Source organism: Asterias rubens, chromosome 14 (assembly GCF_902459465.1).
Source record: "Asterias rubens chromosome 14, eAstRub1.3, whole genome shotgun sequence".
Classification (NCBI taxonomy): Eukaryota; Metazoa; Echinodermata; class Asteroidea; order Forcipulatida; family Asteriidae; genus Asterias; species Asterias rubens.
Genome location: NC_047075.1, coordinates 8938695 through 9161284, shown reverse-complemented (window position 1 = coordinate 9161284; position 222590 = coordinate 8938695). Strand labels below are relative to the sequence as shown.

The window sequence follows — 222590 nt, the reverse complement described above, 5'->3', positions numbered from 1 at the left end:
AAGCAGAATGAGGTTACCAGCCTAAATATGTGTCACATGTTTAAATCTCTGACTGGTACTTTGCTTACTTTTGCTCAGCAGAGACTTATTAAGCCAAAGTTTCTGCTTAAAAGCAGCTGTATGCTGGCAGCACAAGAGACTATGGCTGAGCAACTGTGGCTGAGGATTGATCACCATAGTTACATGTGTTGAAGATGAGGATGCCCATAGCAACAACCCTTAGCAACAGCCGTAGCCACTGGTACACCTGTCAGTGAGAAGCCCTCTTGTGACGATTCCACTTTGTTAACACGCAGGAGTGTCTCAACTGTAGTAGTCTGATCACCTTTTAAAAATTATTTCTTCCATGGTTTTTACAACTTGCGGAGCGCAGATGCCAGATTCCAATCTATTGTTGTAAATTTAAGATTTCCATGTACACAACTATACCAGACCCCCTCCCCCTGTGAAATGTGAGGTGAGGCTAATTATTATGCGCATAATTTTGCTTTTTGATGACACTCAGTACTCACCGAAAATTTTGTTTATTAGAAAAAGAATAAAAATACAAAAAAAAAAGATTATCCACATAGTGGGTTAAAATGAAGAAACTATAATAGCATGCAGTGATAGTGATTGCTGCCTGGCTGTTGTTTTGCCAGTAGGCAAATTGGGACGGCTGTTGAATTATCAGCGGCAATTACCAAGGCAGCTTTTGTTTTGTTTTTTCCTTTGTTTTTTCCTCTCTCTTTCTTAAAAAAATAATCAATGCTGTTGTATAATAAGAAGTGTTTGGTGTATGATGAATTTATTAAGATAAATATGTAAGGTATACAAAAAAAATAATAGTAGATTTACGTATTAAGCATTACACCTTCATTTTTTTCACCTTAAAAGCATAACTGTAAAAAAGCAGGGGTTTTGAAAATCACAGGCCAAAGTTTTATGCAAGATTTGTACAAAACTATTACTGGTTCTTAATTTGCCAGCTCATTTTCATGGCACTTTTTTGTGGCTGAAGAGTTCTGCGTTTGCCACGACCAAATGCAGAATTATGCTATAAATAGCGCCCTCAACTTTGGCCCTGATTTAATGTTATGGCCCTGGATCACGGCATGGTCTCAGTGTGAGACTTGTTTTGGGCGCTAGGTGGCAGCAGACTTACGAGGTAAATCCATTGATCTTGGTAATGTGTGCATGCTCAGAACTATGTAAACGATGGACTTTAACCTGGTCAGTCTGCTGCCACCAAGTGTTCAAATGTCTCCAATTGATTTATTTTGTTTTGTTGTTTTTTTCACAGGAAAATTTCTTTCACTTTCTTTGGATATTAATATTGTAATATGTAAATTTGTTTATGCATATTTAACACTTGTGGGTGTGGCTTCCTTCTGTTTCTTAAAAAAAAAAAAAAAAAAGAATTTAATATAACATTAAAAAAGATGCTTTTTTTATAAGAGAATATTTAGCAAGTTTTCCGAGAGCACTCGTTTAAAAACAAAACATGCTAAATTGAATGATCTACTCGTGTATACAAATTGAATGTATACATGGTACGGGTATCGTACACACTTTGTAATGTTACAAGAATATTGTACGTTGACTGAATGGATTTGGGTACTTTTTATTACACAAAACAATGTCGTAGAAAGCTTCCCTTAAAAAATAACTAGCTGAGGTGCTTTAGTTTTTTGAGAATTGAGTAAAACAAGTCACCAAAAAAATGTTTGTCTCTAAATTTATTTTAGCACGTAAAACTCATTTCTCAAACACTACAGCACCTTAGCTTGTAATATTTTAAGGTAAGCTTTCTACAATCATTATATTCAAACGGTTTAATTGTTTGATGTAAATCTGTGGACAGTGTGTTTTGTGTTACAAAAAGTACCAAAATCTTTAATTTTATAATTTAAAGTAGGTATTATACAAATTTATTCCTAAGAATTGTTGGTTTATGCTTAATTTTTTGTTCAGAGAAAACCAAATCATGTCATGAGAAATTTGTTCCCGTATTATGAACCAGATCAATGCATACGTATGGTTAAAAATGTATATTCAGAATATTTGCATACCTAAACTTTCCAATGCATTCTGAAGATACGGTTAAGTAGTTGCTAATGAATAGTCATGAATTGATTTGCATAATGCATATTCATGAACTCATTACCACACAAGAAATTGCCGTCTTGTACCCACTAACACTGATCGATACCACATTTCAATGTCTGACAAGGGACCAGACTAAATCCTTGCCTCTGAAAGTGATGGTTTATATTGATTTGAAGAGGAAAATAAGCTGTATAGGAAAAGATTTAGAAGCTGTATACAAACTTGCACTGTTATTCTAGTCCTGATGTTTTACTACATGCTAATTATGTATTGCTAAGAGAATGCCAACATGGCGTCATGTAAGAAGAAACTATAAATAAATAGTTAACTTGCGGGTACAACCATGGTGCAACCATGTGACAATCCCTTAAAGGCAGTGGACACTATTACTCAAAATAATTATTAGCAGAAAACCTTACTTGGTACTGAGTAATGGGGAGAGGTTGATAGTAAAAAACATTGTGAGAAACGGCTCCCTCTGAAGTAACATTGTTTTCGAGAAAGAAGTAATTTTCCACAAATTTGAATTTGAGACCTCTGATTTAGAACTTGAGGTCTCGAAATCAACCATCAAAACTTCGTGTGACAAGGGTGTTTTTTTCTTTCATTATTATCTCGCAACTTCGATGACCGATTGAGCTCAAATTTTCACAGGTTTGTCTTTTGATGCATGTTAAGATACACCAACTGTGAGGGCTAGTCTTTGACAATTACCAATAGTGTCCACTGCCTTTAAGGCGAGTGTTGGCTCATGAAAGAGCCGGTTGGGTCTCGCTGTTTCGAACAGTATACTCTGCTCGTCTTCAGGAGGAGACCCAACCGGCTCTGTTCAGAGCCAACACTCACCCTAAGAGATTTACACATGGCTGTACCCGCAAGTTTACTATTTATTTATAGTTTCTTCTTATTTCTCCATGCAAAGCTTCAAACTATGGCGTCATGTACTGGCTACATTGTAATACATTGTAATATTACAACTTCATTTTGTGAATGTTCTTTTTTTCATAGGGTGTAACTACTTACCTTTCAAATTTGCTTTCTTTTTTTCTTTTCCAAGAAATCAACTTACTGATTTACCTCTCAAAATTTGATATTTTAAAAATAAATTCTATGATTTTTCTTCCATGAAATTCTCGTGAGTAAAAGGTGTCTTTCACTACCGAAAATATTTCGCCGAATTGTTTCTTCAGAACGCTGCATCCCTTGTAATGTATGTGGAGTTACGCTCGGTTCATTCGCCCGGTTCATAATGCCCGATACCAATTTTGACGCCTCAGTGCTGTTTTCGCAGTGAATGTTTCACATGAGTCCAGCGCAAGTCAACTGATGGTGAATTTGTGGCGTCAAAATTTGGATCGCATTTGCAGGAAATACAGACCCGGCTTTAGAGGGTATAGACCAATTATACTTTGTGTGGAAACTATTGTACGAAGTTGTACATTTCCAACATTGACAATTATTGATAGAAAATACCTGTCCCTAGAATTGCTCTCATTTACTCGTTTTGTGAACATGATTACATTTTATAATCAGCAGTTCTAAAATAGCACTTCATCAAAGTAGTAATAATAATAATAGACCGTTTTTATATAGCGCTTTTCACGCCCGAGGGGTGTCTCAAAGCGCTTCCGACATTATTATCCCTGGTCACTTGGCCTTATGCATGTATCACTCCTTAAACCATCTCAGCTCCCTGGGTAGTGAACAGCCTGTGCGCAATTTACATGTATGCGCTACTCGGCTAAACCAATCACAAGAACCATCTCTGCCCTCACAGGTACCCCTGGGTGGAGAGAAGCAATTCTAGTTAAATGTCTTGCTCAGGGACACAAATTTCACGACCAGAATTCGAACCCACACTCTGCTCTGAACAGAAGCATCAGAGCTTGAGTTCGGTGCTCTTATCCACCCAGCCACGACACCCCACCATCACATCCAATGGCCTCTCAAAGCCCTCATTGTGTATAACACTGGCTTTTACTTTCCCTACTAAAATGCTGACTACATTGCAACTGTATAAATATATCAAATTTTCATACTGTATCTTTAAAATCGGTCTTTTTAAAACTTTCATGAATTGTCCGAGTTTAACGTGTCAATGAGATCCTTGTACTGAGACTTTTGTTAACTTCACTCCATGCTCCATTAGCACAAGAGGGTGCTCTCTCACCATAGACTGCTACCTGGGAGTTCGCTATCACAGGATAATTGATAGCTCCTGTGATAGCGGTTTTCTAGGTGATGGCGTTTTGTGGTTGACAGTGCCCTCTATTTGTGACTATCAGCGATGGAAATTAGCCGCAGGAGTTTAGTGAGATAATAAACACATAGGAGCGTCTTGAACCTAAGCTAGTAATGGAACATTTCATGCTCGGATGTGAAGATATTTTGAGCGTCTTATTTAAATAATGTACCACACATGATTCAAATCTGTTAACTCGAATGACTTTCATTATTGACCATTAATTGTTTCCCACCACCAAGGAGTATTGTACCATTATTTGAATTAGAGTTAATCTAGCATCTGTCTAGACAGACAGGTTAAAGTGCATCAGTCTAAAAGGCAGTGTCAGAATTGGTGGCTCTGGCTACGGCTGGATTGCCGCATCATCATGTATGGAAGTATATAGAACTCCTAAGCAACAGCAAAGCCGCAAGCCACCAATTCAGACACATACTAAGGATAGATGGATTGCAATTAGACGTCATCGGACGCGGTGTTTGATGAATGTGCTGGCGTGAAGAGCTACTATTGGCAGAGAGTCACACGCAGCGCGTACATGTACATCAAAGATTGCGGTCAATGACGCCTATTGCAACCCATCTGTTGGAGTTTGAATGAGATTTAACCTTTAGTTTGGGGCCAAAGCCGTAATACACACAGAAACTAGCTGAACACAGACAAATCTCACTTGAGAAAAGCGCCTTTTCGAGCCCAAATTCCATAAAGTTTACACTCTTTGAACTGATATCTGCTCATTTTGCTTGAAGTTTGGCCCAGATAAAAATGGGATAGTAATCATTAAGTCTTGTTCCAGACTCGTTTTAACATTGTTCACGTGTCCCCTTGACCGCTTAGCTGTTAGTAATTTTACCAGTTTCCTTTGATGTATAAAGTATGCCTTTTTTTTATACACGTTGCCAAGGGGTGGTTGGGAACCAGGTAATATATAATTGTTCAGTGCATTTCCTTTTGTGTATTTGAGTACCCTTCGATAAATACTTTTCAGAAGAACAATTCTTATAAATGACAAAGTTAGATAAATAGATAATTGTCTATTTGTATGCTGATGGCGTATGTGTTGAAGATCTTTAAAGATGTTATTAAAGAAATATCGGAACAACTTCTATAATGTCTAGTTTTTGTGGAGTGTTTTTCTTTCTTCTCTATACATGTACAGTATGTTTACAATTTGCAGTAAAGTTGGATTGCAATTAGGTGCATATATCACGATATTTATAGACTTGCATGTAGGGTTTAGGGTAAGATTTTGGGGTTAGAACGAGTTGCATCACTTTTGCTGAAAAGAGCCTTCTCAGTCTAATGGCCCAAACTCTCGAAGAAACTTCCAAACCACATCAGGGACACAGTTTTATTCAACAAATCTAAGAGACTTCTGAAAGACCACTAGTTCTACATTGTTGGAGGATAACCATTAATGGTGTGTACCAGTGCCTTTTCGTCCCAACATCATGTTCCATTCTAACATGTGTAAAGCGCAGAGGGGAACCAGTGACACTATAGCGGAAACGCAGCAGGCAATGGAGTGTTGAATACCGGTGGTTGACTAGACTTCCAAACGAGTCGTTGAGTGAGTACATCATTGCGTATGTACGTTGCTGGTCAGTAGTCGACTAATGCATTGTGCACACTAAACCTTGCTCCTGTTTGCACTAGACTTGTGGACAAGTCGTTTATGGTCCCACGCAGTGAGATAGTCGAGTTGCAGCGGTGCTCTCCGCGTGGACTGCTGGTTGCCCGACTACTGCGCGCTGCCGCTGACTTCTGGAGTAGAAGTCGGCAACCAGCAGTTCGCGCCCGCGAGACAGTGACAACTCAACTATCTCATCGTGTGGGACCATTAACGATTTGTCCACACGTCTAACACGAATATGTCCTTCACCCATGATCTCACAAAGTAAACACAGGAACCATAAAATAATTGAATGAATTGTACATGTTTATTGTGTTGAATATAATTCTTGTGACCTGCGCTACAAATTACATTGAGACTACCTTTGTTGTCTCTGCATGAACATTTAAAAAAAAATCATAATTATTTACAGTTTTAAGGCATTTTTCTCAAGAAATAACTGCATTTGTAGTTAAATAGATGCTCTATCAGAATGTGCTATAATACTCTGCTTCTGGAGCCAAAATCTGAGATTTGCATCAAATTAAAAAATAAGAATTGACATTGGAGTTCAACGGGAAAATGGAAAAGAAAAGTTAATAAATAAAAAGTGAGAGCCAGTTTTCAAATCGAAGAATAAAATTGATCTTGACAACTTTCTGGAATTCAATTGTGATGCTTTTGGGAAAACTTGCATCACCCACCACTACTGCTGGGCTTGTGGCTTATACAGCATGCCCTCTACTGTTGGAATAGATAGATCCAAATGATTCATTGAAAACCATCTTTGATGATTAACACAAAGCCAATGCATTACAGAAAACCTCCGTAAAAGAATTCCAACTTTTGACACAAAAACTGGAAAGTATACACCCCTTTCAGTGAGTGAGTAGGTTGAAATTGAACCACCTTATGGATGTGCAGTTAATCTGCCTGGGGCACTCAGTTACACTGGTTTGTGCATGATCCGATTAACTCCACAGTTTTGGACAAGCAATAACATAGAGATAACAGGTGTGAGTTGCCAGACAAATAAGGATGTTTTTGTTCCCTCTTTCTGTGATGGAGCATACCACAGATAGCCTTTTACATGTGCACATTTCATCAACGATTGCAGCCAACGCAACACGTCTATAGTCACTGCGTTTATGTAGTGTTGGAGTATGCATAAATTGTGTAAACAATTTCTTGCACAAAGTCTAGGGTATAAGAGGGCATGAAGAAGGAAAGATAAGAAACTACATGTTCTTAAAGCCACTATACACTTTCGGTAAACAGTATTGTCCAAGTCCCACACTTCGTGTAACATAACTTATATATAAAATAACAAACCTGTGAAAATTTAAGCTCAATCGGTCATCGGAGTCGGGAGAAAATAACGGGAAAACCCACTCGTTTCCGCATGTTTCGCCGTGTCATGACATGTGTTTTCAATAAATACGTAATTCTCGCTATCGAGAATTGATATTGTTTTAATGTTTTCTCAAAAAGTAAAGCATTTCATGGAACAATATTTTAAGAGAAGTCTTTCACCATTACCTTCTGTAAACCCTGTAAATTATTTGTAAATCTGTGAATTTTGTTTTTTCCCGTACCGAAAGTGTATAATGGCTTTAAGTACATTTACAACATGTTTGCTTTTATATTATAACAATCCTTACTGATTGTTGCCAATTACAAATTAAAATAGCCTGAATACTGTTTAAATTTCTTTGCTTCAAAATTAACATATCATCCACTAATCGCTCATTGCGATAAATTGGCTATTACGAAGACTTCAGATTTACACAAAGAATGAATACTGCGGAAAATTCTAGGTCATAATTTGCCAGTCTAAAATTAACATGCACAAATAGAGAGTAATCATTGGCAAACAAGTGTTGGACATCAGTAATTTTAAATAATGAGCTTACCTGCAGATACCAAAGGAAACCCTAATTAACATACTTTAATATTCATATCAGAATATTCAGATTTACATAAATATTCATGACGGAATGATTGTACTGTGGCAGTGATACGGCTGATGCATTTACGTTAACATGCAAAGCAGGTATACTATACATTCATTTAGCTTTATACATCAAGGTTTTGTTTATACAGCGTATTCATAAGTCATCAAGGATATGCATAATTCATGAGATAAAATGCATAATTCATGAGATACATGTTTTATTCATAAAGACCCAAGAGAGACAACAGACCCATCACAGTACAAAAGTATGACGTAAATTTCACCGCTAAGAAAGAAATAATCTTCAACCTAATTATTCAACCAGCAGCAGAAAACAATTGGAGGTGCTTAGCACAGAGAGCATACTAAGCACATTTCAGTTTGTGCTAAGCAAGAAAAGTGTGATTAAGTATGGAGGATTTCGACCAATAGAGCCTACTTGAACCTACAATGTAGTTGAGGTCAGTTAATATTTTTAAGAGGTTTTAAACACAAATGCAAGGAATGGATTTTTGGATAGGCTTCCAATGGTCATCAGTAGCACTGTTTAAACACAGTGGACACGTTGGTAATTGTCAATGACTAGCCTTTACAGTTGGTGTATCTCAACATATGCATAAAATAAACCTGTGAAAACTTGAGCTCAATCGGTCATCCAACTTGCGAGATAATAATATTTAAAAAAAACACCCTTGTCACAAGAAGTTGTGTGCGTTTAAATCGGAGGTCTCGAAATCCAATTCTTGGACAATTACTTCTTTTAAAAAAACTATGGCACTTCAGAGGGAGCCGTTTCTCACAATGTTTTATACCATCAACCTCTCCCCATTACTCGTCACCAAGAAAGGTTTTATGCTAACATTTATTTTGAGTAATGACCAATAGTGTCCGTCACTGCCTTTAAAAGCACTGGCCACTTATTGGTAAATTACTCAAAATAACTGGTAGCATAAAAACTGACTTGGTAATGAGCATTGAAGAGCTGTTGATAGTATAAAACATTGTGAGAAACGGCTCCCTCTAAGTAACGTAGTTTTTGAGAAAGAAGTAATTCTCCACTAAAATATTTGAATTGAAAGCATCTGAAAGCACATGATTTGTACAACAAGGGCGTTTTTCCTTCCATTATTATTAGTACAACTTCGACGACCAATTAAGTCCAAAATTTTCAAGGATTGGAATATTTTGTGCATAAATGTTGAGATACATTGTGCAGTTGTACACCAAGTGAGAAGACCAGTCTAAGACAATTATCCAAGGTGTCAAGTGCCTTTGAGTAATAATACAAAGGACAAGTTCAAGATGGCAGCGACATGACTTTGAACAAGTAAGGCACATTAATGTTTGCAAACTAAATAACTTGCTTTCACTGTGCACTTGTGTAGAAGTAAGAGCAACAACTGTTCATCAATTCAATTATCTTGCAACCAATAGTTGACGTTGAAATTAAAGGCACCGGACACTATTAACCTGTCTTTGTATAATTACGCAAATTGTTCCAAATCTTTGCTACAGCATTCTTTTGACAACATAAAAGAGAGGCAACATTTTTGCAAGTGTGCTATAAATAATACAGGCAGTGACATAACTGGTTGTAATTGCAAAAATTAACCGCTTTAAATTTTACTACTTAATAACAACATGTCCCTGAAAAAAAAAACGAAAGTGCTAAACACTGGAACGTTTGTGGGCTACCTAACGGTCTTAATAGACTGTTCAAAGTATACTTCAAAGAACAACCTAGGTCAAACAACAAGCTACAATCCCAGCCAAAATGCTTGAGCCACCAATTCCCAACGTTACTTAAAACCAATCACTGTACACTTCCCATAATCAATCTCTCCCCCGCCACGTTCGCCCGCTTATTGTTGACTGTAACGCGGAAGCCTGGCAATCAGAACCAACATTGAAAGGGACAGGGGGGGCCCAACGAGATATGGCCGAATTGTAGGTCATTGAACAAGCTAGTGCAAAGAACAAGCTAGGTCAAAGTTCAAGGGTCAAGGTCAAGGATGCATATATTACAAGGCACCAATGGAGTTATCAGAGGTGGGTGATTATATACATAAATAACATCAAGCGTTCTCTTGCAAATCTAGAATTGTTTTTGGTTTTTTTAACTTTTAACATTTTAAAAATCGCTGCGTGATCTTAAAAAATACATACAGGTTAATAATCAGTTATCTCTGCTGAATTAACGATATAAAAATATATATAATTTCGTAAACTTGAGATAAACTTCAAAAAGGTTTGAAGTGAGACATGGGACAACAAAACTGTAAAAAAAACTATCAAGGTCAAAGTTGAAAAGGTCAAAAGGTCAAAAGGTCAAATAGTGTGGTAATAAATTTGTCATTGTACATACCGTGAATATTTGATACTTGCAACTAGACTGGCTATAAGTCACTTTAAGCAAAACAGTTCTTTGGTACTTAAAAACACATACATGTACATGTATTGGGTTCTGAAGGGGCTAATTAGGGCTTGATGCTTCAGTTGGTTTTATTGTGTATAACTATGAAAAATGAGTGTGAAAGTTGGAAAGAAGTTTGGGGTTTTGTTTTGGTATTCATTTGTCATTTGAAGGTTAAATTCTGCAACGAAATGGGAAAACATTTCCTTGGGGTAATATTATCAACAAAACTTTAACAGTGAGCCATAATTTATGTCAGGGGTCATTTTGTTGCTTACAGCCTTCAAGTAAAGAAAAAAAGTACTTTGTGCGCCTAGCAGAATGGCGTAAGCCATAGAGTTATATATAAGAACTAGAGGGCCCAATGGCCTATATACGCGACCCGGCATGCGCGCAGGCGGCCATTTTCTAAGTTGACAAAACAGGCATTGCTTAGCGTGTGTTTGTGCGGCCATTTTGAAAGTTGAAAAAACAGCATCGCGTAGCGTTCAATAAACTTAAACTCAAACATGTGTTTCATATTCAACGAGCGAACAGAATGGCGCGCGAGTATCTCCTTCGGTCCCGTCGCGTTTGTGCAAGAAGCATCACCAGTGCGCCCTCTAGTTCTTACATGTAACTTTATGGTGTAAGCCAGTCACTCTTCTTGAATAGAGATGTCAAGAATGGTAACCCTGTAAACGGTCCCATCATCATTGTTTTCCTTAGCGGTGGTGCGGGACACTAGACGGGGCCTTGTGGTTAACCCTCAAGGGTAACTTGTCACCTCTTTGGAAACAAGAGGACTGTCTCCAAAATGAAGTGTCATGAAGTTGGGATTAAGGGTGTGCCAATTAGTTTCCCTGGGTCAAGTCCTGCCCCTGGTACGTTTGAATAGCTTTGACGTCATTCCAGGGGCTCACCTGGGTCATCCCCCAGTGCCCTGCTTGTGGAACGGGCCCAATTTCATGGAGCTGCTCAGCACAAACATTTGCTTAGCATGAAATGTTTGCCCCCCCAAAAAAACAGATTACCAGCCAAATTTCAACGTGATTTTTAGGATAAGCAAACAACAGCTGGATACCAGTAATAAGCAATATCCAACAAATGGAAATTTGGCTGGTAATCCTGTTTTTACCAAGGAAGAAATTTGTGCTAAGCAAATTTTTGTGCTTAGCAGCTCTTTAAAATTGGTCTCTGGTGTAGAGACGAAGCATCAAGACAGTTTTCCTTAAAATCTCCAACAGCATCATTTTCTAAAGGCATATTTTTACTGCATCAGGAATATACATTGTACAACCAGGGCTTTCTCGTTGGCACAAAATGGTGAAACACCCCTCTTTCAAAATGAAGGGTTCCAGTGAGGCACTGTATAAACATTATAATGACGTCTTCTATAGCGCCGGTATCCACTAAAAGTGCTCATGGCGCTTTAACATGCAGCCCTCCGCAGATCAAGCATGTCGACACCCCTCTTGATCAACATCCATAATGCAAGATGGGTTGTCAGTTATTTGGTCCCGAGTTTCTTTCATAGTTTTTGTTTTTGTTTTACTTGTCCGAGTCAAAAGAGGGCAAGTTTCACAGAAACAACCCCGCGAGGCTAATGGATCATTCCATCGGAGAGTCCATTGATGGGTCGGGGGCCGGGTTCTGGGGTGTATGTGAAGGTGAGACCAGTGGGGTAGATGATGCCGTCGTTGCGTACTAGTGTGACTGGTACTTGGGTTGGCCTCCTCACCCACCTCCATTCACCACGGAACGCTGAAATGTCTGGGACCACACAAAGCATGTACTCGGCACACCTGCAACAACAATCCACAAAAAAAGAAGTAATAATTATTATTATTTTATTTGCCATAACAGTACAAAACATAATACTTTGACAATAATACCCCGAGATGGGCAAGGCACAACAAAAGCAAATACATACTATGATCCGTAGATCTGTTGCCCCACATTTGGGGTACACAATAAAATTAATATAGATTTAACATAGTATACATGTAGTACACAAAGCATTAAAAAAAACAGATAATTATACAACCAATAGCAAATAATAAATATATAATAAGAATACAAAATAAATTGAAAATAAATAATTAGAAATAACGATAAGGTAAGGATAAACAATAGAAGTGTTACAACAGGGAAAGAGCAGTGTTTTTTCCTGTGTATTGACCCAATTCACCTGACGTCATGATCAAAATTATCTTGAATGCGCCATTTTGGTGTTTAAATGTCACTGTGCGTTATTCAGTGAAGTGCGCATTTTAGGCAATGTGGCGTTTACAGGAAAACCTAATGCCCACCAAAATGGTGAGCGTGGCACAGTCGCCACGTGTGACGTCAAGCAAGGGGTCAAAATACATCAAGTCAATTTTAACAAAATTTTACAAAAGCCAAAACAGGGAATATACTCTATATAGGTTCCTGACCTCAAGGATCAAGGTTTCACGACTCACTTGTCCTGAAGTGAAATATTCAGTAGGGGCTTTCAAATAATGTTCACTCTTCTATCAACTATTAAAGCCATTATACACTTTCGGTACAGAAAAAAAATTCACAAATAATTTACAGGGTTTACAGAAGGTAAAGGTGAAAGACTTCTCTTGAAATATTAGTTCATGAAATGCTTTACTTTTTGAGAAAACATTAAAACAATATCAATTCTCGATAGCGAGAATTACAGATTTATTTTAAACACATGTCATGACATGGCGAAACGTGCGGAAACAAGGGTGGGTTTTCCCGTTATTTTCTCCCGACTCCGATGACCGATTGAGCCTAAATTTTCACAGGTTTGTTATTTTATATATAAGTTGTGATACCAGAGTGCTGGACTTGGACAATACTGTTTACCGAAAGTGTATAATGGCTTTAAGAAGGCAATGAAGAGAAAGTTGAAACAACTTGCCAGATCTCTAAGCCGAGCTGCAGTTCTGACCTCATAAAAAAAAAAATTATACTGATTTTTTGTTCACTCCAAATTTGACCATGACATGATCGAATAATCTGTCTTTTGAATTAAGGCAGGCCCACAAAGCCCAGCTTTTACCCCACCCCCCATTTTTTCTTGTTGCCGTTTCACACATTTTATTTAGTGTCTGTCTTTTTGCGCTGTTGTTTTTGTCCGTCACGCGGAGTCACGGACGGAGATTTTCTCCAACCCGTTCTCTTGTGTAGATTCTTTAATGTTACATTTTAGAATAAAAGAAGAAATGAAGACGATTAGAGTATACTGCCGAAAAGGTTGAGACCACACCGGCTCTTTTCAGAGCAAACACACTACCACAAAAGAGATTTATACATGGTTCCACATGTCAGTGATTTTATAGACCTCTCTTTTGCAACGTCACAGCCCGAGTTTTTGCCAACCCAGATTGGAAAACTATAGAAAGCCATAAGTGCAAATCAAGAATAGATCGCTATTTTTGGTAACAATGTTTCAAAATTTGTTGATGTTGTTTAAAACAAAGCAACTTATCATGAGAGGTATTTTATTTATATGAAAATTTGCAGAAAATGTTGAATTTTGTGGAAACATCTGTTTTTACGATTGAGTGTTTTACTAACATTCGGCCGACCATGCCAACCAAGGCGGTTTGTTTATCAACAAAAGAAAGGTCTATAAGTAGCTGTTCAAAATCTGAAGTGAATAAATAAATAAATAATGGACAGATAGCCGCCATTTTTATGACTGAGACAGATTTCGGATGTGCATTCGTGCGCGTAATGCAGCTAAACAACCATTTTATAAACAGCTCCAGCTGGTCATTATCAACCACTTAGGGAGCGTCTCAAAAGTCAGATCGCTTGGAACATTCCAAATGAGAACACATCACCGTCCCGCAGGGCATACTCCGTGTCCCCGCTGGATCGCGGGCATATCCCCGTTTGGACGTTCCACCGCGGGCGCTGTTCCCGCATGTTCACAGGCAAGAAATCTATGCATTCCCATTGGGACGGTTGTCCGGTTTTACCCATTTGGGAACTCGGCCTGTATGCGAACGTGTAATTTCTAACAAAATGGCATCTCGATCCCGTACGTCGCTGGTGAATTCCGGTGAGTAATGTTTTCCCTTCGAAAAAGTTTACACTATGAATACACAACAATCTTTTTAAAGAGGGATTGGCACTTACGTTTGTAGTTGGATGCAAAACATGAGGTTTATTTTGATTTGAAGGGTAGTGTAAACTGGGTTCAGCGACGCAAGTGTTTCGACGTATCACCCATGTGTGTACGACGGTCGGTAGGATGGAAGGTTAAGATTACCCAGACTTGAAATACATGCATGATTATCCAGACTTATCAAATTTAAAACAATCTCAGTCATTGGTCACCACTTAACTGCAGTTTAAAATGACACTACGCATCTCTGAAGTGTGGAAGTTATGTAAAATAAGATTATCCTCCTATCCTATATTGTACTATGAAATAACGTTAATAATATATTAAGGTAGTCTGGATTTGAGGAAATTGCGGGGAGCGTGAGTCACGTAACGGAACATTATAGACTTGATTATTCTAACAAAATTGACAACATATTTAAAAGTAGTCAAATTGTTTCAGACTGGCTTAAAACATTTATTTATGAACCTACCTTTTGTTGTTGTTTGTTTACTCCTTGACTGAGTCAACGCAACTCCGGCAATGGGAGCGCAAACATATGCACGCAATCCGGCACAAATTAGCAATGTGCAAATGTTCCCCTTTGGACAACCAGGCAGATCGTTCCCGTTGGAACGTTCCCAAGGGAATGGTCAAAATATCATGCCGCTGTGTCCCAACGGGCATGCGGACGCGGTCCACCTAAAAAGGAACAATCAAATGGGAACGTTCCGTTTTGACGGGAACGTTCACGACTTTTGAGACGCTCCCTTAAGCACACCCACGTGACGCGCTCTCCACCAATAGGAACAGCGAAACTGTCTAAAGGTATTTATGAATGTGGATGAATAAATAAATAAATATTGTTCAGACTGCTGCCTCCATACCTGTACATAGTCTCCGCCTCAACATCTCCAAACCACACCTTCAAGTTCGGCGTGAAGTTTTCACCGGTCAGTTCCAACATGGCCACGTCACCACCCCCATTCAGCTGGAGGTCAATCACCACAGGTACCGGTGTGACCGGTGCCTTGACCGGTCCCATCCCTTCGTAGAAACTGTACTCGGCTTTGTCGGTGCTGATGATGGTCCAGGAAGCACCATCGTTGATGATTTCTTTGTCGGTTTCTTTAGGGCAAGGTGTGGCCTATAATAAAACGAAAATAGTGAAATTAATAATAATTCATAACAGGTGTCTGCCCTTGATCTCTTGAGATCAATGGCGTCTGCAAAAAAGTCCCTTGGGCATGCATGCTTTTACTTATATGCCCTCTAAAGCGTGTCGTGCCAGTGAGCATCAAATGTGTCCAAAGCGCCCGACGCGTCCTATCCAGTCAATATAATAGTATACAAATATTGAGTGGCTCAGAGTGGAATGGGAGGAATATTATCGCTCGGTAAAATTTGGACTGTTCCATTTCACGAGGCAAAGTCGAGTGAATTCTTGGTCACCGTATCTTGACTGCACAGCATTAACACGCAAACGCAACGCAAGATTTGCGCGTCTTGCGTACACACGGCACACGACTGTGAGAGTACGAACAAAAATGGGAATTCCTTAACGTTGGGAGCTGCATTATTTTATGAAAATGACGGATTTGTGAAAAGTATAAAAATTATGACGATCAAAACCCTCCGCAGAAAAATATATGCAACCTAATAAAAATGTGCAATCTGCTGCAAAGAATAGGAAACACACAGATCAATTAAAACTAACGATAAATCTTAACAGTTGTTTTTTTCTGCTAAGCAGGTAAAACAAATTTGAGCCATTGTATTCAATACCCTCCCAGTGCAAAATTTGTCAACATCCCAAAACATCAGAACCAAATTTCATAGAGCTGCTAAGCACAACATCTTGCTTAGCATGAATAAAAACAGGATTGCCAACCAAATTTCTATTTGTTGCATACTGCTTGTTACTTGTGTTCAGCTGTTGTTTGCTTTTCCTGAACATCATCATGAAATTTGGTTGGTAATCCTTAATTTATCGAATGCAAACATTTCATGCTAAGCAAATTGTTGTTGTGCTTAGCAGCTCTATGAAATTGGGCCCGGATGACAGGTAAAACAAATTTGACCTCTGACCTGGAACTGGATGATCCTTTCTTGTGATAGACAGAGGTACATTCTCTCGGTATCTTTCATGTAGAAGGCACATTTATGGAGTTGTGAGACGGGATCATCGGCGTCCAGTAAAGCTGTCTGCTTGTCCACTTTTCTGATGATCTGCACATAATTAAAACAATACAGCTTTTAAAATGAGTGTCGGGGCCTCGCGCTTAAGAGCACCGGATTCAAGCTCTGGTGTTTGATCAGCAGGGTGTGGGTTTGAGTCACGGTTGTGACACTTGTGTCCTTAAAAGGAAACTTAACCATGATTGCTTCGTTAAGTTGGGGAGGCAATGCTTTCCGCTATACCAGCCAGGCTTCTGATTGATGATACCCAAGCCTACATCCATATGGACTGTAAACATCATGCAACATCAAACGGTCATAGGCCCTTTTGGAATCTACTGCTTTTTGGAATCTACTGCTCAGTCCTCTCGTCTGAAGCCCTGAGCCTATTCCAAAAGCACACTCAATATTATCAAAACAATCGCGGGTCAAGCTAGCCTTTGCAGAATCTGGAGCCGAAGCCGTGGTTTCGAAAAGGGCCATAGTTTTTGTGATCTGTTGCATTCGGCAGTTAACTCAGACTGAATTTGGTTGCATTCAGCAGTCGAGTGACCTCATATTGGTGTTGTATTTTGTTTTGTTGTATGTAGCAGTCAACTCAAGTTTATACCTTGATGGAATTTGTTGCATTCAGCAGTCAAGTGACCTCATATTGGTGTTGTATTTTGCTTTGTTGTATGTAGCAGTCAACTCAAGTTTATATGTACCTTGATGAAATTTGTTGCATTCAGCAGTCAAGTGACCTCATATTGGTGTTGTATTTTGTTTTGTTGTATGTAGCAGTCAACTCAAGTTTATACCTTGATGGAATTTGTTGCATTCAGCAGTCAAGTGACCTCATATTGGTGTTGTATTTTGTTTTGTTGTATGTAGCAGTTAACTCAAGTTTATACCTTGATGGAATTTGTTGCATTCAGCAGTCAAGTGACCTCATATTGGTGCTGTATTTTGTTTTGTTGTATGTAGCAGTCAACTCAAGTTTATACCTTGATGGAATTTGTTGCATTTGACTGAGTTCACGGTCTCCCATACTAGCCAAGTCACCACATACACATGTATACTGATTGTATTTAGCAGGGCAAACACCCTTGCTCAGTCCTAACACATTCACATAACACTCGTGGTGCATCAAAGGGTGATTTTCATATTAACTTCAGTCGAACTTCATATTATAAAAATTGTCTCATTTCAAATGGTATAATATTTTGGAACAACCTCCAAACCAGCATTATGCAATCCCTCACGCTTGAAAGTTTCTCAAGGAAAATTAAAACTTCTTTCTTAAATATGTATTTACTAGGCCTGGGGTGGATTTCACAAAGAGTTAGGACTAGTCTTATCTCGACTTAGGACGAGTTACTCGTCCTAACTTAAGACTAGCAATGCGTTTTTGATATCTCTTAGGACTAGTCCTAAGTTAAGACTAGTCCTAACTCTTTGTGAAATCCACCCCAATAGTGATAACTGTTAAATGTCATTGTAATCATCTTGTTTCACTCAAAACAATGTACCTATTTACTTATCTGGTTGGTCCCGTCCGTCCGTCTGTCTGTCTGTCTAGTCTTGTCTGTCCCAGAGTAAATTTTTAAAAAGCACTATGCTTCAAATTCTCCCTGCATGTTGGTAATAACTTAACGGAGTATCTTTAGCCATGTTATAATTATGTCTCAATTCTGTGGACTGTATAATGCTTGTATTACATTTGATGCTTTTGTTGTTGTTGCCAATATTGAAATAAATGTCCAAACACGCAAACAAACAAAAACATGCCCTGCACAATGCAACGAAATCCCTAGTTGCACTTTGTTACATTTGGCATGGTTCTCATTTCAACTGTACTGCATTTTGTTGTATTTGGCAGTCTATATGGAGGGACCCTAATGTGGGTTAGGGTTTTAAGTATGGCGTTGTGTACGTACCAATCTAGGGAGAGCCATTCCAGTTACTATTAGGGTTTTAAGTATGGCGTTGTGTACGTACCAATCTAGGGAGTGCCATTCCAGTTACTATTAGGGTTTTAAGTATGGCGTTGTGTACGTACCAATCTGGGGAGAGCCATTCCAGTTACTATTAGGGTTTTAAGTATGGCGTTGTGTACGTACCAATCTAGGGAGTGCCATTCCAGTTACTATTAGGGTTTTAAGTATGGCGTTGTGTACGTACCAATCTAGGGAGTGCCATTCCAGTTACTATTAGGGTTTTAAGTATGGCGTTGTGTACGTACCAATCTAGGGAGAGCCATTCCAGTTACTATTAGGGTTTTAAGTATGGTGTTGTGTACGTACCAATCTGGGGAGAGCCATTCCAGTTACTATTAGGGTTTTAAGTATGGCGTCGTGTACGTACCAATCTAGGGAGAGCCATTCCAGTTACTATCAGGGTTTTAAGTATGGTGTAGTGTACGTACCAATCTGGGGAGTGCCATTCCAGTTACTATTAGGGTTTTAAGTATGGCGTTGTGTACGTACCAATCTAGGGAGTGCCATTCCAGTTACTATTAGGGTTTTAAGTATGGTGTAGTGTACGTACCAATCTGGGGAGAGCCATTCCAGTTACTATTAGGGTTTTAAGTATGGTGTAGTGTACGTACCAATCTAGGGAGTGCCATTCCAGTTACTATTAGGGTTTTAAGTATTTAAGTATGGCGTTGTGTACGTACCAATCTAGGGAGTGCCATTCCAGTTACTATTAGGGTTTTAAGTATGGCGTTGTGTACGTACCAATCTAGGGAGTGCCATTCCAGTTACTATTAGGGTTTTAAGTATGGCGTTGTGTACGTACCAATCTAGGGAGAGCCATTCCAGTTACTATTAGGGTTTTAAGTATGGCGTTGTGTACGTACCAATCTAGGGAGAGCCATTCCAGTTACTATTAGGGTTTTAAGTATGGCGTTGTGTACGTACCAATCTAGGGAGAGCCATTCCAGTTACTATTAGGGTTTTAAGTATGGCGTTGTGTACGTACCAATCTAGGGAGAGCCATTCCAGTTACTATTAGGGTTTTAAGTATGGTGTTGTGTACGTACCAATCTAGGGAGAGCCATTCCAGTTACTATTAGGGTTTTAAGTATGGTGTTGTGTACGTACCAATCTGGGGAGTGCCATTCCAGTTACTATTAGGGTTTTAAGTATGGCGTTGTGTACGTACCAATCTAGGGAGAGCCATTCCAGTTACTATTAGGGTTTTAAGTATGGCGTTGTGTACGTACCAATCTAGGGAGAGCCATTCCAGTTATTATGTCCACCAGTTTGACTGTTGACCCGTAGTGGATGTAGCCGTCTCGCACCGTAAACTCCTCACTTTCTGATTCCTCATCATCCACTAGGAAATAAAAAATAAAAATACATTTTCAGAAATGAGGGAATAAAGCCTGGTTCCTATTTCCTGTTTTTTTTTGCAGCAAATTTTTTTCGCAGGACTTGAGCACAACTTCAAACTAATTGTTGTGAATTTGTGGAATCTAGCAGTCTCCTGAAGACTGACCGACAAAGAATACTGTCCGAAACACTGATTTCATCACTTTCTTTGAAAACCACATTAAAGCCATTGGACACTTTCGGTTCAGAAAAAAAACAAAAAAAGTTCACAGATTTACAAATAACTTACAGGGTTTACAGAAGGCAATGGTGAAAGACTTCTCTTGAAATATTATTCCATGAAATGCTTTACTTTTTGAGAAAACAGCAAAACAATATAAATTCTCGTTTACGAGAATTACGGATTTATTTGAAACACATGTCATGACACGGCGAAACGCGCGGAAACAAGGGTGGGTTTTTCCGTTGTTACTCCCGACTCCGATGACCGATTGAGCCTAAATTTTCGCAGGTTTGTTATTTGATATAGAAGTTGTGGTACACAAAGTGTGGGCCTTGGACAACACCGTTTACCGAAAGGGTCCAATGGCTTTAACTCAAAAGCAAGATTAAAGACTTGTTCATACTTCCTGTTTTCGCAGCAAATGTTTGGCAAGAGTTTACACATTCCCAGGAAGTATGAACCGGGCTTAAAGGCAGTGGACACTATTGGTAATTATTCAAATTAATTATTACATGTAGCACAAAACCTTACTTGGTAACGAGTAGGGAGAGGTCGATAGTATTAAACATTGTGAGAAACGGCTCCCTCTGAACTGAAGTAGTGTTCGAGAAAGAAAGAATTTTACATTAATTGGATTTGAAGACCTCAGATATAGAATTTGAGGTCTCGAAATCAAGCATCTGAAAGCACACAACCTCGTGTGGCAAGGGTGTTTTTTCTGTCATAGTTCCCTCGCAACTTGGATGACCAATTGAGCTCAAATTTTCACAGGTTTGTTATTTTATGCATATATTGAGCTACACCAAGTGAGAAGACTGGTCTTTGACAGTTACCAATAGTGTCCAATGTCTTGAACTTAAATGGTTTTACCACAACCAAAAAAATCACTGTACTCCCAAAGCACAGAAACAGTTCAAACTAAATTCAGCCTTACGTAAGTGTATTGTGAATGCTCCCCACTGCTGAGAGCTGGCATGGAAATTATTGTTCTCAACGTGAAGATATCTGGTACTGACTGTCTGCGATCGCAGCCGGTTGAACAGCGCCACCGTTGACCCTGAATGAATGCATACTAGAACGAAAACAAGAAAACAACAAATGAGATTCAATGCAAAGAAAGAAAAAAAACAGGGCCAAATTTCATAGAGCTGCTAAGCACAAGAATTTGCTTTGCATGAAATTTCTTCCTTGATAAAAACAGGATTACCAACCAAATTTTCATTTGTTGTTTGTCATCTGTAACCCAACTGTTCAAAAGCTTGCCCTGAATCATGTGACAAACATGTAGCAACTGCCTCCATAGTCCGAGGAATTCAAATTTAAAAATCAAGATACACCGTTTTGGCCCTAAAACATTTGGGAGGTTTAGCTGCACGTTTTTATGTGAACGTGAATGTGAGGAAACTGTGTCATTAAAACCTCATGTTTTTAGCATACGTCAAGTTACCATTTTTCATGTCAGGTACACGTGTACATGCACGCAGACGTGACACGTGAGCATGCAATAAGCCCAAAGTTTCACCCAGAAACAACACAATTTGTTGGCGTTCACATTTACGTATTTGCTTGTGTAACATGCAGCTAAACCTTGTGCACGCAGACGTCATACATGTACATGAGCATGCAATAAGCCAAAGGTAGCGTCGTCACCCAGAAACAATACAATTTTTTGCTGCTAAACCTCGCTTAAGACTCAAGTCTTCACTACTCACAATCGGCATTTTTGAGTGACTGTTTCTTCTTTGAGGGTTTGGAAATGACTTTGATTCGTTTGCTGTTGAAGACTCCGATGTCCTCTCCGCTGCCGTAGAACATCTTGACGGACAGAAGGAAATGTTTCCTCTTATCGGAGTCTGAGATGTAAAGCGTCTTGGCGGCGCAGTAATCCTGAAGAGAAAAAAAGGAATGCGAGTAAAAATATCAGAAACAAATCATCGTTTTTTTTAACAGCACTCAAATTTAGGGTTCTCCCCCCTCCCCCCTTTTCGAAACTGTAAAAAAAATCAGAAACAAATCATCTTTGTTTACACAGCATTTGTACTTAGGGTTCTCAAAGTAAGAAAAGCTTTTCAATGTTCTTCACACAGGATTTTTTAAACTGTGGGACATGTAAAGTGATGATTTGTTTGCGCTGACTTTTGTAGGATAGTGCTGGCTATGGGTTGGGTTCTGAGTCTCGGCTATCATAAAGGTACAGAGGACGAGTGCCTTACATAGTAACAGCTGACTCAAGACTGCCTCAGCGTGGCTGGCCCGCTCGCACAGTCTAGCCAACGGCACGCTTGGGTGACTTTATTACATATTTGTATTTGTCAATGCGTAACAAATCATCACTATTTTCAATGGGGAAAAAATCAAAGCAAACAAAGTGGGACTGAAAACCCCTACGCAATTAGGTAGGGACTGAAAAACACACAGCTCCCAGACAATACACCTGGGGTGGATTTCACAAAGAGTTAGGACCAGTCTTATCTCGAGTTAGGACCATATACTCGTCCTAACTTAGGACTATCCATGCAATTTGTATATCTCCTAGGACTAGTCCTAAGTTAGGACTAGTCCTAACTCTTTGTGAAACCGACCCCTGTCCATGTGGCCCTCAAGCTGAGCGTCGAAGCACGGGGAGGATCCCGCCCCTGCCCAGCCTGGAAGAGGCCAAGAGGCCGACCTCGCAGCACCTGGGTGGGCCAGCTGGAAGCAGACTTCCGAGTCCCGGGCTGATGGGCAGCTGTGGCAATCAGCAGCAGAACGCATTGGTTGGGCGGTTCTACGTCTCCCATGATGGATCAAGAGAGAATAATGATGAAGATGATGAAAACACACGCAATCAGGTAGGGACTGAAAACCCTGCAATAACTTATATTATTATTATTATATATATTATATTTAATATTATATTTATTGACCAAACCAACAGCAGACGAGCCGCCAATTACAGGAAAGGATACCAAAAAAAAAAAAAAAAAAAAAAAAAAAAAAAAAAATATTCATATATAGCCTATATAAAAACAATCTGATATGTACAAAGTTAACAATTAAAATAGAATCATCTTAGGAAAGAAAATTAAAGCATACATTGAAGATTAAGTAAAATAAAATAGGGAACAGAAACAGACCACCATGAACGACTGTGAAAATATATTTAAAATAAATTTTAAAAGCAAAAGCCTACATTAAATTATAAACAGAATAAACGATAAAAAGACAAGGGAAAAAAAATAAAAATATTATCCCTGATGTACATGACCGTACCTTGCCTTCCAGGTTTAGTTGCTGCATATCTTGATCGCTGTTTCCGATGCCCATGAAGGCACAGACCTGGGATCCAGCCTCCGTCTCACCGTCTCCCTGCATCTGCTCCCGTTTGCGTCTCCAGCCCGGATCAAGAAGGTAGATACACGGTGGAGGACAGAAGAACCTGAAGATGGAGGCAAGAGAAGACGTTCAAATAATGAGACAGAGGACGGGCATTGTTTTGTTCGTGCAACAACGTTGTATCTTAACCACTTCACATTGGTAGTTAAAAAACACTTTCCCACTCGCAGTATCATTTCAAAAAAAACTTTTGGGTGTATCTTGGGTACTATCAATCATCAGGCATTTGTACAAGCATCAGTCTAGGTGCCTAGTTTGAGGCGCAAAGCAAGCTGAACACAAATAATGAAGAAAAATACTTCACATAATGTTGAGGTGCAAAAGACTAAATGTAAGCAGATAAGTCTTAAAGGCAGTGGACACTTTTGGTAATTACTCAAAATAATTATTATCATAAAACCTTTCTTGATTACGTGTAATGGGGAGAGGTTGCTGGTATAAAACATTGTGAGAAACGGCTCCCTCTGAGTACAATAGTTTTTGAGAAAGAAGAAATTTTCCACAAATTTGATTTCAAGACCTCAGATTTAGAACTTGAGGTCTCGAAATCAACCATCTAAAGGCACACAACTTCGTGTGACAAGGGTGTTTTTTTCTTTCATTAGGCCGATTGAGCTCAAATTTTCACAGGTTTGTTATTCACTTGGTGTATCTCAACAAATGCATGAAATAACAAACCTGTGAAAATTTGAGCTCAATCGGTCGTCGAAGTTGCAGGATAAAAATGAAAGAAAAAACACCCTTGTCGCACGAAGTTGTGTGCGTTTAGATGGTTGATTTCGAGACCTCAAGTTCTAAACGTGTGGTCTCGAAATCAAATCCGTGGAAAATTACTTTTTTTTCTCGACACTACGTCACTTCAGCGGGAGCCGTTTTGTCACAATGTTTTATACTATCAACCTCTCCCCATATTCGTTACCCAGTGAGGTTTTATGGTGATAACTAGTTTGAGTACATTTAAAACAAATAGTGTCCACTGCCTTTAAGTCAACAATCAGATTTTGTAATTAATTCTTTGTTTCATTGGTAACCAATGCATTGCTACTAAAAGCGCCACAACAGCCCGGGACATTATACAGACTTCCCAGGGAGCTGAGACAGATAACAGGTTCGTTTTTGGCCCAATGACCAGGGCCCAATTTCATAGAGCTGCTTAAGCACACAATTTTGCTTAAGCAAAAAAACCTTGCTTTTATAGTAAAATCAGATTACTGGCCAAGACTCCACTTAATTGTTATGCTAGTAAGCAACAGCTAAATACCAGTCATAAGCAATGCACATGGCATAAAATTTTGGCCAGTAACATGTGTAAAACAAGCGAGCAATTTTCGTGCTTAAGCACAAATTTGGCTTAAGCAGCTCTATGAAATTGGCCCCAGAGCATTAATGTACAGTAAAGCACATTGATACATTGATCTCAACTGCGCTATAAAAACTTCTTACTTCTTATAAAGGTATCCCTTACCTCTTTTCTGTTCCGTATGATTTCTGTGCGACTTTAGCGTGTTGTATGACCACTGTTTGATGACACCTATCTCTTAAGTACTGTCCCATTGCCTCTTTGGTTAACCTCTTATCATTCCTGCAGAGAAATTAGGAAGAAGAACACGTTTTACCTTTATGGATTTCAACTCCTAGTCCTACGAGGGGGTAGCAATTTAAACAATTCCATTTACATATAGGAACAGTTGATCAATTCTGATAGATTCAGAGGGCATCACGTTGCCATATTAAAGGAACACGTTGCCTTAGATCGGTCGAGTTGGTCTTTGAAAACCGTTCTGTAACCGTTTGTTATAGAATGCATATGGGTAGAAAGATGATGTAAAAGTAGAATTCAATGATCTACACAAATATGCATTGAAATTGCGTTTTTTTCTTTTTACCTCGCATTTGGTAATCCGGAGCGTTCAGCACGCCGGACATGTGAGACCACGACACCGGGGAAGCTAATCGAACCGCACCCATTACTATTATTAGGGATTCTACATTGTAGGTTTTTCCCTTTGAAACTGTACAACACTTTTGCACCGACACAGCAATAAGGACGCTAAAAGTATTGATAACTCACCTTCCATTTGGAATCACACTTTCGTCCGGATTCGTCCCCGTGTTGGCGATCGCCGGAGGGGACGGGCTAGGTGCTGGACTGGGAGGGGTGTGCACCGTGGTTGCCATGGTACTGATGCTGAGTGGGGATGAGGTCGTTACCATGGTGACAAGGTCATTACTCATGAGTTTGTCGTTGGGGCCTTGGGGTACTGGCATGGCTTGAGATGTGGAATCTGAAAACAAAACAAAAAATCAAATGAACAAATTTAAAATCAACTTACATGTTATGAACAAAACAAAACTTCTTGAAGTCAAATTCATGACAACTTGGAACAGGCATTTTGGGGGTCTTATGAATGGCCCCCATACAAGGGGAAATGTAACTTCGGATGATTTCGGTTGAAAATACTCCACAACATAATGAGAAACACAAATTTAATTGGAGAGAAGTTGTGTTTACAAATTATTATAAAAAATATTGCAACGTTTTCTCATTTTTTCTCCTGACTCACACAACAGGGCCCAATTTAATAGAGCTGCTAAGCACGAAAATTTGCTTAGCATGAAATTTCTTCCTCGATAAAGACAGAATTACCAACAAAATTTCCATTTGTTGCATATTTCTTGTTACTGGTATTCAGCTGTTGCTTGCTCATCCTGAAAATCACGTGGAAATTTGGTTGGTTATCCTGTTTTTATCAAGTAAGAAATTTCATGCTTAAGAAGCAAGTAATGGTGCAAGCAGCTCTACGAAATTGTGTAAGTCCAAAACTCTCCCATGTTTTGTTTTTGTGTACAAATGTATGGTTAATCACACAGAACAGAAGGCTACAACTGTTTTGCCAGCTCAACCTATCCCTAAACAAATACCTATATTAAAAGCTAATAATAAAATCACTTTACTTTGACTGCGCACCTCAACCAATCATGTTTAATACTTTTATTAATTTTTTAATTAAAGCCACTTCACTTTAACTGCAATTCTACCAACCTCTACTTGAATGAGTTTTTTTTTTAAATAAAATCACTTCACTTCAATTGAACACAGAACCCCGAATGCTAAGGATTAGGTCTTTTTAAATCTCAAACTTCTTCCCACTCCTTGCAGTAATAATACCAGCCGTCAATTTCACAAAACTCTTCCTAACTTAAGACTAACCTTAGGACTTACATGTAGATGTAGGACGAGTCCCAACCCTGCACTGTAGCATGCACACCTTAAGATTAATCCTAAGTTAGGACGAGTTACTCGTTAGTCCTAACTCGAGATAAGACAAGTCCTAACTCTTTGTGAAATCGACCCCTGGCACTTTGTATCCTTTGGCAAAAGGCGCGTTGTAAATACGGTTATTATTATTATTATTATTATTATTATTATTATTATTATTATTATTATTATTATTGTTATATTATTCAGTCAACTATGTCATACTTTTATAAATTAGAAAAAAATATATAATAATACCAAACCTTAAAGACAGTGTACACTACTGGTAATTGTCAAAGACCAGTCTTCTCACTTGGTGTATCTCAACATGTATGCATGAAATAACGAACCTGTGAAAATTTGAGCTCAATCGGTCATCGGACTTGGGAGATAACTATGAAAGTAAAAAACACCCCTGTCACACAAAGTTGGGTGCATTTAGATGGTTGATTTCGAGACCTCAAATTCTAAACTTGAGGTCTCGAAATCAAAATCGTGGAAAATTACTTCTTTCTCGAAAACTGTGTCACTTCAGAGGGAGCCGTTTCTCACAATCTTTTAAACCATCAACCTCTCCCCATTACTCGTTACCAAATGAGGTTTTATGCTGATAATTATTTTGAGTAATTACCAATAGTGTCCACTGCCTTTAAATTGCTTTCTCTACCAAACCTTATGTACTTTTAATATTCTAAAAAAATAAAATAAAATCACTTCACTTTAATTGCAGACCGATCCCCAAGTCAACTACATGTAAATACCTGTAGTTTATACATGTATGTAAACCCGTCAGTGTTAATGTACATTCTCCGATAATCAATACCAATAGTACAGTCAATGGGTTGCTTATTAGACTGGTGGTCCAACTGTAAGGATTGAGTGGCAGAAGTTGCAGTTCCCCTGGGAACCCAACATGTGTGTGTTTTGCTCGAACAAAACAAGAGATAACAATGCCGGGTTACAAATGATAAAGTTTATTTCAACCCTATATTATCAAATATCGCGATACTAATTTGGAAACGATTTCGATATCGGACAATTTGGTTTTCATTGAAATATTGATATATCGCGATATATCGCAATATCGATTAAGTATGGCAATATCGCGATGTTTTTCCTACATTGTAGCTAAGACATCTTGCACCCCATAGGTTTGGAGTAAACCCAGAAGAATATGTCATGAGAACACCTCTCTTATGCTATGACTGTCTATTCTACAACTTTGATTGGGAGTTTGAAGACTGATGATGTCAAATTTAATAATCGCGATTATATCGAATATTGCGATATATTTGGCGATATATCATGACTAAAAAAAATCACTATCGCCCGAGCTTATTCAACCCTACAGTCTCTTTGCATGCAATGAGCACTCTTTTAGGTGGTGTCCTTCATAAATTGTCATTACTGTGTAAATATAAATCTTTACAATGATCTTTCTGACCAGTGCATTGTTTAAAGGAACACGTTGCCTAGGATCGGACGAGTTGGTCTATGAAAAGCGTTTGAAACCGTGTGTTATGAAATGCATGTGGTTAGAAAGATGTTTTAAAAGTAGAATACTTGATGATCCACACAAGTATCTCAAAATTGCATGGTTTTCATTTTAAGTCGCGAACTAACACGGTCGGCCATTTATGGGAGTCAAATTTTTTACTCCCATAAATGGCCGACCGTGTTTGTCGACGAGGTAAAACAAAAACCACGCAATTTCGAGGTATATTTGTGTGGATCATTGTATTCTACTTTAACAACATCTTTCTACCCATATGCATTTTATAACGAACGGTTACAAAACGCTTTTCAAAGACCAACTCGACCGATCCAAGGCAATGTGTTCCTTTAAAGACACTGGACACTATTGGTACTTGTCAAAGACAAGTCTTCCTACTTGGTGTATCTCTACATAATATACATAAAATAACAAACCTGTGAAAATTTGAGCTCACTTGGTCGTCGTAGATGTGAGAGAATAATGGAAGTAAAAACACCCTTGTCACATGAAGTTGTGTGCTTTCAGATGCTTTATTTCGAGACCTCAAAATCTAATTCTGAGGTCTCGAAATCAAATTCAAATATTTAAGTGAGAATAAGTTCTTTCTCTAATAATATAACTATGTTTACTTTAGAGGGAGCTGTTTCTCACAATGTTTTATACTATCAGCAGCTCTCCATTGCTTGTTACCAAGTAAGGTTTTAAACTAACAGTTATTTTGAGTAGTTACCAAAAGTGTCTTGTGTTTCTTATGCAAAGACGAACAATATGCCTTGCCCAGTTTGCCATTAGAAAGCTAGAATATCAGGCCTGCACACTTAAAGCCATTATACACTTTCGGTACAGAAAAAAAAAAAAAAAGATTTTCCCCGTTATTTTCTCCCGACTCCGATGACCGATTGAGCCTAAATTTTCACAGGTTTGTTATTTTATATACAAGTTGTGATACACGAAGTGTGGGACTTGGACAATACTGTTTACCGAAAGTGTACATGTATAATGGCGACAGAAACTATGCGAGAGTGAATTTTATAATCAGCGATGTAATTCTTACAGTAGGGAGAATGTTATGGGTGCCTACAATGTATCTTCCGCCAATTTATGATTTTAATCAGGCATGTGTTACCGATTATTTGCCAAAGTACAACTTTAAAGGACGGGTGTAATTGCGATTTTGAATCACGCATGTGTGGGCAATATTCCACCCTTTTGTAATTTTTAATCACAAATGTAACCGATCTTTTGCCAATTTGCAATTTTCAATAACATTATGCGTAGCCGAATCTTTCGCCAATTTGCACTTTTTAATCATAAATCTGTTGCAGGTCTTTTGCCAATTTATCACATTACATGTATGCGTCAACAAACTTTTGCTTATTATATTCAACTTTAAATCATGCATAAAATGTGTGATCGATCTTTCTCCAATTTGTGGTTTTAGAGAGAGGAATTCAATCAAACGATTCATTCATTCATTCTGAAAAAAAAAAATTCTCTATGAAATGTCTCAGATTGTTTTTCAAATTACTGATTATTCTTTCTGCAGTGATAGGACCTACATGTAAACGCTCCAGATTTTCTGCAACATCTCAAAACTACTACATGTACCTGTCTGTTTTACAAACATTTTAGGATTGAAACAATCAAACAGAAACTTTCCAAAAACAAATTTAAATGTATTTAGTGAACTCTTGGCCCCCCCCCCCCCCAAATCGCCCAGCAAAAGATCAAATTGGTTTTGTTCTTTTTGCCTCCAATTGGCCACGCGCGTGTTCATGTACACACAAACTTCCGGATGCGTCGTGTACCGGAATCGTCTATTATCTGTACTAAAGAAACGAGAATAGGCCACAAATACCATTCTGAGTGTGGTCCATCAGAACCGAGATCAGAATAAAGATGAAATTGAAGAAGACATTTCAACGTTTGCCCGCAATGTTTTATTTGAACAAACATTTTAATGATATCAAGAAAATTATGTATATTTTGTACTTTGTTGCGTATTTTCTAATGACAGTCAATCAAAAAGTGGGGGGGGGCATCTGATATGCTGTCCCCCAAAGTCTGAAAAGTGGGGGGGGGGGACACATGTCCCCCCCGTCCCCCACCCATCGACGCCTTTGCAATTGGCACCGAGGATAAAGCTCTTAATAGTGCTTTCTAGATGTAAATCCTGTCCGAAATCAAACTAAATTCTTCAACCCAAACACTCTTCAGTTTTGGTTTTTTTCATACGTATGTAATTGGATAATAAAATATCATATTGAAGCACTTAGCAGCCATAAAATTACATGTACTTTCCCTTACAATGTTTATTAGCTAAGCATAAATTTGCATTATGGATTGATAATATATTGTATCCTTAATAGCTGTTGCCATGCACAGATGGGGGCATATCACCTTGCCCAATGCCATCAGCTCGTAATATATCCCGCCCCAGAACAAATATTAACAGTCATTTGGAAACCAGGAGAGATTGGCTGTCTAGTTTTCCGGCATAATCAATTAAGAGCTTTTGGGAGTAACAGCAGGGATGGTTCCCAGCATTAAAGGCCAAGTGGAAAAAAATACCAGTTGATAGTCCAGGTTTTTCCCAAAAGAGAAGGAAGAGAGCTTTTCATTTTCTAGGCCTATTTGTTTACATTTTCTTTTCAAAGATGGCCGCCAAGCATTTTAATTTAAAGTGGCCACCTATTCTTCAGTTCAAAGTCACAACTTGTACACATTCTTATAAGAAAGTAAGTTTAATGAACATGCACAGAACATTTTGTCTTTTTGTAGACAAAAATGTACTTTAAAAAAACTAGAAAAAAAGATGCAGCCTCAAAATAGGATGGTAAACTGGTATTTTTTGTTATTTGGCCAAAGCTGTTTTCTCTGCTACATGTATGGTGTACAGTATCCAATATTGAGTGGTTGGGACTGGTGGAAAACCGACCTTATGGACAGATTAATTTTTCAGTGAGTTGAGCTGTTCAGTAAATAAATTCATCAAAACTAAACGTTTAGATGACTACACATGTACATACTCGTAAATAGTGAAAATTTCACTCTCTTGTCCGAGTGGTGTCAGTGCTGCTCTTTTGAGAGTGCCACTGACAGTCACTCTGTGTCACTCTTTTTCAGTGAAACTGGAACAAACTTCACTCTAGATCGAGTTGAAAGTACCCATCGTTCACTCTAAAAAAAGAGTTCTCCACACTATGGCTCTTTAACTGGGCCAAAATGCTGGAATCGTCTTCCTCAATCTGTTCGTTTAGCCAATTCCCTGAGTTCCTTCCAATCCCAATTAAAAACCCACCTCTATCCTAAGTTACTCTAGATTGAATCATTGTTAATTGCATTGTTTTGTCTGTACAGCATGTAGTTTATCTTTTGTTTGGTTGCTATTGTATTTCGTTAGCGCTTTGTAGCGCTTTTGTAAAAAGCGCTGTATACAGGTATAAGTAAGGTTATTATTATTATTATGGCAGACAAGACAAGTGAAGCTGAGCTACAAAACACAATGTAAGAACAAATTATGCATTTGAAAGCACAAAAAGTTGTGCATCGAGTGTGTTCTTTCTTTCATTATCCTCTTGAAACTTATATGAACGATTGAGCCCAAATTTTCACAGGTTTGCTATTTTATGCATTGTTGGCCTACACCAAGTGAGAAGACTGGTCTTTGACAATTACCAAAGGTGTCGCAGTGCCTTTAAAACACCAGAAGAACAGTCAAAATCAGTCATAGTTGTTGTTGATGCTTTTAAGTTGGATAATTCCTGACAAACAAAAGACACAAGTGTCATGACAGAATATCAAACCCACATTCAGCTGCTGACAACTAAGCTTGGGCGATATCACGATATTATCGAATATCGCGATGTTAATTTGGAAACGATTTCGATATCGGATGGATTTGGTTTTAATCGAAATATCGATATCTCTCAATATATCGTGACAACTAAGCTTGGGCGATATCACGATATTATCGAATATCGCGATGTTAATTTGGAAACGATTTCGATATCGGATGGATTTGGTTTTAATCGAAATATCGATATCTCTCACTATATCGCGATATCGATTAAACATCGCGATGTATTTGCTAGCTGAGACATCTTGCACCCCATAGGTTTGGAGTAAAACCAGAAGAATAGGTCATTAGAACACCTCTCTTAAGCTAGGACTGTCTCTTCTACAACTTTCACTTGGAGTTTGAAGACTGATGATGTCAAATTTAATTAATCGCGATTATATCGAATATCGCGATATATTGTCGGCGATATAGGCCTATCGTGAATAAAATAAATCGATATCGCCCAAGCTTACTGACAACACCATTAGTTTGGCTCTGGTGAACTACATGAAGACCAATCCACTACAACACGCCACAAACTTAGCATAGTATAATTGGCTTTAACTAGTACAGTGGGGTTCATGTTGGGATTGGGGAACTCTTAAAACCTCAGCTTAAAATATTGACTGGCAAGAATTGTTTTCACAACAACAGAATCAAGATAGCCAAACTGAAGGTCATTTAAAAGGAGAGCACATCAGAAAATTGAGCAAATAGGTTGTTAACGCTTTCAAGTTTGATAATTCTTGACAAACAAAAGACACAAGTGTCATGACCGAGTATTGAACCCATATTCAGCTGCTGACAACACCAGAGCTTGGCTTCGGTGAATTAGACCAATCCACTACAACACGCCACAAACTTAGCAAAGTCTAGTTGGCTTTTACTAGTAGTAGTACAGCACAGCAGGCACAAATTTGGGGTGAGGAATTCTTAAAACCGCAGGGCGTGATTGCTTAAAATATTGACTGGACAAGAGGTTTTTACAAACAGAATCAAGATAGCCAAACCGAAGGTCATTTAAAAGTAGAGCACATCAGTAAATTGAGCAAACATTTGTTGTTGACGTTTTTAATTTGGATAACTCTTGACAAACAAACGACACAAGCCTGGAACAAACCACACTTCTATGGAATACACTGTTTAAACATTGGCTCAGTAATCTTATCAGAAAGAACCACTTTGGGGCAGAATCTGTATTTAAGACTACATGGGCCAATCAGCTGTGCCTTTCACATGGCGCAAAGAGACCCCGTTCCCAACTGGACCCTGCATTGATCTCCCAATTCGAGAAAAGGGCGATCAAGACCCCAAAAGGGCAATCAAAGGGCGACCAACGAGAAACAGGCTCCAGTGGGAACGCGAGGGCGATCAGGATCTGACCGTGCAATTTTGATCCTCCTCGGGAGTAGGATTAAAGCGGGATCTGATCGCCCTTGTGGATTAATGGGCGATCAAACAAACTAGGGCGATCAGACCCTGCAATTTGCTAGTAAAACAGTGTTCTTTTGAACCCACTTCCGTTCCCGCAAAGGGGATTAATGCGAGATTATACTCAAGTGGGAACGCGACCGTGATTTTTAGCCTGCAACCAATCTTGTTGCGGGATCCCAATCTCGCAATTGTGGATCCAGTGGGAACGCGGTCAGAGGTTACATCAATTGAATGGAGATATATGTGGGATGTTAAAGGCAGTGGACACTATTGGTAATTACTCAAAATAATTGTTAGCAAAAAAACTTTCTTGGTAAGAAGCAATGAAGAGCTGTTGATAGTATAACAGATTGTGAGAAACAGCTCCCTCTGAAGTAACATAGTTTTTGAGAAAGAAGTAATTCTTGATAAAAGAGTTGAATTGGTTTTCAGACCTCAGCTGAGGTCTCCAAATCAAGCAACTGAAAGCACACAACTTCGTGTGACAAGGGTGTTTTTTATTTCATTATTATCTCGCAAACTCGACGACCGATTGAGCTCAAATATTCACAGGTCTGTTATTTTATGCATATGTTGAGATACACCAAGTGAGAAGACTGGTCTTTGACAATTACCAACAGTGTCCACTGTTTTCAAAGGGAAAGTACATCACACGTTTGGTAGTTGCCAAAGACCAGTGTCCTCACTTGGTGTATCCCATCATAAGCATAAAATAACAAGCCTGTGAAAAGTTGAGCTCAATTGGTCATCGGAGTTGCGAGAATATGATGAAAGAAAAAACACCCTTGTTGGACGAATGTGTGTGTTTTCAGATAGGAATAAAACACTTCTAGCTGTCTTTTATTATTTGAGTGAGAAATTACCTCTTTCTCAAAAACTACGTTATTTTAGAGGGAGTCATTTCCCCCAATTTTTTTATACTACCAACAGCTCCCCAATGCTCATTACAAAGTCAGTTTTTAAGTAAATATTATTTCTTTTGAGTAATTACCAAACGTGTACCTTCCCTTTAAACTCAAAATTTTTGTTTTTAAAATGGGTGACCATCAGTTTCAGAAACAGTTACATAAATAACCATTTATAAACGCACAAGCTTATAATTTGTCCATTAGAGCAGGATGTCAGGGGGGTCAGTCAGGGGGGGTATGGAATCGATGTAATCCAGCTGGTGCACATGGACAAATGCAGTGTGGATCAGTGGCAACAAGGGCTAACAAAGATGTTTGTTCTCATATAATATTAACTGGGTTGATCGCCAAGAAAATTTGTAGAGCTCTCACCATTGATTTTTAAACAAGCCAGGACTGTATGATTGATATTTTAAATATCAATCATGTTCAATTAAAAATTATAGAAATTTTTAGTGGATGGTGCTTTGTAATATTCCATTAAGATGGTTACAAATGACACTAGACTCTGGCAATTTAAAAAGTTAAACTAGTCCACAATGTATTTGGCGTTAATTCAATCTTAGCTAAAAACCGGTTAAAGACACTGGACACTACTGGTAATTGTCAAAGACCAGTCTTCGCACTTGGTGTATCTCAACATGCATAATGTATACTTTATGCAAAATTTGAGCTCAATTGGTCGTCGGGGTTGCGAGATAACTATGAAAGAAAAAAACACCCTTGTCACCCCCTAAAAAAACCTTATTTGGTAACGAGTAATGGGGAGAGGTTGAGAGTATAAAACATTGTGAGAAACGACTCCCTCTGAAGTGATGTAGTTTTTGAGAAAAAAAAATTAATTTTCTGCGAATTTGATTTCGAGACGTTAGATTTAGAATTTGAGATCCTGAAATCGAGCATCTGAAAGCACACAACTTCGTGTGACAAGGTGTTTTTTTTCTGTCATTATTATCTCGCAACTCGATGACCATTTGAGCTCAAATTTTCACAGGTTTGTTATTTTATGCATTATGATGTTGAGATACACCAAGTGAGAAGATTGGTCTTTGACAAAATCACCAATAGTGTCCAGTGTCTTTAAAACAGCGGATTTTTTTAGTGGATAGTAATATACCTTTAAAGGCACTGGACATTATTGGTAATTACTGATACTCCCAACTAATTGTCAGCAGAAAAAAATTACTTGGTAACGAGCAATGGCGAGCAGCTGTTGATAAGTGTGAACCATTGTGAGAATTGACTCCAGCTGAAGCATTCAGGCTTAATGTATAGTAGTTTCTGAGAGAGAGATAAATATTCACTCTATTAATTTCGACTTCAGCTGAACTTACTGAAGCCTTTAATTAATGCATCTGAAAGCACACAAAGAAAGCATCTTGCAACTTTGATATGACCAATTGAGTCCAAATTATCACAGATTTTTTATTTTACGCTTGTTGGGATACACCAAGTGAGAAGACTGGTCTGATAAACTACCAAAGGTGTCCAAAGCCTTTATTTTAAAGACGGTGGACACTATTGTTAATTGTCAACGACCAGACGTCTCACTTTGTTCATCTCAACAATATGCATAAAATAACAAACCTGGGAAAATTTGAGCTCAATCGGTCGTCGAAGTTGAGAATAATAATGACAGAAAAAACACTCTTGTCACACAAAGTTGTGTGCTTTCAGAATGCTTGATTTCCAAGTCCCAAATTCTAAACCTGAGGTAACGAAATCAAATTTGCGGAAAATTACTTCTTTCTTGAAAACTACATCACTTCAGAGGGAGCCGTTTCTCACAATGTTTTAAATACTATCGACCTCTCCCCATTCCTCGTCAACAAGTAAGGTTTTATGATAACAATTATTTTGAGTAATTACCAATAGTGTCCACTGCCTTTAAGTTAAAAAAAAGTTTTCAGACTGAATACAATATTTCCCTCAGGGGGGAGGTAATGGCCTGGAGGAGGGGGGAGGTAATGGCCTGGAGGAGGGGGGGGGGGTTAAAAGGACAAGTTTGTCCAACTAATTTACTCTACCTTCCTGACTATATCCGAGACCAAATTCAAGTGAGAAGACTGCTGTCAACTTCATAAAACTCTTCCTCACTTAAGACTAATCTTAGGACTAAGGCCGAGTCCCAACCCTGCACTGTAGCATGCAGACCTCGAGATAAGACGTGTCTTAACTCTTTGTGAAATCGACCCCTGGTCTGATAAACTACCGAAGGTGTCCAGTGCCTATATTTTAAGTTTAAAAAATGTTTTCAAGTTGAATACAATATTTCCCTCAGGGGGAGGTGGGGGGGGGGGGCGTTAAAGGGACAAATTTGTCCAACTAATTTACTCTACCTTCATGACTATATCCGAGACCAAATTCCTCAAAGTTGAAGATGTTCTGATAGGCCATAGCCTCAGCTTGAATGTAGGCGCCCTTCATTTCGGTTCCGTTACGATTCCGCTCACAACAAAAGCGTAGCAAACATCAATGAAGCAGCTTCAAATAGCAAGTGAGGAGGAGAGTCACTCGTAGTTTTACGACAAATTGTCAGGACAGATGTGCGATAAATATGCACAAAAGTACGTAGAAATCAGGAGATCGTATTGGGTTGTCTAGATCTCAAAGATAACAATGCACCGGACACTTTTGAGTTCCCGTTGATAACTTCACAGATTTCCAAAATGGTTTCTTAGACTCTCATAAAAATCCAACAGAAAAACCAGCCACACTCAGTGTTTGAAGTTAGACTTGTAAGACGTATCCCTAAAGGTAGTTGTCCAAAGCCTTCCTCCTAAAGTTAACTTTCACAAAAGCGCTAGAAAACAATCTGCTAGGAGGAGGATTTTAAGTCAAACAAAATTATCAGCGCTGACCTAACTGAAATGTGTTGCATTCACTTTCAGAGCAACACCGGTGCAAAACAACGTTAAAACTCCAGACTTCAAAATTAAACTCCAAGGTTGATTTTCATTTGGCGCACTCGTCAGATCACCCAGTGATGAAAGCTGGTGCTTCACGTTTAAGAGAAAATTCTCTGCAACAACGGACACGCGGCTTGCTTGCAGAATGAGTTTTAAAATTCTAACAGAGAAAAGTGAAGACAGTTTTACAGCTGGTGTCGATTCGCCCAAACACAGAAAACACTGCAAAGCGTCTGCACAGAGTGTACTGAGCATCAGATGCAGAAATTGAGGGAGCAGTTAAGTTCAGTTCTTTAGAAATTTTGTCCAAACACCGAGAAATGCGTTTTCTCTAAAATATCAGTAACTTATGAAAGACGTTGCAGCACGGAGGTTTTTACGGGTTACCGAATCGAGAGTGCAGTTCAGTTCTTTAGAATTTTTTTTACACACACACACACACATGTGGTTGTCTAAAATATCAGTTACTGAAGAAAGACGTTGCACGACTGTGGAGTATTACTGGTTACAGTTGGCTGATGCTGCAGTAGCCAACCAGAAACACGCAAAGAAACCATACACCGGCAGAGAGATGCGATTGCCTAAAATATCAGTAACTGAAAAAAGATGTTGCAGCGTGGAGGTTTACTGAATGGAAAGCGCAGTTCAGTATTTTTTCCACACACACACTCACAAAGATGTGATTGCCTAAAATATCCGTAACTGAAAAAAGATGTTGCAGCGTGGAGGTTTACTGAATGGAAAGCGCAGTTCAGTATTTTTTCCACACACACACTCACAAAGATGTGATTGCCTAAAATATCCGTAACTGAAAAAAGATGTTGCAGCGTGGAGGTTTACCGGTCTCAGTTGGCTCAATCTAGCTGGTATCTAATGGTCCAAACACAGAACACTGCAAGCGTCTACACAGCTTGAACCAAGAGGTGAAGTTGAGTCTAATAGTTGTTTCCACACACGCAGAGATGTGATTGTCTAAAATATCACCAAACGAAGAAACACGTTGTACTACTGTGTAGTCTCACTGGTTACAGTTGGCCGAGTCTAACTAGCCCAAACACTCATCCAGGTCCACATGTACTATGTACTACATGTACAGTAGCCTAAACACAGGCAGACAACAATACAGTGATCCCGACAATACACCAGCGGGTTTTGTTCACGGAGTTCCCAACAACAGTACCGAGTGTGGTGGTAGAAAGATTAGGGGCTGAACTAGCCATCCCACAACACCAACCCTACATCGGATAGTCCCCCGACTTGAAACCCCAAAACAAGCCAGAATCTCAATCCAGTATTGTACGGTTTCCATACAAAGCCTTCAGCAGTGCTCATGGCACCATGCTAAGCGCTACCCATATCTCCTTCAGTACACATTGTTTATTCATTACTTGCAGACAGCTGGCCACACTGACAAATTCTCCCACGCTCTCCCTGGTTAAGCCTGTTCCAGGGACACTGTCCTGTGGTGTACAGATACAATGGTTCCCAGCGGGGGCCCTGCACCATGAATAGGATCATGCTGGGACTGCCCATTGATTGGGAGGGGAACAAAAGACTCTGCACTGGGTTATTGCATGTTCAGTTTATTTCAGAATTATGGAAGCATGATTCAACTTGTTCTAGTCCTTTCTCTGGTAATAATGAGTTGCCTCCACATAATTAGTAGTGGCAAGTGCATCCAGTTAACACCAATTATGTGACCCTCAACATTAAATATGCCAGTCTATTGTAAAACTCAGTAAGCTTGGGCGATATCATGATATTATCGAATATCGCGATATTAATTTGGAAACGATTTCGATATCAAATGGATTTGGTTTTAATCGAAATATCGATATATCGCGATAATCACGATATATCGCAATATCGATTAAATATCGCGATGTATTTGCTAGCTGAGACATCTTGCACCCCATAGGTTTGGAGTAAAACCAGAAGAATAGGTCATTAGAACACCTCTCTTAAGCTATGACTGTCTCTTCTACAACTTTCACTTGGAGTTTGAAGACTGATGATGTCAAATTTCATTAATCGCGATTATATTGAATATCGCGATATATTGTCGGCGATATATCGTGAATAAAATAAATCGATATCGCCCAAGCTTAAAACTCAGTACATGTAGGGAGGTGGAGAATCCACCTTCAATGGCATATAACCAGAGGGGTCAGCTCACAACCCTTATTTTAAAGGGTCTATGTAACTTTTGTAGGACAAAAAACACAATGTCCACAGATTTACACTAAACTTACACAGTTTGAAGATAATGATAGTAGAAAGCTTCCCTGAAAATACTACGTGCTGAGGTGCTGTAGTTTTGGGGAAATGAGTAAATGAATGTCATGAAAATAATTTTTGTCTCATGAGACGAAAATTATTTTAATCATTTACAAACGTATTTTCATGACATTTTTTTACTCGTTTCTCAAAAACTACAGCACCTCAGTAAGTAATATTTGAAGGGAAGCTTTCCACTATCATTATCTTCAAACCCTGTAAGTTAAATGTCAAATCTATGGACATTTTGAAAAGGCACCCAAATCCTTTAAAGGGTTCAATGGGTACTTTTTGTACAACACAAAACACAAACGTCCGCATATTTAAAATAAACTTACACATGGTTTCCAGGCAATGTTAGTAGAAACTCTTAAAGTATGACTTGCTGAGGCGTTTTTGACAATTGACGAGTAAATTAGTTTCACAGAAATAATTTTCATCTCAGCGTTGTACAACGGAATGTACGCAACTCTCCTGAAACACTTGCTCTGTGATTGTCACTTATTTTCATTAAAACGTGACCACTTCTGAAGCTGAAACTTCTAATAGGGAAGTTATATTGTGCAGGGATTCATGATGTCTTAGCCAAACACTCGATGCAAAACGCATCAAAGCCCTTCAAAGGCAGTGGACACGATTGGTAAAATTACTAAAAATAATTATGATCATAAAACCTTTCTTGATTACGAGTAATGGGGGAGAGGTTGGTCGAATAAAACATTTTGAGAAACAGCTCCCTCTGAAGTGTCGTAGTAATCGATAAAGAAGTAATTTTTCCACAAATTTGATTTTGAGACCTCAGATTTAGAATTTGAGGTCTCGAAATCAAGCATCTGAAAGCACACAACTTCGTGTGACCATGGTGCGACAAGGGTGTATTTTTCTTTCATTAAGATAGACTCGCAACTTCGACCACCGAGGGATTGAGCTCAAGTTTTCACAGGTTTGTTATTTGTATGCATGTTGAGGTACACCAGCTGTGAAGACTAGTCTTCGACAGTTACCAATAGTGTCCAGTGTCTTTAAATGCATTATTTAACCTCATTATGTTGACCACAGATGCATGCAAGAAGCCGGGGCTTGGTTGTGATATCTTCGACTACTGCCAGATCAAAAGTGATGGTGAGCCGGAATGCAAATGTAACATCCGGGCATGCAGTGACATACTGATCGGCTCTGGGGTGTGCACCATCGACCCGCAGGAGAATAATGCCAAACAAACCTTCAACAACGAGTGAGTAGGTTTTTGTTATGAGTTGAAGTCTTGGTGCGAGACGATATTACAAAATGTCACTAACTTAAATCAAACAGAAGTAGCCTGGTGCACAATTTGTATCCGTGTGAATAAAGGCAGGTATTGGGTTTACACACGCAGCGGTTTCATTGGATACAAGTGATTTTATTCGGGACAATCGAACCTTTTAGGTTGCTAAAAAAAAGTCTGAAACTGGGACCCAGATCTTAGGGGGTAGGACTCCATACATTGAAATGATTGGATTTCCGCCTGCTGATAACCCCTACAGTTATACTACAGATTCCAAGGAGCTTTTGGGAACAATACATTCATGACTGGTTTCGAATACTAAACTGTAGACTTAAAAAGCCTGAACTAGTGTATCGAAAAACCGAACAAAGGTATATTTACAAAAATAGTGGAGCACTGGATATTAAACCAGAGGTCACGGTTTAAATCCTGCTCAATTTGGCGTAAATTTGTCAACACTCTACAAATATGTACGTATGACCCACAGCCGATTTCACAAAACTTTACGCAACTGCGTAAGTCCACTTGCGCAACGTCTATGGCACAACTCGCGCAAAAAACGTTTCGCAAGTGGACTTACGCAGTTGCGTAAAATTTGCGTGAAATTGGCTACAGGCCTGATACTTTAAGGAGGCAACAAAAGATTTCCTTCATGCCCCCTTGTCATTGCCTTGGTGACCTTAAAATGCTTAGTAGAAATTAACAATTTCCTCATCGGGTGCCCTTCACCAAGGACAGAATGCCTTGGTGCCCTTGCCCTTCCAAAAAATGAAGCATACAGGCCTACTAAAATAAAGTTTACAAAATATATATTGCAATTAATTAGTTTTTTGAAATTCTTATGAAATTCTAACTCATATTTTTGGGGGAAACTTACAAGAATTTTGTATCTTGATCTTTTGGTCTCTCGTCTCTTCTTGCATCGTCGCCGTGGTAACAACATTGGAATATCCTGTCCCTGGCATCGCTGGCGTCTTCACCGAAGCACTCGTTGCCATGCCAACTCCGCTCCCCCCTGCCATGAGGTCATGTGACCTCTTGAGGGACGCCGACATTCTCCGGTCATGGCTGTTTAGGGTGGCGACTCCCGGTTGGCCCGGCACGGCCGCCAACTCCCCGTTACTGATCTGCAGGCTGGTGGCCTGTTGGAACGACAGCGACGCATCGTACGCGTTGTGGATCGTGTCATTGTCCTGCGCAAGGAAACGCTGCAATATGTACTGGGTCATCACAAATATTGAGATGCTAAACACATTATCCTATGCTGAGAAGTCTGGGAACCACATAAGCGCCTGAGTGTTTCCTTAAGTTCCTCCACTGAGATAAATCCTGTGAGATTTTACTTCCTCATAAGAACTTGAAACAGTGTCTGCCACAGAAACGGTCTCAAAAAGAACTTGATACAAATCTCAATGAGAGATTCGGCGAATGTACTCCGGTGCAAGTCTCTTGATGGTGCTCATTCAAAATCACCCGATGGTTCTCTCAAACTTTATTCCAGGAAAAGTTGGTCTTCTTCCAGAAGACGATGTCGTACCGATGAAGTGCGCTTTGCATCAAGTACATGCAGTTGTTGGAAACTAGCGTTATCTCCAAAGTTTTGTAAGCTAATAGAAACCAGCGTACTTTCAAATTTCGCACATGGTTTAACCTGTTTCAGCTTGATGCTGCAAGAGGAATATCGCCAACAAAAGAAGAAGAATAGGTCCACCCACCCCAAAATGAGGAATTTCAGATGCGAGTAATGTGGGAAGTATTTGTCTGACACAGAATCACTGTGCACATTTATCCATTTTAAATGAAGAACTGTGGCGATTTTCCAACTTAACAAAACATTTAAAAAATATGTTTTTCCTGAATTAAATTTGAATAAAGGTGTCCAAAAAAATGATTTTTTTTAAAGATATTTTCTGGAACTATAATACAAATATGATTGTGAAAAACCCTCTGCAACTTCTTATTTGGTTGGCGTTTTAGAAAACAAGAGTTCCATGCTACAAGTATTTCGCACTTTGCCGTCGATAAAAATCCAGAAAGCGGCGATGGATCCTTGAAATGTTTTTCCACTTCCTGCAGGTTCTTCACTTTAGATGATCTGGGTATATCCTCAGAACTTCATAACCCTGCAATAAAGAAAAAATGGAAGACAATTATAAGTTGCCATTGTTTTTTCACCATTTGGGGTCGACATAGACAAATTTACTTAAGCATGATATGAAGTTCCAACGACATCCGAAGTAATGTGTCTGTGCTCTACAAATCGAGGTATTTACACCATGAACAATGTAGCCCTGTTTTTGTAAATTTTGTTTGGGTTCTGCCGTTAAGCCATGTATCACACTTGTGCAACCCACTAACAGACCTCATACTCACAGAGGCAACAGCAGTGATCGCCTCCATGCCCCCTTGCTGCCCTTGAAATGCCCCAGTTGAAATTTACAGTTTACAGTTTCCTCAAAGGGTGACCAGTCTCCCAAAGAGAAAATTCCTTGGTGCCCTTGCCCTTTCAAAAATGTTGCACACAGGTCTGCACTTGTTTATTATGGTCATATTTCTTTCTTGAAAAACGTGACTAAATATTTTAAACAAAAATAATTATTTCATAAATTGAGGTGTTTTTTTTTTCAATAGCCTAGATGTTTGAAAGTTTGGCTCCCAAAACCTCCTGGGGGCAAGTCAAATTCACAGTTTACTAGCCCGGTGGGCTACTTGACAACAATCCTAAACACAAAGCCTGCTGGTCAAGTGTTAAGCCCAGTTCATACTTCCTGCGAATGCGAATGCGAAGCCAATGTTGACGCCACAAATTCGCAACACACAATTCGCAGCAGTTGAACTCCGCTCGACTCACTTGCGAATATCGCTGTGAAAAGGTTGTGACGTCAAATTCACACCAAATTATGAACCAGGCTTTAGGCACAAATAAAAATAAAATGCCAGTTGATCGTCCAGATTTTTGCAAAACGAGGAGGATGAGGGCCTTTTTATTTTTTTATTATATATTATTTTTTTCCTAGATGGCTGCTAAGTATTCAAATCAAACAGGCCACCAATTAAAATAAGAAATGTATAAAAAAAAAAAACAACAAAAAGAATGCGGGCGGGAACAATCAGCTGGCCTTAACTTTGAGTCCTGCATGAAGATTGTCCTTGAAAGCCTAAACTTTTTTTGGTTAACTCAAGGTCCACAAAAATTCTCCCAGGAAGATCTATTTCTAAGCACCTATTTGGATGTAAACAACTTTGTCAAGTAATTCTCCTAATCCAAAAGAGGATTAGGGATTTAAGGCCAAATAAAAACAAATACCAGTTGATGGTCCCCTCCATCATCCTTTTTGGAGGCCTTTTTTTTTTCTTTCGTTCTTTTTTTACATTCTTTTATTTAAAAAGACAAATTTTCTGTGTATTTCTCATTAAACTTAAATACTTTTTCAAGAACTTGTTACTACATGAAGTTAAGTGGTGACCTTAAACTGAACAATTATTGGCCCATTTTAATTAAAATGCTTGGCGGCAACCTTTGACACAGACAGAAAAAAAAAGGCCCTCATCCTCCTCTTCTCGGAATAACCCGGACAATCAAGCCGACTTTTTTACTTAGCCTAAATGGATCTTGTCTTCAAACACTTTTAAAGCTGTGGTATGGGGATTAGCTACAACAAGTAACAGTTAACAGTAAACCCTCTTTGTTGTTGTCAACATCTTAACATGTTTACTATTGACAGAGTATGTGTTCATCCATTGTTAACATTGTCAATTGCTTGAAGTGGGAGTTTAGATCTTGGCTTTTCCAGGCATTTCTTAAGAGGGCTTAGCCATGGAGGAAGGTTTAGCTGCCAACTATAAAGGCCAAGTAAAAATAAAACACCAGTTGACCATTCGGGGGTTGAGGGGGGACAAGGGCTCTTTTAGTTTTTATTTCTTTTATTTCTATTGAGGATTAAAGACACGTGACACTATTGGTAATTGTCCATTGGTGTACACACACCAATTGATACATGTTGTGTCTCAACCTATATAATGCATGAAATAAAAAACCTGTGAACATTTGAGCTCAATCGGTCGTTGAAGTCATGAGATAATATTGTCACGTGTATTTAATCCTCAATAATTGATAATTTTAAAAAGACAGCTACACATGTTCGAGAGCATCACTTTAGATTCGGGAAAAGCCCCTAGGCCAGTCCTTTTGAAAGGATGGATTTTTTGTTGTTATAATAAATTTAAAAAAAATTAAAAAATAAAGGATGCGGTCCAAAAATAGGATACGGGCCGTTGCACATTGCCTGATACTAGTATTCAGACAATGTTTGCTTCTCCTGAAAATCATGTGGAAATTTGGTTGGTAATCCTGTTTTTATCAAGGAAGAAATTTGACTGCTAAGCAAATTTTTGTGCTTAGCAGCTCTATGAAATTTTGCCCTGGCCTACATTGTACTTGGTTCAACCAGCAACCTCAAAGTCACCCTATGGTTTCAAACGTCTTTCAAAGACCAACTCGTCCGATCCAAGGCATCGCAGGCCTGATACTTCACGGAGGCAACGGAGGCGATTGCCTCCGTTGCCCCTTGCCATTGCCTTGGTGTCCTTGAAATGCTCCAGTAGAAATTTACAATTTCCTCATAGGGTGCCCTTTGCCAAAGAGAAAATGCCTTGGTGCCCTTGGCCTTTCAAAAACGAAGGATACAGCCCTGGCCTCCGTTGCCTTGGCCTTGGCCTTGGTGCCCCTTCAAAAATGCCCATAGACTTAAAGAATTTTCCATGGAAGTGCCCTTTTCAAAATTAAAATGGCCTTGCCGACTTAAAGATGAAATTCCAGGCCTGCAATTTGTTTAAAGAGCCACCGTAAAAATCATCTGCTCTATCAATCAAGTATTGAAAGAAATTCTCCCATTCATGATTTTTTTATCAAGGATCATGCTAAGCACATTTTGAAGGGGCACCAAGGCCAAGACCAAGGCAACGGAGGAGGCCATGGTCTCCGTGGCCTGCGTGAAATTCCAGGCCTGAAATTGTTCATGCACAACGTCTGGTGAGCAGAACACAAAAAACAATGGGTTGTTTGGTCTATTATCAACACATAAACAATACATTGCGAGATATTATTAGCACGACTGACTGAAAACGCAACAACAACAACAACACAATATGTAAACTTGAAGGTTTATTTGTTCAGGTCGGTTTCCGTTTAAGCAAATGTATTTATTTTATTTGTGCTTAAAGACCGCTCGCGCAAAAAACATACATGACAATCAATTAAGTCAACCAACCCATCGAATAAATAAAATGGATAACAAATATAAAAAAACAATTATCAATAATTATACTGGACTATGTGTCTGTGAATAAACACAAAGCTGTTTTGCTTTGATTAAACGAGACCTTTTAGTCAGCCTGACTTCTGTTAAGGCACTGGACACTATTGGTAGGCCCTAATTGTCAAAGACCAGTAATCTCACTTGGTGTATCCATGGTGTATCCATCCCAACATATTGCATTAAAGGCAGTGGACATTATTGGTAATTACTCAAAATAGTTATTAGCATAAAACCGTAAGAAGTAATGGGGAAAGGTTGATAGTATAAATTTATGAGGCTCCCTCTGAAGTGACATAGTTTTCAAGGAAGAAGTAATTTTCCACGAATTTGATTTTGAGACCTCAAGTTTAGAATTTAAGGTCTCGAAATCAACCATCTAAACGAACACAACTTCGCGTGACATGGGTGTTTTTTCTTTCATTATTATCTTGCAGCAGATTAATTAACCGAGTATAATTCTCCCTCTGAAGTTACAAAGTTTTGAGAAAGAGTTAATTTCTCAATCTAAAATATATCAGTGACACAACCTTCAATCCTTTCAGTGTGAATATCACTATACTGCATGCACCTGGGGCAAACTTGAGGCAATGCATTTTGAGAGTAAAAAAACTGGTCACGACTAGTGTGGAAGTCGCAAGTATTTGAGGTGTGACTTTTTTAGGCACTACTATTTGAGATGCGACTAGTCGAGTAGTCAATTTCACCCAGGCCTACACAATCATGCTTCAAAATCTCCTCAACACACACTTGACTGTACACTTCCATACCATACAATCTGACACGACCGTGACCTTTGACCTAACGAGGAACCTAACACACATTACAAGGTCTTCATACCAATTGCTATTCTAAACCACAGGAGCACAATAGACACAATAGGACTGAAGTTGACACTGGTTGACTGCCTTTGTTGCCATAAGAAATACCAAACCAGGGTGAAAGACAGTCGAACTTAAAAAAAAAAAATACATTGTACAATGTACTCCAAACACAAAGCGAAGTTTGACATTACAGTGGTATGCAGTGCTCTTAAATAAATAAGGTCTCGTAGATTGCAAACTTAACAAACTTTGCAGTATAAAGCCTATATGTCCCCAGCATTAAAGTTACATATATGTAAAAAATCATTGTGTTTTTGTTATCGCTAGACAGTAAAATGAAATCTACAATCAAAACATAATTATTATTGGAAAGATTTTTATCTACAACACAGTAAGTATTGCAGTAAGTTGAGGTAAAACCCCTGCACACGGATGTCGTTCTCAAAACCCCTGGAATTTGTTGATTAAAATGTGCTAGATTCTAGCACATTCAATGAACACCTGTAATCAATCCTTTCTTCGACGTGCGCCTGATCTCTTTGCCATAAAAAAGGCGGGCGTGATCAAATGCAAATATCTTCAAACTAGTAGTTGCTAAGTAAAGTGTGATGATGTCAAAATACAAATCAGTATGGTAATACTGACAATTCGTCTTGTGATGAATTGTATTGCTTTGTGAAATCGGCTCCTGATCCACGAGGGTTCTAGCCTTTAGTCAAGGCGCACGCGGCACACCGGATGGCACGCACAACCCCAAAAAATGTAACGCACGAAAAAAGACTATCACCGCGAGCGGCGAAGCCGCGAAGCGCCTTTACCAACTTGTTTTGGGGCCTTATGTTTTTCTTTACATTTGCCAACGATTTTGGTTTTGCAAGAAAAAAGTTAATACAAATGGCGTTTCATAACACAGGATCTGACCCCATCCCCCTCCCCCCTTTCTTGATCTAGTGTTAATCGAGTTCAGGCATGTAGCTATTTTACATGTAAATTTACATCCACACGAAGCAAAGCTTCCAACTTCACATTTACGTTTTGGTTTGATTCCTTCAATTACAAAAACATGTTTTACGACATGTATTTCGGAAAACTACACATATTTTTACCAACCCTTGGTATTCTTTCCTTTGATGGGTTTCATGTTAAGGTTCGTTCGTCATTTGTTCACTTTAAAAAAATATTTCTTTTTAAATAGTTAAAACCCACAGGGCATTTAAGCTACAAACCTGTAATATCACACACAAGTTTTTCCCCCACAATAAACATCTTTTACAACCATTTCTTTCACGCTAAGGCCAAGTAAAAAAAATTATGTTTAGCGTCTCCGCCCGCTCCTTTTTTTTTTTTTTTTTTTTTAAATAGGGTCATTTTAAATGATCTCAGCAAAAACAATCTGAATGTCTTGTCTGAATGCCTTGACAGAGTTGTTTCATTTATGTTTTGTGTATTTCAGCAGTAGAAAAAACAATGGATATTTGAGTTTGACATTTTAACAAAGAATGGCGGCCATCTTGAAATAAAAAATAAAAAATAAGAAGCCCCTCTTCCTCCTTTTTTTGAAAAACCCGGACGTGAAACATGTTTTTTTAATCCCAACACCATGACCTCTCCCTGCCACTAAAAAAAAGCAAACACAAAGTACATGTAGTTGGAATGTTATAGAAAAATAGGAACCATTTCTGCCATGATATCAATAAAAATTCCTACCCAAATTTACAAATTCCTTTGCTTTTGTAAACTTTTGCTTTTTCAAGCTCTAAAAGAACACGTTGCCTCGGATCGGACGAGTTGGCAGTTTAAAAAGCGTTTGTAACCGTTTGTGATAAAATGCATAATGGTTGGAAAGATGTTTTTAAAGTAGAATACAATGATCCATACAAATTTGTCTTGAAATTGCGTGGTTTTCCTTTTGCTTTGCGAACTAACACGATCGGCCATTTATGGGAGTCAAAAATTTGACTCCCATAAATGGCGAACCATGTTAGTCGACGAGGTAAAAGGAAAACCATGCAATTTAGAGGCATATTTGTGTGGATCATTGTATTCTACTTTTAAAACATCTTTGCAATCACGTGCATTTTATAACAAACGGTTACAAACGCTTTTCAAAGACCAACTCGACCGGTCCAAGGCAACGTGTTCCTTTAAATCTGAACTGAACAAATACTCTACACGTTGAACCATAGCTCTATGTATGGGTGAACATGCGTCAAAGAGCTACTATACAAAACTGTCACCAGCAAGTTCAACTTTACAAAACCTATTGTTCGTTTGTTTGGCATTGAGCCAAAAGCATCCAAGATTAGAAAGGTTACTGGGGTAAGTTAGAAACTTCTTTTCTGATTTTTGGGGTTGAACAAAGAATTGACTAGAGTAGGATTCGAACCAATGACCTCCGGATTAACGTGCCGGCGCTCTACCAACTGAGCTATCTAGCCCTATATTGGCGGTGTCCCTATTTTGTCAATATCTTTGTTCGGGGGTGCCAGTCAAATGCCATACAACCGTTAACTGTCGTGTAGCCAGGGATCACACCCAAATTACGATACAACCTGGGAAGCAGCAGCTAGGGGATCACCTTAAGGGGATGCAACTTCTTTTTTGTTAAAGGCACTGGACACTATTGGTTATTGTCGAAGACCAGTATTCTCACTTGGTGTATCTCAACATAATTATATATGCACAAAATAACAAACCTGTGAAAATTTGAACTCAATTACTGGTCGTTCGAAAATGCAAGAAAGAAAAAAAATTGTCACAGTCACGAAGTTGTGTACTTTCAGATACTTGATTTCGGGACCTCAAAATATAATTCTGAGGTCTCCAAATCAAAATTGTGGAAAATTACTTCTTTCTCAAAAACAACGTAACTTCAGAGGGAGCACTTTCTCACAATGTTTTATACTTTCTACAGCTCTCCATAGCTTGAATACCAAGTAAGATTTATGCTTACAATTATTTTGAGTAATAACCAATAGTGTCCACTGCCTTTAAGAACATAATGTCTGACCTGTCCTTTTTTCAAATTTTGGGATAAAAACCACTTTGAAAACCTACTACACTACTGCAGCGATTGTATTTGTAGCTCAAAATGTTAACTGCAAACCACAATTTATTTGCCAAGTCCAGAATCAAAAGCTCTCAATTGCTTGTTACCAAGTAAGTTTTTATGCTAAAGTCATAAAGGCTATATATACTGACTAGCTTTTGAATTTCAAGCTTTTGTATTGGTTTGTACATAAACATGGATGCGCCCACACGGCTTCAAAACTTTAGTGCGTGTATAACAGGGTGTTAGCGCTCTAGTAAGCTTGGGCGATATCGATTTAATTTATTCACGATATATCGCCGACAATATATCGCGATATTCAATATAATCGCGATTAATTAAATTTGACATCATCAGTCTTCAAACTCCCAGTGAAAGTTGTAGAAGAGACAGTCATAGCATAAGAGAGGTGTTCTAATGACCTATTCTTATGGTTTTACTCCAAACCTATGGGGTTCAAGATGTCTAAGCTAGGAAATACATCGCGATATTGCGATATTAAATCGATATCGCGATTTATCGCTATATATCGCGATATATCGATAATTCGATTAAAACCAAGCCGTTCCGATATCCAAATCGTTTCCAAGTTAGTATCGTGATATTCGATAATATCGTGATATCGCCCAAGCTTGCGCTCTAGTCAATATATAGCTCTATGGCTAACGTTGAGTAATGAATAATGTCTGTGTCTTTCACATAACTTTTTGATTTCTTTTGTTTCTATGCATTTTATTTCTGGTACTGAACCAACACGCTTAACTGAACACCCAACCATCAGAACACTCTCATCAGCTCACAACCGGACTTTCTCATTTACTGATGCGGACATTGTGGTTTTTTTGTCATACAAAAAGTACATACACCCTTTGCTTTATTAAAGGCCTATAGGCTACTTCAAGGTGTGGGCTACAATAGACCCTTCCCATGAAATATATGTAAATTGCACATAGCGCCTGCGTACTATCATTTTGGTTGGCAAAATGAGGGAACATCGCGCTATTTTGTACACGGCTAATGGGTGTGTGACGCAGACGCGATTGCGCGTCTGCTTAGTGCACAACTCTATGGCGTTTGCCAACCAACAGGGTCTGTACGCATGCGTGAATGTGATTAGCATATTTCACGGGAAGGTTCCATTATTTATTCCGGAGGCCGTTGCCACCTACATGTACTCCTAGGGCTGAAACAAGGAATCCCCTTTACAGTTCATGGATGTAGGCTTAGGTATCATCAATCCGAAGCCTGGCCGGTAGAGCAGAAAGCACTACCTCCCCAATTTTACATAGCAAGTGTCACGACCGGGATTCGAACCCACACTCTGCTGGTTAAACACCAGAGCTTGAATCCGGTGCTCTTAACCGCTCAGCCATGATATGCCAATACCAACCATCAGTGAGTTGCTGTTGGTAGGTATGTATAAACCAAAGATTATAAGAGCGCCGCAAGGCGCAAGATGCGGAACTCGGGCTGAAATGTGAAATCCCACTGGATGCCATTTCGGCAAGTAACTTTTTAGATACAACAATAGATCAGTGCAGTTCAGTGCAGACAATGACCATTCCTATCAATGGGAAACAAAATATTCACTTGCTGAAATGGCGCCCATGTGTATTTCACGTTCCAACAATAGATAAAGCTTCAGTTCCGCATCTTGCGCCTTGCGGCGCTCTATAATCTTTGGTATAAACCCCCCACTTTGTACGATACAGTTCTGTAGGTTGGAGGTTCTGGTCCAAAGGAGGACTAAAGGAGGACTGTCACGCCTTGTTACTGTCCAACCATGGGTGCCTAAAGTGAACTTAATCACTGTAGCATGCAAGCCTGAGGAAACCTGTAAACAAGGGTGCTTGCTACATGAACCAGAAACCCAGATGGAACCAAAGGTGCCTGAACCAAGGGTGCCTCATATATTTAAAGTGAACTTAATCACTGAAGCTTGCAAGCCTGAGGAAACCTGTAAACAAGGGTGCTTACTACAATACTACATGAACCAGAAACACCGAATGTAAAGGAATTAAGGGCGCCTCATATACAAGTGAACTTTTAAAACACTGTACATGTACATGTAACTTGCAAGCCTGAGGAAACCTGTAAACATGGCTGCTTACTACATGAAACAGAAACACCTAATGTAAAGGAATTAAGGGCGCCTCATATAAAAGTGAACTTTTAAAACACTGTACATGCGTTCCAACAGTACATGGCCCAATTTCATTGAGGAGTACAAAAAAAATGCTCAGCATGAAATTTCTTTCTTGATTAAACAAGATTACCAACCAAATTCGAGTATCAGCTGTTGTTGGCTTATAAATCATGAAAGTTACGTGGAAATTTGGTTGGTAATCCTGTTTGCTAAGCAAATTTTTGTGCTTAGCAGCTCTACGAAATTGGGCCCAGTAGAACATGTACAACCAAGTGTACAGTGTAAAACCTGTTGTGCAGGTTTATTATTTCATGCATATATGTTGAGATACACCAAGTGAGAAGACTGGTCTTTGACAATTACCATTAGTGTCAAGTGTATGGTACTGTACCATACATTGTACATTATATCCATGTACTGTAATACATCCTATACCTGTTTCGGCAGTGTGATATAAAGGGACTTGGCATGACCCTCTCTGCATGCCTGGCTGTAATGTGTACACCGACGAAACCATGAAACTATCTTGAGCAGAGGTGCAAGCATGTTGCTTATTCTCTATGGTACATTGTACGTACTGTACTATAGCCTACTGAATACCTGTTTCGGCAGTGTGATGGGCCGATAAAGGGACTTGGCATGACCCTCTCTGCATGCCTGGCTGTAATGTGTTCACCAAAGAAACCATGAAACTAACTTGAGCAGAGGTGCAAGCATGTTGCCCATTCTCTATGGTACATTGTACGTACTGTACTGTAGCCTACTGAATACCTGTTTCGGCAGTGTGATGGGCCGATAAAGGGACTTGGCATGACCCTCTCTGCATGCCTGGCTGTAATGTGTACACCGACGAAACCATGAAACTAACTTGAGCAGAGGTGCAAGCATGTTGCCCATTCTCTATGGTACATTGTACGTACTGTACTGTAGCCTACTGAATACCTGTTTCGGCAGTATGATGGGCCGATAAAGGGACTTGGCATGACCCTCTCTGCATGCCTGGCTGTAATGTGTACACCAAAGAAACCATGAAACTATCTTGAGCAGAGGTGCAAGCATGTTGCTTAAATTCTCTATGGTACATTGTACGTACTGTACTGTATGTATATATTGCTACACGACCAATTGATCTTTCAGTAGCGCAGCGCGATCACTGCGCGATCGGTTGATCGCACACATTGACCGATCGCGCCCAACATATATAGCCTACTGTATACCTGTTTCGGCAGTGTGATATAAAGGGACTTGGCATGACCCTCTCTGCATGCCTGGCTGTAAAGTGTACACCGACGAAACCATGAAACTAACTTGAGCAGAGGTGCAAGCATGTTGCCCATTCTCTATGGTACATGTACATTGTACGTACTGTACTGTACATAGCCTACTGAATACCTGTATCCACAGTGTGATATAAAGGGACTTGGCATGACCCTCTCTGCATGCCTGGCTGTAATGTGTACACCGACGAAACCATGAAACTATCTTGAGCAGAGGTGCAAGCATGTTGCTTATTCTCTATGGTACATTGTACATGTACGTACTGTACTGTACATAGCCTACTGAATACCTGTATCCACAGTGTGATATAAAAAGGGACTTGGCATGACCCTCTCCTGCATGCCTAGCTGTAATGTGTACACCAAAGAAACCTCAAAGCTAACTTGACAGATGGGACTGTGGGAATGGCTCTTGTGTCTACAGAACTCACCCCTCTGAAACCTATTATTCACAAATAACCCATGCTCTGCTGCATTAGTGTGTAGTGTGCAATAGCAATGATAAGAAACCATTTACCTTGAAGCAGCAATTTGGTAATTATGGGATTTGAGGCATTGCATTGGCTTGCAGGAAAACCACATGTGTTTGTCTACTTGCAAGGTAGAGTTCTTTTGAGAACTGTCTTGCTACAATCATGGGGTCGATTTCACAAAGAGTTAGGACTAGTCTTAACAACTTAGGCCAAATAACAAAAAATACCAGTGATCGTCTGGATTTTTAAAAAAAAGAGGAGGATGAGGGCCTTACTATTTACTATTTACTATTTTTTTCAAGATGGCTGCTAAGTATTTCAAATCAAACACGTCACCAATTCTTCAGTTTCGCAAACTTACTTAAATACCTTTAGTTAGTTACATGAGGACCTGTGTTAACACTAACACTAACAGGTTCGGATAACACTAAAAAGATTTGCTGGTAGGCATTCACTAATATTGTTTTATGAAACAGGCGGTTACAAGTGTTCGAGAACATCAAGTTAGATTCGGGAAAAGCTTCTAGGCCAGTCCTTTGGAAAAGATAGATTAAAACAAATTTTAAAAAAAGCGATAAAATAGCAAATAGTAAAAAAAAGGATGCGGCCCCCAAAAAGGATGCGGCGGGGACGATCAACTGGTTTTTTTTTTATTTGGCCTTAGGACTAGTCCAGGGAGATATTACAAACGTATGTACAGTCCTAAGTTAGCAAGAGAAACTCTTCCTAATAAGACTAAGTCTTAACTCTCTGTGAAATCCACCCCTGGCCGTATCTCGTCTGGACCCCTGTCCCCTTTCAAAGTTGGTTCTGATTGCACAGTCTTCTGCGTTCCAGTCAACATTGACCAGGGGGACAGGGGACAGGGAATGTTTCATGTAACAGGGAAGTGGACATGGAATGGTTTTATGTAACATTGGGAATGGGTGGCCCAAGCATTTTGGTCAGGATTGTGTAGACTACCACAATTTTTTCCAGATTTTATTTCAGTAAACTTCTTAGTTCTGAAAAGGCAAACCAGGACAGTTCTTTTTAGAACTGAGAAGTCTCCCGAAAAATCTACTCTGCCGGTAGAAAGAACAAACTCTTACTGCTTGGTCACCGACAGTTCCATCCATCTTGACCCATCCAACCACAATTTTAAAAAATAAAATAAAAAATCTTAAACATTGATTATTCTGAATGGCCCCATAGTGTGAAAAAAGGTTTGTAATATCAAGGACTACTAGCACTGAAATCTTTTCTTCTATTTTTTTTTAATTGCAAACTGAATTTAGATTCTCAGTAATTTCTCTTGACCCATCCATCCACATTTTTTTTTTTATAAAATCAAAAATCTTTAATCATTGATTATTCTGAACGGCCCCATAGCGTGAAAGGGGTTTATAATATCAAGGCCTACTGTACCTGTTTAAACAAGAACAGGAGGGGGGCCAGGAGGGTGGCCAGGAGGCGATCAATTTGCCTAAATTGTTGACCCAGAATGGGGTCAAGCCTAGAGGTTGTTTACAAGATAGGATGTACCTGTCCTTGATGATGTACCAAGGTACAATGACCTCCTGGCCACACCCTGCCACTATCACAACCACATTTCATCTCAGTTTTTAAGGCCAAATAAAAAAAAAGTACCAGTTGATCGTCCGTTGAAATATTATTCCATTTAATGCTTTACTTTTCGAGAAAACATTAAAACAATTATCAATTCTCGTTGTCGAGAATTACAGATTTATTTTAAACACATGTCATGACACGGCGAAACGTGCGGAAACAAGGGTGGGTTTTCCCCGTTATTTTCTCCCGACTCTGATGACCGATTGAGCCTAAATTTTCACAGGTTTGTTATTTTTTATATCAGTTGTGATACACGAAGTGTGGGCCTTTGAACAATACTGTTTACCAAAAGTGTCCAATGGCTTTAAGGGGGCCTACAAGTTTTTAAACAATTTCCACACTTGGATTTAAATATCTAAGTGTGGAAATTGTGTTGTGTGTTACAAAGATTACCCAAAGCCAAGCACTGTATATAGTAAGCTTGGACGATATCACGATATTATCGAATATCGCGATATTAATTTGGACACGATTTCGATATCGGATGGATTTGGTTTTAATTGAAATATCGATATATCGCGATGTATTGCGATATATCGCGATAATCGCGATATATCGATATATCGATATATCGATTAAATATTGCGATGTATTTGCTAGCTGAGACATCTTGCACCCCATAGGTTTGGAGTAAAACCAGAAGAATAAGTCATTAGAACACCTCTCTTATGCTAGGACTGTCTCTTCTACAACTTTCACTTGGAGTTTTAAGACTGATGATGTCAAATTTCAATAATCGCGATTATATCGAATATCGCGATATATTGTCGGCGATATATCGTGAATAAAATAAATCGATATCGCCCAAGCTTAGTATATAGAGTTAAAAACTAATTATATTATTTAGGGGACCTACATAATCTACAAAAACTAAATGACCGTACCTACATTACGTAGGCATTATAGGCACTGTCAACATTCTCCCTTGGTGTATCCCAACAGTTTTTTGGCTCAATTGGAAAATATTGAATTTGTTAGAAAATGCAAATTTCTATCCATTCAAGGCAGTGGACACTATTGGTAATTGTCAAAGACCAGTCTTCTCACTTGGTGTATCTCAACATATACATAAAAAAACACACCTGTAAAAATTTGAGCTCAATCGGTCGTCGAAGTTGCGAGATAATAATGAACGAAAAAACACCCTTGCAACACAAAGTTGTGTGCGTTTAGATGCTTGATTTCAAGACCTCAAGTTCTAAACCTGAGGTCTCGAAATCAAATTCGTGGAAAATTACTTCTTTCTCGCAAACTATGGCACTTCAGAGGGAGCCGTTTCTCACAATGTTTTATACCATCAACCTCTCCCCATTACTCGTCACCAAGAAAGGTTTTATGCTAATAATTATTTTGAGTAATTACCAATAGTGTCCACTGCCTTTAAAGGAACACATGCACAAGACAACTAGGTTAATTGGTATCAAATAGTGCAAACTGAACAGAAGAACAACAAAATATAGAAACTTCTTGCTTAAAAAACAGAAGATTGAATATTTAGCCTGAGGGTTAAGGCACCCCAGCAGGGGGTGTGGTTAAGTTAGCAAGCCCTACTCTAGACTGATCAATGCAGTAATTTAATTGTTGTTTTCTGACAAGCCTCTGCTTGCATGGTCTAGATTCAACAAAAGAACTGGCCTAATTAAATTAAGACACCTTGCGTTGAAGAATTGGGACAACCTGTTTTTCAAAATCACAGACCTGACACAATTTTTGAGGTATCACTTTGGTAAAGGGTTGAACAGGTTGTTTGTGACATGGACGATGTTTTAACCGTGAAGCTACAAGTATTATGTAGGCTACGTTAGTAGAAATCTATAGCTTTTAAAGGGAGGGTTTACCAAACACCTATGTGGACAATTAATGAAATTAACGACTGTAAAAACTTAATTGCTGAGCCTGCAGCTGTTAAAACATTTTGAGAAACAATTCCCTTTAAAGGAATGTGTTTTATGGAGAGGGGGAATTCTCATATGGGTGTGAATGGGAATTCTGTGCTTACGGTAAGCGTATTTCACGGGTTAGCGGCGAATTTGGGCTTCTTGCGTGCGTACTTCACCTTACTAGGCATTCTACGCTTACAAGGCTAGCGCAGAAATTCGGCACTTGCACGTGAGCGGGGAATCGCAATCGTAAGCGCAGAATTCAGCGGTAAGCAGAGCCATGAAATTGGGCCCAGGATGTTGGTTTGAATCCCGCTCGTGTCACTTGTGTCCTTGAGCGAGACACCTTTACCATTGATTCTCTCCACCCAGGGAAAAAATAGGTAACCGGTCTTGCCCTTGGTGCCCCTTCAACATTTTATCATAGACTAAGAAATTTTCCAAAGGAAACTTGTGCTCTTTGGGAAATGAAACTGGCCTTGCCCTCTCAAATATGAAATTCCAGGCCTGACATAAAACTTGAGATTGGGTCTTTGATATTCCATAACAATGTTGTCCAAGAGCTTTTTATAAACCTACAAGTTGTTTTGTTTCTTCTACTTACAAAAAAAATAATAAAATAATCTACTGTAAGCTTTACCTGCATACATACAGTTTAACATTTACAGTAAAATATCCCCATAGTATACATGTAGTAGTACTACTACCTAGTAGTACAGTGCATTGTACAAGAACAAGAACCCGAATGAAACCGAATTAAAATCACATTTAAAATTTACTCTGTACCACTTCCTTGAATTGAAATGTCAACTGATACGATCTATTCCAAGAATGTGGAAATCAAAACAGAAACCATTAATTCCAATTATATGTACAAAGCATCCATCCTGTCTGTGCACAAACATTATTGCTACTACCACTATGTTCTGATACATTCGGTGTGCAGCATGGGGGTAGGATATCCTACCTCCATGGTTGTAATATGAGTGCACATGGTATAATGACTAGTCAAAAGAAAACCAAACACTTGCAAACCACAGAGAACTAACCGCAAACTGCTTAAGTTTCCTGGACCCCCACAACCACTCCTTTCCGATTCACTGTCAACCATAATACACAACAAGTCGTAGGCCTAAGTCAATGTTTTAAAACAGCCTTAGCACAGTTACCAGAGCTATCCAACTTCCTTTGGAGAGCAGAACTTGAAATGTCTGTATTCAGTGTTATGGGGTTTACAAATACAGATTTACCCCCAAAAAATGATTCAAAGTTCTCTAGCATGGACCCCACAACACCTTTTAAATATTATGTTCACCATATTACAGTACAACTAGTAATTATAAAACAGCTTTGGTAAAGCACGCAGTACAGGTACCAGAACTGTTCCAACTTCCTTTGGAGATTTAGAACAGAGGACTTGCATGGACCCCACAAAGTCCTTTCAAATATTATGTACAGTGTACACCATTAACAGTACGACTAACTAGTCATTAAAACAGCTGGGTAGACTAGAAAGTAGAAGCCACGTTACCAGAACGTCATGATACATCCATGAACTACCAAACTTCCCTTACAGAACAGAACCTCAAGTGTCTGTATTTAGTACAGTCCTGTAAATAACCATAATGGGCCCCTCAACTACAGGGCACAGACTTTACCCCAAACTGTAGAAGTTTCCTGGCATGGACCCCACAAAGGTCCCTTCATTTTTCAAATATTATGTCACACCATTCACAGTACAACTGGTCATTAGAAAACAACTTGGTAAACTAAGGCTAAGCACAGATAACAGAACAACACACTTCCCTTAGCAAACAGAACTTGAAGTGTCTGTATTTTGTGCACAGTGTAAATAATTATAAGGGAATTCACAACTAGCTTCAGAGAGGGCAGACTTACCACTAACTGCTGAAGTTTCCTTGCATGGACCCCACAAAGTCCTTTCAAATATTATGTCCACTATTAAAACAACTAAGGGAACCAATGTGTGGTGCAGAGGTTTTCAACTAGTGGTTTAAACCCAACGAGGCCTGGTTCTTGATAATTTTACCCAGATGAAGTCTTGGTAAGTTATCACGAACCAGGCCTCGGCGGGTTTAAACCACTAGTTGAAAACCGATTCAACACACGTTGATTCCCATTCATAAATACCTTTTCGGTTGAAAAACATCAAATTAAGTTTCCTGGACCCCACAACTCCTTTCAAATATTATGTCCACCATTAACAAGAAGCTTTGGTAGAAAACAGTTACCAAAACTATACAACTTTCTTTGAAGAACAAAACTTATGTACAGTTGTGTAGTGCACATCACTCAGTCTATTACGGGCTACACAACTACAGAGCACAACTTACCCCAAACTGCTTTAAAGTTTCCTGGACCCCACAAATTCTTTCAAATATTATGTCCACCATTAACAGTACAACTGGTCACTATAAATCTGGGTAGACTAGAAGCAGTTACCAAAAACTATTCACTACCTCCATGAACTATCCAACTTCCTTAGGAGAACACAACTTCAAGTGTCCCTGTATTTAGTGCACAGCAGTGTAATAATAACGGGCTTCACAACTAACCCTCGCCCCTGTTCAAAACCCCTGTAACTAAAAATACCTGTCCCTGTGTATGCTGTTCTACTCACCACACAAACACACTCAGACTTCATAATCGGGGCTGACCTCAAACCCAGCCATCCAAACACAAGGGGCCCTCTGCCAGCCCCCCCTCAGTCTGGTTCTCAACCCCATGTACCCCACGCCCTGAGGTGGCAGACACCAGGCTGTAAGCCTTGGTAAACTAACACCTCATTTGCATACGTTTTTCCCAGGCCATGGCTATTCCAGGTTGTGAGCAGGGCAGCCCCCTTCCCTCTGGAAAACTTCAATTAAAGGAGTGCAGTAGTACCTGGCACTGGTAGCAGGCCTCCAGTTTAAAGACACTGGACACCTTTGGTAATTGTCAAACTCAACATCACAAAATAACAAAACTGTGAAAAATTGAACTCAATTGGGTGTCACTGAACTGAGAGCAAAGTATACCTTGTAAAACAAGGGTGTTTTTTCTTTCATAATTTTCTTGCAACTTCAACTACCAATAGACCTTTATCATGTTGCATCCTTCTTGGTCATGTTCCTTGCATTGAATAACAATAATGAATGCTAATAATCATTATGCAAATAGGAACCAGACTATTTTGTTCTTCCAGCCGCGTAATGGTTGCATTGATACCAATGGGGAAATTTCAAGATGGCTGCACCATAACAAAGGTCTATTGAGCCTAAATTTTAAAAAGCTTGTTATTCTATGCATATTGTTGGGATACACCAAGTGAGAATACTGGGCCCAATTTCATAGAGCTGCTAAGCACAACAATTTGCTAAGCATGAAATTTCTTCCTTGGTAAAAACAGGACTACCAACCAATATTTCAATTTGTTGCATATTCCTTGTTACTGGTATCCAGAAAATCAGGTTGAAGTTTGGTTGGTAATCATGTTTTTATCAAGGAAGAAATTTCATGCTAAGCAAATTTTTGTGCTTAGCAGCTCTTTAAAATTGGGCCCTGATCTTGGACAATATTACCAAACGTGTTCAGTGCCTTTATAAATCATATAACAAAACAAGAATGCTCCCAATCCAACCGTAATTCCCAGTGGGCACATCTTGCGACCTAATTAAATTGCTTGACCCTGACAGTGATCTTCAACAGAGTTGGGGCTTCCGGTTTGTTCACGTCTCAATTCCCGGCCATGAACCACCAGATAAAAAAAAAAAGTCAGTCTAGATTTGTCACAAACACCAACACCTGTTTGACAGAATCATGACAAATTTATTCCTGTATTTGGAAGTCAGATGTTGGGGCTGTCAGTGTCAGAATGTAACAGAGGAGAACACTGTTTAGAGAACAATCAAATTCTATTTTCTAATGATATTTCCAGGATGAGGGTTGCTTATAACTTTGGAACAGTCTTCCTGTGAACCTTCCTAATGCCCCTAATGTAAAAATCTTTTTAAACATTTTGACGTAATTCTTTTGGAAAGAGGAAAGTTTAAAAACTTCTTAAAAGAAGTTTTTAAACTTTCCTCTTTCCAAAAGAATTTTAATGTTGCACTGGTTTAATTTTTTTCTTTGCAAAGCTTTTCCCGTAGGTTTTATATTTTGCTAATTTGTTATTATACATGTACTTCATTAACGTGCTGTTTCTTGTGCTTTTAAACTGCGTTTTGTTTTGCTTTCTATGGTATTTAATTTCAATTTTTATTGTAAAGCGCATTGTTGATTTTTAGAAATGCACTGTATAAATGTTTGTATTGATAATAATAATATTATGTTGTAGAGTAAGCCTGGGTGCCTAGCGAGGAGCAGTGTCGTAGTCGCAACTATTGATTGCTTAGTCGAGTGGCGACCACAGTTGTTCAACTACGCGGTTTATCCGCCACCATTTCTACAAAAAATGCTTGGTGAACCAATGGGTCTTTCCCATGAAATATGCTAACTTTATTCATGCATGCGCATACAGATCCTTTTGGTTGGCAAACGCCATAGTGTTGTGCACTAAGAAGAAGCGCAATTGCAGCTGCATCACGCAGCCATTAGCCATGTACAAAACAGCGTGATGTCCCCTCATTTTGCCAACCAAAATGCTAGTGCGCACGCGCTGTGTGCAATTTACATATTTCATGGAAAGGGTCTATTTTGTCGTTCACAACTCTTCACGACAACATAGTTTACTTTCGAAACACAGTCGGACATCAGTGATATAATCCTTCAATCCTTTCAGTGTGAATTATTGTTTCTCAGATTCAAATGTTTTGAGTAAACAAACTATCCAAACATAATTATGTCTCAAGTAGGCCTACAATGGGAGACTTTCTGGGACGATAGAGGGCAGCAGACTTACCGGGTAAATCCATTGTTCTCAGAATTATGCGCATGTTCAGAACTACGTAAACAATGGAAATTTACCCGGTATGTCTGCTGCCGCCTAGCGTTGGAAAGTCTCCTATTATCGAACTCTACATTAATAATCAACAATTGGTGAATTACTTCTCAACAAGTGAGTTTTTTTTTCATTAGCATTTTAGAGTAACCAAAGATTACCCTATGAACCTTCAGGGCTGTATGCTTCGTTTTTGAAAGGGCAAGGGCACCAAGGCATTTTCTTCTTGGTAAAGGGCTCCCTATGATGAAATTGCAAATTTGTACTGGAGCATTTCAAGGGCACCAAGGCAATGACCAGGGGACACGGAGGCAATCGCCTTCGTTGCCTCCGTGAAGTATCAGGCCTGAACCTTGAACTCACTGAATGTACAATCACAAAGGGTTTGGGTGCTTCTTGTATGACACAAAACACAAACATCCACCCACAGATTTACATAAACTTACCCCCACAGATTTACATTAAAAACTTACACGGTTTAGGCCTAAAGATAATGATGGTAGATAGCTTCCCTTTTAAATATTACTTGCTGAGGTGCTTTTTTTGAGAAATGAGTTTAACAATTTCACAAAACTAATTTTCGTCTCAGGTCTAAGTAAGTAATAAATTGTTTAAGAAAGTACAACATGTTTATAAGACTCTCCTGAAAACATTGCTCTGTAATTTCAATTTTCTCACGCATACAAATTGAAGAGCAATGAAGCTGAAACTACTACAGCACATGTTAACTACGTTACATCTTCATTCACTTTGAGTAGGGATTCATGTCACGGCTAAAAACTTCATCTACAAAAGGTATCAAAACCCTTTAATGCGCCTTATTTTTGACCGCGCGAGGGCGCTATAAATAGTATTTTTATCACTTCCGGGGGTATACGCGATTCGCCCTGCACAGATTAATAGGCGTTCTGTCACTTTTGTTGCGCCGTACTTTCAATTTGCTTTAGAGGTGGATTATAACGGCTCCTTTAAAAGTCGTATTGTCCGTGATGGATCAGATGTCTGTGGTGGTAATGTGTTCCAATCTTTAATAGCTGTTTTGGGTATGAATGAATATAACCCCGGAAGTGATTGAGAGCGCCCTCACGCGGTCAAAAATATGGCCCATTACTCCAGGTACACTAATAAAGGGAAGGTACACGTTTGGTAATTACCCAAAACAAATATTAACTTAAAAAACTGACTTGGTAACAAGCATTGGAGAGCTGTTGATAGTATTTAAAAACATTGTGGGAAACCAGTCCCTCTGAAGTAATGTAGTTTTTGAGAAAGAGGTACCGTAATTTCTCACTAAAATAATAAAAGACTTCTAGCTAGAAGTCTTTTATTCCTGTCTGTTTTTTCTTTCATTATTTTCACAGGTTCATTATTTTATGTTTTGATGGGATACACCAAGTGAGAACACCGGTCTTTGACAATTACCGAACGTGTACCTTCCCTTTAAAAAAGATTGTTAGTACTGTGTGAACATTCAAGTAAATAGCAGATAAGGTTTGTGCGTAGAGTAACTTCCTCAATGGTTTGTGTAACTGTTGTATTTTTCACTGTAGACAAGACAAGACCAGAGTGTAAGTAATACCTGTGACCTCCCCAGCTACAAGTAGAGGTCATAGGTCATCAAGGAAAATTAACACTGGAAGCAAGGTTTTTTTTCTGTGTAACTGAGGTCAGGCAGGGTCAGCCAGCTACACAGTGGAATGTCACCATAGGGTGACTGGGAGGTTGCTGGTTGCACCAGGTACAATGCAGGCCTAATACAATAAAAAGAATTGAGCATGAAATAGTACTAGGTGTGTGTACACATCAGTCTCAGCACGGAAGTTAAAGACAGTGGACACTATTGGTAGTTGTCAATAACCAGTCTTCTCACTTGGTGTATATCAGCATATAAAATGCATAAAATAACAAACCTGTGGAAATTTGAGCTTGATTGGTCGTCGGAGTTGCAAGAAAACTATGAAGGAAAAAACACCCTTGTCACACGAACTTGTGTGCTTTTAGATGCTTGATTTCGAGACCTCAAATTCTAAACTTGAGGTCTCAAAATCAAATTCATGGGAAATTACTTCTTTCTCGAAAACTGCGCCACTTCAGAGGGAGCCGTTTCTCACAATGTTTTATACTATCAACCTCTCCCCGTTACTCGTTACCAAGTGAGGTCTTATGCTGATAAATATTTTGAGTAATTACCAACAGTGTCCACTGCCTTTAAGGAACACGATGCCGTGGATCGGACGAGTTGGTCTTTGAAAGACGTTTGAAACCATAGGGTGACTTTGAGGTTGCTGGTTGAACCAAGTACAATGTAGGCCAGGGCAAAATTTCATAGAACTGCTAAGCACAAAAATTTGCTTAGCAGTCAAATTTCTTCCTTGATAAAAACAGAATTACCAACCAAATTTCCACATGATTTTCAGGAGAAGCAAACATTGTCTGAAAACTAGTATCAGGCAATGTGCAACAAATGAAAATTTGGTTGGTAATCCTGGTTTATCAAGGAAGAAATTACATGCTAAGCACATTTTTGTGCTTAGCAGCACTATGAAATTGGGCCCTGGTGGGTAGGGTTAAAATGCTGCTGTGATACAAAAGAAAGAATTGAGCATGTGAAATGGTACTAGGTGTTTGCACACCAATTTCAGCAGGGAAGTTTTTAAAGGGTTAGATGTGCCTTTTGTAGATTACGTTTTTAGCCAGAACATTCCCTGTGACTCACAGTGAATGAAGATGTCAAGCTTCAGTGGTCAATAGAGCAATAGACCTTATGCACATGGCGTCATTTCAGTACGGCGCCCTCGCCTTGAGGTCAAAAGGAGGTTGTTCATTGGCCACTCTATGTGCGTTTCGATTGTTTCGTCACCGTTTGACATACATTTGTAAAAGATGGCGGCTGGATGACGTCAATGCATGAGAGGTCTATAGTTTTAGGAGAAACACGCGCTTATGTAAGGTAAATACATCAAGTACAACAACTATTTTCATGACATTGTTAAAGGAACACGTTACACGTTACGCGTAGAATACCACAACGCGATATAAGCTCCTGCGTAAGGCCTATGTTTACAAACTTTTTACTGTGATTATATCATCCGTTTAAACACCACGTGATGCACTCTCAAGAATGGGTAAACTGTCCCGGATATTTACACACATGAATACAGGTCATCAGTCGATTTGACGAAACTGTACGCAACTCCGTAAGTCCACTTGCGCAACGTTATGGTGTGGGTTGCACCATAAACGTTGCTCAAGTGGACTTACGCAGATGCGTACAGTTACGTGAAATCGCCTGCAGTGCTCTAGACTACTGAGCTTAGCTTTCTAGCCCATGCTACAATGTTTAGTGTCTCCATTTTGTTAATGTTGACAATGTTTAAGTCAGGAGCAAAAACTCCTATTGTACTTCCTTATTTGAATTAAAATGCTTCTCTTGCCTGGGGTTCACAGGTTGTAATAAATTGTTTTTGTTACAGAAAGAAGCAATCCGTATTATTCATGGTGCAGGTTGTCTGGAACATACTTCCCCATTGTTTACCACATCAAGTATCTTAAAACTTCATTCATTCTCTTAAAGACACTGGACACTATTGGTAGTTGTTAAAGACCAGTCTTCTCTTTTGGTGTTCTCAACATATGCATAAAATAACAAACCTGTGAAAATTTGAGACTTGGTTGGTCGTCGGAGTTGCGAGATAACTATGAAAAAAAAAAACATCCATGTCACACTAAGTTGTGTGCTTTTAGATGCTTGATTTTGAGACCTCAAATTCTTAACTTGAGGTCTTGAAATCAAATTTGTGTAAAGTTACTTCTTTCTCGAAAACTATGGCACTTCAGAGGGAGCTGTTTCTCACAATGTTTTATACCATCAACCTCTACCATTTACTCGCCACCAAGAAAGGTTTATGCTAATAATTCTTTTGAGTAATTACCAATAGTGTCCACTGCCTTTAAGGAAAGCAAATTGTATTTTAAGCAGTCTTGTAATTTATTACCACATACATGTACTATAATTCAAGGCTTCTTTTTAGCTCAGCTTCAATTCACACTCATCAGACCCGTGGTTTAGGCAAAGAGAATCTTTTTCTTACACAAAGTAGAACTGTTAAATTTGCATCGCGGATAAAGAACATTAATTTTATTTTTTGCCCATACACCGATGTATGTTAGCACTGTAAACTCAGTACTCTCCCAAAGTCCAGTGAAAAGATATCAGAGGCATGTTAACTCAGGTGGGATTCTAACCCACGACCCTTAAAACTCTTCGGTGTCTTACCAACTAGACTACCAAGGTTGCCCGGTAGCTATGAGGCAGTTCGAATCCTATGTTTTGGCAGCGCGTTCCGCAGCGAAGTAGAACTGAGTTTTTTTTAAAGAGTGTGTTTCAAAAAGGAGTCCTTAAACTGGAATAGTCTAAATAAAAATCAGGCATGCAACTGCCCGTTGAAAAAAAAAAGAGGAAAGTTTTCAAAGGCACAATGCAAGTGCGATACCCACAATGGTACCCTACAAAATGTTAGTTTATTAGGCTCTTAGGTGCATTGTTAGCATGTACTAGGCTTATTTTACATGATTGTAGTTGTACACTGTTGTTCCCAGGCATATATTAGGCTAACAACAAAAAATCTGAAGAAAAAAAATCAATTTTTTTTTTACGTTTAAAAAAAAGAAAGAAAAAAAACGCGGAATAAAATTTTTTTTTACGTTTAAAAAAAAGAAAGAAAAAAAACGTGGAATTCCGCGGAAAAGCGGAAGAGTTGCATGCCTGAAAAATACAGAACTTAAGCGATCAGCCAGTATTTTTTCTTTTTGTAAAAAAATTAAGAAGCTATTGATTGATTTATACACCACTTAATTTATCTCTTTTATTTTAAGACACCTATTTTTTTTAGTAATTATTTATCTATTGGGCAGTCTCACTCAAGCATTTATTGTCCACGTCCCTTTTTGGGGGTACATGTTTGCATTTGTTTTTGTTTGTCTTTGTCTTTAAACAGCCAATAAAGGATGATCTCAAATATATAGATATTACAGTTTTCTAACAGCTGCAGTCCATCCAGGAAACATAAAAAAAGATAATGAGTCTCTTACCTCACGTTAAAACATGGTAAAAATGGGTTTTTCTCCAGAACGCTCCAAGCCAAATTTCTGAAAAACGCGACAAAGGAATCGAGACGTTAGGGGCGGCTATTTGATATGGAAAATAGTGCCCTCAGTGTGCCAAAGCTGGAGAACTGTGTTCAAACCCAATTTAGGGGAAATCGTCACTGGCATCAAATGGTCATTATAAAAGATAAGCCGTTTTTTACTATCGGCTGAAAAAGTCGCGCAGTCGGGTGCATTTTTTTATCGTGTTATTTACATGTATTAGGCCTACTTAATGCAAATTTTGAGAGTAAAATGGTTATTAACCGGTATCTACAATGTCTATTTGGCCATAAAAAGGTAATACTTGAAATAGTGAGATCATCCTTTAGGCCCTATTGGCTGTTTAAGGAAGGGGAACAAAAAGGTACCTATTTATTGTTCATTAACTGGATCAAGTTTCATTTGTACAAGTTATTAATTGTTTTCTGAACAATATTGTCACACTATGTATTATTAATTGATGTTGACATGAAATAAATGTATCTGAAATGTAAAATAAATGTAATGTTTTAAACTTTGCGATATTACTCGAGTGGAAATAATCTACGAATATTGTGGGACGCACGTCATGTGCCCAAGTTTTTAAATAAAATGGGGTCAATAAAGAAAGTAACAACAGAGACATCTATTTCCATTTTATTTTCAAAACAAAAAATCTTACCAAGGGTCTTTGAATACCAACAAAAGAATTTTAAAAACAAAAGCTTTAACTTATTTAAATAAAATTCAGTTTTATGCAAATGATTATGATTTAGTATTAACGTTAAAAAAAAAAAATGTCAGGGAGGGAACAATTTATATCAATTCATATTATTATTATTATTAAAAATGTGTCAAGGTTGTGTCAAAGTCGGTTGCACAATGGCCGAACGATGAAAATCTTTACGCGCAATCCTAAACAGTTTATTATAGTCAATGCTGAGGCCTATAAACTGTGTTTTTTTTTATGTTCGCGCGTCAAGATTTCTATGGCGCGACTATTGCGGGACTGACTATAAACCGACCTTACTAAAGCCCTTTATAGTCCAGCCTGTTTCTCCTGAATCTTCTGTGAGGGAACTTGACAACAATTTATGAACAATTAGTTGCGATAACGTAATCCTCCCGCCGACGGCGTAGCCGGTGGGTTACGAAGCTAACGGCCGAAGCTCCACCCCCCTCAGATTCGAATTTTCAACCTGGGCCATTTTTACTCTTTCGCTCGGGGATCTGGTAAGTTTTTGTCAATTTTTTCTTCAAGTTATTTCCTCAATGGTGTTTGAGTGATGTTGTAGGATTCATTAGACATTGAGGATCAAGTTCGTGTTCCTAGAATTTGTGTCATGATTTTCAAAAGTGGTAAAAATGGAGCAAATCTGCTGACTAGCTGTCAAAATTTTACGTTTTTAACCATTTCGCCCTGCACACATTGCGTTAGCTTCGTAACCCTTCCGCTACGTCGTCGGCAGGAGGGTTACGTTATCGCAACACTAATGAACAATGAACTATGATTTTATTTTTTTATATGATGTAGTTATCAAAAAAAAATTGTAAATTGTTGGAAGATTTTAAATTTAATAAATTATTACTATTTGTTTTACTATTAATATTAAATATTATATAATATTAAGAATAAGAAGATTAAGACGACAAGTGTCAGTATAAAAAATAATGGAAAAGTTTCCGTATGGCGCCACCACTTTTTCATTTGATTTTTTTGTAAAAAATTCATGAAAAGTGGTGGCGCCATACGGAGAGTTGTCCAAAATAATCAAATCTTTAGATTTGAGTTAAATTTATTTTAACATTAATTAGTTACTTAGGGGGTGAGACACTCGAACATAAATTCAACTAATTAGTTGGGGTTATATTTCAGAGAGTCAGATGCTCAGATACCATGTCAACATTAGAGGCAAGCAGAGAACAGACTGTCACCAAGCAAGATTGTTCACAATAATAAGCAAAAGGTCGAGTTGACTTAATTACATTGTGGCATCCAATGATCCATGGCAGAACCACGTCAAAAACCAAGTCGAAAGCAAACCAGGCAGGACCACTTCCGGACAAAACAAAAAATCTCATTATTTTAAAAAGTAATGAAAGTCAACTTACCTAACGTATCAAGCCTAGGGTTCTGTATCCAAATTGATGCATGACTACTGCCTACTCTCAATGTGTCCCACAGCTTATAATTCTTGAAGTTTTCCGTAATTTTTACATTTTTCGTAATGCCTTTTCGGAACAGTATAAAAAAATAATACAATACAAAAGACTCACTCTATTAAGTACACGTTGTATAACGCGTCTGGGTACCAGACTTATGTTGGTATTTTTTACAGACGGTACCATCATTTTATAGGGGTGTGCTAATTATCACTATTGTTTACTAAAGCTCACCCTCCTATTTCAAAATATTTCTTTCTTTGCATGTTCAGTCAAATTGTATTTAGTTTTAAATAATAATCCAGATACTGCAATTTCCATCTATATCGATGATCCAAAATGGTGTATGAATAACTGATAGCTCTTACAAAAGTGTTAGATACCTGTTTTAAAAATGGTTTCCCTTATCATTATTTGGGAGCTTGGTGTGGGAGAAAAAAATAAAAATAAATATGTTGCATTAAAATGTAGTCTTGGCTCCAAGGCGCTCCAGTTGTGCGGTTACGAACATGTACACGAGAATAGACCTTATCGCAAATACCAATGCGCAAGCGCAGACTGTTAAATGAGGTGCATTGTGGGATATATATGGATCAAATTTGGATACCAGCAAGACCACAATGCACCTAATTCCAAGCTTTACGCGCGCGCCCCGGTATTTGCGAAAAGGTCTAGCTGGTATCCAAATTTGATCCATATATGTCCCACAATGCACCTCATTCAACAGTCTGCGCTTGCGCATTGGTATTTGCGATAAGGTCTATAGACCTTTTCGCAAATACCGGGGCGCGCGCGTAAAGCTTGGAATTAGGTGCATTGTGGTCTAGCTGGTATCCAAATTTGATCCATATATATCCCACAATGCACCTCATTCAACAGTCTGCGCTTGCGATAAGGTCTATGGTCTGTGGGTTATATTGATGATAGCGCCCTCTTTTGGGGTGGCACTGCCTTTCACCTCTGTCAAAAGGCAACATTATGTTTCATTAGTTTTTGTGGAAGCAACTTCTTCTTTTTTTTGCGTCAATAAAATCGAATAACATTACTGATACCAGGGATAACTTTCCGTATGGCGCCACCACTTTTTCACTCCTTTTTACAAAAAGGGATATATCAATCAGGTAAATTAGATACTATATTATTTTATTTCGAATGAAAAAGTGGTGGCGCCATACGGAAACTTTTCCGATACGAGCTTTCACAGAAATCTCTTATGACAACCCAGGCAGCGTGTGTTGGTGGTGAGTGGTGACAATGCAATTTGGCCTGCTGAGCTCAAGTGGTAGCTTCTTTTTGTTGTTAAAAAAAAATCGTTTCAACAAAAATGTTATCCGTTTTTGTTTTGTTTTTGCGGCAGACACACAAGTTATGAAATCACCTTTTGAATTTGGCTCGTGGCAGAATGAAATCACAGTTCAGCAATAGCAAGGTTTCGCTTCATTTAAACAGTGCAAACCCATAGATATAGAATTAAAATAACTAGATCGGCCGCGCGCGTACAAACGCGCCATTGCCTGTGTAGAAAAAGTTTTTGTCCGCCATAGACGCGGTAAAAATTTCACGAAAAGCGACAGGCGAAAATGAACACGGGAGATAGGCCTTTGACGCGCTAAATGTCACGTGCTGACGGCAAAAAGTCACGTGCTGACGGCAACGCACAGGAAATGTACACGGAAGATAGGGCATGGCGGCCCCCATGCCAGAACCCGCGTATGTACGCGCGGCCGATCTAGTTGTTCTATTCTATATCTATGTGCAAACCATGCATGCCGCGCGGCAGCAGTGTCACGCTCAGTATTGCCGAACTCAAGTTACAGGAACACGCCTGCCTTTTAGATCGGACGAGTTGGTCTATAAATACATTTGTAACTGTTTGTTATAAATGCATATGGTTGGAAATAATGTTTTAAAAGTAGAATACAATGATCCATACAAATTTGCCTCGAAATTGCGTGGTTTTATTTTTACTCTGTGAGAACTAACATGGTCGGCCATATGAGTCAACAATTTTGACTCCCAGAAATGGCCGACCGTGTTAGTCGACGAGGTAAAAAAAAAACACATGCAATTTCGAGGCATGTTTGTGTGGATCATTGTATTCTACTTTTACAACATCTTTCCAACCATAACAAACGGTTACAAACACTTTTCAAAGACCAACTCGACCGATCCAAGGCAACGTGTTACTTTAAGGAACATCCAACAGAATTGGTTTTTGCTAACAAGTGGCAGTTGCTGGCAGTGTAAGCACGTAATGTACCAATATTGGGAAAACCTTTACAATTTATGTGTTAGGTTCCTATTTTGAATTCCACACGGCAATGGGCGCAACATTTGAAATGGGCCTATTATGAGTTGTCACACTTGCCAGGCTCTTGAATTACGCCAGAGATCTGCTGTTGAGACCATGTACATAATCACCTTTGACCTCGTATTTTAATTTCACATGACTTTCATTGTTCCTGGAGATTCGCAGTTAATGGTGACGTAATGTGGTACAACGCCATAATGGGAAACTTTCCAACGCTAGATGGCGGCAGACTTACCGAGTAGTTATTTTCAAATACATCTTCTTTTTTGAAAGGTTTGAAAGAGTATAATGAGACGTTAAGAACAAACGAATGTCATGTAATTATAATTTCTGGTTGTGAAGCCAATTACACTGTAGACTTGGTTCCAAGCCTGTGATCGTTTTTTTTTTTTTTTTTTTTTTTACAATATTATAGTCGTCCTGATCACAGACATGTTCTGCGGTCCAATACATTATTGGCTGAAACGGCGCTTTCTTGTGGATGAACCTAAGGGAGCGTGCGATAGCAAATCTGCGGGGAAATTCAATGGGGCGCCGTCTGTCAGTTAGTAGTCTTGGTTCCAAGACCATTGGTGTTGCGCGGTCACACACAACCAACGTTCCGATTATGCACGGCAAAAACTGTACACGCTTGTAATGAACGAACGCTAGCGGGCGCTCTGTTTCTCTGATTTAGATCTCACCATGTGAGCACAGACTCTAGACAAGACTAGTCAATATTAGTTGTTTACAAACCATGATTATTGTAAAACCATGAATTTGATGCTTCAATTGTTATGGTTTATAAACCATGTTTTAAGATGCGTTAATTTCCATGGTTTATGAACCATGATTTACAAATGTTTATTGCATGTTCATGGTTTGTAAACCATAAAACTTACAAACAACAAATACTACTGGTATGTAAACCATAAAAAGGATTTGGCAACACTTTCTATGGTTTACATCTAATTGCTATAAACCATGGTAAAAACATGGACAGACGGCGCCCCATAGAATTCCGCGTGGCTGATGCAGAGAAATAACCGGTCTCAAACTTGAAATCAAGTCTAATACCCTCGATCAGAAAAAATGCACTTAATCAAGGGAAGACTTTTGGGACGCTTGGTGGCAGCAGACTTACCAGGTAAAATCCGGGGTTCTCGGTAATGTGCGCATGCTCAAAACTACGTCAACAATGAAAATTTACCTGGTAAGTCTGCTGCCACCTGGCGTTTCAAAGTCTCCCATTGAACCCAATGGTGAGAAGACAAAGTTTATGTTTTAAAGTTTGGAGGAAAAACTCAGAATATTCCAAGGAAAAACCCATGCAGTAAGGTAAGACCATGGAGGTTTTCCTTCCTCCATGGTAAGACTGAACACCCAATCCACACAGTACCCTGGCTGAATGCCAACTGGGTGCCTCATTTGAATAAACGGGAAAAAACAACACACACTTTTCCTTACTGGAGACACTGCTGGAAACATTTGATATTGTCAAAGACACTTGGCGTATCTCAATAATGCACAAAATAACAAACATTAAAAATTTGAACCCAATTGGTCGCCGACGTTGCAAGATAATAACCGAAGAAAGAAAAACACAATAATTGTCACACATATTCGGGACTTCAAAATTTAATTTAGAGGTCTGGAAATCGAATTCGTGGAAAATTACTTCTTTCTCAAAAACTACGTTACCTCTGAGGAAGCCGTTTCTCACAATTTTATTGTCACACAAATTCGGGACCTCAAAATTTAATTTAGAGGTCTGGAAATCGAATTCGTGGAAAATTACTTCTTTCTCGAAAACTACGTTACCTCAGAGGAAGCCGTTTCTCATTAAATCAACAGCTCTTAATTGCTTGTTCCCAAGTAAATTTTTATGCTAACAACTATTTTGAGTTATTACCAATAGTGTCCACTGCCTGTAGGGTGGACCTTCGTTGAAAAGGGGTTTTTAAACAATTTAGTCAAAACAAATAAAAAATTCTACTAAAAGTTGCATATCATTTTGCTATTAAATAGGTTGATTTAAAACAAAAATTGGAACTTAAAGTATACGCTATAGCAAAAAACAGACAGTACAACAGACTCTTTTCATTTTCCTGTTCTGTCTTTCTTTTATTATTATTACTATTCTTTACACATAAGTAAACAAATTTATTTACACAAAAAAAGAATAAAATATAAATAAAATGACAATTAATATTAACAAACACAAATAACTGATAATTAAGATGCATAAATTTATGATTAAAACATTTTGAAGACACCCTGCACTGAGGATTTTACACGTGATATCACTGACAAAAAAATCCATGTTCGCCATTTTGAGATGAAAGGAAAAGTATAAATCCATGTTCTGCCATTTTGAGATGAAAGGAAAAGTATAAATCCATGTTCTGCCATTTTGAGATGAAAGGAAAAGTATACCATTGGTTTTTGCAACTTTTTGATTATTTTAAAAGAAACTGGACACATTTGGGAATGTCAAAAATCAGTCTTTACTTACTGTATCTCAACATGGTTATGCACAAAACAACAAATCTGAGAAAATTTTTACTCAATTGACCGTCGAAGTTGCGAGGTAAAAACGGAAGAAATACCACCGTTGTCACACAAATTCGGACCTCAAAATATAATTATGAGGTCTCGAAATCGTGGAAAATTCATGAAAACGATTCACGAAATTCTACATTACTTCAAGGGGAGCCGTTTCTCACAATGTTTTATACTATCAACAGCTCGCCATTGCTTGTTACCCCAAAAAGTCTTTATGCTAACAATTATTTTGAGTAATTACCAAAAGGGAGAGAACTTAAGTATAACAAAACTAGTTATTAATTTACAAAAATGCATCATGATTTTGTTGTAATGTTATAAACTCAAACAAGGGCTCTGTGCAAAGGATTGTTGTACCCCAAGCACAAGGGAGACACCAGAGGTCGGTTTCATAAAGTTTCTTAAGCCGAAAATGTTGCTAAGCACAACAAACTTATGCTCAACAGAAAAAGGTTATCGGCCCAAATACCTGCTTATTTTCTTTGAACAATTTTTAAGCAGGTTGTTCTGCTTTCAGCTCTATGAAAATGGATTTCAGCTGTTGTTTATGGAAATATAACTATGGGAAAGCTTTTTTAAGAAAGAAGCTAGAATAAGACACCCTTTTCATCTTGCAACTCACACCTGTTATCTCCATGTAATTCCTTTTTCCAACAGTGGACTAATTGCAGTAGGGCTGCTGGCCGCTGACCCTCTAAGCAGATGGACTGCTCATTCATTAAATTTAATGACCCAACAAGTAATTGAATGTGAACACACTCACTGGTGAAAAGGGTACAATATACAAAACAAAAACTCAGAAACTAAATTAATTATAGTTACCGAGTTTTTGTGGCTAAGCTCAGGAAATCTTCAGGCCTTGAATTTCGTTCTTGAAGGGGGACAGCAATTTTTCTCTAGTAAGGGGCACATCTATGAGGAAAACATAAATTTGCACTAGAACTTTGCAAAGGGCACCACAGCAAAAGCACATGACACCTGAAACTTTAATGAAGCTTTCCTATAATGACCACTGACACTAAGCTTGGGCGATATCACGATATTATCGAATATCGCGATATTAATTTGGAAACGATTTCGATATCGGATGGATTTGGTTTTAATCGAAATATCGATATATCGCGATAGTCGCAATATATCGCAATATCAATTAAATATCGCGATGTATTTGCTAGCTGAGACATCTTGCACCCCATAGGTTTGGAGTAAAACCAGAAGAATAGGTCATTAGAACACCTCTCTTATGCTAGGACTGTCTCTTCTACAACTTTCACTTGGAGTTTTAAGACTGATGATGTCAAATTTCATTAATCGCGATTATATCGAGTATCGCGATATATTGTCGGCGATATATCGTGAATAAAATAAATCGATATCGCCCAAGCTTACACTAACACCAGGCCTGGAATTACATGCAGGCCTTGGAGACCATAGACTCCGCTGCCCCTTGTTTTGGCCTTGGTGCCATTCAAAAGTTACCCATTGACTTCCAAGATTTTTCCAAAAGACCTTTTCGCAAATACCATTGCGCAAGCGCAGACTGTTGAATGAGGTGCATTGTGGGATAGATATGGATCAAATTTGGATACCAGCTAGACCACAATGCACCTAATTACTAGCTTTACGCGCGCGCCCCAGTATTTGCGAAAAGGTCTATGGATGTGCACTTTGCAAAATGAAAATGGCCTTGTCCTTTTCAACATGTTCATAGATGAAATTCCAGGGCCCAATTTCATGGCTCTGCTTCCCCCCGTAAGCACAAAATCAGTGCTTACGGATGCAGGGAATTCTGTGCTTACGGCTAGTGTATTTCACAAGTTAGCGGTGAATTTTGGCTTCTACTCCATGTTACTAGGCATTCTACGCTTACAAGGTAAGCGGGGAATCATGATCGTAAGCGTAGAATTTGTAAGCTTAGAATTGGGCCCTGGTCTGTGACACGAAAATACGTCCAAACGCCTACCATCCACCTCATTTTGGTCCCTGAAACTCTCCTTTTGCCAGGTCCTTCATTTTTGGGAATTTGACTTTCTTACTGTCGAGTTGCTCCTGTGACCACAGCAGGAGCTTAAGGAGATGGGCAAGTTTGGGCATGGACTCTCGACTCTCAGCTTCAAGGATGGCGGAATTCAATTCACTTGCGACCTGAAAAAACAAAAATCATCAGAGAAATCATAAGACGGAAAGTTAAAGGGTCTGGGTATCTTTTGTAGGGCTAAAAACATAAAGTCTACAGATTTAAATCAAACTCACACAGTTTGAAGATAATGATGGTAAAAATCATCCCTTAAAATATTCCTCACTGAGAAATGAGTAAAACAAGTCACGAAAAAAAATTTCGTCTCAGGAGATGAAAATTATTTACCCAGTCAGTTTCCCTTGTGGTTTATATTGATATCTGAAACAAAAAGTCGCATCCCCTTAAGGTGATCCCGTAGCTGCCGCTTCCCAGGTTGTATCGTAATTTGGGTGTGATCCCTGGCTACACGGCAGTTAATGGTTGTTTTGCTATTGACTGGCACCCCCGAACAAAGATATTGACAAAATAGGGACACCGCCAATATAGGGCTAGATAGCTCAGTTGGTAGAGCGCCGGCACGTTAATCCGGAGGTCGTTGGTTCGAATCCCACTCTAGTCAATTCTTTGTTCAACCCCGAAAATTATTTTAGCATGTAAAGCGTATTTTCATGACATTGTTTTACTCGTTTCTCAAACACTAAAGCACCTCAGCAAGTATCATGTTAAGGTACGCTTTCTACTATCATTATCTTAAAACAAAGTAAGTTTAATGTAAATCTGTGGACATTGTGTTTTGGGTCACAAAAAGTACCCAAATCCTGTAAGTGCATTCCTCTTTACCATACAGGCTTCTCATGGATAATACTAATGCCTTACGGTTTGTGCAAGGGGTAACCCTGTTTCAGCCCCCGGCCTTGTGAGTTTGGGGATATCGTTTAAAACAATATATGTGACCCACTCTGTGAAAATGAGTAACATGTCGCCCAATGCAATATTAAGTTATGAACAGTTTAATGTGGAAAATGTATAATAAAAAAAAATATATAAAAAATCTGTTTTTTCTTTAGTTGCATGGTTAACCTTTAGAAAACTTACTTTTAGGCAATAAAGCTATGAATACAACAATTTTGTGATCATACTTATATCTAATTTGTATCCTTTTGCACACAATGGTAGTTTAAAATATCATTTTACTCGTAATTCGTTTTTCACAAAAAATGGTGTAGTGGCTAATTTCAAACGGGAGTAACTCAGCAACGCGATACACCCCAAAGCTTAGACACATACCAAATTACTGCTGCTGATGTGTTCTTTCCAGCCATGCAAATGGCTCAATTCCTGAAATTGCCTACATGTGACTAATTTTCACAGAGCGGGTCACATTATAACAAAAATACAGATTGCACAGTTGGGATTTTAAAACCAAGAAAAACACTAGAAAACAATCCAAAGACCTTTTTTCACTTCAACGATCAGCAGCCAAATATAAGAAAATTGGGATCTAGAACACCCAACAGTTTTGAAAAAATAAAAAAAAATAAAAAAATCTGGAGAATCTTGGTTAGACTTCCAAATCAAGTCCTCTCACCTTTTGTCTCTGTGAGGGGTGTAATAGATCAGCAAAGGGTGACATTTCGGGATTCTCAAACGCAAGGAGGGCTAGTGTTCGCTCTAACTCCGGTAAGATCTCAACATTCTCCTCTCCCCTCTCTGCCAGATGAGTTTGGGCGTACTCTAGGGCCGACTCCAGCTGACCATTTCGGATCAGCTCAATGAGGTACTGTTGCTGTAAAAATGACAAGAAAAAAGATGAGTTTGAGCGTATTCTAGGGCCGACTCCAGCTGGCCATTCTGGATCAGCTCAATGAGGTACTGTTGCTGTAAAAATTAAAAGAAAAAATAGCAGTGGTAACCCTGGAAAGCGCCCCCTATATTTTTTTAACGTGGACTCGTGGCTTGGTGATTGCAGTCACTATGGGGTTTTGCGCATATGAAAATTAATTTCAGAAATATGAAAAATTAATTCTGTTTAAAATGTCTTTTCTAACTTTCTATGAATGCTATAAGAATCCTGAGGAGATGTGGATGGTATTTATTTAATTTTGGAAGAATAAAAAAAAAAAATTTACCATACAAAAACTGTAAAGTGACAGCAATCACCAAGACACGCCACTTATGGACTAACTAGTTTTATTTTTCTAATCCCAGGCTAAATTGGGCGCCAAAGTCTGCGATTCCACAGGATAAACTGAAATAGCAGGTCCAGTGGATTTTGTTTCCAGATGTGGCAGATGAAAAACCAATTAGTCAGCTGTCACTGTGTTGACTTGTTCGAGGGTTAAAGACACTGGACACTATTGGTAATTGTCAAAGACCAGTCTTCTCACTTGGTGTATCTCAACATTTGCATAAAACAACAAACCTGTGAAAATTTGACTCCATTGGTCGTTCAAGTTGCGAGAAAATAATGGAAGAAAAAACACATTTGTCGCACAAGTTGTGTGCTTTTAGATTCTTTGAATTCGAGACCTCGGCTGAGGTCTCAAATTCAATTCAAATATTTCAGTGAGAAACTACTTCTTTCTCAAAAACAATGTTAATTCAGAGGGAAAGCCGTTTCTCACAATGTTTTATACTATCAACAGGTCTCCTTTGCTTGTAACAAGTCTGTTTTTATGCTTACAATTATTTTTAGTAATTACCAATAGTCTCCAGTGCCTTTAAAGGCAGTGGACACTATTGGTAATTGTCAAAGACTAGCCTTCACAGTTGGGGTATCTCAACTTGCGAGATAATAATGAAAGAAAAAAACACCCATGTCACACGAAATTGTGTGCGTTTAGATGATTGATTTTGAGACCTCAAATTCTAAACTTGAACTCGAAATCAAATTCGTGGAAAATTACTTTTTTCTCGAAAACTACTTCACTTCAGAGGGAGCCGTTTCTAACAAGGTTTTATACTATCAACCTCTCCCCATTACTCGTTACCAAGTGTGGTTTTATGCTGCCACAAATCAGACTATTGGAAAGTTGAACACTACTCAAGGAGATATTTACATGGTGTTCATGCAAACATCTCTTAAAGGCAGAAGACACTATTGGTAATTACTCAAAATAATTATTGGCATAAACCCTTACTTGGAAACGAGTAATTGGGAGAGGTTGATGGTTTATAACATTGTGAGAAAAAGCTCCCTCTGAAGTGACCTAGTTTTGGAGAAGGAAGTAATTTTCCACGAATTTGATTTTGAAACCTCAAAGTTAGAACTTGAGGTCTCGAAATCAAGCATCTGAAAGCACACAACTTCGTGTGACAAGGATGTTTTTTTCTTTCATTATTATCTCGCAAATTCGATGACCGATTGAGCTCAAACTTTCACAGGTTTGTTATTTTATGCATATTGAGATGTACACCAACTGTGAAGGCTAGTCTTTGACAATTACCAATAGTGTCCACTGCCTTTAAAGACACTGGACACTATTGATAATTGTCAAAGACAAGTCCTCTCACTTGGTGTATCTCAACATATGCATAAAATAACAATCCTGTGAAAATGTGAGCTCAATTGATCATCGAAGTTGCGAGATAATAATGAAAGAAAAAACACCCATGTCACACGAAGTTGTGTGGTTTAAAAGGCAGTGGACGCTATTGGTATTTACTCAAAATAATTATTAGCACAAAACCTTACCTAACGAGTAATGGGGTGAGGTTGATAGTATAAAACATTATGAGAAATGGCTCCCTCTGAAGTGACATAGGTTTTGAGAAAGAAGTAATTTCATCGGATTCGATTTTGAGACCTCAGATTTAGAATTTGAGGTCTCGAAATCAAGCAACTGAAAGCGCCGGCTCCATGTGGAAAGGGTGTTTTTTTCTTTCATTATTATCTCCCACCTTTGCTGACCGATTGAGCTCAAATTTTCACAGGTTTGATATTTTATGCATATGTTGAGATACAGCAAGTGGGAAGCTGCCTTTAAGCCATGTTCATATTTCCTGCGAATGCGAAGCGAATTTTGGTGACGCAACAAACAATACGCGCTCCTTTTCCCTTTGTGACGCAATGAAATTCGCATAACAATAAGCATTCGCATCACAATAAGCATTCGCAGGAAGTATGAATTGGGCTTTAGTAAGAGTCCCTGCCTGTAAGAATGTACCAAATTGGGGGGAGGGGGGGTGTGATTCATGGGTTCGCTGATCTTCTTCTAAAAATATAGAGTGATATACCATCATACCAAACGAATAAATCCAAAATTTTAGTTTGCTGACGCTTTCGGTTTTAGAGTTACCAGTTATCAAAGTTTGGGCCAAAAGACCCTCGAGTACATTCCCTGTAAACACAAAAATGTGCGCCAAGCTCGTCCCAACAAAAGTAAAACATTTTTTGAAACCTCCAGTTGGGCTTATAACGAAGTATAAAAATAAATTTGGGATCTCGTTGGCGCATCATGTTACGCGCACCTGAACCTTTGACGAACAGTGCCCTCGTGCCATTTTCAACGCCTCATAATTCAACGCACCTATAAGATGACCAGCATGACCAGCATGCACCTCCTTCCAAGCCTAAGGCGCGTGTACCTAGTATTTGCGATGAGGTCTATGCAAAGTTTCAAATGCTACTTACTTGTAAGTGAAAATAAAGGTAACGATCATTGTCTAGTAGCTCTGGATGGATGTCGTTGACCAGACTTATGGCTTTCTCTATCCTGCCCTCCTGAATTGCTTCTCTTATCATAACCCTCTCACTCATAGAGTCTAGGGTGGTTGCAGGTTGGGTACCAGACTCGTCCTGGAACCTCTCCGCTGCCTCTTTGAAGCCCTCTAGTGACAAGAAAAAAACACGATTTGATTAAACACGATTGTCCCTGTAGAATGTTTTTGTGACTCGTTTTACTCATTTCACAAAACCTACAGCACCTCAGCAAGTAACATTTTAAGGAAAGCTTTCTACCATTAATATCTTGTGTCCTATAAAAAGTACCCAAATCCTTTAACGAAATTTCACCGATAGTAAGAGAGTCAGACAGAGCAAGTCTTACCAGTGACCAGGTAGTCCATAATGAGTTTGTTCATATCTGAGCGTGTAATGTGGAGACTCTGTAGTTTGTCGAGCCATGCTTCCTGGGTGATCTCAAGCGTCTTGGACGAGGCCTGTACGTAGTGAAACAAAAGAAGAACAAATGAAAAAGAGTTCAAGACACTGGACATTTTCGGTAACTGTCACAGACCAGTCTCCTCACTTGGTGTGTCTCAACATATGCACAAAATAACAAACCTGTGAAAATTTGAACTCAATTGGTCATTAAAGTTTTGAGATAATAATGGAAGAAAACAACACACACTTGTCACATGAAGTTGTGTGCTTTTTAGATGCTTGAATTTGAGACCTCAAAATCGAATTATGAGGTCTCAAAATCAAATTCAAAGATTTTTGTGAGAAATAACTTCTTTCTCAAAAAAACGACGTAACTTCACAACCGTAACTTCACAACCGTTTTATACTATCAACAGCTCCCCATTTGTAGAACTGTGCTGCTAACAAGTAATTTTGTATGCTAACAACTGATTTGATTGAGCATTACCAATAGTATCCAGTGCTGTTTGTTATGTTAAAATAATTTGCATCGAGGATAAAGAATATTCATTTTGGTTTTTACCCATACACCGATGTATGTGTTAGCAACTTTAATGTCAGGAGGATGGAGGGTCACAGCTATCGCAACTGACCTACATAAACTTCTCAATCTGTATTACGCCAGCAAAAAAAAGTATAAAAACACATCATACCGGGCTATGCACAATGAATGGGATGTCAACACAGTGTGGGGTTGCCTCAGTGTGGATGGGATGGCATGATGATGATGATGATGATGATGATGATGGCTAGACCCAGTAACTGGGGCGCTGTACTCTTTTTTTTTCGAATTTCGACATTCTCTGTCGTACTAGCGCACCAGCTAAAACCTAGCAGGTTTTGATTAAGTGCAACATTTTCATAAAAAATCATACATGTCACACCAAAAATGCATGACGGAAATACCAAACGAATTATCTGCACACATCCGTTCGTCATAGAAAGAAAAAAATACGCACGCACAGGGTACCAGTATTTCGTGGTTCCCAGATGGTGGACATGTGTTTTGTACACAAAGTACGGATCGCATATTTTTTCTTCTTTCTATGACGAACGGACGTGTGCAGATAATGGGTTTATCACCCACGTTCGTCCTGGAAAAAGAAATAATATCAATGGTCCGGACCCACAATGCACTGCACATCGCAGCACAGCAAAACAACGGCTCTTAATAGGTCCAGCGGATTGCTCAAAATTCATCATTTTTTAGCCGGAATTTTTTTCGTCAGTGCAATTTCACGCCTGGAGTTATATCTAAAACATATGGAGAAGCCAGTTGGCAGTTTTGAATTTTGAAGGCAACTCGTTTGATACTTACGTCATTTAGGGGCATTTTTGGTGTGGCATGTATGATTTTTTTATGAAAATGTGGCACTTTATCAAAACCTGCAAGGTTTTGACTGGGGCGCTAGGTACAACCGATAATGTCAAAATTCGAAAAAAGGAATACAGCGCCCCAGCTACTGTGCTGTGTTGTGAACATAGAGTTATATATAATAACTAGAGCGCGCACTGGCCTATATACGCACCCCGGTATGCGAGCAGACGGCCATTTTCTAAGTTGACAAAACAGCTATCTCACAGCGTGTGTTTGTGCGGCCATTTTGTAAGTTGAACAAACAGCATCGCGTGACCGTTCAATAAAACAAAACCTCAAACGTGTATTTCATATTCAACGCGCGTGCAGAATGACGCGCTTGTCATCTTGCAGTCCCGTGGCGTTTGTGCACGAAGCATCACTCGTGCGCCCTCTAGTTCTTATTTATATCGTAGGAGGTCCTGTTTTCGAGGTGTCCCTAAAATCGTGGCAAATCTTTTACCTCTCTGCATGTGCGCGATGTAAACAGTCCCTAGATAAAAATTGTGTGGTTTTATTTGCCAAGCAAAGAGTCTCCTCTCCCTTGACCAAAACTTAGAAACACGTAAAGCTCTACTGGTCATTTGCACTTGTAAATGCAAAAAGTTTGGTATTTTAGGCATTTCTACAAGGTTCAAAAACATGTCATAATGTTGAGGCCATATAAAAATATTTGCCCACCGAAAAAGTTTCATCACACACTATTTCAATTCACAATTCATGATGATCAAAATCATGTGACTGAATGTTTTGCTGAGCATTCTGGAAAAAAAATACAGAGGCTTAAAGAAGCCATGTGCCTTATATCATTTTCTAATATTTTTGGAGATTTTTTTTGTTTTTAACCCTCATATCAATATTATTATTAATATTAAAATTTAAACATCAGTTGTTGATTCAATTATCACTGTTTATTTATACGCTTTATTGTAAATATTAAGAAAAAAAGAAAAGAAAAAAGGAAAAAAAAATCAGATTTGGAAGCCAGTAATTATTCACACATTTTATATTTTTATAATTTTCTTTAATTTTTTGCAAGTTACCATGGTAACTTTGAAAATTTAATAAAAAAATATTTTTAGTAAAATGAAGGCAACTGCTGGCTATAGAGTCATACTAAGAGTCTCGCTTCACCGGGAAACCATACTTTCTCGTTTGCCGTGAAAACAGGAAAAACTCGAAACAAATGGGGCCAGTTGAAGTCATCGAAGATCGGTGTGTGGTGTGAACATTTCAATGTCCATCAAGTTTTAATATATGTTTGCATACTTCATATTAACAAATAAAGATAATTAGGGCAGGGGTTGATATATGGCATCATTATTTTTTTCCCAATTCAAAGAAAAAGGCATAATAGCGTGAAAACTGGTAAGCGGAGGATATATAACTCTGTGGTTGTGAAACAATTTCCTTAAATTAAACGGATGTGGGACACTTCGTACCTTTGCCACTTCGTACCCTGGACACTTTGTACCTTCGGGACACTTCGTACCGTACCCAAATTGGTCACTTCGTACCGTGGGCGGGGTACGAAGTGACCATCAGATAAGTCACTTCGTACCGTCAGCCGAGTCACTTCGTACCTTCAGTAAAATTATAAAAGTATATAACTGAATACCTCATGAATTGTTATTAATGTCTAAAATGTGAAAGTCCTTGTCAGTGTGAAGTTTAAAATATCATAATTTAATATTGTAACATTCGTGCGGATCAGCCATTCGTTCCAGTCAGCCATAGAGGGCGCCGCTCCGCTTGAAGTTTTTGAGGCCCGGTGTACATTACGTCATCCGATGTTTCCGGATATATAGGAAAAGATGGAATACCAGTTTTTAAGTTAAAAGTATTTATTTTTAAAACGTGTTTTACTATGATTTTTATTACTATGATTTTTATTATGATTTATTTATTTGATATGGACTGTAAAGTGAAGTTCATTAAAAATAATGATTACTGTTAAAAATATTTGTGGAATATCCTTGGGGTTGTGAAGTGTTTGGGTGTTTCTTGTAAGTGTTTTTAAGTTGTTCTTAAGTTACATGCTTTCAGTCGGTATGATGATTTATTTATTTGAAATATTGATTTATTAATTTGATATTAGAAATATTTTTTGTTTCCTTGAAGGTACGAAGTGTCTCACGGGAAGGTACGAAGTGTCTCAAGGGAAGGTACGAAGTGTCCAAGGTACGAAGTGTCCAAAGACACTTCGTACCTTCAAAAGGTACGAAGTGTCCAGGGTACGAAGTGGCAAAGGTACGAAGTGTCCTGACACCAATTAAACTTATGTTGTTGTTGATCGAAATGGATGTCAAACTCAAACTTTCAAAGGATTTCGGTTAAGTAAGTTGCCACCAAGATTAATTGACTAAGCCCACACTTTTCCCAATAACTGTAGGTACAAGGTAAATACTTACCATACTGGCAAAAAATGTGCTAAAAAAGTTTAAAAACGCCACAATTCCGCCGGTGATGAGAGCGACGTCAGCTCTCTTTCTGCATGTTCTGTACACAACAAAGCGGAAAGATCTGGAGACGGGGATTCTTCCATTATCACTACGCGATATACCGGTGTCTGCGGCGGAAACCAGATTGTTAGTAGTTGTTTCGACACTTGAGGGCGCTGATTTTGTCGCCCCCACCGTTTTTTTGTGCCCTTTTCGAAACCACGGTTGTGTTGGATTCGGCTCTGGCTAGCTTGGCCCCGCGGTTGTTTTTTGAAAATACTTCGCTGAGAGAGGTGAAGGGATGCCGACATTTTTTGTTTAATTGATGCTCGTGACGTTTGAGTTAGAGAGGGAATAAACTCGATGGGCACATAAAGTGGTATGATACGAGTAGGCCTAGAAGATAAAGTTGAAGAGTCAAAATGAATTGTCCTCTGTAAAAAGCTGTGAGACTTCCAAGTATTTTTTTCTTAAGGGATCAATGTGCGGTGAAGAGGTTTTCAACAAGTGGTTTAATCCCAACGAGGCCTGCCTGGTTCTTGATAATTTTATCGAGGCGAAGTCAAGGTAAATTAACAAGAACCATGCCAGGCCTCGGCGGGTTTAAACCACTAGTTGAAAACCGATTCAACACAGTTTGATTCCCATTCATAAATACCTTTTCTGTCAATAAACATCAACACCTTTGGTCAAAAAAGTAAAATAAAAAATGCACATTTTGTTTAATAATTGTTCAATGATTTCTTTCAACACAACACCCCTCCAGCTATGAAATGGTAAGGCCCTCGGGTAAACAACTCTTTATAATGGAATGCTGTGCGCGTCGCGCGTATCGCGTGATGTGGCACAACTGTCGCGCGTACATACGCGGGTTCTGGCATGGGGGCCGCCATTGCCTATCTCCCGTGTACATTTTCTGTGCGTTGCCGTCAGCACGTGACTTTTTGCCGTCAGCACGTGACATTTAGCGCGTCAAAGGCCTATCTCCCGTGTTCATTTCCGCACGTCGCCTTTCGAACGTGACATTTTTACCGCGTCCATGGTGAACAAAAACTGTTTCTACACAGGCAATGGCGTGTATGTACGCGCGGCCGATCTAGTTATTTTAATTATATATCTATGAACTATCCTGGCCGTTGCTCTCGACCAATAGGAATGAACCTGTCTTATAAGCTCGCGTGTCACGCCCACGTTGTTAACACTGGTCATAAACAAAGGTTTATACACACCCACGTGACGCGCTCTCCACCAATAGGAATAGCGAAACTGTCTGAGGTATTATTTTATGAATATACTTTGTTTTTCAATACTTCAATATTTTTGAGGAGGGTGCACCCATTTAAATATCTTATCACAAATAGGCCTACTCGGGGCGCGCGTCAATTAATTTGATCCATAGCTAGACCAGAAAATATCTCATTCAACAGTTAGCGCTTGCATGGGTTGCGCGTGGCGGACTGCTTATTTTCTTCTGATAGCGCCCTCCTTTAAAGTCACCTGGAAGTGGTATTTTTTAGAAATAAAGCTTTTGGGAACATGAATAAACAATAATTAATGGGTGTATGTAACTTTTGTAGAACAAAAAACACAATGTCCACAGATGTACACTAAAACTTACACAGTTTGAAGATAATGATAGTAGAAAGCTTCCATGAAAATATTACGTGCTGAGGTGCTTTAGTTTTGGGGAAATGAGTAAAACAATGTCATGAAAATAATTTTCTCTTATGAGACGAACATTATTTTAAGCATTTACAAACGTATTCATGACATTGTTTTACTCATTTCTCAAAAACTACAGCACCTCAGTAAGGATTCCTTTTAATTTATGAACTAACACGGTCGGCCATTTATGGGAGTCAAAAATTTGACTCCCATAAATGGCCGACCGTGTTAGTCGATGATGTAAAAGGAAAACCACGCAATGTCGAGTGATACTTGTGTGGATCATTATATTCTAGTTTTAAAATATCGTTCTAATCATTATGCATTTCATAACAAACGGTTTCAAACACTTTTCAAAGACCAACTCGTCCGATCCAAGGCAACGTGTTCCTTTAAACAATGCTTGAACAATAATTATTGTCGAAACTTTACCGTACCTTCACGCTTGTACATATTGGTCCAACTTGCCTCCAACTTGGTCATGCTTCTCATATCAAACAAAAATAATGTATGCTAGTAATCATTTTGCAGATAGGAACCAGACTATTTTATTCTGCCAGTCTCGGTTTGGTTACATTGATATCAATGGGAGTAATTCAAGATGTCTGCACCATGATAAAGGTCTATTGGAACTGGTGTCTCTATCATAATAAACGGTTCCATTGATTTTTGAACCACGTCAATTCTCTTTTCTTTGCATGAAGGTGTGTGTACTTTGTTGGTACCACAATTAATTTCTCAAACTCTTTTCAACATTTCAAAATACTTGGCATGTCTTTGTGTTCAATCTAGTAAAAGCAAGTTTTACTTTGAACTCCATGGCCGGTTTTTGTTTTCTGTTGGAATTCGTTCACACTGCCTTTACCTTATGGAACAATCTCCCGGAACACATACAAAACATTGACTCCATCATTAAGTTTAAGTTTGCTTTAAAGACGCACTTATTTAACATTTAATTCATCCATTTTGTTTGTTAACCAGTACATCTTGTCTTTGTATTCTGTTGTGTTTTTCTCAAGAGCGCTTAAGGACATGTTTGATTTCTATGTGTTATGCGCTATGAAATAAGAATGGTTAATTATTATTATTGATTATGAGAACTGTAAAACACGATGTTTAATCTTCCATTCAATGATAACATGAATAATAATTTTACAATTTCAAAACACCGTTTCAATTAAACCGCTTGTTTAATTTCGAATCAAACATTAATTTCTACGTGAACTTCACAACACATCGTAAAACAATAAGGCTATGACCATAAAGTGTCAAATGACAAACTTTTAACGATCTCACTGCAATGGTCAAACAGTCCAAATATTTTATTTTGTATCTAATATAACTATTTTAAAGTTCGGTTAACTGAACGGAATCAACTTTAGAATGATGGTAAAATATATTCATCGTGAACATCTACATAATGAATCCTTTTGCCACTAACAATTACACATAAACAAGAACAGTAAAAATGTTCATAAATTTTTCATTTTAAAACTGATCTTTTTAAGATTTAATTTTTTGGATTTTTATTGTCAGCTTTGTTTTCTTGTTTTTTTCTATTCCTGATTTAAATTGATGTAATATTAGTTTGATTAACAACCTACCGTTCGTGTGTTGTTCATCTCTGTAATTAAATGGAGAGTCTCGGGGCATTTCTTACAGCAGCGAAAAATATCCTTTCTAGTTCAACAAGTCAACCATTTCATGTTCCAATAACCCTTATTCAGCTGACAAACACTTTTTTTTGTGATGTGATAGTTAAATGATGCACACTGTGGATCCATAGAGCAGTCTCGACCACAGATCACAGGAGAAGATACTGTCTTCCTCCTAAACTCATGATTCACAAAGGCTCTGTTTTAAGCCGAGTAGAACGTTTCGATGAAACGTCGGTTTTCACCCTGGCAGGTTTGTACCATAATACACATCAGAAACAAGATTGTGGTCCAAACTTCCTTGCTGTATGTTTGTTCGTGGATTATATAAAACAAAAATGTATCAACATGAAAATGTTGTGTTTATTTTTACCCCTAAATCAGTTGTAGTCGAGACCCAACAGTTCGAGACCAAGACCGAGACCGAGACCTGAAGGCTCGAGGGGAGAGGGAGGGAGGGAGGGAGGGAGGGAGGGAGGGAGGGAGGGAGGGAGGGAGGGAGGGAGGGAGGGAGGGAGGGAGGGAGGGAGGGAGGGAGGGAGGGAGAGAGGGAGGGAGGGAGGGAGGGAGGGGGGGAGAGAGAGAGAGAGAGAGAGAGAGAGAGAGAGAGAGAGAGAGAGAGAGAGAGAGAGAGAGAGAGAGAGAGAGAGAGAGAGAGAGAGAGAGAGAGAGACACGAGACCGGCAGAACTGGTCTCGAGACCGGTCTCGAGGGGGAGACCGGTCTCGAGACCTACAACACTGCCCTAAATGTCGGTGGACAGTTGTTCTGACACTGACAGTCTTTGACACAAACGGAGCAAGTGAACCAAGAGTTTGGTTGCAACCAATTGTAACTCAGTAAGCTCCACCATTGCCGTCACATTTTCCACAGCAATGCGAGAGAAATCAAAACCAAAACAAAACAGAATCCAAAAGCTTGGGGACAAATGCCATCATCATCCGTGGCGAGTTTTGATTGGCTGTAGTTTTTCTCGGTCAAGATCATTCAGTTGTAATGCAATAACTTTTAAAGTCACCCGAAAATATTTTTTTTCCCTTCAAACATTAGAGTATATGTTAATGAACAATACAATAATTTGTTGAGTAATTGTTTGTAACGATTTATATGTAAAAAAAAAATAGATAAAGTTGTTTGTGGTGTGACTCCGCCTACCCCTTTTGTGACGTCAATCGAGACAGACTTTGCCTCGATCGAACATTGAACAAACGTACGTGTAAGTACATGCAAGTCCTAGGTGTGAGTTTGTACGTTTCGAAAAAAGGTTTACTTCTTGCATTTTTCCGGCAATGTCGACCACGTGTATTGCTGCTGATGTATTGCTGCCTGAGGCAGCAAAACAACTAAAAATGGGGTAAGTTTGCAAAGTGGACCGGTCCGACGTCTTTTCCAGCGCTGTGCAGCAAACACTTCGAGAGGCCGTGCTTCAAATATCGCGCCTCGATTGACGTCATGAACAGCGCCCTCTCGGGTCGGGCCCACTTTTAAATTTGTTAATAAAACGGAAACTAAATTTTTAGAACCTTGGTTAACTGTTTAATCATATTCTTCTCATCAAAACACATATTTTGGTGACACAGGCTTTATCTTGACAAAATACCACTTCCAGGTGACTTTAATCTGGACTAATAATTTAACTTTGTTTTATATTGGCAACCTAGGCAGAAACGATTGTATAATTAAGGCTCTCTGTTTTTACTCCATCGCCGTGCTTAATGGAAGAATATTTTTTGACAGACCTTCAAGTTGTGATGGCCGTGTGGATCGCACAATCAATACTTACAATACAATACTAAAACCGGTGAGCGCTTCGCAAGTTTAGTCTTCCAGAAGACTTTTAAATTTACAGATAACTGGGAAAACCCAGTTCAAGTAATCTGTTGTGGTATGCCAATCAATGTACGGATAAACCTACACGGGTATTGGAACTCTACTTGTGTTGTTCATCGAACAATTAGTCTCATTTGATAAGGACGTCTGGGCCCAATTTCATGGCTCTGCTTACCGTAAGCTGCGTACTCCACGTTACTAGGCATTCTACACTTTAATACACAGCTAGCGCATAAATTCGGCGCTTGCAGGTAAGCGGCGAATTGTGATAGTAAGCACAGAATTCGAGGGCCCTGGTTTTTGACAGAGGGGTATAATAGGTTGTCATGGTTCCATTATAATCGTAAAACAGTGGTCGCAGAACGTTCAAATCGATTTAAAAAAAGTGAAATCGCCTGATGTTCCTATTTCATTGAGCAGGTAAACGCCAGAACTCTTTAAGATACGTTTGACTCATAAATATTTGTTGAACAAGGTTGCTTTAATTGAAACATGGCTTTGTGATGATTTTGGATCAACCAGTGTAGCTGTTTAATACCTCGGGTGTTATCAAACGCTTTCTGTGTAACTATACGAGTGAATACTTATTTGCTTCTGTGGCTCCTAAGAAAATTGACTTGTTTTTATTTCTCCACATAAGAGATACGTTGCATTAAAAAATGATGGAAAATTTGTGTTAGGAGTTCAACCCCAAACATAGCCTTTCAAACTTTGAAACTACAGTGAAATTGTATACCAAAGGTAGACAAAGACAGGCAACAATACTGTGTTTATCCCCTGGTACGAAGTAGGGGAAATCCAAGTGACGTAAGAAATGATACAATAGTGTTACGAGTTCACCCCAAACACAGCTTTTCAAACTTCGAAACTATTCAAATTGTATACCAAAGGTAGGCAAAAGCAGGCAACAATACTTTGTTTACCCCCCAGGAAGTAGAGAAAACCGTTCCCCTACATCATGCTATAGTGGAAATGTTACGGGAAAAACCCAGTCCAAGCCAAAAATAAAATCTTTTGTTGTGTGCCTAAAGGCTATTGAATTTATTTAAATTTTTCTTTTTTACAACGACAGTTTCTCTTTATAAAATAACGTCTGGTTGTTGACAGAGGGTATAATACGTTGTCATGGTGATGCAGTCCTGTTGCTTTTACATACTTAATTTTTTCAGAGTTTCAATCATTACGATCAAAACAGTGGTCGCAGAACGTATTAAAAGCAAAATCACCTAATAGTTTTAAAAGAACACAACATATTTTTTGTCGAGCAGATCAACGCCAGAACTCTACAAAATTAGGGTTACTTTTAAGTATTTTTTAATAAGGTTGCTTTAGAAAAATGGCCAACTGTGGATTTGAAGGCATCTTTCCACCATGCAGTTTAGTAGTGATTGCTTGTGTACTTCTAATCATTGGACGAGTCGGAGCTAATACTACGGGTGACGCGTGCGAGGTTTGCGACTGTGACAGTCAGCCATTCGCAGTTAACTGCAACAGCAAAGGATTGACCGAGCTACCGATCGGCATACCAAATGATACAGCAAAATTGTAAGTAGTCTTTCTCTAGATTTTGCTGGTTCATGCTGTGTTATGATTTATAGGTAGTTTTATTTTGTATTATTGGGTTCGATGTTTTTTTGTAAACGTTTAGGTGGACATTTTAGAAATCCAGAAAAAACTAACAATTTGTAGGAATTAGCAAATGAACAACGGGTAATCAGTGGTTTTACGCATATGCACCGATTGTGTGTTAGCAGTTTTTCTTTAGCACTGTGATGGTTCATTACATTCCTTAAGCACCATGTTCAGTTTAGCATAATATCGTCTTTTTCACGACACACAATCATCATTCAATTTAGCAAAGCTGGTTCGACTGGAGACTGTACCGATTTTTTCCTTCAATTTCGTAAAGAGGCATTCAATTCCGCTGAATGAAAATTCAAATAAGTACGACTAAAGAAATACGAACAAACATATTATAAACTGTGTTGGGCAACTGTTTCGTACCTTCACTATAATTCAGGCAAACCCGAATCGGATTTATTTTAGACCTAATTTTGTATTGTGTTCGAATTGGGGTGTGTCTTTACGTTTCCCTGTAGTTTATTTTTTATTTTTTATTGTTTTACATGTTTCCCCCCTCAACCATTCAACCTACGCCTAGCGTGTTTTTTTTTTTAGATTGCACGAATTCCAGAAATGACTGCCCAGAAATGAAGATCGGTCAATTTAGAAACCGGTTTCTAAATTTCAGCAAATGTTCCGAAGACGGTCATTCGCCGTCGATTTTCGTAAGCATTGGTAATGTTGGTAAAGCGTGCGCAAGCGTTGGCAACGGTCGTAGTGGCATTGGCAAGCGTTGGTAAGCATTCGTAATATGTTCGTAAGATATTGGTGAGGGCCGACCGAGCACGATCGAGGGGTGAGACCGAGTTGAAAATACTCACTATCCAACCGCAATTTTTGAAGAATTCAACGCGAAATTCAAACATTCATGTTCGCAAGAACATTTGCCACTCTGTGAGAGCAGCAATACGAAGCGCTTCCTAAATTTCAGCGAATGTTGTGAAGACGGTAATTCGCCATAGATTTTCGTCAGCAGTAAGCCATTGGTACTGTCGGTAAAGCGTGGTAAGGAGAGGTTTAAAGGCTGTTGGTAATTACTCATAAATAATTATTAGTATAAAACCTTACTTGGTAACGAGTAATGGGGAGAGGTTGATAGTATTAAACATTGTTAGAAACGGCTCCCTCTGAAGTGAAGTAGATTTCTAGAAAGTAGACCTCAGATTTAGAATTTGAGGTCTCGAAATCAAGCATCTGAAAGCTCACAACTTCGTGTAACAAGGGTGTTTTTCTTCTCCATTACGACCAATTGAGCTCAAATGTTCACAGGTTTGTTATTTTATGCATATATGGAGATATACCAAGTGAGAAGACTGGTCTTTGACATTACCAATAGTGAACAATGTCTTTATAAGGACGACCGATAACATTATTCACCATCAAATCGCAACTTTTTGGCGAATTCATCGCGAGTTTCAAGTATTCATATTCGCAAGAATATTCGCTCAAGTGTGAGAGTAGCATTAGCTGACATTTCGTTTCTCCAGACTGCTTGGTTCCCTGAACAAAAGAACACTATGTGGGGTGACGCTTTAGCTCTAAAAATAGTCAGATTTATCCAGTTTTGTTTTCGTCGGTACAATAGAAGCTGATACAATGGGTTTACTCATACTATGGCCCTTTTCGAAACCACGGCTTCGATTTCAGACTCGGCTTATAGGCTAGATTGAGTATACATGCTCAGGGCTTCAGACGGCTTGTAGCCCAATTCAAAGCCAAAGCTGTGGTTTCGAAAAGGGCCTATGAAATGCTGTGGCTGAAAGGCTGACATTCCATACCCGGTATAATAACAAATCGCTTGTTCCTTATACGGGGTTGTTGAAACTTCAGTTCGTTTCCTGTAAAGTTCCTGCATGTCCCCCATCCTTCTATCTAGACTGTTTTAAGAGCTGTTGATCATATAAATCATTGTAATTTTTCCACGAATTGGATTTCGCGAACGTAGATTAGATTTTGAAGTCCCGAAATCAAGCATCTGAAGGACAAAACATTGTGTGACAAGGGTGTTTTTTCTTCTATTGGTATCTGGAAACGTTGACGACCAATTGAGCTCAAGTTTTCACAGGTTTGTTATTTTATGCATGTGTTGAGATACACCAAGTGAGAAGACTGGTCTGTCTGTGCCATAATCAAATGTGCCCAGTCAGGGGCGTCAATCCGTCTTGATGTGTGGGGGGGGGGGGGACACATAACATTTACGGCGTGGGGTCCGGGGCCCACTTTAGGGCCCCGGATTTTTTTTGCCCGTAGATGCTCTCTGGTGCAATCTAGTGAATCTGAGGGGTGATGTGCCCCCCTCTCAGATGTTGGAATTTAATGCCTATTTCAAGCGATGATGCACCTATTCTTGCTATCATGGTTATTGTACCTAAAAAGCAGCTGCATTATAGCTTAGTTGTATCAATATTGATTCTGCATTCTAATGCTCAGACGGCGTTTCATCCCTATCATCACCAGACCTAAGACACAAGTTTTATGGGGCAAATCTGTCAGAATGGAACAGAACATCTGTAAAATGTGAGCAGCAGTAGAAACTTTTGGGTTGACAGAATCTTCATGTGCGGACCTATGAACCAAATTTTAGGTGGAAAATCTGTCCAAGAGTGAGCTCAGGGGTGCGAAATCTTTACGGCATGGGTCCGGGCCCGCTCAAGGGCCCGGTAAAATTTTAAATTTTTAGATGCTCTGTGGTGCAATCTTAGGCCAATAGGAGGCATACAGAACGGAGTAGAACATCTGTAAAATGTGAGCAGCAGTAAAACCTTTTGGGTTGACAGCATCTTCAAGTGCGGATCTATGAACCAAGTTTTAGGGGAAAATACTGTCAAGTAGTGAGCACGTGAGAGTGAAACCTTTACGGCATGGGTCCGGGCCCGCTCAAGGGCCCGGGACAATTTTGTATTTTTAGATGCTCTGTGGTGCAGTCTTTAGGCCATTTAGCGGACAAATGGCAAACGAAACAGAACAATGAGCTGTGTGAATATTTGTGTTCCAGGCTCCACAGTTCCTCAGTGCAAAACACGATTTTCATAATAAAGGTTGTCAAATGACACGGGGAACATTGATACTGTGTCCCCCACCCTTCGCAAATGGGGTGGGGTGGGGTGGGGTGGGTTGGGGTGGGGTACACGTCCCTTTCACTCTTTCAAGGGGGAGGGGCAAATCTGTCAACGATGGAGCAAGCGTGCGAGAAGCCTTTACGGCTCGGGGTGCGGGCCCGATTAAGGGCCCGGGAAAATTTTGCATTTTAGATGCTCTGTGGTGCAATCTTAGGCCAGTTTTGAGAAGGGATATTGTGTCATCCTTTGCCCACAGGATTAATGCCCATATAGGGACACAGGGTTTCGTCTTACACAGTGCAAAACTTGGGCTGCATGATAAAGGTGGTCAAAAAGGTGGGGGGACATTTGATATTGTGTCCCCCACCCTCCAAAAGGTGGGGGGACATGTCCCCCTGTCCACCCCCCTGATTGACGCCCATGTGTCCAGTGTCTAGAAGCGCTCAAACAAAATTATTGATTTGTGTACTCAAATTTGATGTTTGTTACTGCAAAATAAATCCACGGCCAGGCAAAGCCTGTTGTATTGAGGCAAACGCCGCTCTTTCTATGAATAGAATGTGCGGGCCAGAAAACGACTAAGGAACAAAATAATGTTTCAAGAAAAAATAGGCAGTAAATTTGAGGTGCGTATGGTGATGGAAAGATTGTCCCCCCTATAATTTTATGTAATCATTTTGAATTGTATTGCAGAGACCTTGGTGGGAACTTCTTGCGAGAGATTCCGGAGGATTGGTTGTTACAGTTCCCTCGCCTCATTGCCCTGTAAGTATTGATGCTAAGATAAAAAAAACGTATCAAAGTCTGCCAGTATATGTTGATATAGACCTGCATGCCTATAAGTTCCGAAAGTTTTCCACATACAACGCAACAAAGTTTTGTTTGTGTGTGAACGCATTTCAACACCCTAAACTGTGTGAATTTGTGAACTTATTGTGTTTTCAGTGGCCAATTTTATAGAGCTGCTTAAGCACGAAAATAGCTCGCTCGTTTTACACATGTTACTGGCCAAAATTCCATCCCATATACATTGCTTGTGACTGGTATTTAGCTGTTCTTTACTTAGCATAACAATTAAGTTGAGTCTTGGCCGGTAATCTGATTTTACAAAGCAAGGATTTTTTTTGCTTAAGCAAAAATGTGTGCTTAAGCAGCTCTATGAAATTGGGCCCAGGTCTACACTTCCTACACACCTAAGAAACACAACAACATACGAGTAGGCAAATGGCACTGACATTAGTGTTTGAATATTTAAAGTATTATGTAGTCAAAATTGTATCTAAAATATGAAATTAAATAATAGGCAAATTGGTTATACAAAAATAGGTGGAACAGTAAAGCCACTCCCTAAATTTGAAAACGAGGTGTTTTTGAAATGCAGTGAGAACACTACTTTTTTTTTTAAAGATGATCTACACATTTTGCATGTTTTCACTGGGCAAGGGTTAAGGCAGATTGCTTGGTTTGACATACTTTCACTTTATATATTTTGAACTTTATTTATTTCCTTTATTTACCTAGGGTGAGCCAAATCAGTAAAAAATAACCGGTTTCCATTTGGGCCCTGCATAGTTACATTGTTAAGAACAAATACATTAAAATATTAGAGAGTAAACATACATAATCACATTATACAACTAAAAGTCATACACTAAGCGTAAAATGTCTAAGAGTGTAAACGGAAAATTATAAGCAAAATAAACAAAAAATGAAGAGTGAAAATAATTGCTAGAGTAAAATCAACAGAAACTGTCACAATAAGGAGGTTAACAAAACAGACCAGCGGCTTTCCAAACAAAAGGGACCGGTCCCTACATTCAGGAATTCAAATCAAATTAATTGTGATTTAGATGAATGCACAATAGTAAAAGGCGGGAAAGAAGTACGAAGTAAAAAGCAACTCACAATTTATGTACAGAGTATACTATAAATTAAGCGATTAAGAATTTAAAAACTGACAGAGACTCAATTATCCTCAGACTAACTGGCAGATTGTTCCACATTTTGGCCTCAGAAAAGGCAAAGCTTGAGCACATGCTGCTTTCTTCCTTGGCCATTGGTACTCTCAGAGTAAGGTTGTCATTTATATACTTTCACTTTATGTATTTTTCATTTCTATAGACGATGTGACCTATGTTTACATTCAAACCGCCCTCTGTTGAAAAGAAACACTGTACACGTCATGTTTCGCCGGGCACTGAGTTGCGTAGTAAGATTGCGTACACTTTCTAGCTGGCTGCCAAAACACAAAGGTTTTGCCCGGCGGTATGCGCGCGAATCATGTTATGGTTTTCGTGTGACGTCAGAGGTCACATCGTCTATACTCACATTTTATGTATTTTGCATTTCTATACTTTCACTTTATGTATTTTTTTATTTCAGGGATGTATCACGCAATTCAATTTCGGGGCCTTTTCGTGTACCACCATTTCTTAAAGTCCTGTAAGTTTAAAGTTAAATTCATTTCTTGTTCATATTCACTCTTGTTATAATATAAATAAATCAAACCAGTATATTTCAAAGTTTATCATAATTTAAAAAAAAAATACTCCAGAACTTGTTTAGGTCTTTTATCGTGTGTGTGTCAGAAATCCAAGCATTTTGTCACCATTTAATTTATTATTATTATTTTGTTACCGTGTAACATAAGATCTCATGCCTTACACCACCATAGACCTTATCGCAAATACCAATGCGCAAGCGCTGACTGTTGAATGAGGTGCATTGTGGGATATATATGGATAAAATTTGGATACCAGCTAGACCACAATTCACCTAATTCCAAGCTTTACGCGCGCGCCCCAGTATTTGCGAAAAGGTCTATTGCGTGAAATGTTGCCGTAAGTCGTCCATTACTCGTAACGATATTAACCCTAGACAGACCCCCTATGATTTGCCCTGAGGTGTTTAGATTTCGGTGACAAGAAAGATAATTTAAACACAATTTAAATCACATTGGTGCCTTTAATTTGCAATAAAATTTTCTCGAAGATTGTAATTTGGTTTCCAATTTATGTGGAGCGAGTTTTATTTTCATTGTTTGATAACAGATCTGCTGGGTACAACCAGTTGCAAGATATAACAATGATGATGGCAACCGGGTTAAGGTTACAAACTGCGTAAGTATCTTATTTACCAGGAACAAAAAGTAAGATTTAAATTTCCGATCTCTTTAATTTATGTTGTTCCGAAAATACAAATAATCTCAATTATTAAATAATGATTATGGTAGATGGAAATTACATGCGTTCCTTTCTTTTTCAAGATTCTTTTCTTATTTCCGGATGATCCAGATATCAGAAAAACAGAGCGCCCTCCTACGTTCGTTACAAGAGTAGGAAACGAACCCCTTCTCTTTTCGATAAGTGCACTTGGTTCTTTTACATGCGTAATACAACACATGTGACCATCGGCTTTACGTCCCATCCGAAGGACGAAGCAATGGCTATGTGTCTTGCTTAAGGACACAAGTGTCACGGCTGGGGATTCGAACTTACACTGTGCTGATCAGAAACACCAGACTTTGAGTTCGGTGCTCTTAACCACTCGGCCACGACACTTCCTCTAAGTAACTTAGAGCAGCTTCGACTTCTGGCTTTGACGTACCAAAATGCAGTAATGAGCGCTACAGAAAATCCACACTACCCTCAAAAGCCAGAATCATGAAATAAATTATTGGGTTGGTGGGTAGATTTTGTGTATGTATAGATGTATGCCTTTTGCCTGCCTGTTGATATTCTTTGTTTTTTAGTTGCATGTTTTGTTTTACAATTTTTGTGACCAATTGTTTTTTCTTAAAAATAAAATTGTGTGGCTGTGTATAGATTTTGGTAATTCCATTTTTCTCAGATCTGTAAAAACTTTATAAATTTGAATGTTGTCGACCTTTTGGTTGTTTTTAATTAAGATTTAGTAAACCTACATAAACATTATTATTATTATTATTATTTTTAAAATTAATGTTTCTTTTTTTTTACCCAGAGATTTCAGAATGAACGAGGTTGAAGTTCTTCGAACGAATACATTTACAAACTGCACCGAGTTAATGGAAATGTAAGATTTATTTATTTATCAATCTGATCCTTTTCTTGTTTTCAAGGCACTGGATGCTATTGGTCTTTTCTCAAAACAGTTAGCATACAACCTTACTTGTTAAAGGAACACGTTGCCTTGAATCGGTCGAGTTGGCCTTTGAAAAGCGTTTGTAACCGTTTGTTATAAAATGCATATGGGTAGAAAGATGTTGTAAAAGTAAAATACAATGATCCACACAAACATGCCTCGAAATTGCACGGTTTTCCTTTAACCTCGTCGACTAACACGGTCGGCCATTTATGGGAGTCAAATTTTTGACTCCCATAAATGGCCGACCGTGTTTAGTTCGCACAGTAAAAGGAAAACCAGGCAATATCGAGGCAAACTTGTGTAGATCATTGTATTCTACTTTTAAAACATCTTTCCAACCATATGCAAAAAACGGTTACAAACGCTTTTTACAGACCAACTCGTCCGATCCATGGCAACGTGTTCTTTTAAGTGCTAACACATATCGGTGTAAACAGGTAAAATCAAAATGAACATAACTTATTGAAGTCTAACAATGATTACATATACTGTCAATTAGTTTTTGTTCGTAACTATAGTGTGCTGAACTGGAACAAGATAACCAAAATTGAACCAGAGGGTCTGGCTGTAACTGAGTTCACAAAAATGTAAGTCTAACATTAATTACTAATTGCCCCTCAATTAGCTCATTTAAATACCGACTAAAAACATTTTTACTAAATTTCCAACATAATTGATTGATTTGCTTTTTTATTCTGGTAGTTAGCGAAGCCGTTACTTAACTCATCTATGTTTTCTAATTCGCATTTTTTTGTTTATTTATTAGTCCCTTTGTTTACTTCGCATACATGTTCTGCTCCAGCGTGGTATATACCTTGTTTAACCATGGTTATACCTTTATGCAGTTATCTACTGTAGCAGTTAGTATTTATTTATCTGTCTAGGCTTAGTGCTGTTATCCTGTTTTGTTTCGTATTGTTGTAACGGGCACATCCACCACAAGCCTCAGCTTTTAGAATGATGCCTCCATGTGGAAATAATGATGTTATAATATTGATTGATTGAACATGTTTCATGAACATGTACAAATGTACATAACATTTGAGGCATTGCATGGTGAAGAATCAGTATTTATTTACTTCGCGGTAGAATACATAGCAAGACTATAGGACACTGACGTGATGACTTTTGTTTTTTGGCGGCGATTTATTTTGACGGCTTCTTTTAGCATATCTTTCTTACCATATACATTTCATAACAAACAGTTTCAAACGCTTTTCAAAGACCAACTCGTCCGATCCAAGGCAACGTGTTCCTTTAAGAAACCATTTCAAAACTGATTTTACGTACTTCACTGCTTATATTTCACTTAGTTACATGTTTGTTGTGCTGTCATTTAGCCTTCGCGAAAGACTCTGCTAGGGTCGAAACGTCAGGCCATTCAATATTTTTTGCATTTATATCATCGGTCCATTTGGTTGGTAAGTTGTTTGCAATCAGCTCACTCTTTGCTTCAATAAGTGTGTACAAACGTGCAGAGTGTTTAAAAAAAGTCGACTGAACAAGAAAGCAAACCCTTTTTTTAACGAGCATGGTCCTGTAACAAAAGTATAAGTAAAAAAATAAAAAATAATAATAAATTAGACCCTTGTGCGCAACCTCCGTTTCAACCATAGAGCTATATATATTGACTAGAGCGCTAACACCCCGTTGTACACACGCACTAAGGTTTTGAAGCCGTGTGGGCGCATCCATGTTTATGTACAAACCAATACAAAAGCTTGAAATTTTGTACGGCAATGGGCCATATTTTTGACCGCGTGAGGGCGCTCTCAATCACTTCCGGGGGTATATTCATTCATACCCAAAACAGTTTTTAAAGATTGGAACACATTATAACCACAGACATCTAATCCATCACAGACAATAAGACTTTTAAAGGAGCCGTTATAATCCACCTCTAAAGCAAATTGAAACTACGGCGTAACAAAAGTGACAGAACGCCTATTAATTTGTGCAGGGCGAATCGCGTGTACCCCCGGAAGTGATCAAAATACTATTTATAGCGCCCTCGCGCGGTCAAAAATAAGGGGCATTGTACGGCTATTTGCATGATAGTGCGTTTGTTCTTTCTTATGTGTCATCGAAGCAAAGAATGCAGCAAATGTAAACGCACAATCTGCTGATCAGCGCACAAACTGCGAGCGTCATGTGCGTCATGATTAAAATGCGCGTTTACTTTTTTTAGTACGCAATCAAGTCGAAGTTACGGTTTTCGTAGCGCGGTTGTACGCGAGTGGACAGTTGCGTACGTATACGCACACGCAGAATGTAAAATAATCGCGGCAATGTGTGTTCTCTAAAAATTCCGAATTCACGCAACACATCAAACATGTCTGCGCCCAGGGTGGCTTCAAAACGCAGAGCAAGTTAGCGCTCTAGTCAATATATATAGCTCTATGGTTTCAACTTTAATAATTTGTGTATACTTTCTCAGCTAAATAATTTCTCTCTGTTTGTATAAACAATCAAACTTTAACATGTTTTATGTTCTCTTTTTACAGAAGATTGAACGACAACCGAGTAACAGAGCTAAGTCTAGCTATGTTTGGTGGTAGACGCTACACAACATTGTAATTAAACAACACATCTTAATGGAACCTTCCTATGAAATATGCTAAATACATTCACGCATGCGTACAGACCCTGTTGGTTGGCAAACGCCGTAGAGTTGTGCACTAAGCAGACGCGCAATTGCGTCTGCGTCACGCACCCATTAGCCGTGTACAAAAAAGCGCGATGTTCCCTCATTCTGCCAACAGAGGGCGGTTTGAATGTAAACATAGGTCACATCGTCTATAGGATTTGAGGCAATGCATGCTGTATATCAATAGGCCGTGTCCGAATTGGCGACTTCGGCTACAGCTACGGATAAGGCGCGCGCGTCTGCTATTCTCCAACACTGACAGACGCGCTGATCTAGCCGTAGCTGTAGCCGAAGTCGCCCATTCGGACACGGCCTATATTTGGTTTGCGGTAACACCATGTGTGTATCTACTGTTTTTTAACCACTACCAGGCGGAAGGTATAAAAAAAATGGCCGGGACTGCTACTTGAGCTAATAGGATAGTAACTAATTATCTATACATTCCGCCCGGGTAGTAGTTAATAAGCAGGACAGTTCTTTTCGGAACTGAGAAGTCTTCCGAACATTCAAAAAATCTACTCCGCGGTAGTAGAATAAAGAAAGACTAGACATAGTTTTTTTGTTAATTACAAAAACACGGTGTTCGGTTGGACGTTACGTGATGACGTAGTTCAAAAACATTGAACCATAAAGATGTTTTTTATACAATGTGTCGTTATTTTATAGTTAAACTTGTATCACACTTTTTAACGCCTTGTTTCTTCACAAATGCAATATGTTTGTGTGAGATTGGCATCAGAAACAAATGTAGAAACAAACACAAGGTGTTCGGGTATCGTCAGGGTCAGGGTTTGAGTCAATGAAATAAGCTCGTCAAATAGATCGTCAAAATGCAAAAAATTTTTTCTCGATGTGTATTATGGTAATTTAGCATCAAAAAGGCTGTTGCTCGAACAACTAACAATTAAAGGAACACGTTCCCTTATGAGGTGCCAAGTGTAAACTTATTGTTTAACGCAACTATTTACAAATGATTCATTATTTTATATATCATTTATTATTTAACATTATTTAATCTTTGTTTACAAATAATCAGTTTTTCACAACACAATTATTTATATATATTCGTATGAAATCTTTCACTATATATAAACAATCCTAATATACACAATTTCATTATTTATAAGTAATGTAGACGGATATTGGCCAACCGTGTTAGTCGGTGAGGTAAAAGGAAAACCATGCAATTTCGAGTGATACTTGTGTGGATCATTATATTCTACTTTTAAAATCTTTTTAATCACATGCATTTTTTAACAAACGGTTACAAACGCTTTCCAGCGACCAACTCGACCGATCCAAGGCAACGTGTTCCTTTCAATGGAGAGCTAACATTTTTTTTCGTAATGTCAAAAGTTGCACTAATAGTTGCTAGCTCATAAATGACAATAACAAAACATTTACACCGGCTGTTGGAACCCTGGATTAATTAGTTACGTTCCAAACATGAATAATTCACCAGTACAAACTATAAAGTGCAAATTTTACCATGTGACCTTTACTGATGTGACCTTTACTGACTCCTTTTCCATAAAAGTATCTTCGGGTTTATGGTTCTTTCCACAAAGACGAATAAAGAACAAAAACATGTTGCGTTTCTCAGCGACCATTGTAATATTGACAAGCTGTATAGGGGACATGTCATCAGCGCAAAGAACAAATTTGATTTATTGTTTGAAGTGCTGCTCAAGCATTATATGAAACGGCCGGCGCAGATTTCCAGCGATTTTCAACACACTGAACAGCAAAGTGGATGCATATCGGAAAAATTATTCCAGCAATTTTCCAGGCATTGTAAGTAAGCATGGAAAAAGCGGTACGGTCCGTGCTTATCCCAAACGCTTCCAAAAAGTATGGGAAACGTTGGGCGCATTTCCGAGCCGATTCCAAAAGATGAAAAATGAAGGGCACAGATCAAAGCCGTTTTCATGCAGTGGTGCACAATTCAGGCCGTTTCGAGACTCCTTAACTTTTGAATTCGGTCGGTGTAATTACGCTTGTCGAAATGATCTTTGAACAAAATGTCAGAAAACGTAAGGAATAAAGAAATAGCTTAGCTCTTGGTCCATATCGTAGGAATTTGTTTTTACTAAAACAGCAACTTTTGCACATGCAGGGGAAGTGTCCGACCAAAGAGCTACAAGAAAGAGCAAACATTACGACTCGATGACACGTGATTTAGGAGATATATCTTTGGTTAAATATAAGCATTGAATTCGCGTGACCTGACATTTAATGATGTCATTCTAAAAAAAATTAACGAAAATTATAATTAGGTCTCCGTTCTACAAACTGGAGTTAATTCGAATTTCATCTTGCACAGCTGTTTGACATAATTATTCCACTTACTGCAAGTACTGATTTGTACTTTTCAGATTGATATGGTTGCGAAGATAATAATTAAAATGTTCACCTTAGTTTGTATTTGTGAATACAAACTAAGGTGATCAAATGTTGGCCAAGTCTTTATCTATCCGATGCTGAAATATGAACATCATAGCTTCAATATTCGTTGAGATACAGCAACAAGCAAATTGTAGTTTTTCAACACTAAAAACCTTGCCATGACGTCATCAATGACGTCATCAATCCAAAAAAGTGGCAGTTTCATCTACGCACTAGTGTCTATGTACAAAGTAAGTTTTAAGTTTGTACAAGCTTTACTTTTGCTTTAAAAGCTCAAAAGTTGTTTTTGATGAAAAAATGCGAAGGCGAACTTTGACCCAGGGTAACGACCGGAAGTTAAGGTCATACGATTTTGGCATTAACTTTTCAAATGTTGTCCAAGTCTTTATCTATCTGATGGCCAAGTATGAACTTCATAGCATTCATATTCGTTGAGATACAGCGAAAAGCAAATGTCGTTTTTCAACTTTAAAAACCTTGCCATGACGTCATCAATGACGTCATCATTCCCAAAAAGTGGCGGTTTCATCTACTCACTATTGCCTATGTACATAGTAAGTTTTAAGTTTATACAAGCTTTACTTTTGTTTAAAATTGCTGGAGAAGGTTCGCAGGGAAAGAAGAACGCGAGGAACTAGACATAGTGTTTTTTGTTAATTACAAAAACACGGTGTTCGGTTGGACGTTACGTGATGACGTAGTTCAAAAACATTGAACTATAAAGATGTTTTTTATACAATGTGTCGTTATTTTATAGTTAAAGTTGTATCATACTTTTGACCGCCTTGTTTCTTCACAAATGCAATATGTTTGTGTGAGATTGGCATCAGTTTTTTTGTTTGCAACTTATGAAAGCCCTTTAAAAATCTAGCTCACCCCTGCACTTGATGCTGTACACAGATTTGAGAATCAACAGCGCCCTCTTTGGTGGGCAAAAAGAGAGCGCTGTTGGAAATTCCCCCAAAAACTTTCGCGCCATATGATTTTTACAAATTTTAAACGTTGTTTTATTGTTATTTAATACCCGATAACGTAATTTTGAAGGTTCAACTATCTGTTGAGTTTCAAGGTTCAAATCGATCTCAATCTTGAGTTATGCCGTAGTTAAGCTCAAAAGTTGTTTTTTTTTATAAAAAAAACACGGAGGCGAACTTTTACCCAGGGCAACGACCCGGAAGTTAAGGTCGTACGATTTTGGCGTTAACTTTTCAAATGTTTCCCAAGTCTTTATCTTTCCGATGCCCAAGTATGAACATCATAGCTTTTATATTCGTTGATATACAGCAACAAGCAAATGGTCATTTTTAAACATTAAAAACCTTGTCATGACCTCATCAATGACGTCATCATTCCAAAAAGTGGCGGTTTCATCTACTCACTAATGCCTATGTACATAGTAAGTTTTAAGTTTGTACTAAGCTTTACTTTTGTTTAAAAGCTCAAAAGTTGTTTTTTTCATGTAAAATACACGAAGGCGAACTTTGACCCAGGGTAACGACCCGGAAGTTAATGTCGTACGATTTTGGCGTTAACTTTTCAAATATTGTCCAAGTCTTTATCTATCCGATGCTGAAATATGAACATCATAGCTTTTTTATTCGTTGAGATACAGCAATAAGCAAATGGTAATTTTTCAAAATTCAAAACCCTGTCATGACGTCATCAATGACGCCATCATTCCCAAAATATGGCGGTTTCTTCCACTCACTATTGCCTATGAACATAGTAAGTTTTAAGTTTGTACAAGCTTTACTTTTGTTTAAAAGCTCAAAAGTTTTTTTTTCTGTAAAATACACGAAGGCGAAATTTGACCCAGGGTAACGACCCGGAAGTTAAGGTCGTACGATTTTGGCGTTAACTTTTCAAATATTGTCCAAGTCTTTATCTATCCGATGCTGAAATATGAACATCATAGTATTTCTATTCGTTGAGATACAGCAACAAGCAAATGGTCATTTTTCAAAATTAAAAACCCTGTCATGACGTCATCAATGACGTCATCATTCCAAAAAAGTGGCGGTTTATTCCACTCACTATTGCCTATGAACATAGTAAGTTTTAATTTTGTACAAGCTTTACTTTTGTTCAAATGTTGTCCAAGTCTTTATCTATTCGATGCCTAAGTATGAACATCATAGCTTTTATATTCGTTGAGATACAGCAACAAGCAAATGGTATTTTTTCAACATTAAAAACCTTGTCATGACGTCATTAATGTCGTCATCATTCCAAAAAAGTGGCGGTTTCATCTACTCACTATTGCCTATGTACACAGTAAGTTTTAAGTTTGTACAAGCTTTACTTTTGTTTAAAATTGCTTGGGAAGGTTCAGAGGGAAAGAAGAACACGAGGAAAATTAAATCTATGAACAGATTGTTGATAGCTTTTTAATTTTCACAGAAAGTAAAAGTGTAAATCTATTACATTTATACCTTTCTTTGCAGAGAAAATAAATGCTAAGGTTAATACTTATTAAAGCGATGTATTTTATTAGTAAAGAGCTAACTATGTGCAAAGTTTGAAGGTTTGTGATCCTTGTAATGTTTAACTCAAGAGTAAACTTCTTAAAAGGTTAACTGGATTTTGGGAAACTTTATACGAAACAACAGTTTACTAATTTTAGACTTGTGAAGTAAATAACTGTAAAAGACTTATTTATTAAGTATTACAGAGGTTTCGCAAGTGTACGACACGGGTACAGATACAACTACGATAACTGGGATGCACGTTAGATTTTGTTAGGCATTAAATAAACACTTATTTTGAAAAGCAATGATTTTCACACAAAGCTTACCGTGTAGCGCGCTAAACACTGCCGTGAGTGCCGGTTAGAAACACCCTTCACGAGTCGATGTCACGAATCCGCTTCCCGGTGTTTGATCAAAACATAACCAATGTTCGTCTTTTTCTGGTTGCATTTTCTCACATAATTAAAAGTCATACGAATCACTGAAGTAGGTGGCCATCTCAGCGAAGCTTCGTCTTTAATTCCGTTTTGATAATTAAGCCATGAGAAGGGCGACCAGGGGAACAATTTGACGCCGAATATGAGCGGACTTCAATTGTAAAATGTTGGTACACCATTAAACTAGCGCTACGTTGTAAGTACAATGACCTGAGACTTGTCAAAACATGAATGGAAATCACGCGTACAGTCAAACGATGCACTATTCCGAGCAGAACACACAGGCCTCGTGGACTGATAAAGGTGTGATCAATGGAGCGGAACGGCCAGCCAAAGCGCTTTTGCAGTGTACGCAGTTATCACGCGGGTCAACACATCCGTGGGCTTTATCGTCCGATTTCGACCAGAGTTTCAGGTCAAATTGGTATCATCTCTGTGGGAAAGTTTGAGCAGGATCACTCATCTATGACGGGATGCAAAATTTGAAATGTTACGTAGTTTTAGAGATCAAAATTTGTAAAATTGTTCAACTTTTGGTTTGAACCAGAAGTCAAGGTCAAATGGGGTCATTTTGTGTGTAGCGTTTTTTGAAGTTTGATCGACCTGTCCGATGATATGTAGATTGTCAAAATCCATTATGTGGTTCAGGAGTTATGATTTCTTTAAAACATTTAACTTTGATTTGTTGTAATTCAAAACCTGATGACGTCATCATGACATCATTAAGTTTGTGTGGTCTTATTATTAAGGTTCAATTGTCTGAGGAGTTTCAATGTTAAATTCCATATCAATCTTGAGTTATGACAACAAATTGTCTTTTTTTACAAAAAAACACAAAAAACACAAAGGCAGAGTTTGACCTTCCGGTACGACCGGAAGATGAGGTCATACGATTTTTGCGTTAACTTTTCAAATGTTGTCCAAGTTTTTATCTATGTGATGCCCAAGTATGAACATCATAGCATTAATATTCGTTGAGATACAGCAAAAAGCAAATGTCGTTTTTCAACTTTAAAAACCTTGCCATGACGTCATCAATGACGACATCATTCCCAAAAAGTGGCGGTTTCATCTACTCACTGGTGCCTATGTACATAGTAAGTTCTAAGTTTATACAAGCTTAACTTTTGTTTAAAAGCTCAAAAGTTGTTTTTTGATGAAAAAACACGAATAAAAAAACACGAAGGCGAACTTTTACCCAGGGTAACGACCCGGAAGTTAAGGTCGTACGATTTTTGCGTTAACTTTTCAAATGTTGTGTAAGTCTTAAACTATCTGATGCCTAAGTATGAACATCATAGCTGTTATAATCGTTGAGATACAGCAACAAGCAAATGATCATTTTTGAACATTAAAAACCCTGTCATGACGTCATCATTGACGTCATCATTCCAAAAAAGTGGCGGTTTCATCTAATCACTATAACCTATGTACATAGTAAGTTTTAAGTTTGTACAAGCTTTACTTTTGTTTTAAAGCTCAAAAGTTGTTTTTTGATGAAAAAATGCGAAGGCGAACTTTGACCCAGGGTACCGACCGGAAGTTAAGGTCATACGATTTTGGCGTTAACTTTTCAAATGTTGTCCAAGTCTTTATCTATCTGATGCCCAAGTATGAACATCATAGCATTCATATTCGTTGAGATACAGCAAAAAGCAAATGTCGTTTTTCAACTTTAAAAACCTTGCCATGACGTCATCAATGACGTCATCATTCCCAAAAAGTGGTTTTAAGTTTGTACAAGCTTTACTTTTGTTTAAAATTGCTGGAGAAGGTTCGCAGGGAAAGAAGAACGCGAGGGAAAAAAAACAAAAAAAAAAACAGAACAATTACAATAGTTGTTCGGCTGTTGGCCGAACACCTAAAAAAAAAAACAGAACAATAACAATAGTTGTTCGGCTGTTGGCCGAACACCTAATCATTCTCTAAGAACAATCTCTACTTAGTACCTGGCAAGTAGATACACTTATGGTGCTACCGCAAACCAAATAAAGACAGCAACAAAGGTAACGCGGCTGTTGTAAAAGCACCTATAATTTTAAACTTGTTACTCGTATTCGAAAAATGAAAATACCAGGAGACGGAAAACTTAATTATGGTGATTTTGACACATCGGAAATGTTGTCGTTGTACCTGCTTACAGTTGAAAAGTGCACACTTCCATTGGACAAGAGCAGATTTTCAAAATTCCCGCTATTAGCTTCACGCTGAATCAGAGGAGAGATCAATCATGTCAATAGGAGTTACTGCAACAATAAACATTGACACTTTTATCCTGTAAGCACATACCGCGACAACAATACGCGACCGATTGAAACAAACAAGGTATCAAAATCACCGTAACAAAATTTTCCGTCTCCTGGTATTTTAATTTTCAGAATACGCATAACAAGTTTTAAATTATAGGTGCTTTTACAACAGCCGCGTAACTTTTTTTTTGCTGTCTTTATATATTGATGTGTAATGACACACATTAAATTTATCGTATATTTTAGAGGCATCATGAGGAATCGTTTGACACGGATAGAGAGCTACACATTAGGAGGTTTTACGAATACAATGTGAGTGGTTTACTACACAGGCTTTTAATGGGCGCGTTCGTTTAGCTTCCCTGGGTCGACCCCGGTTCCCCGGTACGTTTGAATAGCTTTGACGGGGCTCCCTCGTCGCCATTTTGTTTCCCCCCAAACAACATTGCAATGATTTGGTAAAGAGCAGGCCAATTGCGTTATGACGTAATCTGACGGAAAGAGCCAACCACAGCGGCAGGGTAAACAAATATTCATCCCCCAGTGCCCTGCTTGTGGAGTGGGTCACTTGGGGTGACCTGAGGTGCATGCCGTCACTACGAGAGGGCGAGTGTGATCGTTCGATTAGCTCTTGTCAGGGGCTCACCCGAGTGAGCACCGCGGGGTCGACCCAGGGAAGCTTATCGAACACCCATTATAAATATTTTTGTTTTGGACGCCAGGTGGTTGTGTGCTTTCATGCTTAAATTCGAGACCACTCAAAAACTACACAATAAAATAAAAAAATCCATCCTTAGCAAAAAAAACCGCAAGTCTCTGATTTCATACATAACAGCCCAGACTACCTTTTAGCGTCATGCTATGCTGTGAAAATGTGGCGAAAGGGGACTTAAAATAAGAACAACCTTGAAACTATGGGTGCGTTTGATTACCTTCCCAGGGTCGACCCCGATCGAGCTTTGGTGTCATTCCAGGGGCTCACCCGGGTCAGTCCCAAGTGCCGTGCTTGTGCAGTGGGTCACTTGGGGTGGCCCAATATGCTTGACATCACCACGAGAGGGTGAGTGGTCGTTCGGTTAGCCCTACTCTTGTCATCAGGGGCTCACCCGAGTGAGCACCGCGGGGTCGACACAGGGAAGCTAATCGAACGCACCTTAAACAACAACTTATTGTAGTACACATTGTTTACTAAAAAATTGTAAAAGACAATTGCATCCTTTTCCATACTATTCGTTTTTGTTTACACTGATAGTGATACTGTGGTCTTATAACCCGACTTTTCTTTCCACTGCAGACGGCTCGAAGGCAACAATTTACAGGAACTTCCAGATGACCTATTTACATATAAGACAGATTCTGAACGGCGTGTTCATGACATGTGAGTTTTTTGGCTTTTCTGAAGTCTTTTGTTTTTGTTTTTGAGAAAACTTTTTGTTTTGCTTAGGGCATTAAAGGCAGTGGACACTATTGGTAAATACTCAAAACAATTATTTGCATAAAACCTTACTTGGTAACGAGGAATGGGGAGCTGTTGATAGTATAACACATTGTGAGAAACGGCTCCCTCTGAAGTAACGTCGTTTTCGAGAAAGAAGTAATTTTCAACGAATTTGATTTCGAGACCTTAGGTCTTGAGGTCTCGAAATCAAGCATCTGAAAGCACACAACGTCTTTCATTATTATCTCGCAACTTCGACCGACCAATTAATTGAGCTCTAGTTTTTACAGGTTTGTTATTTGTTGCATATTATGTTGAGATACACCGAGTGAGATGACTGTCTTTGACAATAACTAATAGTGTCCAGTGTCTTTAATACCTACAACTTCATTCACAAAATTACATCTGGATTGTTGAAGATCATGAACTAAACGATTCGGTTTTGTTTTACAAATAAAAAATGATGTATGATGTTACTTGCATATAACATGATTCGCGCGCACACCGCCGGGCAAAACCTTTGTGTTTTGGCAGCCAGCTAGAAAGTGTATGCAATCTTACCATGACTACGTGTCTTTTTGCCCGGAGAAACATGACGTATACAGTGTTTTTATAACAGAGGGCTGTTTAAATGTAAACATAGGTCGTATCGTCTATATGGACAAAATCAAAATGAATATTCTTTATCCCCGATGCAAATGTAACATCTAATAAAATAAGTCGTCACAGTACCCGCTGCTAAAACAAATGATTCGAGCTGTCTCTAGCTACCAGGCAGTGTCGGTGGTCTAGTTGGTAAGACACTGCTGTAATACACATGTGATTTATTTGCAAAGAACTCGGTAAATAGTAGTGAGTGTACAGTGCTAACACACATCGATGCAAGAGTGAAACCAAACAGAAAAGACCTGAAGGCATCTCAAACACTACTCAAACGGATCAAACTACTATTGTTATTATTGTGGAAGTGTCGTGGCCGAGCGGTTAAGATTCAGCACCGGATTCAAACTCTAGTGTTTCTGATCAGCAGAGTGTTTAAAAACTGGTCAACCTTTTAGCTCCTTTTAAAGGAACCTTACAGATTTGGTTTTGCTAACAAAACAGTTGCTGGCAGTGTACGCGCTTTATGTAACCCACCATACAAATAAACTGACAAACCTCTAGAAGTTTGAGATCAATCGGCCATCTGGGTCACGAGATAATAGTAAAAAACCGATTACAAATTTTGCTTTGCATCGATGCCAAAACAAAATTGAATAAAACGCTCACTGAGCGATAAACTCCAAACGCGAAATTAGACTATTTATTTCTCATCAAATATGAAATTTCAGAGAAAAATATTTCAAGGGATGTTTTCTACTATCATCATCATAAATTATACCATGTAAGTTTTATGTAAATCTGTGTTCTACACGATTTGTTTTCTTTTCAATTATGTAACGTTTCTTTAAATATATTTGTATACTGTACATGTTCTAGTGCAATTCAACCATATCGGTTGTCATACTGTTCGTTCCTTTGTAAATATCAAAAAGGAATATAAATAATATAATATTATTGTTGTTTACAGTTACCTCTCTAGCAACCCTATTCGAAAGATCTCTCCATTACTGTTCAGAGGTGTATATTTGGCCAGAGCTTTGTAAGTAAATATGTCTTTGTTTTTTTTACTATAATAATAATAATAATAATAACATTAATAATAACTAGACATTAGGTGTTTGTGAACAAACACAAAGCTGTTCCGTGTTCTTTTGCTTGGATTATGTGCTAAAATGACCAAGGAGTCTATAACTGAAAAAAAGGTTTGAAAATGTTGAATAGTTCTTGAGTTATGGTGCCACTTCCGGTTGACCCGGAAGTAGAGGTCGACGTGGGGTCACGGTAACCTAAGGCTAATCTCCAATGCCCAAGGAGTCTCTAACTAAAAATAGTTTGAAAAATTGATATACTAAAAAAAATAATAATAATGCCAAAACTTATAAAGCGCCCTTATCATGTAGACATGCTCTAGGGAGCTGGACATGGAAATATGGACAAATTAAAACATAGGAAAACACGGAATTATAGCAACGGGAGGCAAAATAAATAAAAAAACATTCAACCAGTTAGTAAACAAACTTAATAAATAGAAATCCTGAAGTATTAAAAACGCAATTAGGTCTAAAACCTAAAATACAAAACATGATTAATACTATTAACATCACAGTCCAAAATTAGCATTTCAACACGCAAATCATGTGGCAGTTGAATAGATTCCCTTACGGTACTGTTAAATGCAGTGGACACTATTAAAATAACTAAATAATTATTGGCATAAAACCTTACTTGGTAACGAGTAAAAATGTGAAGAGGTTGATAGTATAAAACATTGAGAGAAACGGCTCCCTCTGTGAAGACAGTAGTTTTCGAGAAAGAAATAGGCCTATTTTTCCACGAACTTGATTTCGAGACCTCATAATTAGAGTTTGAGGTCTCGAAATTAACAATCTGAAGCCACACAACTTTGTGTGACAAGGGTGTTTTTTCATAGTTTTTTCCGCAACTTCAACGACCAATTGAGCTCAAATTGCCACAGGTTTGTTAATGCATATGTTGAGATACAGCAAGTGAGAAGACTGGTCTTCAATTACCAATAGTGTCCAATAATTAATTTAAATAATTTCTGGAAAGTAGGGCCGAAGCTGTGATAAAAGCTAATAGGAGGAATCTTTACATGTGAGATCTTTTCTTCCACAGTAAAAAACGGCCCCGGTTACCCCACCTGGAATTCACTGCCCGCTTTTGTATCCATCTCAGCCATTATAATGGGCAATTGTTAAAGGATTATGGACTTGGGGGATTAATCCCAGCTTAAGGTTTTGTCCATTGTTTGGTCTTTGGAAGGGGAGTCATGGGTGTGGACTTGACAACAATGACCCAAAAGGGAAAAGTTTGAAGCTGGGCCAGTACACCCAGTTGCTTGACTGGGTGGGATATAGTGGGCGGTTTTTTTTTACCGTGGAAAAAAAAAGATATCACGCCCTTGATGTGTACTTTCAACAATTAGACAATGGTTAAACCGTTTATGTCAAGAACTATGTTCAGATGAAGTGGCATAACCCAAAACTACAATACATCGAACTCAGATTTTTTTCTCAAAATGTGGTACATGCATAGAGCTATATTAAATTGACAACATAGTCAATATATATAGCTCTCCTTGTATACGTTTATTGAACATTACTTTGAGTGACAACCAGCGGTTCTTTTTAGAATCATCCTACACATTTAGAGATAGTCATTACAGGGTGTTACCGCATACCTTTCCATACATGTATTCTACCAAAGGCCGATGACCTCCTTACGAAGTTAGTGTTTCTTTCTTATGATTTCAAGAGTACATACCACTGTGTACTCAACAAAAGAACTATTAGGTTCTGGGAGGGCACTTTTTTTATTTTTTTTATTACAGTTTTTTTGAATTTTGCCCTTCCCTTGTTTTATTGTTTTGTCCGAAGAAACAAAAAAAAAAAAATAAATAAATAAAGAAAAATGGCAATCCATTGCACTGTCCCGCACTGCAAAGAACTGCAATCTACTGCACTAAATTTAATGGTTTAAATCATTATCCGAATTTTTGAAAGCATGAGTCGATGTTTGTGGAGTTTTGATTTTATATTTTTTTCCCTGTTCAGATCTTTTTCTGGAGACAAGCTGATTGATGAGAGACTACCAAAGGATTTGTTGGTCAACATGACGGTGGTGTACTTGATGTAAGTAGTCGATGTAGCGATTCAAACGGATGTAAATACTAGCTGACAAGCACTGACAAAATTACTCTCAAACCAAGCAAAATAAAAGTAACAAAACAAAAATAGTCTTTAAGTGGTCTTTAATCTGGCGATCGATAGTTCGCTGTTCTAGTTATACTATTATATTAATTTTGTTTTTTACCCATATACACCGATGTGTGTCAGCATTGTATACTCAGTACTTACCCGATTTATGTGTAAAAAAAACACACAGCCATATTACCCGAGTATTTATGCCTGTGATTTTTTTTCACAGAATTCGGGTATCAAGTACTGAGTATACAGTGCTAACACACATCGGTGTATATGGGTAAAAACCAAAATTAATATTCTTTATCCCCGATGCAAATTTTACATCTATTAAAGTTGGAAGGGGTCTAGTTTTAAGGCCAGGTGTGGCGGTTTCATTTTTCCGCTGTGTTCAGTTTTCCGAATGACCAAATACGGTAGCATTACGTCATGCGATGCCTGCGCACAGCAAGCGAAAGTAGTCAATTTTTTAGTGCCGTATTGAGTCATCCGTTACCCCCCCCCCGGTAGCTGTCATGGCGGCGTCCACGAGTCGAGTACAACTAGCGGCAAACGCGTTGATCGTATGAGTTGTTTTTTATGCAAGCAGAGTGTGACCTGCCTAAAGTTGTACCCATGAATACATGTAAAGATTGTGCCAGAGATTATGTGACTACACAGAAAAGAATCGTAATAATAAACAATTTGGGGTCACTGCTGAGAGAACTACAGTACTCGCCAGGGTACTCGCGGCGGTATCTGACAGGTCATCCGGAAAACTGAACACGCCGGAAAGCTAAAACTGTTCGAACAACGTGCTGATATGTCCGACTACGTCACCCGGAAAACTGAACACGGCGGAAGACTGAAACCGCCACACCGGTCACACAGGCCTCGACAACGAGAACGAAAACGAGAATGTTAACAATGCACACCCTCGATTGGTTGAATAAGCGTGGGCGTATTCTGCGTGGAGCAATTCAACCAGTAGAATGCTTTCTCTTTGCTTCGTGGACGTTATCGTTTTCGTTATCGCTGCAGTGTGGCTCGGCCTTTACACATCTCAATACATGATGTAATATGACAATTTTTTTATATGGTTGTAACCTCGACAGCCCCTGTCCAATTTGTAAGCACCGTGTATAATGTCTGAAGAATTGTAACAAAATAAATAAACGTTTTTTTCTGCTTTTTTGTGTGTAGTGATTTATCGGTGAATGAGCTGTCAAGATTTCCCGGTGAACTTTTACGAACACAGGACAAACTTGAACTACTCTACCTGCAAAATAATCGCATCACCGCTTTGGACGAAACCATGTTCAAAGGACTTCACTCTCTACAGTCTCTGTAAGTTTTCTCCGAGGGTTGTGATAGCCTTTTGTCAAGCCCGTCGTGGCTTGGATAGCTTCGTAGAGCCGCGGCGGACCCAAGCGACTGGAACGGGAGACCACACACGCGAGTGGCGAAGGTTTCTAACTTGTTTTGCGGTTTTGAGTATGAAACATGCATTAATGTGTGCTGACTCGCCGACCCCCGTCGCAATGGACCCTTCCCGTGAAATATGCTAATCACATTCACGCATGCGTACAGACCCTGTTGGTTGGCAAACGCCATAGAGTTGTGCACTAAGCAGACGCGCAATCGCGTCTGCGTCAGGCACCCATTAGCCGTGCACAAAGCAGCGCGATGTTCCCTCATTTTGCCAACCAAAATGTTAGTTCGAAGGCGCGTTGTGCAATTAACATTTTTTTATTGGAAGGGTCTATTCTGATTGGTTTGGCCTTTTGCAGTTGGGTAGCAAAAGTCGAGATTTAAAGAAACACATAAAAAACTGCAAACAAGTTGGAAAAGGCCATCGTGGCTTCGCCACTCGCGTGTGTAGTCTCACGTTCCAGTCGCTTGGGACCGCGGCTCTACGAAGCTGTCCAAGCCATGAGGCCTTGACAAAAAGCTAGGGTTTGGGTGGCTAGTTCTGATGTTTGACATGAGGGAGGACTTCATACAAATAATGACAATGCTAATAAGCCTCTGTTCAAGTATACACAACAACAAATCTTAACAAAATAATTACAAATTGTCAACAACAAAATAATCATGTACAGTTGCTATCTTATTTTAAATTAAACATTATTAATTTCAAACGCAGAACCCTTTATTTATAAATACCTCAGACAGTTTCGCTCTTCCTATTGGTGGAGAGCGCGTCTCGTGGGTGTGTATAAACCTTTGTTAATGACCAGTAAAAAGTGTTGAAACATGGGCGTGACACGCGAGCTTAAACAATACAATACAATACAACACAATACAATACAATACAATACAATACAATACAATACAATGCAATACAATACAATACAATACAATACAATACAATACAATACAATACAATACAATGCAATGCAATGCAATGCAATACAATACAATACAATACAATACAATACAATACAATACAATACAATACAATACAATACAATACAATACAATACAATACAATACAATGGGTTTTTATACAGCGCCATTTCATTTAGACCACAGCGCTTTAGACAAACAACAGCAATGCAGATAATACAACAAATGAACAATAAAGCAATAAACAGACACTAAGGAAAAAGATGTTTTTTAAGTGCTTTCTTGAAAATAGGCGGTGAAATTGAGGTGCGTATTGTGATGGGAAGATGGTTCCACAGTCCTGGAGCGGCTAAGGAAAATGATTTGTATGCAGCGGATTGAAGAGATTTGCTGCTGATTTTTTTTTCAGCAAGACGGGTTTTGTCTGATGCAAGATATGCTGGTGCAAGTCCATTTAAGCATTTATAGCCTGCACCTGTGCTTATAAGACAGTTTCTTCATTCCTATTGGTCGCGAGAGCAACAGCCGGGACAGTTGTGCCACATCACGCGATACGCGCGACGCGCACAGCATTCCCTTATAAGGAGTTGTTTACCCGAGGGCGGCGGAGGGCCTTACCATTTCATAGCTGGAGGGGTGTTGTATTGAAAGAAATCATTGAACAACGATAATGTTTGCATTTATTTTACTTTTTGGCCAAAAGTGTTGATGTTATTTGACCGAAAAGGTATTCATGAATGGGAATCAAAGTGGCCTGGTTCTTGATAATATTTACCTCAACTTATCAAGAATTAGAATTAAAATTATCAAGAACCAGGCGTCGTTGGGATTAAACCACTATTTGAAAACCTCTTCACTACACATTGATTCCTAAGAACTTACTTCCTTAAAACAAAACGACCCTTACAAAAGTAGCGCGGCATCACATTTTCAATAATAACAAATTGTGAACGAGAAGTTATTATATGAATGTTTTATACTACTAATACTTTGATTTCTTTGCAGATTCATTTATCAAAATCCGATAATGCAAATGGCAGACTTTCAGTTTTATGAGACAAGCCTCAGTTACCTGTAAGTAAACAATACATAGGGCAGTGGACACTATTGGTAATTACTCAAAATAATTATTGTCATAAAACCTTTCTTGGTGACGAGTAATGGGGAGAAGTGCCATAGTTTTCGAGAAAGAAGTAATTTTCCATGAATTTGATTTCGAGACCTCAGGTTTAGAACTTGAGGTTTCGAAATCAACCATCTAAACGCACACAACTTCGTGTGACAAGGGTGTTTTTTCCTTTCATTATTATCTCGCAAGTTCGATCACCGATTGAGCTCAAATTTTCACAGCTTTGTTATTTTATGCATATGTTGAGATACCAATAGTGTCCACTGCCTTTAAGAGTGTTTTTGTAATTGTGTTAAAAAGGAGCTTTTTTCGATAGTGATAAGTTATTTTTTTAAACCACAATATATATTTTTAGGTGATGCTCGCCACGATCATAACTGACCTTATGTATCTAGAGTAAAGCCTTATGATGAGGGTCAATCATGTCGTAACTACACACGTAAAATCTGCTAACTAGATTCATACAACTACATTTTATGTTGGTTTCACAATACACCGATGTATACTTTCCCCGAATTACTGGGCACCTAGTGAAAAACAGTGTTTCACTGAGAGGTTTCCACAGGGTAAATAATAAATAAACAAATAAATAAATAACTTACAAATTGCACTATGTTGTTACTTTTAAGGAGTCTTGTTATATAGGATTTGAGGCATTGCATGGTGAGGTATCAATATATATTTGGTTTGCGGTAACACCATGTGTGTATCTACTTGCCAGGTAGAGTTGTTCTTAGGGAACTGTCTTGCTTTATTCTACTGCCGTGGAGTAGACTCCCGACCCTCCGATTATCTACTCCACGGCAGTAGAATAAAGCAAGTCAGTTCCCTAAGAACAACTCTACCTGGCAAGTAGATACACACATGGTGTTACCGCAAACCAAATATATATTGAGTCTTGTTATGTTTTCTATCTTGCATTTCTTTTTTCCTCTCTCCAGAATTATGTTCCAGGGTAATTTATCAAATGTTGGCACCAGACCATTCGCTACGAACGGTGGCACCATCAAGCAAATGTAAGTCAAATGATTTAGGAAAGTATATAATAGTCCGTATAACAATTGAATTGCAATTTTGGACGTGGGATCAATCATTTTTCTCTGATTTAATTTCATAACCGGTTATGATATCATATCACTCTCCACTAGTTAAACAGCCACTTGGAGCGAATTTGTTTTACACGGGAACGCTGATTTATCTTGTTTATAACGTGTTTGTTTACCGTTTAAATGTAATTTTTATTTGTGTACACTTCTGAATGTTTCGTAATCGATTAAAAAATCAGGCCCCAACCTCAAGGTGTTGAAAAACTAAAAACTCTTCTGCCGTTGACGGCGTGCGTCAAAATGAACATGATTTGACGTCATGATTGGGAATTCGCCTCGTTGTACCTCCCATGCTACAACAAAGCGGCTATACAAATTGGAGCTCCCAACTATAGAGTAACATGAGTGATGACGTAATCATAATAGCACTGGATATTGGGTATTTGAAACGACTTTGATATGACTCGATTTCCTTTGAAACATGTTTGAAACTTGTTTGAAACATTTCAAATGAAATTCAGCAAAGATCACGACTTGCCTTTTTCGCTCAAGTATGTCTTTAAAGTAGAATTTTGTAGGTGGGATCAACAATTTTTGTCGACTCCATTTTATTGACCGATTATGGCATTATTTTTTCAGTCTGCACTTGTTTACCCTAATTGTTGGATGTATGTGTGAGTTACTTATGCTGTGTTGGTAAATGTTCCCATGCTAACCCTTCGCCTTAAAAAAACTTTATTTGATTCAATTTCCTGTGCATAAAATTATGCTTTCATGTTTGATTAGATTGATGCACGGAAATCCGATTACCACAATTAAGGATACCATCTGGCCAGACTTGGGACCGGACTGTTACGTGTAAGTACAGCTTTAAACTTAAAGGCACTGGTCACTGGTAATTACTCAAAATAGTTGTTAGCATGAAAACGTACTTGGTTACGATACGAGTAATGGGGAGCTGTTGATAGTATAAAACATTGTGAGAAACGGCTCCATCTGAAGTAACGTAGTTTTCGAGAAAGAAGTAATGTCTCGCTAAAATATTTGAATTGAATTCGAGACCTCAGCTGTGGTCTCGAAATCATGGTATCTGAAAGCACACAACTTGTGCGACAAGTGTTTTTACCTAGCATTTTTTCTCTCGCAACTTCGACGATCACCTGATTTTCACAGATTTGTTATTTTCTGCAAATGGAATACACCAAGTGAGAATACTGGTTTTGACACAAACGTGTCTTTAAATCGCAAGGAAAACGAAGCTGTATATATGTTTAGGCAGGCAAATAATACAACCCTGTACACAGGTTCGTTGTCTGCATAAACTTTTTATTTCCTTTGTTTAAAGGGAGGAGTTCGAAATCTAATCCATGGTTTAGCCCATAAGGCAGCATGTGGCCCTTAGGAGTGCCTTGACCGTTACTAACGAACACTTTTGAAACACTTTATTTTAAAGACACTGGACGCTATATTGGTAATTGTCAAAGACCAGTCTTCTCACTTGCTGTATCCCAACAAATGCACAAAATAACAAACTTGTGAAAACATGAGCTTAATTATTGGTCGTCGAAGTTGCGAGATAATAATGAAAGAAAAAAACACCCTTGTCACACAAGGTTGTGTGCTTTCAGATGCTTGATTTTGGGACCTCAAATTCTAAATCTGAGGTCTCAAAATCAAATTCGTGGAAAATTACATCTTTCTTGAAAACTACGTTACTTCAGAGGGAGCCGTTTCTCACAATGTTTTATACCACCAACCTCTCCCAATTACTAGTAACCAAGTAAGGTTTTATACATATAATTATTTTTGAGTAATTCCCAATAGTGTCCACTGCCTTTAAAGCTCATGTTAAATCACTAAACGATTAGTTCACTTACATGTATGTTATTTTTATTATTTTTCTTTACTGAATTGTTATTTTGTTTTAATTTATTTGATTAAACATCGTGGACAAAGGACCTAGATACTATGTGTGATTACTCGAAATATATGTTGGCATAAAAACTTACTTGTTACCGCGCAATGGAAAGCTGTTGAAAAGTATAACAGTGTGAGAACGGGTCGCTCTGAAGTAACGTAGTTTTTGAGAAAAAGGTAATTTCTCACGTAAATAATTGAATTGAATTTGAGACCTCAGCTGTTGTCTCGCATTCAAGCATCTGATAATTACAACTTTTTTTAAATGTCCATTTAGGGGTTCTGTACATATACCTGTACAGAGAAAATATATATTTAAAATTTAAAATAAAAGAAATAAATATCAATACAAATACTGTATTATAATTTGTATATTTTTTATATATTTTTTTATATTATAGATCCATTGATAACAGCCTCCGGCAAATGCCGCACTTGAATAGGACAGACCTCAATGTGTAAGTAACAAAGTTTAACGCTTCTTCCGTAGAACAGTTTACTATTGATAATTACAAAAAACAAAATTATTAGCATAAAAACCTTACTTGGTAACGAGTAATGGGGAGCTGTTGATAATAGAAAACATAGTGAGAAACGGCTCCCTCTGAAGTGATGTAGTTTTCGAGAAAGAAGTAATTTTCCACGAATTTGATTTGGAGACCTCAGATTTTGAGGCCTCGAAGTCAAGCATCTGAAAGCACACAACTTAGTGTGACAAGGGCGTATTTTCTGTCATTATTATCTCGCAACTTCGACGACCAATTGAGCTCAAATTTTCACAGGTTTGTTATCTCATGCATATGTTGAGATACACTGAGTGAGAAGACTAGTCTTTGACAAATACCAATAGTGTCCAGTGTCTTTGAATCTTAAAAAAAAAATAGTAAAACATGTTGAAATTTTTATGAAAAAGTGTTCAAATTTCAAGTAATTATTTTTGCAGTGAGTTGGTCGGTGATGACTTCAATCGTCCATTCGACATGAAGTTTTTAAAGTATGATGATGCGTTGGCCTCATCGGGTCTAGTGTGTCGCCAACAGCCCTCTTTTTTTGACTGGCAATGCACGCCTTGTCCACAGGGCACATATGGACAAGACGCTAAATGCGTTCCGTGTCCTCCCGGTAGGTTTGCAAAAAATACTTTTCTTTTTATCATGTTGATTTTTTTACTGCGGATTTTAGGCATTAAATCGTTGTTTTCCCACGGTAAGAAACCGCCCCGATAAGCCCACCTGGTAATCACTGCCCGCTTGTATAACCATTCCACCTGGTACGTTCTTCCAGACCCATTTCCTGTCAGCGCACCTGGATAATCTCTTATCATTATACATTATGTTATACAATGTTATACATCAACAAATGCGTGTGATAACTCGTCCAATCAGCGACTAGTTCACACCTAGTTCATGGCAGCTGTCTTGGGAGCGTATCATGATCCGGCGGTGGCCACTCTCCAACGCTGCGCACCGGCGGGACTTTCGAGTTCGTTACAATATTTACGATCACCGATTGTGTTTTGTTAATATTGATTATCAGATAAATTATTGCAAATTGGTTTTAACTTTATGTTTACTCCACAGGCGGGTTCTACCAAAATAAAACTGCTCAGTCTTCGATTAACAAGAAGATGAACTGTAAAGAATGCAATAAAGGAACGTACGTCTCACCCGAAGCTTCACCTGGCACGAGAGGTACTGATTGTAAGGTGTGTCCAACAGGAACAGATAAAAGTACCACTGCAGGGTTCCGAGCTTGTCCGTGTGTGGACAACTATTACCGCACTGACCGGTTTGGCGAATGTCATCAGTGTCCCCACGAAGGGCTCAACTGCTCCGGGGAATATCAACATCTTCTTCCGGGCTACTGGTGGACGTGGAACTGGACCTCACAAGAAGAACGGATCTCGCAGGAAAACCACGATTCCTATATGAAATTTGTTAAAAATATCTGCATTATGAATGACTCATATGACAGAAGCGCGCAGAGATTTGGCGGTAAATTACCCCAGGTACACAAATGTTCCCGCGACGACGTGTGTCCAAATGGTGGAATTGGTATCGACTCAACTTGCAGTGAAGGCTACAAGGGCTGGCTCTGTTCCGAATGTGCAAATAAGTATTACTCGTGGCTTGGTCATTGTTTGAATTGCCCAGATTGGCCGTTGTTTGTTGTCGAAGTGTTCTGCATCTTTGTTGTTGTCTGCATCATAGTTGGTTTCTTTGTGTGGGATGCATTTAGAAGGCATCGTCGGAATGAACGAAATATTGTGAGCATCTTCTTAGCACGCGGGAAAATCGTGGTTGGTTTTTGCCAAGTCATGGGGGAAATATTCTCTGCATTAGACGACATTCCCTGGCCAAAGAATTTGCAGACATTGGGCTCAGTCTTTAAGACAATGGAGGTCAGCTTAGTTGGTTGGTTGATTAGTCCTCGATGCTTTATTCCGGATTTCACCTACCCCAATATTTACATTGAATTCTTGGTCGGTTTCGGGTTCATCATAGCAGTTGTTCTTGTTGCTTGTTGTTACTGTGGATTCAGAAGAAGCTACATAAGAAACGCGCGAGGGTTGCCTGCGCACTGCAGAAATGATCTCAGCAAAAGTAAACGAAGATGTTTCTTGATCGTTGTAATTTTGCTCTTTCTGTCGTACCCAAGTGTTTGCAGTGTTATAATTAGCCTGTTGCCGACTGGGTGTAAGCTGTTTTACATGGATGAGGATAAAGAACTGAACATCACCTTGCTGAGGTATGATTACGCAATAGACTGTGAGAGCCCAGAACACTCTGCTTACAACTATGCCGCCCAGACAGCTATGGTATACGTTGTTGGTTTCCCGCTCGCATTGTTCATACTTCTGTGGTATAGCAAAAGAATGGTCAACAATGGAAAAGATGAAGCATCTGTTTCGAGTCAGGGTTCAGATGAAGTGTTACCCAGTCCCTTCAATGATGGGATAGAGGATACCGAAGCACCTGTTTCGAGTCAGAATTCAGATCAAGTGTTACCCAGTACCTCCAATGATGGGATAGAGGATACAGAAGCACATGTTTCGAGTCAGAGTTCCGCTCAAGTGTTGCTCGATCCCACCCAGAATATGACAGATGATACTGATGACCTTGCCACAGAGTCAGAAGGGACTGACACTGACACCGTGGAGCCAGATACCAAAATCAGCTGGGAGAGTTTTCTGTGTGAAAACTACAAAGCTGAGTTCTGGTACTGGGAGATCATTGAACTTACCCGTAAGATCCTGCAGACGCTCTTCATACTGCTGTTCGGACCCGAGGACCACTTCACACTCTTTGTGTCTGTCTTCTTGTCGGTCTTCTTCCTGCTCATCCACGCCTACCTGAAACCAATGAAGGATGCCGCGGAGCAGCGGCTTCAGATGTGCTCGCTTGGTATCATCTTCATAAACATGCTGGCGGCGTCCTTGCTCCTCATGCCAAATGACACTGGGCCAATTGTAGATGATAAACAAGGAGTTCTTGCGACTGCGTTGGTTCTTCTGAATCTCAGCATTATTGTTTTCGTTGCAAGTAAGTAGACAATTGGGTTCATCACAAATGAAGTTTTATTTTCTTTTTATGTTTTTTTTTTCCTTGCATGAATGGCAAATTAAATAACAACACCAGTGACACAAAATAAATTTTTTAATCTAAAAAGTTTTGCCAGACGCTTATTTGGTTCGGACACGCCCTGGTACGGTTACGATAAGAGATATCGGTAATAGTGCCGGTTTTATTTTAAACATGCCGCAAACTTCTATTTCAAGATTAATCCACAAATTAAATCAATGAAAAACACAAACACATTTGGAAATGAATGGAGGGGGTGTATTGGCACACACACAAATCCAGAGGACCAGCATATCCTCTTGTTAAAGGACTAAATGGAGTGCACGGCCCGGTTTCTCACAATATTATATTGCAGCTTCTAAAGTGTTCTAGTATCACACAAGTCGTATGTTTTGTGTATTTTTAGTAAGCTCCGTCTGGACTGGCATCAAGGTTCTTTCGAGACATGGATGCTTTGCTTGTATAAGAGATTCGTTGGTGCAGATGTGTAGATGTTGCCGAAGACGATACAGGTGGGAGCAAGATGGCCAGGGGAATCTGGACAACGGACACCCATCACTTTTAGTGAATTATGACGGGATGAGCAGACCACTATAGACCAAGACGCCACATCAGTGGTTCTAGTGACTAAGTAACTGATACTGGCCTGACAGTTTAGTTAGAAGCTTACAGGAATATAATTTCAACTCTCCGTATGGCTCAACTCTCCTGCATCTCCCCTATTCCCAAGTCCTTTAAACCCAAATCATTTAATACAATGTGGCTCATAAGAAGAAACTATAAATAAACAGTGACTTGCGGATACAACCATGTGTAAATCTCTGAGTGTTGGCTCTGAGCAGAGTATGTTCGAAACGTCGAGACCCAACCGGCTCTTTTCAGAGCCAACACTCACCCTAAGAAATGTACACATGGTTGTACCCGCAAGTGCACTATTTATTTATAGTGTCTTCTTATTTCTCCATACCATGCAAAGCTTCAAACAATACTTACAATGTGGCTATTATTCTGGATGAATTATTGTCACACCGAAGTGCCCACTTTTGAGCACTTGGAAGGATGCTTTATTTACTTATGTTATAGTATCTCGTATTTCATAAATGTAAAACTTATGCACAAATCTTACCTGATTGAGGTTAAGTAGGGAATGGTTGTCACCGTTAACGCAGTGATTACAAACATGAACACCACACAAAGTTGTATTAAACATTACCAGACTTACCAGACTTTCGGCGCCGAAACCTTAGTTTCGAAAAGGCAACGTAGCTCCAGCAACTCACGCCTTACTGTTCCATGAACCTAGACCTTGTCATATGTTGGTTCTCGAATAGAGTAACTACCATTTAGCAAACATCTCTCTTCTCTCTCTCGTAAATTTAGATAAATGGGAATCATGTTGCACCCTGCGGCATCAGCATACCTCAAATCAATCGGTCTTTGATCTTGATGTGTCGCTTCATTGTTAGCTGAAAAACACAGTCAATTCAGTTGTTTTGTCCGATTTTGTTTTGAAACGGTTGCTTTCAGATTCGCTATAACTGTTGAAGCTGACAAAAATAATGTTTGGACCGCATTCAAATTTGAATACAAGCTTTAATAGTTTATTGAAGGTCTATACTGCGCTTTAAGCTAGCCGTGTATTACTTTAATGATTGTATACATGTATTGCGAAATCGTTGAAAGCGTTTCACAGCTGCAGTTCATGTTTGTTTATAATACACTGTATTACTTTTATGAATAGTATTAGTATAATTGTATACAAAATAAGTATTGTAAAATCGTTGAAACGGGGTGATGCAACACGAAAACGGTGTAGAATGAACAGACAACTGGCCACCCTCCAAGTAAAGACCGAATTACTCGGAAAGCCATACTCGAGCCCGTCTGTGGGTGACCGAGTGAGTGGAGTGAGTGAGTATAACAACAGTGTAGAATCAACAGACAACTGGCCACCCTCCAAGTAAAGAAATCCAAACGGGTACACACATTGGTTTTATAGGACATAATGGGGCGGACACAATAGTTTGTAGGACATAATGGGTCGGAGACAATAGTTCTACGGACACAATGGGTCGGACTTAATGGTTTGTAGGACACAATGTGGCGGACACAATGGTTTGTAGGACACAATGGGTCGGACACAATGGTTTGTAGGACACAATGGTTTGTTGGACACAATGTGGCGGACGTAATGGTTTGTAGGACATAATGGGTCGGACACAATGGTTTGTAGGACACAATGGGTCGGACACAATGGTTTGTAGGACACAATGGTTTGTTGGGCACAATGTGGCGGACATAATGGTTTGTAGGACATAATGGGTCGGACACAATGGTTTGTAGGACACAATGGGTCGGACACAATGGTTTGTACTACACAATGGGTCGGACACAATGGTTTGTAGGACATAATGGGTCGGACACAATGGTTTGTAGGACACAATGGGTCGGACTTAATGGTTTGTAGGACACAATGGGTCGGACATAATGGGTCAGACACAATGGTTTGTAGGACACAATGGTTTGTTGGACACAATGTGGCGGACATAATGGTTTGTAGGACACAATGGGTCGGACTTAATGGTTTGTAGGAAACAATGGGTCGGACATAATGGGTCGGACACAATGGTTTGTAGGACACATTAGGTCGGACACAATGGTCCTACGGACACAATGGATCGGACACAATGGTTTGTAGGACACAATGGGTCGGACACAATGGTTTGTAGGACACAATGGGGCGGACACAATGGTTTGTAGGACACAATGGGTCAGACACAATGGTTTGTAGGACACAATGGGTCGGACTTAATGGTTTGTAGGACACAATGGGTCGGATATAATGGTTTGTAGGACACAATGGGTCGGACACAATGGTTTGTAGGACACATTGGGTCGGACACAATGGTCCTACGGACACAACGGATCGGACACAATAGTTTGTAGGACACAATGGTTCGGACACAATGGTTTGTAGGACACAATGGGTCGGACACAATGGTTTGTAGGACATAATGGGTCAGACACAATGGTTTGTACTACACAATGGGTCGGACACAATGGTTTGTAGGACACAACTGTTTGTAGGACACAATGGTTTGTAGGACACAATGGGTCGGACACAATGGTTTGTAGGACACAATGGGGGGGACACAATGGTTTGTAGGACACAATGGGTCGGACATAATGGTTCCACGGACACAATGGGTCGGACACAATGGGGCGGACACAATGGTTCTACGGACACAATGGGTCCGACAAAATGGTTCTACGGACACAATGGGTCCGACAAAATGGTTCTACGGACACAATGGGTCGGACACAATGGTTCTACGGACGCAATGGGGCGGACACAATGGTTCAAAAATGATGTCAGACTTAATCGTCAACGTTTTTTTTTTTTTTTTTTAACCTACTATTAATGCTTGTGTAGTATAACATTTTTAGGGACAACAATGGATTTAAGTAGTGGCGAGTGTAGTAGGGGTAGAAAATTCATTGTGTTATTATTCAAGTTAGGTTATTCCAGGTTCTAGTTAATTGCCTTTTCTGTTTACTCTGCCTCCTTAAGCTGTTTTATTGCACCTCTGTACCTTGTAGTTTGTTATTTCTTAGACGATCAGAGCATACTGATCGAAACGTCGAGTTAATCCAACGGTTCTTTTCAGAACCACCCCAACTCATTTAGAGATTGTTATTACATGGTGTTACCGCAAACCTTTCTATATATAGAAGTCTTTTGTTATGTTGGTAAACAGTTTCTTAATCCTTTGGTAGTGTATTTACCCATCCTGAGCATTGTATATACATGTAAATAATCAGATAGCAGCCTGGCAGCGCAGGGAGCACATGTGTTCTAGCTCTCTTCTTCAAGTGTTGATTTTCTTCACCATGTAATTTTGCCATCTACAAGTGTATTTTCTGCTACTCTGGACTCGGTTTCCTAAAGCAATTTTGATTTTAATTTGTAACTTTTCTATGGCACTGTGTTTTAGTTTTAATCGGGTTTAACTGTGTTTTAGTTTTAATCGGGTTTAACTGTGTTTTAGTTTTAACTCTGGTTTAACTGTGTTTTGTATTTTAAGTTTTGGTTTAGTTGAGTTTTTTAATAGTTCTTGGTTTAGGTTTCTATTGTTTAAGTTGAGGTTTCAAACAGAGTAATTTTAAAGTGCGAGGTCCAAGTCCATTCGTTTTGGTCTAGGTTTTTTTTATTGATTAATACTGCTTTTGTTGATTGATTTATAGTCAATAAAGCTATTTGTTGTTGTTTTTGTTTGAGAAACCTATACTTTGAGTTACTGTTCCTATTTTTGTGCATCTCCTCGCGTCTTAGCCCTACCGATCTTAGTTTTTCTCATTTGTTCAAGCGAGTGCCCCCATAGTTAGCATTTTTATTTAGCTTTATTTATTCATTTTCTAAGTGTACCCTTTTTCCGGGTTACATTTTTTTTGGTGGAGAATCCGGGTAGGGTTTATGTTCCTTAAGAACTTAGCCAGGTTTTGTTAAAAAGTAGGGACGGTCATTAGTTTTAGGGTTACAAACACAGTGTCAAAGTTAAGAAGAATTTTATTTCACTATGGTTGAAGGGCTGAGTCCAGTCATTTTGCCAGATGGGATGCCATGTATATCCCCACCCCCAGGATTCGGTTGGGATGAGGGTATACTGCAACCAGTGGTTAAGCCATCTTTGACCACTCTTCAGATGTGTGGGTTTGACCCACAACCGGCAGAAAGACCCTCAGTTCCGTCGATGGAGGAGCCTGCTAAGGAGAGGAGCTTGTTAGAGACGGTGAAGGATCTCCTAGGAGACATCGTTGCTCAGCAGCAACGACAAGGAGAACTGTTGGTAAGACTGCAGATGCAGATGGATGGAAGTCACCGCCAGAGGTGAAGTTCTGCTTGGTGCAGTAAAGTACCCCGAAGTTGCCAGAGGCAATGGCGAGAGTTTGATGGCCAATCCACACCAACAACAGTTTATTATAGTCCGTCATCGTTTCAACAGGTAGATTCGACCACAGCAGTAGAGGAAGCAATCCTGCCAACTCCTCCCCCCTGACGTGAAATCAGCCCAAATTAAAGATGCGGTCATCTCCAGAGTCGTGGAGTGGAAATCTTCTGGTCAAAAGCAGCCTAGCCCCCAACAGCTGAAACGTGAACCAGGAGCGGTCAAGAGGCTATTGCACTCTTGGGACAACCTCGAAATCAAAGAGGGTACATTGTGCTATCGGCAAGGCAAGGAGGAGCCGGTGTTGGAGGTTTTGCCCAAGACGATGATGTGGCCGATTTTACATAGTATACAGGCTTTACTCAACATTAAGGGTTTCCGGGAATTAATACGTATGGCTCGTCTAACTTATTTTGGCCTTGATTTTGTATCATTGTTTTCTTTACCTCACACGCGTCCCCCGTAGCCTTGGCTACAACTAGTCCAACGATTAGTACACAAGCAATCCCACCTAAACAAATAGGTCGCCTTTAAATCCACGGTCGGCCATATTTTCCAAAACAACCTTTTTTGCAAATAGATAAACAGTCACCTCTGGCCTATTAGTGGAAATTTTTGCGTTTAATATAAACCAGGAGCCCAGAACATTTATTCAAGTGAAAATGGCCGAAGCTGTCGAACTCTTCAGGTGAAAGGGTCTTATCGGGACATCACAAAAATGCATTGATGCCGGGTTTTGGGCGTGGCCTAAGGTCCCAAATGACGTAATAAGCGCCGCCATTACCGAAAAACACGTTTTTGACGATATCTCGAAAACTACGCGTGATAATATCACAAAATGGTCTCTATACCCATGTTTTCATTGTCAATCTTTACAATGAATACATTTTGTTTTCACGCTCTATGTGTTTACCCCCTAGGAAGTAGAGAAAATCCTTCCCTACGTCATGCTATAGTGAATATTTTACGGGAAAAACCCAGTCCAAGCCAAAAATATAATCTTTTGTTGTGTGCCTAAAGGGCTATGTTTTTATAACGACAGTTCTCTTTACAAAATAACGTCTGGTTGTTGACAGAGGGTATAACACGTTGTAGTGGTGATGCAGTCCTGGTGCTTTCACAGAATTGATTTGTAGAGGTTCAATCATTACGATCAAAACGGTGGTCGCAGAACGTTAACATTGACTTTAAAAAACAAAATCACCTGCAGCTGATTTCACGAACCGCTAGGATTAATCTTAGCTCGTCCTAAGTCTTAAGATTAATCCTACGTTATACGAAGAGTTTGGTGAAATCGACGGATAGTTCTAAATGAACACATCATTTGCTGAGCAACGCAAGAACTCTACAAAATTAGGTTAACTCATACGTATTTTGTTAGCAAGGTTGCTTAAGTAACATGGCCAACCGTGGATCTGAAGGGATCTTTCGAGCATGTAGTTTAGTAGTGATTGCTTGTGTACTAATGATCGGACGAGTCGGTGCTAATACTACCGGGGACGCGTGTGAGATTTGCGACTGTGATAGTCAGCCATTCGCAGTTAACTGCACCAGCAAAGGATTGACCGAGCTACCAATCGGCATACCAAATGATACAGCAAAATTGTAAGTACTCCTTCCTTAGAAATATAATCTCTTTTCACGCCACACCAACATCTACAAAAACTTTCCCCCCCTCAATAATTACCCCTGCATGGAACAATGATCTTCCACTGCCTGTTGTCACTGCCCCGCTCTCCCAGTTTAAATCCACTCTTAATCTACCCTAGTTGCTTCATCGGTCGAACGCGTGCGTAATCTTGGCGTAATATACCATCATGGGACTTTGCCTAGTAGTAAAGTAGAAGTAGAAGTAGAGTTTAATTGCTGGTTCATGCTGTGTTTGGATTTATGGGTAGTTTTTGTTTGTATATTATAATAATAATAATAACAATACTAAAAACAATAATTTTAAAGTCTTATATAGCTTACGTATCTATACCAAACAAGGTACTCAAGGCGCTGAGTATATACAAACGATCAGAAAGATAGGTTTTTGCAGTGATAAATAATTCTGAGAACCAATTATTAAGCACCTTATAAGGGTTTACAACGGCGCATACCGCAGCCACAGCCAGGAACACCGGGGCTGGGTTCGATGTGTTTTTAAAGTTTATATTATTGGTTCAGGTGGACATTCTAGAAATCCAGAAAAACTAACAATTTGTAGGAATTAGCAAAAGAAAACCGGGTAATCATTAAAACCTGGTTTTACTCATATGCACCGATGTGTATAAGCAGTTTTTCTTTAGCACTGTGATGATGCATTACAATTCCTTAAGCACTATGTTCAGTTTAGCATATCGTTTTTTTCACGAAACACAATCATCATTCAATTTGACAAAGCTGGTTCGACTGGAGATTCTCGCTTTTTTTTTTCAATTTCGAAAGAGGCAATCAATTCCCCTGAATGAGAATTCAAATGAGTACAACTAAAGACATACGAATAAACATATAAACCGACTGGGCAACTGTTTCGTACCTTCACTTAAAAGTCATTGGACACTTTCGGTAAACAGTATTGTCCGAAGGCCCACACTTCGTGTATCGCAACTTATATATAAAAAACAAACCTGTGAAAATTTAGGCTCAATCGGTCGTCGGAGTCGGGAGAGATAAACGGGAAAACCCATCCTTGTTTCCGCACGTTTCGCCGTGTCATGACATTGCTGGGCCGTTACTGAAAATATTTAACCTATCGCTGGAGTCAGGAATTGTGCCACATGATTTTAAGAAGGCTAAGGTTATTCCTTTGTATAAAAATGGTGACCCTAAATTAATATGCAACTACCGCCCTATTTCTATATTACCATGTCTCTCCAAATTGCTTGAGCGCTTGGTTGCTAATCGTCTTAATACCTTTATAACTAATTATAATATTCTGCATAACTCCCAGTATGGTTTCCGTGCTAACTTCTCAACCCAAACGGCACTTATAGACCTTGTTGACAAAATCAGTTCGTCTATTGATCAATGTAACCACACTATAGGATTGTTCTTGGACCTTTCAAAGGCATTCGACACTATTGATCATGTTATCTTACTTTCAAAGCTTGAGAGGTATGGAATTAGGGGAAAGGCCTTGGACTGGTTCAAAAGCTATCTCTCTGATAGGAAACAATTCGTTCATTGGAAAGATTGTGACTCTACATCTAAAACTATTAAATGTGGCGTACCTCAAGGTTCAATTCTAGGTCCAATACTCTTTCTCTTATATATAAACGATATCTGTAATTCTTCGAAATTGTTATCCTTTATTCTTTTTGCCGATGACACCAATGTTTTCTTTAGTCATAGTAACTTAAAGGAGGCAGTTTCAGTAATGAACTCAGAACTGCATAAGGTTTCATTGTGGTTTAAATGTAACAAACTATCAATTAATGAAAAGAAAACTTGCTTTATGTTATTTTCAAATATATGTCAAGATGACAACATCAATATTTATATAAACAACTCTAAAATAAGCCAAGTTAATTCTTTTAGATTTCTAGGTGTTATAATTGACAGCAACCTTACATGGAAGTCTCACTGCCAAAAGATTCACACATCAGTTTCCCAAATTTTGGGTGTTCTACGTAAACTTAAACATATTCTGCCTAGGAATGTGCTTTTCTCTATTTATAATACGCTGGCATTGCCCCACTTTCAATACGGGATTCTAGCCTGGGGAAATACTCATGCTTCTTACCTGAACAAGCTATTAATCGTACAGAAGAAATCCTTGAGAGTTATAGCCAATTCTAGCTTTAGAGAGCACACTGCACCCCTTTTCAAGCAATTTAAAACACTCGATATTTTTAAACTGTATAAATATCATCTTGGGGTCCTTATGTTTAAGTTTGAATTTAACTTGTTACCAGGTAACATAAGACTCCTCTTTACACGAAATATTGACATCCATTCACATAACACTAGATCAGCTACTAAAATTCATATTGGAAAGGCTCGGACCACTTTATTTATGAAAACAGTCAGACATCAAGGCCCCCTACTCTGGAATCAGCTCACCCCAATACCTTCATTTAGAACTGTGCACAGCTTAAAAAAATACATGAAAAACCTACTTATAACCAGTATCGTCTAAAATGACACCACCTGTAACTACACGCGTACCATGATTATCCATTCCAAATTATCAAGTTTTTGTAATTTCCTAAATAATGTTCTGTTAATTTTCCTTTTTGTTATCAACTCTCAATATGTATTTATGACTGCATAGCAAACAAATTCTTTTCAAAACAGTTTAATTACAAACAATCATTGTTTTGTGTTATTTTTGCTGTATGCACTATACCTTTCACCGTACCTTAATTTCAATAATCAACATTGTTATTGTTATAAAGTAAAACCTATTAATTTATATTATAAAGGGTCCAGGCTCTGTACAAGCCTAGGCTTTTTCCTGGTGCCCTCCTCTTATCACTCGTTGTTCTTATTTCTTGTATGTTTCATGATTATTTATTGTGATATTTGGAAATAAAAAACAAACAAACAAACAAACATGTGTTTTAAATAAATCCGTAATTCTCGATATCGAGAATTGATAACTGTTTTAATTTTATCTCAAAAAGTAAAGCATTTCATGGAACAATATTTCAAGATGAGTCTTTCACCATAACCTTCTAAAAACCCTGTAAGTTATTTGTACATCTGTGAAACTGTCTTTTGTTTCTATTCCGAAAGTGTATAGGCCTAATAGCTTTAATTCAACATATTTTCGTTTGTATGTACATTCGCTAGCATATTCTCCACAGTGTGAGAGTAGCGTTTTTAGCTGACATTTCGTTTCCCCAGACTGCTTTGTTCCCTGAACAAAAGAAAACTTGACGCTCTAGCTCTATAAATAGTCGGATTTATTATCTCTGCCCGTGCAACGGCAGAGATATTGTCCCTGTGCGGGATAATAGGGACCTTTAGATTCGAGTGAACGTGGACCTCGTTCACGTCGACCACGGTTGTGGTTTTTTCCAAGTGACGTCATAACCATAGTTTTGGGGTCGTGACTCTTTGGGGCGCCAAATGTAAATTTTTTATTAAACGCAATTTTACATATAATTCATTATATAAAATGAATAGGGTAGATGGCCTTAGCTTTCGATCCAATCCGGACCTTCTTCAGAGGCATAAAACAAGTACAAACAAATACATATCCATTTATAGAAAAAGAGAGGGGGAAAGGGATTAAGGAAAGGATCCAGAAAGAAGCGGGAAAATAACAGCCAATCAAAGTTCCTATTTCAGAAACAATATTGGTGGCTATGAACCAATAGGAGTGGAGTGGCGAGGACAAAGGATGTTTAGAATGAAAGGAAGGGTTACTGGACCATAAAAGTGGTAAAAGTATTGTTCGACAACAATGCAGGGAGACATGAAAGGGTAGGATTAGAGAGCAAGTTGCATCATGATGCAACTAACAATGGTCAATTAATAAGAATAGCAAGATCAATTCATTATATAACACATAATTCATTATCCATCCATTATTTATTTTTACCTTTATTATTATTATACATGACACACACCGAAAGCATAGAGAATCACACCGGATTCACCAACCCAAGACAGTCCAACCCTTTGAACCAAACATAAACACTAGTGTTGAATAGCTTACCATTACCCTACATTTTACTAAAGCTGAAGAATTGATTTGTTGTATACTTACTTTCTGTAAATAAAGTGTAAAATAATACGAAATTTGTTCGGTCAATAAGTTTTTATAAATATATAGGCCCTGGTTATAAAAACTGTCTCCATTTGCAGTGGTATGTGGTAACCCGATTTCTCCACAGCCCCCCCCCCCCCCATACCTCTTTTGAAATTACCCTACCTTTGATCTTGTTGTTGTTTAATTTGCCCATTAGTTGCATCATGCAAATTGGTCTCTAATCCAACCCTTTTACGTTTCCCTGCATTATTATACATACAATGCATTACACCCTACTTTTAAGGTCCAGTAAATCCATTCTTTCATACGACCGTCCTTTGTCCTCATACTCCTATTGGGGTTCGTAGCAAAGTGCCTGCCCCATCCACGATTTTTAGGTTCATAGCCACCAGGTCCAAATTTCATAGAGCTGCTCAGCACAAAACTTTTACTTGGCAAAAAAAGTCTTCCTTGATAAAAGAGGATTAGTAGGCCTACCAACAAAATTGCCACGTGGTTTTTAGTACAGGCAAGCAACAGCTGAATACGTAACAAGCAATGTGGCTGGTAAGCCTGTTTTTATCATCAAGGCAGAAATGTAATGCTAAGCAAATTTTTGTGCCTAGCAGCTCTATGAAATTTGGCCCAGTGGTTTTTCAAATAGAAACTTTGATTGGCTATATTGTTCCCGTTTGTATGGACCTTTCCCTTAATCCATTTCCCCCTTTGTCTATAATAGGAAATGTATTTTTTCGTACTTGTTTAAGCCTCTGAAGAACGTCCAGGTCCTCAACCACAAAAGCTATTTTGACAATCTATACATTATATGAAAGGGCTTTACATACGGAGTCTGTTTTTAAGGCGTTGGAGTAATTGCAGAATACCCCGCAGCCTGAAAGTGGAGGCGCGGAGTCGTGGTGCGGGTAATAACCGGTAGAGGGCGTTTTTAGAAAGACGGGCATTCCACTATTATTATGAGGTCAAGATAATTTTGGAGAGTTGGGGAAGGTTGAGGCACGGAGTCGCGGAGTCGTGGTGTGGGTTATGACCGGTAGAGGGCGTTTTTAGAAAGACGGGCATTCCACTGCATGAGGTCAAGATAATTTTGGAGAGTTGGGGAAGGTGGAGGCGCGGAGTCGCGGAGTCTCGGAGACGTGGTGCGTGCAATGGCCGATAGAGGGCGTTTTCAGAAAGACTGGCATACCACTACAAGTGGTCAACATTGTGGAGAGTCGGGGAAGTGGAGGCGCGGAGTCGCGGAGTCGACTATTATATTAAACACTAGTTGAAAACCGATTCAAAAAACTTTGATTCCCATTCATAAATACCTTTTCGGTAAAAAAACATCAACACTTTTTGGTAAAAAAGTAAAAAAATGCAAACAATTAATTGTTCAATGATTTCTTTCAATACAACACCCTTCCAGCTATGAAATGGTAAGGCCCTCGGGTAAACAACTCCTTATAAGGGAATGCTGTGCGCATCGTGCGTAATCGGGTGATGTGGCACAACTGTCCCGGCTGTCGCTCTCGACCAATATGAATGAAGAAACTGTCTTATAAGCGCAGGTGCAAGCTCGCGTGTCACGCCCATGTTTCAACCATGTTTACTGGTCATTAACAAAGGTTTATACACACCCACGTGACGCGCTCTTCACCAATAGGAATAGCGAAACTGTCTGAGGTATTTATGAATGCAAGATAATTCCACGACCAGGCAAAGCCCGCAGTACTGAGGCAAAAGACAGTCAAGCAAACGCCGCTCTTTCTGTGAAGAAAATATGCAGGCCAGAAAACGACTAAGGAACACAATATGCTTCAAGTCTTTTCTTAAAAAATAGGCAGTGAATTCGAGGTGTGTATTATAGTGATTGGAAGATTGTTCCACAAAAAGCCCTTTTCTCACTATATAATTTTTTCCCAGGGATTTTGGTCAATCTTTTCGTACAACAAAAAAAAAACTCCCGGAATTTCCCGGGAAATAACTTATTCCCAGGAAAAAATAACCCCTGCTCAGGGATTTAACCCCTGGGTAAAAACAGCTAGTGTGGACAAAAGCGGGTTTAACTTGCCGTAACTTTTGCGTCCACTGTGTTGAGACGTCTGCATGGGCTCTCATGTGTATCACATTTACTGGGGATCATAATGGTTAAACATCAGTACATAAACCCGGAAAATGGCTCCGTAGTGTGAAAAGGGCTACAGATAGATTACACTTTATGTGATATTTTTGAATATTGTGTTACAGAGACCTCGGTGGGAACTTCTTGAGAGAGATACCGACGGATTGGTTGTCACAGTTTCCTCGGCTCATTTCCCTGTAAGTATTGAATCTAAAGTCTGCCAGTATGTTGATATACAATCCCAAGCTTTCGAAAGTTTCTTTAAAGGCAGTGGACACTATTGGTAATTACTCAAAATAACTATCAGCATAGAACCTAACTTGGAAACGAGTAATGGGGAGAGGTTGATAGTATACAACATTGTGAGAAACGGCTCCCTCTGAAGTGACTTATTTTTCGAGAAAGATGCTATTTTCCACGAATTTGATTTCGAGACCTCAAGTTTAGAACTTGAGGTCTCGAAATCAAGCATCTGAAAGTATACAACTTCGTGTGACAAGTGTGTTTTTGTCTTTCATAGTTATCACGCACCTCCGACGACCAATCAAGCTCAAATTTTCACAGGTTTTATAATTTATGCATATGTTGATACACACCAAGTGAGAAGACTGAATTTCGACAATTACCAATAGTTTCCACTGTCTTTAAAGTGCACAAATACAACGCAACCAAATTTATTTTGCGCATTATATAGTCTAACTGTGAATTTATTGTGTGATCTGGTCTATGCTTCCTACACACCTAAAAAGTACTAAAATAACACAACGAAATACACGTAGGCAAATGTCACTGACAGTAGTGTTTGAACACATGGCAACGTTGTCTCTTTTGCTTGTCAATGACGCCCGCCTTCATAATAACACACAAAAGAATAATGCATGAACGCTCTTTTTTCCTTTGGTGCTTCACTACAGCAAAACGAAATAAGTTTGTTTTATACTGCAGACATCAGTGCGCACCCGTGCGTTGTAAGTGTGGAGCACGTGCTTACTCGGTACGGTCCACCTGAGTTCTGCGTGCTCATTGGACAGCTGAACTGGGGAAGTGCCGAGTAAGCATGGACCACGCACTTATCACATGCACAGCCCGCACGTACGCCGTCCGTGGAGCAAGTGACCGTTGCAAAAATTTAAAAGACTCACGGAGTCCGTGCGTTGTGCGCATATTGGCTGTAGAGGGCACGCGCGTCACCCGTACGGGGCCGAATCCGTAGCCAGAACGCATCAAAAGTTCCTCCTGCACTAAAAGTGCTACGTCGTGCTCCCAAATCCGTACTGAGGCGGTACTCACCACGTACGGATTCCCAAATCTTGCCCACGTTTTTTGCAGGAAGACAGCACGCACTTGCAAGTACGGCGGGTTGGGACCGCCGCATATTAAGGGTAATCGAATTGAATAGTTTTTTTTTCAACAATTAAAATCTGTGAATAGTCATATGACTCGATCACGACTTGACATTGTATAAATTAAGCGATTAAGAGTTGACAAAGCTCAGTTTTAAAAACAGATAGAGACTCAATTATCATCAGACTAACTGGCAGATCGTTCCACATTTTGGCCCCAGAAAAGGTAAAGCTTGAGCACAAGCTCTCTTCATTGGCCATTGGTACTCTCAGAGTAAGGTTGTCGCTTTATGTATTTTGAATTTCTATGCTTTCACTTTATGTATTTTTATTTCAGGGATGTATCACGCAATTCAATTTCGGGGCCTTTTCGTGTACCGCCATTTCTTAAAGTCCTGTAAGTTAAAATTTTTTTTTTTTCGTTTTTCTCGTACTATAACTAAATCAAACCAGTATATTTCAAAATTGGTTGTATTAAAAAAAAAATATTCAAGAACTTGTTTTTGTCTTTTATCGTGTGTGTGTGTGTCAAGAATCCAAGCATTTTGTCACCGTGTAAATGAAAAGTTTTTTTTTTTACCGTTGAACATAAGATATTATGCCTTACACCACAATATTGGGGGAAATGTTGCCGTTAGTCGTCCATTACTCGTAACGATATTTTACCCTAGACAGACCTCCATGATTCATTAACTCAAACACTGACTTGGTAACAAGCATGAGAGAGCTGTTGATAGTATAAAACATTGTGGGAAACGGCTCCTTCTGGAGTAGCATAGATTTTGAAATAAAGGTAATTTCTCACTAAAATAATAAATGACTAATTCTAGCTAGAAGTCTTTTATTCCTATCTGAAGGCACACAAATTCGTCCAACAACGGTGTTTTTTCTTTCATCATTTTCTCCCAACTTCGATGACCAATTGAGCTCAAATTTTCACAGGTTTGTTATGTTATGCATGTGTTTGAATACAACAAGTGGGAACACTGGTCTTTGACAATTACTAATAGCGTACCTTCCCTTTAAAGACAATTTAAATCACAGTGGTGCCTTTAAATTGCAATACATTTTCTCGAAGATTGTAATTTGGTTTTCATTCTGCTAAATTGTTTGGTAACAGATCTGCTGGGTACAACCAGTTGCAAGATATAACAATGATGATGGCAACCGGAGTAAGGTTACAAACTGCGTAAGTATCTTTGAGCAACAGTAGTTTGCGCTGCTCGGCTAAACCAATCACAAGAACCATCTCTGCCCTCACAGGTACCCATTTACCCCTGGTGGGTGGAGAGAATCAATTGAGTGTCTTGCTCAGCGACACAGTTTTTTTTTTATATTATTGACTGGTTACAGCGCCCTATCTTGGCGTGAACCGTAGACAGCAACAATAACTGAATCCGGGGAAATTAAATGAGTTCCTTTCTTTTCCAAGATTCTTTTCTTATTTCACATTAATTTAAGACCGAGGTATATTAAAAAACACAACTTGACTGGCATAGTTCAGTAAATAGTGTATGTTTCTTAAATTTAATGGACAATAAAGTTGTACTTTTTTTGCATATCCGAATTTGTCTATATTGGTCTGCTAAATTCTTAATTAATGGTGGCTCTTATAACAATGTTTTTATAAATCCTTTTTTTAATGAGAAAAAATAGGGGTCTCAATTTACATGGTTTAAACAAGTTATTGTCTTAGTTTATCTGGTTAAATACAAGTTTTCTACGAATAGAATAGTGAGAAAGGAATTTTGACGGTATATAACTTCTGACATCTTTTTCACTTTCTGTCCCAAAAGCTGGTATGGTTACTTTGGTAAATTGTTGTTGGAATTGAGGCACTTCCGGATTTTTAAAGGGAAATATTACATTTAAAAAAATTTTTTTGAAGAGAGTATAACATTTATTGACCAGAAAATCGTTTTCCAGTTGATTCCACACCATTTAGAGCATTAAAAACGAAGTTCGTCCGTTTCCTATAAAGACAAAGTGTTTCCTATAATGCGTTCCCCCAACCTCGTGCCTGTGAGTGATCAGAAATAGGTCCATCTTCGGGGGAATAGACGTACACTATACCTCATTGCCAGTCAATATTATTATTCTCTAATGATTTGCCTTATTTGCCTTATCACAGTAAGGGCGGCGTGTTATAGTTAGTATTAAAGGCAGTGGACACTATTGGTAATTACTCAAAATAATTATTGGCATAAAAACCTTTCTTGGTGAAGAGTAATGGGGAGAGGTTGATGATGTAAAACATTGTGAGAAACAGCTCCCTCTCGAGCGCCATAGTTTCCAAGCAAGAAGTAATTTTACACGAATTTTCGAGACCTCAGATTTAGAACTTGAGGTCTCGAAATCAACCATCTAAACGCACACAACTTAGTGTGACAAGGGTGTTTTTTCTTTCACTCATATCTCGCAACTTCGACGCCTGATTGAGCTCAAATTTTCACAGTTTATTTGTTATTTTATGCATATGTTTAGTTGCACCAAGTGAGAAGACTGGTCTTTGACAATTTTACCAACAGTGTCCACTGCATTTAAGTCATAAAGTAAATGCAAAGTGTTTTTTTGTTTTTGTAGATACTTGTTAATTCAATTTTTTTTCTGAGATCTGTAAAAACTGTAAATTTAAATGGTGTCGACCTTTTGGTTGTTTTTAATTAAGATTTATTAGTACACCTTAAAAATAAAAACAAAATAAAAAAATAAATAAGAATAATGATAAAAATAATAATATTAATAATATTTAATGTTTCTTTTTTTTACCCAGAGATTTCACAACGAACGAGGTTGAAGTTCTTCGAACGAATACATTTGTAAACTGCACAGAGTTAAAGAATGTGTAAGATTTATTTATTTATCAATCTGACCCTTTCCTTGTGTTAAAGGCGATGGATACAACTGGTATTTTCTCAACATAAAAAGTTACTTGATAACGAGCAATGAAGAGCTGTTGACAGTAAAAATACATTGCGAGAAACGGCTCCCTCTGAATTGACGTAACTTTAAGAAAGAAGGTAGTTCACACTAAACTGTTTGAATTTGATTTCAAGACCTCAAAATTAGATTTTGAGTTCTCTAAATTAAACATCTGAAAGCACACACAACTTCGTGTGACAAGGTTTTTTTCTCCATTATTATCTCGCAATTTCGACGACCACAATTGAGTTCAAACTTTCACAGGTTTATGTTTTGCTGCACATGTCGAGATACACCATGTGAGAAGACTGGTCCTCGACAATTACCAAAGGTGTCCGGTATCTTTAAACATAATTTACTTGTTACTCTATTGTTTATTGAATGATTTTTTAGAGACAAAACTACTGTACAGTTATTTATATTCATTTTGAAGAAGGAATATAACTGCCTCTAGCTACCGGTCAGTCTTGGTGGTCTAGTTGGTATGACACTGTTTTAGAGTTACAAAGGTCGTGGGTTGTGATGCGTGTGATTTTTCCTCACATAACCTTGGGAACGTACCAATTAAACAGTGCTAACACATACTGGTGTAAATGGGTAAAATCAAAATGAACGTAAGTGATTGAAGTCTAACAATGATTATATAATATACAATTACATTTTTATTTTGCATTTTTACTTCTGTTATTGCTTAGTGTTCTCTTTCGGTAGATAAAATGCCCTTTTATCTGCCGGGGGTTCACTTTTTAACTCTGTATTATTAGGCCCACTATTTTTCTGTGGTAAGGTCTATCCCATTTTAAACGTTGTACCTTTTTACTGGTGACTGTATTTTTATGTGAGCAATAAGGCCAAAGGAATTTCCCTTGCGGGGACAATAAAGTTTTATTGTGTTGTATTATTGTATTGTATTAATAGTGACCTGAACTTGAACAAGATATCCAAAATTGAACCAGAGGGTCTGGCTGTAAATGAGTTCACCAAAATGTAAGTCTAACATCAATTACTAAGTGCCCTTCAATGGGAGACTTTCCAACGCTAGGTGGCAGCAGACTTACCGGGTAAATTTCAATTGTTGACGTAGCTCTGGCCGTGTCCAAAACAACGACTTCGGCTACAGCTACGTCTAGATCAGCGCGATCTAGTCGTAGCTCTAGCCAAAGTAGCCGTTTCGGACACGGCCTCTGAACATGCACATAATTCTGAGAACAATGGCTTTACCCAGTAAGTCTGCTGCCACCTATCGTCACAGAAAGTCTCCTATTAGCTCATTTAAATACCGACTAAAAACATTTGTACTTAATTCCCAACATAATTGATTTTTGTTTTTAAACTGGTAGTTGGCGAAGCCGTTACTTACTTACTAACTCATCCATGTTTTCTAATTCGTATCGTTTGTTTAATTGTAAGTCCCTTTGTTTACTTCGCATACATGTTCTGCTCAAGCGTTATATATACCTTGTTTAACCATAGTTAAACCTTTATGTATTTATCTATTCGTCTATTTAGTGGTCCTGTTTTGTTTTGTATTGTTGGAACGGGCACATCCACCACAAACCTCGGCTTTTGGGACGCAGCCTCCATGTAAATGTGGAGATAATGATGTTATAAAATTGATTGATTGAACATGTTTCATGAACAGGTACAAGTGTATATAACATTTGAGGCATTGCATGGTGGAGTATCAGTATTTTGCGGTAGCACGATGTGTGTACTCTCTTTTTTTTTTTTGCGGCGATTTTTAACATATTTTTTTTTACCATATACATTTCATACCAGTTTTCAAACGCTTTTCAAAGACCAACTCGTCCGATCCAAGGTAATGTGTTCCTTTCAGAAACCATTTCAATACTTATTGTACGTACTTCACTGCTCATGTTTCACTTAGTTACATGTTCATGTTTGTTGTGTTGTCATTTATAGCCTTCGACAAAGACTCTGCTAGGGTCGAAACGTCAGGCCACTAACTATTTTTTTTTGCATTAATAACATCGGTCCATTTGGTTGGTTAGTTGTTTGCAACATCTAATTCTTTGCTTCAATAAGTGTGTACAAACGTTCAGAGTGTGTAAAAAAAACGGCGACTGAACAAAAAAGCAAACCCCTTTTTTAACGAGCATTTCGGCTTATTCATATCTCGTTGTTTTAATCTGGTCCTGTAACAAAACCTCCGTTTCAACTTTCTAAATTTGTGTATACTTTCTCAGCTAAATAATTGTTTTTAAACATTCAATTTTAACATGTTTCATGTTCTCTCTTTCTTTGACAGAAGAATGCACGACAACCGATTAACAGAGCTAACTCCAGCTATGTTTGGTGGTGGACGCTACTATTCATTGTAATTAAAGGGCTATGTACTTTTTGAAGGACCAAAAACACAATGTTCACAGATTTACATTTAACTTACACAGCTTAAAGATAATGATAGTAGAAAGCTTTCCTGAAAATATTACTTGCTGAGGTGCTGTAGTTTTTGAGAAATGAGTAAAACATTGTCATGAAAAGAATTTTCGTCTCACTGATTTTGAGACGAACATTATTTTAGCATGTAAAAACGTATTTTCATGACATTGTTTTACTCATTTCTCAAAAACTACAGCACCTCAGCAACTAATACTTTAAGGTTCGCTTTCTACTATCATTATCTTCAAACGGTTTAAGTTTAATGTAAATCTGTGGACATTGTGTTTTGTGTTACAAAAAGTACCCGCAAATCCTTAAAACAAAACACCATAATATTGTCACAAATAAGCATTAGGCACCTTTGGTAATTGTCAAAAACCATGCTTCTAACTTGGTGTACCTCAACATATGCATAAATGAACAAACCTGTAAAGATGTGAACTCAATTGTTTGTTGAAGCTCCCTGAGAATAAAGGAAGAAAAACATCCGTGTCAAACATGTTGTGTGCTTTTAGATGATTGAATTCGAGACCTCATCTGAGGTCTCGAATTCATTTCAAATTGTTAAGTGAGAAATAACTTTTTTTTTTCTTCAAAAAAAAACTGCGTTACCTCAGAGGGAGCCTTTTCTCAAAATGTATATACTCTCCATGGCTCGAATAAACCAAAATAATACGGTGTTAACCAAGAGCCCGTAAACATGCATGCCTCCATGAACAGTTTTCAAAAACTTCACGCTGAATCAGAGGAGAGATTAATCATGTCAATAGCAGTTACTGCAACAATGGACATTGACACTTTTCACCTGTAAGCACATACCGCGACAACAATACCCGACCGATTGAAACAAACAAGGTGTCAAAATCACCGTAATAAAATGTTCCGTCTCCTGATATTTTCACTTTTAGAATACGAAAAACAAGTTTAAAATTATAGGTGCTTTTACAACAGCCGCATTACTTTTTGTTGCTGTATTTATATATTGATGTGTAATACTACACATTTCTCGTATTATTTTAGAGACGTCAAGGGGAATCATTTGACACGGATAGAGAGCTACACACTAGGAGGGTTTACGTATAGGATGTGAGTGGTTTACTACACAGGCTTTTAATGGATGCGTTCGTTTAGCTTCCCTGGAGGGTCTCACCCGCATGGCTCACTCAGGTGAGCCCCTGACAACAGCTAAATGAACATAAGAGGAGTTCTGTTGGCAACGTTTGCGCGAGTGGAACACACCCCAGATCACATAACAAATCACACCTTTATGTGCCATTCACCCGCTCATCATTCCACTTAAAAACACTTCGTTTCTTTGGGCCGCGTCTTTGGAGTGGTTTAAGCCAGTCGATTAGATTGAAATCATCTGTGGGTCGATTTAAACGCGCATATAAAAGAGCTCTCCTCTCCCAGTATTTGACAAAGTTTGCCTTCTCACTCTCATTTTACCGTTGCCTAAGTCGTCAGCAAACGCTTTTTTATTATTTCTCGATTTCTTATTCTTATTGTTATTATTGGTATTATTATTATTATTATTATTGTTATTATTATTGTGCAATTAATGTTCTCATCATTGTCTTCATCATGTCTGTCTTTGTTCTTTTTGTCAGTCCGTTCGTTCTTGTCCCCGTTTATTGTCTGTCTCCAGGCATCCCTACATAAGCCTCGGCTTCCAGATGATGCCTCCATACTCTATGTATTTATTTTTCTCACCCTCATTAAATAGCTTTGTTTATTGGTTATTCCTTAAAAACATTGTTTGTACTCTGTTTTCATGAAGTATGGAAATAAATATCAGTTTGAATGAATTCGAGACCTCAGCTAAGGTCTCGAATTCGATTCAAATATCTTAGTGAGGAATTACTTCTTTCTCAAAAACTACGTGCTTTTTAGCGTCATGCTATGCTATGAAAATGTGGCGAAAGGGGACTTAAAATAAAAACAAAGTCAAACTATGGGTGCGTTCGATTAGCTACCCAGGGTCTACCCCGGTACCTTCGAATAGCTTTGACGGGGCTCACCCAGAGCAGCCCCTAGTGCCCTGCTTGTGGAGTGGGTCACTTGGGGCTGGCTCCAGGTGCATGACCTCACCACTTGTAGAGGATGAGTGATCGTTCGATTAGCTCTTGTCAGGGGTCACCCGAGTCAGCACCGCGGGTCGTCGAACGCACCCCAAACAAATACTTATTGTATGACAAAAAAACAGTAAAATACCATTGCATCCTTTTCCATACTATTAGGTTATTTACATTGATGTCTTATAACTCGACTATTATTTCCTCTGAAGAAATCTCTCACGCAACAATTTACAGGAACTTCCAGGTGATCTATTTACATATAAGACAGATTCTGAACGGCCTATTATTGACATGTGAGTTTTTTGGCTTTTCTGAAGTCTTTTTTGTTGGTTTTGTTTTTTGAGAAAACGTTTTGTTTTGCTTAGAGCATTAAAGGCAGTAGACACTATTGGTAACTAACCAAAATAATTATTTGCATAAAACCTTACTTGTTAACGAGTAATTGGGAGCTTTTGATAGTATAAAACATTGTGAGAAACGGCTCCTTCTGAAGTAACGTCGTTTCCGAGTAATTTTCCACGAATTTGATTTCGAGACCTTAGAATTAGGTCTTGAGGTCTCGAAATCAAGCATCTGAAAGCACACAACTTCGTGTCGAGGATGTTTTTTTCTTTCATTAGTATCTCGCAACTTCGACGGCCAGTTGAGCTCTAGTTTTCACAGGTTTGTTTATTGTTGCATATTATGTTGAGATACACCGAGTGAGATGACTGTCTTTGACACGTTGCCTTGGATCGGTCGAGTTGGTCTTTGAGAAGCGTTTTGTAATCGTTTGTTATAACGTGCATATGGATAGAAAGGTTAATAACACGGTCGGCCATTTATGGGAGTCAACATTTTGACTCCCATAAATGGCCGACCGTGATAGTTCGCGACGTAAAAAGAAAACCGTGCAATTTTGAGTGATACTTGCGTAGATCATTATATTCTACTATTAAAACATCTTTCTAACAATATGCATTTCATAACAAACTGTTTCAATCGCTTTTTAAAGACCAACTCGTCCGATCCAAGGCAACGTGTTCCTTTTTAAATTTGCATCGGGGGTAAAGCAAATTCATTTTGGTTTTACCCATCAAGCCCGATGTGTGTTAGCACTGTACATGTATACTCCTCTTGTAGTAATTATCCGAGTTTTGTGAAGAAACAAAAAATCACAGACCAGACCAGACCACCGATATTGCCCCGTAGCTAGAGGCAGTATACGGGTAAAAACCAGAATTACTTTTCTCTATCCCCGATGCAAATGTAACATCTCTAATAAATCGCCACGGTATACCCGCTGCTAAAACTGCGAATCTTTCAGTGAAAATACTGTCATCAATCCACGTCATCCTCACACGCTAAAAGTCTGCCATCTCTCTGCTCGCACAGATTCTTTGTTCAATTCACCTTCCCGTCGATTTCCAAGGTTATGGGATACTTTCCCCTCACAAATTCGGGATGCTGCTGTAAACCCCACCTCTTAACTAGTTTTACTTGCTGGTGCTTGCAGGCATGGTGAACCTAATCACTATTGTTGTATAGTCAGTTCTATGTCCATTGTGTTTCGTTTAATCCTCTGGATTAGTGCTACTTATGCGTGGGACAACATGCTTCCGAGCAACAGTAATCAAGTTTACTTTTGTTGTTCCTGACCCACTTAAGCTGTTCCTTGTTGGTCTGTCCAGTTGTTTCCCTCAGTTGATTTACTCCCCATGCCTGCATGCTCCTCTTCAATTCATTCCTTGTTTTTGCTCATCTAGTTGCCATCCGGTCATGTCCTGTTTTTTATTTTATTTTTTTATTTTTATTTATTGTGTGCTTTTTGCTTGAATAATTATTGTATTCGTTATTATTTTGATTGGTTCGTTGTGTTATCGTTTAACTTTTGCTGTGCTTTTTGATGCCCTTGTATTTGTTGAGGTCAAATAAATAATAATAATAATAATAATAATAATACTAACAATAATAATAATAATAATAATGATGATGATGATGATGATGATGATGATGATGATGGTAATAACACAGTTTGTCTTCAAAACATTTCAAAAGAATTTTACAAAATATTAGGAGAGAATGGTTTACAGTACAATACAATAAAATAATCTTTATTAGATCCCAAAAATGGGTAATTCAAATGCTCGCATACAGTAAAAACATTGACGCATTAAAAACATTAAAAAACAGACAATGGCTATATACAATTACAAGAAAAACCACTAAAAAGCGATAAGAAAAAAAAACTGGAGACTGGGCGATAAATTTATAATTATCGTTAGTAAAATTGAGATGAGAAAAATACTGGAGACTGGGCGATAATTAATAATCATCTTTAAAATTGAGATTGTAGTGTGTTATTGCACGAGGGATAAAGGAGGATGGGTAGCAGTTTGTCGCAGAATATGGCACTCGCATACGACCAGATCTTGGGATCAGCTGGCTAGCAAGCGCATCATGAAGCGGATGGTTAGCATCATTCAGTAGCATATTTAGCTTGCCAGCCAGTAGATCCCACAAATGCGAGCTGTGTCGCCACATGAGCAGCGCCACCACATTAATTTAATTTATTAATAGTTGAAAGGATTTGCTTTTGCTAAAGTTAAAGCATTAGAGGGACAGTAGACACGACTTGAATACTTTTCACGTTTGATTGTTGTAGTTGACATCTTGTGGGTCACCCCCTTTCGTTGATGATTTTATAACGAGAAGAACAAGAAGTGAAAAGGGCATGTTTTTTTAAAAGGTTATGATGTAAGTCAATAATTGTCACCAAAAAAAGCTTGGGATTTAAATTGTGTATTTTCATAAAGCCCCATTTTCAATAACATAGCATCTTCACAAAAAAGGAAAAATAAATAGATTTATATACTATAAAGGGGGTAAACAATCAATTTGTGACAGCAGCATCAGTTAAGCGTTATTTGAAAAAATAGTTGACGAAGCTGCCGAAGTTGACAAGCTTTGCTTTTTATGGGCCCCCTCCAACTCCACCACCTTGTGCTCTGTATGTTTTTTGCTTTGTTTTCCGAAATTTATATTTTGCCTTTGCTTGTAAATGTAGTAATATACAGTGTAGTATTATTTCATGTATTATTATCATTCCATTTGCTTGTAAAATCTAGTTCTTTATTTACTTCTAATTGTTTTGTTTATTTGTTTGGATTTGGAAATAAAGTGAATTGAATTGAATTGAATTGAATTGAATTTCACTGTTTGTATAAATTGTATGTTGTTTTCCGTGTAAAAAAGATCGTGTTTTAAAATGGCCGCTGTGAAGTTTTTTTTTAGCGGTTTCAGGCAAAAGTCGTTGAAATAATGATTTAAGCCTAGTTCGCGGTGTTTGTCATTAATTAAAACGTTGCGCAGCTAACACACGTTTCGTGAAATGCAACTGAAGGAAGTGGAGCAGCTGCGCAACATTTACGTAGCGTTATAGGCCTATCGACATAGTGAAAAGGACACGAGATTTTATGACAGTGGCTCAAGTTAAGCACTCTTTCATGAAATCGGCACGGGTTTTGTGCGGGTTAGCCTACGTTATTCCTTGGGCAGCGACGACGGTTGGTTCAGTGCCGAAATATATTTCCTTCTTTCGTTTAGCGAAACAAAACAAAACAAACATAAAATCACCAGCCACTGGTTTACAAGTACGTTTTACTTTAAAGGCAGTGGACACTATTGGTAATTACTCAAAATAATTATTAGCATAAAATCCGACTTTGTAACGAGTAATGGGGAGAGGTTGATAGAATAAAACAAATGTGAGAAACGGCTCCCTCTGAAGTGAAGTAGTTTTCGAGAAAGAAGTAATTTTCCACAGACCTCAAGTTTAGAATTTGAGGTCTCGAAATCAAGCATCTTAAAGCACACAACTTCGTGTGACAAGGGTGTTTTTCTTTCATTCTTTTCTCGCAACTTCGACGACCGATTGAGCTCAATTTTTCACAGGTTTGTTATTTTATGTATATGTTGAGATACTTTAAGTGAGAAAACTGGTCTTTGACAACTACCAATAGTGTCCACTGTCTTTAAACCACACGTTTTTTTATGAAATCGGCCACATTTTAGGGGGTATATAGGCCTAATTAAAACGACCAGTGATCGTTTCCACCAAGTACAATTTTAGTAAACACCAATCTTTCGTCTTTCATTATTTATTTGTCAATCATGAACCCATCGGTTCCGATCAACACCCCCATCCACAAATCAACCCTGATTTGTTCGCATTTCCATTATAAACTTTATTAAACCTCCCATAAAAAAAATAATATAAAAAATACTTTCATAAGAAACAGACAGGTCCAAATAAATTAATTTAAATTCATTAATTAAATTAATTTAAATTCATTAATTAAATTTAGTTAAACCTTTTTTATTTTCTGCGACAAAATATATAACAGTTTATTGATGAAAGTCGTCCAGTGACCACTGTAAAAAAAAATCTAAAAAAAACAAAAACAATCAAGGCTTTAAACTTTAATTACAATATAAAATTATGAATAATTTTTTCGAAACTACAAGAAGATATTAGCTACATTTAAATTTCAGAAGATGAAATATAATGGTAATCCACCACAAAGTTAGTCTTTTTAACACTTCAACAGTTTTTCACCCAAATATTTGGAGAGTAACAGTGGTCTCATATTAATTAATTTAGTTAAAAGGATTTGAAGTTGTTAAAGAAATTTGTTATAGTAACAGTAAGGGTTAATATCCCCGAGAAATTGGCCAACTTGTTTGAGATAATTTCATGGTAATTTTTATTTGTTTTTCTAACTTAGAGTTGTATAGCAAGTTTATTTGTAACTAATAGGCTTACAAATCATTGTTGAAAAGTAGCCCCTACTAAGGGCCCCTTAGTTTAATTTCATTGGATAATTTAAGTCTTTAATAATTATAATATTCCATTTTGCATGGAAAATAACTTTTGGATGACGCTGAGAATGACACACGTGGTCGTGATTTAAAATGGCCGCTGCGTTGCTTTTTTTCTAGCTGTGTCAGGCAACAGTCGTTGAACATGATATTAGCCTCGTCCGAGGTGTGGGTAATAAATAAAACGTTGCGCAGCTTAAACTGGTTTCGTGAAATGCAACTTAAGGAAATGGCGCAGCTGCGCAACATTTAGGTGGCGTAACTTTACGACATGGCGCAATTACTCACACTTTCGTAAAATCGGCTGCTGGTGTTCCTGGTTGCGGCTGCTAAGAGCGCCTTAGCACCTTGTAAACCCTTATAAGATGCTATTATATCTTTTAATAACCTCTAATTAAACATAACTTTGAGTACCTTGTTGATAGATATGTGCACTAAAAATACTTTGTTACAGTATTATTATTAGAGATGTTAAATTTGCATCGGGGATAAAGAATATTAATTTTGTTTTTTACCCATACTTTCCCGAGTCCTGTGAAAAACTATCATAGGCATGTTACTCATGTATGGGTAAAAACCATAATTAATATTCGTTATCCCCGATGCAAATTTAACATCTATTATATCGTTGCGGTACCCGCTGCCAAAACATAGGATTCGAACTGCCTCTAGCTGCCGGGCAACCTCGGTAGTCTAGTTGGTAAGACACTGCTCTAGAATTGCAAGGGTCGTGGGTTCGAATCCCACCCGAGTAACATGCCTGTGATATTTTTTTCACAGGACTCTGGAAAGTACTGAGTATCAGTGCTAATACACATCGGTGTTTGGGTAAAAAACAAAATTAAATTATTATTATTGTTTACAGTTCCCTCTCAAGCAATCCTATCCGACAGATTTCTCCATTACTGTTCAGAGGTGTATATTTGGCCAGAGCTTTGTAAGTAAATTATGTATGTGTTTTTTTGTTGTTGCTATAAACATGTGGCAGTTAAAGGGAAGGTACACGTTTGGTAATTACTCAAAACAAATATTAACTTAAAAACTGACTTGATAACGAGTATTGGAGAGCTGTTGATAGTATAACACATTGTGGAAAACGACTCCCTCGAAAGGTAACGTAGTTTTTGAGAAAGGGTTAATTTCTCACTGAAAAAATAAAAGACTTCTAGCTAGAAGTATTTTATTCTTATCTGAGATCACACAAAATCGTGCCATAAGGGTGTTTTTTCTTTCATCATTTTCTCGCAACTTCGATGACCGATTGAGCCCAAATTTTCACAGGTTTGTTATTTTATGCATATGTTGAGATACAATTAGTGAGAAGACTGGTCTCTTGACAATTACCAAACATGTACCTTCCCTTTAAATAGATTCCCTTACGGTACTGTTAATACATTTCTGGAAAGAAGAGCCGAAGCTGTGATAAAAGCTAAAAGGAGGAATCTTTAGACGTGAGATATTTTCTTTCACAATACATCTAACTGAGGTTTTTCTCAAAATGATGTACACGCATACTCTCTAAATGTAAAAGAGTGAAAACACCACTCTTTACAATTCGAGCTGTCCTCCAAACGGCTCTTCAAAAAGAGTGGTGATTATTTCACTCTTTCAGCGGGGTTTAACTCCAGAACAGAGTGAAAATTATTCAAAAAGATGCAAACTTCAATCTAAAAGAGTGGAAGACCACTCGAAAAAGAGTTGTCCTTTCACATGGCTTATCAAAGAGTGTCTTTTCACTCTTTTACATTAAGAGAGTAGAGCTATATTAAATTGACAATATAGTCAATATATATAGCTACCTTTCCATACATGTATTCTACCAAAGGCCAATGACCTCCTTACGAAGTTAGTGTTTCCTTTCAATGATTTCAAGAGTACCTACCACTGTGTACTCAACAAAAGAACTAATGAAATTATGGCAATGCATTGCAATGCCCTGCAGACGATTTCACAAAACATTACGCAACCGCGTAAAGGCCGAGTTATAGTCGGTCGCGCGATGGTCGGGCGTCGGAAATCTTGACGCGCGATTATAAAAAGACACGGTTTTTAGGCCTCAGTCTTAGGATTCCGCGCAAAAAATTCCGTCGCGCGACCATCGCAAGACCGACTATAAACCGGCCTTAAGTCCATTTTGCACAACGTTTATTGCCTAACTTGAGCCATGAACGTTGTGCAAGTGGACAATGTTTCGTGATATCGGTTGCTGCATGCACTGCATATAACTGCAATTCACTGCTTTTAATTTAATGGTTTAAATCAATATCCGAATCTTTTCGAGCATGAGTCTTTGTCTGTGGAGTTTTTTATTTGAGATGGTTTGTTCCGTTTCAGATATTTTTCTGGAGACAAGCTGATTGATGAGAGACTACCAAAGGATTTGTTGGTCAACATGACCGTGTCGTACTTGATGTAAGTAGTCGATGTAGCGATTCAAACGGATGTAAATACTAGCTGACAAGCACTGCCAAAATTGCGCTCAAACCAAGCAAAATAAAAAGTAATACAACAAAAATACTCAGTGGTCTTTAATCTGGCAGTCGATAGTTCGCTGTTCTACTTAAACTATTATATTAATTTTGGTTTTTACCCATATACACCGATGTGTGTTAGCACTGTATTTATCCGATTTCTGTGGAGAAACAAAAAATCACCACAAACGGTTTCAAACACTTTTCATAGAACAACACGTCCGATCTAAGGCAACGAGTCCCTTTTATTTGATCATGCATGACCAGTTGTATTGCTGAATGCACGATCCTTTGCAATTCTATCTAATGTACCATTAATGTACCAGCCGTCGATTTCACAACGAGTTGGGACTCGTCTTATCTCGAGTTAGGACGAGTAACTCTTCCTAACTTAAGATTAATCTTAAGGTCTGCATGATACAGTGCGGGGTTGGGACTCGTCCTAAGGCCTAAGATAAGTCTTAAGTTAGGAAGAGTTTTGTGAAATCTAAGGCAGCTGCCAAAACATAGGATTCGAACTGCCTCTACATACAGCTACCGGGCAATCTCGGTGGTCTAGTTGGTAAGACAATGGTCTGGAATTGCAAGGGCTGTGGGTTCGAATCAAATCCGAGTAATATGCCTGTGATTTTTTTCACAAAACGCGGGTATAAAGTACTGAGAATACAGTTCTGACACATCGGTGTAGTATAATGGGTAAAAACCAAAATTAACATTCTTTATCCCCGATGCAAATTTAACATTTAATATAGTTATATTTAAATCATTGGCAGGGGTCTAGTTTTAAGGCCTGTGGTCGATTTCACAAAGAGTATAGGACTCGTCTTATCTCGAGTTAGGATGAGTAACTCGTCCTAACTTTAGAATAAATCTTGAGGTCTGCATGCTACAGTGCAGGGTTGGGATCCGTCGATTTCACAAAACTCTTCCTAACTTAAGACTAATCTTAGGACTTGGGACGATTCCCAACCCTGTACTGTAGCAAGCAGACCTTAAGATTATTGTATAATTATATTTTATATATATTGTATACCTATATTTTTTTTGTTGGCAGGGGTCTGGTTTTACACATCTTTTGATGACAGTTTTATACTTTTGTTTTAACCTTGACAGCCCCTGTACAACTTGTAACTATTGTGTATGTCTAAAGACTTAAAATAAAAAAAAAATAAATAAAAAATAAATTAATCCTAAGTTAGGACGAGTTTACTCGTCCTAACTCGAGATAAGACGAGTCCTAACTCTTTGTGAAATCGACAGATGAGTCCTAAGATTAGTCTTAAGTTATGAAGAGTTTTTTGAAATCGACGGCTGGTCACACAGGCCTCGACAACGTAAACGAAAACGAGAATGTTAACACTGCACAGTCTCGATTGGCTGTGGGCGTATTCTTTGTGGAGCAGTTCAAGCAATGCTTTCTCTTTGCGTCGTGATCGTTATCGTTTTCGTTATCGCTGCAGTGTGACTCGGCCTTTACACATCTCAAGATAACAATATCTATACTCTCTAAATGTAAAAGAGTGAAAGACACCACTCTTTACATTTCGAGCTGTCCTTCATACGGCTCTTCAAAAAGAGTGGTGGTTATTTCACTCTTTTAGAGGGGTTTAGGACAGAGTGAAAAATCACTTAAGAAGATGAAAAATTCAATCTAAAAGAGTGGAAAAAGAGTTGTCTTTCATAAATGGCTCTTAAAAGTGTGCTTGTTCAATCCTTTACATTAAGAGAGTATTTTTGTATAACCTTGACAGCCCCTGTCCAACTTGTAAACACTGTGTTATGTCTAAAGAATTTATTTTTGGGTTTGAACAAAGAATTGACTAGAGTGGGATTCGAACCAACGACCTTCGGATTAACGTTCCGGCGCTCTAACAACTGAGCTATCTAGCCCTATATTGGCGGTGTCCCTATTTTGTCAGTATCAAAATAAACTAGACATTAAGTGTTTGTGAACAAACACAAAGCTGTTCCGTGATGTTTTGCTTGGAGTATGTGCTTCATTGCCCAAGGAATCTATAACTGACCAAAAAAGTTTCAACAAAGTTGTGTAGCTCTTGGTATTAGGTCACACTTCCCGGTTGACCCACAAGTAAAGGTCAATCTGCAATGCCAAGGAGTCTATAACTGGAAAAGTTAAAAACAATCGGTTGTGAAGATCTCGATATATAGTCTCACTTCCGGTTGACCCAGAAGTAAACGCTCCTTTTTCTGTTCATGTAGTGATTTATCGGTGAATGAGCTGTCAAGATTTCCTGGTGAACTTTTACGAACACAGGACACACTTGAAGTACTCTACCTGCAAAATAATCGCATCACCGCTTTGGACGAAACCATGTTCAAAGGACTCCACTCTCTACAGTCTCTGTAAGTTTTCTCTGAGGGTTGTGATAGCCTTTTGTCAAGCCCTTCGTGGCTTGGATAGCTTCGTAGAGCCGCGGTCTCAAGCGACTGGAACGGGAGACCATACACCTGAGTGTCGAAGCAACGAGGAACTTTTCCAACCTGTTGTGCGGTTTTGTTGATGAATTATTCATAGAGTATGAAACATGCATTAATGTATGCTGATCCGCTGACCCTCGTCGCTCCTGAATGGTTTGGACTTTTGCTACAAAGTCGAGATTTAAAGATACACATAAGAATCCGCAAACAAGTTAGAAAATGTCATCGTGGCTTCGCCACGCTTGTGTGTAGTCTCACGTTCAAGTCGCTTGGGACCGCGGCTCTACGAAGCTGTCCAAGCCACGAGGCCTTGAGAAAAAGCTAGGGCTTTGGTGGCTAGTTCTGATGTTTGACATGAGGTAGGACTTCATACAAATAATTACAATGCTAATAAGCCTCTTTTCAAGTATACACTACAATAAATCTTAACAAAATAATTACAAGGTGCCAACAACAAAATAATCACGCAGAGTTGCCATCTTATTTTAAATTAAACATTGTTAATTTCTAACGCAGAAACCTTTAATTAAAAACTTACTTCATTAAAAGAAAATTACCCGTAGTTGTATTGAACCAAAAGTAGCGCGGCATCACATTTTCAATAATAACAAATTGTCAACTAGAAGTTATAATATGAATGTTTAATTATACTACTAATAGTAATACTTTGATTTCTTTGCAGATTCATTTATCAAAATCCGATTATGCAAATGGCAGACTTTCAGTTTTATGAGACAAGCCTCAGTTACCTGTAAGTAAACAATAAATTTTAAGGCAGTGGACACCATTGGTAATTACTCAAACTAATTATCATCATAAAACCTTTATTGATTACGAGTAATGGGGAGAGGTTGATAGTATAACAACTTTGTGAGAAACAGCTCCCTCTGAAGTGACGCAGTTTTCGAGATAGAAGTAATTTTCCACGGATTTGATTTAGAGACCTCAAGTTTATAATTTGAGGTCTCGAAATCAAGCATCAGAAAGCACACAACCTCATGTGACAAGGGTGTTTTTTATTTCATTATTATCTCGCAACTTTGAAGACCGATTGTTATATTGATTGAATCTCAAGACTTGAAACAAATCACAGGCAAATTACTAGAGTGGAATTCGACCCAGCACATTCGCAATTCGAGAGCATTGTCCAACCAAGAAGAGGTCCTAGATTCATTACGACTCATATATTTAAGCAGCGGGTACCGCAAGGATGTAGTAGTGTCAAATTTGCATCCAGGCACAGTATGTTAATTTAACATTAACACACAAATGTTGCTAATAAAATGTACAATTTGCAGCGTGTTGTTACTTAAAGGGTATGTACTTTTTGTAGGACAAAAACAACACAGTGTCCACAGATTTACATCAAACTTTTTACACTGTTTGAAGATAATGATAGTAGAAAGCGTCCCTGAAAAATATGACTTGCTCAGGTGCTGTAGTTTTTGAGAAATGAGTAAAACAAAGTCTTGAAAATAATTTTTTTTGTCTCAGTGATCATGAGACGAAAATTATTTTAGCATGTAAAAACGTATTTTCATGACAATACTTTACCCGTTTCTAAAAAAAAACTACTGCATCTCGGCAAGTAATATTTTAGGATACGCTTTCTACTATCATTATCTTCAGACGGTGTAAGTTTGATGTAAATCTGTGGACATTGTGTTTTGTCTTACAACAAGTACCCAAATTCTTCAAGGAATTATCTCAGGTTTTTTTCTAACTTTGGTTTTTATCTTTCGTGTCTGCAGTGTTATGTTCCAGGGTAATTTATCAAATGTTGGCACCAGACCATTCGCTACGAACGGTGGCACCATTAAGCAAATGTAAGTCAAATGATTTAGGAAAGTATATATAGTCCGTATAACTATTGAATTGCAATTTTGGACGTGGAATCAATCATTTTTCTCTGATTTAATTTCATAACCGGTTATGATATCATATCACTCTCCACTAGTTAAACAGCCACTTGGAGCGAATTTGTTTTACACGGGAACGCTGATTTATCTTGTTTATAACGTGTTTGTTTACCGTTTAAATGTAATTTTTATTTGTGTACACTTCTGAATGTTTCGTAATCGATTAAAAAATCAGGCCCCAACCTCAAGGTGTTGAAAAACTAAAAACTCTGCTGCCGTCAATAATAGTCCGCAAGACAGTTAAAGCCATTATACACTTTCGGAACAGAACAAAAATACAAGTTCACAGATTTACAAATAACTTACATGGTTTACAGAAGGTCATGGTGAAAGACTTCTCTTGAAAGATTATTCCATGAAGTGCTTTACTTTTTGAGAAAACATTAAAACAATTATCAATTCTCGTTGTCGAGAATTACAGATTTATTTTAAACACATGTCATGACACGGCGAAACGTGCGAAAACAAGAGTAGGTTTTCCCGTTATTTTCTCCCGACTCCGATGACCGATTGAGCCTAACTTTCACAGGTTTGTTATTTTATATATAAGTTGTGATACACGAAGTGTGGGCCTTTGGACAACACTGTTTACCGAAAGTGTCCAATGGCTTTAAAGTAGAATTTTGGAGGTGGGATCAACCAATACTGTTTCTGATTAATAATAATAATAATACAAGTCTAAGAAAGACCCTCGAGATCTAAGGCTATTGTACTCGAGGAGTTACCGGCACAAATGAAAATATTATCTTTCTTTTGCATGCTGTGATAAGATGAAATAATAGTAATAACGGTGAAAGCTTATAAAGCGCACAAATCCACCAAAGTGCTCATGGCGGGCGCTAAATACAAACAATTACATACACAATCAAAACATAAGCCTATAAGTTGAGAAGAAAATGTAAAACACGTGGTATAGAAAAAACAATACAAATGCACTGTCTAAGAAAACATCAAAGGGTACAAACGAATCAAACCATTTACTCAAATACCTGATTGAAAAGATGTGTTTTAAAAAGGGAGTCAATGTGTGGTGAAGAGGTTTTCAACTAGTGGTTTACACCCAAGGAGGCCTGGTTCTTGATAATTTTACCGTGACGAAGTCCAGGTAAATAATCACGAACCAGGCCTGGGCGGGTTTAAACCACTAGTTGAAAACCGATTCAACACACTTTGATTCATAAATACCTTTTTCGGTCACAAAACATTATCTTTTTTTGGCCAAAACATAAAATAAAAGCAAAAATGAATTTTTTTTAAACACAACACCCTTCAAGCTATGAAATGGTAAGGCCCTCGGCTACACAGCTCCATATAAGGGAATGCTGTGCGCTTCGCGCGTATCGCGTGATGTGGCACAACTGTTCCAGCTGTCGCTCTCGACCAATAGGAATGAAGAAACTGTCTTAGAAGCACAGGTGCAAGCTCGCGTGTCACGCCCAAGTTTTAACACTTTTTAATGGTCATTAACAAAGGTTTATACACACCCACGTGACGCTCTCCACCAATAGGGATAGCGAAACTGTCTGAGGTATTTATGAATGTTGTCTAAAATTGGGTTTAAGACACAGATGATTTTACAAGTGCATGCAACTTGTTCCATAGGCGAGGGGCAGATGAGAAAGATCGGTCTCCCCATGAATGATTGGGTATGGTTTCAATAAGGATTCCGTTTCTATAATATACTCTAATTGTTGAATGTGTGTATGTTACTTATGCTGTGTTGGTAAATTGTCCCATGCTTACCCTTCGCTTTAAAACCTTTATCTAATTTATTTTGTTGTGCTTTATTTCATGTCTGATTAGATTGATGCACGGAAATCCGATAACCACAATTAAGGACACCATATGGCAAGACTTGGGACCGGACTGTTACGTGTATGTACAGCTTTAAACTTTAAGGCACTGCCGTCGATTTCACAAAACTCTTCCCAACTTAAGACTAATCTTAGGACTTAGGACGAGTCCCAACCCTGCACTGTAACATGCAGACCTTAAGATTAATCCTAAGTTAGGACGAGTTACTCGTCTTAACTCGAGATAAGACGAGCCCTAACTCTTGTGAAATCGACCCTGTACACCAATGCCGATTACTCAAAATAGTTGTTAGCATTAAATTTTCACAGATTTGTTATTTTCTGCAAATGGAATACACCAAGTGAGAATACTGGTTTTTGACACAAACGTATCTTTAAATTGCAGGGAAAACGAAGCTGTGTATAATGTTTAGGCAATAATACAACCATGTACACGGGTTTGTTGTTTGCAAAAACTGAGATATTTTGTATTTCCTTTGTTTTTAGGGAGGAGTTCGAAATCTAACCCATGGTTGAGCCCATGAGGCAGCATGGGGCCCTAAGGCGTGCCTTCACCGTTACCAACGAACACTTTCGAAATACCGGATTTTTTAAAGCCCATGTTAAATCACTAAACGATTACTTCACTTACATTATGTTATTTATTTCAATTATTTTTCTTTACTGTAGAACCTAGACGAAGAACCTAGACACTATGTGTGATTACTCGAAATATATGTTGGCATACAAATTTACTTGGTACCGCGCAATGGAAAGCTGTTGAAAGTATAACAGTGTGAAAAACGGCTCGCTCTGAAGTAACGTACTTTCTCACGTTTTTGAGACCTCAGCTGTTGTCTCGCATTCAAGCATCTGATAATTACAACTTTTCTTAAATGTCCATTTAGGGGCTTTGTACATATGGCTGTACAGAGAAAACATATTTAAAATTTAAAATAAAGAAATAAATATCAATACAAACACTGTATTATAATTTGTATATTTTGTATATTTTTATTATTATAGATCTATTGATAACAGCCTCCGGCAAGTGCCGCACATGAATAGGACAGACCTCAATGTGTAAGTAACAAAGTTGGTAGTAGAAAACATAGTGAGAAACGGCTCCCTCTGAAGTGATGTAGTTTTCGAGAAAGAAGTAATTTTCCACGAATTTGATTTGGAGACCTCAGATTTTGAGGCCTCGAAGTCAAGCATCTGAAAGCACACAACTTAGTGTGACAAGGGCGTATTTTCTGTCATTATTATCTCGACGACCAATTGAGCTCAAATTTTCACAGGTTTGTTATCTCATGCATATGTTGAGATACACTGAGTGAGAAGACTAGTCTTTGACAAATACCAATAGTGTCCAGTGTCTTTAAATCTTAAAAAAAAATAGTAAAACATGTTGAAATTTTTATGAAAAAGTTTTCAAATTTCAATATTTTATTTGTTTGCAGTGAGTTGGTCGGTGATGACTTCAATCGTCCATTCGACATGAAGTTTTTAAAGTATGATAATGCGTTGGCCACATCGGGTCTAGTGTGTCGCCAACAGCCCTCTGTTTTTGACTGGAAATGCACGCCTTGTCCACAGGGCACCTATGGACAAGACGCTAAATGCGTTCCGTGTCCCCCCGGTATGTTTGCAAAAAATACTTTTCTTTTTATCATGTTGATTTTTTTACTGCGGATTTTAGGCAATAAATCGTTGTTTTCCACGGTAAGAAACCGCCCTGATAAGCCCACCTGGTAATCACTGCCCGCTTGTATAACCATTCCACCTGGTACGTTCTTCCAGACCCATTTCCTGTCAGCGCACCTGGATAATCTCTTATCATTATACATTATGTTATACAATGTTATACATCAACAAATGCGCGCGATAACTCGTCCAATCACCGACTAGTTCACACCTAGTTCATGGCAGCTGTCTTGGGAGCGTCCCATGATCCGGCGGGGCCACTCTCCAACGCTGCGCACCGGCGGAACTTTCTAGTTCGTTACAATATGCACGATCACCGATTGTGTTTTGTTAATATTGATTTTCAGATAAATTATTGCAAATTGGTTTTAATTTTATGTTTACTCCACAGGCGGGTTCTACCAAAATAAAACTGCTCAGTCTTCGATTAACGAGAAGATGAACTGTAAAGAATGCAATAAAGGAACGTACGTCTCGCCCGAAGCTGCACCTGGCACGAGAGGTACTGATTGTAAGGTGTGTCCAACAGGAACAGATAAAAGTACCGCTGCAGGGTTCCGGGCTTGTCCATGTGTGGACAACTATTACCGCACTGACCGGTTTGGCGAATGTCATCAGTGTCCCCACGAAGGGCTGAACTGCTCCGGGGAATATCAACATCTTCTTCCGGGCTACTGGTGGACGTGGAACTGGACCTCACAAGAAGAACGGATCTCGCAGGAAAACCACTATTCCTATATGAAATTTGTTAACAATATATGCATTATGAATGACTCATATGACAGAAGTGCGCAGAGATTTGGCGGTAAATTACCCCAGGTACACAAATGTTCCCGCGACGACGTGTGTCCAAATGGTGGAATTGGTATCGACTCAACTTGCAGTGAAGGCTACAAGGGCTGGCTGTGTTCCGAATGTGCAAATAAGTATTACTCTTGGCTTGGTCATTGTTTGGAATGTCCTGAGTGGCCGTTATTTGCTGTAGAAGTCTTCTGCATCTTGCTTGCTGTTTGCATCATAGTCGGTTTCTTTGTGTGGGATGCATATAGAAGGCATCGTCGGAATGAACGAAATATTGTGAGCATCTTCTTAGCACGCGGGAAAATCGTGGTTGGTTTTTGCCAAGTCATGGGGGAGACATTCTCTGCACTAGACGACATTCCCTGGCCAAAGAATTTGCAGACATTGGGCTCAATCTTTAAGACAATGGAGGTCAGCTTAGTTGGTTGGTTGATTAGTCCTCGGTGCTTTATTCCGGATTTCACCTACCCCAATATTTACATTGAATTCTTGGTCGGTTTCGGGTTCATCATAGCTGTTGTTCTGGTTGCTTGTTGTTACTATGGATTCAGAAGAAGCTACATAAGAAACGCGCGAGGGTTGCCTGCGCACTGCAGAAATGATCTCAGTAAAAGTAAACGAAGATGTTTCTTGATCGTTGTCATTTTACTCTTTCTGTCGTACCCAAGTGTTTGCAGTGTTATAATTAGCCTGTTGCCGACTGGGTGTAAGCTGTTTAACATGGATGAGGATAAAGAATTCAACATCACCTTGCTGAGGTATGATTACGCAATAGACTGTGAGAGCCCAGAACACTCTGTTTACAACTATGCCGCCCAGACAGCTATGGTATACGTTGTTGGTTTCCCGCTCGCATTGTTCATACTTCTGTGGTATAGCAAAGGAATGGTCAACAATGGAAGAGATCAAGCACCTGTTTCGAGTCAGGGTTCAGATCAAGTGTTACCCAGTACCTCCAATGATGGGATAGACGATACAGAAGCACCTGTTTCGAGTCAGAATTCAGATCAAGTGTTACCCGATACCTTCAATGATGGGATGGAGGATACAGAAGCACATGTTTCGAGTCAGAGTTCCGGTCAAGTGTTGATCGATGTCACCCAGTATAGGACATATGATACTGATGACCTTGCCACAGAGTCAGAAGGGACTGACACTGACACCGTGGAGCCAGATACCAAAATCAGCTGGGAGAGTTTTCTGTGTGAAAACTACAAAGCTGAGTTCTGGTACTGGGAGATCATTGAACTTACCCGTAAGATCCTGCAGACGCTCTTCATACTGCTGTTCGGACCCGAGGACCACTTCACACTCTTTGTGTCTGTCTTCTTGTCTGTCTTCTTCCTGCTCATCCACGCCTACCTGAAACCAATGAAGGATGCCGCGGAGCAGCGGCTTCAGATGTGCTCGCTTGGTATCATCTTCATAAACATGTTGGCGGCGTCCTTGCTCCTTATGCCAAATGACACTAGGTCAATTGTAGATGATAAACAAGGAGTTCTTGCGACTGCGTTGGTTCTTCTGAATCTCAGCATTATTGTTTTCGTTGCAAGTAAGTAGCAATTGGGTTTTATCACAAATGCAGTTTTATTTTCTTTGTATGTGTTTTTTTTTTCTTGCATGAATGGCAAATTAAATAACAACACCAGTGACACAACAGAAATTTTGTAATCTAAAAAGTTTTGCAAGACGCTTTTTTGGTTCGCACACGCCCTGGTACGGTTACGATAAGAGATATCGGTAATAGTGCCGGTTTCATTTCAAACATTCCACACACTTCTATTTCAAGATTAATCCACGAATTAAATCAATGAAAAACACAAACACATTTGGAAATGAATGGGTAACTCAATATTTTGCGATTCAAAAGGAGCATGTCTCCCGATACATTAGATTGACGACAGGATTGACGACAGGATTGACGACAGGAAAATGACCCAAAAGAGGTTGCAATAAGGTGCTACACAATTCGCAAATTGAGGAAGATAATCTCCCGTGACACCGGTGCCACAACAGGTTGTTACGCCCCAAGTCGAGTTTTGCCGATAATGCTTCCGGTGCACAAAATGCCCCCTTTTGACCAAACTTCCTTGTGTCGCGTAATAATTCGCCTGAAGGGGACGCGCACCCTGAAATTCAGATTCTACAATGAGTACTTTGTAAAAAAAAAAAAAGGGGGGGGGGGCTGGGCGAAGGGTCGAACGAGTTAAACACACAATATTTCATTCCCAATAACATTAATGTTCTGCATTTTACACCGAATGGTGAAGCGGGGGGATGGGGGGGGGGGGGGGGGGGGGAGGGGATGTATTGGCACACACACAAATCCAGAGGACCAGCATCTCCTCTTGTTAAAGGACTAAATGGAGTGCAGCTTCTAATGTGTTCTAGTATCACACAAGTCGTATGTTTTGTGTATTTTTAGTAAGCTCCATCTGGATTGGCATCAAGGTTCTTTCGAGACATGGATGCTTTGCTTGTATAAGAGATTCGTTGGTGCAGATGTGTAGATGTTGCCGAAGACGATACAGGAGGGAGCAAGATGGCCAAGGTTATCTGGACGACGGACACCCTTCACCTTCACTTTTGGTGAATGTTGACGAACAGGATGAGCAGACCACTATAGACCAAGTCAGACGCTTCATCAGTGGTTCTAGTGACTAAGTAACTGATACTGGCCTGACAGTTTAGTTAGAAGCTTACAGGAATATAATTTCAACTCTCTGTATGGCTCAACTCTCCTGCATCTCCCCTATTCCCAATTGCATTAAACCCAAATCATTTACAACGTGGCTAATAAGAATAAACTATAAACAGTGACTTGCGGGTACAACCATGTGTACATCTCTGAGTGTTGGCTCTGAGCAGAGTATGTTCGAAACGTCGAGACTCAACCGGCTCTTTTCAGAGCCAACACTCACTACCCGCAAGTGCACTATTTATTTATAGTGTCTTCTTATTTCTCCATACCATGCAAAGCTTCAAACAATACTTACAATGTGGCTATTATTCTGGATGAATTATTGTCACACCGAAGTGCCCACTTTTGAGCACTTGGAAGGATGCTTTATTTACTTATATTATAGTCTCTCGTATTTCATAAATGTAAAACTTATGCACAAATCTTACCTGATTGAGGTTAAGTAGGGAATGGTTGTCACCGTGTGTAAGAATTCACGCCTGTGCGTTAACGCAGTGATTACAAACATGAACACCACACAAATTTGTATTAAACATTACCAGACTTACCAGACTTTCGGCGCCGAAACCTTAGTTTCGAAAAGGCAACGTAGCTCCAGCAACTCACGCCTTACTGTTCCATGAACCTAGACCTTGTCATATGTTGGTTCTCGAATAGAGTAACTACCATTTAGCAAACATCTCTCTTCTCTCTCTCGTAAATTTAGATAAACGGGAATCATGTTGCACCCTGCGGCATCAGCATACCTCAAATCAATCGGTCTTTGATCTTGATGTGTCGCTTCATTGTTAGCTGAAAAACACAGTCAATTCAGTTGTTTTGTCCGATTTTGTTTTGAAACGGTTGCTTTCAGATTCGCTATAACTGTTGAAGCTGACAAAAATAATGTTTGGACCGCATTCAAATTTGAATACAAGCTTTAATAGTTTATTGAAGGTCTATAATGCGCTTTAAGCTAGCCGTGTATTACTTTAATGATTGTATACATGTATTGCGAAATCGTTGAAAGCGTTTCACAGCTGCAGTTCATGTTTGTTTATAATACACTGTATTACTTTTATGCATAGTATTATTATAATTGTATACAAAATAAGTATTGTAAAATCGTTGAAACGGCTGATGCAACACGAAAACGGTGTAGAATGAACAGACATCTGGCCACCCTCTAAGTAAAAACCGAATTACTCGGAAAGCCATACTCGAGCCCGTCTGTGGGTGACCGAGTGCGTAGAGTGAGTGAGTATAATGCATTTTGTTTCTTTGTAAAGGATAATCTTGCTTGACTTTTTTTGTATCTGTGTGATTATTGATGAACATTAATGTAACGCTCTACGTGTGATGTAAACTGCTCACAAAAAGTAAGGAAACTTTTTTCAATCCAGTATATTTGTTATTATTTAAAACTCTCTTTGTATATGGTATATATCAATGCAAAGCTGAACTGTTCCTCTTTAAAATGATACCACATTTGCAATGATTACATGTTGCTGAACTTGGCTACACGAATAACAGTGAGGCAAAGTCACAAATCAAATGTGCCAAAATTACCATTATTTGTGCTAAATGGTCAATAGGTAATGATCAATAATCAAACTGATCAAGCTTTTCAGAACCATTAATGCGGTTTACACAAAGATTTGCACCAGTGAGCTCACCAGTCACAATTAACCCAAAACCTCTTGAAAAACACCTTGTTTGATGGGTCTTTGCAAGACGATATTCTACAGCCGATTGCAGTCCTTGCAGACTCTTGGACCAAATGCCATCTTTCAAAAGGACAACGCTCGCCCCCATCGGGTTTGACTGGTGACTGACTACCTGAACAATGTTGGGGTGCACCCGATGGATTGGCCCGCTAACAGTCCAGACCTGAATCCCATGGAACATCTGTGGGACCAGCTTGGCCGCGCTGTTCGCGCCAGAACCACCAACACATCAACACTGTGGCTGACAAATTAAGGTTCCTTAATGAAGAATGGAACACCATCCCTCAGCAGCGATCACAAGACCTGTGTGCAGCATGAGAAGAATGTGCCAGGCTGTCATCAACGCCTTCGGATCATCCACTCGTTACTGAACTTCTTGTATCAATAAAGTGTATTAAGATTAGTAAGTTGTCTTGCTTTATACCAAACTTCTTGTCTCAATAAAGTGGATTAAGATCAGTATAAACTGTGTTGCTCGTTTGAAATACAGTGTCAATTTGACTGTTCACACCATAACAATAAGTTGCTAATTTTGGCACATTTGATTTATGACTTTGTCCCATTCTCATTAACGTGGTCAAGTCCAGCAACATGTCATCATTGCAAATGTGGTACCATTTTAAAGAGTTCAGCTTTGCATTGATATATACCATATACAAATAGAGTATTAAATAATAACAAATATACTAGATTGAAAAAAGTTTCCTTATTTTTTGTGAGCAGTTTATATATTGGTGTGGTGACTTGGTATGAAATTTACTACCTATTTCAGTTTGGGCAGTGTATTATTTGTATAATTATATTATGATTACATTTATACAATCAAAAGCTCTTCATTGCTCGTTACCAAGTAAGTATTATGGTAATGTAACCAGCTGACCTCAAGCTGCGGTCATTGATTACTTACTTGGAAGTATTTTAAGTTGTTCGTTACTGCCACTCTCGTAAATTAAATACTAGGCTAAGTTGCGGTGAGTGTAGAAATGGAATGTGTTGGATAAGTGTAGAAATGGAATGTGTTGGATAATAAATCCACTGGGAGAACATTCTTCTAATTGGAAAAGTAAATTCCTGAGCACGAGAACCCAATAGACACAAACATTTGGAAATGACTTGACGTCATAGCTGAAATACCAGCAGTCGATTAACAATTCGTGTACTCCCTTTTCTGGAATTTGAGATTCATTCCTGCATTTGCCGTCAAGACGAGAGGTCGACTGTAGGGAACAGTTATGTTTCCGTTTCCTTAGTTTGTTTAAGTTAGCCAAGTACGTTTTATGAGTTGCGACTTCTGGGGACTGAGTTTAAATAAATGCTCCTACCACCCGTAACAGTATGGTGTTCAAGCGATGAATTGGTGAGTTAAAGTGTAGAAGATAATTATTGTAACAAACCTTCAGAAATGCTGCAATGAAAATACAATGTGTATTGTTCAATTGCCGTAGATTTGTTAATATTAGAATGTCCAAATAGTGGAAATGCTAGAGAAATACGGCATTATTTGTTTAATATTGCATCTAGTTAGCACTGAACATATTCCTTTGTGCATTTATTATCAAGTAAATTCAAATTCATGACCCGCTTGTAAGATTTGTATCGAATACCAGTCAAGCTATTTCCAGTTACAAATGATGTAGACCATACCGGTAATTTCTAGAACATTAGAAGACTTCAGATAAATATTTATTCGGCAAATTACTATTTTCCATGTTCCACATTTTCCACAAACTTCACAATGTTATCAGAATGTTTGGCATATATTTTTGTCTCCAGTTAAAATGCCGACCACCGTGACGTGAAGCTCATATATAGACAAGGTTATTCCACCAACGTTACGACACTGTTATTTATTGAAGTTACGGAATATTTAACTATCAGTATGTGGAGAGTTTTATGTAAACTTTAAGTTATAATGAGGCAACTTGTGGTCCTAGAAATCCTCGTGCATGTACTAGATTTATGATGTTTGGAATTGCAGTTAATACTTCCGCACACGTATTGGTTTGCTAAGAAATGGTTGAACTCCCATTTAAAGTATCTATAGTTATACGGATTATTACTGTTTGATTGTAATGCATTGATCTTCGTGGTCAAAAGATCGTTAATATTAGACGAAGACGAAGATTTAATATTTCGCTGAACCAGTTGTAGTTAAGGTTTTTTTTATTAATCAGTAATAATGTTTTCTCTAGATTTATTGTGTTTTACAGACTGCCCCTATTATCTGGTAGCCTTAAGAATCGGGTTTAAACTATACATGAGTCAAATTAGTGTAACAGACTTGCATAAAATTGTTCCAAGGCCTTTCCTTAAATTCTCCCTGGTTTACAGTAACAATTATTTTGAGCCATAGACCGATTGCACTTCGTGCCTCAAGTGACATATAGGGTGTGTTTGTTTAGCTTCCCTGGGTCGACCCCAGTGTGTGGTGTTTTTTTTCCCAGGACGAACGTGGGTAATTATCTGCACACGTTCGTCCTGGAAAAACAAAACCAGGACCCATTGTGGGTATCCAATGTAAACATACACTGTAAAAAATGCTAACGCGTAACGCGTTTATGAAATAAACACTGTGTTTAAAACCAAAACATTGTGTGATCAACCTAAACACATCCAGTGATAATAAATTAAACAGGTGTGTTTATTTGCTGCTGCGCTGAATGTGTTTAAAAATATGATGTTTTTATCATCAACTATTTTTAAATTCCTGATCTCAACATCTAAGTAAATCAGCACGAATGTATTTTAAAAGTCGTCAAAAGGTTGACAGTGCTTAATATCATAAATTTGTAGTGTTAATTAGGCTGCTGATAATTTTGTGAGAACACTTATAAACGCCGAATAAACACAATGCTGCATAATAAACATGGACTAAACACGACGGTGTGTTTAAGGCACCGTGACGTAGAAGCGTCAACAAAACTGTCAACCAATGAGATTTCACCAAAGAGAAACAGCCGCGCGGCGGCAGGGAAATGCAAAAGGCGGCCATCTTTTGTACTGCATTTTCCGTCGAGGATGAGAGCAAGCTCGTAACTTAGACCCTCGATTGCGGTAGACACATTCAGGTAAGTCAACAATTCTGAGCCCAGAACAAAACTAATTTAGTAGGCTATTAAAATACTTAAAAACTCATGGCAGTCTGGTGTTACTAACGTACTTTTTGTGCATTTGTCTGTTTACATTAGGTCTACAATACTGAAATAGTTCAGCCTTGTTTGTACGATACGTGTACACTGTATGAAACGATACCCTAGTGTGCACTCCGTACATACATGTTCACACTCATTAAAATAATATTTTTTACACCATGAAAACAGTGATTTTTAACCCCGGCGTAGTCGGACCAACAGTAGGACTAAAATGTACAAACAACCATTGATAAGTTTAATTATAATGTGTAGAGAGATTCAACAATAAATTTGACATTTTTTACCTGAAATATTAGAGCAATTTGCGTTGTTATTTCCCACTTGAAATTGAAATGCGAGGTCGTTCCGTCATGGCAGGGTGTGCAACGCATCACGTATTCCCCGGGGACTATACAACTACATCACCCGCTCACATCCGGCCGTTCATGTACATTGACAGATTTCATTCGCAATTTTCCCGTGCATGTTTCTCATGATTTTAGTGATACTTCTCACCCCACTACAAGTATAACTGAAAGATTATTCCATCAGCATTCAGAATTAATTGGGTTTTGAGTAATTTAACCTTGAAAACCCCCGAAATATTGATGAAAATCAGACAATTGTTTTTCGAACTTCGATAAACATTCCACTGAATTTAAAACATGGCCGCGTGCCAACGATCGCCATAGCTTGGCTCTTTATGTGTGCCGTGTACACACTGTGTATTACGACCTAGATCAGGCCAGACGGCAGTGATTAATCAATACTCTCCTCATCTTTGAATGAAGTTCAAGGTCTTTTTGAGTGTGAAGTGTTAGCAAACATCACTATGATTCAAGTGGACAATACCATATTTCACTATAAAAATAGTTGCTTGCCATAATTATGGCTCTTTGTAAGAGTGTTATGGCGGCCCAAAAGGATTTATACATTTGTAGAATACACAGCTAAACCATCTGATTGACACTTATTATTATATATTGTTTTTTCATGGTATAGAGTTGGGATATTCATATATTAATTTACATCTTTTTGGGGTGTGTTTTTAGGAGGAGTTAAACTGAACACAAAGGCATGCAGTGTTGTTCTGGAGGAGGATGGTACCAGGATTGATGATGATCAGGTACTTATGGCCGTCCATTCACATACGCTGATTCTCCTGAGGTGGTGAGGAATGGACTTTAGTGGTATCTCAACAATTTGATTCTTGCAAACTCAATGAGGGGACTGCCAGATTTTACGTCTCGTTCTGAAAGCAGTGCGTTAACTTCATCACTTGACAAATCTCCGATCAGCTGGTCTTGTTAGTACTTAGATTATATAGATGTAATTTTGCATCAGGGTATAATGAATATTAATTTGGTTTACCCTACACCGATGTGTGATAGCACCGTATATGAACTCAGTGCTTTCCCGAGTCCTGTGAAAAATAACAGTGGGTACTGCAAACAATTAAATAAATGTAATTTTGCATCAATGTATGGCAAAATTACAATTATATTTAATATAAGCAGATGTGCTCATGTCTATTATGTAATGCATGTGACTTCGGTGGAGGAATCTAGCAATTTCAGCAAGTGGGCATTTCTGAAGCCTATTATTTTTTAAAGATAAAAAATATTTAAAAATACACAGGAAGATACATAATAATTGTTTTCCTCTGAATCATTGTTTATTAATTATAAACTGTTAAACGTCACTGTTAATCAGCAACAAGATAGACCAGACTGTCCATCATCCTTTAAATCTAATTGAGGGGACATCCATATATTCCAATTTAAGGTATATACTCATAGTTTTGTTGTTATTTGTTTTGCGGAACTAAGGGCCCTCTGCAGATGCTTGACGTGATGGCAACACAAAGTTTGACCGCAGGAAAGGCACCAAGTCCAGAAGCTTTGTTACAGTACATGAGGTAATTATTCCTGGATGATACTTATTTTAAATCTGTATAGCATTCACCTAACCGAAAGTGGGACAAGTTATTTGTACAGTTAAACATGTACTGTATATTGAGAAAATGCCAGAAACCCGTTGGAAAACAGTATTCTTGTGCCCCTCCACCTGTTCAAATGAAACATAATGGTAAACCAAGAGAAAGACATTCAGTATGCACATAAGCCAACTAAACTATATGGAGTATTTCGAGGTTTATCAATGCCATCCTAAAAACCTGATCAGTGCATTAGCAATGTTCTCTCTCAGGGCCCAGAGATATGTGGAGAGGAGACAATGAAGCAAGTTTTAGTGTTGATGTTAATGCAGTTAGTTTTTACCTTGTTCTAAATTGTATTTTCCCAACAGGATGCTGCTGAAACTGATAAATTAACAATGACGAAACCCCTGGACTCGCCCCGCCTTGTAATTTATGTACATAACAACGAAGTTCAGCAGATTGTGGGGACACAATTAGAGTGGTCACTAACCCCAAGACTGCGGTACATTGCGTCATTCTTTTACTTGGTGTTTATTATACGTTTGATTTGGATAATCCAAAGATTTTCTCCCAGGTATTAGGCTTTCTCCAACAGTTCAAATACACTGGTCAAGCAGGTTAAGTAAATTCTGCACAAAGTTTCAAGCCTTGGCAAGTACTTAAATAAGTCAAACATCATCTTGTCACAATTCGGTCGAAATTCGTTTTAAATAGTTTCCTGGAAAATTAAACATTAGGTTATGGATACAATTTTCACAGTTGTTTATCAGTAGTTTAAAAAAATAATATGTTCACATACTGTCGCGATAAGATATCCCTCCCCCCCAAAAAAAAAAAAAATTAACTAAAACTAATATGTTAGGCGTTCTGGCAAATGAGACAAAACTGTGCAGAGGTCAAATTTTAGGTTTCAGGCTATTATGGAAGAGAACAAAATTATCCTTACAATGCTGCTTATTGAACTTGAATCCGACATTTCATTGACAAGATGTGGCTTTTTGAAGTTCGAAAATTCGACATGTCCAAACAAAAAAAGGAAAATGCTGAAAAGGGGGGGTTTAAAGTTCGGGACTACTTTGTAGTCCTTAGTGCATACTGTTTTAAAATCATTGCAATTAATACACTCCACAACTTTAATGATGTTTGATATAAAAATTTATGTAGTAGATATATCAAAGATTACACAAATTCAGTGGATCTGAAGAAAGTTAACAAATCACACAGTTTCGTCTCATTTTGCCAGGACGCCTCACAAGTTCGGGAAAGTTTTGAAATTTGGGCTTTAATTTGGAGCAAAACTTGGCGAAAATAAGATACAAATCTCTCAAGAAAAACATTTATGGTGATTATTATAAGTTAACAAATATAAATGGTTCTTTCCAGCAAGTTGAGGAACAAAGATTTTTGTCAGTAGGGCAGCATTTTAGTTGTTATTAGAAGGATATTATAAGAAGAAAAAAAGAAAAAAAAAAAAAAAAGATTTTTGAGTGAAAAATTTGTGTATAGTGCTATTTATTATTTGTCGATTTTAGCACTGGTTACTCAAAGATGTTTGTCAGTATTAAGGCAGAGATTTTGTCATCGTTGGACCTACACGGTCTACTATTAGTTACTACCAACAAGTTTACTTAACGTTGCAAATCACAATCGAGGAACAAAATGTAAGATTTTAAAAGTGGCAAGGATAGGGATTTGTTCTTGATAATTCAATAACGTAGCAGTTTGACCCTCCTTGTGGATTGGTAAGTGATGGCGCGATACCTTTTTGTATCGACCAGGATTCGAGCCCACAAACTAATTAACCTTGCCACTTTACTCTGATTCCAGTGCAAAAAAACATTCGTTAATAAAAACATACCTCTGAAGTAATATCTAAGTCTAAAATCTAATTTTTTTTGTTAGCTTAAAGTTACGATTAAATCATACATTTATAAATCAGAAACCATTGTTAAAGCTCGAATTCTTTTGAAAGTTTTGTTTTCTTTAGTTTTGTTTTTCAAATACATTAAGTATTTCATCATAACAGAAAATAGTAAACACTTAAGTCGTCCAACTCGTTCTTCTGGTCGTAAGCATTATTTTGATGTTGGTTTTTAACCGAAAGAGAATTCTAGCATTTAAAAATGATTTCAACTAATTACCATTATTACATACACCGATATAATATCACATTATAACTCAACAAATGCTGAAAGGTTTAAAAGTTCTAATGACTGATTATATAATAAGGTAACCTAGAAAAATATTATTGACTCCACATTGATTGTACTTTGTTAAGAATTCAAAACCTTAAACAAACCGTCTGATAATTCACAACTAGACCTGCTTGGTTTTTACCATATGTAATGGACTCCATTGTTTACCATTGTAAACTATTAGGCCTACCAGTTGCTGATCGTTACCATCGTTTGCCTTTAACTTTTAAAGGTCAGTGTTCAAAAATAAATGTCAATTATAATATTCTCGTTGTTCAACAAATATCTTTCTGGTACCATTTTAGCTTGTTTGTCTAGTTTATCATGTGTTGGTCCCCTAACACCAAGCGACTTTGTAAATCTTTGAAAACTGGCAGTTTAGGAGAGCTCAATATGATCTACGTCTTACTTAAATGTTAGTTGAATGATTTTTAACAGTAGCTGTGACCTATTTTAACAGACTAAACTATCAAATGTGTTCATGTTTTTGTCTCGTCTTGAGTTTGCTTACTTGTATTTCTTATTTGATTACGTAGCACATAACACCAACGTTGGTTGTTCTGTTTACAACTTCTATCAGTTTTGCGGATTATTGTTTTATCCCCCAAACTATTTCAGCTATCAGTAGACAAACATCTTATGCTGTCACTTATAAGTCACTATAACTTAATCCAAACACCCACAATAACTATCTTCCATCTAGCCATACATACCCACTGACCGGGATTTGAACCCAACCCGTTGCCCTAGTTACTGAATTTGCTAAACAATAAACGGCAAGTACCACCACTTAATTAAAACACTTTCCCCCCCCCCTAAATTTAGGAGCTTTTCAAAACAATTACAGTTCAATTACAACACTTTAAAACAGAAACCATTCTTAGTACAAAGGTTGTATTTTTTACCACAGTTTGGTAAAACGTAATCTTTCTTCTAAGGCTTTTTGCCATGTTTGCTTTTTTTGACAAATATACAACTGTTTTTATTCTTCTACTCAATCGCAGCTCACATGTATTTAATTTTAAGAACGTTTTTTTAAACCTAGTCTTAAAAATGGTTTCTGGGATGATAATGTCACCAATAATTTACCAGATAAATTAACACCAATATAATACACAAACATTGATAGGTGCATATATTAATTAAAATAACTTAAAATTGAGTGAAAAACGCATGTGACAGAAGTTCTTGAATCAAGCTGGAATGTAATGCTTAAGATTGGAAAAACAAAATTGTGTAAAAGGTTGTCCACATATGTAAAAGCACAGGTACAAATCCTCTCTTCATTTATCATTCAGCAGTCGTTGTTAAAAGTTTGAATGTATACATAATGATAAGTTTGAAGGTTTCTGTTCGAATTTCAAGAACAAATCTTGCCCTTACCATGCTAAGTTGTTTGTCGAACTGGGAACGGAACTGCATTGTTTGACAAATTTGCCACCAAAGTAGTTCTGTAACATTTACTGCAGTTGGTTTGCCTCCCTGTAAAATGGTCTCGTGTGATAAGGTCCTTACAGTATTTCTAACGAAATGACATTAAAACCAACAAGTTACTTGTTTTAATGTAACTGATACATGTGAACAAACTGAAAAGGTTAACGTATTACCATGGCAACTGTTTCATTTTTACCATGGTACCCATGGTTTAATATTGCTGTTTGAAAAGTTAGATTAAGCTCGGTAAAAAGGGACAAAACGCTGTGCCGTTTTGTTTGTAGAGAATAACAGTCAACGTGTTACATTTGCGTGATTTTGATAAAGTCACTGCACAGTTATCTAAAGTTATAACTTGTTAAAGCGGCAATGCTAATTACCTAATACTTCTTCCTTTTAATTAGTTCGTTCGCTATATTATACCCTTTTAAATTTGGTGCTTACATAAACCTCTACAAGAAACCATTCTTGAAATTGGAAGTCTGTAAAACTCAAATCGTTTACAAAGATTTTGTTTTCCTTAATTTATACCTGTGTTTCCCCTAAACCGTAGAGTAACTGTAACTTGTTTACCAGTTTGTTTTTAGGTCTCCCGTGTTTACGAAAGTTTTTTTACTTTACAGTTGAGAGCTGTTGAAAGTTTTGAGAAACGGCACCCTATGAAGTAACATAGTTTCCGAGAAAGAAGTAGTGTGCTAACAGTTCAACTAAGTTATTTGAATTTGATTTCAAGACCTCAGATTTAGATTTTGAGGTCCCGAAATCAAGCATCTGAAAGCACACAACTTCGTGTGACAAGGGTGTTTTTCTGCAATAATTATCTCGCAACTTCGACGACCAATTGAGTTCAATTTTTCAAATGTTTGTAATTTTGTGCATATGTTGAGATACACCAAGTGAGAAGATTGGTCTTTGACATTTACCAAAGGTGTCCAGTGTCTTTTAAAAGCTTACGTCACTGGTCTATTGTTTAATGTAACTTATCAGGTATCTCACAGATAAATGGAGAGGTCGAGTTATCCACCATGCTGGCGCCATCTTGCTGAGAAACATAAAGGGTGTAGTTGACTAAACTGCCCTCTGCCAAAAGAGATATCCCTGCAGAATTAAACGAAAGAACAGATAGTGGAAAGAAATATTGGACTATTAAAGGGAAGGTACATGTTTGTAATTACAAAAAAAAAAAAATATTAAAGGAACACATTGCCTTGGATGGGTCGAGTTGGTTTTCGAGGCAAATTTGTGTGGATCATTGTATTCTACTTTTAAAATATCTTTCTAACCATATGCATTTTATAACAAACGGTTACAAACGCTTTTCATTGACAAACTCGACCTATCCAAGGCAACGTGTTCCTTTAACTTAAAACTGACTTGATAATGAGCATTGTACTTGTAAAGCTGTTGATAGTTTAAAACATTGTAAGAAACGGCTCCCTCTCTCTGAAGTGGCCAAGATTTTGAGAAAGAGGTAGTTTCTCACTTGAATAATTATAAAAACTTCTAGCCAGAAGTCTTTAATTTCTATCTATTAAACACTGCCAGAAACTGCCTTGTTAGCAAAATTCAAGTGTGTATTGTCCCTTTAAAGGCAATGTACACTATTGGTAATTACGCAAATATTTATTAGCATAAAACCCTTCTTGGTAACGAGTAATGGGAAGAGGTGTGTAGTATAACACAATGTGAGAAACAGCTCCCTCTGAAGTAACGTAGATTTCGAGAAAGTAATTTTCCACGAATTTGATTTCGAGACATCGGATTGAGAATACGATTTATGAGGTCTCCAAATCAAGCATCTGAAAGCATACACTGCCAAAAATATTGGGTATATTTTGACCAACTTTTTGACCAACGTTAGGTCTTATATGAACTCTCTAAACTGTTGGTCAAAATTGTACCCAACAAGTTTGGACAAACATTTTGACCAACTTATAGGGCAAACAAATTTGCCGCAATTGTTGGGCAAAATCTTAATCAACTTTGTTGGTTAACTGTTGGGTAGAAAAGTTTGATGTAAAAGTTGAGCAATTATACTTGACCAAGTATTGGGGGTTTTATAAACAAAATTGTGTTATCCAACAAATAGTGAATATAAATAACCATTTTGATTCACAGTTCCTGTGATCTACGTCGTACGTCCATGAATCGGAACGATTTTTTCCACAGTGGCGAGTGGTGGCGAGCTTTACCCAACTTTTGTTTCACTTCATGTACACAAAAAAAGGGGGCAAACAAAATGTTTGCCCAACAGTACAAATTGTTGCTTTCAATGGGCAATTTTTGACCAATAATTGTGGAAATTACTTTGCCCAACAAAATGTGTCACATAGTTTGACCAACGTTTTTGCAGTGTATTGGTAATTGTCAAAGACTTGCCTTCACAGTTGGTGCATCTCAACATATGCATAAAATAACAAACCTGTAAAAATTTGAGCTTAATCGGTCAACGAACTTGCGAGATAACAATGTAAGAAGAAAAAAAACCCTTGTCACACGAAGTTGTGTGCGTTTAGATGGTTGATTTCGAGACCCCAAGTTCTAAATCTGAGGTCTCGAAATCAAATTCATTTAAAATTACTTCTTTCTCGAAAACTGTGGCACTTCAGAGGGAGCTATTTCTCACAATGTTTAATACCACCAACCTCTCCCCATTACCCATCACCAAGAAAGGTTTTATGCCAATAATTATTTTGAGTAATTACCAATAGTGTCCACTGCCTTTAAATGCACGTGACACTAATGTAATTACTGAAAACAATTGTTTACGTAAAAACTTACTTGGTTACGAGCATGGTATAAAACACTGTGAGAAACGGTTCCCTCTGAAGTAACGTAGTTTTTGAGAAAGAAATCTTTTCAAACTAAAACATTTGAAAATGAAATCAAGACTCTCAGCTGAGGTCTCGAATTCAAGCCTCTGAAAGCATAAAGCATACAACTTGTGTGACAAGGGTATTTTTTCTTCCATTATTACCACACAACTTCGACGACCAATTGAACTCAAATTTTCACAGGTTTATTTTTGTGCATTGTTTGAGATACGCCGGGTGAGAAGACTGGCCTATGACAATTACCAAAGGTGTCCAGTGTCTTTAAAGACACTGGACACTATAATGTCAAAGACTAGTCTTCTCATTTGGTGAAATCCCAACATATGCATAAAATAACAGACCTGTGAAAATTTTAGCTCAATTGGTCGTCGAAATTGTGAAATAACTATGAAAGAAAAACACCCTTGTCACACGAGTGCTTCAGATGCTTGATTTTGAGACATTAAAATTTAATTCTGAGATATCGAAATCAAATTCGTGGAAAATTACTTCTTTCTCAAAAACTATGTCACTTCAGAGAAAGCCGTTTCTCGCAATGTTTTATACTATCAACCTCTCCCCATTACTCGATAACCAAGTAAGTTTTTAAGTTTATTGATAATTATTTTGAGTAATTTATACCAATAGTGTCTCTGCCTTTAAAGGAACATTACAGAATTGGTTTCTGTTAACAAAACATAATAGATGTTAAATTTGCATCGAGGATAAAGAATATTAATTTTGGTTTTTACCCATACACCGATGTGTGTTAGCACTGTATACTCAGTACTTTCCCGAGTCCTGTGAAAAAATATCACAGGCATGTTACTCGGGTGGGATTCGAACCCACGACCCTTGCAATTCTAGAGCAGTGTCTTACCAACTAGACTACCGAGGTTGCCCGGCAGCTAGAGGCAGTTCGAATCCTATGTTTTGGCAGCGGGTACCGCAACGATATAATAGATGTTAAATTTGCATCGGGGATAAAGAATATTAATTTTGGTTTTTACCCATACACCGATGTGTGTTAGCACTGTATACTCAGTACTTTCCCGAGTCCTGTGAAAAAATATCACAGGCATGTTACTCGGGTGGGATTCGAACCCACGACCCTTGCAATTCTAGAGCAGTGTCTTACCAACTAGACTACCGAGGTTGCCCGGCAGCTAGAGGCAGTTCGAATCCTATGTTTTGGCAGCGGGTACCGCAACGATATAATAGATGTTAAATTTGCATCGGGGATAAAGAATATTAATTTTGGTTTTTACCCATACACCGATGTGTGTTAGCACTGTATACTCAGTACTTTCCCGAGTCCTGTGAAAAAATATCACAGGCATGTTACTCGGGTGGGATTCGAACCCACGACCCTTGCAATTCTAGAGCAGTGTCTTACCAACTAGACTACCGAGGTTGCCCGGCAGCTAGAGGCAGTTCGAATCCTATGTTTTGGCAGCGGGTACCGCAACGATATAAAAGATGTTAAATTTGCATCGGGGATAAAGAATATTAATTTTGGTTTTTACCCATACACCGATGTGTGTTAGCACTGTATACTCAGTACTTTCCCGAGTCCTGTGAAAAAATATCACAGGCATGTTACTCGGGTGGGATTCGACCCTTGCAATTCTATAGCAGTGTCTTACCAACTAGACTACAAAACAGTTGATGGCAATGTAAGCACTTTTTGTAATACACCATTATACATAAACTGACAATCCCAGAGGTTTGAGATCGATCCGTCATCTGGGTCACGAGAAATTAGTGAAAAACTGATTACAAATTTTGCATTGCATCAATGTCAAAATAAAAATGAATAATAATAATACAGCATTTATAAAGCGCACTAAATCTGTAGAACATTCAAAGAAGCTGGACAACAGTATGAATAAACGCTCAATGAGCGATAAACACCAAACGCGAAGTAAGATTATAATACCTGGCGCTTTGTATCCTTTGGCAAAAGGGGCGTTATAAATACGGTTATTATTGTTATGATTTATTTATTTCTCATCAGTATGACATTTCAGACAGAACTATTTCAAGGGATGTTTTCGACTATCATCCTCATTAGACCGTGTAAGTTTTATGTAAATTTGTGTTCTTCACGATTTTTGTTTCATACCAATTCTGTAACGTTCCTTTAAAGCCATTGGACCCTTTCGGTAAACAGTCTTGTCCAAGGCCTACACTTCGTGTATCACAACTTCTATATCAAATAACAAACCTGTGAAAATTTAGGCTCAATCGGTCATCGGAGTCGGGAGAAAATAACGGGAAAACCCAGTCCTGTATCCGCGCGTTTCGCCGTTTCATGACATGTGTTTAAAATAAATCCGTAATTCTCGCTATCCAGAATTGATATTGTTTTACTGTTTTTTTTTTCAAAAAGTAAAGCATTTCATGGAATAATATTTCAAGAGAAGTCTTTCACCACTACCTTCTGTAAACCCTGTAAGTTATTTGTAAGTCTGTGAACTTTTGGGTTGTTTTTTTTTTTGTACCGAAAGGGTTTGATAACAAGCACTTACCAGTAGGCCCATGTAATTGGTCGCTCAAGCTGAACATCCCATTACCTGTATTGATAAAACAGGTCAAGGTAAATTAACGCTATGATGTGTTTTGTATTGCTGCTGCTCTTGTCTATCTGTTCATATGACATCAATGTATTTCAGAGTAGTTGTCATGTCTTATGTTCGCCTGTCCTTTTGTTTGCATGGCTGTCTGGGGTTTTTTTCTGCGTCTGTCTTGCTGTTTGTTACAAGACTCTGCTTTTTAAAACATTTCATACTCTATTTAAAACAATTCTCATGCTGTTACTTATGTTTTTTGTGTTTTTTTTCATGGAAATACGGAAACAAATGTTTATTTTGAACTGAGTTGCATTGAAAACTGCCGTAGGGCTTATTCTTTACACTGGACCACTGGCCTCGAGCCTCACTGAGTGATATATAAGGGAATAAAAGGGTGGCGACGAGTTCTTTCACGGCCGTTTCAAAACCAGGGTCGTTGCCGTGTGATAAAGGCCTGACCCAAATGTCCGGAAATTGTCCATGGGAGTGCGTGCGTGTCGAGCAATTGCTTTCAAAGTTGATACTTACCATTATAGATCAAGGCAGTGGCACTGTTTGACCCAGCCTGAGCTGTGCATGCAACGGCCGTCGGATTGACTTGGCTTGAACTCATCACCAATGTAGAGCGAACTACACACGTAGATACATTCACTGATTGGATCGTGTAGTCATCTCCTGAAGTGTCTAAATTCTCCCAACTATCGGTTTGTTTGTGATACAGACTCCATGTAATGATGGGCCCAGATGGGTAGCTACTAGCCACGCACTCGTACTCCAGCTTGCTTTTCATAATTAGATGACGCACTTGTAACTCCCAATCTGTAAACAAATCATCAACTTGTGAGAAAACCAAATTTAACTCCCGGGGAAAATCCCAACGTCTTCCCAGCAACCGTTCTCACTATCCAAATTTGGTAACTTTCGGGAGTACCGTTTTCCACGACAATACACGGTCGTCTCACGGAAAAACGTTTTACCTCGGAGTTAACTCCCTGACCCCGTTCAGACATAGACCCCACTTCTACTTCGATGGAAAAGTGGCCAAAAGCGTCATGACCAATCGCGGACCAATCGCGGACCAAACGTTGGATGACCTCAATGAGCGTGGTTTGCTCTCCCAACGCTTTTGTTGAACATGTTCAAAATAAGCATATGGAGAGCATGCAGATTCCCGACCTAGGAGATCCCACCCCGACCCAACCACGCTCATGGAAATCCTTCCACGTTTTGCCCACGTTTGGCCCAATACCTTCTGCACATGACGTCATTTCAGAAGGGCGCCCTCACCTAGAGGTCAAAAGGAAGTTGTTCACTGGCCAATCCTGTGCCCCGCGCGTACAAATCTGTGCGTTTCATTGTTTCGTCACCGTTTTCCCACTTAGATGGCCGCTGGATGACGTCAATGCATAAGGTCTATTGTCCACTTAACCACTTTTCCATCGCAGTATAGGTTTTCTCGTCCATTTGGAAAATGAGCAGCCAATTTAACCATCAAGCTATTCTATTTCGCGCGAAATCGAATGCCTACGGAAAGGGTCATTCGATTTCGTTTTATAATTAGTCAAGTGTTATGTTGCGTCATTCAATTTAACAAAGAAATTATTCAATTTAACAACTCATCAAAGCAGCATTCAAATACGCAGTCGCTTCTGGAGGCGTGTGTGTCTCGAAAAATTTATTGAACAGAGTGCTAAAGGAATTTGACTCGACTCAAAACTAAATTGAATGGCCGAGTTCTGAAATTGAAGCGCAGTAACAACTGGAGAGGCAAAACAGCTTTAATTCGAACGCATGGAAATGAAATTGGCTGCTCATGTTGTCGAATTTACCTGGAAAACCTATAAAAAATTATGATGTTGGGGGATGTAAAAAAAAACAAAAAAAAAAAAAAACAACTTAACCTATTTGAATGTAATGGATAGATTGAACGAATAGAACGTAATAAGGAGGTGCCTCCACAGACGTGGAACATCAACTGCCCGGTGAAATGTATCTGAAGATGTGACCTGCATAATGTAAGATTGAGAGCCACCCACTATGAAGCATCTACTGGAGCAAGAATGAAAAACTAAAGAACCTTGCAGTGTACAACAGTATATCTAGGAACTGTATGCAGTTCAGGCTGAAACACAAGTTCTAGTGTGTATGTGATGACACGGTTCAAGAAGATTCAAGAAGGTTCAAGAAGGTTCAAGAAGGTTCAAGAAGGTCCAAGAAGGTTCAATAAGGATCAAGAAGGTTCAATAAGGTACAGGAAGGTACAGGAAGGTTCAAGAAGGTCCAAGAAGGTTCAAGAAGATTCAAGAAGGTATAAGAAGTTTCACGAAGGTCCAAGAAGGTTCAAGAAGGTTCAAGAAGTTTCAAGAAAGTTCAAGAAGGTTCAAGTAGGTTTAAGAAGTTTCTAGAAGATTAAAAAAGGTTCAAGATAGTTCATATAGGTTTAAGAACGTTCAAGAAGGTACAAGAAGGTTCAAGAAGGTTCAAGAAGGTTCAAGAAGGTTCAAGAACGTTCAAGAAGGTTCAAGAAGGTCCAAGAAGGTTCAAAAAGGTTCAAGAAGGTTCAAGAAGGCTCAATAAGGTTGAAGAAGGTATGATAAGTTTCAAGAAGGTTCAAGAAGGTTCAGGAAGATTCAAGAAGGTTCAATAAGGTTCAGTAAGGATGGAGAAGGTTCAGGAAGGTTCAAGAAGATTCAAGACGGTTCAAGAAGGTTAATTCATATGTTAACAGCAAAAAAATTTACTTAATAAAATGAAAGAAAACACAAGAAAAACACCTATACACATCTTAAAAGGGTCAATACATGTTAGGTATTTATGTACTCACCGCGTGATCCACCAGAGTAAAGGTTATGTATCTGTTGTTGGGTGAGAAGACCGTCAAAAACCATCAGATGACTGTAAGCAGCAGAGCCACCATATTTAGTATAATGGATAGCTTGTGTGACTGCGTTGGGTGTGCCTAAGTAGAGCTTCGTGTAACTATCAGAAACGCTTATAGCTCTTGAAGATGCAGTACTCGCAATTGGTACACCGTCAACGAATAACTGAAGAGCGTCATCAACCGTCACATTGCCGATGTCAATAGTTAAAGCCAGGTGAAACCATTTGTTTAGGGGTATCTTTGATTTGTCGTATGCCTTATTGTAAGTGCGTGTCGATGTATGGATTTCATACTTAAACATGTTTTTTGAGAGAAGGAAAGCAATACCCCTGGCCTTTGATGATTGTGCCCCTGAGGAGATGTAGTAACGGGTGCCAGTAAAGCCCGATGACGTATCTATCTTGAGCCATAAAGACCACGTCATAGATTCACAGAGACCTGGGTCAGAGATACAGGTGTCTTTAAAGTCACCAATGTTTAAAAATGAACTTGTTTTAGCATACACGGCGCATGCGTGATCAATGACGTCAGGAGCAGGAACTATTTTAATCAAACTGGTATTTCCGCAGAGTTGAAACCAGTCACCACTTATTGGAACGTAGTCACATGACGAGACGTGGCTCTTTGTAGGACCAAGGGTTCGGTCAAGAATCGGAACAATATCTGCATAACAAAATAAATATGTAACTCATGAGCGTTTTATTGAAACCAGTCACCACTTATTGGAACGGAGTCACATGACGAGACGTGGCTCTTCGTAGGACCAAGGGTTCGGTCAAGAATCGGAACAATATCTGCATGACAAAATAAAAATGTAACTCATGAGCGTTTTATTTAATTTGTATTTAAATTTTAATTGTCAATTGAATTGCAACTGAAGACTTACTTGTTTCCATTTCACTTTAATGGAAGACTTTGGAACGCTAGGTGGCAGCAGGCTTACCAAGTAAATTTACATTATTTACGTAATTCTGAGCATGCTCCAGATATGGGAGAAGAAAAACCAATTGATCAGTGAGAGCTCTCACAGTGGTGACTTGTTCGAGGGTTTTAGTTTGATGGGGAAATGGACAATAAAAACAGATTCAGTTCAGATAGTTCCACTTTTTAGTTGGTTCATGATTAGACCTACCTGGAAATATCACCATACTTAGCTTACTTGAAGGCGGCTGAACTGAGGCGGTTTTTAAGCGGTTAAGTTGATTTTAATAACGCCGAATTATGGCGATTTTATAACCTTGTCAGGTTTGGTAAAACAAAAGGTAACCGATGATCAAATAAAACGTTGTTTTACTTGTTAAAGACGATGTGACCTCTGACGTCACTCGAAAACCATAACATGATTCGTGCGCATACCGCCGGGCATAACCTTTGTGTTTTGGATGGCAGCCAGCTATAAATAGAAAGTGTATGCACTCTGACTACGCGTCTTTTTGTCCGGCAAAACATGACAAATACAGTGTTTTGTCAACAGAGGGCAGTTTGAATGTAAACATAGGTCACATCGTCTATAGAAACCACAGCTTAAACCATCTCAAGGGAAATAGAGTTCCAATAGGAGACTTTCGGGACGCTTGGTGGCAGCAGACTTACCAGGTAAAATTCATTGTTCTCGGCTATGTGCGCATGCTCAGAACTATGTGAACAATTGACATTAATTACCTGGCAAGTCTGCTGCCACCTAGCGTTCCAAAGTCTCTTATTAATCAATCATGTCCGAAGCTATACAAAATAATTCGAACAGTGGTTTTTTGGTAAAATATGGCAGCTTGTCTTATTCACGCCTCTTTTAACACATTTCAAATTTTGTCAGGCCGTCTTGCCTCGTTTAGAAGGAAAAGGGAAATGTTTGTGCTATGAGTAACTTTTGCAATCAAACCCATTTACAAAACGTGCGTCAGTCAGCGCTTTAAAGGGTCTATGAACTTTTTCCTAACAAAAAACACCACGTCCACAGATTTACATTAAACTTACACAGTTTGAAGATTATGATAGTAGAAAGCTTCCCTTGAAATGTTACTTACTGAGGTGATGTAGTTTTTGAGAAATGAGTAAAAGTAATAATTTTCGTCTAAGTTTTAGGATGTAAAAACGTATTAACCAGTTATGCTATGGTTTTAGTATAATATCATAACTGGTTAAGGGGATTTTACATGCTAAAATAATTTTGGTCTTTTGAGACGAAAATTATTTTGTGACTTGTTTTACTCATTTCTCAAAAACTACACAACCTCAGTTAGTAATATTTGAAGGGAAGCTTTCCACTACCATTATCTTCAAACCCTGTGAGTTTAATGTAAATCTGTGAAAATTTTGAAAAAGTACCCAAATCCTTTAATGCAGTAATAATAATAATAATATCAAAGTCTTATATAGCGCACGTGTCTACCAAGCAAAGTATTCAAGGCGTTGCGTATAATACAAACTGTCAGAAAGATAAGTTATTGCAGTGATGAATTCTGAGACCATTATTATTTAGCACCTTACAATGTGCTACGACGCATACAGCAGCAACAGCCAGGAACACCGGGGCGAACCCCCTTTTTCGATAAATGCACTGGGTTCTTTTGCATGCTTACACAACACATGAGACCAACGGCTTTACGTCCCATCCGAAGGACGAAGTAAAGGTTAAGTGTCTTGCTTAAGGACACAAGTGTCGCGGCTGGTTATTCGAACCTACACTCTGCTGATCAGAAACACCAGAGTGTGCATTGGTGCTCGTAACCGCTATTAAAGGCAGTGGACACTCTTGGTAATTACTCAAAATAATTATTAGCACAAAACCTTTACTTGGTAACAAGTAATGGGGAGAGGTTGATAGTATAAACCATTGTGAGAAACGGCTCCCTCTGAAGTGAAGTAGTTTTCGAGAATAAAGTACTTTTCCACGAATTTGATTTTGAGACCTCAAGTTTAGAATTTGAGGTCTCGAACTCAAGCATCTGAAAGCACACGACTTCGTGTGACAAGGGTGTTTTGTCGTTCATAGTTATCTCGCAACCCCGACGACCAATCGAGCTCAAATTTTCACAGGTTTGTTAGTTTATGCATATGTTGAGATGCACCAAGTGAGAAGACTGGTCTTTGACATTACTAATAGTGTCCATTGTCTTGAAAGCTTAGGTCTTGCAGTACTGGCGAAATGTTATTAGCTTTAATTAATTAAAAAAAACTACTAAGTTATAATGCACAAAGGATGATATAGAAAGGTTTGCAGTAACACCATGTATAATGGCTATCTCTAATGAGTTGGGGTGGTTCTGAAAAGAACCGTTGGTTTCAACTCGACGTTTCGATCAGTATGCTCTGATCGTCTTCTGGAGAAAGAATGGTTGCATCATGTCAACCAAAAAGCGGATCTCATTTGATGCTTGTTCATTCCCCCGTTAACGAAGGAGCAAACCAAGAGCGTCTAATTAAAGTACATACATACGTCTGGGTTAATAATAACTGCAGAACATTCACAATTATCTACCAATTATTGGTTGGCTGGATTTGAACTACTGAGTGGGAAACAAAACAATGGCGACCGAAATTAAGAAGTGGCCTTGAAAAGTTCGCTGGATTGAAGTTCAATAAGAGTCACCACATGGTCTTTCAGTGCACCACATGGTTGATTATCAGGCAATCAAAAACACATGGGTTAGGTTCCCTTACTCAACCGGTAGTGGGATCATGTCTCAAGAATTACACAACTGTTTTTCAAACTTGTTACAAGTTATAGACTCCTTAGGCCTTAAAGTATTAACTTTGAAAAACCGTGACCCCGTTGACCTATACTTCCGGGTTAACCGAAGTGGGACCATTTCTCAAGAACTATACAATCGATTGTAAAACTTTGTTCAGTTATTGATTCCTTTGCATTAGATATCAAGTTTGAAAACTGTGACGCCATTTTAAAAAATAATTGGGGGGGGGGGGGGTAATAATCCAAAACTCGCAGCTAAGAGCTGAATTGCGAAGGACGCGGCTACACTTCTTCGAGAAGCTGGCATTCAAGGGCGCCCTTGGCTGCCAGGAACATCAACCCATTATGACCACGGAGCACAGTCAGCCAGAGATCAAAATAGTTTGATTTTTTTCCCCGAGGTAGGAAAACCGGATGGTCTGGAAAACCCTCGTGGCACAGCAGAGAATTAACGCACAACTTAACTCATGGCCGCGGCCGGGAATCGAACCGGGTCGACTGTGAAGACTAGTCTTTGACAATAACCTATAGTGTCCACTGCTTTAAGAAACACACAATCGATTCAATTTTGTTTTTCCAGTAATATAGCCCTTAGGCAAAAGAGATTGACCTGGGGTGACCTAGGCCCAAAGTTGACCTTTACTTCCGGGCCAACCGAAAGTGGGATCATATGAAGACTGCACAACCAATTTTGGGAAAATAACGGGAAAACCCACCCTTGTTTCCGCACGTTTCGCCGTGATTTTGTTTAAATTAAATCCGTAATTCTCGATATCGAGAATTGATATTGTTTTAATGTTTCCTCAAAAAGTAAAGTCTATTTCAAGAGAAGTCTTTCACCATTACCTTCTGTAAACCCTGTAAGTTATTTGTAAATCTGTGAAGTTTTTTGAAAATTTATTTGTTCCGAAAGTGTCCAATGGCTTTAAACAGTCAGATCCTACATTATATTAAAGCTGATGTCTTGCAGCACTGGCGAAATGTTATTAGCTTAAATTGATTAAATAATTTACTAAGTTATAATGACATGAATATTTAGTTAGCCAATCTTTAGACCCCCATGGCCCAATATCGTAGAGCTGCTTTACGGTATGCACATTTTTTGCTTAACGTTGCAAAAATAATTGGTTAAACCATGGATGGGTGTACACCTCGTTCACAAGCTTAAGCACGTAAACAAACAGCGCGCACAAGATTTAGATCGTTTGCTTAAGCAAAAAAGAAGAAGGTAGGCCCCTACTGACAAAATGGCGGGCGATATAAATGCGGAGTGGCGATAAAAAAAATCATCGCCTCTTCTGTCTGACATGTACTATTTGTAATGGTTCCAAAGCGCCCCTTAAAAGGTTTACGCACTAACTTGAGAGTGAGTAAATAAGAAGATAATACACTGTACAACATTTATGAAGCATTTTAAAAAGTATTGTCCAAATCCCACACTTAGTGTATCACAACTTATATATAAAGCAACAAACCTGTGAAAATTTAGGCTTAATCGGTCATCGGAGTCGGGAGAAAATAACGGGAAAACCCACTCTTGTTTCCGCGCGTTTCGCAGTGTCAGGACATGTGTTTAAAATAAATCCGTAATTCTCGCTAACGAGAATTTATATTGTTTTAATGTTTTCTCAAAAAATTAAAGCATTTCATGGAACAATATTTCAAGAGAAGTCTTTCACCATTACCTTCTGTAAACCCTGTAATTTATGTGTAAATCTGTGAACTTTTTTGTTCTGTACCGAAAGTGTATAATGGCTTTAAGCACGTAAAGAAACTGCACGCGCAACATTTTAGATGTTTGCTTCAGCAAAAAGGAAGAAGGTGATGACAAAATAGTTTGCTTACCGCTTAAAAAAAGTCCTTAAACGTCCGTTTAAAACCTTGCATGGTCGTTGGGGGGGGGGGGGGGGGACGTGAATCTTTAGGGATTTAAAAGCGTCCTTGTGAGAATGTATTTTGAAACGTAAGCCTAGCTTGACTCGGAATTGAGAGCGTACCTTTTGATTATAACATAACTGGAACTTAAACATATCTTGGATTGTATAAGCGTAGCTGAGTAGCTGCGTAGCTTGAAACGTAACCATTTATTTTTTTAAATTAATTTGTTTGACAAAATAATGCTTTGATGAAGTTTTGTTTTATCGTTATTTTTGTTTCAACCTTTACAAAATTCGTATTCACCTGTCCTTTTTACGATCGGGCTCCGTTTTTTGTTATCCTTTTTTCTTCTTTGTAAAACATTTAAGCTACTCACACAATAACACTGTCAATATAACAAAGTGCGGTATTCCTACGTTTTGACATAATCAATCTTTTTTAATTACCTGAAAACTCCTAACAAAACGAAACTAGGAGCCATGAAACCGTACAAAGCATTATACGATTATAAGAACAGAGCATTATGCGATCGTAAGAAATAACGGAGGTATACCGACTGACACACCCACAATGACAAACATGTACTTTGATGTCTGGCTCCCAATCCCTCCCAAGCTAACGGCGAGACCCGCACGCTTGTAGCTCATAGCGCCTGGGATTACACCTCCAGCCCCCCCCCCCCCCCACGAGACACGGCATTTGCGGTATGGTATAATGCCCCGAGGCTTACGTTCTGATTGCTCCACGCCGTGAGGCCATATAACAAGCTTCCGTTACACGGACTCTTTGAATGCGAATCTTACATTTTGTAGCGATAATTTGAATACATGATCTTTTTCGTCAATTATTATTCGTAAATAATTTTGAAAAAAAAAAGATGTAAATTTGGTTTGGTAAGTTACTTTTAGACGGCTGTAAGTAAAACTAGCTCGCAAGGTCACGTGATTGTTTGTACCACTTTTTGGTTAGAACAATCACGCGACCTGCGTTTTTGTCTTAAAATTCTCAAAAACGGCTAAATTTGATGATTTTTTTAAGGACTGTTCTTCTTCATTCCTGGAAGACCGTTGAAGTCATATCTTAGTCTATTTTGTAGCCAAAATAGCCCAATTCGGCCGGTGTGTACCATTAATAAGTAAGTTTTTATGCTAACAACTATGTTGAGCAATTACCAATAGTATACAGGGCCTTTAAGACACAATTTCGATTATTGGCAAACAATTTCCACTACCCAAAAATGTAGTCTGTCTTTCGCTATTTTGACCCAGATTACAATGCCAGCAACTGGTTTGTTAGCAAAACTAATTTTCAGATACAAATTCGGTTATCGGCAAACAATTTCCACTTACCAATAACTGCCTTGGTTGTATTCTTTAACCAGACCCGTCTCGGTATATCGGTCGAGGGCAGACTAGTGACGATCTTGTCCATGTACTCCACGATGAAGGTGAGTTCCTCAAGGGTCGATACTGTGGCCAGTTCGGCAACATGTCCAGTGTGGCTGAACTGCTTACAGAACATCTCAGCTTCATCGTAGGAGAGGTTCTGAGGGAAATATCGGTAGCAATAGTTCCCATTCTCCATCCATTGGAATGGGCATGGTGAGCATAGGGATTGGCTCAAACCAAAAAGGGCTGATACTAAAGCCACGGTTAAAAGAAACCAACTACTCATTGTACGTGATATTTTGGGATCAACAATTAAGTTGGTTTATTTTTATTTTTTATTTATTTTTCACTCGGGATATGAACACAAATATTTCGATTGCAATTCAGTTCTCTTCTTGAATGTGCAAATGATCTTCAGCCTCTGAGCGTCGGACTTTATCTGCTTAAAGCTATACTATTGTCGGCTGGCTGCTGCGACGTTTGCGAAATGAAGATGATGAGCAGTGACATCACTCAGGCATGAAATATTTAAGAGTCAGTTCAGGTAAATAATTGACATAGTTGCTCACGGTCAAAAATACTCTGTGTATGGAAGGGCCTTGGGGTGCAAGTACACCAAATTGCATTTTCAATTCTATGTATAGCCCGTTGCCATGGTTTCGGCTCATTTTGTTTTTTGGGCCATTTTAGGCCGATTTTAGGGTTTGAAAAACTGGCTTTTAGCTCATAATTACAACTCCACCCCACCAAAATGCAAAATTATTTCAAAAAACCTTTATATATCACTACAAAGTATCATCCTTGGCCTCCCTAAAAAATAAAATTTTTGCTTTAAATATCACCCTTGTGCTATTTTTGCATCATGCATTCCAGTATGTTTTTAGAACTTGCAAAACGGACGTTTTAGGACTTTTTTAAGCGGTAAGCAAACTATTTTGTCATCACCTTCTTTCTTTTTGCTGAAGCAAACATCTAAAATGTTGCGCGTGCAGTTTTTTTACGTGCTTAAAGCCATTATACACTTTCGGTACAGAAAAAAAAAGTTCACAGGTTTACACATAAATTACAGGGTTTACAGAAGGCAAGGGTGAAAGACTTCTCTTGAAACATTGTTCCATGAAAAGCTTTAATTTTTTGAGAAAACATTAAAACAATATAAATTCTCGTTAGCGAGAATTACGGATTTATTTTAAACCCATGTCCTGACACTGCGAAACGCGCGGAAACAAGAGTGGGTTTTCCCGTTATTTTCTCCCGACTCCGATGACCGATTAAGCCTAAATTTTCACAGGTTTGTTGCTTTATATATAAGTTGTGATACACGAAGTGTGGGATTTGGACAATACTTTTTAAAATGCTTCAGAAATGTTGTACAGTGTATTATCTTCTTATTTACTCACTCTCAAGTTAGTGCGTAAACCTTTTAAGGGGCGCTTTGGAACCATTACACATAGTACATGTCAGACAGAAGAGGCGATGATTTTTTTTATCGCCACTCCGCATTTATATCGCCCGCCATTTTGTCAGTAGGGGGCCTACCTTCTTCTTTTTTGCTTAAGCAAACGATCTCAATCTTGTGCGCGCTGTTTGTTTACGTGCTTAAGCTTGTGAACGAGGTGTACACCCATCCATGGTTTAACCAATTATTTTTGCTACGTTAAGCAAAAAATGTGCATACCGTTAAGCAGCTCTACGATATTGGGCCATGGGGGTCTAAAGATTGGCTAACTAAATATTCATGTCATTATAACTTAGTAAATTATTTAATCAATTTAAGCTAATAACATTTCGCCAGTGCTGCAAGACATCAGCTTTAATATAATGTAGGATCTGACTGTTTAAAGCCATTGGACACTTCCGGAACAAATAAATATATAAAAACTTCACATGTTTACAAATAACTTACAGGGTGTACAGAAGGTAATGGTGAAAGACTTCTCTTGAAATAGACTTTACTTTTTGAGAAAACATCGAGAATTACGGATTTAATTTAAACACAATCACGGTGAAACGTGCGGAAACAAGCGTGGGTTTTCCCGTTATTTTCTCTAGACTCCGATGACTGATTGAGCCTAACGTTTCACAGCTTGTTATTTTATATATAAGTTGTGATTCACGAAGTGTGGGCCTTGGAAATAATGTTTACCGAAAGTGTCCAATGGCTTTAATACTAAGCCAAGTATGACTGTCTGCCGTTACAAAATGCACTGGGTAAACCTATAGGCTTTTGACGGTTGGAAAAGTAATAATAATAATAACTATAGGTATTAAGTGTTTGTGAACAAACACAAAGCTGTTTGTGTTATTTTGCTTGGATTATGTGTTTTGCCCAAAAAATGAGTCTATAACTGAAAAAAAGTTTGAAAAATGTTGTGTAGTTCTTGATATATGGTACCTCTTCCGGTTGACCCGGAAGATTAAGGTTAACAATGGGTCACGGTAACTTTAGGCTGATCTCCAATGCCAAGGTGTTTATAACTGAAAACAACTTTCAAAATCGGTTGTGTAGTTCTTGAGATATTATAGTCCCACTTTCGGTTGACCCGGAAGTAGAGGTCATGGTGGCATGGTTAGCTTGTAAGTAAAGCGCTCGCCTCTCATTGGTTCGATTCCCGGCCGGGATCATGTGTTCAGTTGTGCGTTGATTCTCTGCTGTGCCACGAGGGTTCTCCAGACCATCCGGTTTTCCTCCCTCGGAAAAAAAAATCAACTTAAATCAACTGAAATAAAATTAAAAATTGGTTGTACACTTCTTTATAAATGGTCCCTATTCCAGTTGACTTGGAAGTATAGGTCAGCATGGGGTCACGGTATTTCAATATAAATCTTCAGGACCCAAGTAGTCTATAGCTTAAACACAAATGAAAATTTGTTTTGTGGTTCTTGAAATATTTTCAAACTTCCTGTTGACCCGGAAGTACAGGTCAACATGGGGTAAAGATTTTTCATAGGAGTCTATAACTGAAAACAAGTTTGAAAATCGGTCGTATGGTTTTTGATCTTCCAGGTTGACCCGGAAATCGTGGTCAACATTGAGGTCACCGTTTTTCAAAGTTATTATTTAAGCCGAAGGAGTCTTTACCTGAAAAAGTGTGAAAATTTGCTGTATAGTTCTTGGAATATGTTCCCACTTCCGGTTGACCCGGAATTGAAGGACAACATGGGGTCACGCCTACCAAAAGCTAGTGTGCAATTGCCCTAGGAGTCCATATCTGAAAAAAGGGAAAATTGGTTGTGCAGTCTTCATATGATCCCACTTTCGGTTGGCCCGGAAGTAAAGGTCAACTTTGGGCCTAGGTCACCAAAGGTCAATCTCTTTTGCCTAAGGGCTCTATTACTGGAAAAAACAAAATTGAAATCGATTGTGTGTTTCTTAAAGCAGTGGACACTATTGGTTATTGTCAAAGACTAGTCTTCACAGTCGACCCGGTTCGATTCCCGGCCGCGGCCATGAGTTGAGTTGTGCGTTGATTCTCTGCTGCGCCACGAGGGCTTTCCAGACCATCCGGTTTTCCTCCCTCGGGGAAAAAATCAAACAATTTCGATCTCTGGCTGACTGTGCTCCGTGGTCATAATGGGTTGATGTGCCTGGCAGCCAAGGGCGCCCTTGAATGCCAGCTTCTCGAAGAAGTGTAGCCGCGTCCTTCGCAATTCAGCTCTTAGCTGCGTGTATTGGATTATTACCCCCCCCCCAATTATTTTTTAAAATGGCGTCGCAGTTTTCAAACTTGATATCTAATGCAAAGGAATCAATAACTGAACAAAGTTTTACAATCGATTGTATAGCTCTTGAGAAATGGTCCCGCTTCGGTTAACCCGGAAGTAGTGGTCAACGGGGTCACGGTTTTTCAAAGGTAATACTTTAAGGCCTAAGGAGTCTATAACTTGTAACAAGTTTGAAAAACAGTTGTGTAATTCTTGAGACATGATCCCACTACCGGTTGAGTAAGGGAACCTAACCCTTGTGTTTTTGATTGCCTGATAATCAACCAAACGGTCGTTGCACTGAAAGACCATGTGGTGACTCTTATTGAACTCCAATCCAGCGAACTTTTCAAGGCCACTTCTTAATTTTGGTCGCCATTGTTTTGTTTCCCACTCAGTAGTTCAAATCCAGCCAACCAATAATTGGTAGATAATTGTGAATGTTCTGCAGTTATTATTAACCCAGACGTATGTATGAACTTTAATTAGACGCTCTTGGTTTGCTCCTTCGTTAACGGGGAATGAACAAGCATCAAATGAGATCCGCTATCTTTGGTTGACATGATGCAACCATTCTTTCTCCAGAAGATGATTAGAGCATACTGATCGAAACGTCGAGTTGAAACCAACGGTTTTATTTCAGAACCACCCCAACTCATTAGAGATAGCCATTATACATGGTGTTACCGCAAACCTTTCTATATCATTCTTTGTGCATTATAACTTTTCAAATCATCACATCTGGACAAAGTAATCATTTGATAAGCCCTGTTATGTGTCATATGAATTCCACAAATGTAAGGAATAAAATGAGGTATGTTGGAGTTGTAAAGGATTTTTTTAAAAGGGAGAAATTTGCAATCAAACTTCCACGCATTTTGCGACCTTTGAAAACTTAGCGTTTAAGACATGTATCGTAGGTGGGCTGTAATGGTGACAGTGATGAGACCGATGTTAAAAGCGGAGCCACTTACAGCTCAACAAGGTGGGCTACGAACATTGTATGACCTCTCGGCCAATGTAATTCTACAGAAATCAGCTGTCTGCAAATAATATATGACCTCTTGTCTACTGAGTATTCATGAACCACAGGATTTCAATTCTAAAAACCTAGTAATGGTCACTACCTTGGTGTACCTCGCTGTACAAAGCATTACCGCGTGTTAGATCACGATGTCCTCCATTACGATTGATTAACTTTGGTATGAGGTACCAATAATTCTAAGCAGGCTAAACAATCGCTTTTACTGATATTTTGCTTTAAAAAAAATTGCTGCCCTCAAATTAAAAATTGTAAATGAAAAGTTGTAACTCTTAAAAATTACTGGTTTTCGTACCAACAACGTTAGTAAAACATCACAGCTAAGTCAATTTGCACTGACTTAGTTTGACAAACCTCCAATAAATGAACATGTTGTGTGAGATAACGGTTTGTTACTAAATATTCTACTAATTTAAATTCAGAAACCTTAAAGTATTAAAATTTGATACCCAATTACGGGTTTTCCAATCCATGGGTTACTTAAAGGATTTGGGTACTTTTTCGAAATGTCCGTAGATTTACATTAAACTTGCAGGGTTTGAAGATAATGATAGTGGAAAGCTTCCCTTCAAATATTACTTACTGAGGTGCTGTAGTTTTTGAGAAATGAGTAAAACAATGTAATGAAAATACGTTGGTAATGATTAAAATAATTTTCGTCTCAGTAGATGAAAATTGTTTCAAGACATCATTTCCCCAAAATTACAGCACCTCAGCACGTAGTCTTTTCAGGGAAGCTTTCTACTACCATTATCTTCAAACTGTGTAATTCACAACTAGACCTGCTTGGTTTTTACCATATGTAATGGACTCCATTGTTTACCATTGTAAACTATTAGGCCTACCAGTTGCTGATCGTTACCATCGTTTGCCTTTAACTTTTAAAGGTCAGTGTTCAAAAATTAATGTCAATTATAATATTCTCGTTGTTCAACAAATATCATTCTGGTACCATTTTAGCTTGTTTGTCTAGTTTATCATGTTTTGGTCCCCTAACACCAAGAGACTTTGTAAATCTTTGAAAACTGGCAGTTTAGGAGAGCTCAATATGATCCACTTCTTACCTAAACTTTAGTTGAATGATTTTTAACAAGTAGTTGTGACCTATTTTAACAGACTAAACTATCAAATGTGTTCATGTTTTTGTCTCGTCTTGAGTTTGCTTACTTGTATTTCTTATTTGATTACGTAGCACATAACACCAACATTGGTTGTTCTGTTTACAACTTCCATCAGTTTTGCGGCTTATTGTTTTATCCCCTAAACTATTTCAGCTATCTGTAGACAAACATCTTATGCTGTCACTTATAAGTCACTATAACTTAATCCAAACACTCACAATAACTATCTAGCCATACATACCCACTGACCGGGATTTGAACCCAACCCGTTGCCCTAGTTACTGAATTTGCTAAACAATAAACGGCAAGTACCACCACTTAATTAAAACACTTTTCCCCCTAAATTTATGAGCTTTTCAAAACAATTACAATTGAATTACAACACTTTAAAACAGAAACCATTCTTAATACAAAGGTTGTTTTTTTACCACAGTTTGGTAAAACGTAATGTTTCTTCTAAGGCTTTTTGCCATGTTTGTTTTTTTTTGACAAATATAAAACTGTCTTTATTCTTCTACTCAATCGCAGCTCACATGTATTTAATTTTAAGAATTTTTTTTTTTAAAACCTAGTCTTAAAAATGATTCTGGGATGATAATTTCACCAATAATTTACCAGATAAATTAACACCAATATAATACTACCTTAACACACAAATATTGATAGGTGCATATTATTAATTAAAATGTGTTAAAATTGAGTAAAAAACGCATGTGACAGAAGTTCTTGAATCAAGCTGGAATGTAATGCTTAAGATTGGAAAAACAAAATTGTGTAAAAGTTTTTCCACATAATGTCAAAGCACAGGTACAAATCCTCTCTTCATTTATCATTCAGCAGTCGTTGTTAAAACTTTGAATGTATACATAATGATAAATCTGAAGGTTTCTGTTCGAATTTCAAGAACAAATCTTGCCCTTACCATGCTAAGTTGTTAATCGAACTGGGAACGGAACTGCATTGTTTGACAAATTTGCCACCAAAGTAGTTCTGTAACATTCACTGCAGTTGGTTTGCCTCCCTGTAAAATGGTCTCGTGTGATAAGGTCCTTACAGTATTTCTAACGAAATGACATTAAAACCAACGAGAATTAAGCATGGGAACACAATGCAATAATCTTCCTTCAGTGTGTTAGGGGAATTTTGATCACCACAAAGCTCGTGACTTGTTTTAAGAGACTTGTTTTAATGTAACTGATACAGGTGAACAAATTGAAAAGGTTAACGTATTACCATGGCAACTGTTTAATTTTTACCATGGTACGCATGGTTGGATATTGCTGTTTGACAAGTTAGATTAAGCTCGGTAAAAAGGGACAAAACGCTGTGCCGTTTTGTTTGTAGAGAATAACAGTCAAAGTATTACATTTGCGTGATTAGTTATAACTTTTTAAAGCGGCAATGGTAATTACCTAATACTTCTTCCTTTTAATTAGTCCGTTCGCTTTAATTATTCTTAAACCCTTTTAAATTTGGTGCTTACATAAACCTCTACAAGAAACCATTCTTAAAATTGGAAGTCTGTAAAACTCAAATCGTTTACAAAGATTTTGTTTTCCTTAATTTAGACCCCACTCATTGCCCATAAATTAATTTCTATACCTGTGTTTCCCCTAAACCGTAGAGTAACTGTAACTTGTTTACCAGTTTGTTTTTAGGTCTCCCGTGTTTACGAAAGTTTTTTTTTACTTTACAGTTGTGATAACTTCTTCTGAATTGTAAAGATGGTTTCAGCAGCTATCTACGAAATACATTTCAAAATAACTACGATTAAAACAATGCTTACAAGTGAAAATATGAATTAATAAAGATTTTAGGGCCCACCCGGCAAAATTTAATTACGTAACTATTATTTTCATCCGAAAGCCGTGTTTGTTACCACACTGAGAGCTTGATCTCAACACGCCGTATAATTCCGAAGCGCCCATTGGTTCTAATTCAAAGTGCATGTCTAACTAACTTCAGGCTACGGTTGATACACTCATTAGACGATGTGACCTATGCTTACATTCAAACCGCCCTCTGTTGATCTGAACACGCCGTATAATTCCCAACCGCCAATTGGTTCTAATTCAAAGTACATGTCAATTTAACTTCAGCCTTCGGTTCATACACTCTATAGACGATGTGATCTATGTTTACATTCCAACCGCCCTCTGTTGATCTGAACACGCCGTATATTTCCCAACCGCCAATTGGTTCTAATTCAAAGTGCATGTCAAATTAACTTCGGGCTTCGGTTGATACACTCTACAATCGTAGTAAAGCTTTGCATCTTATAAAATAATAAACAAGTCATAGAGCAAGTAGTCCGCTCTCTTTGGTGTGTGATCTTGCTTCTGTTTAACTGGGTGTACTTGAAGGTGAGTAAACGTTTAGAAAAAATATTGCTTACAATTTTTGAGCCAAGTAAAATACCAGGTTACCAGTCATGCTGAAGTCGATTTGTTTTAGCTGATAGACCGTATTGAATAATCCGTTTTTGCCATGAAAATTCGCCATCTTGTATGGCAAACCGTATGAGAGTATGATAAATAATGCACGAACATACGAGTCTGCGTTTCTTGATATTTTGACTTATTGAAAGACATATGCAAATATGGAACGGATTTGTGTAACATTTTATGTTTAAGACTTGGCTGAACAGCTTTTCAATTGGACGAATATACGCACAGACATGCGATTTGCTTTTCCTAATCACTTGACAGTGAATGGGATTAGAAAATTTTCATCCTGAAACACGTTTAGCCACGAGGTGGAGATTGGCGGCGTATTTTTATTTCAGTCTTTGCAATACGAGAACCATTCCATTCAGTAGCTCTAATGACTCGTTTGTATGGACCCATAGTACCACCAGCTTTGATATATTCAGCATTAAGGTTATTATCTACACCAGGTATACCAGAGCATCTATTAAACCACCATCCTCCTTCACTATTCAGACTTGGGCAGTTTGTTTTGTTTTGGTTTATTATCCGTGTGGTGGTGAATGCTGAAGGCTTGATTGTTGGCAGTCTCAAGAATATCATCTGGAAAAACAAAATAAAATACAAATAATATTTGATGCCCTTTTAAAGGATTCAGGTACTTTTTCAAAAATTAAGTACTAAGCAATTTGTAATGTCTGGTAAGCTTTTTTTTTTCAAAGAAAAATTACTGCACGTGTGTTCTATAATATAGGCTATATCAAAGGTGTAAATTAGCAGGCTATAGTGTTTCAAAACACTTTAATACAAAGCTTGTTTTACAGTTTCAGTTACAATTCATTACTGTTATTACTTTCAAGGAATAGAGTAAGCAATTTTTAATGTCTGGTAAGCTTGTTTTTTTTTTTAAGAAAAATTACTGCACGTGTGTTCTAGAATATAGGTTATATCAAAGGTGTAAATTAGCAGGTTTTACACCATTTCAAAACACTTAAATTAACGGTTTGTTTTACACACGTTTCAGATTGTTTGTATTAGTTTATGTATTAAGATTAAAGCCAAACCAACAAGTAAAACAGCACACGCTGTTGGAATTACAGTTCAGTTGGATTATTACTTTCAAGGAACTTACTTCTGCATCCAATGAGTTCAATGCTTACAGCTGGATATCCGACGTCTGTTTGAGTGACACGGATGAAGCGTGCTCGGATCGGCTGCTGAAACATGATGGTTACCGGTGCGGGTTGCTCCGTGTTACCATGGAATATCTGTAGCACAGGATAGATTGAACACCTTTATTAAGGTAAAATGTTCTTTTTTTGACACCTTTGCTTTTATATTTGTCACAAAGAAAAACTCAATCTATTGTTCATAATGTTGCAATGTTCCTTGTGCGTACGAGTTTCTGGGATTACCAATTGTCTTTGTTTAAAGCTAAGTTGAGTAACAAGTCCACGAGAAACAAAACTCGTCAATTTAAAGAGGCACACCGGCTCACCGTATACGCAATTTAGTGGTGTAGGATCATAAAACATATTTGTATAGTGACTGCTCTTCTCCATTCCTGGCAGACCTTTGAAGTCATATCTTAGTCTATGTTGTAGCCCAGATAGCCAAATTCAGCCGGTGTGCCCCTTTACAAAACCAATTTTGTTTGTGCAAAGACGAAACCATTTACCTGAGGTTCTCCTTCAGGCGCTCCCTGGTGGCTCACGTTGACCCAGGTAACGTTGTCGAGGCTGTATTCTACTTGAAATGACGTTTCATTTTCCCCTTGAGCTATGACTCCCTCAACTAGAGTTACTAACAGCAGGTCAATCTGAAGCCGTGGTGATTTGTCTGGAATGATATGGACTTCCTTAAGAAGGCGTTGTCTACATACCCAGCGTACTGTAAATACAAACATTTGATTGATTGAATATTTGAATTTAATGCGTTGTTCTCCAGTTCTGTAAAGTTCTGGATTGTCTTTATAAAAGGCTTCTCTATAACACGATAGGCTCAAACTGGGCTCTGGTTCGTGAGTTAAATAAACACATTTTGTTGATCAATTCAGCTTAGAAATATTTACTGTATAAACAAAAAACCTAATTTGTGAACATTATAATTTAAAAGGTCACCAAGCTTTTGAACAATTTCTGATCATCTAGAGCAATTAAAGCAAAAACACTTGTCCATACTAAGAGAACAAAACGGAGAGACATTATCGAAAGAACCAGAACCGAAAGTTCCGCTTATCAATCAAATAAGTTGTTATTGCCATTACTTAATAAAGAAAGATTACAAAACGTGAAGTTACCTTACCTATTTAAGAACAATCTTGGTTTTAGAGTTGTAAGTTGCTTCAAAAAGCTGAGCAAGACTCATTCAAATATGTACACTTTAAAATTATAAATTGTAACTTTGTCAATCACTCATTTAATGTTTAAAATATTGCTGTGTTTGATTTGGTTCTTTGGTTATACAAAATTATTTAACGATCAGTTCACTGTTATATTCAGACGAATATAATTTTTTTAAAGACAATGTGTCTCAGACATCTCGTTAGAACTAGACTTGATTCAAGTCCCATTCTCGTGTGAGAGGTCCCGAGGCATACCCCCAACTTACTATCAAACAAACCGTAGCATACACAGTACAGTGCGCGCTCGCCGTCAAAATGTGGTCCCGACATGATTCAAGTCCCATTCTCGTGTGAGAGGTCCCGAGGCATACCCCAACTTACTATCAAACAAACCGTAGCATACACAGTACAGTGCGCGCTCGCCGTCAAAATGTGGTCACGAGAATGGGACTTGACGAGGTCGTTTCATACTCTGCATGTTGTTATTGGAAAATCTCCCCAAATGGGGAGATGTACAAAACCAATGGGAAGCGCTGCCCCGTCGGTAAAATACTCATTAAACTATGTGACATCACATAAAAAGACATTGTAAGGCACGCGTCTATATGCGGCACGCGCGTGGGGCGGGTAAACTCATTAGCAGGCAAGGGGGTGTCGGTGTCATAAGTCGTTGAATTGCACTTCCCAAAACTCAAATTTTGCAAACAAAACCGACCCCAAATGTATGTTACAACTTATTACCTAAATTAAAATGAACATTTAGTGCTTTCTTTTTTATAATTAATTGGTTATAAAAAATGAATTTCAATCATCAACTAAGTACTTTACCCACAAATGACAAATGAACTAGTCTTCTTTTTGGGTGCGTTTGATTGGTCAAAACGTACACGTAACAATGTTACATATCCATAAAGTGAATACATTTACATACCACTCGACTGTGACATCGTCAAGTCCCTGTCCCGCATGCGGAACAGGTTTTGGAATGCAGAGCATCACAAGACAGTAGTTTCCTGGGGGATGACACGGGATTGGGACTTGAGTCAAGTCTACGTTAGAACTAACCGTTGCACCCTAGTAGTTCAACACGTATCCACAGAGAGCCATCAGTCTGGTTTAGTATGATGCGGATATAACGAGAAGTGATTGGTGGATTGAACATGCTGGTAGCTACCGAGTCTGCCGTAGTGTTTCTTCGGATAATCTGTTAATAATAATAATAAAAATAATATAAATAATATTAATAATACCAAAACTTATGTAGCGCCCTAATCATGTAAACATGCTCTAGGGCGCTGAACATGGAAAAATAGACAAACTAAAAAACATGAAAATACGGAATTATAATAACGGGAGTAAACATTCTTAAAAACATTCAACCAGTTAGTAAACAAACTTAATAAATATAAATCCAGAAGTATTAAAAATGCAATTAGGTCTAAAATCTAAAATACAAGACATTATTACACATTGCAAGCATCAAGAGTAGGTTAAAAATATACATAGATAATTGACAATTAACAATTATTAAACCATTCAGTGAAAATATTCAGTGAGTTTTCAGTGCGCTCCTAGATTTGTTCGGTTCTGTTAAGTCTCTTAGGGATGTCGGGAGAGAGGTCCAGAGTGTAGCAGCTGCCTTTCCAAACTGCCTATCACCATATATGGCAGTTTTAGTGAGAGGTACTCTTAAAGAGGTAGTGCGTTCAGATCTCAATGACCTGCCTGGTCTGTGTTTGTCAATCAGGTCACAGATGTACGCAGGTGATCCTTCATTCAGAGCATTGAAAGTGTGCATGGTCACTTTGTACTCAAGACGACGCTTTACCGGCAACCAGTGTAACTCGATTAGGACAGGGATTATATATTTGCGTCATCGTGTAAAGACGTTAAGAAACAAAACATACAAGTTATCATGATATCTTGTTCAAATAGCACGTCACTAGTAAAAACATTTAACTTAGCCACATCAGACTTATCAATTTATTTGTTGGAATATCACAACAGTTGAATTGATTTCGAGACCGGTTAGTCTGATTTAGTCTGAAAACACACAATGTGAAGCTAAAAAGAAGCCATATAAGCCAACTATTAAATCTTTGGCACAGCGACATTGCGGTTGTCTACAAACTAGTTGAACCAACAAATCAAGCAATTCCGTTTGAATAGTTTTGCTTGTCAGTTCTTAACGTGGAAATGAATGGATTTGTGAAACCATTATAAAACACAAACTCATCAAGAACACACTTCACAGCGTGTTGGTTTGCGTATAAATAATGTTGAATATACTTCTCACATTTGCATAGAAAATCATAGAGTAAATTCCAGGTGTGGGGAGCAGCATGAGAAGGTGCGACTTGAAGCAGACTTATGCTACTCTCACACTAGGGAGAATAATTATGCTAGCGAATGTGCTTAAAATCGGTCAAGCTTCGCAACTTTCGCGACAAATTCACTACGTTCACAAGTCATTCTCCCCCTCCTTACGAAGATCGGTCAATTTATGCTGCTCTCACACGGCTAATGGAGAGAACTATTTGACAATCGCTCGAACTTCGCAACATCTGCCGTGTCTTCGTAAGCGTTGGTAACAAATTCGGAACGTTCACAAATTATTCCCCACCTCCTTACGAAGATCGGTCAATTTAGAAACTGGTTTCTTAATTTCAGCGAATGTTGCGAAGATGGTCATTCGCCGTCGATTTTCGTAAGATTGGTAACGTTGGTAAAGCGTGCGTAAGCGTTGACAACATTCGTAAAGGCATTGGGAAGCGTCGGTAAGCATTCGTAATATATTCGTAAGATATTGGTAAGGAGAGGGCCGACCGCCATTTGGACGAATTCAACGCGGAATTCAAATTTTCATATTCGCAAGCACATTCGCCACTCTGTGAGAGCAGCAATACGAAGAGCTTCCTAAATTTCAGCGAATGTTGTGAAGACGGTTATTCGCCATCGACTTTCGTTAGCATTGGTAAGCCATTGGTACTGTTGGTAAGCGTGCGTATGTGCGTAAGATATTGGTAAGGAGAGGTTTAAGGACGACCGAGAACATATTCACTCATAAATCGCAACTTTTTGGCGAAATAATCGCGAATTTCAAATATTCATAATTATATTTCGCAAGAATTTTCGCCCGAGTGTGAGAGTAGCATTAACAAGCTTGACAGGTTGACAGAATTAGGTTCCAATAACCTAATCAGTGTACATTAAATACGGAAGTTCTTACCTGCGCTGAATCCATATCACGCCAAGTGTTCTGGTCATCACTGTACTCCAGCTGGTACTCATAACCCACATCTACACTGGTTCCCTGATCAGATCCCTGCTGCATCATAATTCCCTCTACTGTGACTTTTAACTCTAGATCGATCTGTAACCATGGTTTGCTGTAATTAGGATCAGGGCACCAGCCAGTAGGATAACTGTTTGCTGATTGAGTGAGTCGTGCATTGCTTGGTTAACAGTTACCATCTTCCCTCTGCTGTGTACTTGATGCTGTGATTCTGTAGTCCGGAATGCTGCCATCTCCCATTCCGAGACGATCCAAACAAAAGAAGCGTTCTATATCAGTTATAATAAAGGCAACACAATAATAGGTTAATCGAAGTGCATTTGTTTTATAATTAATTTTCGAACTCCGGTCACAGTTTGGTATTTTTTTGGAAAAACAAGCAAGTGACTTTACCGCCGTTGACATAACAATGTTTTCTCCAATTTAAAATGAATCGTAGGGTGTCATGGCCGAGCGGATAGAGCACCGAACTCAAGCTATGGTACTTCTGTTCAGCAGAGTGTGGGTTAGAATCCCGGTCGTTACACTTGTGTCCCTGACCAAGACACTTAACTGTAGTTGCCACTCTCCACCCAGGGGTAAATGGGTACATGTGGATGAGGGCAGAGATGGTTCTTGTAATTGGTTTTAATAGCCGAGTAGCGCACAGTAACGTTGAACAGGCTGCATACTCCCCACTAGGGAGCTGAAATAGTTTAAGGAGTAAATTAAGGCCTAGTGACCAGGGGTCATAATGTGAAGCGCTTTGGGACGGCCTCCGGGTGTGAAAAGCGCTATAAAAAACGGGTTGTTATTTATTATTATTAGTAAGGTTTAAGGTTAAAGGTTTATTGTTTCCACAGTAACGTTGTAAAACAGGCAATAATATATACATATTCCAACAGTTAAGCCAGGAGGGAATAAATACACTTTAATAAAACTGCAGGGGAAAGAGGTACACCCCTAAAGCGGTTGTATTAGCCCTTAAATTTCGCTACTAATTTTTATTTGCTTAATCAAAATAAAGTATACATTAGGATTATCATTTGCATGTAATACATGTATAAATGATACATGTTTGGATAAAAAGCAAAAGTATTTGCAGCGATTGTCTATAATAATGTTAAAATTCTGCCATATGGGATCAATATGAATTCAGTAAGTGTTGGCCTAAAATATGAGACGTAGCCCATTAAAATTATAAATCAAAGTTTCAAGAAACCAACTTAAAGAAGAATTTATGGTTATGTTGTTGTCAGTTGTTGTTGTACCAATAAGTAAAAAAATGTCTTTTTTGACTTTACCATTACATCCCGGAGAGTTCAAAACGCATCCCAAATAATTGTTAGCATAAAACATTTACTTGGTAAAAACAAACTTACGTTAATTTGATTTAGGGACACCGCCAACATAGGGCTAGATAGCTCAGTTGGTAGAGCGCCGGCACGTTAATCCGGAGGTCGTTGGTTCGAATCCCACTCTAGTCAATTCTTTGTTCAACCCCCAAAATCATTTCAAAATTTACCCAGTCAGTTTCCCTTTTGGTTTATATTGATAACTGAATTTGATTTAGAGGTCCCGATATCAAGCATCTGAAATAAACAATTGCGTGTGACAAGGGTGCTATTTCTTCTAAGGGGGCTTATTATCTCGCAACTTCGACGACTAATTGAGCTTTTCACATGTTTGTTATTGTGTGCATAAGTTGAGATGCACCAAGTGAGAAGACTGGACTTTGACAATTGCCAATAGTGTCCACTGTCTTTAAGGGGAGTGGTGCATTGCGAAGTGCACAATATTTTTTGTGTTTCTTTCTTCCTTTTGTAATGTGCTTTATTTATACCGTCCTCGACCAACATTTGAGTACAGTTTGAAATGTATCAATTATGTCATCAGTAGACGATGTCGTTATTCTTCCATCAGGGATGAGACCATCTCCCATTCCAAGCTTCTGCCGACAAACTTTATGAGCTGAGAAAATAATTTATTTCCTTGTGTTTTAATCAAGCCAGCCTGTAGTGAAAACATTCAGTTTTTGCGAATTTTGAAGTTGGTCTTGTTAACTTCAGAATTGTTTAATTTAGTTTTAATTTGGCTTTATAGTAAACTGCGCCAATAAAGCATCTAAACACTTACAAAACAACATCGTAGCGCAACACAAGATGTGTCAAAACGTGCAGAAATTAACGGTGAATAGAAACGAACAATTAATTTTTTGTATACTATTTCAGGTTCCGGTAAATCTGACCATTTGTAAGTGTTTAGATACTTTATTGGCGCAGTTTACATTTTCATAACAGTAGCTAATGTGTAGTCTAATCATCGTTTATAATAACTTTGAAGGGGTGTGAGGTTGAGTGCAAACATATTCTGACTTTACGACTTTTTTCCCATTTCTATATTTTGCAGTGACTTTATTTGTACTGTCCTCAACTTACCTTTGCAGCCACTGAGCTCAATACCTTAAGTATTCCAGGTTGTTGGTTTGCAGCTGATGCACCGAACTTGTTATGTGCAGTGTTCTGTGCAAGTCTGGCAATAATTTGTTTTCTAGTTACTTTTTAGATGAGATTTATAGCCTTACGTTCGAAATCAGTTAGGCGTGTCTCGTTTTAAGGGTCTGTGTACTTTTTTTAGACACCACAAAATGTCATCAGATTTACACAGTTTGAAAATAAAAATTGTAGAAAGTTTCCCTTGGTGCTGTGTGTTTTGAGAAATTAGTAAAACAAGTCATGAATATAAATTTCGTCTCAGGAGATAAAACTTGTTTTAGCATTCAAAACGTATTGTCGTGACAATGTTTCACTAAATTCTCAAAACGACAGCACACCAGCAAGAAATAAATTAAGGTAAGCTTTCTACTTACATATAGTCTTCAAAATATGTTAGTTAAATGTAAATCTGTAGACATTGTGTTTTGTGTTACAAAAAGTACCCCAATCCTTTTAGTGAGATTATGTACAATAAGCCTGACATTTGAAAAAGTGGTGACTGATTGAAACAATACCTCTGCATCCAATGAGCTCAATACGTAGGGCTGGGCCTTTATTCCAGGCTGTTGGTCTGATGCGGATGTACCGTGCTTGAATAGGCTGCTGAAATATATTGGTGACTGGGGTGTTTCTATCAGTGTTGCCAATGAATGTCTGTAAAAAGAAAATACAAACCAGAGGTGGAGACAATAATAAATACAATTGATAATTAACACTTTTGTTATAAATAATGGCTGTACTGCATTATTGGAGTGTCTATGCTTTTAATGAATATCCTCAAGATAATAATAAAAGTAGCTCGTGTTATTGTGTATACAAACCGACATTGGACCCTAACAAAAAAAGTTTTCACATTAATTTCAGACTGACCTTCAACGTTTACGCTTAATAACAAAATTAAAAAAAAAATCAGTTTTACAAGATCAAATAAGTTGTTTCTTTACTTTGGTGAAACAAATTCTAGTTACAGTTTTTCTCTTATATCGTTGAAGTAGTGTTTTGTTTTAGGTAAAAATGAAAGCACTGACCTTGCACAGTTTGGAAAACGATACAAAATGTATTGCACCCGGTATGTTTTGTAAAGCATTTTTGTAGTCAACAAGTGCAAGTCGATATGCAACGCGAACCAAACAATATGTATCAGTGTTCTGTTTTACAAAGACAGAGTTGTTGGCATCCGGTTCGTTTTAAATAAATGCTTGTTTTGTAATATGTCTTATGTTTTTCTTTACATTTGCCAACGAGTTTGGTGGGAGAAAATGTAACGAATTTGCATCGAACGTTCTTGTGTCGTCATGCAAATAATTGTAGCTTCTTATGTGCCAGCAACTCACCACGCTAATGCATTATGCATTACATTTTCTCCCACCAAAATCGTTGGCAAATGTAAAGAAAAACATAAGGCCCCAAAACGAGTTGGTAAAGGCGCTTGGCGGCTCCGCCGTTTGCGGCGATAGTCTTTTTTCGTGCGTTACATTTTTGGGGTTGTGCGTGCCATCCGGTGTGCCGCGTGCGCCTTGACTAAAGGCTAGGTCGACCAGGGAAGCTTATCGAACGCCCCCATTAATAAAATCGGACCATGCCTTCTGTTTCCGTTCAAGTCGATTTATGATGTTCATTGGTCGTTCATCGGCTGCAATTTGTACTATATTGTTGTACTATTTGTCAGAGTCGATTGTCGATAATTTGTTTTTAATTGTTTTATTGTTACTTTTCTCGATCTGACATAGTGTAAATTCCCCAAACCTGCGGTTTGTAAATATTTCGCGCAGTGCCGCATTTCTATCACGTCATACGCGTCGACTGCGCAGGAAACGCCCTGTTAAGCTATGTTATGTAGGCATACTTTGTGTGCCACCCTTAGTTAACTATGGTCATGGTAATTAGGAACCCCCCTTCCTTTTTTGGCAAATGCCTTTGTATTTTTGCATTGAAACAGTTGGATAAAGGAAAGTTAATGTGGAGTGTGAGAATGTGTTGTGAAAGTTAAAAAGCAATGTGAGCTTTAGGAGAGAGGACGTGTTGAATGTGAATGTTAGGGTTGCCGACCAAACCAGCAGGCGAGTGGATACAGCCACCGTATCGGTATTGGGCCGGTCAGCCAAAGCATAGAGCAAGGAACAGAAGGAGTTACAACTCCAGTCTTAATCCCCGAAGCTAAAATTAAACCGATTAGTGCTGCATCCACCTCCAGTGGAAACACTATGGATGTGAACCGCAGCGCCTGTAAAAGGCTGTACACATTCCAACCGCAGCGAGCTCTTTGTACCCAATGTGTGTTACCGCCTTTCGCTGCAGTCGCTGGTATCACGTCGTTTTCCATTCATAATTATTGGAGTGGTAAAGTAGCAACACACAAGTTCAACGCGTGCGCAGTAAACAATGTCACCTACGTTACATGCGCACAGTGCTACATTATAAACTGTAGACTTTGAACTTTTGACTGAATTTTGAAGCAAACATTTTTGCCTTTCCTGTGATGAATTATGACATTTGTTAGGTTTGGCTAATCGGGAAAATTATGAAATATGTGGTATTGATTGTTTTATCATGAAAAGAATGTCGGTGGTCTCCGTTGAAAAAAATTGAGATTGTTTGCAAACGCTTTTCCTAGCGGGGGATATGCATTTGAACGGTAGACACAATTAGACACAAACTGAAAAAGGGAATATAAAAGTCTTTTTTTTTTCTTTTTTCGTCTTTTCTTTTATACAATTTCGCGTAGGATGTTTTTGGTTAAGAAGATTGAGAGAGCCGTAATTATTCAACTGATTTTGTGTTTGTTTAATAAGAATACTACAAAGAGGTAATTCCTATTGCATTTTTGTTTGCCAAAATCATTGAAATGTCGTTATTCATAGCTAAAATAATCCTTGCCGTATGTCGTTGGTTGAGAAGGACGCTTGAACGCAATGCAATCTGTATATTTTTCTGTGGCGTAACTGGGTAGCTAGTTCTTTATACTTCGCTCGTTATAGGAAATGCGCCCACAGATGTTTCGATTAGCCACTGGTCGTTATACGCCCGCGGTAACACACATGGAACCTTTGAAGACGACTAGTTGTAACTCCTTCTGTTCCTTGCTCTATGGCCAAAGTTATGGCCGAGAGCCACCTTCGTGTACGTCAGAGTTGACCAATCTCTACAGCAACGGCAGTGTGACGCCAAAGACTCCTCTCCAATTAATTACCGTAAGTTGAGTAGTTTTAACGAAAGTAGAGAACTAAAATGTGTTTTGATAAGTGTATTATTTACTTGGAAATGTCGAAACGGCTACGAAGTTTTACAAGGGTACGATGATGAACTGGTTTATCAATATGATTCAAGTGTTTGATGATTTAGTCAATTAATTTGTCGTGCTAACAGTTTCAGTGATAGGGATAATTTCCCTCAAAAACCTTTAAGTTTAGACGTGATGACAAACATCAACGAAAGTGTTTGAAGTGGTTAACGAAATTATGTTGTATCAAGAATGTATTTATCTGATGTGCTTTTGGTCGGGAAAACCCAGTATTAGACAGTTTGGTTAATTTCGTTTATAGATGACCATTTAACCCCTGGTCTAGATCGCAAGGACGACCACGGCAGGGACACAGAGTGTGGCGCTAATTGGGATTCACCCGCAAGACGGAGGTCCGCCGCCGGTGAAGGTTGTTAACGACGCAACGATTATTTTGAACATTGTTGATGAAAGCTGTTCCAGTTAGTGAAACTTAAGGCTTGGGCCCAGATTGGCAGAACCCGATTCATAAATTATGTATTTGTTTTACGTTGCCTATAAGTTGAGAAGTGACGCACAAAGAGAGACGATTATACATTGATTTATTTATTGTTGTCCGATAATGTGAGAAGGAGCACAAGAACCATTCTGTAAAGCGTATTATTTATAAGTTTATTTGATGTTGTGAGCTAATACAACCAATAGTTACTGGCGACCCGAAAGTCCGGAAGCCATCGTTTCAGTTTATACCTTGATTATGTTGTAAATATTGTAAATACCCTAAAGATTTGTTTAATAAAAATATTATTTACAAAAAACTTACAGGGTTTACAGAAGGTAATAGTGAAAGACTTCTCTTGAAATATTATTCCATGAAATGCTTTATTTTTTGAGAAACATTAAAACAATTATCAATTCTTGACAGCGAGAAATACGGATTTATTTTAAACACATGTCATGACACGGCGAAACGTGCGGAAACAAGGGTGGGTTTTCCCGTTATTTTCTCCTGACTCCGATGACCGATTCAGCCTAAATTTCCACAGGTTTGTTATCATATAATTAGGTTGTGATACACGAAGTGTGGGCCTTTGGACAATACTGTTTACCGGAAGTGTCAAATGGCTTTAAACTGTTTCTTTCTATACCCAGTACCTGTTACTTTTGTTATGGCATATTGGATGGCTTTGAGAACATCTGTGGTATTTGGCAATACATGCAAGCCTGTTTCACAATGTGTATTGTTAGTGTTATGCAACGCTCAAATGTACGTTGTGTCCTTACTCCAAATAATCATTAGCATAAAACCCCACTTGGTGACGAGTCAATTGTTCACAGGATTGTTACTTTGTGCATAATTATGTTGAGATACACCAAGTGAGAGAACTGGTCTTTGACAATTACCAATAGTGTCCAGTGTCTTTAACGGGCATCCTAGCTACGCCACTAAAGGAGAGATATGGCGCCAGGACTGTGTTGACAGTGAGTGGATTAGTTGCTGGTATCTCCATGATAACTGCGTCATTCCTATCCAGTTTGTACGCAATCACCTTCATCATTACCCTTGTTCTTTAACAAGTTTGCTCTTTCTGAACAGGCGTCTTAGCTACGCCACTAAAGGAGAGATTTGGCGCCAGGACTGTGTTGACAGTGAGTGGATAAGTTGTTGGTATCTCCCTGATAACTGCGTCAATCCTACCAAGTTTGTACGCAATCACCTTCATCCTTACCCTTGTTCTTTAACAAGTTTGCTCTTTCTTAACATGTGTCTTAGCTACGCAACTAAAGGAGAGATTTGGCGCCAGCACTGTGGTGACAGTGAGTGGATAAGTTGTTGGTATCTCCCTGATAACTGCGTCAATCCTACCAAGTTTGTACGCAATCACCTTCATCCTTACCTCGTCAAGTTTGCTCTTTCTGAACAGATGTCTAAGCTACAAAAACCACGACCGTGAGTCCAGGTATGTCACTAACCCCTGACCCCCACCTCGGTATTCAACTACACAATGAACTTCTTACGGCCAGGCTCTGTTGAAAGTTCAGTCATGACTAATATTGGCATCACATTAATAATAAGTTGTTTAAATCTTCTTTTTTAACAGGAGTACGACGAACAATTTTATGAATGTTGGTGACCAATTCACAATGGAGGACTTACAACGCTTTGCTATCAAAGTGTTTATGGATTTTGTGGTAAGTTTAATATTCTAATATAGCAGAGACGAGATTCTCCTTTCGAACCGTAACATTTAATTTAATTGTTGTGCTTTGGTCACTATGAAGCTCAGAAGCTTAACAAAAACGTTTTGATTCTGGGTCCAGATGAGTCGTCTTCATCAAAATGTTGTCAGAACAAAAATATCATGGCTGAATCAAATGCTGCTTGGGCTGTGTGTGTGAATGGAAGTTGTAATTCAAAGGAAACCATTTTGTTTCGAGCCATTCAGCCATGGCAGACAGCTTGATATCAGAAGTATGTAATCCTAAGTATTCAGTGAATACTTTCCTGTTGAAGAATAAGTTTACTCATACGGAATCCAGAAGATGCTTTTGCTGAGTGCTTCTACTCGGAAGTTTATGCTTTTACTTTTTGCTAGCACTTGTTAGTAATTACTCCTTTTTATTCATAGACCCAATGTTTCAATTTATTTATCCTCATCAGACGGCCTTCCACTCCATTCAACATATTTTGTATAGACTTTCCGCTTTACGTCACCTCAAATTAAAACGCAGTTCAAAAATAACAACAATTTGTTCTGCATGGTGAACAGCACGCGAGATCGCTTTGAAATTAGTTGGGTTAAATTTGCGTAGCGCCCTCTGTCGGTTTTACATTTTTATTTGTATTGAGCGGTATACAAGTGGCTAATTGTAGATGAACCAGTGTTGATTTGGATTGTGGTTTAGTGAGTGACGTCATACAATCTGAAAGCTCGAGCGTGCAACTATGCCTGTCCAAACTACCTTCAATTTCTTTAGTTGTTGATGGCGGTATATCTTGTCGTTGCCTATTATTTTGGTTAATAATATAAATGTTGTCGAATTATTTGTGCAGTTTTGAACTCAAGCTTTTAAATACCAACAGTTTGGTCAGCAACTGTTGTTTATACCCAAACATTGTAACAGAGAGGATCATTTATCTTCAATGTAATTTTGGTCAGGTTAATGGTAAATGGTTGTTTAGGTCGAAAGTGCAAGAATACCAATATTAGGTTCCCATAATTATTTTCATTTTCAGCCAAATGTTGTAAATCAAGAAATGTGTAATTAAGTCATTCATCATAGTTTGCAATAAGGGAATTATAGATTGAATGTTGTTCATTAGTTCGTTGGTAGGATACAGACACTTACTTGTTAGTGTGGTCCTTTACCAATAAACAGTTTTCAGCAAGAAAGAAGTACCACTTTTAAGACTAGCAGTTGATGTTACATCTTTTATTAATGTCCTCTTTCTACAACAATACATAGCAATAGTTCGACATTTTACCAGTGAAGCTAAAAGTAATTTATTTAATCTCTCCTTTAAGATAACATGTGAATACATTTTCACTGAAATATTCTATTTTGTAGTGACCCATCGGATAAAACAAACATTGGGTACTAAATCTAGTTTAAACGTTGTATTTGTGGACGATTTAACACAATTTTTTAGTTTTACACAACCCGGGACTTTAACTGCAGGTTTATCAATGGTTAGTGCTAAACCAACAAGTTTTAGTATTAGATATTAGTTATTTGTATAGTCAGTGAAAATTAAGTTTGATCCGGAATCAGTTTGATCCGGAATCCGTTTCAATGTGACCCGGAATCCGTGTCATTGTGACCAGAAATTTGGTTAAAGCGGAGATTTTGACTCGGATTACGGGACTCGTTGATAGGGATCCCGGGTCAAAGTGACCCAGAAATCGGTTTGGCCCCCCCCCCCCCCCGAGACCAAAATCCGGATCAATTCTGACCCGGGAGTTTTTAGAGTGTAATAATATTTGTAAGTACCAACAAGTTTACTTTACTCTACAACACACAATCGAGGCACACAGTGTAAGATTTTAAAAGTGGCATTGACAAGTGTTTTTGATATTTTAACAACGCACCGAAGTAGCAGTTAGACCCTCTTCTTGAATGTTATAGAGCAGTTTTGACCCTTACTTGTTGGTTGTTAAGTGGTACCATTATTTCTGAACCATTTTTATAGGTCAAACTTTACAGCCCCACTCCCCTGGTCATTATGTGTTGGCCTATTAGACTTTTGAGACGACCAGGATTCGAACCCACCACACCACCAACTCTTGCAACTATACTTTGAATCCTGCCAGTGAAAAAAAACCTTTAATCATAACTTGCCATTGATTTAAAATCTTACACGTTCTAAATTTAAAAGTTATAATTTTTATATATTTTGTTTGAGCTCTACACAGAATTACAGTTAAAAAGGATATTCTAAAAACATAAATCATTCTTAAAGCTTGAACTCTGGGAACATCATTTTCAGAAAAATGTTGTATGCATTTTGCAAATTGTTTTTCGTTTTGTTTGTTTTTCAAATACATTACTTGTTTAATTATAACAGAATCTATTGGAATCCAACTTGTTAATTTTCAAGATCGTTTGCTTTTTCGTGTTTTTTGTCCCCCATCTAAACAAAATAGAATCATAGTATTTAAAAATGATTTCAACTACAACATTATTATTAATAGTACATCCACCGATAAATAATTGAATAAAAACTCAACAAATGTTGAACATGTTTAAAATGCTATTGACTAACTAGCTTGTATACAGAAAAGTTATTGATTCCATATTTTGATTGCGATTTTTTCATAATTCAAAACTTGAACAAACCGTACGTGATATTGATAAGACCTGCCGGGTCACCAGATGTAATTGGAGTCCCTTGTTTACCATAGCAAACTATAAAACAAGTACAAGTTGAGGCTCATTAGCTTCATGTGTCTTTACCTTTTACCAGTAGTCGTCTTACCAAACAAATGTCAATTATGATATACGCTTGTTAATATCTTGTTGGTAGCATGTTGTCTTGCTTGTCACCATCGATTAAACCAACAAGGAATTTTTTAAAACTGGGCGTTGGAGAATACAATATGACCTCCTTTTTATTCAAAATGAGTTCAGGGTTTTTAACAGTGATGTAATTTTGATCACCACAAGTTTGCTGTGACCAGTAAGGGACAAGTGCACTTCTCTCGTATTATTACATCAAAGATGGTGGTAAATGACGCGTATTGCATCTATCTAGAAGGAACAGCAAACAATTTACATAAATTGTAAATCACACTTAAATATGGAACAACTCTTGAAAGTGGCGATGATACAATTGCCTGATGCTTTTTCTTACATGACACCAATATTGTTGGCTGTTTGACTTTGTTTTGGGTATCAATTTCCATTAGTTTTGTGGCCCATTTTGTTTTTTCCTATAACCCAATTCAGCTCCCTGGGGAGCAAACAGTCCATGTTCTCACTTAAGTCACTATCAAAGTCCAAACAGTCACCAGACCTATCTCTCATCTAACCATACATACCAAGCGATCAGGATTTGAACCCACACCCCATTGTCGTAGCCACTAAATTTATTAAATAACTAACGACAAGTACCACTTATGATTTAGTATAACTTTAGGAGCTTTTTAGATCAGTTACAATGAAATTACAACACTTTAAATCAGAAACCATTCTTAAAAAATAGCTTGTTACCAACAATGTGGTAAAACTTAAAACGTTTGTCAAGGCTATTTCGTTTTTTGTTTGTCTTTCTCTCTTTCTGATTTTTTTTTAAAGAGATTCTTTACTAAAAATCTTGAAATTTTAATTATTGTACTGATCAATCGCAGCTTGAATATTTTAAAATTTGAATAAAATGTGTTAGTGTTTTTTAAAAATGGTCTCTCAGATAAATTTGTTTTACCAATAATATATCGATACAATTAACACCAGTACAATGAAATCTTACACAACAGCAGATCTAGCCCTAGCGGCCTTACACTTTTGTATTGTATCTGTGTACAGAGGAATAATCTCCAATATAGGGCTCGTGCAGATCTTAATTAAAGGAACACGTTGCCTTGGATCGGTCGAGTTGGTCTTTGAAAATCGTCTTGGAACCGTTTGTTATCAAATCGATATGGTTAGAAATATGTTGTAAAAGTAGAATACAATGATCTACACAAATATGCCTCGAAATTGCGTGGTTTTCGTTTTACCTCCTCGACAAACACGGTCGGACATTCATGGGAGTCAAAACTTTGACTCCCATAAATGGCCGACCGTGTTAGTTCGCGACGTAAAATGAAAACCGTGCAATTTTGAGTGATACTTGTGTGGATCATTATATTCTACTTTTAAAACATCTTTCTAACCATATGTATTTCATAACAAACGGTTTCAAACGCTTTTCATAGACCAACTCGTCCGATCCAAGGCAACGTGTTCCTTTAAATAAGTTACAAATAAGGCACAAGTGCACATCGAATGTGACAGAAGTTCATCAATCGAGATCAGCGATTTGAAAGGTTTTTGTGAAAGTATTCCCTCGTATAGCATTCCCTCGTAGCTTAAAGCTGTTGGAGTTACAATGTGTTTTTTATTTTAAAGGCCAGACACAATCTTTCCCTGACCAGGCTGGCTTGTTTCCAGTGTCCAGACATATAGTGTAAAATGTCAGTGTTGGATTATAAACCCAAATGACTTGAAAACACCTCGGTAGCACCTTGTTGTAATTTTTGTTGTAACCTATATTAATTATAATTGTTTTCTTGGTGTTCCGTGTTTTTATCGAAGGTCTTTTGTTGCATTTGTGCCTTTTACAATTGTCTATATTTTTTAACATAGTTATTGTAATGTTTGTAATTCAAAAACAATCAACCTTTTGAAATGTTTTTTTTTAATAAACCAATAAACCAATAATAATAACAAACCAAGGTCGACAAGGTAAACTGACCAAGGAACCTGCAGCCGATTTCACGAAACGCTAACATTAATCCTATCTCGAGTTTAGGACAAGTAACCCGTCCTAACTTCTCTGGATTATGATCTTAACTCGTCTTAAGTCCTAAGATTAATCCAAAGGTAGGAAGAGTTTGTTGAAATCTACCGTCGCAACGGCTGGTAACATTGGCAACTCTTTAGTTTTTGACCACGGTTCCCAACGTTTTAAATTGGAGTAGTTTAAAGGTTTGGAAAACAGGACCAGGTGAAGTTTTTCTTCAACGGGAAAGTGTTTGTTTACAATTAATTCTAAAGAGCAATGCTTCTTAAATATAACTGATACATTGCAAATGGTGGCATCACAATATTACTTTCTAAAGTACTATATTATACATGTAAACGGTTGTTAAGATCAATTTATAAAAGAAACCATTCTTAAAACAGAAGTTCTATTTTTTTCTTCAAATCAAATACAATGTTATTTGCTTTAAGTTGATCCTAATTGATAGATTCAAGTCTAGACAATCCCCCCATGCGTTTCCCTAAACTGTTGAGTAACTTGTTAACCAATTTAGTTTGAGGATTCCCTTCATTACGAAAGTACAATATTTTGTTTAGGTTCGATAACTTCTTCTGAATTTTAAAAATGGTTTCAGCAGCTATCTGCGAAATACAATGAGGTACGTACCACGGTTACAACAATGCTTAATAATTAAGTGCAAATTTTAATAACTTCAAAATTAAGGCAAGCCTGGTAAATTTTGTAAATTGTATTCATTCCAAAGTCATATGTAATCCGCCGTGTATTCCTAACCCATCTTTGTTTTCATTCAATGTGCATGTCAAATCCAATGAGAGGCAGTAGACACTATTGGTAATTACTCAAAATAATTTTTAGCATAAAACCTTTCTTGACTACGAGTAATGGGGAGATGTGATAGTATAAAACATAGTGAGAAACGGCTCCCTCTGAAGTAAAGTAGGTTACGAGAAAAAAGTAATTTTCCCGAATTTGATTTCGAGACCTCAGACTTAGAATTTGAGGTCTCGAAATCCGCCGTATATTCCTAACCCCATCTTTGTTTTCATTCAATGTGCATGTCAAATTCCATGATTAAGACTGCGGTTGTTACACTCTACGTTCCCAGTAAAGCTTTACATCCAATATAAGAAGCACCAAGTCATATAGCAACTGGTCCGCTCTCATTGGTCTGTGATCTTGCTACTATTTAAGTAAAGGCGATTTTGTTCCCTTTAACAAAAGTGCATCCACAACTTGTACTCATTGTTTCTCCTCAAGAAATTAGAAAGGAGATGGATCATTCTGACCCGCTGCTCGTTGTAGCGATGTTGTGTTAGGAATCAAGGCAGCTTAATCAGTGGGCTAGCTTGTTACACGAATGCTTCAATGAGAAACAGTTGCCATTGCGTTTGTACTGACCTATGCAAAATGTATTTTTTAAACCTCAAGCCCGATTGAAAACCCAGCAAACTGACCCTACGGTACCAGCTCATTCGAACAACAGAACTGTGTGAGCTGTAAAAATACAATCCTAAAATAAGTTTTTGAAAAAATGATAAATATGCCCTTTTACTTTTTAAACAGTGTAGCATGTGTTTGACACCCGTCTGTTTTGATAATGTTGTTACATCCAACTGAGTCTACATGAATTCATTTTGGTAATATTTGAAGTTTTAACTGGACTGCTGGACACTATTGGTAATTACTCAAAATATTTACTAGCATTAATTACTCGGTAATGAGTAATGGGGAGAGGTTGTGGGAAACGGCTCCCTCTTAAGTGACGTAGTTTTCGAGAAAGAAGTCATTTTCAAATAGTTTGATTTCGAGACCTTATAATTATATTTTGAGGTCTCGAAATCAAGCATTTGAAAGCACACAACTTCATGTGACAAGTTTTTTTGTTCATAGTTATTTCGCAACTTCGACGACTAATTGAGCTCAAATTTTCACAGGTTTGTATTTTATGAATATGTTGATATATACCGAGCGAGATAAGTGCATGGTCTTTGACAATTACCAATAGTGTCCTGTGTCTTTAAAGGCTAAACATTTTTTTTGTTAGTTGTTGGCTTAGCTTCTATTTTGTGATTGAACAGTCCACATACCACGGTTTTGGTTACCTGTTTAAGTCTGAGCTGAATAGATAACCAATTTGATGGATAATTGTACCAATATACGAGTCTGCGTTGGCTTATCATTTGATTGTCAAGGGACACTGCAAATTTCATCCTCAATTTTTTTCTTAGCCACGAGGAGGAGATTTGCGGCGTATTTTGATTTCAGTCTTTGCAATACGAGACCCATTCCATTCAGTAGCTCTAATGACTCGTTTGTATGGACCCATAGTATCTTCAGGTTGGATATATTCAGCATTAAGGTTATTATCTACACCAGGTATACCAGAGCATCTATTAAACCACCATCCTCCTTCACTGTTCAGACTTGGGCAGTTTGTTTCGTCTTGGTTATTATCTGTGTGATGGTGAATGATGAAGGCTTGACTGTTGGCAGTCTCAAGAATATCATCTGGAAAACATAAGAAAGTACAAATAATCAACATTCAAAAATACCTCAGACAGATTGGCTTTTTCTATTGGCGGCGAACATTTCACATGGGGTGTTTAAAAAGTTGATAAAAGCACAGCCAGAGCTGTTTGTAACCGATTGTTTTCGGATAGCATTTGTGCGGGTTAGCACATGCTATCCAAAAACTGTCTCAAAGAAATGCACCGCACGGTCATGACCCTACCGGTTTGAAATGGCCGTTTAAGAACTCGTCACCACCCATTTATTCCCCTACTATTATTTGATGTTCTTTTATTTAAATACGTTTAAGTGGCTGGAAAGCTATAGTTTTTTGGGGGGATAAAATTAAATAACTCCACGCGTGTTCTAGAATCTAAGTAAATTTAAAAGTGTGAATTAGTACGCGTCTTTGGCTCCACCACACATTGTGTCAAACTTGTAAACACTTTAAAGATTTGTTTTACACAAGATTTGTTGATTGTTTGTTTTTATTTATACATTACGATTAAAGGCGAATCAAATAGTAAAACGAAATCGGCGGTTGGACTTGAAATTCTGTAATGTTACTAAAACCGAGAAACTTACTTCTGCATCCAATGAGTTCAATGCTCACAGCTGGATATCCGACGTCTGTTTGAGTCACACGGATGAAGCGTGCTCGGATCGGCTCTTCAAAAGGGTTCTTTACCGGTGCGGTTGGATTCGTGTAACCATGGAATGTCTGTAGCACAGGAGATAGAACACCATGATAAGGCACAGTTTTGTTTATTGAAACATTTGCCTTGAACACAAAAGGTTTTAAATGCAAAGTAATACACATCGAAAAGTTCATAATGAAGCAATGTTCTTTGTACGTACGAGTTACTGGGATTAACGATTATCTCTGTTTAAAACTAGTTGAGAAACAAAAGTATTCTTTACCGTGCGGTTTTCTCCATGTTACCATAAAGTCTGTAGCACAGGATATAGAACACCATGATCAAGGCCAGTTTTGGTTTTATTGAACCAAATTTGCCTTACAAACAATAGGTTTTATATACAAAGTAATACAACATGAAATGTTCATGTTGCAATGTTCTTTGTACTACGAGTTTCTGGGATTACCGATTGTCTCTGTTTAAAACTAGTTGAGAAACAAGTCCAGCAGAATGAAAATAGCCAATTTGAAGAACCATTTTGTTGTGCAATGACGAAACCATTTACCTGAGGTTCTCCTGCAGGTGCTCCCTTGTGGCTAACATAGACCCAGGTAACGTTGTCGAGGCTGTATTCTACTTGAAATGACGGTTCATTTTTCCCTTGAGCTATGACTCCCTCAACTAGAGTTACCAACACTAGGTCAATCTGAAGCCGTGGTGATTCGTCTGGAATGATATGGGCTTCATTAAGAAGGCGTTGTCCACATACCCAACGTACTGTAAAAAAAACATGTTTTGATTACTGACATTATCATCAATCTGTGTAAGTTAAATGTAAATGTAAATCGGTACACTTTGTGTTTTGTGTTACAAAAAGTACCCCGATCCTTTTAGTGAGATTATGTACAATAAGCCTGACGTTTGAAAAAGTGGTGATTGATTGAAACAATACCTCTGCATCCAATAAGCTCAATACGTAGGGCTGGGCGGTTGCTCCAGGCTGTAGGTCTGATGCGGATGTACCGTGCTTGAATAGGCTGCTGTAATATATTGGTGACTGGGGTGTTCCCATCAGTGTTGCCAATGAAAGTCTGTAACAAAATGTAAACCAGAGGTGGAGACAATAATAAATACAAATGATAATTAACATTTTGGTTATAAATAATGGCTGTGCTGCATTATTGGAGTGTCTATGTTTTTAATGAATATTGGTAACTGGGGTGTTTCTATCAGTGTTGCCAACGAATGTCTGTAAAAAAACAGGGGTGGAAAAAATAAAGAAATAAAAATGATAGTTAAGCTTTTGGTCATGAATAATAGTTGTACAGCTTGATTGGAGTGTCGATGTTTATAAGGAATACATGTTAGGTTGGAGAGTGTCTTTGCTGAGTACTCTTACCTGTGGAGTAGAGTCCCCATTAACATACAGCCATGCAGTGCCATCAATGCTGTATTGTACCTGGTAGTGTGTCACACAGCGATCACTGTATGGACTGCCCTGTGTGACGACGCCCTCAATATGCATGGGGTCTAAACCCATATATACTTGAAGCCATGAACCAACGAACTGTCCCCTAGCTGGGTACCAACAACGGTTCAGATTCAGTCGTGCATTACTTAGCGGATAATCTGAACTCCACTGACTAGATGCTGTGATCCTATCATCAGGAATACTCACGTCTTCCATTCCTAGCTTATGTCCACAATATCTACCAACTGGAAATAAAAAACAAAACAGTTTAGCATTTAATTATTTTAAGTAACTGTTGAATTAATTATAGCTTCGTTTAGATTTTTGCCCGGAGACAACTAACGGATTTAGTTTTGTCGAATTAAATGTTAAATTGAATGGCGGTTTTGAAACGTTAACATAAAGCAAGATAGAAATTAAGAACAGGCCCGTCAAAACGTCGTTTGTGTTTTACAAACAAATATTTTACAATTTGTTCTTGTAACTGTAAATGGAGCTTTTAAAATAACCTTGATATACTATAATATAATCAGTGGAGCCATGGTAATAGTATCCACAATATCTGGTAACTAGAAACTGTTGATGACATTATAATAGTTTTCGTTTGAACTTTTCTCA

The 222590-nt window shown here is 38.3% G+C and overlaps 5 protein-coding genes and 1 long non-coding RNA gene across 10 annotated transcripts; 3 read left to right on the top strand and 3 right to left on the bottom strand.

The window, feature by feature from the left end:
• Nucleotides 1-11413: 11413 nt before the first annotated feature.
• LOC117299294 (recombining binding protein suppressor of hairless-like) lies at nucleotides 11414-69777 on the bottom strand. Of its 4 annotated transcripts, none has more exons than XM_033782789.1 (11): nucleotides 69633-69777; nucleotides 41757-43002; nucleotides 25564-25777; nucleotides 24958-25074; nucleotides 23370-23535; nucleotides 21830-22004; nucleotides 21052-21189; nucleotides 19786-19898; nucleotides 16488-16628; nucleotides 15287-15546; nucleotides 11414-12093 (listed from the first exon to the last, which is right to left on the bottom strand). In XM_033782789.1, exons 2-11 carry the CDS (start codon nucleotides 42106-42108, stop codon nucleotides 11892-11894), a joined length of 1878 nt encoding a protein of 625 aa, XP_033638680.1. In that variant the 5' UTR covers nucleotides 42109-43002; nucleotides 69633-69777; the 3' UTR covers nucleotides 11414-11891. The 4 variants fall into 4 exon arrangements, with proteins under 4 accessions (XP_033638680.1, XP_033638681.1, XP_033638679.1 ...); XM_033782790.1 differs by lacking the exon at nucleotides 69633-69777 and adding an exon at nucleotides 67485-67502; XM_033782788.1 differs by lacking the exon at nucleotides 69633-69777 and adding an exon at nucleotides 59809-60028.
• Nucleotides 69778-76362: 6585 nt separating this feature from the next.
• Nucleotides 76363-85554, bottom strand: LOC117299394 (glucose-induced degradation protein 8 homolog). Of its 2 annotated transcripts, none has more exons than XM_033782934.1 (5): nucleotides 85470-85554; nucleotides 81607-81718; nucleotides 81192-81388; nucleotides 78147-78344; nucleotides 76363-76683 (listed from the first exon to the last, which is right to left on the bottom strand). In XM_033782934.1, exons 1-5 carry the CDS (start codon nucleotides 85470-85472, stop codon nucleotides 76510-76512), a joined length of 684 nt encoding a protein of 227 aa, XP_033638825.1. In that variant the 5' UTR covers nucleotides 85473-85554; the 3' UTR covers nucleotides 76363-76509. The 2 variants fall into 2 exon arrangements, with proteins under 2 accessions (XP_033638825.1, XP_033638826.1); XM_033782935.1 differs by having other exon boundaries at nucleotides 78147-78338.
• Nucleotides 85555-91854: 6300 nt separating this feature from the next.
• Nucleotides 91855-125700, top strand: LOC117299554. The gene is made up of 19 exons (XM_033783105.1): nucleotides 91855-92194; nucleotides 96025-96096; nucleotides 97714-97773; nucleotides 98382-98450; nucleotides 99313-99384; nucleotides 99975-100043; nucleotides 101961-102029; nucleotides 109910-109975; nucleotides 110958-111041; nucleotides 112672-112743; nucleotides 114779-114856; nucleotides 116108-116251; nucleotides 118259-118327; nucleotides 119324-119398; nucleotides 120215-120286; nucleotides 121747-121803; nucleotides 122289-122467; nucleotides 122926-124887; nucleotides 125333-125700. The coding sequence occupies exons 1-19, from the start codon at nucleotides 91986-91988 to the stop codon at nucleotides 125521-125523; spliced, it is 3669 nt and encodes a 1222-aa protein (XP_033638996.1). The 5' UTR covers nucleotides 91855-91985; the 3' UTR covers nucleotides 125524-125700.
• Nucleotides 125701-130763: 5063 nt separating this feature from the next.
• On the top strand, nucleotides 130764-165240 carry LOC117299639. Its single transcript, XM_033783188.1, has 16 exons — nucleotides 130764-131477; nucleotides 137803-137874; nucleotides 139358-139417; nucleotides 140141-140209; nucleotides 141794-141865; nucleotides 142861-142929; nucleotides 152149-152220; nucleotides 153618-153695; nucleotides 155975-156118; nucleotides 156876-156944; nucleotides 157945-158019; nucleotides 159916-159987; nucleotides 160932-160988; nucleotides 161369-161547; nucleotides 162004-163965; nucleotides 164839-165240. The coding sequence occupies exons 1-16, from the start codon at nucleotides 131272-131274 to the stop codon at nucleotides 165075-165077; spliced, it is 3495 nt and encodes a 1164-aa protein (XP_033639079.1). The 5' UTR covers nucleotides 130764-131271; the 3' UTR covers nucleotides 165078-165240.
• Nucleotides 165241-171199: 5959 nt separating this feature from the next.
• LOC117299372 lies at nucleotides 171200-173797 on the top strand. Its single transcript, XR_004520064.1, has 3 exons — nucleotides 171200-171257; nucleotides 171781-171869; nucleotides 172259-173797. It is a non-coding gene; the product is annotated as an uncharacterized LOC117299372 (long non-coding RNA).
• A 45782-nt stretch (nucleotides 173798-219579) lies between these two features.
• LOC117299638 (adipocyte enhancer-binding protein 1-like) lies at nucleotides 219580-221461 on the bottom strand. The gene is made up of 4 exons (XM_033783187.1): nucleotides 221449-221461; nucleotides 221067-221278; nucleotides 220449-220584; nucleotides 219580-219863 (listed from the first exon to the last, which is right to left on the bottom strand). Exons 1-4 carry the CDS (start codon nucleotides 221459-221461, stop codon nucleotides 219580-219582), a joined length of 645 nt encoding a protein of 214 aa, XP_033639078.1.
• Nucleotides 221462-222590: the final 1129 nt, after the last annotated feature.

Bases quoted from the DNA above. Each gene is read 5' to 3' on its own strand.
- LOC117299294 (XM_033782789.1), bottom strand. From the start codon at position 42,108: ATGACCCAGTACATATTGCAGCGTTTCCTTGCGCAGGACAATGACACG. The intron at 22,005-23,369 runs GTACGGTCATGT...TTTTCTCTTCAG, and splicing joins AACTAAACCTGGAAGGCAAG to GATTACTGCGCCGCCAAGAC. The intron at 21,190-21,829 runs GTGAGTAGTGAA...TTTTCGTTCTAG, and splicing joins GTCACTCAAAAATGCCGATT to TATGCATTCATTCAGGGTCA.
- LOC117299394 (XM_033782934.1), bottom strand. The intron at 81,389-81,606 runs GTAAGACTTGCT...TCTTGTCACTAG, and splicing joins TATGGACTACCTGGTCACTG to AGGGCTTCAAAGAGGCAGCG. The intron at 78,345-81,191 runs GTAAGTAGCATT...TCATTTTTACAG, and splicing joins ACCTTTATTTTCACTTACAA to CAACAGTACCTCATTGAGCT.
- LOC117299554 (XM_033783105.1), top strand. From the start codon at position 91,986: ATGGCCAACTGTGGATTTGAAGGCATCTTTCCACCATGCAGTTTAGTA. The intron at 92,195-96,024 runs GTAAGTAGTCTT...ATTGTATTGCAG, and splicing joins CCAAATGATACAGCAAAATT to AGACCTTGGTGGGAACTTCT. The intron at 119,399-120,214 runs GTAAGTCAAATG...ATGTTTGATTAG, and splicing joins GGTGGCACCATCAAGCAAAT to ATTGATGCACGGAAATCCGA.
- LOC117299639 (XM_033783188.1), top strand. From the start codon at position 131,272: ATGGCCAACCGTGGATCTGAAGGGATCTTTCGAGCATGTAGTTTAGTA. The intron at 140,210-141,793 runs GTAAGTATCTTT...TTTTTTACCCAG, and splicing joins GGAGTAAGGTTACAAACTGC to AGATTTCACAACGAACGAGG. The intron at 160,989-161,368 runs GTAAGTAACAAA...ATTTGTTTGCAG, and splicing joins AATAGGACAGACCTCAATGT to TGAGTTGGTCGGTGATGACT.
- LOC117299638 (XM_033783187.1), bottom strand. The intron at 220,585-221,066 runs GTAAATGGTTTC...CCTGTGCTACAG, and splicing joins CACCTGCAGGAGAACCTCAG to ACATTCCATGGTTACACGAA. The intron at 219,864-220,448 runs GTAAGTTTCTCG...TATGTTTTCCAG, and splicing joins TGAACTCATTGGATGCAGAA to ATGATATTCTTGAGACTGCC.